At 45.9% G+C, this 288,358-nt stretch overlaps 1 protein-coding gene across 2 annotated transcripts; it reads left to right on the top strand.

Annotated features, from left to right (window-relative positions):
- The first annotated feature begins 110,279 nt into the window (after nucleotides 1-110,279).
- CD151 (CD151 molecule (Raph blood group)) lies at nucleotides 110,280-270,298 on the top strand. 2 transcript variants are annotated; one of them, XM_078682794.1, is made up of 9 exons: nucleotides 110,280-110,468; nucleotides 189,121-189,203; nucleotides 203,027-203,129; nucleotides 206,663-206,854; nucleotides 221,963-222,037; nucleotides 232,784-232,888; nucleotides 233,537-233,695; nucleotides 234,767-234,853; nucleotides 266,228-270,298. In XM_078682794.1, the coding sequence occupies exons 3-9, from the start codon at nucleotides 203,049-203,051 to the stop codon at nucleotides 266,285-266,287; spliced, it is 759 nt and encodes a 252-aa protein (XP_078538920.1). In that variant the 5' UTR covers nucleotides 110,280-110,468; nucleotides 189,121-189,203; nucleotides 203,027-203,048; the 3' UTR covers nucleotides 266,288-270,298. The 2 variants fall into 2 exon arrangements, with proteins under 2 accessions (XP_078538920.1, XP_078538921.1); XM_078682795.1 differs by lacking the exon at nucleotides 110,280-110,468 and adding an exon at nucleotides 133,666-133,730.
- The last annotated feature ends 18,060 nt before the right edge of the window (nucleotides 270,299-288,358 follow it).

Here is a 288,358-nt window from a genome sequence, read left to right as displayed (position 1 = left end):
CATCTAGGCTCACCTTCTTGCCGTGTGCGCTTCTGCTGTCACTCTGGCGGTTTCCGACATACGCCATGCGGTGGGAGTCTCATTAGCGCGCTGATCTGCCGTTCATTGCCGCTCATGTGATGTCGGGTTCCAGTAAAGGTGTTTCCGCTGGGTTTTAGGTGCTCAAAATCACACCGAGAATGCCACAGGCGGTCTGGAGGGAAAGCCTTCTACTCCTGCTATCGTAGAGATGGTATTTTGTCCCTTAGGGCTGAAAGTCCGCTCTCCTTTGTTGCAGCGAACGAGCTAGGCGGCCATTTCCAACGCCGCCGTTTAAAAGGCTTTTGCAAGGTTGCAATAAATATGTCCAAGACCAGACACGTATTTGTATTAGTCCTTAATTGTATTCGTTGCCATGCTGGTAGCCTGCTTCCCTGCGCCCTGTACTGTAGTTGTGTTTTCTATATTCTTGGTGCTTGTGTTTGCTTCCATGTGTTAAGTACTGCTATGCGTGTCGTTTGTACCAATTCTGTTCACGTGCACTTATTCCGCCTCACGCTGCTGACGCCGACCTACTCTTTTGCTTGGAGGTCGCTATTTTCGGGGCGCCCGCCATTGGGACTCCCTTGCCTTGCTTCCCCTCCTCAAGGTGACCTCTGAAAATTCCATAAACACCTGGAGAACAAGTGGAACAGACCAATGCTGCCTTGTGTCTCAAAACTGCCCATCACCTCTCCCAATTCATCTAGTGCTTTGAAGCATCTTTTGGCTGCACTAGCAATCTACGGTACAAAAGGGGGTGGTGATGGACGGAACGTCTGAATCAATCAAACACTCACACCCAGTCAAAAGATCTGGGTTTAATCCATCACCGTTCTTTAGCCCACTCTGCCACCCCAGTTCAGACATGGCTATATGCAAATCAGTCTGACCCTGTGCCTCATGGGAACAGTCCAGCCCGAACTGCCAAGCCATGCCTTCCCTGGACCGGAAACAAGCTTCCGAGGACCGGTTTCAGGCATTCCAGCCGTCTTCAGCCCGGCTTGCTTGAATCCAGTGGCAAAGTGAGCAAGGGACTCACGTCTGAGCATACCCTGCCACACTTATGGCGGCCAAAAGCGGTACAAAAGGGGGTGGTGATGGACAGAGCATCTGAATCAATCAAACACTCACACCCAGTCAAAAGATCTGGGTTTAATCCATCACCGTTCTTTAGCCGACTCTGCCACCCCAGTTCAGACATGGCTATATGCAAATCAGTCTGACCCTGTGCCTCATGGGAATAGTCCAGCCCGAACTGCCAAGCCATGCCTTCCCTGGACCGGAAAAAAGCTTCGGAGGACCCCCCTTCCGGTGATGGAACGGTGTTGGATCAAACCCAGATCTTTTGACTGGGTGTGAGTGTTTGATTGGTTCAGATGCTCCGTCCATCACCACCCCCTTTTGTACTGCACTAGCAATCTATAAACAAGCACTGGCGAAGCCAATAGACCTCGCATTTGTGACCTATTGATTTTGTCAAGACAAAAAAATCATATGAAGGGAGACAATAATAAATAGTCAGAAGAAGTTAATTGTGAAACCGAGTATGTCTGTACGAGAAAGAGAGAGAATGAAGCAGAAAGGAACGAAGTGAACGTGGGAAGAAGTGAGAGGGAAAGAATGAAAGAGCAAAAAAAAGAGCGGAATGGGGCAGAGAAAGAGAGGAGGTGAGAGAGGGGAGAGAAGAAAAGAGCAGTGAGATTGGGACAGAAAGGAAACACGTAAAACATAAAGAGAGCCAAAGACAATGGGGGAAGAGAGAAAGAGAGAAAGAGGATGGGAAGATAAATGTATTTAGCTACTAACTCTAATCACTATCTAATACTCAGTCTTTACTATCTACTACTCACTCTCTCTACTACCTACAACTCACTCTACTACTCTGTATACTATCTACTACTCTCTACTACACTCTAGTACTCTCTAGTACTAACTAACTACTACTCTCTAGTCTCTACTCACTCTCTACTACTCATTCTCTATTACTCACTCTACTACTCAATATACTATTTACTACTCACTCTACTATCTAATACTCACTCTCTACTAATCACCTACCTACTACTCACTCTCTACTACTCGCTATCTCCTACATACTCTCTCCTACTCACTCTATACTACTCTACTACTCTATACCACTCACTATTACTGCTGACTACTCTCTACTCTCAACTACTCTCTACTCTCTATTAGTATACTACTCACAATTTATCTACTACTCACTATTAATCATTTCTACTACTCTACTGCTCACTCTCTATTACTCACTCTACTAATCACACTACTACTCTACTACTCACTATACTCACTGTCTACTACTCTCTAGTTCTCTCTAGTCACTCTCTACTACTCAATACTACTCACTCTCTCATCACTCTCTACTACTCACTCTCTACTACTCACACTAAAAAAACAGCGTGACCTTACTCCAATCCTTTACTCTTTGCCTAAAGGCACTAGTGAAAAAACATTCAAAATGCAATAGGTCTCATCTTTATTACACGTAAAGCAATTCTGTTTGTAATCAGGTGGCTTTTTAGCTTTACTTTTATTAGTGTTTGTAAAACTTTCATGTACATAACATACATATATATGCATATATATATGCATGTGTATGTGTATAAATATATATATATATACACATACATATATAAACATATAGAAACATCTGCATATCTATATAAATACCAATATTAATGCATGCATACATATACAAGATAAAAAAGAGGGCCCTGCGGTAAGGTCACTAGGATCCTTGTTAAGGTTTGAGAGAAAAGGCTAGATGTCTATCCTCTGGATGTCCTATCTATTATTTCTTAGTTATAAAACTGTACATATTCTATAAAGGCAACATGACCTTAAGGCCAAACATTTCTAAATAAAATTTACAATACAAAATAAAATGCTTTTTTCCAAAAAACGGATAATGTGTATTAGTAGTTAGAAAACATGTTTATTCAAACCTCCCTATGGGTTACATTCTATGTACACAATATTTGTTAAAAACATCATTGAATATGCACGATTGGTTAAAAAAAACTATTGGTTTAAAATACGTAAGCAGAACCCCGGGACGTTGGAACAGGGAGGCCGCATTTTAATTAAAAGGAGATGCAGTTGTTTTATTAAATCTCTGCACTCGTATCGACCCTGCATCAAATAAGGGGTATTCTCATTGAAAAAGGAGTGCCCTTCATCTATATATATATACCCACATAATCTCGTGGTGGTTCCAACGGTCCGAAAAGAGTAAATAAATCATCCTCTTAACTTTACAAAGTGTTACAAGAAACCTGAAGACCAATTGAAGAAAATAATAAACTAACCCCCTCCAAGATAAATAGAGGGATAAACTGAGGATTCGCATCCTACAAGATTGTACATCGCCAAATAATTAAGTCCTGATGAAGGTGATAAGATTCTCACACACCGAAACGCCGCGTCGACTGTCCTTTGTGATTATATTTTAAACCAATTGTTTTTTTTAACCAATCGTGCATATTCAATGATGTTTTTAACAAATATTGTGTACATAGAATGTAACCCATATGGAGGTTTGAATAAACATGTTTTCTAACTACTAATACACATTATCCGTTTTTTGGAAAAAAGCATTTTATTTTGTATTGTAAATTTTATTTAGAAATGTTTGGCCTTAAGGTCCTGTTGCCTTTATAGAATATGTAGGGAAGAGGTGTGGCGCCGCGGCCAGGGCGACTCACTCAGGAAGCTGGGGATCACGGTTCGATCCCTGGCACCGGCGGCAGATTGGTCCAGCACCATGTGACTCTGGGCAATAGCTTGCTTAATCTTCCCGACGGCCCCCAGCGCCTAGAGACCCTAACGGGTGATTGTGCGCTTTTCAAATGTGGATTATGTACAGTTTTATAACTAAGAAATAAAAGATAGGACATCCAGAGGATAGATATCTAGCCTTTTCTCTCAAACCTCAACAAGGATCCTAGTGACCTTACCGCAGGGCCCTCTTTTTATCTTCCTATCTACCCCCGTCCCTGTATCTCAATATAGGGGTATCTTCCTAATACATTTTTTGCATGCATACATATACATACATACATATGCATGGTATGTACATAAACGAAAATACTAATAAAAGCAAACTAAAAGCGACCTAATTACAAACAGAATTGCTTAAGCTTAACTAAAGGCGAGAGCATTGCATTGCAAATGCTTGTTCTTTTGTGCCCTCAACCAGTCTAATAGTCCTAAATCACTTGTGTTTTACTCACCCTTTGTTCTACTGCCTTGAACTTCACCCTTCAAATGTGCTTATTTTTTTGCTATAATTGTATGATTGTGTCACGTTCGTTCATATGCTTTCTGCGACCAACCCTCGCTTCATGCCCTCTCTTGTTATCACCTTATCACGTCGCCCCCTTCCCCAAAAATCCCATTCTTGCATACACCGTCTAAATCTGTTTCTCTTTGCTCTTTTTTTTATTGCCCCTTTTGTGCTTTCTTGTAATCCATACTTCCACCTTGTTGCTTCCACACATTTCAAGCACCTCTACGGTCTAGATCCCCTTTACGCCATTGCTCTGCTACAGGGAACTCTCCCTTTTCAGATATATCCACTCAGCCCGCATTGTGTTCACCGAGTTTCCTTCGCTTTACTTGATAGTAGGAAAGAGGCAGACATTATTCCACAGAATTCAAACTGAATTTAAAAGGCACAGCAAAATATTTTACCAAGTTTATTTTGTTAAGCCGCAGTCAACATGTTTATGGGTATCCTAATGTATTTGTTCGTTTCGCAACTTCATCAAATTGCTGCCTTGATGAGAGAGAAAGAAAACACAAAAGCAAAAGAGCGTACCGCTCTCAAACAGAATCTCCTGCGTGGTCTATGTCGTGGGGGCAGGCAAGGCCCTCGGGGATTGCTGGAACACTTGCAGCGCAGCGCATAAATGAAAGACACAGACACTCAGGCATACGGTGTCGGCTGAAGTCCCGAGCGACCTCTGCCCCTTTATTTAGGCTCTCTGGCCACGCCTGGCCAGAGAGTGATACATTGTTTGTAGGTGCTTCTGGGTTCTTGTCCACAGTAGATAATAACTAGACCACTACATCCCATCCCAAGTTAGTTCTTCAAACAAAAAGTGCCAGTGGCCACTAGCTTGCAAAATCAGCCAGTCTCCGGTTGTGTCTGGGATTCGGCCTGAGGTTGTATTGGTGCTGGTGGCTCTCCTGCTCTCGTCTGGGACTCACTGGCTCTCACTCACCAGCCGATGTCCTTGGACTGAGGGTCACAGATGATGTTGGCGTCACTGGGCTTTGAGTTGGGTTCTCCCCAGAGTTGGACTCGGCCACTTCGACCAGGGGCTCGCTGGCTTCTGACTGCTCTGACTCTTGCCTTGCACCATCTGTTGTGGGGGCTCTTTTGAACCACGAGATGTTCCTCGTTATCACCTCTTCTTCTCGCTCTACGGTGATGGCTGTTCCTCTGGTTAACCTTACAGTCCACAGTCCCGGTTCATAGGGAGTGCGGAATTTTCCGCAACTCCAACGATTTCGTATCAATACAGAACACCCTGGAGTCAACACCCGGGCTTGTGCTTTTCGTCGGTGACTCGCTTTGTCATTGGTCATTTGCCTCCTTGCTTGGGTGTAAGTTGGGTCGTATGGTTCTTGCCTCCAGTTGTCGGCCATGGGCAGCCTGTCACACCGGGGTCCAGTCAGCATGAGGGACCATGGGGATCTTTGTGTTGTGCAATGAGGTGTGCTGCAGTATTCCCTCAAAAATTGCTGTAGAATGACTTCTGGGTCGGTCTGCTCAGCCACTGCTATGCGCAAAACTTTGTTCGCGGTTCGCATGAACCGTTCGGCTTCCCCATTGGCCTGTGGCCACTGAGGGGTGATCCGGTGATGCTTGACCCGAAGTCATAATACAAAGCTACCCCTGTTGAGAGGTAGACCCCCTAGTGCACAGCGTAGAAAAGACACACAGGTCTAATGATCTGAAGCAGAATTCACAAATGTTCAATCCGTATGGTTTACTAGTTCATCAAAATTCAGTGTATGTACATTAAATTCATGTATCAAACATCGTGATCCAAATCCAAAAGAAGTTTGTCATCAACAGAAAGGAGATCAGCAATTTATAAATCCCAATGCATTTCGGGCTAAACCAAAAGCCCTTCCTCAGGGGATCATTCTACAAACAAAAAGAAATAACCATCGTCAAATCCAATACAAATATCTTCAATGACCTGCATACGCAACCATGTGTCATCTCACAAACATATCAAGATGGAAAGTAAAATGTGCTCGATAGAACAACCAGATTTCCCAAAAAGCATGCGATCACAGTAAGTGGTGAAACCCCGAGTGTGCAACTGAACCGCCAAGTGAATTTAAAGGATGAAAAATCTCAACAAGTGGAAAGGCTCAAACCTGCTACGTGACAACGGAAGGTCGAACCCAGTGAATCACAGTACGAAAACAGAGCGGTGATAAATCAAGTTAAGGGAACGTAAGGAAAAATTACCAAGATCCCGCTGACCCGTACTTTAAACACCAAAATAGCCACGCAGTATCACACGCGGTCGAGAAGACCGTCAAAGTTGTATCATTACGAGTAAATGGGTCCCCCGGATGGAGGTACTTACAGTGCATGTTGAGAAAACGCAAACCCTGTGGCAGGAGCCGGATCACGAAACAAACGTGCCGGAAATGTGCAGTAAGAGTATGAAAGGCTGCGTGTGAACATAGAAGATGGACAACGGTGTGACAAAGTGTAAACGCCATCTTGGAGTGGTGAAACCAGGCTAAACAAATAAACAACAGGAAAAAACCCACAATAATAAGTGAGGCGTACCAAAATGAACACAATGGTGAAAAGTGAACGAAAGATCACGGAAGAAGTACATGCAAGAGTAAACAAAAAATATAAAAGATATAAAAACGCACAATATTCATAAGAATACAAGACGAATATAGTGCAACACAAACATCAAAATCACAAATAACACAAAAATTCCATGCGGTCATTGAGCCCGTGCGGCTGCATGGTCGCCATGTAACGAATCCAAAAGTTTTCCCTCTTCAACAATGTTTTTTTGTTCTCATGTGTCACTGGAACTTGCTCAAGGATGAGATATTTCAATTGAGCGATAGAGTGGTTTTGTTCCAAAAAGTGAGTGGCAACAGTAGATCTCATGTTCCCAGTCCTGATATTGCTCTTGTGTTCCAACAAGCGTGTCCTGATTTTTCGTTCGGTGTGTCCCACATAACACTTGCCACAGGGACACTTCAAGAGGTAGATGACATTCATGGAATTGCACGTGGCATTCACCTGTAATTTTATAGGGTACCCTTTCATGGGATGATTGACAATGTTACCCTGGATGCAATTGTGACAGTTGCTGCAATTGTGACAAGGGCGCAGACCCTTGTAGGCAACGGGTTGACTGTCAGATTTAGGTTTACATAGCATTTCCTTTAAGTTCCTGCCCCTTGTGTAGGCGAACATAGGTTTTTGTGCAAAGGCTCCCTGGAAATCTGGTTCCAGACTCAATATTTCCCAGTGTTTGGTAATGATGTTTCTGAACTGTTGACTAAGAACTGTGTACTTAGATACCACTACCATTCTAGAACTGACAGGTTTGGTGCGAACCTGTAGGAGTTCATCTCGAGTCATGTTCCCACACCGGGTAAGTGCCTGTTGTAAAGTTTGTGGCGGATAGCCACGGGCCTTGAACCTCTCAACCATATTGTTCATTTCCACCAAACAGGTTGCTTCCGAAGTGACGATGCGTTTAACACGCATCAGTTGAGACAGAGGGAGGTTCTGTTTCAGCCCCACTCGATGAAAGCTTTGGTAGTGTAACATGGAGTTCCGATCCGTAGGTTTACGGAAAATAGTGGTGGTTACTTGACCTGCTTGTCTTTCAACCTTGACATCAAGGAAATGAATGCTTGTCCTATCAAAGTTCCAGGTGAATTGTATGCGCTCACTGATGGTATTCCATGTGTTCAGAAACTCCACAAGCGTTTGTTCAGTGCCTGACCATAACATAAAAATGTCATCATTTTCCGTAAACCTACGGATCGGAACTCCATGTTACACTACCAAAGCTTTCATCGAGTGGGGCTGAAACAGAACCTCCCTCTGTCTCAACTGATGCGTGTTAAACGCATCGTCACTTCGGAAGCAACCTGTTTGGTGGAAATGAACAATATGGTTGAGAGGTTCAAGGCCCGTGGCTATCCGCCACAAACTTTACAACAGGCACTTACCCGGTGTGGGAACATGACTCGAGATGAACTCCTACAGGTTCGCACCAAACCTGTCAGTTCTAGAATGGTAGTGGTATCTAAGTACACAGTTCTTAGTCAACAGTTCAGAAACATCATTACCAAACACTGGGAAATATTGAGTCTGGAACCAGATTTCCAGGGAGCCTTTGCACAAAAACCTATGTTCGCCTACACAAGGGGCAGGAACTTAAAGGAAATGCTATGTAAACCTAAATCTGACAGTCAACCCGTTGCCTACAAGGGTCTGCGCCCTTGTCACAATTGCAGCAACTGTCACAATTGCATCCAGGGTAACATTGTCAATCATCCCATGAAAGGGTACCCTATAAAATTACAGGTGAATGCCACGTGCAATTCCATGAATGTCATCTACCTCTTGAAGTGTCCCTGTGGCAAGTGTTATGTGGGACACACCGAACGAAAAATCAGGACACGCTTGTTGGAACACAAGAGCAATATCAGGACTGGGAACATGAGATCTACTGTTGCCACTCACTTTTTGGAACAAAACCACTCTATCGCTCAATTGAAATATCTCATCCTTGAGCAAGTTCCAGTGACACATGAGAACAAAAAAACATTGTTGAAGAGGGAAAACTTTTGGATTCGTTACATGGCGACCATGCAGCCGCACGGGCTCAATGACCGCATGGAATTTTTGTGTTATTTGTGATTTTGATGTTTGTGTTGCACTATATTCGTCTTGTATTCTTATGAATATTGTGCGTTTTTATATCTTTTATATTTTTTGTTTACTCTTGCATGTACTTCTTCCGTGATCTTTCGTTCACTTTTCACCATTGTGTTCATTTTGGTACGCCTCACTTATTATTGTGGGTTTTTTCCTGTTGTTTATTTGTTTAGCCTGGTTTCACCACTCCAAGATGGCGTTTACACTTTGTCACACCGTTGTCCATCTTCTATGTTCACACGCAGCCTTTCATACTCTTACTGCACATTTCCGGCACGTTTGTTTCGTGATCCGGCTCCTGCCACAGGGTTTGCGTTTTCTCAACATGCACTGTAAGTACCTCCATCCGGGGGACCCATTTACTCGTAATGATACAACTTTGACGGTCTTCTCGACCGCGTGTGATACTGCGTGGCTATTTTGGTGTTTAAAGTACGGGTCAGCGGGATCTTGGTAATTTTTCCTTACGTTCCCTTAACTTGATTTATCACCGCTCTGTTTTCGTACTGTGATTCACTGGGTTCGACCTTCCGTTGTCACGTAGCAGGTTTGAGCCTTTCCACTTGTTGAGATTTTTCATCCTTTAAATTCACTTGGCGGTTCAGTTGCACACTCGGGGTTTCACCACTTACTGTGATCGCATGCTTTTTGGGAAATCTGGTTGTTCTATCGAGCACATTTTACTTTCCATCTTGATATGTTTGTGAGATGACACATGGTTGCGTATGCAGGTCATTGAAGATATTTGTATTGGATTTGACGATGGTTATTTCTTTTTGTTTGTAGAATGATCCCCTGAGGAAGGGCTTTTGGTTTAGCCCGAAATGCATTGGGATTTATAAATTGCTGATCTCCTTTCTGTTGATGACAAACTTCTTTTGGATTTGGATCACGATGTTTGATACATGAATTTAATGTACATACACTGAATTTTGATGAACTAGTAAACCATACGGATTGAACATTTGTGAATTCTGCTTCAGATCATTAGACCTGTGTGTCTTTTCTACGCTGTGCACTAGGGGGTCTACCTCTCAACAGGGGTAGCTTTGTATTAGTCCTTAATCTCACGCTGACAGGTCCAGACAGCGTCCACCCCTGGTTGCACGCTTCACCGCTTAAACTTTATCGGATATCTGAGTACTAACTGCTGTGCGAACACCCATCTTTCATACTTTGTGAGCCCACTATTGTTCTGCACCGGGGTTTCTGCACGCAACTTCCAACATGAATTACGATGCGGTATCGAACATGACCGATCTCAAGGCTGATACCTTCGCCTTCTCGGCGGGGGACGCCGACAAAATCTATGACATGATTCAGGAGGACATTGCCACTGCCACCAGCTCTAGGAGCGCAGAAAGTAATCTTAAGCAATTGCTTTACCTACTCAAAAAGGAAACCAACCAAAAATTACACGCAAGCACTCTCGTGCGGTATCACCGCGCCCAACGGATCCCCAGGGGCCTACGGGTCCCCCTCAAACCTTTACTATGCAAAAACAACACGAGATTTGTTGAGAGGTGGTACGCCATTCTCAACAAATGCTCGTTGGACTTAATCCTACTCATAGTGGAAGAATTGTCCAAAACATTAGAAGACCTAGCTCAAGAGATTAAGGCCGTACGTACTGAGCTCGACAATGCCATCGATCCAGCCGAGCTGACTAAAATGCTGGAGGACGTGAATGCCCAACTGGACAAGCACACACGTGAGACACAGGAACGAAAATTTCGGAAATATAAGAGAGATACCATAGATTATAAGCTCGGCGAGGTGTACACTTGGGCAGAAGTGTACGCCCGCCGACGCCCTAATCGCCCTTACAATCCGTATTCTGCTACCGAAACTTCGTCATCTGATGGCGACTCAACAGCACGCAAAACGACCAGGCCAACCACTGAGGAAACAACACAACAACCTGGCACCTCAAGCTCTGCGGTTCATTTTTTAGAATCGGATCAGGATCAAATTACCGACCCTGGCGGGGCAAAACCCGCAGAGGCCGAAAAAGAGCAGACCAAACCAAAGAAAGTCAACAGACGCAGATAAACGAAAATTTGGTGATCAATATTTCATCGACCCAGCTCAATGAGGAAGAAATTCGTGTGCTTCAAAAAGGCCAGTCATTTGTTCCCACCACAAAGACCAACACTTTGGAACTCGAAGTGAGCACCTTCAAACTTCTACGCAATGTACGCTTGAGACATTATTTTCAAAACGTTGTCACTACCCCTTCACGTGATGATGACATGCTAAGAGGACTACGTCCCCACAGTACCTTTATGGCTCCTGTGAGCCACAAAATAATAGATACATTTGAAAATCTTGTCAAAAGTGACATAGCCAAATTACCTTTTCAATCCAAGGTGAAACGTGAGAACTTGACTAGAGCTGAAAAAAATGTGATATTGAAAATTGCCAACAATTCCTCCATTGTTTGTCAAACTGCTGACAAGGGCGGTGCTCTCGTGATCATGGATGCTACATATTACACCGAACAGATTGAGATACACACATCTGATCTCAACACATATGCTCCTTTACCTGCCGATCCCACCAATGAGTTCTTGGGTACACTCATGAAAATCATCAACCAAGCTTTTGACAATGGCACCATCAATGACCGAGCACGTCGGTATCTTACACCTATCAACCCTAAACCTCCCGTGTTGTATATGTTACCGAAGGTGCATAAGCACCCCTCTAAACCACCCATGAGACCGATCGTCTCTACCAGAGGCAGCATTCATGAGAACACTGGAAAGTTCTTAGACAAATATCTACAGCCATTTGTATTGAACACCAGATCGTACGTCAGGGACACCACTGACTTCTTGATCAAACTGCAACAAGCCACCAGCTGTCTTACAGATCAGGAACTGATACTTTGTACTGTGGACGTGTGTTCGTTATACACGTCCATACCCCATGACCTGGGTTTAATGGCGGTCGAACATGAACTTTCCCACTCCAACCTTGATTCTGACCTGCAGGTACTGTTGATGGAACTATTGGTCTTCACTTTATACCATAGTTACTTCGCAGTATCTGACAAATGGTTCCATCAGCTCTGCGGGACGGCGATGGGCAATTGTACGGCGCCGTCGTACGCCAACACCTTTATGAAGTTTTTTGAGGAAACCCACATACTGAACCAAACAGCGTGGAATGACAGTGGGAAACTCTACCTGAGATTTATTGATGACATTTTTATGTTATGGTCAGGCACTGAACAAACGCTTGTGGAGTTTCTGAACACATGGAATACCATCAGTGAGCGCATACAATTCACCTGGAACTTTGATAAGACAAGCATTCATTTCCTTGATGTCAAGGTTGAAAGACAAGCAGGTCAAGTAACCACCACTATTTTCCGTAAACCTACGGATCGGAACTCCATGTTACACTACCAAAGCTTTCATCGAGTGGGGCTGAAACAGAACCTCCCTCTGTCTCAACTGATGCGTGTTAAACGCATCGTCACTTCGGAAGCAACCTGTTTGGTGGAAATGAACAATATGGTTGAGAGGTTCAAGGCCCGTGGCTATCCGCCACAAACTTTACAACAGGCACTTACCCGGTGTGGGAACATGACTCGAGATGAACTCCTACAGGTTCGCACCAAACCTGTCAGTTCTAGAATGGTAGTGGTATCTAAGTACACAGTTCTTAGTCAACAGTTCAGAAACATCATTACCAAACACTGGGAAATATTGAGTCTGGAACCAGATTTCCAGGGAGCCTTTGCACAAAAACCTATGTTCGCCTACACAAGGGGCAGGAACTTAAAGGAAATGCTATGTAAACCTAAATCTGACAGTCAACCCGTTGCCTACAAGGGTCTGCGCCCTTGTCACAATTGCAGCAACTGTCACAATTGCATCCAGGGTAACATTGTCAATCATCCCATGAAAGGGTACCCTATAAAATTACAGGTGAATGCCACGTGCAATTCCATGAATGTCATCTACCTCTTGAAGTGTCCCTGTGGCAAGTGTTATGTGGGACACACCGAACGAAAAATCAGGACACGCTTGTTGGAACACAAGAGCAATATCAGGACTGGGAACATGAGATCTACTGTTGCCACTCACTTTTTGGAACAAAACCACTCTATCGCTCAATTGAAATATCTCATCCTTGAGCAAGTTCCAGTGACACATGAGAACAAAAAAACATTGTTGAAGAGGGAAAACTTTTGGATTCGTTACATGGCGACCATGCAGCCGCACGGGCTCAATGACCGCATGGAATTTTTGTGTTATTTGTGATTTTGATGTTTGTGTTGCACTATATTCGTCTTGTATTCTTATGAATATTGTGCGTTTTTATATCTTTTATATTTTTTGTTTACTCTTGCATGTACTTCTTCCGTGATCTTTCGTTCACTTTTCACCATTGTGTTCATTTTGGTACGCCTCACTTATTATTGTGGGTTTTTTCCTGTTGTTTATTTGTTTAGCCTGGTTTCACCACTCCAAGATGGCGTTTACACTTTGTCACACCGTTGTCCATCTTCTATGTTCACACGCAGCCTTTCATACTCTTACTGCACATTTCCGGCACGTTTGTTTCGTGATCCGGCTCCTGCCACAGGGTTTGCGTTTTCTCAACATGCACTGTAAGTACCTCCATCCGGGGGACCCATTTACTCGTAATGATACAACTTTGACGGTCTTCTCGACCGCGTGTGATACTGCGTGGCTATTTTGGTGTTTAAAGTACGGGTCAGCGGGATCTTGGTAATTTTTCCTTACGTTCCCTTAACTTGATTTATCACCGCTCTGTTTTCGTACTGTGATTCACTGGGTTCGACCTTCCGTTGTCACGTAGCAGGTTTGAGCCTTTCCACTTGTTGAGATTTTTCATCCTTTAAATTCACTTGGCGGTTCAGTTGCACACTCGGGGTTTCACCACTTACTGTGATCGCATGCTTTTTGGGAAATCTGGTTGTTCTATCGAGCACATTTTACTTTCCATCTTGATATGTTTGTGAGATGACACATGGTTGCGTATGCAGGTCATTGAAGATATTTGTATTGGATTTGACGATGGTTATTTCTTTTTGTTTGTAGAATGATCCCCTGAGGAAGGGCTTTTGGTTTAGCCCGAAATGCATTGGGATTTATAAATTGCTGATCTCCTTTCTGTTGATGACAAACTTCTTTTGGATTTGGATCACGATGTTTGATACATGAATTTAATGTACATACACTGAATTTTGATGAACTAGTAAACCATACGGATTGAACATTTGTGAATTCTGCTTCAGATCATTAGACCTGTGTGTCTTTTCTACGCTGTGCACTAGGGGGTCTACCTCTCAACAGGGGTAGCTTTGTATTAGTCCTTAATCTCACGCTGACAGGTCCAGACAGCGTCCACCCCTGGTTGCACGCTTCACCGCTTAAACTTTATCGGATATCTGAGTACTAACTGCTGTGCGAACACCCATCTTTCATACTTTGTGACCCGAAGTCATGTCAGGAAGTCTTTGAAATCACTGCCCTGGAATGGAGGACCATTATCGGTCTTGAGGATGTGTGGCAGGCCAAACAGTGCAAAGATTTTTCTAGGACAGGCTGTAGATGGGTGAATGCCGTGGATGGCAGGACTTCCACGATGGGATACTTGGTGTAGCAATCGATTAGAACAGCCGTCACTCTCCCGTCCGGGAAACTTCCGAAGTCAAGGCTCACCCATGACCATGGCGATGGAGCAGGGTCTTCGGTTATTACTGGCGCTGGGGCTTCTGAGCTGCCAGTGAGTTAACAGGCTCTGCAGTTGCGCACAAGGGTGTCCACACTTTCTTCTAGACCTGGGAACCATACCTTCTCCCTCCTTCTCGACTTCATTCGACCGGTGCCTTGATGACCCTCATGTGCGAGGATTGTTGCTTGCTCTTGGAGGCTCTGTGGGATGATGACGCGCGATCCTCTCAGTATGATACCATTCTCTGCTGAGCTGAGTTCGTCTCGGACTTTCCAGAATTTTCCCAGTCGGGTCCTGTCGGGTTCACTCCACTCGTGGATGTTCCTGAGGAATCCTTCCCACAAGCCATCCCTCAGAGCATCAACTACTCGCTTGATCATGTCTGCGTCCATGTGGGCCTTGATCTCTTCTATGGAGAGAGCCCGTGGGCATGACCACTGGGAGATCATGTTGACAAATTCCTCCGTCCTCCTCTCTTGATCAGAGTCTGTTTCTGCTGGATGTGCTGGATGACGCGACAGGAAGTCGGCGTGGTTTTTCACACCTGGCCGGTACACCCGCTCCATCTGTTAATGTTGCAGTTGGATCGCCCACCTCTCGATCCTGGGAGGTGGGTGAGGTGCAGTCACTTTGAATAGCGGGAGGAGGGGCTGATGATCTGTTACTACTTTGAATGGTTGTCCACTCACCTATAAGTGAAAGTGGTTGCACGCCCACTTGATGGCCAGAGCCTCCCATTCTATCTGTGAGTAGCGGATTTCAGTCGCTGTAAGTGCTTTACTCGCAAATGCTAGGGGAACCCAGGTTCCTGGTTCAGTTTCCTGGGTGAGCAGGGCTCCTAGGCCCACTGGGCTGGCGTCTACTAACAGTTCTGTCGGTTGAGTTGTGTCGAAGTAGGCCATGGTTGTGCTTCCCAGTAGGGCTGACTTCACCTGTCCGAAAGCCTTCTCCACCTCTTGGGTCCACCGCCAGGTGGTCTCTTTCTTGGTGTGGTTTCACAGTGGCTCTGCAATCGTGGCAAGGTTTGGAATAAATCTTCCGCACTATGTTGCCATCCCCAGAAAGCTCCTCACTTCGGAAGCATTGGTCGGCGCGTGGGCGAGTTGGATTGCTTGGGACTTTCTGGGGTCCACCATGACACCATCCTGGCTGAACACGTTGCCGAAAAAATCAATTGTTTTGCGGAAGAATTGGCATTTCTCCTTGTGAAGGGTCACTCCATTTTCTGCCAATCGCTGAAGGGTGGCTCTGAGTCGACGGTGATGATCTTCGATTGTTGCCGAGTGAATGAGGATGTCATCACTGATGTTGATGACCCCCTGGAGCCCCGATAAAATCTCCCTCACGGCATTCTGGAATATTTCTGATGCGGAAGATATCCCAAAGTTTAACCTTTTGTATCGCTGAAGCCCAAGATGTGTCGAAAATGTAGTAATGTACCTGCTTTCTTCCGCAAGTTTTAACTGGTGATAACCAGCGTTCAAGTCTAGTTTTGAAAACCATTGGGAGCCATTAAGGTCAGCTAAGATGTCATCAACCGTTGGTGTTAGATGTCTCTCCCTCTTTATGGCCTGGTTGGGCATTCTCATTTCAATGCAGATTCGAATCCTGCTTGCTTTGGTTTTTCGGCGATGACCATGGGAGATAGCCAGGGAGTCAGCCCCGTTACTTTCTCAATCACTCCTTGTTGTTCCAGCTTCAGGAGCTCTCGTTCCACCAGTGGTCTAAGGTGAAAGGGTATCCGTCTGTGTCTTAGCGCAATGGGTTCCACAGCTGTGTCTATATGCAATCTCACTAGTGGCCTTTTCATGCTCCCTAGTCCTTTAAACAGCTGTGGAAATAGGTCCAGGATGTTGTCAGTTTGGAGCAACTTCACTGCGTTCGCGAATGCGACTAGGCTCAGGTCTTCCGCTGTGTGACTCCCGACTAATATGTCCGCTTCTCTATCGACCACGTGGAATGTAGTCATGACTTCTTGGCTTTCTGACTTTACCTGGACAGACATTTTTCCTTTTAAGGGAAGTGGTTTCTGGCTTCTGTACAGGAGAATTCTAATTTTTGATGGAGTGAGTGCCGGTCTTGTATTTACCTTTTTGGAGGGTTGCGACCCCATGACGTTCACCGTTGCTCCCGTGTCGATCAGAGCCGTAACTGGGGACCCGGCGATCTCGATGTTACATTTGGGTTGTGGTCGACGTCTCCGTTTGAGGTCGCTTGCGAATGATATTAGGTAGCACTCTTCATCTTCATCCATGGACGAGTCTCCAGACGTTGGTTGCGGCGAGCGGTGGGTCCTGCTGGTCGTGAGGCAGTGGGCTCCTCCAGAGTGAGATGTTTGTGCTCTTGTTGGTGTTCTCTGCTTTGGGTTTCCTCTGCCCCGCACACCTCCCCTACATACAGTCGTAAAGTGGTTGGGAATGCCACACCTGGTGCAGGTCTTTCCTCATGCTGGGCAGTCTTCTTGAGGGTGTTCCTCCTTTCCGCAGTATCCACACTGTGCCCGCTGTGGAGTTCTGGTGGGCCATCTCCCCCGCCCACTGCGGGACGACGTGCGGATGGCATCCGCTCGCTCCGTCTTGACAGAGGCTGTCTGTTCTGCAGGTTAATTGAGAGCGGCTTCCATGGCGTTCGCTCTGATGTCAGATAGCTCATGTGAGCGAGCCAGGATCAATATGTCTTCTAATGAAATTCGGGGCTGCCGAAGGATGAGGGTCCGCAAAGTCTTGTTGCGGCACACTTTGATGGCTTGTCCGCTCACTTCTTTGGCCTGATCGTCCTCAGTGCATGTGCTTGCTAGCTCTCTGAGACTCGCATGGTATGTGTCCATAGACTCTCCTTCTCTCTGAAGGGCTTGTCTGAGTTTGAAGCGTTCATAATCAGGATTGAGTTGGGGGTCAAAGTGAGCGTTAAGGGCTCTAACTGCTGCATCATAATCCGTTGGCGCTCCCGTGTCCGGTAGATGGGCGAACAGTTTATATATTTAGTCTCCCGCGAAATGCAGGAGCAATGATCTCTTGACTGCTCCGTCGATCTCTCTTGTCGCAATGAAATAGTTGTCGAGGCAGCCAATCCATACCTTCCATCTGGGTGATGCGGTGGTGGGATCAATGAGTTCGCTAAATGGTGGGAGCACACTGACTTGGGAGTGCACGTGATGTGGTGGCGCGGCTGGGGCCACGAGTTGTTGAGCAGGCGGTGCTGCTTGATCCACCATTGTGAAGTTCTGTCATGTGGGTCTTCCTGCTTTGACTAGCTTGCCATGCCATGTCCTACTGGATATGAGTAGGTTTGTGAAACATGCTGCTCATCAGAGCCTGTAATCAAGTGGCTGTGCAGCGGTGATAAACAAAGGGCTATGTGACTGCGGTTGGTGCGACTATTTCGTGAATTACTCTGTGTGTGGGGTTAAAATGCGTGTCTTATCCAGTGCTCGGTTTTAAGATAACGGGTGCTGGCGTGTATATACGCCTCCTTAATCAGTCAAGCTGTAAAGTACATTTCACTCACGTGCATTACGATGAGTCGGGTGAACCTGAAAGAATATAAATGTGAGCGTATCGTTACAAAAAAGTGCTAACAATGCAAACGTTGTGTAGGTCCTCGGGAGAGGTACTTACTCAGTTGCGAAGAATCTCTGCTGTATTACCGCGCTGCCGTCTGACTCGTGTCGTGGTGGGTGATGTTGGAAAGTAAAGCGTGTTGTTAAAGTCGGCGGGCGGATCGTGCAAGACACTAAAAAAGGACTGTGTTACAGGCGGAAAACGCGGTCGCCATATTAGAATGGTGTGAATTACATAGTGGGTTAGTCAACAGGTGGGTAAATGTGCGCTGAACAGTTATATGGAAACTGTAAATAGTGTGTCCTGATAAAATAGAGGAAATGATCACATAGCCAATGTACTGAAACAACATAGAGGCATATTAGACAACATCTAATATAACAACATAACAGCATGATAATGAAACTTATTAAAGGTAGCATAGGAATTCCATCCTATCATTCAACCCGTTCGGTTGCATCGTGGCCATGTATCGGATCCAATAATTCTCACGTTTCAGGAGCGTGTTTTTATTGTTCCTGGTGGGTTTGACTTGTTCCAAAACGAGATATTTCAACTGTGCCACTGTGTGCTGGTTCTCAAGAAAATGTGCGGCGACTGTGGACTTCATGTTTTTCGTCTGAATGTTGCTCTTGTGTTCAAGTATGCGCACTCGTATTTTTCTCTCAGTGTGACCTATGTAACATGAACCACAAGGGCATTTTAACATGTAAATAACATTTGAAGAATTACAAGTGGCATTGACTTTCAATTTAATTTTATGTCCTTTCATAGGGTGGTTGGTGTAATTCCCGGGTATAATGTTATGACAATTACTACAATTGTAGTAAGGCAAAAGTCCTTTGTATGTCTCTGGTTGTTGCTGATCACTTGGTCTCGTAAGAATTTCTTTGAGGTTGCGTCCTCTGGTGTATGCAAAGATAGGCTGTTGTGCGAATGCACTTAGAAAGTCAGGTTCAGTACTCAACAGTGGCCAGTGTTTCAAAATGATTCTCCTGACCCACAAAAGTGCATAAGACTATTCAGTCTTTCAGAGCAGTGCACAGAGGAGTCTTCCCCCTGGCTGGGGTAGCTTTGTAATAACCCCTATTTTCACAAGGCCACCACTAACTAAACAAGCATTGGCACAGCCAATAGGTCTCGGCTTTGGGACCTTATAAGTGTTTAGCCGTGCAACAGTTGGTGTTGTTGCACCAAGAAAATTGTGCTGCATGACTAAATACTTATAAGGGTCCCAAAGGCGAGACCTACTGGCTATGCCAATGCTTGTATGCTTTACTGTGATGCTGCATCGCGCTCTGTTTTTCTGTTCTGGTACATTCTGCCTTGTTATGCATTTGTGCCGTTAATTAGCTTTTTTGTAAGTTGTGTTTTTCTCTATAGTTAATATAGAGGTCAAAAATGTTGCTAGGTTACCAATCTGACTCAGCACATTCCTTTAAAGTTTCAGTGACAAACACACTGTCTCCAGCTCTTCATCTGTTTAGGACATCAGCCAGCCCGAAGCTGTGGCAGAGACCATGCAATGAATGTTGGCTTAACCAGTGCAAACCTGATGCAATATGGCCATTGAAACGTTATTAAGTATCTTCCAGGGTATTCACAGTAGCAGCACTGCCAAGTACCACACATCACAGGTTAGAGTAATGCATTTTAATACTGGCGTCCGCATCATTGCACTAAATGCTATGTCACGCTTTACAAATCTAGCTCCTATCACGCTCACGCTCAATGGGGCGCTGGGTTACAGTGTAGGGTCTCCATAGGCAGTCAGTGCAGTAAGTGAGCCAGGCCTATGTCAAGGGGAGGTGAGTGCCTATGGAGTCCGCCTGCGCCCGGGTAAGTTGTTTACTATATAGAACCTGTTACACAGTGACAGTCAGCTGCCATCTCCGGCCAAGTCCGCCCTCCTCGCCTCACATGGAAGCGAGAAGCCCGCCATGAGGGGGCTGTCTGGAGACGTCACCCCTAGTATAATTAAATTGGCATGGGCGAGTCCAACAATGGGGGAGGTTTCTCTTTGCAAGGCGTGCTGTTTTCCCTAGAGATAAGCATACTCGGCATGGAGGAGTGAGGGGTTTGCACTACATGATGACTAAGAAATGATTCTTTTTATTTAACTCGGCACTCTTGTTTCTCGAGTGCAGTGGAACAGGTATTGGCTTATTTTATTTGCCAGAGATTCCACCTTATGAGGAAAGGGAGTTTTTTTGTATTCTGCTTGAATGTTTGGTCCCTTGCTGGGCACCTTTTCACTCTCCCTTTTTCACGGACAATGTTATATTGTACGGTGTGAACTGGACGACTCGTTGTAAAATCTCTAATACCAGATTCTTTAACTTCATGTAAATAAGCCATGAAGACAAGGAGTCATGCAATCCTTTAGCTCTGCGCCTTGAAGTTCATGCAAGAGAGCCTCCTTGGCTAGCCCTGTGGCATGTGTGCAATCAGCAATGTGCCCTCTGTAAAAATGATACGGTAGCCTGTTTATGACTGACCTACTGTGCCTCAGAGAGTCCTGTCACCCCTGAGATATATTTATGTGAGTTTAATTTGCTCATCCTGTTATTATTAAGTCACTACTCTGCTTCAGTAGAAGTTGATCAGTAGCCTGTATTTCAGGGGGTTTGCAGGGGCTTCAATGCCTTTTTAGAGCATCACCTTTGCTCAAAATGGGAACATTTCTGATATTAATCTCTTTACATGTACTTCATTGCTTCGTTTTACTTGAAAGAAAATGTCACTCAGTGTACACATTTAATAGTAGAATGTAACTCATACTTACACCAAGATCATCAAAATGTCACACATTAGCAGTCTGAAAACTTGACAGCTATGAAGTAGGTTTTTATTGTGTGTTGGACGGTCTGTCGCTTTCAGTTTGGTTGGGCTCATCTCTTAGCTATGTGGGTTTTATAGAAAAGAAGCTGAGTATCATGCAGGTCACTTTATAGAGAGCTCTGGCTTCCTGGGCACCAGCACAGATTGCGGGCAGCAGAACCGTGGTTGCATTATCTAGCAAGCAAGAGGCAACGCATACCAGGTGGGCATAGCGGAGGCACCCTCCACTTGGTCGCCTTCCCGGAATCCACAAACTCAGGTCACACTGGTTAATCTTTGTGGCAGAATTGAGGCTGCAGTTTATTTAGGTAATTTCCAACTTACAAGCGATCCTTACGCACCATTTGCTTTACTTTATTCCCAGAGCCCGCGCCTTCATACCCGTGAGCACTATGCCCTACATTCAGTGCTCCTAACCGTACCCATAAGCACTGTGCCCTACATTCAGTGCTCTGTAATTGCCTCAGCCCTCTTGCCAGGGGCAAGCATATTATCTGCTTCCAGCCTAGCCCGGAGACCTTTTACTTCTGGTATAACCTTTTTACCTTTTACTCCCGGGTATGCATCTGCTTCCAAACCAATAGGTGACCATTCACTCCAGTGTACCATTTTCCTCTTTCTTCCGGGCAGTTGTCTGCCTCCAGCCCGCCGGGTGACCATTTACTTCCGGTGTATCTTTTTACTTTCTATTTCCGTACAAGTATCTGCTTTCAAACTACTGGGTGCCATTGCACTCCTGGTGTACCATTTTACCCTCTTGTTCTAAGCAGGCATCTGCTTCCAGCTGTTCCAGCTGGTCAGTCGACCTTTTACTTCCGGCATAACCTTCAAACCTCTACTTCTGGGCAAGTGTCTGCTTTCAACCCGGAAGGTGACCCAGTCACCCATGAACTAAATTCTTCTGGGTCAACAGGCTCCGATAGGGCCAAACTGGGAACCCAAAGCAGCCATGGCAATTTTGTTGGACGCCCCATCCCTGGGTGTGGGGAGGGGGCAAGTGTGAAGCACTACTGCTTAAAACCACCCCACAGCACTGTTGCATTTGTTACTGAGGTTAAATATTGCAACATCGCGGCAAAACTGGCCCCGTAACAAACCCAGCCCCCAGCGCTCCAAAACCGGCTCTTACCCTTTCATCCTCCCGGGCAAATGCCCGATGCCTGCCATGGCCGGTCCTGCCCTGCCTACCTCCCTTCCTCCACCCAGGTTGTGGCGTTATGGCCAGAGCTACTGACTTTGGAACCTGGATCAACGACCAGGACTTTTCATCTGTGCAACATGCTGTAATTCTGGGCAAGTCACTCAATCTTCCCCTTCCTACAAACAGCGACTGTGTACTGCAACTGGTGCGAAGGTATTCTGCTCTAAGTTAGTGCTTTATATAAAAAAGAATGGAGGAAATTGCACAACGGTAAACACAAAGCCTTAATATAAGGAAAGACAAATAGATATCCATTTACTGGCAGATTTCCCCAAAGTGAATTCAGATTATCAGGATAAATCACGGAGTCGTAGCTTAAATCACAGTTCTTCAAACTGTGGGGTGCGCCCCCTTGGGGGGGGGGCGTGGATGGGTTCCCAGGGGTGCGCAAAGGCCTCTGCAAGCACATGTAAATGAAGACGCCTGGAAGTGCAGCGATGTTTATTTGCTGTATTTCCAGGCTGTCTTCCTTTACTCCAAAGCCCTCAGAGTTGCCGTGGGGTCAGAGGTCAGTGGGGTCTCGGTGGGCAGTGTCTGGAGTCTTATTAACACTCCAGCACAGGTCTATAAAGACCAATTAAATACCTTCAGGAACTGGTTACCAAAGCTTAGTTTTTTTTTCTTTTTCCTGGGCCCCGACTCTGCCTATTCCTTAAAATTGTATTATAAATTTACTGCTGTAGTGAGAAAATGCATTTCATGAAAAGGAGTACAAAAAAGGGTTGCCAATAGAAACAAGCATTTGCAATGCAATAGGTCTCGCATTAGGAAAGTTTGAGCTATTGGTTTTGTAAATGACAATAATTTTATTTATGTGTTGGTTTTGAAAATAGCTAAATTACTAGCTTTGTCATATACAATGCCAATAGTTATAACTTTCGCAAATGTGACACCTATAGCATTTGTAATGCAACATGTTTTGTATTTAAGTGACTTAGATGTATTGATATTACAAATAACAATGGCTTTTAATTTTTTTAAATAATTAATACTTAAATAAAAGTGATCTTTTTAATTTAAAAAAAAAGTGATCTTTTTGTGACATTTGTAATAAAGCTTGAAACACATTATGAGACCAAGACCAAACAAACATATTACACACTCAACTAATGACGACAGAGGTAAAAGAGTCATGCAATACCCGCATACCCAAGGATAGGTGACAGCTGAGACTGTGCAAATTCGAACTAACAAGAGGTTGAGAAAGAACAGGTGTGCAGGGGGTAACACCGATGGTCACAAGGGGGAGGATTGTCCACAAAGTCTTTACTTGTCTGAATTCATGGCAATGTAGTAAGACGTGAAATGTGAACACTCGTGCTGATATATTTCCCTTTCTCTCAACTACTCTTACAACACGTAATCCCCGTTATTCCGTGGCTTATTTAATTAACGTGTATACATGTTGACGTTTTAGACGAGTGTTTTTGGGTACTTGGTTTATATAGAACTCAATCCTGGCTAGGGATGAGACCTTTTAACATAAAAATCGCGCATAGGCGGAGAGTGCCCATCTAGACAAAGTGAAAATCTAAAAGCGGACAACAGATACCGCTAGAGAAGCGTAAACAAAGACCTTCCCTGCCCCCTCCACTCCTTCTTTCCATATGGCAGCGCTCCGAATTAGAATAGACCCGAGGGAGTAGACGTCTCACTTCCCCCTAGGCAATGCGATCTCTGGAACGGTAATGTCCCAGAGCCCTGGGGCACGCAGTGTTCCTGCAGCCTACAGCAACCTTCAGACCCTGCAATGACCACACTGGGGAGGACGGGGTCTCATTCTGAAACAGTACACGCATCCTCCTCTCCAGTCAACCCCCTTCCCACGCCATCACCAATCCGATCCGGATCTTGAACAGGATGTAAACACCATACACCCTTAATGCCCGACACCCGAGAACAAGCAGAGCACCTTACTCTCCAGCTTTCAAAAGCACTTCTGACTCGAGTCTGGGATATGACTAAAAGCCCCTAAATAAAACAAGGTATTACCCGTGAAAGGAAACCCGTGGACCTACCTGTGGGCTTTATGTCTGCAGTCCGGATTAGAACGGAAGCCAGGCAACTTGTTTTGGGACGGGGGCGGGGCCGCAAACAGGAAGCGGACGGGAGCCCCGCGCTTCTGTAATCAGCCGGAAGATTTGCCTGTGAACTAGCGGAGCTCCCGTGGTCGTGGAGAGCCCCGCCTGTTGTGAAGACTGAACCGCAGGCTGCCGAGGGAGACAGGGACACAGGGACACACGAAAAGACCCTGGTAAGTGTGGGGGGAAGGGGTGCGCGCGTGTATGTGCGTGTGTGTGTGCGTGTGTCTGTCTGCGTGTGTGTGTCTGTGTGCGTGTGTCTGTCTGCGTGTGTGTGTCTGTCTGCGTGTGTCTGTCTATGTGTGCGCGCGCCTGTATGTGTGTGCATGCAGAGGGGTGGGGGCTGGCTGTGTCTGTGTGCCATTAATGCATGCGAGCAGAGCGACGCGAAAGCAGGGGCTGGGAGTTCATCTGCGCAGGCGCGGCTCAGACGCTCGCTCCCGAGGTGAAATCCGACCTCGTCAAAGCGCGCGTCTGGTAGCTGTCCACTCTCCTAAATACGGGCAGCATAAGTTGGCGAGCTGATGCATTCATGCTTCGCATGAATGCAACATCAGCTCGCCCTAAAAATGCCAGCCTTGTATGTTTAAAGAGCCTGCAAAGAGCCTGCAAAGACCCTGCTTTGACACTAAATATGGTCTTAAATAAAAAAAGTATGTATTCATTTGTAAAGTGACTTTCTGTCTGTTCCTTTTATTTTCAGTCATGAATCATTCAGGCAGCCCTAGAACACATTTAAAGTGCTTTATATTTGCTTTTAAAAGTACGCACAGATAAGTGCTGAAAATAGGGCTTTAGGTTTCAGGCAGCCCTAGAACACATTTAAAAGTGCTCTATATTTGCTTTTAAAAGTACGCACAGATAAGTGCTGAAAATAGGGCTTTAGGTGAATGTTTATTCATGTAATGTCTGCAACATCAAAATAATGAGCTAGCAACCCTAATCAGAAGACTGGAAATGTTGCGGGATCAGCACATTATTTCTTTCACCCTCGATTCCCTGATTAATTCCATAATAGCAATAGATTAATTTATATCTGAAACCCTACACCACATCATTAACATGCTGATTAACTTCAAGTGTCTGGGAATTCACCCTGCATTCAAACAACTCACTGCTCATTCTCACCCTTCACTATCACACTCACCCTGCATTCTCAGCACATAAGGGCCTATTACGATTGCGGTTTTTCCGCATCCTCCGGGCCGGCGGAAGTCACCGCTGGCCCGGAGGATGCGGAAAAACCGCAGCGGACCCACCAGAGACCCACCGCCACATTAGGATGGCTGGTGGGTCCTGGTTTCCGTCCGCAGCTTTTCCGCCGCGGTTGACTTCAACCGCGGCGGAAAAGCTCTAATATGGTGGCGGTGTCTCTCAGACACCGCCAGCCATATTAGGATGGGCTTTAAAAAATGCTTTTCCGCAGCGGGTTTTCCGCCGTGGAAAAGCATGTGGAACTTCACTGCGGGGGCCCGTTGCGGGCCCCCTGGGTGAAAGGGGGGGGGGGTGCACATGGGGGGTACCTATGGTACCCCCCTGCATTTGTATGCAGAAATCGTCAGGCACCGCACGGTGCCTGCCGCTTTCTGCATACAAATGCAATGTATGCATTTTTACCATTGCGGCGGGTGCAGCTTGAAGCCGCACCCGCCGCAATGGTAAAAATAGAGGATGTGACCGCCAGGGTGGCGGTCACATCCTAATTGAACATGAGGGAACTCCGCAGGCCATGCGGAGGTTACCTCCTCCTCTATGGTCGCGGACGGACTCAAGTCCGTCCGCGATCATAATGGGCCCCATAGTTAGGGTTTTCCCTCATTTGCCACATAATCCATCATCTGCAGCATAATTTGCAGATTTAAAAATGCAGCAACACATGTTACCTCGCAGTGGAAGGCCCTTTCTAAAGGTAGACTGGTCACCTTTCTGTTGCTAATTGCTATATGTGGGTGTTACTGTGGTACTTATGAGGAACAATAAAGGCCAGGACAATGTTAACAAGTGTAAAAATAGCAAAATAGTAAAGTAATGCTATCACAAAATATGCAGCATAATTAGCTTTTGCTTGCTGCAGAATTGTCAACCATGCTGCATAATTTGGCCTTCTGCTGCTGCATAATTCCAATGGCCCTGTTTATAGTGCTATGAGGTCCCAGACTGTAGCAGAAAGCACTGTGAATGGATGTACGACGTTACAACGCGTACTTTGACAACGCGTACCGTTACAATGCTACTTTTACAACGCAAGTCGTTACAACGACTTGCGTTGGGGGCACTGGATAGTAAATAGTTTTATTTACTATTCCAACTCCAGTCCCCGTGGACTCTAGGGAAGGAGTTGGATAGTAAATTAAACTATTCACTATCCTGGAGCGCCCCCCAGTGCAAGTCGTTGTAACGACTTGCGTTGTAAAAGTAGCGTGGTAACAGTACCGCGTTGTTAAAGTTTCATCGTAAAGGATGTTCCCCACTGTGAATATCTAAGTCATTATTTTAAAATAGTATTTAAATACTCTAAGCTAGGCTGCTGCAAAATAATGCAGCGATTGAGATAAAACAAGTTCTTACAAAATATACTTTTTAGTAATAATTAATCAAACTGTATCTAATGCAGACATTTTTTTAAGTGTCTCCACTATTCCAGATCCCAGCTGATAACTCCTTTACATTACATCTTAAAAAGCCACCATAAAGCTTTAAGCAGATCCACTGGAATTATTCAGCAGAAGAGGACAACATTAAGTGGCAGGTTTGACTAAATTATGCGGCAAGAAAAGGTAAATTATGTGGTACAATGTGCCACATTGTGTGGTTAGCATTACTTCATTATTTTGTCATTTTAACTCACGGTAACGCTGTCAGGGGAAATATTTCACCTCATTAGTACCAGTTTAACACCCAAATACAGCAGAAAGCAACTACAAGATTACTAGTCAATCTTTGCAAACGGCCTTCCACTGCTCCGTAACATGTAGCAAATGCACTAAACGGATAATTATGTGGAAAAAGCTGCTGCTGCAGAAACTCATAATTCCAGTGGCCCTGGCTTTAAGTGACTCAATCAATTAATGGCTGATAAGAAGGCCGGTTTCTTTTTTAACTTTCTGCACTATTGCCACACACCTGGTTTCAGGCACCGGCATCTCAAAGTCAGTATTAACCATTCAGGGGAAGTTTTTTTGTGCAAGCCGAGTCCCTGGGGTGGCAGGTAGAAGGCCAACAGGGTTGCATTCAGACGCAGAGCCCTAATCCTCTCGATCCTTGGGGCCTCACAGAAATGGTCTAGGAAAGGAGCAAGGTTCAAAGATAGTGTCAAAGAGAAGGCCATTAAATCAATGGGGTGTCGCCCACAAAATCAAAGGACCTGGGTATAAATGATATAAGACAAAACAATGGTCCTAGACTATTGATTAGACTGACCTTAGCAAGATGACATTTCGAATAAAAATGCGATTAAATCTGCATATTAGAATCAAGCTATATGGGAGAAAAGTTTTGGAATAGCTATTATAGTGTATGTATTGTATACAAGAGATTGAATGGTACCCAAAATGTAACAGAGCTCAAAATTGGATGAAAAGTAGACACCATACCCACATTTCGAATTCTTTATATTATCAAAAAACAATTACATTTATTTACAAAATCAAAATAAGCAATTCTACTAATGCACGGCGCAAAGCCTATTAGAGTTATAGTCAAAGTGAAGGAAAGGGGTGCTCAAGTAAAAAGAAAAAGTAGAGGAACAGTTATAAAGTACAATTTCAATATTTACAAGATAACAACAATGCGGCAGTTCTTCCGCCGATTGACACAGCCTGTCCAATTAATTCAAGGAAAAGGGGGACGGAGAGGAAGGGGCAATCTATGGTACAGGCACATTAAGTAAAAGGCGTCGACGTTTCGACCCTAATGCTCTTGGGATTTTTGTTTCCTCGGCTGCGGGTCTTCTTCAGGACGTGGGATGAGGGGGTGGGGGGGTAAAGGGGAGACTTGGCCGTGATCACACTTGATGTCTGGATCAGCCACCTGGGGTATAAAGAATGGGGTAAGATTTAAAAGGTATTCAATTCGGCTGGTTAAAATGTCTTATGAGCTGCTGGGTACGTTACCAATAAAGCTGGTTGGGGTCGACTCCCTCCAAGCTTGCTGGGGTTCACCTATCGGGTAAAATAAAGTGGGACATTGGTCAGAGCCCTTCTCCCTGGGGCTACTAACTATACATGTAAAGTCCACTTCTAATCAAACGGGATTTTCTACTCACCGGATTTGTGTTTGGATGATCCTGTGTAGATTTAACTTATATTCGGAATAAAAGGACCTATGGGACGAACGAAATTCATTAGTCCCGAATTGGAGGGACCTATAGTCAATTAAGGGCCCTAGGTCAGTATTCAAGTGTACTTACCAATGTCTAGTAGATCAGTGGTAGTATCCTACCTGCGCCCCCACGGGCACTCCGGTGATATCGATAATGTATAGCCGCCGCTTATATAGGTCTATACAGACATGTGGCGGGATATTTAGAATGCCTCTTCTTTTCTGGTTGGAAGCAGGTACAAGCGTTACCTAATTGGGAGTAAAAAGGCAGAGAAGTTCCATTAAGATACTCCGTCTGTCCTTATGAAGGGAATTGAATTAGGGCTATTGGAAGGAGATGCATGCAACCGTGTAGTTGCGTTTTCTCACCTCAGCCACCTCGAATGAATCTCGATAACTGCGGGCAATGGTCGTCTGGATTCTCGGACGAAGAAGAACGTCCGGTCACGGATCTTACTTCCGTATTATGCCTGTAGTCACATGTGGGGCTGTTAACCAATGAGATTCCACCATGTCTAAATATCGGCATAGAGGAAGGACTACGATGGTTAACGTCATCGGTCGGAGAATGGTTAACGAAACGGGACTATTTGCACACTGGAATTGTTTATATATGTCTCGAGCGGTAGTATCTCACAACGTATCGAAAACAACATCAAGGAGTCAAATTTATAGCCCATTTCATGACGACATTTTAGATTGATTTCAATGAACATATGTTAAAATATTTAAAGGTTCACTTCTATTTACAGTCACATCACCGCTTTCTTGGCATGATCGTGTATTTCTTATTTTTTATTGACATTCTAACAAAAAATATTTGTTAACATGGTAAATAATAAACATAACAATACAATACAAGACGAACAATTAATAGGCTAAGGAAATCATGTTTTTGTGGGTAAATACCCTTACGGTCAGATTGCTAACAATACAATGGCATCTATAGGTCTGGTGATCTAGGTCTTTCATCAGAATAGATTTCAACCATCCCTAATTGATACCATTTGCCTCAGGACCTCTTCACGGTCGTCCAGGCCACGATTTACTGTGTCAAAAAGGTGCATCCAACGGCATTCACGAGTGCTCAAAAGTTTGGCATAGTTACCACCGCGTGGATTCTTTGTCACCTTCTCTATTATCCACCACGTGAAACTATCAGGTTGGTGGTTAAATTGTAGAAAGTGATCCACTAATGGTGCACCTAGTACTTTACAGCGTATTTTGCTGCAGTGTTGTAATATACGGGTTTTTGTTTTCTGAGTGGTTTGTCCAATATACATGAAGCCGCAGGGGCACATTATGGCATAAATGGCGCCCATTGTATTGCAATTGGTATGTTGTTGGAGTATATGGGTATAGTTGTTGTAAGTACATGTTTTCCGTTCGGATGCCATTTTACATGCCTTGCAGCTTCCACATTTGAAGTGGCCCTGACTATTTCAGGGAATCTGATATCTTAATTAAAAGACTAATGGAAAGAGGATATCCCAGGAGTATGATCAAAAAAGCATGTAAACGAGCATGGTTCAACAATAGGGAGTCTCTACTGCAGCCTAAACAAAAAACGAACACTACAGACAACAGACTCATATGTGTCACTACCTTTAATACACGTAGCTCAGAGATTAAACATTCCATCAATACACACTGGCACTTGGTAGCGGAAGAGATAGGCATAAATGAACCTCCAATGCATGCATTCCGCAAAGGTAGAAGTGTCAAAGATTTTGTGGTACACTCCATGTTGACACAAAACAAGACTGACAGTCAAACATCGTTGTGGAACATCCCCCCAGTGTTGGGCCACTTCAAATGTGGAAGCTGCAAGGCATGTAAAAAGGCATCTGAACGGAAAACATGTACTTACAACAACTATACCCATATACTCCAACAACATACCAATTGCAATACAATGGGCGCCATTTATGCCACATGTATATTGGACAAACCACTCAGAAAACAAAAACCCGTATATTACAACACTGCAGCAAAATACGCTGTAAAGTACTAGGTGCACCATTAGTGGATCACTTTCTACAATTTAACCACCAACCTGATAGTTTCACGTGGTGGATAATAGAGAAGGTGACAAAGAATCCACGCGGTGGTAACTATGCCAAACTTTTGAGCACTCGTGAATGCCGTTGGATGCACCTTTTTGACACAGTAAATCGTAGCCTGATAGACCGTGAAGAGGTCCTGAGGCAAATGGTATCAATTAGGGATGGTTGAAATCTATTCTGATGAAAGACCTAGATCACCAGACCTATAGATGCCATTGTATTGTTAGCAATCTGACCGTAAGGGTATTTACCCACAAAAACATGATTTCCTTAGCCTATTAATTGTTCGTCTTGTATTGTATTGTTATGTTTATTATTTACCATGTTAACAAATATTTTTTGTTAGAATGTCAATAAAAAATAAAAAATACACGATCATGCCAAGAAAGCGGTGATGTGACTGTAAATAGAAGTGAACCTTTAAATATTTTAACAGATGTTCATTGAAATCAATCTAAAATGTTGTCATGAAATGGGCTATAAATTTGACTCCTTGATGTTGTTTTCGATACGTTGTGAGATACTACCGCTCGAGACATATATAAACAATTCCAGTGTGCAAATAGTCCCGTTTCGTTAACCATTCTCCGACCGATGACGTTAACCATCGTAGTCCTTCCTCTATGCCGATATTTAGACATGGTGGAATCTCATTGGTTAACAGCCCCACATGTGACTACAGGCATAATACGGAAGTAAGATCCGTGACTGGACGTTCTTCTTCGTCCGAGAATCCAGACGACCATTGCCCGCAGTTATCGAGATTCATTCGAGGTGGCTGAGGTGAGAAAACGCAACTACACGGTTGCATGCATCTCCTTCCAATAGCCCTAATTCAATTCCCTTCATAAGGACAAACGGAGTATCTTAATGGAACTTCTCTGCCTTCTTACTCCCAATTAGGTAACGCTTGTACCTGCTTCCAACCAGAAAAGAAGAGGCATTCTAAATATCCCGCCACATGTCTGTATAGACCTATATAAGCGGCGGCTATACATTATCGATATCACCGGAGTGCCCGTGGGGGCGCCGGTAGGATACTACCACTGATCTACTAGACATTGGTAAGTACACTTGAATACTGACCTAGGGCCCTTAATTGACTATAGGTCCCTCCAATTCGGGACTAATGAATTTCGTTCGTCCGATAGGTCCTTTTATTCCGAATATAAGTTAAATCTACACAGGATCATCCAAACACCAATCCGGTGAGTAGAAAATCCCGTTTGATTAGAAGTGGACTTTACATGTATAGTTAGTAGCCCCAGGGAGAAGGGCTCTGACCAATGTCCCACTTTATTTTACCCGATAGGTGAACCCCAGCAAGCTTGGAGGGAGTCGACCCCAACCAGCTTTATTGGTAACGTACCCAGCAGCTCATAAGACATTTTAACCAGCCGAATTGAATACCTTTTAAATCTTACCCCATTCTTTATACCCCAGGTGGCTGATCCAGACATCAAGTGTGATCACGGCCAAGTCTCCCCTTTCCCCCCCCACCCCCTCACCCCACGTCCTGAAGAAGACCCGCAGCCGAGGAAACAAAAATCCCAAGAGCATTAGGGTCGAAACGTCGACGCCTTTTACTTAATGTGCCTGTACCATAGATTGCCCCTTCCTCTCCGTCCCCCTTTTCCTTGAATTAATTGGACAGGCTGTGTCAATCGGCGGAAGAACTGCCGCATTGTTGTTATCTTGTAAATATTGGAATTGTACTTTATAACTGTTCCTCTACTTTTTCTTTTTACTTGAGCACCCCTTTCCTTCACTTTGACTATAACTCTAATAGTCTTTGCGCCGTGCATTAGTAGAATTGCTTATTTTGATTTTGTAAATAAATGTAATTGTTTTTTGATAATATAAAGAATTCGAAATGTGGGTATGGTGTCTACTTTTCATCCAACTTTGAGCTCTGTTACATTTTGGGTACCATTCAATCTCTTGTATACAATACATACACTATAATAGCTATTCCAAAACTTTTCTCCCATATAGCTTGATTCTAATATGCAGATTTAATCGCATTTTTATTCGAAATGTCATCTTGCTAAGGTCAGTCTAATCAATAGTCTAGGTCAAAGAGAAGGGCCAGAATTAGGAGCACTGTATGCAGACTCATTTTTATGTTTAGAAATGGCCAGAGACCGCTTCTTCTGAGAGATACCCCAAAGAAGGTGACAATATAAGTGTTTTTTTTTTTTTAAAGGGTCATTCATTAGTGAAGCTGGTACTGCTGCCAAGTGTGTAAGTGGCCACTGCTGGTTATCATAAAGGAGCAGATGCAGCAGGACTGGGGGCCAGGAATTTGGGGGACCCACTGCATCACAAGTATGACTGTCTATCTTTAAAATAAGCATTGGAAATGCAATAGGTCTCGGATTTATTGGAGTTAGAGCTAATGGCATTGTAAATGGCAATGTCTTTTAGCCATGTGTTATGGAGTGTATGCATGTGGTGTGTAATAGAATTATGTGGTTTGGATTGGAATTGTTCACCCTGCACACTCGCACACTCTTCACCCTGCACGCTCACACACTCTTCACCCTGCACGCTCACACACTCTTCACCCTGCACACTCACACACTGTTCACACACTGCTCACCCTGCACACTCACTACTCACTACTCACTACTCACTACTCTGCACTCACTACTCTGCACTCACTACTCACTACTCTGCACTCACTACTCTGCACTCACTACTCTGCACTCACTGCTCTGCACTCACTGCTCTGCACTCACTGCTCTGCACTCACTGCTCTGCACTCACTGCTCTGCACTTACAACTCTTCACTCACTACTCACTACTCTGCACTCACTACTCACTACTCTGCACACTCACTCTGCACTCACTACTCACTACTCTGCACTCATTACTCTGCACTCACTATTCTGCACTCACTACTCACTACTCTGCACTCACTACTCTGCACACTCACTCTGCACTCACTACTCTGCACTCACTACTCTGCACTCACTACTTTGCACTCACTACTCTGCACTCACTACTCACTACTCTGCACACTCTCTGCACTCACTACTCACTACTCTGCACTCACTACTCACTACTCTGCGCACTCACTACTCTGCACTCACTACTCTGCACTCACTACTCTGCTCTCTGCACTCACCACTCTGCACTCACCACTCTGCACTCACCACTCTGCACTCACCACTCTGCACTCTGCACTCACTACTCTGCACTCTGCACTCATTACTCACTACTCTGCGCACTCACTACTCTGCACTCACTACTCTGCACCCACTACTCTGCACTCACTACTCTGCTCTCTGGAAACTCACTCTGCACTCACTACTCTGCACTCTGCACTCACCACTCTGCACTCACCACTCTGCACTCACCACTCTGCACTCACCACTCTGCACTCTGCACTCACTACTCTGCACTCTGCACTCATTACTCACTACTCTGCGCACTCACTACTCTGCACTCACTACTCTGCACCCACTACTCTGCACTCACTACTCTGCTCTCTGGAAACTCACTCTGCACTCACTACTCTGCACTCTGCACTCACCACTCTGCACTCACCACTCTGCACTCACCACTCTGCACTCACCACTCTGCACTCACCACTCTGCACTCTGCACTCACTACTCTGCCCTCTGCACTCACTACTCTGCACTCTGCACTCACCACTCTGCACTCACCACTCTGCACTCACCACTCTGCACTCACCACTCTGCACTCACTACTCAGCACTCTCCACTCACCACTCTGCACTCACCACTCTGCACTCACCACTCTGCACTCACTACTCTGCACTCACTACTCTGCACTCACTACTCTGCACTCACTACTCTGCACTCTGGAAACTCACTCTGCACTCACTACTCTGCACTCTGCACTCACTACTCTGCACTCTGCACTCACCACTCTGCACTCACCACTCTGCACTCACCACTCTGCACTCACCACTCTGCACTCACCACTCTGCACTCACTACTCTGCACTCACTACTCTGCACTCACTACTCTGCACTCTGGAAACTCACTCTGCACTCACTACTCTGCACTCTGCACTCACTACTCAGCACTCTGCACTCTGCACTCACTACTCTGCACTCACCACTCTGCACTCACCACTCTGCACTCACCACTCTGCACTCACCACTCTGCACTCACCACTCTGCACTCAGCACTCTGCACTCACTACTCAGCACTCAGCACTCTGCACTCACTACTCAGCACTCAGCACTCTGCACTCACTACTCACCACTCTGCACTCACCACTCTGCACTCACCACTCTGCACTCACTACTCACCACTCTGCACTCACCACTCTGCACTCACCACTCTGCACTCACCACTCTGCACTCACTACTCAGCACTCTGCACTCTGCACTCACACTATAATAATCCTTATGTCCTGTAACAAAGGGTTTGCCATTATTGAAATAGTTCACTGCAATAACCTACTTTTCTTAGCCTTGGACATGTACTTTACTAAGAACCGGCATGTTAATAAATATATAAATACGTGTGACGGCAATAAAGCAGCATTGAAAAACAAGCATCTGCCTTCAATTACCGGCACCTCTGACAGCTGCTAATTGAGAATTTATTTACAACAAGGGGTGGTGATGGACAGAGTCTCTGAATTAAGCAGAGTACTCTCACCCAGTCAAGAGATCAGGGCTAGATCCAACACCGTTTTTTAGCTCATTGCACCATCCCAGTTTCAGAACCTGGCTGTATGCAAATTAGTCTGTCCCTGGCCCAGTGCATCATGGGAACAGGGCAGACCAGACTACAAAAGCCAATTCTTACACTGGGAAGGAAACAAGCTTCCGGGGACCGGTTTCTGGCATTACAGCCGTCTTCGGCCCGGCTTGCTTGAATCCTGATGGTGCAATGAGCAAGGGACTCACATCTGAGTATACTCTTCCACGCTTAGGGTGGACAAAATTATGTATGACTGGGTAGGAGTGTTCTGATTAACTCAGATACTCTGTCCATCACCACCCCCTTTTTGTAATTATTTTGGCCACCATGAGTGTGGAAGGGTATGCTCAGACATGAGTCCCTTGCTCATTGCACCATCAGGATTCAAGCAAGCCGGGCCGAAGACGGCTGTAATGCCAGAAACCGGTCCCCGGAAGCTTGTTTCCTTTCCAGTGAAGAATTGGCTTCGTAGTTTGGTCTGCCCTGTTCCCATGATGCACTGGGCCAGGGACAGACTAATTTGCATATAGCCAGGTTCTGAACTGGGATGGTGCAGTGAGCTAAAAAACGGTGATGGATCAAGCCCTGATCTCTTGACTGGGTAGGAGTGTTCTGATTAACTCAGATACTCTGTCCATCACCACCCCCTTTTTGTAATTATTTTGGCCACCATGAGTGTGGAAGGGTATGCTCAGACATGAGTCCCTTGCTCATTGCACCATCAGGATTCAAGCAAGCCGGACCGAAGACGGCTGTAATGCCAGAAACCGGTCCCCGGAAGCTTGTTTCCTTTCCAGTGAAGAATTGGCTTGGTAGTTTGGTCTGCCCTGTTCCCATGATGCACTGGGCCAGGGACAGACTAATTTGCATATAGCCAGGTTCTGAACTGGGATGGTGCAGTGAGCTAAAAAACGGTGATGGATCAAGCCCTGATCTCTTGACTGGGTAGGAGTGTTCTGATTAACTCAGATACTCTGTCCATCACCACCCCCTTTTTGTAATTTAATTGAGAATTTATGGCATTCTCCTGGACGGGGAGACAGCATGCGCGAACGGACCCTGACATCTGGTAATTGGGAATTTATGGCATTCTCATGCGCGGGTTAGCACGGAAAATGCAGGAAGTGAATAGAGAAAAATTCCTAGGGCCTATTGCGTGAACACTTACAAAAACACAGCCGTCAGAGGACCAATGACCATGCAGATGGCACACAACACCACGAAAAATTCTCGCGCACTGAGGAATTTTTACTTCACGATTCTGAGCCCCTTAACAATACGGCTCGGAGCTCCGCCCCACTTCTGACGAAGTGGTGACGTAGGCCGAGCCCTAAAAAGGAAAGGGGCATCAGAGCCTATTGTTCTTTCAAGCATTAGGACAGAGGTGATGATCCATCATGGTGGGGACGAGGTAAAAGAGGTAGAGGAGATAGCCTGCTACTCAGGACTGCAGTTATCTTTAGTGCAGCAGGTATTGTTGCATTGGGGTCAAAGAGTATGAGGGGCTTACAACACCCCAATTATGGGGAGTAGTTTGTTTGGGATATCTGTTTTTGTTTGATACATTTGCTGTTTTATAAGTCTCATATTTGGTGCGGTTCATAAGCTATAGAAAAAGTATTCCTGAAATCATCTCATAAGCCCCGCTCCCTGCACGCAGCCATGTCCCTCCCGCTCCCCCAATCCTTCCCATAAAGTTTTGGAGGGGGGCCCGACCTCAAAACATTTTGCTTAGGGGGGGCTCAGAGTAAAAACGTTTGATGACCTCTGGCTTAAATTGTGTAATCTTAGTCAAATTTGTTATTTAAAGAAACTCTTTTTTCTTCCTTTTTGCATATGAGAGGATTTCAAATATATTAGTTCAGAATACTAGTTGTACCAAAACCTTTTGTATTTAATTTGGTTTACTAGAGTTTAATGTTGCTCAATAATATCGCGCCTGAATCCCCAGAGAAGGAGTGTGTGCTGGCCTCCATCCAGGGTTAAATCTCCTCACCGCCCCATAGAGGTCCAAATAACTCTCTAAATGTATGACTGGGCTGGATCACAACTCCTGCTAATGAAATCAAGTACATTCCAGTCATTCTTTTGCTCCCACCATTTCCAGCCCGTGGGTCTGCACTTCTGGGTGGTCTCTCCACTAAGGCCCTCGGTCTAGCCATATCCCCTCCCCTTCTGGAAGGGTGGCCAGCCCAAGGGGCACAGCTGTGGGATTTGCCACAAAGCGTAGATTTTGGATGTTATCTGCAACTAATGAAACGTATCAATAAGGCCATGCCAAGAAGTTATAAGTGGAACAATGTTGCTGTCGCACAGCAACATTACCCACCTTGCAAAATATGCTGCGAGCCTAGAAATGCTCTAAATTGTCCGCTAGAGGGCAGCAAAATATTATAAACTACCGTTGTACTAACTCCTGTAAATTCATATTTGCTCATCGCCAGTGTGCAAGTCTCTCTCACTTTAGTAGGCAATATTGTTTCGACGTGATAACACAAGACACTTTCACATTGTGTCCTGAAAAGAAGGTCTTTTCACAGATGAATGTTTTGACAATTAGCCAAAACACCAGCAGATATATATATTCGTCAGATTCGAGGTACACCCTGGACAAAAACTCTCGGGAGCAAGGGCATGGTGTGGGAATGAATTTAACGTTGATTGCACCTGGAGAGACTGAAGCGCTTTGCGGAACGGAAAGGACGCGTTGATTCCTCCACAGCCAATTCAACAAGTGAGCCCTAACCACACCATAACTCATAATCCATATCAGTGGTTAATTTGTCAAATAAAACGTGCCGGGGCTCTCCTGAGAAGGCAGCGCTAACAGGAGAAATGTGCTGGTGCAAACTGCCTCCTGACTAGAGCCCTGACACTTACTCTGGGGAGGACTAGGCCTAATGGCTAAAGCTGACGATTTTGGTGCTGTGGAACCGGGTTCAAGTCTCGGCGTGGCTCAACATACCGCGATGTTGTGGAAAATCAAGTGCCTTCCAAATGAGTGTTTCTTAAACTTTTGCTATAAGGACCAGTGCTGAGAATTGGGTGCCGGTGCTGAGCACCGGAAAGCACCTGCTCAAATTAAGCACTGATCCATATTTTCATAGCTAGTCACTATAAGTTTTTGTAAACCTGCCTGTGATCCCATCCAATCCATGGCTTTCTACCAACCTCTTTACTCATTCATTCTAAATAATGTCAATATTTACCTTGAACTCACCAATTCCAGCGCTGACAAACCCATCATCTAGCCCCTGGAATAGTTTGGGTTGCTCCAATTCTATGTCAGGACCGGAGGCTCCAATTATACTTTTCATTTCTTTACTAGAAATCTCAGCAGCCAATCAGATAACAGTGAAATAAAAAATAACACTACAATACCCATAGCATACTGGGTATCACCTGACAACCATAGAGAAACCCCTATAAAAGGTCCATAAGAGAATACCATATCCTCTTTCTTTGCTGCTCTACAGCTAGTTAAGTGCTTTGCCTTTCTATTTACATTTTTTGTGGTCGATTTGCCTTGCAGCGTGTTTGCTATCGCATTATTGCTGTATTATGCATTTGTGTTTCTACTTTACTGATAGTTTTATCTGCATCGCGTTGCATTTCTATTTGCTTTGTTTCTTACTTCGGCTTTGATCCCCGTGCGGCGCTCACCGCGCTTTGAATTTTTAATTTCGGCTGCTTTCTGGCTTGCCAGTTGTGGTGTTTGTTGCAGGGAGCGTGTGTCACCTCCCCGGTTCGATGCGCTTTGCGCCCGCGCTTGTTTTCTGGTGGAGTGGGAGTGCGGGGCTAAAGGACTACATGCGTATTGTATCGCGTAGTCCTTCTTCCACTGTGGCCATGCGGCCGTTACCGCGCATGCGCGGAGGACATTTTCTTTGTTGTTTTCGGCATCAAACATCGCAAATTTAGCGCGGTAGCAACGCTTCTTATGCTCTTTGCCCACAAGACTGTCCAAGCCCCAATTTACGTCCAGCTGTTGACTTTACCAGTTTGGGCTGCATAAAAGTGCATAGGCATTGCCTAGAGTGGTTTTCTGGCAAGCCCTCCCTCCACGCTTAATTTGTTTTTTTCCAGAATACTTTGTAACTCTATTGTTGACTTGCCTTGGGTTTTACCACTCCCCCTTTTATTTGCCTTCGGCATTACACTTGGTTACAGTGTTTCCACTTCCTCTTGTGGGCATTATTGACACTTTATTGTGTTATTATGGCTGAATATTGTGATGAGGAAGGTTATTATTATGATGAAGGGGCCTCTGGGTCCATGGAGCAAGAGTTGGTTGAAGCGCTTGATGTAGGTGTCCAACACTGTAAATAAAGCACTGGTTCGTGCTATTGAGCCCTTGAAATGTCATCTGTGTAATTATGCTTTACAACAGGGCTGGCTGCCTACTTCTTCTGGGTGTTCTTCCTCGACCGCTGCAAAGGTTGCAAATCCTCATAAGTCAGACTTTGCTAAGGTGACCAAGGCTCTCTCTAATGACCATTCCTATAGTTAGTCTTCCAAAGAGGCTCCAGTTTCACAGTCTTGCCGGATGGAAGATGGTGACACTTCTTCTGGCACGTCTTAGGACCATGACGCTTCTCCTCCTCCTGCTAAGAAAGCTCGTACAGAGCATTTTGTTGATGCACCTACACATCCACAACTCCTTACTTTTGATCCGTCAGAAATTGTGCACCCTAATTCGTCTTCTTGGCTCCGGTCTGCGGAGGTAGCGGAGTATGTCCAGTCCCATATTCGTCAACCTTTTGACAATGATGTGAGGTCGCATCTGCTTTCTGAGTGTCCTCTGCCAGATCTAGCTGATAAATTGGCAGAGACGCCCGAAGTAGATCCTTCCATGATGACTTACCTCAAGAAGTACGCTAAAGACCCCAAAAAGGGAATTGATAGAGCATGGCACTCTTGTCAGGACAAGTTATTAGAGTTGCTTGGTCCCCTCACAAAAATTTTGGAGCTCGGTTTTCGGGCTAAGGAGTCCGCCTTCGTCATTGACCCAGATGAGTTGATTGGGTGGGCTCAGAGAGCCATTTGTCAATTGGGTAACGCCATTTGTGCCATGTCGTTTGAACGCAGACGGTCTATTCTTTTGAAGTTGGATCCAAAATTAGCGGAATTGTCCTCTTCTGAGTCTGGGCCGTTGGCTCAAGGTTTATTGTTTGGTCAACCTTTTCTTAAAGGACTGACCAAATTTGTTGCCACTTTCAGTGGTCTCGATCAAGCTTAGTCCTCCCGTCGACAAGCTTTTCACCCAGTTTTTGGACGGGCCATACGATATTGGGGACGATTGTTCGGCTGCGGTTTTAACCAGGGCGCCCGGCGTGGCTCTCAGTCCCATCATGGAGGTTATCAAGACTCCAGATGTAACAAGAACTCCTCCTTCTATCCCACTCACCGAGCACGCAATAAGTTAAAAAAAGGACGTTATGGTGGAAATCAAGGAGGACATCACGATTCCTCAGCTTCAGGTGAGCTTGATCTCAGCTTCAGAAGTTTTGTTGGGGGGCAGAATTCAATTTTTTCTCCCCAGTTGGCAACTGATCTCAAGTGATGCATGGGTGTTGGACACTGTGAAGGGTTACAAGATTGAGTTCTTCAGTTCTCCCATTCAGACTCTGCCTCCTTCGCCCCTAGTTTTTTGCCTGAAGGATCAGGCTGTCATTTCCAGGGAAATAGATTCTCTTCTGCAAAAAGGGGCCATAATTCGGACCACCCGTCATCCTCAGGGCTTCACCAGCAACATCGTTCTGGTTCAAAAGAAAGGGGGTGGGTCCAGACTAGTTCTCAACCTCAGGGACTTCAATGGCTGGGTCGTTTATCGACACTTCAAGATGGAGGGCATCCATCTTCTTCAAGACCTTCTTTAGGAAGGGGACTGGATGGTCCGTCTCGATCTGAAGGATGCGTATCTGTCGGTTCCCATTTACGGTTCTCATCGTCGGTTTCTGCAATTCCAATGGCATGGAGTTGGTTCGAGTACAAGGTTCTCCCTTTCGGCCTCTCGACAACACCTTGGTGCTTCACGAAACTTCTGAGGCCTGTGGAGTCTCCGAGAGCCTGGGGTGTCCGTCTAATAATTTATTTGGACGACATTCTCATCATGGTTTGTTGCCCTCGTCTGTTAATGACTCGTTCGGGGTGGTCAATAGATCTTTTACAGTCTCTAGGATTTCTGGTCAATCCACAGAAGTCAGTTTTCGTCCCGTCTCAATCAATGGAGTTTCTTGGGATTTCGGATCAATTCCCTCAGTTGCCAGCTCCTCTTACCCAATCAGAAGATCAGATCTAACCAGAGGGAATTGAGATTGATTTTACACAAACAGATTGTATCATTGAGATCTGTAGCTCGGATCGTCGGACTGCTAGCTTCCTCCATCCAAGCAATATTCCCGGGTCCCCTCCACTACCGAGCACTTCAGCGACTCAAAATCCGCCATCTCCAGAAAGGCCTCAAACATTCAGATCAGATTCCTCTTTCGGAGGAGGCGAGGTGGCAGATGTTGTGGTGGTTAGAACGCAAGGAGTCTTGGAATGGTCGAGCCCTGTTCGGAGTGACTCCGGAAGTGGTGATAGACTGACGCCAGTCGGTGGGGATGGGGAGCCCTTTGCGGTCAGGTAACTACAGGGGGCCGGTAGTCCCAGGACGAATTGTCTCTCCATATCAATTGTCTTGAGCTCCTGGCTGGGTCATTTGCAATTCATTGTCTTTTTGCCATGCACGAGGAATTGTTGCATTCTTCTCCGCATGGACAATGTGTCAGCGGTGCGGTATGTTAACAAATTAGGGGGGGCGAAATCCAAGATTTTAGCAGAAATTGCCAAGGATTTCTGGCACTTTTGTCTTCAGAGGAAAAAAAATCACAGTGATTGCAGAGTATCTTCCAGGGTGCAACAATCTGATTGCCGATTGGAGTTCGCGCCATCTCAGAAATTTCAGCGATTGGAGCCTTCATCCTCGTGTATTCAAGTCTCTAATTTGACTCTGGGTCCCATGCCAGATCGATCTATTTGCCTCTCGACTTAACGGGCAAATTCCACTGTTTTTTATTTGGCGCCCGGATCTGGAGGCTCTGGTTACAGACGCATTTCTGCAGGACTGGCGGTCTTATCTGTGTTATGCCTTTCCCCCGTTTGTGATGATTCCCATGGTCCTAGCACGCACGAAGCATTATCAGTCAGAATTGATTCTGATCACTCTTCTTTGGAGGGCTCAGGCTTGGTTCACGGTTCTTCTGGAGATGCTTTGTGCAGTGCTGCACCTTCCTACCCAATGCTGGAATCTATTGCTGGACACTCTCAACAAAACCGCATCCATTGATAGAATCGGGTCAACTCCTTCTAGTTGCCTGGCGGGTTTTGGGGATCGCTGGAAAATCCCAGGCCTTTCGCGAGACGCTTCCAGCTTTATCAGCGAAGTTTGGTCTCCCAACACACACAAACGTTATTCCACAGCTTGGAAACAATGGTGTAATTGATGCGATCAATGGGAGGTGGATCCCGCTACAGTGGATGTTTCTTTGGTTGTGAATTTTCTTGCATCCATTGCTTCTTGCGGCTTGCCTATAGAACGGTTAATAATTTTCGATTTGCCATTTCTGCAGGCCATGTTACAGTCAATGACAAACCTTCTGGTGAGCATCCCTTAGTATTCAAGTTACTCTGGGGTATCAGATTGGTAAAACCTCCTTGCCCTAAATACATTGAATTATGGGATGTTTCTACTGTTTTACGATTCTTGGAGGGTTGGCCCTCCAATAAATATTTGTCTCGCAAACAACTTTCTGCAAAATAAACTATGTCATTGTGTTTGGTTTCTTGTAAGCACGTTTCTGATGTCCGTTTGCTGGATCTGGCAGGTCATAGATTTTCACCAGAAGGTGTCACTTTTGCTATCTCCATGCGCACTAAGTGGAATACTGCCTCTATTTCTTATCCGAGTTTTCCTAATAATCCTAAACTCTGTGTGGTGCAATGTATTAAGGATTATGAGGTAAGTACTGCTGAATTTCGACAGGATATGAGAGGTCAATTGTTGATTGCTTTGCAAAAACCTTTTCGCCCAGTGACCCCGGCTACATTATCAAGATGGGTGAGATGGCTCATGGGTGAGGCAGGAATAGATGTTATAAAATTTAGTGCACATTCAGCTCGTGGAGCTATGGCTTCCAAGGCTTTTCTATGGGGGTTGGTCTCATTGACATTATGTAGGCAGCTGATTGGTGGATATTGCATCTGTAGTGGTGGCGCAGCTTTAAACAAGCATAATCGGAGCCTCCGGTTCTGACATAGAATTCAAAATTTGCGAACATACGTTTCAAGAATATTCAATTCTATTAAGGACACGGAGGCGAGGATTATCCGACCCATTTTCGGTATTTCATATGGTTGTTTACATAATCTGCCTTTACTGCATATGTACATTGTATACTATAGACATATTCCTTGTTTTTTCCCTCCCCTTTTACTGTATTTCTGCCATGAGTGAATGGTGTATTACGGCTCTATATTTCCTTTCAGGTTCTGATCCTAATTGAGCGCGTTGCTCTGTCTCCATGGACTGTCTTATGGATACCTGCAGGTTCCGTTTTTTTCTGAAGATGCAAGCATCAAGTCTTCTGTTTCCGCTTGAACTTCTTTTCTTTCCACGTTCTGCACAAATGTTGGATTGATTTCCTCACTTTAACTGTTATTCTTACCAAAGAAAGAGGATATGCTATTCTCTTATGGACTTTTATAGGGGTTACTCTATGGTTGACAGGTGATACCCAGAATGCTCATGGGTATTGAAGTGTGTGGACTGGGGGTTGGTGCGGACCGGAATAACAGGCGTGGAGGCCGTATATACTTTGCTATGGTAGCTGTTTTTATTGAATGTTAGTAATCAGGATACTGGAGAGGGTAGGAGACCGGAAGCCGTAGAGTCTTTCCCGTGCGTCAACAGGACAATGGGGTCTTCTGGGGCGTCTTCTGGTCGTCAGGGGGGTCCGGTGTAACCTCGGAGGGAACAGAGAGACAGGGCGGTTAGTCCTTTTTGGCTTGGACCGTCGGAGCACTATCGCCAACACCCGGGTCGTGAGGGGACAAAGACGAACGTGAGGACGGGGACGGAAAAGGGGCTCAGAGGGAAGGGGGAAGAGATGGGAACGGAGAGAGCGTGCCAAAGTGAGTGAGGGGGGGCTATGGTACAAGATATGGGTGCAGTGACACTACTAAGTATATATATATACAGTGAATGGGTGATCTATCTGTGCAAAGTATTCTTATACAGGTATTTACATATAACTACAGAGGGGCACGGAGAAAGGTAACAGAGTACTCACGTGCCCCGCCGCAACTCTCCAGCGAGTCGCGGCCGCTCTCCAGCCACCTCCTGAGGACTCCACCACTCCTCGGTCCAGACGTCCTCCGCTTCCTCGTCGTCGCTCCTCACACTCCTTTCGATCTCCGTCTCTGGTCCACTACGCGCTGTCTCCTGCCACGAGTCCGCTACCTGGAACGCTCTCCTCTCTTCGTCGCCGGCTTTTCTGCTTCTCGGGCTGATGTTGGGGGCGGGACTTCCGGGTTCACGGAAGGTCGCTTCCGGGTCGGGTCTTTCGGGGTCTCTGGGGTCACGGGAAGCCGCATCCGGGTTTGTGCGCTGTCCTGCCGGTTGGTCTGGTTCCTGCAGGGAGAAAAAGAAAGGAGGAGTCCTGGTCGTCAGGGACGCAGAAGGGTTAGCGTTCATGTAATCCCTGCTCGGGCGCCGCCCGTTCGAGGTGAGTGGCGCTCCCCTTCCACATCCCCTTTCCCTAGCTGTCTTTCTTGTGGGGGAGGCAGGTGGTGGATATCGAGAGAGATAGTCAGCGTTGCCCTGTTCAACCCCCTTCCGATGTAATGTCTTGAATCTGTATGGTTGCAGGGACAGGAACCACCGAAGCACACAGTCATTATGTCCCCGGTTTCGTGCCATCCACTCAAGGGGGGCGTGATCTGTATATAGAAGAAACTCACGCCCCTCTAGATAATATTGAAGGCTCTCTATTGCCCACTTAATGGCCAGTGCTTCTTTTTCCACTACCGCGTAATTCATTTCCCGAGGGAAGAGCTTTCTGCTGAGGTAGAGGATAGGCCTCTCGACCCCTGTCTGGTCTTTTTGGGAAAGAACAACTCCCAGTCCCTGGTCTGAGGCGTCTGTTTGCAGGATAAAGGGTTGTGTGTAGTCGGGGCTGATCAGGACTGGCTCTGACACCAGGGATCGCTTGAGGTCGTGAAAGGCCTGCCACATCTGTTGTAACATGGCCTCTGTTCGGGTGTTTTTCTTCAGGAGGTCTGTCAAGGGGACTGCGGTTTGGGAAAAGTTGGGGATGAACCTCCGATAATACCCTAATAGCCCAAGGAAGGCACGGAGGTCCTTTTTGGTTTGGGGGAAGGGGATGGTTTGGATGGCCTTTATTTTGTTGTCCTGAGGTCGGATAACGCCCTCCCCAAGTAAGTACCCTAGGTATTTTACGGATTGGGCAGCTAGAGTGGTCTTAGCGGGATTGATGGTAAACCCGTATTCCCCCAGGGAGGTGATAATTCGTTTCAGGTGGGACAGGTGCTCTTGCCAGTCATTGCTATAAATGACGATGTCGTCCAGGTAGGCTCCTGCGTATCGGGCATGGGGTTGTAGGACAATGTTCATGGCCCGTTGAAATGTCGCATGGGCCCCATGAAGCCCAAAGGGCATGACTCTGAATTGGAACAGGCCGTCCGGTGTGGAGAACGCTGTTTTCTTCTTATCTTCACTTTTCAGGGGGATCTGCCAGTATCCCTTGCAGAGATCCAAGGTGCTAATGTAGCTGGCTCTGCCTATACGTTCTATCATCTCGTCTACTCTTGGTAACGGATAAGTGTCAAAACTCAAGACTTTATTGACCTCTCGAAAGTCGATACAAAATCTCGTGGAGCCATCGGGTTTGGGGACGAGGACGATAGGCGAGTTCCAACTACTGATCGATGGCTCTATAATGCCCATTTGTACCATTTGTTTAGTCTCTTCCCGGATAATGGTTCGGCGGGCTTCTGGGATCCGGTAGGCGCGTTGTCTCAAGGTTTTTCCGGGATCTGTGGGTATTGCATGCTCTATGACAGTTGTGTGCCCAGGTAGGGAGGAAAAAAACGCTTGTATCGGTGATAGGGTGGTCCGTAGATCTTGTCGCTTGTTTTCGGGTAGATCCGGGTCCACACAACCCTCGAACTGCAGGTTTTCTTGGCAATGTACACTGGCTAGTACCGGCTAGGGGCCCTCCCACCTCTTTAGAAGATTTACGTGGTATATTTGGGTCTGGTTGCCGGTGTGGTCCAATTCGATTTCGTAGGTGACCGGAGTCACTTGTCTCGTTACCGGATACGGCCCTTGCCACTGGCCTAGCAACTTGTGATCGGAAGAGGGAAGGAGGAGCAGTACTAGGTCACCGGGAACAAAGGATCTCGCCTTGGCTCCTCGGTCGTACTGGCGTTTTTGGGTAGCCTGGGCGGTCAGCATGTTTTGCCTCACTATTTCCCGGATTTGCCCCAGGTGGGTTTTAAGATTTGCGACATATTCTGGTAAGGGTCGGGTACGATCAGGCTCGGCCTCCCAAGCCTCCCGTGCCATATCTAAGAGGGTCCTGGGGGCCCTCCCGTATAAGAGTTCGTAGGGGGAATATCCAGTACTGCTCTGGACCTTGCATCGAATGGCAAATAGGGCTAAGGGCAACATTTCCTCCCAGCGACGGCTCTCTAATCCCAGCAGCTTCTTGAGGGTGGTTTTCAGGGTGGCGTTATACCGCTCCACCAGCCCGTCGGTCTGGGGGTGGTAGGCAGAGGTCCTTATCTGTTTAATGCCCAATTGGGAACATACCTGGCGCATAAGGGAAGAGACAAACGGGGTGCCCTGGTCTGTCAATATCTCACGGGGAAAACCCACCAGAGTGAAGATGGTGACGAGAGCTTTTGCTATGTCCTGGGTGGTTGGGTGGCGTAAGGGAATGGCCTCAGGGAAACGGGAGGCATAATCCACGAGGACGAGAGCATATCTGCATCCGCTCTTTGAGGGTAACATGGGGCCTATAAGGTCCATCCCGACCCTACTGAAAGGGACATCAATGAGAGGTAGGGGTTGGAGGGGTACTTTTGGGGGCCGGTACCGACTGTTCTTCTGACATACCGGACACTCACGGCAGTATTGGCTCACTTGTTTGTACACCCCAGGCCAGTAGAACTGTTCCAGAATGGTCTGTCCAGTTTTATCGTCCCCAAAATGACCAACTAACAAATGGCTATGAGCCAGGAACAGCACTTTCTCGGGAAAGGGACCGGGAACGAGTAGCTGAGGGTCTTGTTGGGGTCCACCTTTCCTGTACAACAGACCGTTCCTTTTGAAGAAATAAGGACATACGTGTAAAGGGTCTTCGTTTTCCAGGGCACGCCGCCATGCGTCCTGTAGTACCGGGTCCTCTTGTTGTGCAGCTCGAAATTCATGATCGGATTCCCATGGATGGTTGTCCACCTGGACAGGATAGGCTGTGGTGTGAGTCCTTTTTTCTTTCTTCTTTTGACCTCTCGTCTTCAGGGTTTTGGTTGTTGGTTCTAGGGGAGGAGGGTTCCGAGAAAAGGGAGCTTTGGACCACCATCTTTCCAGGGAGTCCATAGCGTCCTGTAGCAGACGTGGAAGACCACTATAGTCGCTACCCAGGATCACTTGTTCCGGTAGGTTCGGCACCAGTCCTACAGTAAGAGGGCTTCCTTCTTCCGAGGTGTGCTGTACTTGGACACATGTGGTGGGATACCTCTTGGTATCGCCGTGTACGCATTGAATGTCCACGATGCCGGTCACAGGCCCAATAGGGTTGGGCATCTCCTGTGGCCTTAGAACGCTTTGTCTGCAACCGGAATCGGCGAGGGCCATCATAGGGTGGCCGTCGATCTTCACCTGACACCGGAAAGGAGGAGGACTGGCATTCGTGGTAAGACACACAAAGTTCCTTGCCAGTCCAACCTCCATGGGTTCTTCCTTCTGTGGACAGAAACGGGCGATATGTCCATGCCCTCCACAGTGGTAGCATTGGGGACCAGGGAGACTGGGTCTTGGTAATACCGGGTACGGAAACAAGGGGACGGGTTCTGGTTTTCGGGGCACGGCCGGCCTTTGGGGCCGAGGATGACTTCCGTGGGGCATCCGGGTAGGGTGTTCGTCTTTCTTCTGGAAGTCTTGTGCTCGGCTGTAGGCACTTGCGATTTCCACTGCGGTGTCTAGGGTTAGACGGGCGTGCTGACGTACCCATTTCTGGGTGGCGGGGTGGAGTGAGGCCAGGAATTGTTCAAAATAGATTTTGGAAAGGATTTCCTCTTTAGAGGCCGTGGCAGGCTTCAGCCAGCGGTTGGCCAGATCCTGGATGCGGAATGATAAGGCTCGGGGTGTTTCTTGGGGTCCTTCGCGAGCTTGTCGCAGTCGTACTCTGTAAGTCTCATCGTCGATCCTTAGCCTCTCCAAGATACAGGTCTTTATGTCTTGATAAGGTGTCTGTCCCTGTACGTTGGCCTGTTGGTAGGCCGCCTGCAGTTACCCCGTCAGCAGAGGCCCTAAGTAGTGACCCCAGCGATCAACCGGCCATGCCGCTGCTTGTGCCAAACGCTCGAAGTTCGTAAAGAAGAAATCCGGGTCTTCTCCTGGGACATACTTCTGCAGGACCACAGAGGGCAAGGAGGTCGCTGGTCTCTGCTATCCCATGACGTCGGCGAGCTTCCCAAGGGCCCGATCCTGCACGGAGCCCTGGTCCTTTAGGACGTCGTGGTGCTGGCCTCGATCGTCTTCGGCCGTTTTCAGGAAGCGCTCCATCATCTTCCCTAGAAGCTCCTGGCTTTCCGCTAGCTGTTGTACCGCGGCCTCCATGCTTCCGGATCCCACTTCTGACACCAGGTGTGGACTGGGGGTTGGTGCGGACCGGAATAACAGGCGTGGAGGCCGTATATACTTTGCTATGGTAGCTGTGTTTATTGAATGTTAGTAAGCAGGATACTGGAGAGGGTAGGAGACCGGAAGCCGTAGAGTCTTTCCCGTGCGTCAACAGGACAATGGGGTCTTCTGGGGTGTCTTCTGGTCGTCAGGGGGGTCCGGTGTAACCTCGGAGGGAACAGAGAGACAGGGCGGTTAGTCCTTTTTGGCTTGGACCGTCGGAGCACTATCGCCAACACCCGGGTCGTGAGGGGACAAAGACGAACGTGAGGACGGGGACGGAAAAGGGGCTCTGAGGGAAGGGGGAAGAGATGGCAATGGGGAGAGCGTGCCAAAGTGAGTGAGGGGGGGCTATGGTACAAGATATGGGTGCAGTGACACTACTAAGTATATATATACAGTGAATGGGTGATCTATCTGTGCAAAGTATTCCAATACAGGTATTTACATATAACTACAGAGGGGCACGGAGGAAGGTAACAGAGTACTCACGTGCCCCGCCGCAACTCTCCAGCGAGTCGCGGCCGCTCTCCAGCCACCTCCTGAGGACTCCACCACTCCTCGGTCCAGACGTCCTCCGCTTCCTCGTCGTCGCTCCTCACACTCCTTCCGCTCTCCGTCTCTGGTCCACTACGCGCTGTCTCCTGCCACGAGTCCGCTACCTGGAACGCTCTCCTCTCTTCGTCGCCGGCTTTTCTGCTTCTCGGGCTGATGTTGGGGGCGGGACTTCCGGGTTCACGGAAGGTCACTTCCGGGTTGGGTCTGCCGGGGTCTCTGGGGTCACGGGAAGCCGCATCCGGGTTTGTGCGCTGTCCTGCCGGTTGGTCTGGTTCCTGCAGGGAGAAAAAGAAAGGAGGAATCCTGGTCGTCAGGGACGCAGCGTTCATGTATTCCCTGCTTGGGCGCCGCCCGTTCGAGGTGAGTGGCGCTCCCCTTCCACAAGTGTTATTTTTATTTTACTGTTATCTGATTGGCTGCTGAGATTTCTAGTAAAGAAATGAGAAGCATAATCCTCACCTCCGTGTCTGTTATGTTCGAGCATTCTATGTTTGGAATGCTACAAGGATCTTCAATAGAATAAAGAATGTAGAGGGCATTCTTGGGTGGGACAGTTTGAAGGGAGTCAAAAATTAGCTAGCATTCGCGCCAAGAATTTTCAATTCTATTAAGGACACGGAGGCGAGGATTATGCTTCTCTTTCTTTACTGTATTTTCACAGCAGCCAATAAACATACAGTTTAATGAAAAATAAACTACAGAGGCCATGATGCTTAGCCTTAGCCATGCCTCTCTGAACCCTATAAGAGTCCTGGTAACACTCCCAGCGTCCTCTTTCTTTGCACGAACTTGCAGAATAAGTCCAACAACCAAAGTCTATAATATTCTCCAACAGGGAATAACAGGGAACGTCGTTCCAACTTCATTCTTCAACGGAAGATACTTCACTCGGACTTCTTGTCTTTGCCTAGGAAAAAGGAAAAATATAACAACCCATAATTCCTGTATAAAACAGTCTTAAACATATCATAACGGGTGGGCAATCATGATCAAACATTTGAGCATAGCCGGGTGGGATAATCCTCGCCTCCGTGTCCTTAATAGAATTGAAAATTCTTGGCGCGAATGCTAGCTAATTTTTGATTCTATTACAGGACCGGAGGCTTCAGATTATGCTAGTTTAACGCTGTATCAAAAACAACAGATGTAATGTCTCCCACGGCTTATAATAAAACTGTTTGAATGTCGATTCAGACGACCAATCAGCACAATGCATGATATCCTGAATATTAGCTCCTAACAGGAATGACTTCGAAGCCATGGCACCACGAACAGAGTGCGCACCAAACAGTTGAACATCAACTCCAGCTTCCTTCATGATAAACTTAAGCCATCTTGCAATAGTAGCGGAGGACACCGGTTTAAATGGCTTTTGAACAGCAATCAAAAGCTGCGTGACCCCATCTGGTCTTAAAGAACGAGTACAATCCTCGTAAGCTTTCATGCATTGGACCACACACAATTTGGGATTAGTAGGAAAAGCATTATAATCAACCTGCCTAGAAAGGGTCTTTGTACGACCTGTAATAGTAAAAGAGACTCCTTCCGGAGTAAATACTCTACCTGTAACTTCCAAGGCGCGTACATACGACGATCTTCTACCAGCTGACAAGCATAAGAGCATGGCTAATTTCGCCGATAACTGTTTTCTGGAAAGTGAAACATTAGCTGGCCAACTATCAAGCACCTTGATGACCAACGAAACGTCCCAAAGCCCAGAATACTTGGGCTTAGGAGGATTCGCGACACGTATGCCCTTAAGGAGCTTGCATATCAAAGGAGGCATACCCACCGGTTTCCCGTCAATGTGGGTGTGCCCCGCGGAAATAGCCGACCGGAAATTGTTCACGGATCTATAGGCCAACCCGCTAGCCGCTTTGTCAGACAAGAAATTCACGATCTGTGTAAGTCCTGCCCCCACGGGATCCAAATCCCGTTCCACGCACCAACATAACCAACCTTTCCAGGCTGAAGAATACCTTTTTCTCGTGGAAGGGGCCCAGGCCTGTTTGATAAAGTCGCTAGCCGTTCCTGAAACTCCAGGCAAACTCCATTGCTGCCTGAAAGCCTCCATGCCAGCAGCGATATTCTTTGAGACAAGATCAACGGATGCTGTTCCCGCAGAGGTCCTAGGAGGAGAGACTCCGACCACGGGAGCATCCTGGAAAGGTCGCAGCACATCCCCAATAACATCGGGAACCAGGGCTGCGACCTCCACAGAGGCGTCACCAAGACCACCTCCGCCTTCTGTTTGGTAATGTGAGAGGCCACACGTGGGGTCAGAAGAAAGGGAGGGAACGCATAGTTCACCGCCCCTGACCAGTCCTGTAAAAACGCATCTGTTGCTTCCGCTGCTGGATCCGGCCTCCAGCTGAAGAATCTGGGAAGCTGGCGGTTCAGCCTGGATGCAAATAAGTCGATCTGACACGGACCCCAAAGGTCCTGAAGCCAGTGGAACACTCTGGGAAGCAGCTGCCAATCGCTGTAGTCCCAAAGGGGTCTCGAGTTCCAGTCCGCTATCACGTTGGACTGGCCCGGAATATACTCTGCTATAATCGTGATCTGATGATTGAGACAATAATGCCAAAAATCCTTGGCTATCTCCACCAGCATGGACGATCACGTCCCTCCTAGCTTGTTTATGTAACGTACCGCCGAGACATTGTCCATCCGTAGGAGGATGCAACAAGAGGTCCGTTGCGGCGAGAGAGTCCTGATGGCGAAGGAGCCTGCGAGGAGCTCCAAGCAATTTATGTGGAGTTCTAGCGCCTGCGGAGACCACCTTCCTCCTGTGGAAACATCTCCACAGCGTGCCCCCCAGCCCCAACGGCTGGCGTCAGACTCGATGACTATCTCGGGCAGAGAACCGAAAATGGCTCTGCCGTTCCACGCTTCCACGTGGCTCAACCACCAACGCATCTCGTCTCTCACCTCCTGAGTCAGAGGGACCAGATCTGAGTAAGCCACACCTCTCTGGAGATGCCGAATCTTGAGTCTCTGCAACGCCCTGTAGTGTAGAGGGCCGGGAAATATCACCTGAACGGACGATGCCAATAAACCCACTACTCTGGCAATCGTCCTGAGTGAGATCATCTGTTTGCTGAGAAGGGATACAATCTCCTTCTTCAGGTCCTTCAATTTGGACCGTGGCAGACTGAGTTGTGCCGACTGCGAGTCGATCACAAAGCCTAGGAAATCCATCGCCTGAGATGGGATCAGGGCCGATTTGGCCTGATTGATCACAAACCCCAGAGCCTGGAGTAGAGAGATTGTCATCTGCAGATGTTGCGACACTAGGTCCGGGCTGTGAGCCATGATTAGGATATCGTCAAGATATATAATCATGCGAACACCCTGCTCCCGCAGGTGCGCGAGCACCGGCTTCATCACTTTGGTGAAGCACCAAGGAGCCAAGGAAAGCCCGAAAGGAAGGGCCGAGTACTCGAACCACCATCCGTTCCACTAAAACTGGAGGAAACGGCGATGAGGAGGGTAGATGGGAATCGAAAGGTAGGCGTCTTTGAGATCCAAGCGCACCATCCAATCGTTCGGCTGTAAGAGATCTGTAAACAGATGGATCCCCTCCATCTTGAAATGGTTGTAGACCAGAAAATAATTGAAGTCCCTCAAATTCAACACTAGCCTGTGACCACCACCTCTTTTCTGAACCAGGAAGATATTGCTGCAAAACCCATGCGGGTTGTACTCGCACTCGGCTACGGCTTGTTTGCAAAGCAATTCTTCTATCTCTTTGTCTATACAACTTCTCTCTGGTTGGGAAAAATGGAGAACCCTCGGTTGCTGTACCTGCCTCGGTGTCTCGTAAAACTCCAGGTCAAACCCCTGAACGGTTTGAAGGACCCAAGCGTCCTGAGTCAGTAGACTCCAAGTATGAAGGAAGTGACTGGTGCGACCTCCCAATGGCAAATGAAAACAATCCATTGCGCTCACCTGAGGAATGTTGGGCCTGGAAAACCGCTCTGTTTCCTCCTCTTTGGTATCTGCCTTTGGAATATGGGCATCGAGTAGGGTAGAATGTGCCACCTCTGGTCGAGTCCCAGTCTCCTCGACCACGTCCGAAGTCACCTCTGGGGGGATCTTGATTTGCGAAACAGCCTGGCGAGCGTCCCCGACCTCGTCCGGCCCTGTTAAAAAGGTGTTGCTGCAGAACACGTTTGATGCCCGACTGAGCCTTATCCAGTGAAGTGAAGGTGCCCACGTACTTGGAGACATCCTTCACGAAACGGTCGCCAAAAAGGTTGCCCTCAGCAAGGGGCCCAGGCTCCGCTGTAACAAGTTCTGTTAAGTTAGAGTCCATTCACATCAAGAGGGACTTGCGCCGCTCCGTGGACACTGCACAATTAGCATTCCCTAAAAGGCAAATGGCTCGTTGAGTCCAACCAGCCAAGATATCAGGATCAATGGGAACATTGGATTCCTTTGCCTGCAAAGCCATCTCCAAGATCTTTGCCAGAGGACCAACGACGTCCAACATCTTGTCCTGGCATCCTCGCCAGGCTCGGTCCAGCCCTTTTTTGGGGTCCTTTGCGAACTTCTTGAGGAAGGTTAAAAGACTAGGGTCTATTTCCGGAGTCTCCGCCACCTTATGGGCAAGGTCGGGACGAGGGCATTCCGATCTGAGGCGGTTTCTAACCTCTTTGTCGAATCCCTTTCTGATATTTTGTTGAAGATACTCTGCCACCCCCGGGGCTGGAACCCAATCTGACGATCTAGGGTGAACAATGTCGGATGGGTCGAAGGTAAAGGGGGTATTAGGAGGAGGTTCTGACGCCGAAGCGACGTCCTTCTTAGTCTTCTTCTTCGGTGGCTGTTCCTCATCCGTATCAGTGGTGTCAGTACCAGTGGTTGTAGTGGTATCCGTTTCCACATAATGCTGTTTACGGACAGCCTTGCCACTTGCCGGATAGGCATGGTCTTGCCCAGACGCAGACGAGAGGGAAGCCAAAGCGCCAGAGTGTGGCCATTGATCAGTATTGGGTGTATCGGGGTTAGGTTTGGGAGCTGGCGGAGTCTTTTTTGCGGACTTGTCCTTTGTAAAGCCATGGCGCTTTGCAAAGTTCTCCAGCTGCTTAGTAATAGGCTTGAGTGCAGCTGCCAATGCTTGTTGCACAGTTGCAGGAACTGCGCTTTCAACTGCCTTGCTGACTGAGGCTTGGACCGATGTGTCCAAGGCCTCCACTATCTTGTCCTCCACAGCAGCAGCAGGCTGCTCCTCATAAGTTTCTTCCCCTGCCTCCTCATCAAAGTACACCCACTCCTCCATCTCCAACACAGTGGGGTAAATAAAATATATAGAAACTCAAGCAATCTCTCCAGAGGTAGGCACTAGGGGAGTCAGCCCCAATGCACACTGTTCAATACACAAGGAAACCAGTACCAGACCCCCTCAGCAGGTGCTGTAGTCGATTATTGCAGCCCAGCAGGGCGTAGGAGCCAAGAAACAACGTCTAAGGAGCGTGTGCTCACTCCAATAAGGCAAAAAATGTTATTGCAGCCAGTTAGGCGTCACTCTCCACCAGCTCGTTGAAAACGCGGTGAAAATTGGTGGAGAAACGGCAAAAACGACGTGTGCAGCCCAACGCGCGCCCAAATCCTACCAAAACATAGCCCAATGGGCACGCGTCGGCCGAGTGGTTAACGTTCGGGCAATGAGGGAAGCCCTTTGCGCCACCGGCGGTGATCAGAGGCCGACCGGAGGTGAGGGAAGAACGCAGCGCGGTCGGGTACTGGTGCGCGTAGGAAGCGCTCGCACAGCAGACACTCAAGGGCACGATTGGAGCCGAGCTCCGTCCTCGAGCGCAGAAGCGCTGTCTACCACTGCCGCGTAACGCGGCCCCTGAAGCGCGGGAGTCCCGCGAGTTCAAAAGCAACTGGCAATGAAACTTACATAAAGCAATGCACACAGCGCGCTCAGTAATACCAAAGGTAATATAAACGCTGCACTAATATTACATCGATAATCACGAAATAAGTCAGTAGAAAAGCAATAGCATAAGGAGCATGGCACTTATCTCTTGCTGTGTGAGCAGCAAAGAAAGAGGACGCTGGGAGTGTTATCAGGACTCTTATAGGGTTCAGAGAGGCGTGGCTAAGGCTAAGCATCATGGCCTCTGTAGTTTATTTTTCCTTAAACTGTATGTTTATTGGCTGCTGTGTAAATACAGTAAAGAAAGAGAAGCATAATCTGAAGCCTCCGGTCCTGTAATAGAATTGAAGTAATGTGAAGCTGTAATGATTATCTGGGAGCGGAGTTGCCAATAAAGAAGATTAATACATGAATGCGGTGGAACTGGTCATTACAAATTGGCGACAGAGGAAAGGCAACTCTGCGTGGACCCACTGAGGAACAGTTTGAGAAGGATTTCATGACAAATAAGGAGAAGTAATACGTTTAAAAGGCCGACTTGAAAAAATACTGAGGTGAGGAGGACGGGGAGAATTTTAAAAAGTCTGTGCGCATAGAGCGAGTAACGAGTGGCAAAGACAGTCGGGAGTGGCATAAGAAGAGTAAAGGAAGTTACGGTACCTTGCGCGAGCATGCCGGCGCGTGGAGCGTGATTGGAATGCTTCGTGAGGAGGAGGAGAAGCGTCTCGAGCGGCGTTTGTGCTGGCATAGTGGAGGAAGATTTGTCGCGCGTAGGCACGAGATTGCACTAGGAAGACATCGCGTCAAGATGCAGATAACTCGAGAAGTTTAGCATGTGATGTCATCACGCTGGGCGGCCATTTTGAGTAGTTGGGAAGATCGACGTTGACTTTAAAGGAACACAAGGTTAGGAAAGCATCTGGTGAATCGAAAAAACGCAGTTAAGGAGGAAGAACACTGCAAGTGTGTGGAACAGAAGGTGGAGGTCGTTTTGGTTACAAGGAACGGACCAATTTATATGTGTATTGAATTTACAGGCTCAAATAAAATTTAAAAAAAAATATATATATATATATATATATATATATATATATATATATATATATATATATTTTATTTCTTTTTTCTGTTGATAAAAGAATAAAAAGGAGAAGCGGAATTTATCATATTTGAGGAAAAGTTTGCAGTTGAGGAGTGCTTTTAAGTAAGAAGATGTGTGCGGCACAAACCTTCACCTTAACACCACCAATACCATTCCTAGCAGAACCAGGAGAACCGAAAATTAGATGGCAGGAATGGAAGGAGTATTTTAGGAACTACATGTTTACTATAAAGAATGATGATATGACACCCGAAATAAAAAAAGGAATTTTACTACATTCTTTGGGACCAGAGGGAATCAGACAGTGTGAACAAATGCAAAAGAAAGAGAGAAGAGAAGATGAAACAAATGAATATGAAAACGAATTGGATGATTTGGAAAGATATTATGCACCAACAGTATGTGTAGCTATCGACAGATACAAGTTTTTCAGGAGGAAACAAGAGCAAAATGAGAAGATAGATGATTATTTAAGTAATTTAAAGAAAATGGCGGAGAAGTGTAGGTTTGGGCAAATTGAAGAAGAACTGATAAGAGATCAGATCATTATGCTCACTAACAACAAAAGAGTGCAAGAAAGGTTATGGACTATGGGAGATGGAACACTGAATAAAGTACTGGCTGTAGTAAGGAAAGCAGAAGTATCTGTCAGGTGTGCGAAGGAAACTTTGGATGATGAGAACGGGAAAAGTAAAGAGGAAATATGCATTGTAAGTAAGACTATAAGGGAAAGTAGTGTTGGTGCAGAAAAAAAAGACAAGAGTAATGAAAAGAGGATGGAGAAGAGGAATTTCCCGCCAATTAGAAGTGACTATAGAAGAGGAAGCCAAACCAATTTGGCATGCTACAGATGTGACAGCTACACACATTTAGCTGATAGTAAGGCTTGTAGGGCGAGGGATCAGAAGTGCACGGTATGCGGTTCAATTGGACATTATGCAAGAGTTTGTTACAGGAGAGAAAAAACTGCAAGGATAAAATATGTGACGGAAGAAGAAGGAGAGAGGATCGGAAGAGATAAAGAAGAAGATTCAGAGGACGATGATGATGTTTTTATGATAAGAGACTTTATTTTGGATGTTAAGTGTAAGGGAAGAAGTAAACCAAAATGTGAGATTGATGTTGCAGGGGTAAAAGTAATATTGGTAGCTGATTCGGGATCACCATATACTATTGTGAATTTAGACATGTGGAAGGAAAAATTTGAGAACCAAATTGGAGTTGACTTAATGGAATGTGATATCAATCCGAGAAGTTACACTGGGCAAAGCATTCCTACGGTGGGGTGTAGAGATGTGAGATTTGAATTCAAAGGGAGAGTGGCGAAGGGAAGAATGTATGTTGCTGAATATGGACCGAGTGTTTTAGATGGAAAGATCAGGCAAGTTTAGATATAATACTAAATCCGAACGCAAGAGAGCAAGTGATGGTTATAGGTGAGAGTGATGATTTGAAAAATGAAATTAAAGAAGAGTATGGTGACGTTTTTTCAGGAAAAATTGGGGTACTCAAAGGATTCAAACATGAGATAAAGTTGAAAGAAAATGCAGTTCCTGTGAATTATAAAGTGAGGAATGTTCCATTTGCAGTAAGGAGTGAATTGGAGAAAGAGTTGAACAGATTGGAAACATCAGGTATAATTGAGAGGATTGAGTCGTCTGTGTGGATGTCTCCGATTGTTGTGGCCAGGAAATCGAATGGAAAGATCAGGTTGTGTGTTGATTTGAGGGGTGTGAACAGAGAAATTCAGGTGGATAAATACCCCTTACCAAAGATTAATGAGTTGCTGGCGAGAACAAAAGGTATGAGATGGTTTACAACGGTTGATTTGTCATCAGCGTACCATCAGGTTGAACTACATAAGGAAAGCAGGAGAATAACATCATTTATTACATCATTTGGATGTTTTCAGTATGTTAGGATGTCGTTTGGGTTAGCCTCTGCGGCAGCTGTGTTCCAAAGGATTATGAGTGAGATTTTGAGGGGTATTCAAGGTGTATTGTATTTTCAGGATGATATATTGATCATGGGGGAGAACAGGAAGTCACATGATAAAAGAGTGAGGGAGGTGTTCAATGTTTTGAGAGCAAGAGGACTAACAGCAGAGTATGATAAATGCAAGTTTGCGAAACAAAAGGTAGCCTATTTAGGACATAATATTGGAGTTGATGGTATATCACCAAAGGAAGAATTGTTAGAGGCAGTGAGGAATGCACCAGAGCCAGGAAATAAGGATGAACTTCGTTCATTTCTAGGTTTGACGGAGTATTACTCCAAATTTATAAGAAATTCTTCGGAGAAATCTTATGATTTGATGCAACTGTTGAAACAAAGGAGTAAATTTGTTTGGAGTGACAAATGTAAGGAAAGTTTTGAGATTTTGAAAAAGGAAGTATGCAATGCCACACCTATTAAGGGGTTTGATCCGAATTTGAGGAGTGTATTAACAGTGGATGCCAGTAGGAAAGGTTTGGGCATAGTGTTGACACAGAATGAGGAAAGTGGAAAGGAAGTAATCATTGGATTTGCGTCGAGGAGTTTAACACCAGCTGAAGAACTTTATTCTGGGATAGAAAGAGAGACTTTAGGTTGTGTGTGGGGCATGGAGCATTTTAGAGCGTATTTGTGGGGGAATGAGTTTGATGTGAAAACTGATCATAAGCCTTTGGTGAATTTACTGACTACTAGTGGTATGATAAGAGCTTCGGCAAGAATTGCAAGATTCTCAATGAGATTACAGGATTATAACTACAGGATCAAATATGTGCCGGGTGTGCAAAATAAAATTGCAGACTGTTTAAGTAGGATGCCTTTACCGATTAAGGAGACACCTAAGAGTGAGTGGGACGATTATCAAATTGCTGTTGTGGAGGAAGAGACTGTTGAATCTATTGATAAGAAGGAATGGCTTTTGCATTATGGAAAGGATGAATTGATGGAGAAAATCAAAGATAGAGTGTTGAATGGTTGGGATGAAAAGAAACCTGATGTGGCAGAAGAGAGGAGTTTTTGTGAGGTAAGAAGTGAGTTGAGTGTTGATTCAGGATTTGTGTTAAGGGGAGGAAAAATGATACCACCTAAGAGTTTGAGGAAGAGAATAGTAGATCTATGTCATGAGGGGCATTTTGGTATTGTCAGGACAAAGAAGAAAGTTAAAGGTTCATATTGGTGGCCAGGTGTAGACATAGAAGTGAAGAGAGTTGTGAGGGAGTGTGGAGAATGTGCTGATTCGGACAAGAGTTTGACGACAATGAGACCACAATTATCGCCTGTGCAGTGCCCAGAAATGGTTTGGGATTTGATTGCTATTGATTTTGTTGGTCCGATACGGAGCAAGAATGGAGAAAGTAGGTTTATCATAGTTTTAATAGACTATTTTAGTAAGTGGGTTGATTTGGAAGTTGTGGAAAAAGCTGATGCAGAAACAGTGGTAACCTTTCTCAATGGTATATTTTTGAAGGAAGGTTTGCCTAAAAGAGTAATTAGTGATAATGGAACGCATTTTACAGCTGTGAAAGTTGAGGATTTTTAAAAAAGGAATGGAATAACACATGGGTTGCCGTCTGTTTACCATCCAGTGGGGAACGGTGCAGTAGAGATATTTAATCGTGTTATTAAGGGGACAATCCAGATTGCATGTGAGAATAAGAAGAATTGGGAGGTAGAACTTAAGAAGATGTTATGGGGTTATCGTCTCACACCTTCTCTCACGGGTTTGAGTCCGTTTGTGATGATGATAGGTAGGGAGCCCATTACAAAAGATAATATTGGATGGATGGAGAGTACGAGGTACATTCAATGATCACCAAGGAATGTCAAAGAAAACATTATTAAGGCACAACAAGTATACAAAAGGAATTTTGATAAGAAGAATGTCACAAGGATGGATGAACTTGTTGTGGGTGATTGGGTGAAAACTAAGAAGTGGGGAAAAATAGCAAAAGTAGAAAGTGTATTTTCAAAACCATGTAGGGTAGTGGAGTGTCTGAGGAATTCAGCCAGACTTAGTGATGGTCGGGTTTGACATTTAAGTTGTATAGCGAAATGTAGGAATATTAAAAAAACACAAGAGGGTCTCTCAATGTCTATCTATGCTCAGTAGTCAGCACTATAGACTTAACATGAGCTTTGTACATGACGAGTTATTGACACAGAATGTTTCAATAGAACGAGCTTGTGTAATACTGTCAGACCCCGCTCAGCCCGAGCGCCGCGGGAGCATAGAATGCACCAATCCCCTTCCCTTGCTCACCCGAGACCCACAGGATAAACACACTGTGAGCACTCAAATGAACCCGAAAAGAGGGTGGTAAAATGACGAGACACCAAGTCTCCCACCCTGTGGAACTACAGGACACAGCTCCCTCCTTCACGCTTCTGCACCTAGGGACAACAAGGAAAGAAACAACACCTCCTCATATACAGGCTCTATGACGTCTCAATGCCAGTGACCATGTCCCACCCCAACATGCACCCTCTCCTTACCAATTATATGTGCAGGCTTGGCTTCGTGAAAGGACTGGAACCTTCAACGTAAATGTATCCAGTCAGGGGCTCATAAACACTTTTATCACAGTGTCCTTGGGTGCCTATTTGTACGTTCCAAAATAACGAGGCACCCGTGAGAAGGAAGAAAAAAACCCCAGGGCAGAGTTATGTAGCACTCAGCCACAACGGGAAAAAACCCTTCTCGAAATGCCTGAAAACCGGGCTGGCAATGATAGGTTAAAGGGGCACTCGAATCTCCTCTGAGAGTCCCGTGGTGTTTGTGTTTCTCAGGCCGGTAGCGGAGTGACCTCAAACGTCACATCCGCACATAACGAGGCGGAAAGGCAGCCCGTGAATCACTTTAGAAACACGGAAACGTTAAGATGCAACCTTCAGGCACAAGATGTTAAACGGCCGTAGATTGTGAGCGGGGGCCCCCGCTCACATACACAAAAACACACGCCGGGGAAACCCAAAAAACGGAGAATAAGAAAACGGGAAAAACCAAGCCAGGGAACAAAATAAGGGAAACACTAACTGTCTATCTAGGAAGGGAAAAAACAGGGAAGACAAGGACACAAAGGTACTCACACGATCCCGTGAGAGTCAAAAAACGGAGAGAAAAAGGGGCAAAAAATAAGCACAGGGAAGCAGGAATCCAATGCAACAGCTCAGCAACAAGGGAGCAAGATACCGGGAGTTCCAACAAAGGCAATATCAAGCGATGACAGAAAGGTAGGACAAACCTTTTGTAAGAACTGCCCACGTCATGTGATGGTGGTCCATGGACACTGACATAGGACTAACCCAGATCCTAACAGTACCCCCCCCCTAAGGCCCTCCCCACAGGACGGGGTTTTAGGGGATGCTGCCTATGGAACAACCGGACCAGCCGCATGGCATGAACTCCACCAGCCGGCTCCCAAGTCCGATCTTCCTGTGTATACCCTTTCCAATCGATCAAATAGAAAAGACGGCCCCTGATCCGTTTGGAGTCGAGGACAGCATTCACCTCGAATTCCTCCTGACCATCGATTATCAAAGGAGGGGGTGGGGGCAACACCTGTTCCGAGGGCACATAAGGTTTCAACAATGAGGTATGGAACACTGGGTGCACCCCATAGTCCTGTGGCAACTCAAGTTTCATTGCCACCGGATTAACAACCCGGACTATAGGAAAGGGACCCACATACCGAGGCTGTAGTTTACGTGACCCCTGTAACCTCAAATTGCGGGATGCCAACCACACTAGATCGCCCACCTTGTAAGTAGGCGCTGGGGCCCGATGTTTATCCGCCTGAGTCTTCATAGCAGCCTTAGCTTCAACCATGTTCTTCCGGGCCAAGCCCCAAATGTCACTCAGTTGCCTACAGACCTCGTCAATGGCTGGCACGCGTCCAGTGGGCTGAATAGCGATCGCCCTAGGGTGGTATCCGAGCGAACAATAGAATGGAGTCATGCCCAAAGCGGAGTGTAGGCTGTTATTATATGCAAACTCCGCTATGGGGAGAGCTACTGCCCATGCACACGACAAAGACGATATCAGGCATCTCAGGTATTGTTCCATCGTCTGATTAGTGCGCTCAGTCTGACCATCAGACTGAGGATGGTATGCCGAAGACAAACGTATCTCCGTCTTCATTACCAGACACAACTCAGTCCAAAAATGGGACACGAACTGCGCACCCCGATCAGAAATGATAACCTCAGGCAGCCCATGTAAACGCACCACCGAGGACATGAAAACCACAGCCATCTCCTTCGCCGTTGGTATCTTACAAAGCGGAATGAAGTGGGCCATTTTGGTGAATAAATCCACCACCACCATTATGGTGGTATATCCAGAGGACAAAGGTAAATCGGTCACGAAATCCATGCTTATGGTATGCCAAGGAGAAGGTGGTACCTCCAAAGGACACAAAAGTCCTGACGGTTTACTATGCAAAGGCTTGTTGATGGCACACACAGGGCAAGCCTTCACATATCCCTGAATATCACTTATCATGGAGTCCCACCAAAACCACCGCATACACATGTCTTTCGTCTTCTTTATACCAGGGTGGGCTACCAACGCGGATGAATGGCACCATTTCAGAACCTCGTTCCGCAAAGAAGGAGGTATGACCATCCTATCACCATGATACAACAACCCTTCTTTCATGGTAACCTGGGGCACGGATAACCAAGGTGTCAAATCCAACTGCTTCAACCGCTCTTTCACCAGCACAGGGAAATCATCCATACTCATAACCCCCACTATGCGTTCACTCTCAATCATGGCCCTGTCCTCTCTCGCACAACTGTCACCTCTAGGATCACCATGAATCCGGGATAGAGCATCCGACTTAACCTGCTGGGCCGCCGGCCTGTAGGTAATGATGAAATCGTATTCGTTAAAGAATAACACCCACCGCATCTGGCGAGGTGTTAATGCCCTGGCGGAACGGAAATATTCAAGGTTCTTATGATCAGTATATATGGTGATAACATGTCGAGCACCCCACAAATAGTGTCGCCACTCCTCAAATGCCAACTTCACCGCCAACAGTTCCCGTTCAGCCACCGTATAGTTCTGTTCGGCGGGCAACAGAGTCTTAGAATAATATGCGATGGGATGCATATGACCAGTGGTATCATCACGCTGGGATAACACCCCACCCACTGCACACATTGAAGCATCGGTCTCAACATAAAATGGCAGGGCAGGATCAGGATGCACCAATACCGGTGCCGAGGTGAAATGCTCCAACAAAGACCGAAAAGACCTCTGAGCCTCACTAGTCCACTCAAAGGGGACCCCCTTCCTCAACAAACGAGTCATTGGTGCCACCACGTCAGAGAAGTGCGAAATAAATCGCCGATAAAAGTTGGCGAAACCCAGGAGTACCTGGATCTGTTTCACCGACGTGGGCACAGGCCAGGTCATAATGGCCTGTATCTTCTTTGGGTCCATTCGGATCCCCTCCTTTGATATGATAAACCCAAGGAACTCTACTTCATGGGTATCAAACCGGCATTTCTCTAGCTTCGCATATAAGCGATGTTCCCGAAGCGTCTGTAACACTTGGCGTACATGTTCTGTATGCTCGGCCCTTTCCTCTGAGAACACAAGGATATCATCCAAATAGACGATCACTGTGCGATCCAGGTATCTACCAAGAACCTCATTTATGAAGAATTGAAACGCCGCCGGCGCATTACATAAGCCGAACGGCATCACGGTATATTCGAATAGACCGTACTTGGTTTTAAAAGCCGTCTTCCACTCATCTCCGGGTCTCACTCTTATCAAGTGGTAGGCTCCCCGTAAATCCAATTTGGTGTACACGGTAGCCTTTCGAAGCTGGTCTAACAACACGGAGATAAGTGGAAGAGGGTATCTATTCTTCACAGTGGCTGCATTCAATATCCTGTAATCCACACAGGCCCTCAAAGACCCCTCCTTCTTAGGGATGAAAAATATAGCTGATGATACAGGAGAGGAAGAAGGACGAATGAACCCCATCCGCAACATCTCATTGATGTATTCCTTCAAATGCTCTTCCTCGGGCTCTGACAATGCATACACCCGGCTACAAGGCAGGGTGACCCCGGGTACCAGGTCGATCTTGCAATCATAAGCCCTGTTAGGGGGTAGATCTTGAGCTTGTATCTTATCAAACACATCTTTGAATGCTATATACTGTGGGGGAACAGTACCCCCATCCGTCACTGCGCAAACCAATGAATCTATCTGAGCACCTGCAATGGCATAGCAGTGTCTTAAGCAATGTGCTGAATCCAGCGTCACCTTCCTCTGAACCCAGTCAATCCTGGGATTGTGCTTCTGCAGCCAAGGGACCCCCAACACTAAACCAAAGGAAGGGGCATCGATTAAGTCGAATACCACCTCTTCGGAATGCCCGTTCTCACATAGGAGACACAAAGGTGTAGTCTGGCGGGTGATACACCCTGACGTCAACTCAGTTCCGTCAATCGCCCTCACTGGCTCAGGTTGGTCTTTCAACTGGCACGGGACTCCCAGCCGCCCTGCCAAAGTAATGTCCATGAAGTTTCCGGTAGCGCCAGAATCTAACAACACTGAAACGGAAACACGACCCTGTACAGAGAGTAATAACTGGGCATTGATGACGAAATGTCTTGGAGCCTGGTCTACAGCTCCTACCACCTCATACTGACTGCTCTGTTCGCCTACTGGCCGGTGTTCTACCTGCACACATGCTACCTTTTTGCTACTTCCCGCACCAGAAGGCTTCACCGGACATTCTCGAGCGAAATGCCCTCCTTGACCACAATACAGACATAGGTTGTTCTCTCTCCTTCTCTTTTTCTCCTCGGGAGCCAAAGGCCCTCTCACTCCACCTACTTCCATGGGTTCAGGCATCGCCTTGTTCTCCCCCACGACCCTTGTTTCAGCCCTTACAAGACTACTTCTGGTTGCCTGAAACCGACTACGTTCACCTCGCCTCTCAGACACCCTGTGGTTCAATTTCACCACAAGGTCTATGAATGCCGCACAATCTTCAGGCGGATCCACCACCTGTGACACGATATCTTTCAGCTCTTCACACAGGCCCTGGTAGAATATAGATGTCCTCTTTTCAGTGGGCCAATGAGTCTCAGAGATCAACCTGTTGAATGAGGCGATGTATGTCAGCAAATCCTGTCTGCCCTGCCGCAGCTTCATTAACTCCGCATCACTAGCCTGCATGAACGCATGCTTGGCAAACAATCCCCGCATCAATTCTTTGAATGCGTTGTAATTATATAACACGCGATCGTCGCTATCCACCAGCGGAATAGCCCACTGAGCCGCATTACCAGCCAGGTAAGAGATCGTAAAAGCAACCTTAGCAGAATCATCAGGAAAAGCATTTGGTCTACACATAAAGTGTAGCTGACACTGGGTCATAAACATCCCAAATTTCTCGCTATCCCCAGTGAATCTCTCAGGGGGGGCTAAGGGCACTGCGACTGGAGATGACACTGTCACATTAATAGGGTTGCTACCGCTCACCGCACTCTGTCCCGTACCCCCACTATACTGGAAGGTTGCAGGGTGAATAACGGGAACGGTTCCTCTGTGTTGTAACTGTTCCCGGGCCCTAACAGCCACCAACTCCTGTTTTAACCCAACATTCTCCTGCTGTAGCTCCTGAACCTGGGACTGCAATGTCTGTAATGCCCCCATAATCTCTTGCATAGAAGGACCTGTACCATCCCCTAATGCATTCCCGTCCTCGTCCATGCTAGCTCAGGCGGCGCTAAATACGTGGGCTTGATATTCTGTCAGACCCCGCTCAGCCCGAGCGCCGCGGGAGCATAGCATGCACCAATCCCCTTCCCTTGCTCACCCGAGACCCACAGGATAAACACACTGTGAGCACTCAAATGAACCCGAAAAGAGGGTGGTAAAATGACGAGACACCAAGTCTCCCACCCTGTGGAACTACAGGACACAGCTCCCTCCTTCACGCTTCTGCACCTAGGGACAACAAGGAAAGAAACAACACCTCCTCATATACAGGCTCTATGACGTCTCAATGCCAGTGACCATGTCCCACCCCAACATGCACCCTCTCCTTACCAATTATATGTGCAGGCTTGGCTTCGTGAAAGGACTGGAACCTTCAACGTAAATGTATCCAGTCAGGGGCTCATAAACACTTTTATCACAGTGTCCTTGGGTGCCTATTTGTACGTTCCAAAATAACGAGGCACCCGTGAGAAGGAAGAAAAAAACCCCAGGGCAGAGTTATGTAGCACTCAGCCACAACGGGAAAAAACCCTTCTCGAAATGCCTGAAAACCGGGCTGGCAATGATAGGTTAAAGGGGCACTCGAATCTCCTCTGAGAGTCCCGTGGTGTTTGTGTTTCTCAGGCCGGTAGCGGAGTGACCTCAAACGTCACATCCGCACATAACGAGGCGGAAAGGCAGCCCGTGAATCACTTTAGAAACACGGAAACGTTAAGATGCAACCTTCAGGCACAAGATGTTAAACGGCCGTAGATTGTGAGCGGGGGCCCCCGCTCACATACACAAAAACACACGCCGGGGAAACCCAAAAAACGGAGAATAAGAAAACGGGAAAAACCAAGCCAGGGAACAAAATAAGGGAAACACTAACTGTCTATCTAGGAAGGGAAAAAACAGGGAAGACAAGGACACAAAGGTACTCACACGATCCCGTGAGAGTCAAAAAACGGAGAGAAAAAGGGGCAAAAAATAAGCACAGGGAAGCAGGAATCCAATGCAACAGCTCAGCAACAAGGGAGCAAGATACCGGGAGTTCCAACAAAGGCAATATCAAGCGATGACAGAAAGGTAGGACAAACCTTTTGTAAGAACTGCCCACGTCATGTGATGGTGGTCCATGGACACTGACATAGGACTAACCCAGATCCTAACAAATACAAAGTATTGCCACACAATGCCCTTTAGAAGTGGAAATACTAGTTTTCGGCATATAGCTTTCAACAGAGTTTCAACCAAAAGATAGTTCTAGGGGGTGGATTCCGATATTATTTTGTTGACCGTGAATGAAAGAAATGCCTTGAGGCCAAATGTCCTAAGATCCAGAATATTCTATGGCACCTGTGAAGGAGACTCATTAAGATGCGTCTGTGCTGCCAAGATACAGATGCGGGAGAGCAAGGCCTTCGTCTTTTTCCTTTAGCTGCTCTAGTGCCATGTCGTTGTGGCCCAATTAAATATATGTAGGGGATTCTGGGAATTGTAGTCCTAAAACAAGCAGTGGTTCCATTCCAGACCACGTGGTCAATGTGTGCTGTAAAGAGCCTTCCTGGGCATTGCATCCAACACACCCAGCTAGCAAAGTGATTTTTGCCAAAGATTCCTGAACCCCTGCATGTTGGGTTGGGCTTCATGCAGTAGTAATTGCTGTTGCAGAGCATTAGTGACCCTGTGACCTTTTTTTAAATATTAGCGAGACTGCTCCAGAGAATCACAGATCTGGCAACCATACTGAATACTGCCCTACATTTGGATACCGGCCTCTGTCTGCTCTGCAACGCCTTGGACATATTTATTAAATGAAAGCGCAATTCGGCACAATTACCAAAGTTGATGTACTGTGTAGCATTAGCACACTGCAGAGCATTATTGACTATAAGTATCCTACTGTTGCTCTCTTCCTCTGCACTGGCACCCAAACAGTCTGCCCATCACCATTTACACACCTCTCCATCATGGTACAAATGTGTGTGCGTGATGTCTAGCACAGGTTTCGAACTGGCAATGCTTGGGCTGCTACCAGTACCTCCCTCTCGATAGGAGTAAGTCCCTTGAGCGAGATGAAGCAAATTGGAAAAGTCAGGCTGTTGCAGTCAGAGGACAGGATCTTCATACAAGAGTCTCGAGCTTTCAATATAGGAGTGAAGTTCTTTAATTTATGATAGGCCCTTGGGTTACAGCAACAGGAGCTATATCCTGCTAGGGCTCCATCATCTATCCAACTGCCCATATCTTTTAGTTACACCACTCCACACCACACACCAGCATTTTATTAAATCAGCCAAAGTCAACATTCCAGACACCAGCTCAGACATATAGAGAATTGAGAGACACTGAATAATACATGCCTCCCTGTCTTACAAACAATAAAACAAAGAACTGCCATTCCCTTGCATATAAATTACAGGCAAAACCATTCACGGTCACTCATTCTCCAACATGACAAGATTACACTTTCATCCAACAAAAACCAAACTCTCTAAAACCCATGCAGACACACAAAGACAACAAACTGCACTCACAGAAGGCATAAGGCGCCCCACACCTCATGTCAAAATAAAGAAATGAGAAAACATCTAACACAACTGTCCAAGACAAGCACATCTTGAGGCCTCCTCTGACATTAGGCGCTACCACCACATGTCTGAAAACTTATAATGACATCATACAACATTTATGCACACAGGAAATTTAAACACATCGTAGTGTGTGTGGAATATTCTAATTAGAATGTTGTAGTTGGACCAATAGCAGTTGGAACTGGGCCTGTGTGCTGCCAAAACGCAGAGCTGATTCTCCATTCAAACGTACTTGGATTAATTCGCTCTATGTTGCTGTTTTGTTGGAGAAGCCACAATATCTTTGTGGTGACAAGTGAGCTGGTGCCACAGACGTGCATGCACCCAAACGCATTCCAGAAAGTTCCTACTCCACAGGATTCACTGGAAAAGGTTGTGGCGCAGCCAGGGTAAGGAATCTGTTTTGGCTACCTACGTTTGGTGGACTTTGAACACCGGGCAAACAAGCTGTCCGATGCTTTTCGCCCATAGTGCATATTGTGACTATGGTATTTTCTTTGTCAGCAAGTAATTTGCATTTCAGTGCTGACCAGTGCTTTAAGTAGGCAGGTACTGTCCAGTATTGAGTACCAGCACTTCTTTAATTTACAACTTCTCATTACTGTTGCAATATATTTAATGGAAGAATTCCAGCACTTTTTAGGAGCAAATAGGTACTTTGAATAATGAGTACCTGCACTTTTATATTTACATTTAAAGCACTGATGCTGACGCAAACGTAGAACGCACATGCATGCATGAAGAGGCAGGAACTGTTGTGAAGACATGCACATGCATGTAGTAGTGAGCAATGTCATAAATATTCAAAGGCATTTGAAGTATCAAAGAGAACGGTAACGTGTAAATTTATGTGCAACTTCACCAATAGTGCAGAAAAAGGTACCTGGAGTTTAAACAAGCATTTTTAACAGCACATTACTTAGGGTAAAACAATGTTTCTTACAATTCTACCAGGAGTACCTTAATGGTGATGTACATACCAATGTTAGGAAGTAACATTGGTAAAGTGACAGCAGCACATCTTCTGGAATTATTTGTCTGAATATGGTGAAGTGCACACCAAGTTTGTAGTTTAACTAGTGCGCATCATTTTAATGGTGTGGATTGGCTAATCGTTTACATTAAATTGGAAAACTCTGTATCGCCTGGAAACAGTGGTTTGATTAGATTGAGACTTATTTGGGTGCTATATGTGCACATTTTAGAGCAGAAAGAAAAAAATACTTGTTACTCCACTCTCTTGGTTTCGAAGCCAGAGCTAGTCTTAAACACCCGTCTGAATTAGTAATAGAAGATGGCAAGCAACTTGACGAATATCAGGAAATTGTAAAAAGACCTGAATATAGATTTTATTATCAGCCAAGTCTGGTAGTTCTAAAACTTACAATTGTTTAAAGGATACAAAGACCAGGACAAGATGTTGACTCTAACATCATTTACTTAAGGAGATTGGTTGCAGACTGCCAATTTGAAAATGTTGAAATCAGTTGGTCAGAGATCAATGTATTTGCTAGTGTAATAATAAATATATCAGGAAGAAATTGTTGTTCATGGGCAAGCCATCATTAGAGATTACAATAAAATGGCTGAAATTGAGGCTTGACAAATTTCTGCTAACGAGTTAGATAACGAAAATTCTGATCTTGCTGGAGCTGTAAAACCAAACGCTGAAAAAGTTTTCAAAGATGAAAGAACAGTCATTGATAAGTTAAACCTTTTTTTTACAGCAAGATCTGTGTTTTAGGTGTGTTAATCCATCACACAGTAAAGGGGGAGACACCGTCTAGCAAAGAATGTGGTTCGTGGAGCTTGAAAGAAATGGGATAACTTTGCTAAGGTTTGTCAATGTATGAAATTAAACAATATCCCTAATGTAATGTATGTTATGGAGATGAGGAAGATATTGAAAATGATTTATGTGACATGGTTATTGTTGTAATCAGTGAAAAGAAGGAGAAGGAAACCCAGAAGAGGGTGTGGATCCATTTGTAGATATTGAGGTGGGAGGCAACATTTTGCACCTATTGATGGATTCAGGTGCATGTGACCTTGTTGAGAAGTATGTTAGGGAAACAATGGGGTGACCCTGTGTCCCTCAGAATCTGGGTATAAATTGCAAAAAGTACAGTGGTTCTGTCGGGCGTGACCACAATATTGCTTCTCATCACAATTAAATTTACAAGGAGCAGATTATATCAATCTACAGTTAAATGATCAGAGGGAAATTATTAGAACGGAACACATGGGAAAACAAAGAAAAACAACCCACAAGTGAATCAAGTTTGTTGGGAGGCAAGATACTTTTATATAAATTGCATCATTTATATTTTCACCCACATACATATAATTCTTTGTAGCAAAAGAGGCTGCCAACACTGTGAACATTTTAGAGTGAATTGTGGATAAGTGAACTTTGGATGATGAGAACGGGAAAAGTAAAGAGGAAATATGCATTGTAAGTAAGATTATAAGGGAAAGTAGTGTTGGTGCAGAAAAAAAAGACAAGAGTAATGAAAAGAGGATGGAGAAGAGGAATTTCCCGCCAATTAGAAGTGACTATAGAAGAGGAAGCCAAACCAATTTGGCATGCTACAGATGTGGAAGCTACACACATTTAGCTGATAGTAAGGCTTGTAGGGCGAGGGATCAGAAGTGCACGGTATGCGGTTCAATTGGACATTATGCAAGAGTTTGTTACAGGAGAGAAAAAACTGCAAGGATAAAATATGTGACGGAAGAAGAAGGAGAGAGGATCGGAAGAGATAAAGAAGAAGATTCAGAGGACGATGATGATGTTTTTATGATAAGAGACTTTATTTTGGATGTTGAGTGTAAGGGAAGAAGTAAACCAAAATGTGAGATTGATGTTGCAGGGGTAAAAGTAATATTGGTAGCTGATTCGGGATCACCATATACTATTGTGAATTTAGACATGTGGAAGGAAAAATTTGAGAACCAAATTGGAGTTGACTTAATGGAATGTGATATCAATCCGAGAAGTTACACTGGGCAAAGCATTCCTACGGTGGGGTGTAGAGATGTGAGATTTGAATTCAAAGGGAGAGTGGCGAAGGGAAGAATGTATGTTGCTGAATATGGACCGAGTGTTTTAGATGGAAAGATCAGGCAAGTTTAGATATAATACTAAATCCGAACGCAAGAGAGCAAGTGATGGTTATAGGTGAGAGTGATGATTTGAAAAATGAAATTAAAGAAGAGTATGGTGACGTTTTTTCAGGAAAAATTGGGGTACTCAAAGGATTCAAACGTGAGATAAAGTTGAAAGAAAATGCAGTTCCTGTGAATTATAAAGTGAGGAATGTTCCATTTGCAGTAAGGAGTGAATTGGAGAAAGAGTTGAACAGATTGGAAACATCAGGTATAATTGAGAGGATTGAGTCGTCTGTGTGGATGTCTCCGATTGTTGTGGCCAGGAAATCGAATGGAAAGATCAGGTTGTGTGTTGATTTGAGGGGTGTGAACAGAGAAATTCAGGTGGATAAATACCCCTTACCAAAGATTAATGAGTTGCTGGCGAGAACAAAAGGTATGAGATGGTTTACAACGGTTGATTTGTCATCAGCGTACCATCAGGTTGAACTACATAAGGAAAGCAGGAGAATAACATCATTTATTACACCGTTTGGATGTTTTCAGTATGTTAGGATGTCGTTTGGGGTAGCCTCTGCGGCAGCTGTATTCCAAAGGATTATGAGTGAGATTTTGAGGGGTATTCAAGGTGTATTGTATTTTCAGGATGATATATTGATCATGGGGGAGAACAGGAAGTCACATGATAAAAGAGTGAGGGAGGTGTTCAATGTTTTGAGAGGAAGAGGACTAACAGCAGAGTATGATAAATGCAAGTTTGCAAAACAAAAGGTAGCCTATTTAGGACATAATATTGGAGTTGATGGTATATCACCAAAGGAAGAATTGTTAGAGGCAGTGAGGAATGCACCAGAGCCAGGAAATAAGGATGAACTTCGTTCATTTCTAGGTTTGACGGAGTATTACTCCAAATTTATAAGAAATTCTTCGGAGAAATCTTATGATTTGATGCAACTGTTGAAACAAAGAAGTAAATTTGTTTGGAGTGACAAATGTAAGGAAAGTTTTGAGATTTTGAAAAAGGAAGTATGCAATGCCACACCTATTAAGGGGTTTGATCCGAATTTGAGGAGTGTATTAACAGTGGATGCCAGTAGGAAAGGTTTGGGCGTAGTGTTGACACAGAATGAGGAAAGTGGAAAGGAAGTAATCATTGGATTTGCGTCGAGGAGTTTAACACCAGCTGAAGAACTTTATTCTGGGATAGAAAGAGAGACTTTAGGTTGTGTGTGGGGCATGGAGCATTTTAGAGCGTATTTGTGGGGGAATGAGTTTGATGTGAAAACTGATCATAAGCCTTTGGTGAATTTACTGACTACTAGTGGTATGATAAGAGCTTCGGCAAGAATTGCAAGATTCTCAATGAGATTACAGGATTATAACTACAGGATCAAATATGTGCCGGGTGTGCAAAATAAAATTGCAGACTGTTTAAGTAGGATGCCTTTACCGATTAAGGAGACACCTAAGAGTGAGTGGGACGATTATCAAATTGCTGTTGTGGAGGAAGAGACTGTTGAATCTATTGATAAGAAGGAATGGCTTTTGCATTATGGAAAGGATGAATTGATGGAGAAAATCAAAGATAGAGTGTTGAATGGTTGGGATGAAAAGAAACCTGATGTGGCAGAAGAGAGGAGTTTTTGTGAGGTAAGAAGTGAGTTGAGTGTTGATTCAGGATTTGTGTTAAGGGGAGGAAAAATGATACCACCTAAGAGTTTGAGGAAGAGAATAGTAGATCTATGTCATGAGGGGCATTTTGGTATTGTCAGAACAAAGAAGAGAGTTAAAGGTTCATATTGGTGGCCAGGTGTAGACATAGAAGTGGAGAGAGTTGTGAGGGAGTGTGGAGAATGTGCTGATTCGGACAAGAGTTTGACGACAATGAGACCACAATTATCGCCTGTGCAGTGCCCAGAAATGGTTTGGGATTTGATTGCTATTGATTTTGTTGGTCCGATACGGAGCAAGAATGGAGAAAGTAGGTTTATCATAGTTTTAATAGACTATTTTAGTAAGTGGGTTGATTTGGAAGTTGTGGAAAAAGCTGATGCAGAAACAGTGGTAACCTTTCTCAATGGTGTATTTTTGAAGGAAGGTTTGCCTAAAAGAGTAATTAGTGATAATGGAACGCATTTTACAGCTGTGAAAGTTGAGGATTTTTTAAAAAGGAATGGAATAACACATGGGTTGCCGTCTGTTTACCATCCAGCGGGGAACGGTGCAGTAGAGATATTTAATCGTGTTATTAAGGGGACAATCCAGATTGCATGTGAGAATAAGAAGAATTGGGAGGTAGAACTTAAGAAGATGTTATGGGGTTATCGTCTCACACCTTCTCTCACGGGTTTGAGTCCGTTTGTGATGATGAGAGGTAGGGAGCCCATTACAAAAGATAATATTGGATGGATGGAGAGTACGAGGTACATTCAATGATCACCAAGGAATGTCAAAGAAAACATTATTAAGGCAAAACAAGTATACAAAAGGAATTTTGATAAGAAGAATGTCACAAGGATGGATGAACTTGTTGTGGGTGATTGGGTGAAAACTAAGAAGTGGGGAAAAATAGCAAAAGTAGAAAGTGTATTTTCAAAACCATGTAGGGTAGTGGAGTGTCTGAGGAATTCAGCCAGACTTAGTGATGGTCGGGTTTGGCATTTAAGTCGTATAGCGAAATGTAGGAATATTAAAAAAACACAAGAGGGTCTCTCAATGTCTATCTATGCTCAGTAGTCAGCACTATAGACTTAACATGAGCTTTGTACATGACGAGTTATTGACACAGAATGTTTCAATAGAACGAGCTTGTGTAATACAAATTATTGCCACACAATGCCCTTTAGAAGTGGAAATACTAGTTTTCGGCATATAGCTTTCAACAGAGTTTCAACCAAAAGATAGTTCTAGGGGGTGGATTCCGATATTATTTTGTTGACCGTGAATGAAAGAAATGCCTTGAGGCCAAATGTCCTAAGATCCAGAATATTCTATGGCACCTGTGAAGGAGACTCATTAAGATGCGTCTGTGCTGCCAAGATACAGATGCGGGAGAGCAAGGCCTTTGTCTTTTTTCTTTAGCTGCTCTAGTGCCATGTCGGTGTGGCCCAATTAAATATATGTAGGGGATTCTGGGAATTGTAGTCCTAAAACAAGCAGTGGTTCAATTCCAGACCACGTGGTCAATGTGTGCTGTAAAGAGCCTTCCTGGGCATTGCATCCAACACACCCAGCTAGCAAAGTGACTTTTGCCAAAGATTCCTGAACCCCTGCATGTTGGGTTGGGCTTCATGCAGTAGTAACTGCTGTTGCAGAGCATTAGTGACCCTGTGACCTTTTTTTAAATATTAGCGAGACTGCTCCAGAGAATCACAGATCTGGCAACCATACTGAATACTGCCCTACATTTGGATACCGGCCTCTGTCTGCTCTGCAACGCCTTGGGACATATTTATTAAATGAAAGCGCAATTCGGCACAATTACCAAAGTTGATGTACTGTGTAGCATTAGCACACTGCAGAGCATTATTGACTATAAGTATCCTACTGTTGCTCTCTTCCTCTGCACTGGCACCCAAACAGTCTGCCCATCACCATTTACACACCTCTCCATCATGGTACAAATGTGTGTGCGTGATGTCTAGCACAGGTTTCGAACTGGCAATGCTTGGGCTGCTACCAGTACCTCCCTCTCGATAGGAGTAAGTCCCTTGAGCGAGATGAAGCAAATTGGAAAAGTCAGGCTGTTGCAGTCAGAGGACAGGATCTTCATACAAGAGTCTCGAGCTTTCAATATAGGAGTGAAGTTCTTTAATTCATGATAGGCCCTTGGGTTACAGCAACAGGAGCTATATCCTGCTAGGGCTCCATCATCTATCCAACTGCCCATATCTTTTAGTTACACCACTCCACACCACACACCAGCATTCTATTAAATCAGCCAAAGTCAACATTCCAGACACCAGCTCAGACATATAGAGAATTGAGAGACACTGAATAATACATGCCTCCCTGTCTTACAAACAATAAAAAAAAGAACTGCCATTCCCTTGCATATAAATTACAGGCAAAACCATTCACGGTCACTCAGTCTCCAACATGACAAGATTACACTTTCATCCACCAAAAACCAAACTCTCTAAAACCCATGCAGACACACAAAGACAACAAACTGCACTCACAGAAGGCATAAGGCTCCCCACACCTCATGTCAAAATAAAGAAATTAGAAAACATCTAACACAACTGTCCAAGACAAGCACATCTTGAGGCCTCCTCTGACATTAGGCGCTACCACCACATGTCTGAAAACTTATAATGACATCATACAACATTTATGCACACAGGAAATTTAAACACATCGTAGTGTGTGTGTAATATTCTAATTAGAATGTTGTAGTTGGACCAATAGCAGTTGGAACTGGGCCTGTGTGCTGCCAAAACGCAGAGCTGATTCTCCATTCAAACGTACTTGGATTAATTCGCTCTATGTTGCTGTTTTGTTGGAGAAGCCACAATATCTTTGTGGTGACAAGTGAGCTGGTGCCACAGACCTGCATGCACCCAAACGCATTCCAGAAAGTTCCTACTCCACAGGATTCACTGGAAAAGGTTGTGGCGCAGCCAGGGTAAGGAATCTGTTTTGGCTACCTACGTTTGGTGGACTTTGAACACCGGGCAAACAAGCTGTCCTATGCTTTTCGCCCATAGTGCATATTGTGACTATGGTATTTTCTTTGTCAGCAAGTAATTTGCATTTCAGTGCTGACCAGTGCTTTAAGTAGGCAGGTACTGTCCAGTATTGAGTACCAGCACTTCTTTAATTTACAACTTCTCATTACTGTTGCAATATATTTAATGGAAGAATTCCAGCACTTTTTAGGAGCAAATAGGTACTCTGAATAATGAGTACCTGCACTTTTATATTTACATTTAAAGCACTGATGCTGACGCAAACGTAGAACGCACATGCATGCATGAAGAGGGAGGAACTGTTGTGAAGACATGCACATGCATGTAGTAGTGAGCAATGTCATAAATATTCAAAGGCATTTGAAGTATCAAAGAGAACGGTAACGTGTAAATTTATGTGCAACTTCACCAATAGTGCAGAAAAAGGTACCTGGAGTTTAAACAAGCATTTTTAACAGCACATTACTTAGGGTAGGACAATGTTTCTTACAATTCTACCAGGAGTACCTTAATGGTGATGTACATACCAATGTTAGGAAGTAACATTGGTAAAGTGACAGCAGCACATCTTCTGGAATTATTTGTCTAAATATGGTGAAGTGCACACCAAGTTTGTAGTTTAACTAGTGCGCATCATTTTAATGGTGTGGATTGGCTAATCGTTTACATTAAATTGGAAAACTCTGTATCGCCTGGAAACAGTGGTTTGATTAGATTGAGACTTATTTGGGTGCTATATGTGCACATTTTAGAGCAGAAAGAAAAAAATACTTGTTACTCCACTCTCTTGGTTTCGAAGCCAGAGCTAGTCTTAAACACCCGTCTGAATTAGTAATAGAAGATGGCAAGCAACTTGACGAATATCAGGAAATTGTAAAAAGACCTGAATATAGATTTGATTATCAGCCAAGTCTGGTAGTTCTAAAACTTACAATTGTTTAAAGGATACAAAGACCAGGACAAGATGTTGACTCTAACATCATTTACTTAAGGAGATTGGTTGCAGACTGCCAATTTGAAAATGTTGAAATCAGTTGGTCAGAGATCAATGTATTTGCTAGTGTAATAATAAATATATCAGGAAGAAATTGTTGTTCATGGGCAAGCCATCATTAGAGATTACAATAAAATGGCTGAAATTGAGGCTTGACAAATTTCTGCTAACGAGTTAGATAACGAAAATTCTGATCTTGCTGGAGCTGTAAAACCAAACGCTGAAAAAGTTTTCAAAGATGAAAGAACAGTCATTGATAAGTTAAACCTTTTTTTTTACAGCAAGATCTGTGTTTTAGGTGTGTTAATCCATCACACAGTAAAGGGGGGAGACACCGTCTAGCAAAGAATGTGGTTCGTGGAGCTTGAAAGAAATGGGATAACTTTGCTAAGGTTTGTCAATGTATGAAATTAAACAATATCCCTAATGTAATGTATGTTATGGAGATGAGGAAGATATTGAAAATGATTTATGTGACATGGTTATTGTTGTAATCAGTGAAAGGAAGGAGAAGGAAACCCAGAAGAGGGTGTGGATCCATTTGCAGATATTGAGGTGGGAGGCAACATTTTGCACCTATTGATGGATTCAGGTGCATGTGACATTGTTGAGAACTATGTTAGGTAAACAATGGGGTGACCCTGTGTCCCTCAGAATCTGGGTATAAATTGCAAAAAGTACAGTGGTTCTGTCGGGTATGACCACAATATTGCTTCTCATCACAATTAAATTTACAAGGAACAGATTATATCAATCTACAGTTAAATGATCAGAGGGAAATTATTAGAACGGAACACATGGGAAAACAAAGAAAAACAACCCACAAGTGAATCAAGTTTGTTGGGAGGCAAGATATTTTTATATAAATTGCATCATTTATATTTTCACCCACATACATATAATTCTTTGTAGCAAAAGAGGCTGCCAACACTGTGAACATTTTAAAGTGAATTGTGGATACGTGATATAGTGAAGTAAGTGACACAATCAGGGCGTAGTATGTTCAAGGTGATTGAAAAGATATGTACACATTTGTAAAATGCCAGTATGAGAGACAACAATGCCCCTGCTGCACCAAAAAATTCAAGTTTTTTTGCAAGCGGGGTCTTGAACTGGGCCTAGATGTTGTCGACGTTTCAACCCTACGTATGTGATCTCAAATCGTCATGCGGGTCTTCATCAGGACTAGAGATGGCATGGCAACCTGTGGGGATAAGTAAGTAGAGTGTCAAACCTTTTGTTCATAAATTAGTCATGTTCTAAATGAGTCAGGTGTTCCAGATACCACTAGATTGTGGTAATAGAGATAGGTGGTAATAACTCACCTAACGAATAGTGTGAAAGAGGCCTGATTCGGCGCAATACAATGCAGATGACCCATCCGGTGGAATTCTGCGATTAAAGATTAATTAAGTGAGCATAGTTAGTGTTGGGCCACCAGGTGTGCAGTTAAGCGCATTAGATGAAGTGTATCAGTGAGGATCCTCAGCATGATTTAGTAAATACCCACTTAAACACTCCTATTTGACAAAAAACCCAGTAAGTGGGATCACGTTACCAGTGTGCTGATGTTAAAATGTTGGGGATAACCTGTGCAAGGTTGCGCATAACCACGATTCACTCCATGCAGCGATCTAGAACTCAGAGGGTGCCGCGCTGGTTAGTAGAAACATGCGCCCTCTTTAAAATCAGGAAAACAATGAAAAAAGGGGGGCTCTCAGAAATTACCTAGAGGAGTAGTCCGTCAGAGTGGATTAGAAAATTGGACGGGCGAAAGTCCTCAGTGGTCACCTAAAGACAAAGTCAAGTGCGCACGTAAATGATTGAGAGGGAGTGAGGGGGAACGTCTGGAATGGATGGTTGATTACAATGTTCGCGTTCACCTTGAAATTAATTATCCGTCAAGATCGAATGGAGTGGTGGCGGGGCAAAAGTCCTCTATGCTCGCCTGTGGACAAAATCAGGCACACACCTGGTTTAGTGCTTTAAAACGGTAAAACCGGGGCAATTTAGATTCGATTGCCGAAAGCAGTGCTGGGCTCACCTTGGTAAAATGGGCGGGAGTGATTCATGGTTACAGCATGCGAGCAGTGTTGAATCCTGCAGCTAGACCGCCTTCCGTTGGTATGGAGAACCGCGTTCGGAAGGCAGAGGACGAAACAGCTGATAAGTCAGCCCGGCGTCAGCGTACTTGTACGTCAGTGACGTGAAGCGTCAGTGGCTCAGTACTAGTTGCTAGGCAATCTGGGTCATGTTGTCCTGTTCAGTAGCTCTAGAAGTGTGCATACTAGCCTATCGCACATGATGAGGATTCTGGAAGCGTGTTCATGCGTACACCATATCGCATAAACATTAAAATCAAGTATTGCCCCGGTTACTTCCCGGTAATCTTCATTACTCCGAGTCCTTGTCTTCCTCGCCACAGTAATTACCCATGAGCCTCCGGCTCCCACAGAAACTCCAAGCAACTTTTAGCTCTCTAGTCTCCCTCTCCCTCCCTCCAAGATGGCCCCCAGTGGCTACAGCCAATCCAATAAAGGGATACAGAAAACATCCAAACGACCTGAAAACCAAGCCGCAGACATGAAGCCACCAAGAGGGCCAGGAGGGAAGGGAAACTATACTGTGGCGAGGAAGACAAGGACTCGGAGTAATGAAGATTACCGGTAAGTAACCGGGGCATTACCTCCTCGTCCGTCTTCCTCGCCACAGTAATTACCCATGAGCCGATACCAAAGCAATCCAGCTTCATGTAAGCAACAACAGCCCACACCAGGAAGGCAGTCAAACACCAAGTTTATTAACAAGAGGCAGATAAACAAAAGAAATCCCCTCAAGAAACACCAGCAGTCAGCACAGAAGAGGCAAAGGAAACAGAGCCCCCACCCCCAACCTGAAGGCGGTAATGGGACATGAAGGTATGAGGGGACGACCAAGTGGCAGCCCGGCAAACATCCTCCATGGAGACCCCCTTAAACGCTGCCCAAGAGACAGCCACAGACCTGGTGGACTGACCGTGAACAGGAAGAGAGGGAACCTCAGAAACAGAACCATAGGCCAACAAAATAGTCTCCTTAATCCAACGACTGACCGTGGAAAGGGAAGGCTTCAAGCCCTGACGGGACAAACCAAAATTGACAAATAAATTGTCCACCTTACAGAAGAAAGACGTGCGTGATAAATAAATCAACAAGGCATGTCGAACATCCAACAGATGCAAAAGGCACTCCTGAGCTGAGGATGGAACGGGGCACCGAACAGGAAGGATCACCTCAGCAGACCTATGAAAGAAGGAATCAACCTTCGGTACAAACGTAGGATGAGGGCGCAAGACCACACGATCCTCCAAAATAACCAAAAACGGAGCAGACCTCAGGAAAACCCCCAACTCCCCAATACGCCTGGCAGAAGCAATAGCCAAAAGAAAGATGACTTTAAGCGTCAAAAACTTCAAGTCAACCGACTCCAAAGGCTCAAAAGGAGCCAATTGCAAGGATCGTAAGACCAAAGGAAGGTCCCAAGGAGGAGGACACAGGATAGGATGGGGACGCTGGAAAGACAGAGACTTAAAAAGCCTTGCCACCAAAGGAGCCACCGAAACCAAAGGAAGGACATGAAAGGCCTGAATGGCGGCCCACTGAGCACGAAGGGTAGAAATGGCCAAACCCAACTCAAAACCATCACTCAGAAAATCAATAATGCGAGCCGGGTCCAAAGAAGCTACCGACAGTTCGCGACGAACACACCAAGAAGCGAAGTTATCCCAATGATTAGCATAGGATTTCAGCGTCGAAGGCCTCCGGGACTGCTGAATAACACCAGCAACAGCCAACGAACAACCACCACGGATCAGCGAATCCCTCTCAAGAGCCAGACCCTCAGACCCAGGGACCGTAACACAGGCAGAGGAAGTAGAGGGCCCAACAGAGGGTAAGGCACGAACGGCAAGGCCCACCCCGGGGTCACAGCCAATTCCAACAATAGGGGATACCAAGGGCGACGACACCACCCCGGAACAATCAGAAGGACAAAGGACCCCTCCCTCTTGATCTTCTGCAAGACAGCCGGAATCAGGGGAACAGGAGGAAAAGCATACAAGAGGCCCCTTGGCCAAAGGAACGACAGAGCACCCACTCTCCAAGCATCCCGGCAAGGCATAATTGTGCAAAAGCAGCGGATCTTGGCATTGGACTGGGAAGCAAAGAGGTCTACAATCGGAGACCCAAACATCCTTCTCAACCTCCCGAACTTCAAGGGCTTCAGGGACAAAGACCCCAAGGACGGAAACACACGGCTCAGACAGTCCGCCACAGTGTTCTCCCGACCAGGCAGGTAAATCGCAGACAGGGACGCCAGGTGCAATTCCGCCCAAGCACAAATCCGACGACTGAGGCAACTGAGGGAAAGAACCCTGCAACCCCCTTGATGGTTGACATAAGATATCACCACTTGATTGTCCGTCCGGACCTGCACATGGTGACCCCGAAAAAGATCCGAGAAGGCCAACAGACCCAACAGAACAGCCTTCAGTTCCTTGTAGTTGGAAGAACACGACATCACAGAGGGAGACCAAACCCCTTGGGTCGTTGAATCCCCCAGAGTAGCACCCCAACCTAGCAGGCTGGCATATGTAGTGAGAAACCGAGTCGGAACAACCAGAAACGGGCGACCCCGAGACAGATGAACCTCGTCCAACCACCAACCCAGGACCACCCGAACCTCGGAGGACACAGGGATCAAAACCTCCATAACTAGGGAACAGGGATCCCAATGCAACAAAATGTGAGACACCACCGGATACATGTGAAGGCGCACCCACGGCACTGTCAACAAAGATGCCGACATCAGACCCTGAACCCTCAACCACAGGCTCACAGGATGAGAAGGCCCCAACAACAGGGAACGAACAGCAGACATCAGGGACGGAATCCGAGCAGGGGGCAGGAACACCATCCCCAACTGAGTCTTGAAAAGAGCCCCAATGTAAGTCAATTCCTGCGCAGGAACAAGGGAGGACTTCGGAACATTCACCAGGAATCCGTGATGCTCCAGGACATGGCACACCCTCTGGACATGCAACTCCGCCTTAGAAAGAGAAGAAGCAGAAATCAAAATATCGTCCAGATAAGGAAAAACACTAATGCCCTCCCCATGCAAATGGCCCACAAGAGGAGCCAGAACCTTAGTAAAAACCCTGGGCGAAGAACAGAGCCCAAAAGGCAATACCTGGAACGGATAGTGCCGACCCATGATGCAGAACCGCAGAAACCTCTGAGAGTCGGGGTGCACAGGCACACACAGATAAGCATCCTTCAAGTCGATCGAGGCCAGAAAATCCCCTTGAGAAACAAGAGGAGGGATCACCTGGAGAGAAACCATTTTGAACTTTTGATGAGGAACGAAAGTATTCATCCATTTCAAATCCATCACAGGTCTGAGATCCCCCGTGCGTTTGGACACCATGAACAGAATGGAATAAACTCCCAACCTCAACTGGTCTTCCGGTACGGGAATCACCGCATTCTTTCGCACAAGGGATTCGATGCCTTCCAAAAGCGCCAACCTCTTCAGAGCGTCTTTGGGACAAGGAGTGGACCGGAAACAGTCTGGGGGAGTCTGGGTAAATCCAAGACGAAACCCCTCCGAAATCACCTGAAGGACCCACTGATCTGAAACAGTCTCGCTACAAGAGTCCCGGAAGAAACTTAGACGACCCCCAACTGGACCCACTCCAGGAGCAACCCAGTCATGATTTTGAAGCTGGAGAGGAGGAGGCAGAAGCACCGGAGAACCGGGACTTGTCAAAGGAAGGAGCACCCCGGCCACACCCCCTCCCACGAAAGGGCTAACCAGCACGGCCCCTTCGCGAAGGACCAAAAGCCCTCTGGGAACCAAAAGCACGGAATCGTTCAGTACGGTCAGGAGCAAGCAGCTTACGGTCAGGAGCCGTTTTCTTCACCATATCCTCCAATGGGGAACGAAACAGTTTAACACCAGAAAAAGGGATCTTCATCAGCAGACCCTTCTGCGTAGCATCAGCTTTCCAGGAGCGGAGCCACAACTGCCTTCTCGCAGCGATAGAAGACCCAGCAGCAGAAGCAGCCGCCCCCAAAGAATGAAAAGAAACATCAGAAAGCAGCCGAACCTGTTGTTCCATCATCGCCAGAGTAGAAGAGACACCTTCTCCCTGGCCCAACAATTCAGCCAAAGACTGAAAATCCTTAAGCAAAGACTGGATTGCGTAAGAAGAATAGGCCGCAGCCCTGATGGAAAAATTAACATCACCAAAAGTGTGCTTCACTGCACCATCCACCTTACGATCCACAGGGTCAGCAGGAGAGGAATCCTCAGAAACAACAGTCCCATGAGAGGACATACTGGCCATCAAGGAATGCACCTTAACGGAGGAAGGAAATTTAACAGCAAAGTCCTGCAGAGGATAGCGCTTAATCAAAAAACGCGGAAAAGAGCCCTTGTCCACATCTTTCCACTCCAACTCCAAAACCTTCAACACAGAAGAATGAAGGGGCAAAGATTCAGGTTCAGGGCGCTGATATTGAGAGAATAAATCATCCTCCAGAGGGACAACAGAATCAGGAAACACCAAATTCCTGCGAATGTGACCAAGCACCAACTTAAGGTCGGTACCTTGCACAAAACGTCCCTTGACGTCAACATCCTCCTCCGTCTCAGAGTCAAGAGCAGGAGCGCCATCATTTCTCGCCCTTTTTTCAGGAGGAACCGGCACCTGATCCTGCAAAGCAGCAGCCACCGCAGAATTTATCATTTTCTGCAACAATTCCAAAGAAGGAATCGTCACCCCGGAACCAGTAGCCAAATCCAAGGGACCAGGAGCAGGCACATCGGATGAACCACCCTCCATGACAGCGACACATGAGTGAAAAACACAGGCAATACACTGAAAAACACGCCCGGTAAAAAAAGGCCGGAGGTTGCTAGGCAACCAACATAAACCTCCCACTGCACACCCACAACCTAGCATAAAAGAGTAGGAAGTCTCGTGCGCACACAGTAAAGAATGCCCAGACCCCCCGCGCACCGAGAACAGCATGAGAAGCCAAGTCGCACCACCCTTAGCCCCAGAACAACGAGGCGGCAGAAAGGTAAGCGCGTGTCACCAGGAGACTCCGGCTCCCACAGTAAACGCAGCCGGCCGCGCCACGTCCGCCAAGCAGGACGCGCAATCGGGAAGAGAGCCCACCCAGCAAATGATCCGGCTCAGCAGGACCCCAGGCACGCCCACACGGAGTGAGGCCCAAAGCGACCCAGCACTCACAAACACTCCAAAAGTCCGCTAGAGCAGGACACGGAGTGCACAGGCAGAAGAAGGGGGGAAACACAATTACGAGAAAAAAAAATGAAAACAGTAAGTAAAAACACCCAACAACACTAACTTCCCCCCTCCCAGATACCGAAGGCCATAAGGGGCTGCTCCAGCAAGACCCCAGCCCTCACTCACCTGTACCACAGACAGACAGCACTCGGAGTAGTGCAGAAACCAAAAAACAGGTCGTTTGGATGTTTTCTGTATCCCTTTATGGGATTGGCTGTAGCCACTAGAGGCCATTTTGGAGGGAGGGAGAGGGAGACTAGAGAGCTAAAAGTTGCTTGGAGTTTCTGTGGGAGCCGGAGGCTCATGGGTAATTACTGTGGCGAGGAAGACGGACGAGGAGGTAATGTATATGTTGGCTGTCTAGACATTGTTCCACAAACAGAGCATTATGAATATCTCGCAACATGCGAGGCATGTCAAATACAATGATAAAGGGGCGTGGCTTACGCGCCGTCGTGGAATGGCGGACCTCCCGTAAGCTCCGGAGAGTTGCGGGCTCCTGATGCACTTATAGCCTCATTCGACTCCCACTTGAGGCCGAAATTTGGCATCCTCCTACAGCGGAACATGGTCCGCTTCGATTGTTTGCCACAACGGAGTTTCTAACGCTGAGTTAAAGGCGCTACGAGCTTTCTCTTCCAGCGGCTGCATTTGGACGCAGGCGGCCGCCATTTTGTGCCGCCGAGCCTGCGTCCCCTCACAGCATTTCGCGTCACCTCCAGCTGCTCTCCTGGTGACACAACCAGAAATACGCTGCCCTTATTTTGCAGGCCACTAACAAGGTATGGCGTAGTGTGCTGATGTCTGCCTTCTGCCTTTTATTTGGCTTCTTCATACACTTTCCTCAGCTAGTATGCTTCTGTGGTGAACTCGGCCGCCATTTTAAAATTTTGGTGTGAGGATGGCTTTTTCTTTTTTGTTTCCTGGTACTGTGTCATGGTGCTTCATTACTGGCCCGTTCCTCCAATATCTTCAATGAACGCTTTGTGGCTTTGCTATTTTTCTTCCTGCTATATGTGGATTTCTTCATCATAAAACACTGTGGAGCTTGAGTGACCTGCGTACTTATGTTATTTTTGACAGGTTGTGCCTCTTGTTGGTTCCTTATCCCTGAGCAAATATTTTGGGATATTCCTTTTTCACTTTTTGCTCACTATTTTTGTGGCTGGTGGCGTTTTGTTCCATTCCTTTTACGCCTGCATCCTTCTTGCATCTCTGGTGTGCCCCTCTGCTGTAAGAATGGCTCATGACACAGGCAGCATAAAGTCATCTACCACCGTTACCAAACCTAAACGCCCTAAAAATGACCCACCTTCTCCAATTCGCACTTCCTCGAATCCTATCTTGGACTCCATCTTAGAGGAGGTTCGTGGTCTTCAACCCTTCATGTCTGCCACTAATGAGAAACTAAAGCAGATTGCGGAGAGATGGGTAGTTATGGAGGGCAAGGTTTTGAATCTAGAGCAGCGCGTCAGCGATATTCAGGATGTCTCTACTAAGATACCCCTACTGGAAAAGGAAATCCAACAGCTAAAGTTACACACAGAGGACCTTGAAAATCGTAATCGTAGGTAAATCTTCGTATTTATGGTGTTCCAGAGAATCTTGAGGGGTCTGACATGGTGTCCTTTATTCGTAAATTCCTGCATGAACTTTTAGATCTTCAACCAGCCTCCTTTCCCCTTAACATCCAGAGGGATCATCGTCTTGGTCGGTTGTCTTCCAATTCATCTAGACCCTGTGGCATTATTCTTCTATTCCTCGAGTTTGCTGAGTTAATGACTGTCCTCAAAGCTGCCAGACTTAAACGTCGTCTCTTATGGTCGGGCCACACTATTTTTATCTCTCAGGACTTGTTAAACGCAACGAAAGCCCGACGCAAGGAATTTTTGAATCTTCGACCTCAAATGAGGCAACTGAACATTCAATATGGAATCCTTCACCCGTGTTTTTGCAAGATCACTCATAATGGCCGTACCCGTTCATTTGATGATCCTCGGAAGCTCCACGAATATCTTCAAAGTGTTTCCTCATCTAGCATGGACGTTACTACTTGATAACTTTCTAACTTTTTTTTTCTTTGGACTTGCTCTAACTTTAATTATGTTTCTCTTTTCCTATTGTCTTAATTTGTTGTGTTAATGTAACTGTTCTGGCCTCACTTTGTTTTCTCCTTCTACGTCGGCCTGCTCTTGAGGCTTTATTCTCTTTCTCTTCTGTTCCTAGCCTCTTCTCGCTCTCCCGTTGCTCCGTGGGGTCTGTAATTTCCTCGGCGTCTCCTCGTTCCCAATGTCTTGGTGTTCTCTTTCTTCTCAGATCTGGCTTTCTTGCCTTGATCTGTCTACATTTCTCTTTTCCTTTGTCTGTCTCTTTCATTCCTTCCTCTTAGTCTGCTCTTTCTTGTTCTACCTACTTTTTTCTCCTTCCTTATCTTGTAACCCTTCTCATTTTCTTTCTAAAGCTTCCTTTCCTATTCTTTGACATCTGTTATTCGCTTTGTTGCTCTTGATATCCATGGGCACACTTAGTTGTGTTATTGTGCATTTGTTTGGTATCATTTGCATCTGTAATGTATTTGTTTCTTGTGTCTTTTTTGTAGCTGTTTTCCTGCAGTGTGTTGGCTCCGGATGTTTTCCCTCCTTCCTCACCTCCCATCCTGTGTAATTTTGTGACGTGGAATGTTCGTGGTCTTGGACACCCCGTCAAACGTCAAAAGGTATTGTCCCATCTATCCAAGCTGAATTCACAGGTCGTTTTTCTCCAAGAGACCCATTGTTCGGATGTAGAATCTTCTAAGCTCAAAAGGCAATGGGTGGGTCAAGTTGTGTTTTCTCCTGTTGTCAACAAAAAAGGGAGTGTTGCGATTTTATTTCATAAAGGTTTGTCTGTCCAAATTATATCTTCACAGTCAGATGTGGAGGGTCGCTGGGTTCTGGCGAAGGTCGTGATCCAAGGTAAAACAATGGTTTTATTAAATATATATGGTCCTGTTCGCCCTGACCCCAAATTTTGGAATGACGTTAACATTCTTATCTCCTCCATTGATTGCCCTAATATTGTGATTGCTGGAGATTTTAACCAATGGTTAGACCCTTTTTCCGATATACTCTCTTCAAGCAAATTCCATCCTGATAAAACTCACAAATGTTTCCAATCGGCTATTTCCTCCCGCCCCCTGTACGATGTTTGGAAAACCTGTAACCCTGATATTCAGGAGTGCACTTTCTTTTCGAATGTCCACCATACCCGGTCCAGGATAGACTATATTTTAGTCATTAAGTCTCTGCTCCTTACACTTCAGCAATCTGATATTGGCTCTATTTTTATCTCGGATCACGCACCAGTGCATGCAGCTCTTGACCTCTCCCTTACCCCTTTCAAGTTTAGTCGCTGGAAATTCAACACATTTCTTTTGTCTGATGCTGTGTTTGTAAAAGAGGTTAGGAACTTTATAACGGAGTTCTTCACCTTTAATGACCCGGCTGACACCTCTATTCCCAATAACTGGGATGCTTTTAAAGCCTCTTTTCGAGCATTTACGATCTCTTATATATCTAAAAAGAAAAAACTTAACAGGACTAAATATTCAGATCAACTTAAGAACATTAAACAGCTGGAACACTTATATTTCTCCTCTAAAGCTGCTGATGCCCTTCATAATCTAATTAAAGCAAAGTCTGAATTGAATAAAATTGCCACAGTTGAAGCCTGTAACACTCTCCTGAAAATAAAATCCAAATTCCATGGGGGTCAAAATAAAGCTGGTAAAATGTTAGCGAACTACCTAAAAATTAAGGCTGAACGTAAATCTGTGGGTCCCATCCTAAATGACTCTACAAACAAACTTGTCACGTCCGATGAAGACATTGCAGAAGTTTTTTATAACTATTATCGTTCTCTTTATACTGATGATACCCACCCTACTACTCAAAATGTATCTTGGGGGGGTTACAGTATCACATAACATAACATTTGCTTATGGGCATTTCTGACTGGCCACATCGTGTCCTATTGATCATGTTGTCTCGTGGGTTATGTCGCGGCTCTCCGCCCCGTCTTCCCCGCCTTCCCCGCGGTTGCGGTCTTGCTGTGTATACATTCCTGTGGCCGGTGCGATTGTCCCTTTCACGGCCTTGAATTGTCCACCCCCTCAGTGGCAGGAAAGAGAAAGAAAAAGAACAGAAGGTGGGAGATCTAGGGAGCGCTTAGTTACATTGTGGCCCTAGAGGGCATGCGTAGCTATACTGGCTGGATTGTGACTCCTGCAGGAGCTTCATTAGTTTCGATGTAGTTTCGATGTTTACGGCGGCTTGTGTGAGAACAGGTAGTTGTCTAGAGAGAGCCACATTTCACACTTTGTGCTTTGTACATCAGCTCCTACACATTTTTAATTCCTTTATTGCCGATGCTAAGGCCTCAGGGTCCTTCTTAGATGCTCTAATAATTATTATTCCCAAGCCAGACAAGGATCATTCCCAATATAAAAATTACCGTCCTATTTCCTTGATCAACTATGATTGTAAAAATGTTGCCAAAATTCTCGCCTCCCGTCTTGAATCCATTATCCCCCTTTTGATTAAAACCGATCAAGTTGGTTTTGTAAAAGGCAGACTTGCCGCTGATAATGCCCGTATGTTTGCTAATGTCATCTCCCATAGTAAACAATTCAAAGCTCCTCTCGCAGCCCTGTCCCTAGATGCGGAGAAAGCCTTCGATCGTATTAATTGGCAATTTATGATCCGTTCCTTGCAATGGTTTGGGTTTGGCCCCTCTTTTATTTCCCTGGTTAAACTCCTCTAATCAGCCCCGTGCTAGTATTTTTGTTAATAACCAATTTTCTAGATTCTTTCCCTTATCCAGAGGTACGAAACAAGGATGCCCCCTTTCCCCGTTATTGTTTATCCTTTGCCTTGAACCCTTCCTGGAACGAATCAAATCTAACCCTCACATAAATGGATTTAAAATCTCCTCCACTGAAACAAAGATTTCCGCCTATGCTGATGATATCCTAATTTATATGGCTAATCCTATTACGTCGCTTCCCCCGTTTTTGAATGAAGTCCTTTTATACTCCTCTGTTTCGGGTTATAAACTTAACTTATCTAAAACAGAGGTTTTACCGTTAAATTCTAATTGCTATCAATACATGTTTGACTCAACTAATTTTGCTTGGTGTCCTTCCACAATTAAATATCTTGGCATTTGGTTTTCCTCCTCCCTTAATGAGACTCTTAAACGTACTTTTGCTTCCCTCACTCAGAAGATTCAATCCATCCTCCAAATTTGGTCCCCCTTATTCTTATCCTGGTGGGGTAGACTTGATACCATTAAAATGATGATTACGCCCCATGTCCTCTACACTGTTTCGATGCTCCCCATGAAAATCCCCAATTCATATTTTACACGATTAAATTCCATTTGCTCCAAATTTTTGTGGAATAACAAACACCCCCGCATTGAATTACACAAGCTCACACGCCCTAAAAATGAAGGTGGGGTCCGTTTTCCTAATTTTAAAATGTACCACTCTGCCTTCTTAATTAAGCAGTCCTTTTCTTTAGCATTTGACTTTATGGATGCTCCATTGCCCAAATGGATTGTTTTTGAACGTTCATTGTTAAAGGATTTTTCATTGCAACATACTGTTTTTATGTCCAATTGTTCATTTTTGGCTAAACACCCAGTGTTAAAATATTCACAAACTCTGCTACATGATGTACTCTCTAAAGATTTATCTCCTCTCCAGTGTTTTCTGTCCTCCTGTGTCTCGTACAATAAATTCCTCAAGTATAAAGGCAAGTCTTTCTACTACAAGTATTGGAAAGAGAAGAATATTGTATTTGTTCATCAATTTTTCTCTACTACTTCTATTCTCTCTTTTTTCTGAACTGCAAACTTTATACGATTTACCTGTGTTGTGTGCTAAGGAATATACAATTATCACTAATGCTATAACTTCTTACTTATTAACCTTTCCACCCTCTGATGTCCTACCATCCTTTTCCCCCTCCTCTCCCCTATACCCACTGTTCTCCCTTTCTCAACCTAAAGCTGCCTTGTTTATAAAATGTTGCTATCAAATATTGTTGATCGGCCTAAATCTGTTACCGAGCTTGCTTGGGAAATTGATTTGTCCGTTTCTTTATCTGTTGATGTGTGGAATCGTATCTGGTCCAAATTATTTAAAGTTTCAGTTGCTGCCCGTATTACACAATCCCTATTTTTTATCTATCATAGAGTTGTTATCACTCCTGTAAGTTTTCGCCTTCCTCTACTACTCTTTGTTGGTCGTGTTCTTCTCACACAGGTACACTTAAGCATAAACTATATGATTGCCATTTTGTTTTAACATTCTGGATCTCTGTTTGGAAACTTTGCATGTGCATATTTCATTGTTCAGTTCCTTTATCATTTTTAAATGTATTTTTAGGTTCCGACTCAGAAGATGTAGATATTGTTCCTTCTAGTTCAAGATTATTTGATCTTTTCATTGCTATTGCGTTCAAAGTGATCCTTTCATGTTGGAAGGATACCTCCAAATTATCTGTTCTTACATGGTGGAACTTCATTTGTGATGAACATAGGATTGCTATTGCTTCCTCCTCTTCCGTCGCCTTAAAAATTAAATCTGACCTTCTCTGGCTCCCCTTTTCTACTTATCTTTCGTCCACTTCTCCTGACTGAGGTTGAGCCATTTTACCCTATTGTTTCTACTTCTTTTTTCTATGACTATGATTTTCTCCTCCTCTTCTTTCTCTTCCTGTTTTTCCCTTCTTCCTTTCTTCCTTCTTTTTCTTTTCCATTCTTTCCTTTTTTCTCTCTTCCTCTACTCTCCTGATAAACCGTTATTTTATTGCCTGTTTTATACCTCATGTTTTATTTCATGCGGTGCCAATGTAATGTTTTATCACTTTGTATTATATCTTGTTTTTCAAACAAAATAAAAAACTTTCTTAAACTGAAAAAAAATACAATGATAAAGTACAATGATATTTTGTAAAAACAAGTACATGTGTGCAAAGAATCACAAAGTTGTCTTTTCCTTGAGGTATGAGCATGCCTGTTTGATGGCAGTAATACTCCCTGAATAAGGAACCCAATCAAGTAAAAGAAATACATTTAGGAAATCTCATTTTTAATTAAATTAGATGCGTATGTGAATGGAACAAATCCACGTTATTCAATGTTCAAATTGATGAATTAAAAATGCAAAAACTGGTGATAATCATCATCAGTGATGTGAGGCACACCTAATCATACTGGTTACAGTGTGTTTACCGTGTCATGATACAGATATGATACAGATGTGTCAAACGTATTGGCCTCAAGGTTCTGTAAAATGCAGATTTATCGCTAACAATGTCTATAGTAAAAATGATCCCAGAAGACACTCAAGCAGATAGGTTATAACAGAAGATTAACTGTGTGAACAGAGTAAAATAAGTTACAGTTGGCCCATCTGTCTGGACGTCTCTTCAAACTCATTCAAACCGTGTAAGACAGTGTTAAGGAAATGTATCCACCTGCATTCCTTTCTGTTTAAGGCTGATGTGATCAACCCCCTCTTGAAGCTGGACTGACTTTCTCAACCACCCACCATCTTATACTTTCTGGCTGGTGGTTCTGTGAAAGGAAATGATCAAGCATTGGGGCCCCCTTACCTTGCATCTTATGCTGCTCATGTGTTGGAATATCCTGGCTTTTATCTTTTGTGTGGTCTGATCTACATACAGTAAATCACATGGGCAGCATATGGCATAAATTAAGTTAGCGCTGTTGCAATTTGCAAAGCTCAGTGATTTGTATGTTCTGTCATGGTAAGTGAAGGAGGACCCTTCCACTGTCAAAGGACAGGCTTGACAATGGCCACATTTGTGATGACCTGTTATGGGAAGCAGGCCCAGCTGGTTTCTAAGTTTCAAAGGTCTCGGGGGCTCAAGGTATGCTTTGACCACGTTGTCTTTTATGCTCCTGCCCCGTTTGAATGCAAACAGCGGTTCCTCAGTGGTCTGGAGTTCGCTGGAGACATAATTCCAGTATTTTTTCATGATCTTCTTCATAACGTTATTTTTGGTATTGAACGTCGTCACGCATACAATGTTGTCACTTTTGGGTGTTTTCTCTTTCACTTGCAAGAGTTGGTCCTTCGAACAATACCAGACACGTTTGCGTGAGCGTTTCAGTAGACCAGTTGGATAGTCTCTAACTTTCATACTAGTGGTGAGGGTCTCCGTTTCCTTGAAAAAGTCTGTTCTTCTTTTGCAATTCCTTCCCAACCTGAGGTATTGGCCATGTGGTAGGTTATCCCTCAGGCTGTGTGGGTGGTGGGATTCATATTTAGGGAGGATATTCCTCTCTGTGGGTTTGCGGTAGAGATCGCAAAACAGATGCCCATCCTCCACTTTGAATGTTAGATCCAAAAAATCGATGGTTTTGGTATCATTGGTCATGGTAAATTGAATGTCACATGATCTTGTGTTCAATAAGTCACGGAATTGTTTGAGCTCATCTTCAGTCCCTGACCAAATCATTATGACTTCCTCTATATATTGTTTCCAAACCGTAATCTGGTTTATATAGGGATTTTCATAACTGTAAAGGTGTTCCTCTTCATATGCATCCATGAACATATTAGCCAGGCTGGGCGCATAGGTAGCCCCCATTGCCACGTCTTGCGGAGAAGTAGACCGTTGCTACTACCTGATCACTCAGCTGTCTTTTACAAGGGACGTAAAATTTAATTGGCGGACTCATAATGAAATTTAAAGGACGGCAAATAGCAGGGAAGATCTATGGAGCTAACAAAGGCTTACTCATATGTAGCAGTATGATGTAGTGAGGGGATGGAGGAGATAATGAATAAATATCCTTATGTATCTTCTGGTGAGTTGAGTGGGATTAATCACTTCTGACATAAAATCAAAGTCAAAGAGGATGCTCAACCAGTGAAACATAAGATGAGAGGAGTTCCATTTAGTATTCAGCGAGATTTAGGAAAAAATGAATTTGTTGCGTAATCAAGCAATAACAGAACCTGTTGAATCATCCTTGTGGTTATATACACTAGTGGTTGCATGGAAGCAGAATTGAGAGCTAAGAGTTTGGTTTGTGTGGCTCATTAGAGAGATCTGGACAGATTCACATCCACTACCAAATGTTACTGAATTGCTAACCAATTTGAAAGAAGCAAAATGATTCCCGAAGGTAGAAGATGGCTCAGCTTACCAACAAATCGAGTTGGAGCTGGAATCAAGACACCTACCTTCTTTGCATGCCACTTCGTTTTTCAACAGCAGCATCTGTGTTCCAGAGGGCAAAGTGTGAAATTCTCATGAGGATTCAATGTCTTTCCAGCTTTCATGATGATATTTTGATTTTTGCATGGTACCATGTGATAAACTTTGGATGAGATGTTGAAAAGCTTTCCGGAGCACGGAGTTATTTTGAGGCAGGACAAATGTGTCTTTTTGACTAATAAAGTTGAGTACTTGTGTCATTTGATTTCTTACGTATGTGTCAAGCCAAAACTCAACTTGGCAAAGAGTATGCTTTCCACTAAACTGCTTCATTTTATTTTTGTTACAAAATACATTCGTGGTGGTAAGAAATGTGTGTGCTGGTTATCTTTTTTTTTCAGGTTAGTGGTGATTCTTTGGAATCCGTGGATGAAAGTAGAGAAGATAATCGTAAGGACTGTATTGGGGCAGCTGTAGAATTGCCACAAGTTAGTGCATTCACTGAAGAGGTATGGCGAACGGTTTCAAGCAAAGATTCCACCAAGTGCAAAGTTATGGACTTCGTTAGATCTGGTTGGCCTAGAGAAAAAATATGAATCCTAGTTTACAAATGTTTCTGAAGGTTGCGGTTGAGTTGACTGTGGAGGATGGCTTGTTGATGACGGGTGATACGTTTGTACCTTGTACACTATAAGATTAATAAAGAAAATGTTTTCTCATGAATGGATTCCTTCATACTTGGTCATGGATAAGGGCACCCAACTCACTTCTGAGGAAGTGAAACCATTCTCGGGATATAACTCTTCAGTTATGGAACGTGCACAATAAATCTTTAAAACAGAGATCAATCTGCTACAAAAAGGAAAAGGAGAGTCCACAATTGGACGTTTTAAGTCCAAGTCAGTTTTTATGCTGGATTTTTAGGATTATTGTGGAGGCTTTTGAGATTGCATGCAAAACTGTAGAAAGGAAACATTATTTGCCTCTTTTGCAATATCATTATAAGCCAAGAGAACCCCAGTGTGCACATACACAACCATCAGCAATGAGTAAATAGAATTAAGATAAAAATGCTTTCATGGGGAAACAGGAATGTTGTGTTTAAAATGTTTGTGCTAGAGATGCTCCTCTCCTTTCACTTTGACGATCAAGGCAGGATGAAGGGGAATGGGACCTGTTTTAGTGTATGTGTGAGCAATGGTTTTCAGTGAAGGTAGCACCAGGGCTGTCTCCAATCCCCAGAATCTCTCACAACAAAGGCACATTAAAAAGATGAGATCTTGCCTCTGGTGTCATTCAACCTTCTTGGAGCAGTAATCAGACACACAAAAGAAAAGACCTTGCCTAGAAAACTTCCTTACCTGAATAATAGCGACTGCAGTCCCATCCTTTGCACCTATCATCTACCAAACCTGTAGTACTGGGGAAATCAAGTAATTTGAAGCCACTTCCTAACAAGGCCCTCATTGAATTTCTAAGGGGGGATCCTGTCTCCATTTTTTCTCAATTATGTGTGTACTCGCCACCCTAATGCCATGGGAATGCTGGCAAGACACTTCCACTGTCTGGGAAGGCCTACTTTTCAATGCATCTTCCTGTCCCTTCACTGGCATGCATGCGAATTATGGATCTTAGTAATGAAAGGGCTCCAATGCCGGTCTCCTGTACAATTTCTGCATCAACACAGAGGGAGAACAAAAAACCAAAGCTCTGCCTTCTCTCTTTCAATCCAATAGCAACAAAAATTCAGAGTGCCATTACCGAAATGTGCGAGCCCTCGCAAATAATTCACAATGCAAAGCACCAACCATCTGGTGTAGAACTGCAAACCAAATCTGCGAGCTTCCTGCCCTTGTGTTCAAGTTGAAACTTCAAGTGCAATGTGCCCTTGAAGACTATTATGCACAAACTCCCAACCCGCACTCCCTCTGACTTCGGGTCTGCAACATGCCCGTGCACACACTTTCCCTGTTGACTGGTCTACAACTGAGACAGAGTAATGAATCTTTGTTTGGATTTTGATAGTAAAGAAATATAGGCCATCTTGTATTCCAGTATAATTTAAATCAAGTCAAAAACATATTTAACTTCCTTACACAGTAATGCTATAATATTATAATGGTAGCTTTGTTGGTAGCTCATCTTCTCCTGAAGTCACCTTTGGCATTTCATCTATTGCATTTTATGCCTATGTATGTTCAACACCAGGAGCATCAGGAGCATGTGGGTGGGAGTAAGAGGCCAGTATCTAAATGTAGGGTTAGCAGGGTCTGATATTGTCATATCAGATCCTGCTAACCCTACATTTAGATACTGGCCTCTATTATTCATTGTGTTTGCCAAATCTATGGTTCTCTGGAGCAGTCTCCCTGATCTTAAAAAAGCAATCAATGAGGCTACCGGTGCTGTTCAGGGGTTCATGATAAGGTTAAAGATGCCAACAAGGGATTTTGTTCAAAACGTCTTACTCTAATGCAATGCACACGTAATTACTTGGATGTTCAATCCATATTGGTCTTGAACTTTTGAACAATCAATGTATAAAGCAAATTATTGGAAAGATCCCGTTGTTCAGAGGTTCAGGCATGTGTGGCAAAAGTCACTTTGCCGGCTGGGTTTGTTGGACGCAATGCCCAGGAAGGCCCTTTACAGCACACACTGATCATGTGGTCTGCAGTGCAACTACTGCTCGTTCTAGGACTACAATTCCCCAAATCACCTACATATATTGAATGGGCCACACCCTGACAAACCTGCTTGGCACTGGAGCATCAAAAGGAAGAGGACGAAGGCTTGCATTCCCGAATCGGCAACTTGGCTGAGATCTCCTTCACAGGTGCCATAGAATACACTGTATTATCTGGACACTGCATTTCTTTGTGTCTTGGGCGACAAAAGAATATCAGTAGCCCCACAACCTACATAGTTATCTTTTGGTTAAAACTCTGCTGGAACTTGTATTCCGAAAACTTGCATTGCAGAAGACCCCTTTCGCAGGACATCGTGTTCTAAAAGCTTGTATTACACAGTGGAGAAGTGTGGCTCAATGGTTAGAGCGGCAGACACTGATGCAGAGGTCTAGCCCGGGACCAGGGTTCAATTCCCCGCCTCGGCGGGTCTTGAGCTAAAAAAAAAAAATTCCACGGACCTGATAATTCTCGCCTCGGTGCCTATTTCAATCATGGAGTCCCACTCTGCAACTCTGGGCAATAGCTTGCTTAATCTCCACAACGGCCCCCACAACGCTAAGGATGCCTGTCCTCCACCTGGGGGGTGCCCAGGAGTGGACACCTCACAGGGAAAGCCAGGATGGGTTCCACAGCGGTATTCGTACAAGTGCCTTGAGTCCCTTGCGGGTGAGTAGTGCGCTATACAAGTATCAATTTACATCAATTTACAAGTCAGGGCTTTTGAAACCTTCAGTGTCAAAACTCGTCATGCACAAAACCCATACATAGTCTATAGCACTGAACGTAGGCATTGAGAGACCCTCAAAAGTGGAGTAACGTGACTCCTTGACTCGGTATAGGTACTTCCAGAGTTAGTGGACAGTGGGCTATTCCTTTGATGAGATATCCAAAAAATGAAGGGCTGTGGCAGCCACTGCCTATGTAAAGTGGTATGGCGTGGTGGGTGTGAGGCGAGGCGAGGGTGAAAGGGGAGGGGAGGCAGGGTGTTGGGTAATAAAATAAAAATATAAAAAACTTACTTGCCGCTCCACTCCCAGTGAGGCTGCCAGCCGCCTCATTGCTCCTCTGAAGTGGATGTGCCTCAAAGCACAGGCTCCCCACCTAATCCAGATGCTGCTCTCATGCTATGAGAACAGCACCAGGATTGGTCTGAGTGGCTTGGTTTGCTGCTCGGACAGTACCTGGGAGTCTGTGCTGTTTCCCCAACCCAGCTATGGCTGGGTTGGAGAAAGATAAGTGTGCATGTTTGTTTGTCCGGCCTGAGACGTCCGGCGAAACAGACATGCTCACTAATAAGTGGACAATACCCCTCCACCTGCTCCTCCCTGCCATGCCTGACCGACCCTATGCTTATTGATTCACTTGGGACATCGATAAATGAAATGATAATAACAATGTGTTATTATCATTTTATTTATCATCTGATGGCTCTGGGCAGTGAGCCGACGCTCCTCCGCCATTACGGAGGAGCCACCCCTGGTGAAGGGAATGGAAAAAGGGTCACTTCAGAGAAGAAGATGAAACTTACAGTTTCCTTAGGTTATGGGCCACAGAAAATGGCGTCAAATTTATGGGTCAGAGATGAGGTGGAGCATTCCAAGCTATTCCCGGAGCTGGATGATGGATTCATACCCAGCAGCAGGGACACTAAACACGCACCGCCACTCCTGGCTAAAGACCCTGACACCATGCTTGTAACTCTTAGCATATGTGGTGGATCCATAGCAAAATGTTGGAACTGATATTTGTGGTAATTCTTGCAATAGGATTTCCTGTACTCATTTTATAGGTGGTGTCCATCGCAAAATGCTGACCTTTGTAAACTGGAAGGAACTTTTACAGGTACCCATGACTAAGGCGGAAGGATCCATGGTAAATTTCTGGCATATTGATGTACTCCTTAGTATAAGGGATTCATCCATGAAAAAATGCTGACCTTGGTATAGATGAATTTATAGTAATTTCTGACTTATGACATTTGAAAAAAAACAGGATCTACTCATAGGAAAGGTCAGTCTTCCTTGGTGCACCATGAAAGTACTGGAATATTGCATGAATGCCCTATAAGGGTATACAGAGTTTTAGAAAATGTGACCACTAAAAGTTTCAAAACATTTTCAGGGGAGAAGCCCACTCTCCCTTAAGCCACCTCCAAGAAATCTGTTAACTTGTTTTGAGTGCTGGAAGTTGAGGGAATTATCACACCCCACCACATACACAGATCTTTACCCCGCAGTACTGAGCAGAGTTTGCCGGGCATAGGCGGACAGCTTAAGAGTTGAGTGTGCACTGTCTCTACAGAAAGAACAGGAGCAGATATTTCGTAACGAAATAAAAGCACTGACTAATCGTAAAATGGATATAATAACTTACATTTGAAAGTAGCTAAGCCTGTCGCTCTCTTAAGCTATCTGTATTTTCCCCCAAGTTATAGTCAACAGTGGGCCATGTGGTCTGGGCTTTCCCAATATCTGTAAATCTGGCTTTCACAGATTCGGAGAGCAGCACATGTGCAGGCGGCTATAGTTGGGAGAGCAAACTGAGACAGTGCATTGATGCAACAGGAAGGATCAGCTTGGGACATGTTGGGACTGCCACAACAGGCATTTCCAGAGTACTAGGATGGAAGGGCAGAACCAATTGCTTATTCTTCATAGCAAAAACTTAAATGCAGAAGAAAACAAGCATTGGAAATCCACAAGGTCTCACATTTGTTTGATTTTGAGCTATTGGCTTTGTAAATGGCAATGTGTTTTACCCATGTGTTATGGAGTGTATGCATGCGTATGTAGTGGAATTATGTGGGTTGTATTGGAATTGTTATTTGTGGAGCAGCATGAGGCATAAGGAAGGAGGGTGAGGAGGGGCATGAGACACAAGGAAGGAAAGTGAGAATAGGAGTGTGAGGTACAAGGAAGGAAAGTCAGGAGAAGAGGAGCCTGAGGCACAAGGACGGAGAGGGAGGAGAAGAGCAGCAAGAGGCACAAGGACAGAGAGTGAGGAGAAGAACAGCGTGAGACACAAGGACGGAGAGTGAGGAGAAGTGCAGCATGAAGCACAAGGACGGAGAGTTAGGAGGGGAAGAGCAGCGCGAGGCACAAGGGTGGAGAGTCAGGAGAAGAGCCGGGTCAGGCATCAGGAATGAATAGAAGAATAGCAGCGTGAGGCTAATTAAGGCCCCTCTTTTTTTTTTAAGAAAGAGGTAGGAGCAGAAAACTAGTTTTTTGTTTTTGGGAATTTTACGTAGGTCAAACTAGAGCCGAAGATATCAGAGCGCTTTACAGGAGCACCAGTTGCGTTACAGACGGACACATGATTTTTTTTTGTTAGTCACAGGGAGATTAACTGATTTGCCCAGAATCACAGGATGTTGATCGTTCCTGCCAAGACTCGAACCTGAATCCCCAGCTCCAAGGTTGACTGCTCTAGCTGTTAGGCCACATCATCTCCCCATGTTTGATACTTAAACTCCTAACAGTAGTACAAGATGCAAGTAAGTAAAAACATTCATCCTTAAATATAATGTATAAAAATGCCTTCGCTTAGAGCCTTAAATTAAATGTTTGTTACCCTTCCTCTCCCAATTCTTGTACCAATGCACCAAAATCTTCCATTTACTGCAAGTAAGGAAAAAAACTCTGCCCCAACCACCATGCTTTTAAAAAAGAAGAAACCTAACATGAGACCCTCTCACTTAATTAAAAATGGCAGGCTGAAGGCATTTTTGATTTACTGCCTGATAAAGATGAACGAAAAGGACATGTAAGAAAAGGTCATGAATAAAACAATTTCCAAACATTATTCTATTACTCATCATAAGTAAAACATTAATCCTTAAATATAATGTATGAAAATGCCTTACCTTTGAGCCAGGAATTAAATGTGTCCCTCCACCCCCCAGTCTTGTACCCAATTAGCAATACATCAGGCTGTAAGGAGAGTTAAGGAATCGTGTGTCCTCCTAAAACAGTAGGCCGTCTGAAGTGCCAAACATAAAAGAAAAATGCATTCATTTTCTGCTGCATGGAAAGAAAAAAGCTAAATAAAAAATGCATCCATTATCCTCTGCATGGAAGGAAAACACAAAGAAAAATGCTTCCATTTTTAATGCATGGAAGGAAAATAAAGTCCCCCAACCACCATGCTTTTAGAGAAAATAGGCTTATCCTGACGAACGTGGTGGCTGCAAAGCACCGGGACAACTGAGAATTGGGCAGAAAGCTCCAGAGGGATTAACGCCCTGCCCTGGAGGTTAAGGGCGTGCATTAGAGTTTATGGTAGGGTTTATGGTAGGGTAACATTTATTAACTTTGGAATTTAGGATGTAGGCATTGTGAGCTTCTTATTGTGCCCGCCAGTGGGACAGAAAGCTGCACATGTAATCATTGGCCTCTCCGCAGAGTGCACAGATCAACAGTTCCATATTTGTCTTTTTAAATTAGAACTATACAGGAGAGTGTGCATACATTATCCTGCTGTACGGAGTTCAATGTATGACAGGGGAAACCCATTAAACCAAACGGTACCTGGGTAATATAGACTTAAATACAAAAATGGTACCTTGGTGCACACGGTATGTATACTAATTTGAAATGATAAGGAATAAAAGTAAAATACTCCCTATATTAGTGTTTGTATCACTGTGACCAAACTAAGTATATATATCTCTTTTTTATATATATAGTCTCCTATCTCATCTTGACCCACAGACACGTTAGAGGTTATTATCAAATGATTTTTATTTTTTATTTTTATCAAATAAAAAAGTTTATATATCTCTCAATTATAATTTCAAACACATTTGTATATACAAATACTTTTTACATATATACAACAAAATAGAAGCCCTTCGTTTTGAGTTAGGATGTCTCAACAAAACCTAAAACAGACATTCCTATTGAGATCACGCAGACTCATATGAGGAAAACAATTAGGTCGAAATGATTTAAACCCAATGTCTTAAAGATCCCTCATCACACTATTCAAATTAATCAAAATTATTTATATGTATCTGCCGTCTCTTTATGGTCGACGCGTTTCAGCCAATCAATTCTGGCCTCTTCAGGACTAGGGCTATTTACAATCCATCTGTACAAACAACAAATAAAAGGAAAGGAAACAGACATCATTTTTAAGGTCCAAACCTCAATAGCCAAAATATCTATCTACATATTTACATGTGCATTTTCAATCAAACAAAGTTTTTGAGATCTTCTTTCTGTGAGCGAACTGACCATTATAACCTGCCATTTGTTAATATAATACAATTGAATTCATTAAACCAGTCCGGGCATGGTATCTAGATAAAGTTGATTTCTATAGTTGATTATTATAGTTGATTTTTATAGTTGATTTATTATAGATACTTTCTGTTGTTATTGGTCATATGTATTTTACAAAGAACCATCTACCCCCGTTGACATTATCAAAAAGAGTGGTAGTTACCGTGTATTCGATTCGGCAACCCTTTACAACTATTCAATTGGCTCTTATATGTGTGTAAACCCTCTCTGCTCGCTTGGAAATCCAAGTCAGGGTAACACTGCAATATCGGTAAACCTCACGACTTCAGCGTCTAGGGTAAAGAGACCACTATAAGTACATCATTCATTTGACTCCCGGTTCCCACCAAGTTAACTAAATGAAAGGGGAACGAACTTACTAGGCTCGCGCTCCAAGCGCTTCTTAAAGTATTTATAAATCACGGGTGAAAACCTCAGTCATGCGCGTTCCTTTTTCCCCGGTGTCTGAAAAATATAAACATGACCCGCTTTCATAAATACCGCGTAGCGTGCATACCACGTTTGTACAATCTTTAACAGGCATACAGCACTTACGTTTTGTGTTGTCTCTCCTAGTTTTCAAAAAAGGTTGTCTCTCTGTCGTGTTTGAAAGTGTCCGCCTCTACAAGTTAACGACACTAAGGAAGGACTCCCATTTCCGTAGTAGTTTATATGGAAACTGAAAAGGGGGACTAATAGTGCTTCCTGTTTTCCTGCATTGACACAAATGAGGGACTATTTCGGTTCTCTTATAAAACAGGCATTACTGATGCCTACCCTCATTAGGATACAACAGATTTATTAAAAAGTCGGGTTATAAGTTCTATATTTTATTTAGGGTCATGTTATATTTTAAGGCTTATCTGATTATATATTCTCAAATAATAATGTCTATAATTAATAAAAAGGTCAGTCGCTCCTCACAATCTAAACAATGTTTTCTTTACTATATTTCCACAGTATCCATTACATGTCATATCAAGGAACAAATTAACAGTTGTTACATACCAATTTCACACAGCTTTACAATAAAGACCAGATTTCATCTTTTTCATTCAACCCTGTGGTTGCTGTTTTATATTTTTCAATTAGTCTTGCTTCTAATCTGTTTAGTTTAGATTCAAGTTCTTCAGGTTTGGTCTTTTCTAGTACACATAACACTGACCAGATTATATCCTCCTCTGAATGATGATACATTTCAAAATGCTGAACTAAAGGAGCCCCTGTAGTTTTGCATTTGATACGTGACTTGTGTTGCAGGATGCGTTTCTTGACCATTTGGGTAGTTTGCCCAATATATGTCTTTTTGCACGGACAAGTAATACAATAAATTGTATTCTTTGTGTTGCAATTAGAGAAACTCTTTTGTTGGTGCATTGATCCATTGATCTCTATTTCTTTTGAGTCAGATGATAAATTGCAGGCCACACAATTCAAACACCTATAATGGCCAATTATAGGGGGCAATTTTAACATTCCTCTCAAATCTGTTGTTTTTTTGTCCTCTTTTCTCTCAGCTCTCACAAGCATTTGTCTTATATTGTTGCCTTTCTTAAACGCAAATAGAGGTTTCTGGATTCCTAGATGTTCTATGATTTTCCAATGTTTTTGGATAATCTTTTTGATTTTGTGAGCTTTTGGGTCGAAGGTCAAGACACATGTTAACGGAGACTCTTTTTCCATTGTTTTAGGTGTTAAAAGATTTTCTCTTGGAGTAAACCACGCTCTTTTAAGAGCGTTTTTTACTAACCTCTTTGGGTAACCTCTGTTAACCAATTTTTGTTTGAGGATTTCTGCACTCAAAAAGTAGTCCTCCTTTTTACTGGAGTTTCTTTTTATCCTCAAAAATTGGCCATAAGGCAAGTTTTCTTTTAAGGTTCGGAGTTCAGGCACCAGAAGTGCAGTGAGAGAGCCCAGTTCAGGACCAATAATCATAAAGAAACACATAACGCAAAATAAAAAGAAAGAAAACACATTGATCCTGTCACTTAGAGCAGCAGCGATCAGTCTGTTTGTGAGCAGAAAATAAAAACAGACCACTTACACAGCATTTCCTGGCGGGAGGTATCGTTTTTTAGGTCTCGCCTAGCATTGCAGCACGCATGCGCTGACGCACGGCGAAGCATATTGTTAATGAGGAAATTTCAGAAGGGGACTTGAAGCCCTGCCCCTCTTTTTCATTGGCTGGCGTCACCGTTTATGCTAAATGGTGGCCTGCCATTGGAAATTAGTTTTTTTTGTTGCCGCCCTTTCCCCTTTTTGTCCGGCCCATCCAGACAGGATTGTCTGCTTTGCGACTGTTGCGAAGCAATTTCTTATCATTAGGGGGGCCATTAGTATCTAATTAGCAGTAGCAGGTTACTTGTCTTGTTCTAATTTCGCGTCAGAGTCTGCGCGCGCAGGTGCCATCTGTTTTTTCACGTCCGTGTAATGCTTGTTTTGGGTAGGCAGTGCAGCAGCTTGTTCTTTTTCCCTGTTCTACCGTCACTCATGTTCTGCTGTCTTGAGGTTCTTCTTTCCTTTTGTACATCTCCTACCAGCTATGGAATACACATGCTGACAGCCAGACAGTGAATATTTGGGGTGCTGTTTCTGTGTCCATCCATGGCACTCGCGGAACCAGCGCTGAGGGCATCTGATAATCACAGACAGACTTTGTGACACTAGTCGCGTGTTCAAGCACAGCATGCGCACAATGCTTTGATGCGGATCCCTCTCCTGTGCACCTCACAAAGATGCATTTTTAAGTTGTTTGTTTCTACTTTCTTTCTCCTACATTATTGTTCCCACCATGTTCTTAACGTTGCGTTGTTTCCACAGCGTAAATATTCTTCCTTCTTTGATTTGTTCATATTTATTTTATTTCCACTCCATTGCTATGTTGTCCACTCCCCTACGGAGAGCTCCGGCAGGGAGCCTGCAGCCCCTCCCTTGGGGGTGACCCCCTGCTTTATTAACGAGATCCCATCTCTCCCGCGTCTTGTTTCATGTCTGCGCTCCGAGAAGGGGGCAGGTCCGAAACCAACTGTCACCGCAAAGTTATGGACCCCTCATTCAGAGACTCGGGGGCACACGGGGGTTTAACAGCAACCTCAGCGACTGCGCCTCCCTCGATTACAGCCCGAGCAAGGGGGGTACATATGTGCCAGGAGCAGTGGTTCTCCCACATGGGGGTACATCTGTGCGAGGGCTGTTCTCCCAGAAGGAGGTACATTGGTGCCGGGATCTCTTCTCCCACAAGGGGGGTACCTCTGTGCCGGGAGCTGTTTTCCCAGAAAGGAGTGGGGGTTCATCTGTGCTGCGAGCTGTTCCCCAACAAGGAGGGTACCTCTGTGCCGGGAGCTGTTCTCCAACAAGGGGTGGGGGGTACCTCTGTGCCCGGAGCTGTTTTCCCAGAAAGGAGTGGGGTTACCTCTGTGCCGCGAGCTGTTCCCTAACAAGGAACATGACCAAAGGAGCATTGAAATGGCACAAAGAATTCTATTTTAAAGTGGTAGTCAATACATATTCTCTGCACTCTTTTTATACTTCATACAATTCATGGGCTCACAGTTTCTGTTTGTGCCAGAGTCGCAAAAAAAGAGAAAATAAACACTCCGAGGTTTTCAACCTTGTAGGGATATAGACTACTACTCTTTTGAATTCATTAAAGTTAACTAGGATTAAGTCTGATAACCACACCCCTCATAGCCACACCAATTCGAAAGATGTTCCCTTCCATACCCTCTTCGAAGAAGAGGAACTAAAAGCAAACTGCTAATATTTTCCCGAAAAGGAAGTCAGAGGAGTTTCTGAACATCTCTTTGTTGGCATTCACAAAATCACATGACATTCCAACCCTTCAAAATTCACTCTCTCTTCTTGCTCATAGTTTTAAGCGCACACAAGTCAGGTGAATCTTATGAAATCATATCAGGACAATTCAAAAAGTGCACTTTTACTCACAGATAAAAGCAGGTGCAAGTCTAACCCATATGCGCAAATACTTTTGAGATCCGGAACGTTTGTAAATGCTGCAAGTTATCCGCTTCCATAATACAGACTCTTCTAAAGTAGTATTCTAAAAAACCCTCCTGCCAAGCAGGGCACAGTCTTTCTTTAATCTGTAAATCGCCCTTCATGCAGTACTTTAACACTCATATCAGTCAGTCAATTGTCTTTATTTCAGTAGTAAATTCCATAAAACAGGCATATATACATTTATACATTGCGGGGTGCTTGCGGGGACATTGGCAATCCTTTTAATACTTTTTTGCATGTGAATGGCGGCGACGAACCACTTGGGTTCTACTACACCACCAGTCCCAGAAAGCATTGCTTCAGGTGTTACACCTGTGTATAATTACTGTGGGTAGTTACTGGTGCTTGCAGCTTGCCGTCATGTCACATGGTCTGCCACTGAAGAGGGCGTTGGCCCCAAACGCGTTTGGAAGGAAAAGGACTTTGTTCGCGGCTCGCGTCCTTGCGTTGGCATTAATTCCTACCTGTAAGTGCATCCCACCCAGGGGCAACTCTTTCTTCCTTTTGTTAGCGGCCAGCTCGGTCGCGGGTTTGCACTACCACGGAAAAACTGCCGGTCCACAGCTACCTCATTTGGGCAGCTTACTGTGGTACGGGAGGTGATGAATGTAATGCTTGAATTAATCTTAGACACTGGCAATCTCTGATGACCACATCCCAATCTATCGTTTTTCACCCTCTATCCGTCCTCAATTTGGACCCAGCCATATGGAAATCAGTCTTGACCCTGCTCCGTTGGGAACAGTTCAGGACAATTAATCATGCAAGTGGGTTAATCAATGTACAGGTTGTGTTACATTAGACAAATAGGGTTGTAAGGTGTCAGAGTCACATATTGTCCTTCATGGCTCATCTTGCTATATTAGAAGAACTGCAATTTATGAACTACGAGTAACAAAAGGATCTCCGTGTTAAAAGCAGTAACCCACTTATCTATCTACATAAAATAAAAATCTTTCATCTGCATTTTATACCAAGTGCCTTGCAGAGGCACATTAACCCTCTATTCTTTTAGTCAAAATTGTGACTAGACAAACACAGATCTCTTCAGCAAATGCCTTAAACACCAGAGTTATATTACCATTATTTTTATTCTCTGAGATTTAATGGGCACACAAAACTGCATTAGGTGCCCTCGCCCCATTCACTGAAAATACAGCATTTACAACCAAATAAGCCAGAACAGATTTACTGCCATGTTTCTTCTTCTTGTCCATTTCTTTGTGGCAGTATTTTTAAAAATGTGTAAGTTGAGGCCTAGATTCATAATGTGTGCTGCAGAATGCAGCACACATTAAAAGAGGAAAGAGCCTCAAAGGAAAGTTTTTTGCGCAGGAAGGTATCCCTTCTTGCACAAAAACGATCACATGACCACAACGCAGGCACACTTGCACCATGATGCACATGGCAGCCACAAGTACGTATACATTAGAAGAGAGAAAAAGTGCACCATATTGTTGAAAGTATGTCTTGTTCTGCTCTCCCTTTCACGCATCGCAGGTCAGCAACTTCAGTTGCTGTGCGGTACTGCATCAGAACAGAGAGCAGACAATGTGCAGGCACTGCTGAATGTGTCCCAGAGCGGAAAAATCACACCAGGACACGTTCAGCATATTTCACTTGGGGCCATCTTCTTGAGATGGGGTGGGGGAGGAAACAGTGTCCACCCTGTGAAAATAGTGGGTGGACGCAGCCTACACAAATGCACCCCTCGACTTGTGCTCAGACTTATTCTATATGCAAAAAACAACAATTGATGGACAGAATGCAGAATAATGTCATACATTCACCCCAGCACAGAGATCTGGGCCTAAATCTACTGGGGTTGAATGTTTGGATTGTCCATCATTCCGTCCACCTGGGGTTGAATGTTTGCATTGTCCAGCATTCCATCCATCAATCTGTGTCTTTTGCATATGTTGCGCTAAGTGGGAATGGTATGCCCAGACGTGGGTCCCATGCTCACTACACCACTGGATTCACGCTAGCCTGGCAGATGGATGGTGATGCCCTGAAACCGGTCCCAGAATGCTTCTTTCCGGTCCAAGAAGGACCTGGCTTGGCAGTTCGGGCTGAACTGTTCCCACAAGTAACAGGGTCAAGACTGATTTGCATATGGCTGGGTCCAAACTGGGTTGGTGTAGTGAGCAAAAGAATGATGGATTTAACCCAGGTCCTTGTGACTGGGGGTGAATGTTGGCATTGTCCAGCATTCCGTCCATCAATTTGTGTCTTTTGCACAGACATATTCCATAGCTTGTCTTGGCAGCTCAGAGGTTGATGTACCAATTATCCTCAGCTAAGCAGCTCTCCTCTTCCTGTTCCCTGCTTGGCAATCCTCAAGCTGGTGCTGGATCTCTACATTATCGTGTATGAAGCTGGACATCATCAGTGTTGCAACACAAACTGGCAGCTCGTAGGCTGCAGCAGAGGGTTCCTGCAGTGCCCCTGTGCTAAGCCTTACACTTAAGGGTTGATGCCATACCTCTAACCCCTTCCCTCCCCCCCCACCCCCAGCTGACCTACTCACTGGACTGTATACGATCCATTCGAACCATCCCATTAGCCTAACTGCAGAATGTTCTCTACACTGACCTGTTTACATGGCTCTTCTAGTCTTGGGTGAGTTGCCATCTGCTTCAACTATAGAGAGCAGAGCTCTACGTTTCCCAGCATGTGTAGCTCCTGCAGTTCAGGGTCCTTGCATTGTGTGAGTTGTAGGCTTGATTTTATGATGGGGTAAGCAAGACTACAATTTCCAAAATGCAATAAAAAGTTGGACTGGATGAGCCTTTCACACATAGAAGAACTCTACAGAGAAGCCTTTGACTCGCTGACGTTTATGGGGTACTACAGACTAGGGTGACCAGAATTTTAAAGCCAAAAACCGGGACATTTCACAAAAATATAAGAAGGACTGACATTTTACTTCAAGCGATGAGAGCGCTCCTCAGCAGAGAATTACAGAACAGGTAGTAAGAACATACATAAAATGCACTTTTTAAGCCCAGTAACTTGCCTGTTAATTAAATTGCTTTTTTGAAACAACTGCTAACTATCCCTGCTTTGTAAAACATAAAAAACACCTCCCTCCGTTTTCAGTCGACCCTCTCCAAAAACGGGGACACGAGCTAAATTTCTTGAAATTTGCTGGAACAGTTGCTTAAAAACAGGGACCGTCCTGGGAAAACGGGGACGCCTGGTCACCCTATACAGAACCCCTCACGCGGCATGACATTAAGAGGTACGCTCCATGACGCTGGCCGTTCTCTTTGCTCCCGAGTGCCCCAAGTCATGCGGCTCGATCTGCAAGTCCTGTTTCTTTTAGCCAACACCTTTCTTCCTTATGTTTTAAAAAAATATATATTTTAAGATAGATGCACAGACTGCCCCGGTGCTACAAGGCGTGAAGCACCCGGGACAATCTATCTGTGCGTCTATCCATCACAATTCAAGAAAACAACTGCCAAAGCCTTCGGGCACAGGTAGGCTGGAGCACCGAGCCGAAGGCGGGGCAGTGAGTGTGTTTCTTCCGGTGCAGCAGTAGGAAGGTTTCTTCCGGTGCAGCAAGGTTTCTTCGACAATGGGTGGGGCATCTCTGGAGGGGCGGGTCGCTGGAGCTAACCAATCGCAAGGCGTACTGTCAAGAATAGTTCCAAAGACGATCTTGGTGCGGCTCTTTAGACTGTCAATCATTTTGGAACAGCTTTGCCTGGAAACCTCCCTGGGCTTCGCATATCACAGTCGGGAGCCGAATAGTAGCTGGAGGTGGTGTCTGCTGGGGGACGGGAGGTAAGGTTTACTTACATGGGGGACATGCCATCGGATTCTTGAGGGATGGCGTGTATTCAAGGGGTAGTTAAGGTTTACTTTTAAAATAAGATGCATCGATATTTTTTAGCCAAAGAAAAAGTATCCTAACGCACACAGCTGGCGACCCAAGTGCTCTAAGTAATAGACTAAAGCAGTGGTTCTCAAACTTTTTAGATCCACGACGCACTTTTTAGTACGTCATACTTTCGCGATCCAACTAGCTTTAATCGACATGACGCTGGCGAGTTTTAAATGTAACGAAAGCATCGTGTGTTAGTACGTTGTCATTTACATACGGCACATCTTCCATTGAAATGGTCACTACATTTCTTAAGACATAGAGTTTTAATGATAAAACTATATTGCACGTGAATAATAATGTGTGGAATTCGGGTTTCAGTGAACATATATTATGTGTGCATCACCGAGAACAGTGTCTTGCTTTGTTCTGATACAGTTTAAATCTTTGTTTCCATCATGCTTAAGAATTACAAACGCATGTGCTTCATTTTTGCTTTCCTTACTGCAGAATGTTCATAGTTCAATTGCAGGTATTTACATGTTGTTGTGTATTACGAATAATGACATCCTACCCTACAGCCATTCCTTTCACACTCGATGAACCTTTCAAGACTGTCCCATAATTCGCCTTACTTTTTTTTTGTCTGACTGCAAAGTGATATGAGTGTAAAATACCAGTCTCCTTGTTAAAAACATAAGCAGCAGAAGACATAGCCTGACATTTGAACTCCGTCTTTGCAGTGCAGCAGATGTGGCAAGCTAAATACAGAATTTAAAGTTATCTTTATTTATTGTTTTGAGTTTCACCCCCACCCAAAATTGGCTTGCTGCCTACAGTTTAGGAAATGCTGGCCTAGAGCCTTCTCAAGATGTCACACTTTGTGTTCGTTGTAGTTGTGATGGGAGGTGCTGGGGGACATGGTTTGAGCTTTATAGATCAGAGCACCAACTAGGGTGCGTAATAACTCAGATCAACTGATTTAGGCAGAGACCACAACTAGTTTCAATCCTGTGTGCCATATTCACACATTTTGTAGCTTGGATCAACCCCATCGCTCACTATGCACTAAGTGTGACGCCTGGTGAGTAGGGCTTTAAATTCAACTCTATTCATGTTTCTGTTGTGTTCAGAGACGCTCCCAGAACTGTAGAGGCTTAATGAAGCAATCCCACCACATGGAAGCTATCCTACAGTCGCAACAATGTTATTGAATTTTGCATTAATACATTATTTTTGCATTTTTTTCTGCGTTCACTTTTTATGTCATTTTTTTTTGTTTAAATATCCTTTATTAGAATCACAGGAGAAGTAAAACATGAATTATACAACATACATAGCATTACATCTCAAAGATGTCTGTCATGTTTACGGGGCATATCACCCAATGCAGTAGTTCTCCGCTTCATATTTCACAGCTATTTTGCCGTCACAAATGTTCCAGACCATGTTAGCGCAATAAAGGATATAACTTTACGAGATTATCACTTTCTATGTCATTATCAACGTTTTGTATGATATCACTTCCTGTAATGTCATCAGATATGCGAATTAGTTATCACTCCTAAAAATTCTAGAGAACGTGCAACAGATGGATTTAGGATAAGGCTCCTACCTGTTTTATTTAGTAGTGTGCACAACAGAAAAAGTGTGAGAGCCTCTGTTATCTGTACTGTACTTTTATTTTACTTTCTATTGTCTAGTATAAACCGAATATGGATGTTATTTCGTGTTTTCAGATGAATATTAGATGCTTCTAAAATCAATTCTTGAACTTTGCAACGTTTTTATTGTGATTGGCTTTTAAAAACTTTCATTGGGCTGTTTATTATGTTTCAGTTTCTTAAGGGCACTAAAACAATTTTAACAAAGCCAATGCATATGACTTTTATGTAGCAAAAATCCTTTCTTAGCCTTCTCATTTTTGGTACAACATAGGTATCAGAAATCAAGCTACCATACACAGAACAATTCCAAGTTACAAACACATCTACAGCCTTGGCTCCCCTCACTGCATGCTCCCTCTTTCACAGAAAGGTACAGGAGCTGACCTGTTAGGTCATCAGCAGTGCCGATGTCCTTACATATGACAAACAGAGTTGGAATGGTTAGAGTACAAGCAACAGTACAACGTGTCACACATGCAGGGCATGCACATCACAGCTAACCCCACTGCCCTCCTCCTTGTCTCTAGTAGATACTGACGGGAAAGCAAACTTACAGCTTTTGCGCAGGAAAGATACTGGATTGGTAGCAACAGTAACAGCGCACTCACCTGGTGCTTAATTTGTTACAAAAAATAGTGCAAGGCGTCCCTACTTTTTCCCAGAAGCCCGTGGATGTTGAAGTTGCCGAATACCAAGGATGTCTAGTCTTGACTCCATCTCATGCCTCCTTCATCTATTATCATACACCCCCTTCCTCTTTATCTCAATCTTGCAATTAATTTTTCTTTCCTCCTTTTCTGTCTTTCTCTCTCTTCTTTTGGGCCAAAGTCTAATAATGGAAAAATATGTCTCGGTCCCCAAAAGAGGATGCTGGGCCCCACTTACAACCACAGACTCAGGTTAAGCACGGCTAACAATTACTGTACTCAGTTTGAGGTATCGTGCACAAACGACTTCACATACACGGAATAGATAAACACATAGGCAGTAGTAGAGGAAGTTCACCTCACAAATGCACATCTCCATAGGGATCCCAGAATGGGTGTAGTACATGCAGCTAGCTGCCATTCGTTTTTGATAGCTCACCTGAAGGCATGGTCGAGAAAGTGTTCGCTGTTGCGGACGTTTTATGGTGGAATATACTATCTTGACCAATGTTAAGTATACATTTTGTCTCTAATGGCTTTTCCTTTGTGAAGAAGGACATAAGCTCACTACAGTGGTTGATAGATGGTGCAAGAGATGTTTTATCAGAGGACAGGAACTTTTAATGGATGTATTTGAAAAGTGTTCTAATTGAGTTATTGAAAGGAGAATTGGCCTAGTTAATGAGTGGTTTTGGCAGTTAGGGTGTTTTCTTTAATAGCTTTTCATACATGCTTTTAATTTAGTCAACAACGCTAGAGGCTGAGTTGTGCCAATCTTTTCCCACATTTTCAATACCTTCTTAGTGTGCATTGCGGGGGTTGGGACACCCAATTCACCTACTCCGTCACCCGATTCTCCTACACCGTTTCCATATGTTTCATGTTCCTGTACCCTGTTCTTTCTGCAGTATGATTCTCAGTGTTTAAATAATGATGCGTGCAGCACAGCCACATGGTAAATATATCTATTTTAAGCTTTGATCTATTTATTTTTTGGTATTGTTTTATGTTCCAATTGTCTTAGCAATATAAAATTTTAAACTGAGGTTGGTGTAGACTAATTGGAGGATGCAATGATCTGTGAGATAAAACAACTTTAGAAACGCACATTATTCTTGCGTGGTGGAGAATTATGTAAAGACGTTTTTATCCTAACATTGATAAACGTAATAAAGACAGAACCAGGCACATTTCCTTGGTAGTAAAATTGTGGCATTAATGCTGCTTAATATTTGGTGCTAGCATAGTTATGTTTCTGCAAGTTCTTCCACTTTCAATTATACACAAGCTTTGATATGTCTGTGTCCACACCTCTAATTATAAATGAAAACCTTCCTACTATTAAAAAAGCTCCTGGATTATTTGCATTAATCCAGTATAAGTAAATATTTATTTATATTGTTAGTCCTTCATGCTTCTGCATGCAGTTTTTTTTGATAATCAATTTTATTGGCATTTTTAAAACCAACAAAGTAAATACAGCACCACTTTGACATATCAAGTAGTACAGTACAGTTACAAGTGTGCTCCCCGTTCTGTTCACGTGGGGTGTGAGTCCACCCGTGCAGCGGATACTCAGTCCAATGGTCCCATCCATTTGCCCCATATGTGCTCATGCTTAGCTGGGCACCCTCTTGCTTCGTAGGTGTTTTTTTCTTGGCTGGCGCACCAATCTACACCCTATTGCCATTTAACTAAGGAGGGAGATGCTGAGTCCTTCCGGGCCGCTGCTATGTCTCTTTTGGCTATGAGAATGGCTGTTCCTAGGAATCATTTATCGGCCAGGGAACCATCTAGTCCCTCCATCACCACCAGGAGAAGGGCACAGGGTTGAGGGGGACTGCCCATCCCAACACGCCACTTAACTCCGTCACAATGGATGCCCAATATTTAGAGAAGATAGTACAGCACCAGACCATGTGATAGAAGTCAGCTGTTTCTCTTTTACAGCGTGGACATTGTGGGGTTGGGCGGAAGCCTGGTCAATGGAGTCGCACCGGGGTGAGATATGCCCAGTGAAGGTAGTAGATCTGAATGAGGAGGAGCGTAGCAGATATAGTGAGTATCCTAGGGGCCATCAGGGCATCTCTCCAATCTTCCTCTTCGAGAGGACCAAGCCAACATTCCCAACTAGCTGGGCTCTAAGAGGTTCTCTTGTCAATGGGGTATTGTTGATCAGGGAGCAGTACATTTGGGATATCCCACCCTCCCTTTCCTCAGTTCCCCATAAGGAGTTTGGCCTCTATGCATGCAGTTTAAAACACAGGTGTTGTCAACACACCAGTTGCTGTGCAAAGTGTGAATGTTTGAGGTAAGAATACAGTGAGGCACATGGAGAAGAAATATGAGGACATGTGACAAAGCAAACCAACATCTAGAGAATTCTAATGCTAGATGCAGAATAGTGTTGATTTGAGTTGTATGGGGTTAACTGGCTCAACAATTTGAGCAACTTGCTGCAGGCGGTGTAAGTGTTAGGATTTGACAGATATGGGAGTGGAAGACATGTTTATAAGAAGCGCTATAGTGATACTGATTGAAGGGTCCTCACAGATAAGAAATATCAGAATGTTTGGGCGATGTAGTGAAAGTCTGTGTGAGGGTAAGTGAAAAGTGAGACATTTCCCAGGGATGCCAAGGGAGCAAGAGGTGTGGTTAAAGTGGTACATCAAGAATACAAATAAGGACCTTACAGAATGATGCAATTGATAGGGGAAATACGGAGGCACTTTGTGCCGAAGAATATGCATGGCAGATTCAGTATGGAGGTTGATTGGAAAGGACAAGGCTAATCTTGTGGGAAAGATTATTGGACGTCCGGGCTAAGTAGCTTGGAGTGCTGCAGATTTGGTAGAGTAGGAGAAGAGGTAGTATGAAATTGTGAAATGTGGTAATCTTGAATGTTCTTTGTTGGTTGGAAGAGAAAAGGTGGGAGAGTGGTATATATCCATTGTGAATATAAAGGTTGGTATAGTTGAAGAGGTTGGGAACCTTGTTGTTTGTATTTCCCTCCAGAGGCGGAAGCCGGGAGGTTTGCTGTGTGTGCTGCTATCCTTATGTGGATTATTTCCCTGTTGTACCACAGATTTTAAATCTTTGTTTTAACTCCCCTTGCCCTGTGCTGAATTTTCAGCGACCTTTTAACTCTTAAAATCATTATCCCGCATTCTAGGCTAGGCTCAGCCGAGTCAGGCGCGGAGTCCTACGGACCCGGGCGCTGAAATTTCGTAGCAGCCATCTTGGGTGGGAGGAATCGCATTTGTGCATTCTAGTCGACAGCATAAAAGGGGACGGTTATGACTCCGCGCAGCGGACGCGATCAGCGGTCGCGCCGGAGTCACGCCTGAGTCCAGCCCGTCTGCGCCCGTCAGGGCCAGGGAGGCCGGTGTTACCTATACCCACGACCCACTAAGTCTTTTGTACTCCCTACGTACATTACAAACACTGAAACCATCTTGGCAGCCCTGCCATCACAGGTTTTTACCTGAGAGGCTGCTGGATGTTTTCGAGTGCCGATGCACCGAGAGGGTAGGCCATTACATCTCTCCTGATTCCTCGTGTAAGCCTATCATGACTAAGAAACAAAATCTTTCCTCACTCAGTAAGGAATCTGGGTTTCTTATTAAGGCCCGGTCTCTAGTCAAGAACAATATTGCGTTCCGAGATTTTATCTCAGATAGGAAACCTTCATGGGCCTTTGTCACTGAAACCTGGGCCTCCGAGTTTACGGGGCCCGAGCTCGTTAATGCCATCCCTGAGGGATATGCCCTTTCAAGAATGGATAGAGTGGGTCGTAGGGGGGGGTCTTGGCATACTTTATAAAACTCTATAAGATACCGGACCGAGCACCTCCCCTCCCCTCTGGACTCTTTCCAGGCCATGTATTTCATCCTAAACTCTTCCCCTACGGTGTCCTTTGCTGGCATCTTGATCTATAGGCCTCCGGGCCCTAGGTCTGTTTTTTGACATGAACTTTTGGGAATTTTGGACCCGTACATTGATAAGCCAAACCTTACTATACTTGGTGATTTCAATTTCCATTTGGAAAATTCGAATTCGGGTGACACCGTATTCCTGTTAGACTCTCTGGCGGCCTGTGGCCTGTCGCAAGGGGTCGGAAGCCCCACTCACTCAGCCGGCCATATCTTGGACGGGGTTTTCACTAACGACCCCAGGCTTGAAATAGGTCCCCCCCTACCCTTATCTTGGTCAGGTCATATGGCCGTCCTACTTGAGTTCACACCTCGACCTTTCTCTGTGCCCATAGTGGACCCCAACAACTGGGAACTGAAAAGGAACTACAGGGGCCTGAATAATGAGTCCGTTGCCACTGTGATGACCAATCTTAAGCCCCCTCTGACAACTGACACTGGCACGGCTGCCCTTGATCTGGTAAATTCTATTTCGAATGCTATTGATATCTTAGCCCCGGCTAAGCAGCATTATTCCGCCAGGAAACGCCCTTCGGCCCCCTGGTTTTCAGACTCCCTCAGACTGCTAAGGCAGGATTGTAGGAAACAAGAGAGACTCTGGAGGTCCCATCTTGATCCGAAGGAAAGGGCTAAACATAAAAGTCTGCTTAAAGGGTTCAAAGCCGCGGTATTGGCAGAAAAGAAAGCACGTTTTACTAAAATGACTGCCTCCCTTAGCTCCCCCAGAGAACTATTTAAAATCGTAGATGCTCTGTCTCTCTCTCTCAGCCACCCGATCCTATTGTTGCAACCCAGAATTTGTGCGATCAGATCTCCACCAAGATTATGGACATTCACACAGCCCTAGAAGTCCTTAATCTAGATCTAGATGCTTTGCCCCTCTTGGCTGTTCCTCCTTTGGAAGGCCCGGCTAATGGACCTTGCAACAACCTCTCTAACTTCCCCCTTCTCACTCCTGAACACCTGAATCGACTCTTGGATAAGTTTAAATTCGGGTCCCCCTTGGATCCTTGTCCTCTAAAGATTCTTAAGGAGTGTAGAGAGGTTTTGCTTCCACCTCTTTTGGAGGTGATGAATCTGGCAATCTCCAGGAAGATGGCGATTGTCAAGCCCCTTTTGAAGAAGGCTACTTTAGACCCCACGATCTTGAAAAATTTTCGCCCCATTTCCCTGCTTCCTGCCCCCGCTTAGATGCTCGAGGCCCACCTTAATCATCATCGGAGCACCTTTCTGGATAATTCCAGCCTGCTTGACCCCTCTCAGCACGGCTTCCGGAAGGCGCATAGCACTGAGTTCGCCCTTACAGTGGTGATCAATAACATTCGCGCTAAGGTCGACAGTGGTCAGACTACCCTTCTGGTCCTGCTCGACCTTACAGCTGCATTTGACACCCTGTCCCCCACCATTCTGGCTACCCGCCTTAGTGAGATGGGAGTGGAGGGACCAGCATTGAGCCTCCTGATGTCTTTTCTCAACCAGCATAAACAAAGGGTCAAGCTGGGTGACTTCCTCTCTCCCGTTAAGCCTGTGCAGTGTGGGGACCCTCAGGGCTCATCTTTGAGCCCCACACTTTTTAACATCTATGTGGCCACACTTGCCAGGCTAGTAAGATCGTTCGGGTTGGAAGTACTGTCGTACGCTGACGACACCCAGATTATGGTATCTCTCTCACAATCAGTGGACATCACGGCCCTTAATTTCGGGAATTGCATGGAAGCAGTTGCGCGCTGGAGGATTAAGAACTTCCTGAAATTAAATGGGCAAAAACCGAAGTACTCATCTTCGGAGGTAAACCGGAGGTCTGGTCAATGGACTGGTGGCCTCCGGCCCTTGGAACCTGTCCCACGCCATCTCAAACTGCCCGCAATCTGGGTGTAATTCTTGACACCACTCTCCCCTTTGACAAACAAGTCAGCAGGACAGTTTCTACCTGTTGTGGTGTTATAAGAATTTTGAGAAAGATCACGCACTACCTCTCCCCTGAAGCTCGGAAACAGATCACGGGGGCTCTCATCTCCTCGAGGCTTGATTGCTGCAACGCACTATATCTAGGCATAAATAAAAGATTAGTTCAACGCCTACAAATAGTGCAGAATGCAGCAGCCAGGTGTTTAGTGGATGCCCCTAGACTGTCATCTGGCTCCTCAATTAGAAAAAATCTGCATTGGCTCCCTGTGCAGGCCAGGATAAACCTTAAGGTCCTATGCCTTACCTACTGTGCTTTGCAAGGGTCTGGAGCCGAAGACATTAGGCCTCTTGTGTCCTTTTATGCTCCGGCCAGGGCTCTTCGTTCTGCCAACAAGAACCTTCTGTGTGTTCCTCGAACTGCCACGGCCAGATGGGGAAGGAAGGCCTTCTTCTCCCTTGCCCCCAGATTGTGGAACATGCTTCCAGCTGAGCTCAAGGGCCAGGCATCCCTCGCGCTCTTCTGCAAAGCCTTAAAAACCTGGCTCTTCACAGAAGCTTACCTATAGTCGGCACATGTCTTTACATCTCAAACAGCGGTACCATCTCGATGCGCCTTGATGCCTATGGGCTAAGTTGTGCTTTACAAATTTTAACTCAACTCAACCAGAGTAGGGCATCAATTTAAACATTCTTTTAATGCTCTGTGACGATGGAAGTAGTAAGGTACTAATTTTCATTCTTAATGGTATGGTTATCATATGGTTGTTAACAAACGGTGTGTGCAATAAATATCACAGACTTTGTTTTAAATATAACCTGATCAGAAAACTGAGTATGTCTGGCACTGAAAGTTATAGCACCTTCCAGTTCTTTGAAGTTTTCGACAATGCTGTTTTTTGTCGCATTGTACATCTTCAGCTACACATTTCATTGTGTGCTGGACAGAGTATGTGTGTTCAGTCCACTCAATTTTGGGGGATAACAAGGCTTGGTGTTCATAGGCTGCCAAGAATGGATCACATGGGTACTACTCCTATTTGCTGCAGGCAAATTTTATCAAATTTTGGGCAGATGATCAACATTCCTGGGCTCACGTACTCATCTAAGAGCCTTTTTTGGAGTTCTTGGAGGCATACCTACCTACCTTCCAGACAGATGGCTGTTATTTACGTGTTCCTGGATAATGCTGTATTATTTCCCAGTGTTGTTGGTCGCCCTAGACGAAGTGGCCACTATGGATAGATTGGTCATTAGTTAGTGTACTGCTGGTTTGAGACTCAATACATACTTAGGAATACACTTCAACGTATGATCTCTAAGCTAGCGTCATACCTCTCGAACGCACAACTGACAATAAATCTCCAAAAAACAAATGTCTTATGCTTCTCTGGCTCCCGCAAGAAAATACAAAAATGTGTCTGGAAGATAAACTCCACCACACTAACCCAGGTAGACCAATACAAATACCTGGGCATCTTACTGGACCATCAACTAAAATACAAACAGCACTTGGAACAGGGGAAATCAAAAGCTAAACGGCTCCAATTTGCCTTTAAAACAGTCCAAAAACATCTATGCAGAAATTCCACTGCCCATATTTTAAAGATCGTAGCTGCTAAATTCTTGCCATCACTCACATATGGCTCTGAGTTGATGGCAACCCGGGACTCCAAAGCGCTAAACCTCGCCCATTTAGCCTCTTCAAAAACCTCTTCTCAATACCGCACTATATTTCGCAATCCCAAATACGCTTGGAATATGGTCTCACAAATCAGCTCCCGGCAAGGCAAGGAGCCCTAGTTAAATACTACTGGCGAATGAGGGATGCAGAAATCACTCCCTGGCTCATCTGTGCTGGCTGGAAGTGGAAAAACAGGCAGGACTTCCCAATTCTACATATAAGTCCCTCAGGCAAGCGCTTCAATCATTAGAACTGGAAGAACCTTGGCATGCACCCATGGCGTATACTGCTTTCATACTGCGAACCAACAATGCAACCAAACAAGCGTCACTATTAATGGACAAAGCTGCAGTGGCTGGTAAAAGCCACGCCTGGTTTGTTCTGCCATCATACACCCATTTGAAGCCCCATCCATATTTGCAAGATTGCTTCAGGGACCATTACAAAAGAAAATTAAGCTTGTTAAGGTTGGGCTGCTTTGTGAGCAAAGATCTAACCCCCAAATGGCAACAGTCATGGCCAACTTCCGACTTTGCAACAACGGCGGAGAGTCATTACTGCATTTAATTTGTATATGCCCTGCACTTCAGAAACTAAGGAACGTGCTTTTGTTACCACTCTTGAGAGCTGCTCAGGTGAGAACCTGCAGGGCGGCCGTCATCCTATGCCTCAGTGGGTCTTGGATAAAACTATCTTGCAACACTATAAAATTTCTGGAGCATGCTGCTCAAGAGCTGGGAAACAAGGATGCAACCAAAGAGGACTCAGGAAATTAGGTCTGGACACAGCCGCCCATGGACTCACCTTTATTTTCCTAACGGACGCTCTTGTTCCCTTTCCCTAGGACTTCAATTCATGTCAATCCTACTTACATAAAAGTGTACCCTGATCCAACTTATAACACTTCTCTAAGTTTTACTATTCCCCTTAGACCACTTTCCTGAAAAGCCCGTGCAATTTAACATTCTTTTTCTTTTCTTATCCTATTTCATTTTATTTCTCTTTGAAGCTGTTTTTGTGTGGTTTTAAAGATGTAAATATTGACCAAATGGTGGTAAGCTCCACCCTTTTATGATTTTATTATAAATCAAATAAAAGTATTATTTCTTCTTCACTTCATGCAGTGGGTTTGAAAGTAGAACTAGGACTATACCTGTTTTATTTTTTTTAATATTTTGTATATTGTTTCAACCAGGATATATGGTTAAAGAGTGCACCTCTCATTGTTGTGACCTGCAGGTTGTTAATGTTGTTATTTTTTTCTTTACGCTTAAGAACTGAACCTGCTGTTTCCGTCACAAATGTTACTGTTTAAAGAATGTTCTCTGCAAATGAATGTTATTACCTAATACATTCTGTGCCACAATGTACATGAATAAAAATGGTTAAAAAAAACACGGCTATATATGGTTAATAAAAAATGTCTGTAAAAAAATGAAGTAAACAGATATGGTGAAGTGATACTGGATTAGACACTACACAATAATATAACCTAAGGAGATCCAGTGACTGCATAAAACAGAAACACAAGACGATTGTTAATGTTAGTTTAAAAGCAATTACAAATCAGGAAACGAAGAGCCTCTGCTGTTGCCAAAAGTTGCGGCTTACTTTTGAGGCTTTTGCTACCTGGAAAACTTTGAGCACTTTTTCTTGTGTCCTTTGTGCTTGCTTTGCACCCTGTCATTATGCAGAGTTGACGTGGGAGGAGAGGCAGAGGAACTTATCTCTTACACTTTTCCATGGAATCGAGACTACCCTGGCTTGAAGGTGCACGTTTTCCTCTTCGGATTCCGCGTGGGACTCCACATTAGCTTTGCCTCATGCTGGCATTATCAGGTGCCTGGCTCCCGGCCCCTGCAGCTACTCGACGCTCTCAGCCTGGTTTTTCCTGCATGTTGGCCTTGTTATACCCAGCTCCCAGGAAAGGCGTGGTTGGCACAGGGTTAGAAACAGATACTGTTGTGCCGATTTATTGTTTAAGGACAGTGCAGTCTTAAGGGAATCCTGCACCTGCTGTAGCTGGTTTAGTGTAAACAGACTCCTGAAGGGCCCTCTGGTAGCAGTTGATCGCCATGGAACTCCTTCCTTTCTTGTCATTTTACGGAATGTGCTGCAAAATTGTGTGTGCCCCAAAAAGCAGAGCATCGAGAGGTTAGAATAAAACAGACTTCTTTAACACTGGAAACACTGCCTGGGATTAATCTAATTCCACATAGTCTTAAGAGTTGTGCCATTCCTTTATCGTCTTACCCTCGACCTTAATTTATTTATATATTTATTTACTGATTATAGTGCTTTTATCCAAATTATTTGACATACTACTTTAATGGTACACCTGAAAGGAGAGATGCATAAAATTGATCATACAGAAAGTGGAAGCTCTTCCCATAAATTGAAGCAAATGGTGCATAAGAACAGAAATGGTACATGCATGGAGGATATGGCGCAGTGAGAAGACAAAGTGGCAGAAAGCAACAAGGAGATGAGTAAGCAGCATGGAAGGGGTAGAGATGCACACAGCGATAAAGCAAAACGAAAACTGAGAGAAGGTTTGGGGGATGAGCACAAAAGCACACGGCAAGACGGAACAACCTGATGACCGGAGTCCCAGAACCGGTATCCTCGGTCCATCATCGCCTTTGGTTTTTCTTTGTTCGCCCTAAGTTGGCAGGATATGCTCAGACGTGAGTCCCTTGCTCACTTTGCCACTGGAGTCAAGCAAGCCCGGCTGAAGACGGCTGTAATGCCAGAAACCGGTCCTGGGAAGCTTGATTCCGGTCCAGGGAAGACATGGCTTGGCAGTTCGGGCTGGACTGTTCCCATGAGGCACAGGGTCAGACTGATTTGCACATGGCCATGTCTGAACTGGGGTGGCGGAGTGAGCTAAAGAACAGTGATGGATTAAACCCAGATCAGTTGACTGGGGGAGAGTGTTTGTATTGTCAACGCTCGGTCCATCATCACCTTTGGTTTTTCTTGGCACTATTGAGTGCCAGTGTGTGAAATACCATGCCTCCGTAGTCCCCTCATTCCTCTTTAATCTTTGGGCAAAAGCTCCTGCTCCTTTAGCTCACTTTTGCAGTTTTCTCTTTCTTTCTCTGGGTCAAAGTCTCATAAGGAAGAAAATAATTGTCGGTCTCCACAAATGAATGCAGCGACGCCCCACTTGCAACAACTGATTTAAATTAAGCACTGTTTACAGGAATTCTCAAAGGGATGCCCAGTAAATGATTTTACGACGGTGGAGCTCTCCACCGAGAGTGTGAAGATGTGTGAGTTCCACACTAATAAATCCTAGTCATAGGTTGCAAAGGTTATGTTCTAAGGCATGGCTTGCCTATGAAATTCAGGAACTGCCACATACATGTACATTTGTGAATATTTTCAAACGGCTCTGTTGATGTTTTCCGCCCTGGAAATGATCAGAGATCTACTCCTGTAGAAGACTGGTGGTCTATTTTCCCTCCTCAAAGGAAAGGAAAGGCCTATTGTAGCTTGTATCCCCTTAGCTGGAACATGTAGTCAGACTTATGACCCTTGGAGTCCCCTTCTTTGTCCTGGATTCAAGAAGGAACAGGTCCAGTCCTCAGGTCAGCAGTGTTCTGAAGTGGGTGCTTGGAGATGCCACATTTATGCCTGACTCGAGCTATTGGGTGGGAATGACTCATGGGCACACCCTAACTAATGCAGTAAAAGTTCCTGGGGCTAATCCTGCCCACTAGGGCCATTTTCAAATAGTGCAAGTCTTCGGTCACATTAAATGTGGACTCTGAGTGCTGGGGAGTGTACTAGGGTAATCCTACTGGTCTACCACATCTATCACCAAACACAAGTTTGAAGCAGCCATTATCAGAGCAGCACTTGGTTGGACAATCCTTATATTGCTGCTAGTTTATTGTTGACACCTCCCCGCTCTTCTTGCTTGTGCTTACTTGCCAACGTTACAGTGGAGAGACAAGGGCTGAAGAGGATGTCCTTGACCTATTTTACAGAACCCTAGTAGGACTGAGCCCTGGATTTTAGAGTCAAGCCACCTCAGCTTTTACATGTGTAGACCCGCATTCCCTATTTTCTCCATGGTCCCAAGAACTGAGTCAAATGTATGTTTGTGTCTGTAGGAACAGCACAGATTCCCTGACTATTGATAGTCATTCTTTCAGGGGGCAAAGGCGGTGGCATTTGAGTGGGATAGCGAAAAGAGTGATATATTTGATTGCTTTAGTTAAGGTATGCTGCTGCTTTGCAACAGGTCTTCGGTCTCCAATAGAAATCCTTTATACTTTTTTCAGATTGACATGAGGTCAGCGGTGCTATAAATGTCTCTTCTGGCAGGCCAATAATTCTGACTCTGCAATGTTAAGAAGGCTGTTTAGATAATGCCAAATGTGTCGTTGAAATTGTTGCCATAGAACCATGTTTGCCACCTACGTTTATAATATAACATGGTGTGGTGTCAGTGAGCGAGAGTGATAATTTGTGTTCTCTTTTATCTCCCCGGCAATATTTTGTGGCATAATATGTATGGAAGCAAAGAACTGTAGAATAATATTGATATAGGTTAAAAGGTCGGGGGAAAGTTAAATGCCAAGCCTGGTCTAAAAATCCATGTAGGTTAATACCCTCCTCCCATCTGTGCTGCTGCCAGAGAAAGACAATAATTTACAACAAGGGGTGGTGATGGACAGAGTCTCTGAATTAAGCAGAATACTCTCACCCAGTCAAGAGATCAGGGCTAGATCCAACACCGTTTTTTAGCTCATTGCACCATCCCAGTTTCAGAACCTGGCTGTATGCAAATTAGTCTGTCCCTGGCCCAGTGCATCATGGGAACAGGGCAGACCAGACTACAAAAGCCAATTCTTACACTGGGAAGGAAACAAGCTTCCGGGGACCGGTTTCTGGCATTTCAGCCGTCTTCGGCCCGGCTTGCTTGAATCCTGATGGTGCAATGAGCAAGGGACTCACATCTGAGTATACCCTTCCACGCTTAGGGTGGACAAAATAATTTACAACAAGGGGTGGTGATGGACAGAGTCTCTGAATTAAGCAGAATACTCTCACCCAGTCAAGAGATCAGGGCTAGATCCAACACCGTTTTTTAGCTCATTGCACCATCCCAGTTTCAGAACCTGGCTGTATGCAAATTAGTCTGTCCCTGGCCCAGTGCATCATGGGAACAGGGCAGACCAGACTACAAAAGCCAATTCATACACTGGGAAGGAAACAAGCTTCCGGGGAGAGAAAGACAAACACAATGAATTATCTAGATCCTGTTATCTGAAAACACTTTAATAGCATTACAAAATTCCCTTGAAAGTTTAACCTCAGGCTACTAGATAAATGCACAAACATTATCGCAGCTACGTGGAGAGTAAGCACTATTTTGTGGAGGCACATGACTTCTGCCCAATCAAAACATGTCCTCCTTGTTTCAAACATGGGGTCAGAGCCAAAGGGGTTGAGCTGAGAACTCAGCCTGCTTTCATCCCCTGGCTACCATTCATTAATTGAACAGTGGCACTTGGTCATGTTCAGTTGTCACTAGGGTCAGATTGTTATTCTTGTGCTTAGTGGGAAAGGGTGCATTGTGCAGTGTTATGTCCTTCCTCTGCCCATGTTTATGTGGTTTAGTTGAAGTGTGTAATGTTTGTTGGCCTTCTGTCAGAGTGCAAAGAAGTAATTGGTGTCGTTTATGAGGAGCGAAAAATGGAAGGATAATGGAAAGTAGAATAAAACGTCACGTCTTCCAGCTCAACATCAGTGATGTTGTTGGCAGTGTGTCCCGTAATTTTGTGGACCTGTATTTTTGCCCTACTCGTTTGTGTGCTTTATTTTCTGGTATGTTGCCTACTGTACAGTACGATCAGACCCCACACCTTTAAACAACTGAAATTCAGGTTTCACCTGCATAGCACTTGCAAAATCGCTTGAAAATGAAATGAAAAAGCTAAAAATGAGCTTCGAGCCCGTCCGTTACTTACTTATACTTACCATTGGTTGGTTCCGACATCACTCTTTTCCATGCTTCTGATTGACCAGCACCTCATCTGCTTTCACTTTGTACGTCTTCCTGCTCTGCTTTGCCTGTCTCTGCAGAGGCGTGTCGGTTGGCCGAGGCACAGCTTCCAGTTACTGGCTAGTGGCCAATGCCCTTCCACTGGCTACACTCTCTGAAAGTACTTTTATTAGGTCTCGCAGACCTGCGTTGCAGCACATGCGCGCTGCTCGCTCTGCAAAGCTTTTTGTGATTGGTTTTATTTATTATTATTTTTTCTTTTTTAGAAGTAAGTTTAAGCTCCGCCTGTTATTTTCATTGGTTTGCGTCATCTATTATGGTAAACGATGTGTTTTGATTGTGACTGAGGCTTTTTAGTCCCTCCGGGTTACCACCCTGTCCGTTTTTTGCCCCGCCCACCTGGACTGGATCTATTACTGGTGGCGTGACATTGTTTCTTTTAAGTAGCCGCTAAGCACTTTTTTCTTGCATTAGCGCGATGGCAACGCCCTGCAGAGAAGCCCTTCTTTGTGTGAAACCAGATCTGCGTAAAGCGCCGAGCGCAACTAAGGTGTGATCTGCCTATAGCACCTTGTACAGAGAACGTGTGATGAAGTAGTCCGTTACCCATGTACAGCGCCGAGCGCAACACGGGCTCAGGAGTGAAGGTGTGATGCTGTCATCAATGGTAAGCTATTAGCGCGAAGTGCAGTGAAGTGTAATGATGCAGTCAGTTATTCATGTACAGCACGTGTGCACTGCGCGCTGTCCAGTGAACATATGATTATTGATGTGATCAGTTAGCCAATGCTTAATTATAAAAGTAAGTGAGTGTCCCTGCTTACAAGGTCGCGGCCTGGCCATAGATTGTCAGAGCTCTATAAGCCGAGATTGTGAGTCTGCATCCACTACAGACACCCCTTGCCCCTTCTCTCGCCCAGGGCCTCGTCTGGCTTTGCCCCGTTGTACTTGTAGCGCTTCTCCAGTGTTTCCGATCAGTGTTTTCACTCGGAAATATGTAGCGGGTAAAAACAAGTGTCCCAAAACGGCCACCAAGAATGAGTGCTGGTGTACCCCATGTGTCAAGTGACCGGGGGTCTGGTGCAGGTGGAAGCGCTTTAAACTTCAGCAGTTTCCTCAGCTGCCCACCCAGACCACGTGACCTGCGGGGCAGGAGTAAAGCCCAGCAGCTGGATGCCTGCTGAGTGAGTTACCTGTGAGGGCCTGGGGTCCTTAAAGAGGCTGAGATCTAGGGGGATGGGAAGAGAGCAGAGTGAGAGACGGCAAACGAGGCAAAGAGAGACAAGACACTAAACACTGGAGCATGAAATGTAGCACTAGGTTTCCAAGGCGCTTCTTGCTACAGAGGAGCTCTGCAGGGACCTATGGCTGGGGCTTTCCCGCTCGCCTCGAGGCCCGGGCCAGACTCTCACCCCCTCCATCCTCCAGTGATGGAAAACCTCTCCCTCGGAGAAACTCACTCCCGCCAGTGAATGAAAACCTTTCCCTCGGAGAAGAGTGAAAAGTGTGCGTGTGTCCCAGGGTCGGCCTTAAGAAAGGCGTTCAGTTTAGGAACTCTACTCCCAAAGATGGGGATGTGTAGTGAAGTTGTCCTTGTAAACAGCATTCATTTTAATATCCCTTAAAAGCTGCTGCTGTCGAGCACACGCGTATCCAGAAGGTCTCCGGGTCACCAGTAAATCAGTGCACTTGCAGCAGCACACTCTGTGTAAACTCAGGTCACTATCTTCAGTCAGCATAAAGCAGCTTAGGGGGTGAATGTGCCTGCTGCAGAGCATTGCCCATAAAGTGAATCTGCAGATTTCCATTCAGTGGACTCGTGAGTTTATTAGAGATCTTTGCAGCTCACACGGCGGGCGTGTGGTTCAGTCGTGATAAAATGGCTCCTTGTCTGCACCACCTACACCTGTATTGTAAAAGTCTGTATACCTGTAGGAATTAACTCAACGTTTCGTTATTATAAATGTGATACAATTGTTTGCACTGGGTAGTAAAAGACACTTATTAATGTCACTAAATACTTCAATGTCATCGAGTGCTGGACACATGCATGACATCACCATATAGTACAAGCATTTGCAATTAAATAGGTCTCGCATTTATTCGTGTTTAAGCTATTGGCATTGCAAAAGACACTGCCTTTTGGTTATGTTTTTAAAACGAAAACAAAAATAAAAGGCATTGTCATTTGCATTGTTAGTAGCTCAAACTCGCGTAAAGGCAAGACCTATTGCATTTCCAATGCTTGTTTTTTTAGTTGCTATCTATCACGCCATACAAGTGCATCTTCTATTGATGGCTTTGCAAATGCTTGCTAGTTTATTGTTTCAGTGTGCGTTTACTGCTGGCCTAACGCCATAAATGACGACACAATATTGACTTCTCTCCTGTTTGTCTGAGTGGTATACACAGGGTGCCTCTAACCTAGTTGTTATTTAGTAAACCCTTTAGTGAACAGACTGCAGTGGATGGAGGCTTCTGCATGAGCCAGTAACAAAAGCATTCAAATATCTGAAACGTTAAACGACTCCCACAGCTCTTCTAAATAGAGTTGTTGTATAATCCATTTGCAGGCGCATCCGTTCTCATGTAGGCAATGCAATGTTGGTAAGGGTCTGCATGTTTAGTAAGGTACTTCTGAGGCTGTCCTAGAACCGGGCGTCCTGTCACGCTCGTGGGGCTTTATAATCATCGGTCTGCATTTACTGTTTGTGCACAAAGAATGTGCAACATTCTGCCGGTAAGCTCTGCAGTAGCGGTCGGCAGTAGGTGTTTCTGTAGGGCGGTGACGTGGGCAGGGGGAGGGCCAGGGTGGGGGGTAGTATTGTATGGATTACGGAGTTTTACAGGTAAGTAAACATTTAAATAAGGAAAACGAATGTCGTTGCGATCACTGCATCACAAAATGTGATGCAGTGCGCGCAACGAAATTCGTTTTATTTATTTAAATGTGTACTTACCTGTAAAACTCCGTAATCCATACATTACTACCCCCCGCCCCCTGCCCACGTCACCGGCCTACAGAAACACCTACTGCCGACCGCTACTGAAGCTCTGCATTAAATACAGTTTCCCTCTTCACAATGCTTTCAGTGACCTGGCACTGTTTACCGTGGCAGAGACAATGCGCTAGCACTAGAAGTGTTAGAATTTGTTTTTATAGCTCTTACTACCCCATATCAGGCATTAAATCGCTTTTCAGCTAGTAGCACGGTACTTCGGAACCCAAAGGGGATTAGTAGTGCATTTGTATAGGGAAATATGAGTTAATTTGAGCGGTGGGCATGCAAGCCTGTTAGTTGGATTGAATAGGATAATGGAGGAATAAAATAGGGAAGAGTCTACAAAATGTTATTTGAGAGATCATAGTAGCAAGATAAGGTTTGGGGTGAGTAAAAAGCAAGATGGAGGAGGGAAGAGTCTCTAAAAAGGGATTAGTGAGATCAAACTAGTAAATGAGATTTGGAATGAATCAAAGGAGGGATACATGAGGGAAGAATTTAGACAGGGTTCTTTGGAGATCATAGTAAAATGAGGTTTGGGGTGAGCTATGGAGGGGGAGAGGAGAGAAGAGTCTAGAAAGGGTCATTTTGGAGTTCATAGTAGTAGAATGAGTTTTGGGATGAGTTGGAGAATAGAGGGAGAGGATATATTAAGAGAGGTATAGGGCGAGACATAGAGTAGTGCATTGGAGAGAGTCAAAGTTTTTTTTTCTTTTGTACATTAGGAATAAAGTGGTAAATTCATTATTACGAACTGAAATTAACAAATGCAGCGAGTCCATTCTTTTAATGCCACAGAAGAAGGGAGCAGGTTACTCCTGAAACGCGTCTGGCTACTGAACTTTGAAGTGGTTTCCTGGTCATGTTTTACCACCAGCATGCTGCAAATAAAGAAAGTGTTTTATTAACTTCTTTCGTGGCCTTTCCGAAAAGGTTCCATGGATGGAGATATATATATATATATATATATATATATATATATATATATATATATATATATATATATATATATATATATATATATATATATATATATATATATATATATATATAATTTTTTTATTATATGTGTGTTAAGCAGGCCTAGGGAATATCTGTATATTTTAAAAAACATCGCTCTTATACATATTTGTGCACAGGAATACACCTATCTAGATACATGCATATAACCAAATTATAAATGTTTACATACACGGGGATATGCTGTACATTAGTTTCTTAGTATGGTGGTTATATAGGAAAGAGCTGACTGAGTAGGCTGCTGAAGATTAGATAGTTATTCGTGGATTTTGTGTTTGGGGTAATGATTTCCATAGTTTGGCTACTTAAACAGAGAAATATGTATCACCTGTGTTTTTTTGTGCGGTAGGGTTTTGAGGTGAGGGAAAGATGTTTTGTAGAGTTTTCATAGTATTGAAGCTTGATATTGCTCATTTTTCTACATGGGCATTCATTGATAACTTGGAGTCCATGGTAATTCCAAGGTTTCCTACTTCCTTTGATACTTTAGGAAGTGGTCCCAGATCGTCAGGCCAGGTACAGAGTTTGGACATAATGTTTTTAGTCGCCACATGGGACTATTTAAAATTTGGAAGGATTCAATTTGAGATGCGTCCACGTTATCCACTGATCAGCGGCTTTGAGGCAATTGAAGATTTTTGAGTTTCCAATGTCTTTGGGGCTTTCCAGTTTAAGTATTTGTGTGTCATCTCCATAGTTATAGTATGTGAGCTGAAATTGATAAAGCATTGCTGGTAATGACTTAATGTAGATGTTGAAAACAATAGGTGAGATGATAGTCTTCATGGATCACTGCTTTTCTGAAGTACGGTTTGGATGGCAAAGGTGGAGTATGGATTACATTTGTTCTGTTTTGAAGGTATGAAGTGATCTAGTCGAGAGCAGTCCCCTCTATGCCCGCTTCTTGAGTCCTTGTATTAGAGTATATTGGTCAACTGTGTCGAGGGCAGCTGAGAAGTGAGAAGTAGTGCAGCAACCTGGTTCCGATCTACTGTGTTTTTTAATTTCATCCCAGATGACCATGAGGGCAGATTCAGTGCCTCTTCCTGGGCGGTATACTATTTGGTAATCTGAAAGTATGGAGTTATCTTCATTGAATTGTGTCATCTGGGCAATGCTCTTTCTATCAGTTTGCCCAGGAAAGGCCCATTTTATAATTGCTATGTACTTGTTGGGGTCATGCGGTTCCAGGCTTGTTTTAATAATGGGCGTATGTATACCTTTTTTAGGTCTTCTGGAAAGATTCCAGCAGTTAAAGAATTATTGATTTATTCTTTGTAGCAGCAGTGGCTATTGATAACATGCACAGACTCACTGTAGTTGTAGAACGATAATTTCTGCACATTTTGCATTTGAGTGCGAGATCCTTATCCAGCTACCATACAAGCTGATACTTGTTCCATGTATTACAAGTCCCAATGACATTAGACCGCTTTAAGTCACTGGGTGGTCTTTCCTTTTTTTTTTTTTTTTTAATTAATTTAAAAGATTTTTTTACACATATTCCAAACCAGTGTTACAGCACACTTAATCAATACATATTTCCACACTTTCCAGACAGCAAAGTAAACCTCTTGGCACTAGAGAAAAAGAAAAAGAAAAAACACAAAAGAAAAGTAAGCATGAAAGTGCATCCTTAGAAAACACATTTTTTGTATTAATACAGTTTCCCTTTCCAGTTCCTAAGACCCCTCTATTACCTTGGAGGCCCTTAACGTTAAACAGCAGCAAAAGTTAAATAACCAAGTTAAACGAGAGGGAAGCTAAAACCCAGAATAGTTACCCCTAAAAGCCTATAGGAAAGGATCCTGTCTCAGTGCCAGCATTCATCCCTCTTTTCCATTGTACTATAGGGCTCCAAATTTTGCCTCCCAAGGCTTTTGCTCTGCGACCTTTCCTGTCATATATTGCTTTCTCTAGATTATATGTAGAGAGCAGCCTGGCAATCCAGATTTGGAAAGTTAGAGAAGCTCTGTCTAGCCAGGCCTTTGCTATGCAAATACGATATACTGCCATGGCCATAAACACAAACTCTGTAAGGTGCCCCTCTAACACTGGGTGGTCTTTCCATGTGCATTGTATTTTCTTTTAGTTTTCGTTGTGCAGAGTACCTTTGTCCTTGTTGGAGTGCAACCCAAGTGCACATTTAGAACATAACGTCCTTTTCTCTTTTCCCCTCCCCACTCCAGCCACATTTCTTTTCTTCCCTGCACCTCTCTTCACCTTATTTGCTTATTTGTCTTTCCTCCCACCCATCTCTACATCCCACTCTGCTGCTTTGCGACTTATTTCCTCCTTATTCCATTATGTCCTCTTCAGCACAGCAAGCATTGGCAAAGCCATTAGGTTTCGACTGTGCAAAATTTGTTGGCTTTTGTCAGTTTTTTCAGCTGTTGCAACATGGCTTAAAGTTTTTTTTTTTTTTTAAGCGCTATGACCCGGCCAGCGTTAACCGCGTCATAGCTCTTATTTTTTGTTTAAGCCATGTTGCACAGCATGTGCAACATGTAAAAAAAAAGACATCCATAGATATAGCATAGGCGAAACCTGTTGGCTTTGCCAATGCTTGTTATAAAACCAGTAAAATGGAAATTGTGCTACAGCGGTGTTGGTATTCTGTTCCAGCTCGAAAAGTTTTGAGTAGGCCTGGACCGAGCCTCCTAGCGCGTCACTTCAGCGAGTGTCGAGCGAGCCTCTGCAGACAATAGGTCGGCGCCTGGGCCCAGAGGGCGACCCCCGTCTGTTTGTTGAGCGGATAAGCATGGGCTCGGTTACTGCTGGAGGGGTGGCATTTTTCACAAGCACATAGTTTACAGAGGCGAATCCATAGCTCCAGGCGAACTGGGCGGGGTGTCCCATGCCAGTGCCTTTGTTATATTGTATCATTCTACTTTATTCATAAGCACTGCATGCGACAGTCTCGGCCCCATCTGCACGTCAGGGAAATGAACTTCTTTTAGTTGGCGAAAACTCCAGCTCTCATTGTCTGACAGTCTCAGCCTGACAAGTGTCCGTGTCCACGTCGAATTCATTTGCTTCTAACACCAGGAAATCCTACTTTTTTCCGTTTAAAACATTACCTTTTGCTTCAGAGGCGTCCGCCGCCTCTGGAGAGAACTTGATCCCTCTGGTACGAGCCAGCCTGCCTCTGATGCGGAACCCACCGTACCAAGAGCATTAGATCTCTGGGAGTGCTGAGGCACGGGGCAGCGATGCGGGGTATGCGCCTGGTGCCACGGGGTCCTGCCCCCACGCCCAGCACAGCCCCACCCACATTCCTCAGTGGAAAGAACCGGCCTGGTGCGCCTCTCTTGGGAAATGCTATCGTTGCACTCTCGGACGAAAGGTAATTATGGAAAGGGTTTTCGATGCGACGTTGTCTGCGGAAACTTAACTAAATTAAATATGTGCGCGCCAGCATTTGAGGCGAGCACACCCCGGGACTGTTCTACTGCAGCGCCCGATGCCCTGCTGAGCACTGCAGCCAGCTCTGCTTGCTTTCGCTAATATGTGAGAGTGTTATGTTACGTCACCCGTTGTTTGTACAGCACAGCCATTGCTAGTTGATGGGCCTCCATTCCTGGCACTTTGTAGAGACGTTCTTAGTGGCAGTGGGTTCATGCGTCAGTGGCTCCGCAGGTGATTCCCACCCGAATCCTAGTTGCTGTTGGTGGGCCTTTTGGAGGGTATGGAATGTCCTTAGAAATGTGTTTCTCAGCACACCGGTGACATCTTAAGTGTTTTAGGGCAGTATATATTTTGTGGCCACCTGTTTGGAACAACTTTACAATTATCGCCCCCTTTTGGCTCATTCAAGCCCTCGCGATGCCAAACAATACTGAAATCTAAATGTTCAGAAACACGCCGCATAAACAGCCATGAGGTCAATCTGTTCACCAGCCAGCTAGTACCAAAAGGATGCTTGAACAAGCCTTGATAAAGCCTTTGGTTTTCGATTTTGGATCATCAATTATTTTTTTCTTGGAACAGCAGCGTGGTTTGTGACGGTCCATACCTAACCTGCTTGTTCTCATTGTACGAAAACCATGCTAAGGGTGACCTGTTCGATGTATAGTGGACTAATGCATAATCTTAACATATGACATGCACATAGTGCTTCATATTGAAGCGTTGGTTGTTGAATAATCGTAATCACAAGTATAGCCCCCTCACTACTTGCGTTTTTACTAAAACAGGGAAAATCAATGCCTTGCCCTCAGGATTTTCATCATTCCAATGGTTAAAATCTTAAAGCTTTCTCCTAATTCCTTTTCCCCTACATTATCACGTTTCTCTTCTTTATATGAGCGCACTTCTGACTAGACAGCCGTGACTAAGAGAAGTGGGATAGGACAGGATACAGGAGATGGACACAGACCTAAAGAGAACATTATAGGGAGAATCGAAAAGTAGAGGGAAGGGGGTAGAAATAGAGATGATGTAGAAAGAGATGTGAGTTAGGGAGAGAAGTAAAGTACAGAGGTGAGGTGGCCAGAAGTAAAATTAAAGAGAGGTAGATGGAGGAAGAGATGTAGAGAAATAGGTAAGGCTTTAGAGCAGTGATGCGCAAAGTTCAGCCCTCCTGACCTTTACTCGCGGCCCCCTGGTCAAAAGCAGCACTGGGCTGCTGTTTACTCGTCTCAACACTAACATTGAAAAATAAGTTCAATAAACAGGCAAGCCTTTTATGTAAAGGTTAATTTACGTTAAAGTAGGGGAGAGCGTGTGGCATAGCGACCGGAGCTGCCGACTCAGGAGCTGGGGATCCAGGTTCGAGTCTCTACTTTGGTGCAACATCCCGTGATTCAGGGAAAATCACTTAATCTCCCCCAACCCATGGCCAGCTCCTGGATACCCTCATGGGTGATAAGCTGCGCTATATAAATAGACCAACAAAAAAAATAGACAAAGGAAGTAACTAGGTTATCCTTAACTGATTTAATTCCAGGTTTTCTGGATTCACATTGTGCAATTCAGTAGATGTATATGCTTTGCTTCCAGTACACCCACCGAACTGGCACCACTCCTTGGAAACCCCTCCTCCTGACTGCCACCCTTTTGGCTTCAATGCAGCCCTCGATCACATCACAGGCAAACACTTTGCTCCCCAGGAAAATGTTTGTGAGTACCCAAGCTTTAATGCATTGTAGAGCTTTAGTAAGAGATAGTGCGAGGGAGAAAGAAATGCAGAGAGAGGCAGAGTAGTATACTACTCCAAGGAGAGACTAGGAGGGAGAGGGAGAAAAGAGAGCGAGAAATTAAAACAAGTTAAAGACCGTGAGAGATAGAGTTGGTAAAAAAAACAAAGATGCAAGGTAGAAAGATAGCGAGAGAAATGAGATGTAGAAAAATGTGACCCGATAATAGAGTGGGGAAGGGAGAGAGTGAAGGGTAGAAAGAAAATGTGGTGTAGAGTGAAAAGAGGAAGTTGACAGACATATGTGAAGTAGAGGAAAAGAGTTGAGGTTTAAACATAAATAGAGTTGTGAGAGGAAGAGTTTGTAAGGGAAAAAGATCTGTAAAGAAAGAGGTGGTGAGAGATAGTTGAGGTGGAGGGGGTGAGTTAAAATGGAGCAGAGAGGGATTTATGTTGGTGTGAGAGAGAATGAGACCAAAGCGAGAAGGTGATCATAGAGGAAAAGAGGTAGAGACAGCCAAAAGGGAGTAAGATATTTAGATAGGCAAATAAAAGCCAACAGAGGTTACATAGTGAGAGAAAGCGGTGGGATAAAGGGGGTTACTTGGTGAGGCAGAGAGAAGGGAGGTAAAGGGAATTAGTGAGAGAAAGGGCTGAGGGAGAAAGAGTGAGAGGTAAGGTAGTAGAAACATAGAGAGGTGAGGTACAGATAGACGAGAAGTGATGTAGACGGTGGACCGATACAGGCAGATCAGGTGGAAAAAGAGCAGTACAAAGAGAGTGATGAGGTGGAGCGAATTGAGGAAGAGAGATGTGATCTAGAGTGATGGATGTAGGCACCGAGTGATAGAGAAAGGGATAACGTCATGAGAGATTTAGAGAGAGCTAATGTCAAGTGAAGTATATTGAGAGATCTGAGGTAGATGACATTGAGGCAGAAAGAACTGACATAGAGCAAGAGGATGAAGGTCCATAGATCAGGAGAGCTAGAGAAAGAGGTTGATGGGGTTCAGGTAGAAGAGATGAAGTGAAGTAAGGAGAGAGAAATTACCGAAAAAGATTGTTTTTCAAGTGAATTCCCACCAGCTGCCTGAGTGTGTGGGTTAAGGTTGGACAGGCCAGTCATGCACACTAAGGGGCAGATTCTTTTTTGTGTGCAGCACAGCGCAGTAGTCGCTTGCTACACTGCATTACGCAAGAGGGAGAAAGTGTTGCAGACCCATATTTATTAATTTATTAATACAGGGACAACTGATGCTCACTACCACTGCACTGGCACACAAACAGGCTGCCTTTTACCATACACCACCTTCGCACCATGATGCAAAAGTGTGTGCTTGCTGCTTAGCATTGAACTTGTACTGGATGCATAGTTTTTCACTATAAGTCTATGTCTAGACTATTCTTAACCATTTCACTCATTTTGTGTGTGTTGTACAGGACATGACACATCCAATGTGTGGAATATTTGGAGAAATGAAAACCTTTCTTTATGTTGGCACCTGCTATGTTTTTTATGCAAAGCCCACTGTGACTGTCCCAGTAGGTCAAGCTTTGTGTAAAATACTAATAAGCTCAAATTACACCGAAGTAACGCCCCCTTGATGCAAAGTGGTGCAAAAGCAGGGCACCTTTTGAGCTTTAAATGCTTTTTGCTCAGACAAGTAAATATCCTTGCAAGAGTTTGTGCTGCTTAGTATCCCTTTGTGTCAGGTATTCCTGGCCCAAACTATTAATAAATTGGACTGTAGTGGTGTTGAGCATGCCCAGCTGCCAAAGTAGAAAACAATCCTTTCTTTTTTAAAAAAAAATTAGCAATGTTATTCTGGCAGGGATTTCAGCTTTGGCATTTACATTATGAGGTGACCCCGGAACGTGGGGGCACTGGGCAATTGCCCATGCCTTAAAACGTCTCCGCAGCATGAGTGTGTGTGGAGGATGGTTTACTTGTGGATGTTGAGCATGTAGTGGGCTGACTTGCGCAGTGCTTCGCAGTTGGAGTTTGTCTGCTGCGGCCTTCTGCCTAAATGCCAGCTGTCATTTGCCTGAAGTAAGTTCAGTTATGACCAGGGCCTTTGGAATTATGTGATGCTGACGCGTTTCCTGCATCATTTTAAACAAAACAAATGTTTGTAGCTAAACAGATCTTGCGTCGCTAACACGCATTGGCAATGCCTTTAGGCCTGGCTATAAAGGAATGTTGTATTGTAATGTGAAGCATTATACCTAGCTTGCATGTACATGGGGCGATATTTGTGTAGAAGCATTGCACTGTAGAATAATATTGGTGTAGGTTAAAATGTCAAGTGGCAGTTACACTTACAAGCCAGTCCTCAAACACCATTTACACTTACAAGCCAGACATAACACTCCTTGTAGATTAAAGACTGCCCTCCTCCCTTCTGTGCTGCTGCCAGGGAAGCACCCCCCTAAATTATCTAGTAATCTAAGAATTTTAATAGCATTACATTATCATGTGTGTGGCCCTGAAAAATCAAGGTCAGGCAGCTGGATAAATAAATACAATCAGAACAGCTGTTTGCTGGGCAAGCACTTTTTTGAGGAAGCACGCAACATCTGTACAATAAAAACATGTACCTTTGGCTCCCAACGTGGGCTGAGTTAAAGCCCTTCTCCTGGTGATTCTCACTTAATTAGTGACAGCTATGCTGTCAAGCCACACCAGTTGAACGCTACCACAAGTTTGCTCTGCAGAGGCAGGCTACCTTTCAGTTGCTGATAGCTGCATTTAGGTGCTAAATGGATATTAATAAAGTGAATCCTTTTGCCATCTAGTGTTTACATATGTAACCAGCACTGGCAATGACAATAGGTCAGCTTTAAATAATGTTGTATGGTAATTTCAAGCATTACAAGTAATTATCATGGGAATGGATACGTATTTATGTGGAAGCAACAAACAATTAAATAATATTGGTGTAGGTTGAAAGGTCAGATGCCAATTGCACTGTCAAGCCAGAACTAAAAATCATGTATGTTAAAGACTACCCTCCTCCCATCTGTATTGCTGCCAGTGAAAAAGGCTATAAATGATCCTGTTATCTAAGGCCTCTTACTAGCAATGCAACCAATGTCTTATGTGTTTCCTGAAAGTTACAGTTCAGGCATCTGGATAAATAAACAAATATTCACTGCTGTGTAGGACAAGCACTTTGTTGTGGAAATACATATTTTCTGCCCAATCAAAACATGTACTCCTGGCTCCCAACTTGTGGGCGGAGTCGAAGCCCCTCTCTGGTGATGCTCACATAAATTCTCTAGTAACAGCTGCACTGTCAAGCTGGACCATACAAATGACAAAATAGGGGAGTATCAACCCTTCAATATGTGCAGCATAATGCCACTATATTTTCTTTTTCTTGTTGCATAATTTATCAAACTCTACTACATAATTTAATATTCCCATGGCACGTAATTATGACTGATCGTATGCGGTTGGAGGGTGATGCTTTCTCAACTGACTGTGACTAGAGCGAATAACTAACTGCTCTTGTACTAATGTACTAGTCTGGGAAGTATATATAGATCCTGTCAAATGTTTATAGAGTTTCCACTGTTAACGGGTGCTCGGAGACCCATGTGCTGGAGCAGAAGATTTTACCAGGTGTTTACTTTGGATTGTCTAGTGCTAATTTGCCGTTTCTTATTATTAATCGATTGTTGGTGTGTCCTTTACCCTGCCCACTGTCCAGGGGTTTCTCTGCCTCGGTTTTCAGCCCCTTTGCTGAAAATGAGCAGTTTAGCAGTTTAAAGCTACTGCAGCTGCTCAACAGTTTCACCTTTTATGCCTGTAGAGCAGTGGATGGAGAGTGCAACAGGCCGAACCTGTATTGCAACAGAGCAGTGCAGGTGCTCAGTTCTACTGCAGCTGCTGTACAGTGCAGTGGATTGTAAGTGCACCGCTGTTGTGAACAGCTGTTTCAGTGCGCTGCAGTTTGTGAACAGTGCGTTGCTTGCACAACATGCAGCTGCATGAGTCTGCTCTGTGGCCGTTGAATAGTGTATCTGCCTGTACACATGCAGTAGCACTTAGTGCAGATTTGATGAAAAAGGCAGCTGCTTCACCCTGTCCTGGAGCGTCTGAACCGCTCCTTGAACCTCGGCACCTACACAGTGCAGCTGCTGCACCAACTGTGTTATGTCATGCTCGTTATTTGTGTTCTGCTGTAAGTCAGTTCAGTTCAGTTCATAAGCTTTTATTCGATTTGTCAAACAAATCATACAAGCAGCAGATTAAAAAATAACAAACATTTCCTAAAAATTCAATAAGATCAAGATGCTCGATAAAAGCTAGATTCATTTAAAACATACAACTATATAAACAAATATACAAATATACAAATATACAGACAGGAGTCCAAAATTGAGACATGGCTCAATCAAATATATCACTATGGACATCCTGGCAGCTGTACATTTTAACGGTAATACAAAACTATTTGTCGCTCGACGAAAACTGAATTCATTTAGGAATCATGCAGCTGTATGGACAAATATACAAATATACAGACAGGGATCCAAAATTAGATCATGGCTCAATTAGATGTATCAGATAATTATGGCCTTCCTGGCAGCTGTACATTTTAGTATATATGAAGCTACGAAAAAGCAAATGTCCAGATCCTTCAAAGAATGTAGTAGCTGTAGAGCAGTCTTCGTGGAGCGAACATTATTTTTTAAAAAGATGGGCTTTAAATATGTTACCCTAAGGGAATGATAAAATTTACAAAACAGTAAAAAGTGACAACTACTCTGACGTGAGATGTTATCACAGGGGCATACAGTAACGGATCTGACTTTCATGACGGGAAATGCAACAAGATGGTGTACGATACCCAACCTTAAGCGTGTTAAGACAAACCGGTGAGAATTGCGGGTAACACCAGAGAGGTAAGGTTGGAAACCCAAAGTTAGGTTGCAATCCGATAAAGCGTCACAGATTGTGTCGTTCCCGACACCCTTTCACGGTACTCCTTTTTAGGGCTCGGACTCCTCCCCACTGTAAGTGGGGGAGGAGTTTTGAGATCCTAATGTTATAAGAAAAAAAAGAAGTATCCTTAGGGCCTTGGCGAGAGGAATTCCACACATTCCTTAGCGTTTTCTGTCATCTGGCCAGTGATTCGTCTTCCTTGTGTTTTCGTTTTAATAGGCTTGAAGTGATAGGGTAAATGTAGTTTTGTTCCGCCATTTTGGGCATATTTCGTTCGTGCTCGCGCAAAGAAGTACATAAATTATAATTAGGAGCTGTCAGGGTGCCTCCGTTAGTGAATCCAGATGGCCGGGCGCGTTCACAATTCTGCAGCTCTCAGCGCGCAGCTTCCTTGTATTGGAGAGCCTTTGCACGAGGGGAGGCTGTTTTCCGCTCATCATTGAACAGTGGCAATTTTGGCACAGCTCGGAAAGGGGCGATCCCGGGTCTGCTGCCCTGGATTCCGTTCTCGGATACGATTGTAGTTGGCTTGTGCTTTAGAGCTTGTCCCATGCAAGCCAGTTTCAGACCGTCGGCAGGAACACTTCTAGTGTTAAGCCCGCAATGCCCGTGTAAGTTAGGAGGCATTAGTTGACCGCGCTCCGCGGGCAGAGGTGCAGCGCTTTAGGGCTGCGGCGGCGAGCGGAGCTTTGAGTTTGCCCGATCTAGCGAGTTTGGTGAGTAGTTTCTTTGTGAAGGTGCAGACTGTGCTTTGATGATTTCCTGAGCAGAAGTTTCTAGTGTGCCATTATTTTCAGATTAAGTAGTTATACCGAGTTAATAACTTTTCCTTGCGTTAGCGAGGGGTGCGAAGAAGTTGCATCAGGAGTGAATCAGAAGTGTTCGATAACTTTGAGCGTAGGCTTTACTCACGCGGAGATTCTCGCCATAGCCTGAGGGAGCCGCAAGGGAGGGGAGTCGACTGTTAGTCCCCCACCCCCCCCTTCTAACACTCGTGGGGAAGGAGCAGTCCAAGCATTGCTGTATTTGTGATGTCTAAGAGGGGTGGCTAGGATTTCCCCCGAGACTTTCACAGGACACAACGTTTCGTGATTCACCTCCAACGGTATGCCCGCCTGAAGGTAGTTCTCTGGACGGGACGTTTATTTGTGAATGGATCCTGTTAAGCGGTTGCAGGGGTGTCGTTTTGGACGGTTGTTGACCCTGTTACTTATTTCCGGTCTTCATTGCAAACTGTAAACCTATTCGCAAGGATTCTTTTAGGAAAGAGTTCAGTTTTGACAGAAGTAAGGTGTCTCTTTCGTTTTATTTATTTGAACTTTAGACGGGACGGCATCCTTTTCTCATCGGTACCGTCTCCACGCGGTGTTTTCTGCGGGCCGAGTTTGCGTGTGGGGAGCTGGCGCATAGTGTGGATCACTAGGGCCCCCCGTAAGTGGCACGCACCAGGAACCAACACTATAGAATGCTATTTCAGGTTCATCGCCTCTGCTGTCCGGCTTCCCTCTGTGCGGTAACTTTGCGCCTGCGGGGGGCGAGCAGGTGGTTCAACGGGGTGGACATAGTCGGGAGGTTGGCTACTAATCTTTGGCGATGGGGGGGAAATGGCGCGAAAGCTCGTCGGCCATTTTCGTCCTCCCCCACCCCCTTTCCGCTCTGGCCATTTTGTCGGGTCAGTGGTCCATCCTTCTACCCGGCAGGCGGGCTTCCGCTTTTCCTGTCTTTTGGTGCGATCGCTTTATTTATATTTAATTTATGTATTTAGACCCTTCCTATATGGCGCGGACTTTTACCATAGGCGTTGGTGCACAATTAGTTTTCAGGCCTGTTTTGTGAAGCGCACTAAGTACGTAGCCGGTTAGGGGCCATTCTCATTTTCCTTACACGCTTGGGAAGCGTGAATCACTATCCGTCGGAAGCGTGATGATGATATATAAGTACGCAGGGGTAATTTTAAGAAAATTCACTTTTCCCCCGCGCCTGGAGGTTTAGGCATTGGGTGACATTACTAAGTGCTCCTAGAACCCCGGGCTAATCACGCGGTGCTCATTACGGATGGTTTACGTAGCCTAGGCTCGTCAGCATGGTACTTTTGCCTACGGTGTGTTACAGGGAAAAATTGGCAAATTTTGCTCTTTCACGTTTTCCCTCGCAACAGCACAGCTTTGTACTTGCCAGTCTTCATTCCCTGCCAGTGTTTTGAGATATTACGTTGCAAGTAGGGGCCGGCGGGGTCATTAGTGATGCTCAGGGACCTGGCAGGCTTCTGTGTGCGCCGCAGTGCTTTGCTGGAACGTGGATGCTTTGGGGATTGTTCATGGATTCCTTCATGGCACTCATTATTGACTGTAGTCGGCTTCGTGGTGGCACTGCAGAGAAGCTTTCTGAGTCTGGCTGGGGGAACAGGGACATGGTGTGTGTTAACAATGCTACCAGTACTACAGCCACCAGTACTACCACTACCACCACAACCAGTACTACCAGTACCACGACCACCAGTACCACCACTACCAGTACTACCACCACCAGTACTACCACCACCAGTACTACCACCACCAGTACTACCACTACCAGTACCACCACCTCCAGTACTACCACTACTACCACTACCAGTTCCACCACCACCAGTACTACCAGTAACACCACCACCAGTACTACCACTACCAGTACCACCACCACCAGTACTACCACTACCAGTACCACCACCACCAGTACTACCACTACCAGTACCACCACCACCACCAGTACTACCAGTACTACCACCATCAGTACTACCAGTACTACCACCACCAGTACTACCACTACTACACCCACCAGTACTACCACTACTACAGCCACCAGTACTACTACTACCACCACCACCAGTACTACTACCACCACCAGTACTACCAGTACCACCACCATCAGTACTACCACAACCAGTACTACCAGTACCACTACCACCACCACCAGTACCACCACCACCAGTACTACCACCACCAGTACTACCAGTACCACCACCACCACCAGTACTACCACTACCACCACCACCACCAGTACTACCAGTACTACAGCCTCCAGTACTACCACTACCACCACCACCAGTACTACCAGTGCCACGACTACCAGTACTACCACTACCAGTACTACCACTACCAGTACCACTACCACCACCAGGACTACCACCACCAGTACCACCACCACCAGTACTACCACTGCCAGTACTACGGCCAGCAGTACCACCACCACTACCGGTACCACCACCAGTACTACCACTACCATTACCACCACCAGCAGTACTACCACTACCAGTACCACCACCAGTACCACCACTACCAGTACTACCACCACCAGTACTACCACCACCAGTACTACCATTACCAGTACCACCACCTCCAGTACTACCAGTAACACCACCACCAGTACTACCACTACCAATACCACCACCACCAGCACCACCACTACCAGTACTACCACTACCAGTACTACCAGTACCACTACCACCACCACCAGTACCACCATCACCAGTACTACCACCACCAGTACTACCAGTACCACCACCAGTACTACCACCACCAGTACCACCACCACCACCAGTACTACCAGTACTACAGGCACCAGTACTACCACTACCACCACCACCAGTACTACCAGTACCACGACCACCAGTACTACCACTACCAGTACTACCACTACCAATACCACTACCACCACCAGTACTACCACCACCAGTACCACCACCACCAGTACCACCACCACCAGTACTACCACTACCAGTACTACGGCCAGCAGTACCACCACCACCAATGCTACTGCTCACCACCAGCCATCAGTGCACAATTTCTACAGGCAGTCACGGCCATCAGTACATGCATCGATTGTTACACATCCACAATTAAGTATTGTAGCAATCTCAGTATGGTACACTTTAGTTTTAAACATATTCATGTAAAAACACAGCATGCCACCATTGCTACAATTATAATCTAACACACATAATTCCACTACACACCACATTAACACACTCCATAACACTTAGCAAAAATACATTACCATTTACAATGCCATTAGCTCAAACTCAAATAAATCCGAGCCCGATTGCATTTCTAATGCTTGTTATAGTTTAGAAACCTTTGTTTTATGACATTTTTGGGGATAGAAACAACAGATTTAGGGTCAAGAAATATGTCGAGCTGAAAAAGAAGGTGGAACCAGCATTGTATATATTTAAGCCATGTAATACGCGAGGAATGGTCCAACCTAAGACAGTCTAGAATGATCTCCTGGGTAAATAAAGTTTCAGTCTTGGCCCAGATCGAACGCCATAACATCAGAGGGCGTAAAGCTGCTAAGTCCGATATGAGTTCGATACCAACTTCTTTGTGGATCAGTTCAACTGATGCTGAGGGTGGGACACATAGCAGTTTTCTAATAAACTTGTTTTCGTCTCTTTGTACAGATGGGCCAACACAGTGGCCCCACACCCCCGCACCATACAGCGCTGAAGTCACACATTTAACATTGTAAATATTCAAAATATCTCTAATACTTCTCACCCCTAATTTAGATGTGAATCTGAAGATACTGTTGGTGCACCTCCATCATTTTAAGACTGATATTATCAAACTCAGATTGCCATGTACCATTGTTTGCATAAGTAATTCCTAAATAGCAAAAGGTTTTGACCTGTGACACTTTAACCTTTTCCATAAAGAAACAAGGATTTACTTTCTTGGTTTTCATCCCATAAGACATAACAAAGGTTTTGGTTTTATTTACAAGTAGTTTCCTGCTTTGGATGAACAACATAAATCTATCAATAAGGCGCTGCAGACCAATCTGTGTCCGGGATAGTAACACCGCGTCGTCCGCATACAATAATATAGGGACCGACTTCCCTCCTACCAATGGTGCATCTGCAGGGTTCTGGCACAAAATAGAGTCAATTCGGTTAATAAAAAGGGAAAATAAAAGGGGAGCCAGTACACATCCCTGACGGATGCCTCTAGAAACTTTAAAAGGGGGGGTACATTCGCCTAAGGGACCGTAGCGTACCTTGCATGATAGTCTTTCGTAAACTCTGGCCAGGAAATGAACAATCTCCTTGGGTGCTCCTGACTCTAACAGAACCTGCCATAATATAGAGTGGTCCACCAAGTCGAACGCACTACTCAGGTCCGCAAAACAAAGAAATAGGCTACCTTTTTTGACTACCGTGTATTTGTTTATTAGGAGGTCTAAATTGACACACTGTTCTAATGTCCCCATGCCTTTCCTAAAACCGTATTGTACTTTGGTTAAAATATCATTATCATTTGCCCAGGTTTCCAATCTTTCCAGCATAATGCGACTCATTACCTTGACTGAAGCATCCAGTAATGAGATGGGGCGATAATTACGCGCCTCAGATTTACTGCCTTTCTTAAATAAGGGTATAATAATCGACTGACCCCAAGAGGGTGGAAAACACTCCTCTGCTGCTGCATTAAAAGCCCTCGTTAGAATGGGTGCCCACAAATTCATTTCGAATCTAAGTAGATCTACAGGTACTCCATCAGGGCCTGGGGCCTTCCCTCCTTTACTATGTAACAGGCCTTCATAAACCTCATCCAGGCTTATTCCCAATGGTAGTGGCTGCCAAGCGGATATTTCGTGGGTTGAAGCTTCTAAAGGCTTCTGTTCAGGATTGAAGATGTTTGAGTAGTGTTCTACCCACGCGTTACAAGTAACATAGGATGTTAATTCTGGGATGGCCTCTGTATTCAAAAAGGGACTGTTGATAGTCTCCCAGTAGAGTTTACTATTTTGTGTTTCTGCCGCTAGGTTTAGATTATGCCATGCTTCTTCTTGTAGAGCCTTTTTCCTGTTGCAAAGGGCCACCTTGTAATTAACACGCAGTATTTTGATGTTAATTTTGTTGCGTGGTTTGTTACTTAGTGCCTTTTTGAGTGCGTGGAGGGACTGCGTGCAGTTGTTATCAAACCAGCCCAACCTAGTAGTTCTGGTCTTGGGTTGTTTCTTAGTGAATATTCCTTCTATGATAGTATTTATCTTGATAAAGCTTGAGAGCAGAGTTGCATGGTTTGGGGCTTCTCCAAGACAGGAGGTGATCTCGTTTCTACATAGCTCTACTACCTCCTTGTGTTTTTTTGCTGGGTCGATTCCGGCCCATTTAATCCTTGGGCCGTTCGGTCTCGTAGAGGCTATGTCCATGGAACAAAATTCCTTGGTGGGTGTCTTTGCTCCCCAACCCAGCAGGGTCAGCGTGATGCTATTATGATCGCTAAGGACCCCTTTCCTGACCCACAGGTTGGTGTATTCACTAAGATTGGACAACAGAATGTGGTCGATATTGGTGTTGGCATTCCTACCTGTGAAAGTAGGACAAGTACAGTTGGACTTGTTTTTATTGCAGCTAAGCAGATCTAGGTCAAATTTAGCTAACAGGCTGTTTAGTAACGTGCCATAGTTACAGTGTGGAAAATGCGAACAGTCCGTGCTGTCTGCCAGATTACTATTGCCCATCTCTTTCCTAAAACCACAAGGATTACCCATTGCTAAAGGGCAGGGCTGGATATTGAAGTCGCCTACCCATAGGATTACTGCCATTCTACCTGAGGATCCGAGCGCTCTTTTGATTTCACTTTCCAGCGGGAATAGGATATTTCCCCTGGAGGCATCAAAGTTGTTATTATAAAAGTTAACTAGGATTAGGTCTTTGCCTTGATTAGATTCCAACCGCAGTATCTGACTGTGTGTTCCTACACTAGAGTATCTTTTAGTTTTAAAATTAGTAAGGTTGTTGGAAATTAATAACAATAGGCCACCCTTGGCTCTACCTGATGAAGAACTGGTAGCATCCAGACAGTACGATGTATAGCCTTCTACATAAATGGGTTCTTGACTCATGTTTCCTGGAGACATATAAAATCGTGGCCCGCCCCAGTAAACTCCTCCCAAAAAGGGGTATTCAGTTTACCTGAGATGCCAGCTATGTTCCAGGTAATTATTGTATACCCCGCAGCCGTCACTACGGTCGGAGTAGCGCTATCTCGTTGTGAGACTGGCATAGTATCTGGGACAGCCTTCCCAGACCCTAAGGGCACTACAGATAACTCCAGTTTATCTACCAGTGAATCCTCTTCGATAACGAGGATCCTCCCTGGGGACGGGAAACCATCTAACTGTATGGTGTTGCTGGGATCATTAAGTAAAGATGGTACAGTGGAGACCGAGACATACTCTATCTTCTCATCTAGTCCTATAGCCCCCTGGGACTGGTCATTACTGTATGGGATGGCCGGCGGTCAATCGACCATTTCCAAACAGTCAAATCTGTTGCTAACAGGTACCCCTCTCCATCCCCCCATCGAGTGGTGATCTCTACTGGACTGCCACGGCCGATGTACCCACTCTCCACTTCTATTCCTCTGTGGGTACCAGGGACCTGCATGGTTCCAAGGGCGCTCTGAAGGATGTGCCCAATTGGGAACTATCGGATGCTGTTGCTCAGGTTGTGATACCCAATTTGGGACTATCGGGTGATGGCGCTCGGGTGGTTGGGCCCAGTTTGGGGCTGACGGGTGCTGGCGCTCGGGTGGTTGCATCCAGTTGGAGGCTGACAGATGCTGGCGCTCAGACGGTTGCATCCAATTTGGAATTATCGGGTGCTGACGCTCGGGTTGATGCACCCAATTGGGGGCTAACAGGTCCTGGTGCTCAGATGGTTGCACCCAGTTTAAGGCTGACAGATTTTGAAGGTTATGCACTTGGGGGTAAAAAAAGGATAGACGATAAGCGTCAATCCCCCCTTTCTTAGCCAAAGCGGGCCAAGAGCAGATATAATCCACAGTATCTGGATCGTGGCACGTTACTATGATGCAATCTCCCTGGATGTTTTTGGGTTCAGCCCCAATCCACGGGACTCTGCGCACCGCTGAGATTTGAGTATGAGGCATGTTGGGGTCTGTTAATGCTGAGCCACTGCGCGACCTTGTTCCAAAGGGACCAAGACGGCTCCTCCTTGCCTAAGGGCAGTTCGGGAACCCCCCGTAAGGATAACTGAAAAGGGGGAAGCTTCTGGTGATAAGTGAACTGGACGTTTGAACCTGGGGCCCCTCTTTCCCTCTTCATGGTGATTCAATGATGGTTTCTGGGGCATGGGTGGAAGAGTGGATCTTTTGATCGGTGGCTGGGGTGTTTCCTTGCTAGGGATGGACTGAGTAGGAATAGACTGAATGGGAGTGGGCTGGGAAAGGGTAGGCTGAGAAGGAGCAGTCACCAGACCCTCTGCCGTGCTCCCAGTCCCAGTAATGAGGAGGGAAGATGTTTCTGGTTTTTTAGATGTAATTATAGGCTGAGCTGTTGGCAGTTTGGAGGGTTTAGCTCTGTTGTCCGGGGGGCCACTTGAGATTTAGTGCCAGGGGGGTTCGAAATGACCAACCCCGGTTTTACTTGGCCTAGGCTAAGCTGGGTCGGTGGCTTCTGGGAAAGAATGGCGAGTTGTTTTTCTATTGCCATTATACTCCGTTCTAGGGGTTGCAGGTGGTGCTTTAACAGTTCCCTAAGGTTCGCTAAAACCTGAGAATGGGTATTGCATGTGCTACAGATGCCCCCCTCCTTACCCGGGGTTGATAAATTTGCAATAGGTGCAAGCGGGATGGTGAGTGGGGTGGTGGAATCACTATGGGCACCCTGCAGTGGAATAGTAATTGTCCCATTCAGACTAGTGGTGATAGCTTGGGGTTTCTTAAGATTACCCTTTTTTTGTCTATTCCCTGTTTGGGGATGGCACCCTCCTTAGCCCCCTTGAGCAAGATCTCAGGCTCTGGGTCCTGAGTTAAGGGGATCTGAAGGTCTGGGGTTTGCTCCAGATCTCCAGTTGAGTCGAAATCAGAGGTGAGATTAGCAGCTGATAAATCGACAATTTTCGGGATCGAATGTACCTCAACTACAGGATTTGAGTGCAATAAAACCGGGATTGATGAATCTGATTGGAGTTGGGATTGCGCTGATGCAAAGAGACCCAGTGAGGATCTCTTGGCGATAGCCAGCTCTTGTGACACCCTACGCTCGAGTAGGGAAATGCTTAGGTCAATGGCCTCGTTGGTTCTTGAAAGAAACTGGTCGAGTGGGCCGGTAATTAGAGCAGATTTCTTTGCTGTCTTGCTTCTTGACCCCCTAGTCATAGTGTAATAGTAAAATAACCTGACACGAAAACAGAAAAAATATGGATGGCTAAAAGATATTAACGTGTAACAGATCAAAATGTACCTTTAGTGGAAAACGTAGAAAACGTAGAGGCCAGATTGTGGGACCAAGGGAGGTGGCCCAGCCCAGCCTAGCACAGTCTAGAACGGGCTAAAACGGGCCCGCCCTTGGCCCGGGCTTAGTCACGCGCGCGGTCCCGCGACGCGGGGGGTATGTGCAGATTTTATGCGCCTCCTGTCGCGGATTGGCTGTAGGCGGCTTCCGGGTTCCGGCCGCAAGGGCTGCCGGTAGCTGTAGTCCTCTGGTCCCCTCCCTGACTGCGGCCGGGCTCTGGAAAGCACGAGCTGCGGCGGCAGGAGGAGACCGGGTACCGGGTGCTGTGGCGCAGGTCAGCGCGTCCCAAAATGCAAAAGAAGAACTCCCGCCTGGAAAGGTCTGCAGCGCTACTGCTCGGCGCTTTAGTAAGTATCCCCGCTCCACCGGGGGTATGCGCAGATTTTATGCGCCTCCTGGCGCGGATTGGCTGTAGGCGCGTTCCGGCCGCAAGGGCTGCCGGTAGCTGTAGTCCTCTGGTCCCCTCCCTGACTGCGGCCGGGCTCTGGAAAGCACGAGCTGCGGCGGCAGGAGGAGACCGGGTACCGGGTGCTGTGGCGCAGGTCAGCGCGTCCCAAAATGCAAAAGAAGAACTCCCGCCTGGAAAGGTCTGCAGCGCTACTGCTCGGCGCTTTAGTAAGTATCCCCGCTCCACCGGGGGTATGCGCAGATTTTATGCGCCTCCTGGCGCGGATTGGCTGTAGGCGGCTTCCGGGTTCCGGCCGCAAGGGCTGCCGGTAGCTGTAGTCCTCTGGTCCCCTCCCTGACTGCGGCCGGGCTCTGGAAAGCACGAGCTGCGGCGGCAGGAGGAGACCGGGTACCGGGTGCTGTGGCGCAGGTCAGCGCGTCCCAAAATGCAAAAGAAGAACTCCCGCCTGGAAAGGTCTGCAGCGCTACTGCTCGGCGCTTTAGTAAGTATCCCCCTGCTGTAAGTCAATCCAAGCTTGCTTCAAAGCACTGGGGGGATATAATAAGTGCAAAAAGAGGGACCAGTAAGCGTTCAGGTGCGTACAGGATGGTGGACACGAGTTCTTGAGACTTGTGGATTGAACAATGCCTCATTGGCATCTGACCGGAAGGAAGGGAGGGAGGCAGCATGATGGAGAAAGAGGTAGACGTCTAGGTGAGTGTGTGCCGTTACCACCACCACCACTCCTCCTCCTCCTCCTGACTGCTAGTATGGTGATGAAGGTGAGGCCGAACCTCTGGGTTGGCAAATGATACTGTAAGCCAGAAGTGCTTCCACAGCAGCTCCCCCTGCTCTTGTGGTCCGATTGTCATAGCAGTCCACCAGTTTGGAACCGCAGTCCTCTTCCACCGTAGTAAAGTAAATTTCTTAAATATTTCCTTCCAAAGCATACATCGTAATATGGTAATTGGTAGTGCATTTGCCACCAGTGATGGTCAACGCCATGTGGTGCACACCTTTACACCTCCTCCGTCCAGCCTACTTATTGCCTCCTCCTAATAGCATTTTATCTCACCATTCCATTTTCATTATTTTAACGGGCTCAGTAAGGTGTCACAGCTCACTGTATTCCTTGCATCCCTCGACCAGCCATACTGTCTTTTCCTGCCATACGTAAAACATTTGTAGCATCTGGGACGATCTGGACAAACCACCTCAGCCCATGGGACTTAGTGGGCCATCGCTTACTTCGCTTTCCACCACAGCTCTATGGTGCCTACAGTTTAGAATTTCCGATCAATTTTCTCAGTGTAGTGGCGTCGGAACATGTTAATATTCTAGGTCTAGCTTTGTCGTCACAGTTGTAGTCCTCTTTTTGGCTCCTTGGTCACTCAACCCCTCCTCTCATTGGCAACTGTCTTGGAAGTCTGGGCCCACTTTGTCTACATCTGGACTGCAATAGTGGAGCAGCAGGTAAAGGTATTTTCGAACAGGTACCAACAAGATCTTGGCTCACCTAGACATCCCATCTCCTGCCCCTAGGGTTCTGGCAAGCATTGTGGTCAGCATGGCAATGGCTTCCAGAGCCCCTCACACCTGACTGGTCTCTGCTGCAAGTAACCTGCTTGAAATGTATTTGATAACTTCTGAGCATCTTCTTGGCTGTCTACCAGTTGTACCTTTGAGCATTATGAGTGTGGAGGGAAGTGGATGGTCATTGAGTGACTACTTTCCCATCTGTGCCTTTTGGCACTTTCCAATACAGTGGATTTAATCCAAAAGAAGGATGCCATTGCCGTTACTACTGTGCAGTGGGAAGGACCGTCCGTACTGAATCAAATAGTTTCGGCTTTTGGCTAGTGTTTTAGATTCCTTAGAATGGTTTTCTAAACACCATGTATCATTATCATTGGGAGCATCAGCTCTCAACTTGTCAACGTTGCTGTAGTTTCCTAATAAAGAAATGCTGCTCCCACTTAAATTTTTCACTGGAATGCAATGGCGAGCCTGTATGAACATTTATTAAGGACCTTTTTTAATAAATTATAAAAAAAATGTGGTTAATAAGAGGTCCGAGAGAACGAGATGCAAGGGGTGTGAATGGCAAGAGCAGAAGGTGAGAGAGAGAAATGGAGCAAGACAAATGAAGTGAAAGGAAATAGGGAAGATGGAGGGAGATACTAACTTGGAATGATAGTGCAAGATGAGCAGGAGAAGTGAGCGAGGCAAATGTTCTGGAAATAGAGGAGCCGCTAAAGGGACGGCCGAGTAGGATGGCAAAAGGAGAGGTGTAGTGAGGGGGATAGATGTAGTTCGAGGCAAGCAATCAGAAGTACGAGTTTGATTAATGAAGACCATGGAATAATGGATAAGAGAAGGCATAAGGGGGGATGGAGGTGGCAAAATTAGAAGCTGGATAGATTGGACGATAGAAAAGTTAGAGGTACAGATCGATTTTAACTGAGACGTGCATGGGCGAGTGGAGTCAAGAGACGGGCAGTAGGCGCGTCCATGAAAAGCATATTTCAATAACTTTTACTGATGATTATCCTATCCATACATCATTAGGGCCAGTTTCCTTCTCTCACCTCTATACATTAGTGGAATATTACACTGCGCACTACAGCAAACATTGCAGAAATATGTGAGCCAAATTAATGAGGTATTGAGCCACAGTAAGATTTATGAATGAAACATGGCCCAACTTCTCGCAACAGCACCTAGTTAGTCCACACGTCATAGGTTTCTGTTTTAAGATGTCCAAAGCAACAACTGTTTGGCGAGCACTACAATTCATCTATAGTGCACGTTACCCATTTTTTCATTTTTTTGTGTGTAGTGTATTTAGTTTAGTTATTTCATTTGGACTAAATATGTCGTTTTTTTTAACTCTGATAATGGCTACAAACCTTCGCTGTGGCAAGCCCAAAACGCTGAAATCGTTTATGGTAAATAAACAAAAAAATGTGCCCATCTATGGTAACCCACCAACCGTCTGTCATTAAGAACCTGCTAGCATAAGCCATGTCCGGGCTTCAACAAGATTTTTGGGAGAACTTGAAACCGGCGTCGTGTGTGTATGATCTCTAATCTTGCTTCCACAATGTGTCCGGTTTGCTTGCACACTTTTATATCTTTTGTTAGAATGAGCAACATGTATAGTCATTATAGAGTATTATTTATGATACAAGAGTCCCGGAGCAACGCTTTTTAGAGCTAGATTGCCTAAAACGTGTTAATGTGCCACTTTAACGCCTGCATGCTCAGGAGCACAATGTGCAGCAATGAACACATTTTTCAGACTGGAAGTGAGAAGCATAATGTCAGTTGTGCCCCACGCCCCACTCCTGTAATGCCTCTACAGTACGTTTCCCTCAGTTGTGCTACATGATCACTACAGCAGTACTAGGGAACCGTGCAGCTTCTTGAAGCAGTGGTTCTGAATGAATTGATGATGCTGCAGTCACTCCGTAATTTACACTGCAGCTTCACTGGTTCAGCGGACTCTGTTTGATAAATGTATGTGTGGGGAGAGAAGACAGCACACTGCACAACACATTTTTTGTGTTAGTTGGATATAGCAGAATTTTGGTGCTTAATAAAAACTTGAAGCAATAACAAAACATGTGAGCTGGAGGCATAATCCGAGCGTTGGAACAGACGCAGTACACGTCAGACTGATCCACATTGAATGCTTTGCATATGTGTTCAGGAAGCCCACCCAGTACTGAGAAAGTAACCTTTAACTATAGGTATAGGTGACTGACCTGCCAAAATATAGTTTGACCGTAGTCCGTTAGAGGCCCTTGGAGCTTGCGCACTTGACACACGAGCGTGGACGTCAGTTTACCAAAATCTAGGGGTGGCAGATGCGATATTATAGGCCCTTTGTCATAAGGGTGATATATAAATGTTTTTTGACCCAATTACCTCACAGGATGTGACATCGCAACAACTTTGACATGTGGTCGGTGCATAGTGTATGTTCTTCCTGGACCGATGCCTTATCATTAAGGCTCCTGGTTCTATGGTATTTATTTTTTTGACATTTCCATCTGTATCCATATTTTTTTTTCAGCTTTATCTGTATTTATCCATATTTATTATGGGTTTTGACAAAAAAAATAAAGCTGAAACTGGTATATTTCCACATTTATATAACCAATAAATATGCAGTCATGCTTGAATGCCTGCCAGGTTTCAGTCATATGAACATCAGCGGAAGATAAATCAATACACTTATATGAAAATATGCACATTTCAGCATCCACCTTGTGCATATGTACTGCTGTTTCAGCTTCTTTACTAAAATTCCTTTTTTTTTTTTTAACCCCCTTACTTATCAACCTACACAGTTATTGGCCTGGGAGTCATGGCAAAGTGTAGTTAGTATCAGTCAAAAAGCACCCAATTTCTGTTTTTATCCACATTTAAAAATAAATACAGACTGGAAAATAAAAAGTTTTTGGTCTTTATTTATCAGTAAAAACGGAAACGGGGAGCCTAAGTTATAATACAACCCTGGTTTATTAATCCGCACTCCCATCACGCCACACCTGAAGGTGCTCCACTGGTTCCCCATACACAAACGCGCACAATCCCAACTCCTCACCCACTCTTTCAACGCACTACATAGCACTGGCCCAGCATACATCAACAATCGCATATGCTTTTACAAATCTTCCCGACACCTGCGTTCGTCCGGACTCCTGCTTGCACAGATCCCACGCATACGGAAAACCAGATCTGGCAGTCACGCCTTCTCCTACATCACTCCTAAAGTGCGGATCAACGTTTCGCTACACATAAGAGCACCTTCCTCAGTTACTGAATCCCGCAAGAAGCTGAAGACCTGGCTTTTTTAGTAGTCCCAGTAGGCTCTAGGTGTGCCTAGAATCACACCTGTTCAGCGCCAGGATTCAGTCCTGGGTGATGGTGTGCTGTACAAATTGGCAATAAAATAACTGGGATATTCGATAAGTAAAATACCCCCCCATCCCTCAAGCGCCTTGAGACCCTCTGGGTGAGTAGTGCGCTATACAAATTGTTGAACTTGAACTTGAACTTAAGAGGCTGTACAATGCCCCACTCATGTGACATACTTGCTCTGAAGTTACCCTTATTTTTGGGAGGTTAGGTATGTATGGCCTTCGGTTTGGCCACACTGTACTGTAATTTATAGTCCAAAAGTATGTGTTTGTAGCTGTGACTCTGAAATTGTCACATACCTAGGCAGACACTTTTCAATAGCTAAATTTGAATTGAACTAACATTCAATATCGGAAGGGTCCTGATTACAGCTGACAGATTGCTCGCTCCTCATTAGTAATTCGTACTTGTACATTCCTGTCTGTACATGCATGAACACATTAAAACCAGACCTGTTGGCTTTGGCGTTGCTTGTTAATGTGTATAACTATTAGGAAAGATTCTGCAAACCATGTGAGATCCTTTCACATAATATCTTGTTTAGAGCTATGCTTTCTTTCCTTCCAGAGATGTGTGGATCTTAATGTTGCTAGTATGATTAGATGAGCTCGCAAATCCTTCCAATACGATTGACAACAAACTGATTAATGCTCGGTAACATGTTTGAAAGTCATGTTTCTGAGACATGTTCCTATCATGAGTGAATTTTGCCGATAGCTAACAATCCGCCAGAAGCCATGCTAAGGCCCGGGAATGTGTCCTATATTCCAATCCTGCATTTCGCACCTTCCTCCCCTGACCTACCTCCTGGGCCTTGGCAGCAGTGAAGCCTGGCTCAGAGTGGTGCATTCAGGGACATACCGACAAGACTCCGCCTACCAGCACAAAACGTGAGACTTTCCCTCCACGTGCGGTCTGATTTTGGAGATTACCCCTCGGGTAACACCCCTGTCCTCGCGCTTGGCACTTCTCGCGGCATTCTGACAGATCCCACGCGGAAGTCCAGTCATCAGTGTGCGCGCTGCACCCCGGCACAGCTCGCGTCATTGAGGGAAATCCCAGTTGGTGCACATGCTCAGGCCTGGCACGGCGGGCTGCACAGACTTGTCCGCCTATGTCTGAGGTTTCCACGGGCAGGGCTGCCAGGAGAGCGCTCAGACATTACGTCGTTCTCCATGCCCGAGGCGCCTGTACATGCCTGATCAGACAGGCATCCGATGACCTGGCTGCATCGGAGCATATACCAGGGAACTGTTTCCTATTACGTTTTTGCACAATGTTTCAAATGATATGCTAGCCAAAGTGTAGCCAGATACTCAGAGGGCAATTGCTGCGAACTTGTGTTATGTGGTAGTTTGGGTAGGACATTGTGCTAGACCATTATTTAAGAGTCCATGTATGATGATTCACTTGGTTCCCTCTCACTAGTGAGGGATCTGCCAGAGCGAAGGGGCTCCCTTTGGAGTCTTCCTGCTCTGCTAGACGTCAACACCATTCCAGTTCTGCTGTCCATTTCAAACTGTTCCATGCGCCAGCCCTCCTATGAAATGATTTAATTCGGGACCCCACAAAATGATAAACGTAAATACTCAAAATTATCCTTAAAATGTTAAATACTGCAAGCAAGTTACAGATGTTATTTGGCTCGAGGGCATAGGATCTAATGTAGGCAAATCTGATTTGCAGTAGTTTTTTTTCTTCAATTTTTAGAACCTAGCAATCAAGTGATATATGAAAAGCAACAACAGAGGTAGAGGGACATATGAAGACTTATCCGAAATCAATGTTCCAGCTTCCCTTTTTCGTAGAATACCCCCATATGTGAACCTGGCAAAACAGCCTAAATGTGCGAGTTTAAAGGGGGTGAAAGAAATTTGGACAGTTGATATTCATTCTTTCGTTTTCAAATTATACTCTGCCTGCAAGAGGACTAACATCACGTGTGCGTCTCCATCCAGTCCTGAGTTTTTTGCACAAAAGGTGTTAATCATTTTTAAAAAGCTTTGTAAACTAAGAAGCTGGTGAAGTATATTTTAATGCAATGAATCGGAGCCACTGGCAACAAAGGAAACGTGCTTCATCTGCAGCTCAGGGCTTCCAAACCCCACCACAGTACACTCACTTTTTTAGGTCTTACCTACAAACCACTTTTAGTGGTCTGTTGTCGAAATACCTCTTGTGCAGTATACAAAAAGAATTCCAGTGGGCTTTGTGGCAGCTTATTGCTTCCGCTTTTAGCTTTCTTGTCGCTCTCATTCGCTTGTTTCTTATTTAAAGGTGTTCCTTCCTCTTCCCTTTTCTTCTGTGCTTGGAGGATAGCTTCTTCCCCATCTCTTTTATTGGATGACTTGTATCCTTCCACTGCTTACATTCTGAGAACTATGTTTTTCTGTTTCATCGAAAATTTTGTAAGAGTGCATGGGTTTTTATAGCTTTCTCCCTCCTCTTCTTCGTTTGTTGCTTCACCCCTTCCGTACTTCCACCTTCCCGGTTCAGAGTTGCTCCACACTCCTCTAGGCCTGTCTTTAAGAAACAGGTATATGTTTGTCCAGGTATGATAAAAGCACGTCTTGGTAAACAAATGGCTTCATGGTGCTGTGAGAGGCTGTATTCTGCACTCTGCCGACATTTGAGGCAGATGGCGTACATAGCCAGACTGGAAAGGAAGTGGCTCTTCTTGACTATACATTTGCTCCCTGGGCGTCTGCAGAGGACCAAATGGACGAGCATTACCAGGCCTTAATTTTTGTTTATATTTTTACACTTCTTTATTCTTTGGACATTATGTCCCAGAGTTTCCGGAGCGAACATATTTTAAAAATATACATATTATTTATAAATATTGAAAACCTTGAATTCAACGTACAGTTTTGAGATAACATAAGATATGTGCTTTTCCTCCAGTCGTTTCAAATATATATATATAAATATATTTTTTAAACAATACTATACAGACAAACATTGGCAAAGCTAACAGTTGGGCAATCATGTGATTAATCTACTACCTATTTGGCTTTGCCTATGCTTGTTCCTATTGAAATCACTCTATCCTGGCATAGACCTTCATCACCCTCGATAATGCAATGTCCCAGACGATAAGTCAAATACTGATCTTGAGTAATGCATTAACAAATAATGATATAAATTCATAGTCTGAGGTCCAGACTCCTGCCGATGTATGGGAGTGGCTAGAAATGGACAGCAGAACTGGAATAGTATTGACGTCTAGCAGAGCAGGAAGACTCCAAAGAGAGACCCTTTGCTCTGGCAGCTCCCTCACTAAAGAGAGGGAACCAAGTGAATCATCATATATTGACTCTTAAATAATGGTCTAGCACAATGGCACTTCAGGCACTGACAAGCAGGGTGCTCTGAGGACACCAGAGACTAAGGTGAATGGAAGCCCTAGAAGCAGCGACAACAGAGGTGGCAGGCTCTCTTCCCTCACCGGTAGAGGTAGTGCTTTACCGAACAGCTACTGAGAGGATAGGCTTCACCTTGCTGGACAGCCAGACCCTTTAGAAGCCTTTCCCCTTCTGCATGTATCATCCAAGATAGTATACTTAAAAAATAAAAAAAATTATTAGCCATAAGTTGCATACAGGAAAACAAAACATTGTACAATAGAGTAGAAGGTAAAAATGCCATCATCAAAACACAAATGAAAGTTCCAGGGACAGAATGCTCTAACAATAAATGGAAATTAAAAAAACACATAAGTACAAGAAAAAGAAAAATAAGACACATACTTAAATAGTATAAGCATTATCTATACTAATCCCAATGAAGACTTGACGTGATCCTTTCAAATGTAATTCTTGACCTAGGGCCCCCCTAAGTAGTGCCCAAAATTCAGTAACTTTCGGGCAGGTGGTCTGGATCCACGCCCTGGCAATGCACAGGCGAGAACAGGCTATAATAATTGAAACCAGCGACTTAGATATATTGCCTGAATCATTTATTATCCCCAATAATATTTCTTTCGCAGTTAGTTGAATATCTATACCTGCTAAATTACTCAGAACGCGGGTAACCTAAAACCAAAACTTATTTAACTTTTGACAAGTAATGAGCATGTGTCGAAGATCAGCGGCGTATTACTGACATTTTGGGCAGCGTGTCCTTAAAGAAACATTTGTCGTCATACCACTTAGAGATAACTTCAGGGGTATGGTACAACATAAACATAATTCCGATGTTGCTGTAATTTCAGGGTAACGGAAGTAACAGCAGTATCTATTGTAGTCAATAATTCATGTAGATCCTCTTTTAAAATATCAGTTACAAATATTTGGTTGAGTTTAGCTACTACCGGGTCACCATCATCCTTAGCGGCCGATAAGAATCTCTGGTAAACTTTTCCTATAGACCACTTGCCTGAAGTCTGAAAAATTGCCTGTACTACCTTAGTTATACTAGGTAGAGCTATTAAGCCTTCTCCTCATATAAAATAATCCCTAATTTGGAGATATTTAAAAAACGTATGATGTGCTACACCAAACTCCTCTCAAAGTGATGCAATGATTTAAAACCTTGCTCATCGTAAAGCTGCCCGAGGCGAATCAAGCCGCAACGTTTCCAACCTCTCCCGACTGAGTCAGAAAATATGTCAGACAGTCTCGGGTTACCCCATAGTATGGTACATTCATGCAGGTCAGGTATTGGGTATGCTTTGGAAGTGTCTACTATTGCTCTTTATATTGAGCCCTTTATTAGGTATTTGCTTCTAAATACTTCTATATCTCCAGTTTCCTTTAATGATCTGGTTTTAAAAATTACTGCATACGCAGACGATATTGCCGAATACACTACATAGCCGGTGGTCTCTATGGCTGCCATAACAGTAGAGGCTCAATGCTTTGGGTCGTTTTCCGGCTATAAGTTAAACTTAAATAAAACACAGTCCATCTTAAATTTTGAATTAGAGGCAGCTCCACTTTCTTTAGGAATTACCAGAAGTGCTACCTATATCCGAGTCTGCCTCAGCTGCCATGTGGACGATATTATTGTTTTAAATTACGAGCCTTTGCTTAAAAAGGTTATTGCCGATATGCGTAGCTGGCACAATTTACCACTTACTATCCTGGGGAGGTGTAATACGATTAAAATGAACATATTACCGAAATTTCTTTATTTGTTTAGTACAATTCCATTACGGGTTCCTATGTCATTCTTCAAGCTGCTAGATAGTGCGGTAGGCAGCTTTATTTGGGGTTATCGGAGGGCTAGGACAGCTCTTAGATATATTAAGTTAACATACGAGCAGGGCGGTTTCAAACTTCCATACTTTAAAGGCTATTTCTGGGTGGCTTTTGCTAACCAGATTCAGAGTTTACTTAAGGGGCCTGAGATGGGCAAGATTTTGTTCGCTTATTAGATGGCTGGTGGCCCTAATACCGGATTTTTATTGTATAAAATGGCGGATCCAAACTACTATAAAAGGGTCCGATTTAAGATAGTCGGACATACAATGCGGGTCTGGCAAGACATTTCCAAACCAAGGTAGCATACTGTAAGTGCAGATAAACTAATATAGGATGTTAACATTTGAATATTAGTTTTTTAGGGACAAAATGGGCAAGACGCCAATTGTTTAGCTTCTAGAGTGTTTACCTGGGAGGAATGGGTAAAAGTTGGTTATTCTATACGCATAGCATACTGGAGGTGCATCCTTCCAGCTCGCGGACCACTGCACAGCATACACACTGGCATTACATGAGGAGAAGGGTTGAGGTTGACATATCTTTTCTGCAAGGGGTAAAGAGGACCTCTGGAAATCCACAACACGCACACATTACAGTGATTATTTGGCAAGACATAGCACTCGAACAATAACAATGACCACATGTAATGTAAGGGGCCTTAATGGCTACACAAAGAGGTACAGAACACATACCTAAGAAGACATACCCTGAGTCTTCTTCCTTCTCAAAGACACACCTGACAAACACAGAGAAGACCAAAGTTCAGAAAAAATGGAGAGGCTAGTTCTACTACTCAACATCAACATATGCGAGAATGGTATCGATATAGGTGCCACCTGGGGTGCTCTTCCACCACAGGTTCCCACAAGCTGACATTGAGGGTTGGCACATACTAGTGTATGGTCTTATGGACCGACTGGAAATATGTCTCCTAAACTCATATGCCCCAAACAATGATGACCAGGCCTATTTCTGGTGTTTGTACTCGGTCCTGCCCTACATAGATAAACCCATAGTGTGGGCAGAGGAGTTTAATTGCATATTGGACAGGAAAATAGGCTGATACCCTCCGAAACTTCATATGAAATGAGAGCATTGTCTGAGGCCATGGACTTGGGCGCCTATAATGACATCTGGAGAACACTACACCTCGCACTAAGAGAATACTTATGTTGCTCAGCAACTCCCTTCACATATGCAAGGCTGGACAGAAGCCTAATCTCTCAATTCAGACCGCCCAGTATCTAAATCAGTTTCTCTCCGAGCACTCGCCACTCCCAAAAAAGTATACGGAGATAGATATCACACCTGAATCCCAACATGGAGATAAAACACAGAATCCTTGAAGGACACATGTTTTCTTACAGACGTAGGGGCAACCTTAGAAACTTACCTGGAAAATAATGTGACTGACCAGCCCCAGAGCCAATGAGTGGGAAACCTTAAATCTGTGGTAATGGGGAAGTGTATGCGCAAACTGTATGGTATAAAGTGTTGACTGCAGCACAATCTACCGCAACAAGAAGGGAAGCTAGTAGTATTGCAGAAACCGGAACATTGGGACTCTCAGCATAAAATTGAACTAATAAAGGCTACAAGAGAAGTAGAGACGTGGGATGCATTAGGTAGATTCACCCTTACTGAATTGACAAAAAGTACATAATAAGGGAGATAAATTGGAGAGAATCTTAACCTGCTTATTAAAAAGAGAAAGACCCTCTTCCATAATATTGACTCTAAATTAACCTGCTGGACCAATAGTGAGAAAGCAGGCTAGTATTAATGATACACTGTCTCAGTATTTGACAAATCTGTATAAATGACCAGTGCCAACTTGACTGATTTTGGTGAAGAAATTCTTTGATATGGTGACATTTTCACGATTCGCTGCAGATCAGAGTCAATCTAGATCTCAAACAGGAGGAACAAATTTCAGCCACACGTAAGCTACCCCGGGAAAAGAAATCTCTGTGAGCGGCTGAGTTTCCTCGAGCGTTTAATCGCTCATTTTTAGACTTGCTCCTGGATATACGTCTGGAATTTCTCATGGAAACCAAGTAGGAGGAAGACTGCTGGAAACTGCGAGGAAGGCCATAATAGTCTTGGCACTGAATCTGGGTAAAGACCCGTTGGGGCCAAACTCGCACAGGCTATCTGTGTTAAATGTGGACACTGAGCTAGCTCATGCGGGGTTATCTTTTTTAAATGTGGACACTAAACTACTGTCTAAAACTCTAGCAAATACATTGCAGAATGTAATCAGGACCTAATACAGGAGGATCATTGTGGATTTATATCAGTCCGCAGCTTCCTCATGAACCGTTGAAGGCTTAATCCTATATTGTAACCAACTGAGAACACCGACGTGGAGGGTGCCAGGTGGTGCTCAATATTGAAAAAATATTTGGTACCCTAGTTTGAGAATAGAATTGAGCCTTTACCATGCACATGACGAGCTGAGCTCGTCATGAGCTGTGGAACGTTCAGGTGCGGGGGAGAATTCCCCTGCTGTGCTGAGCGTTCCACGGGAGCCGGTGCACCTGTGACGAGCTCAGTTCGTCATGAGCACAGGAGCGCCGTGCCTCATGAAGAGCTGAGCTCGTCATGAGCATGCGGGCGCTGTGCGTGGCCCCCAGCACAGCGGGGGACTTACCCCCGCAGCGAAGGGTTTAAAGTCCTCACCAGTGTGTGCTTTGGACTTAGCTGGATGACAGAAGTAAGAGAAGTGATGCATATTGCAAGGGTTTTCTACCTTACCATTTAGCATCGTGGTCTGGTGCAGCCACCACAGTTTCTCGCATCTGCAAGCCATGGTCGGGTGCAACCGTTGCAGCTCCCATCTTCTGTGGCCTGTAATCAGACGTGGACCCTGCAGCTCTCCTCTTGCCCTGGCTTATACTTCATTTGCCTCAGAACGCAACCTCGTTCTAGTGCCATTTTTAGCACTTCTCCTTCCTGTTGCACTGCACCTTCTAGGCTATTTACTTCCTTCCTGCATGCTGGCTTTGAGAATGCCACATACAGGAAGATTTAAACAATCATATAATATATTTATAATTGTCATGATATTCCTTTATTACATCTCTTTAGATGTACTGTAACTCAGTGGAAATTCCTTTATTTTTCACCTCACTGTTTATTTTCTGAAGTCTCAGTTTTGATTCCCAGTCAGGGGTGTGGCATTGAATAAAATATGTACTTGTCCATGGGAAAAGGTACTACATAAATCAACTTGTGCTTTTAAAAAAAAAAACTAAAAAAAAAACTTTCCCCAATGGTGCATGCAGTGAGGTGACAACTTATGACCGTGTTCTCATTACATCAGAGCTCTGGTAATAGCCTCTCAGATAATCTCAGGACTCGTATTCTAGCAGTATTCTAGCAATGACATGATTTAACAGCAAATCTACCTAATGGGGCTGGAAGTTACAAGAAGTGCTAGTTCCCCGATTGGAATGCCTGTTTGAGGTTGTGCACAACTACAGAATTGCACATTTAAGAGTTTTATCCAAATCTCTAATCTCTTCCCACACTTTGAAAGGTTGGAAATTTACTCCTGACCAGGGCAGAAGTAAAGCATTTTCCAGACTGGGGTATAAAAGGGGTTGTAGGGAAAGTGAACTTGCAAATTCTGATCAGATTTCCAAATGACAAACATGCGAATGCATATTTTCTGATGTTATAATGCAGTTCACAAACTTTGTCTAGGAGAATTGGTTCCAGGCCTACTAATGTAAATTCTTGTTAATTATCCATGAGAGTCGTAAATCGTTAATAATGTAAGAATATATATCATGGGTGTAGTTTTGTAACCTTCATTATTAATTGTGCCCCTAATTGCATTTGCATTTAGCCAAGGGGTGGGGGTGGGGGGGTGGGGGGTTAAGATCGGCACACAAGATAGTGTTTTTAGGTCTCGCCTGTCGATGCGCATGCGCATCGAGCAAGCGAGACTATAGGGGCTCATCCAGACTTTATCTAACTTGCAAGGAATCGTGGCGATTCCTTGCAGTGCCCGTGACTTTTAAGCTCAATGCGCATGTGCATTGAGCTTAAAAGCGCGTGCACATGCCCCCAGCCGCCTGCCTTGCCTACTCTCTCTCACAGCCTCCCCCAGCTCCGCCCCCTCACTACTTGATTGCACGGCCGCTAGGCCGTGCCTCCCCTACTCTCCTCCCCCCTCCTCCTCTCCTCCCCTGCCTGCCTGCCGCTAGGCCGTGCCTCCCCTACTCTCCTCCCCCCTCCTCCTCCTACTGCCGTGTCGCACCTCTCCCCTCTCCGCCCCCTCCCCTGCCAGCCGTGTTACGGTGAAAGGCTTGTATTCTCTCCCTGCTCGTCATTTCTAGCATGTTTCCGTCCCCACCGCCATATGTTCACCTCCTCTCCCCCCTCTCCATCCGCCCTTCTCATCTCTTTCTGGCCTCACCTCGCACCTTATTTTCTTCAGGACAGTCTGGATGCTTTACAGCTCCTCTGGCCTCCCTGCCCCCTCCCCCCATTTGCTCCCGAGCCGCATTTCTCCGCCCCCCCCTAATCACAGCAATGCCAAGAGCTTGTTGTTTACAGGAATCCTCTCTACAAACCAGCACATTTATTGCAGCCAAAGCAAGTATCTTTACTTTCCAGGAGGTTCGTAATGTTCATGTTTGTAATCGTACTCCTTGCTCTACTGAAAATACTTGACGGCAGAGAGCAAAACAAACTGGACTCCAGGAATTTTACAATTCCTAAAGCGGACTTCATTTACTTATTTATTTAATGCGCTTTTATATAGCGCAAACATTACCCGAAGGTGTCCTTCCCCTCCCTTGTTCCTCCCCTCCTTCCCGCGTGCACCATGCAGTCCTTCCGCGGCTCACTTCTTTCCCCACATTTCTACCTGGGCTGCTTCTAATCCTGTGACCACCCTCTCCACTTTGCTGTCTCTTACTCCACGTGGCCTGTCTCTTTTCACTTGTTCTCTGACTGCCTTTGTCCCAGTGCCTCCTGATGCACACCACCACACACGTCACTCTCTTGACCTCTCTGCGCAGTCTCTCGTGCTCCTTCACTCCTTCCGCTATGCCACTTCCCCTCACCATTCCATTGCACCTACTCCTCCCCCCCTCCTCCTCTCCTCCCCTGCCTGCCTGCCGCTAGGCCGTGCCTCCCCTACTCTCCTCCCCCCTCCTCCTCCTACTGCCGTGTCGCACCTCTCCCCTCTCCGCCCCCTCCCCTGCCAGCCGTGTTACGGTGAAAGGCTTGTATTCTCTCCCTGCTCGTCATTTCTAGCATGTTTCCGTCCCCACCGCCATATGTTCACCTCCTCTCCCCCCTCTCCATCCGCCCTTCTCATCTCTTTCTGGCCTCACCTCGCACCTTATTTTCTTCAGGACAGTCTGGATGCTTCACAGCTCCTCTGGCCTCCCTGCCCCCTCCCCCCATTTGCTCCCGAGCCGCATTTCTCCGCCCCCCCCTAATCACAGCAATGCCAAGAGCTTGTTGTTTACAGGAATCCTCTCTACAAACCAGCACATTTATTGCAGCCAAAGCAAGTATCTTTACTTTCCAGGAGGTTCGTAATGTTCATGTTTGTAATCGTACTCCTTGCTCTACTGAAAATACTTGACGGCAGAGAGCAAAACAAACTGGACTCCAGGAATTTTACAATTCCTAAAGCGGACTTCATTTACTTATTTATTTAATGCGCTTTTATATAGCGCAAACATTACCCGAAGGTGTCCTTCCCCTCCCTTGTTCCTCCCCTCCTTCCCGCGTGCACCATGCAGTCCTTCCGCGGCTCACTTCTTTCCCCACATTTCTACCTGGGCTGCTTCTAATCCTGTGACCACCCTCTCCACTTTGCTGTCTCTTACTCCACGTGGCCTGTCTCTTTTCACTTGTTCTCTGACTGCCTTTGTCCCAGTGCCTCCTGATGCACACCACCACACACGTCACTCTCTTGACCTCTCTGCGCAGTCTCTCGTGCTCCTTCACTCCTTCCGCTATGCCACTTCCCCTCACCATTCCATTGCACCTACTCCTCTACCCCCCCCCCGCCCCCAATCTCTGGCTACGCCTCACTTCTTCCACATCATTATTTCCCCAGCCCTCCCTTTGCTCCCTCTCACCATCTGTAAGCATCTTCAGGTGCATTCTTTGCATGCCCTGTCCTCACTCTCCTCGTGTACCCTCTAGAGCAGCACTCTCTTTTATAATGTTCTCTCATCCATTTTCTTCACATCACTTCTCTTTGCCTCCCATTTCTTACAATATTCCACCCTAGAGTCCTCACCCGTCACTCTTTCTTTCCTACCCTTCTTACGCATCCACATTTCATTCTTGTCTCTCTTCCCTCTGCTTCTCCTTTCTCTTCTCCCCTCCACTATTCCCTCAGAATCTTTTTCCCTCCTCCTTCCTATGCTCGCTCCCTCACCCTTCTCCCGCCCTCCATGCCCTTCACTTCTCCAGCCTCCTTCCCATCCTCTCATCCTTATCTCATTGTTTTCGTCCCCTCCGCCATCGTCTCTTCTGTATCTCGTTATCTTCTCCACTCTTGCCTCATTTTCTTTATTTTCTCTCCCTATGCTTATCCGTCCTCATCTCCTTCTGTTCTCCCCACCCCTCTTTCTCATCTTACGATGTTCTTTCCTCGCCTTGCAGCGTCCTACTTCCCCTCTTCCTGCGTAAACCCCTTCTCTTCCCCACATCTGTTTTATTCTCTCCCTGCTCGTCATTTCTAGCATGTTTCCGTTCCCACCGCCATATGTTCACCTCCTCTCTCCCCTCTCCATCCGCCCTTCTCATCTCTTTCTGGCCTCACCTCGACCTCGCACCTTATTTTCTTCAGGACAGTCTGGATGCTTCACAGCTCCTCTGGCCTCCCTGCCCCCTCCCCCCTGATCTCTTTCTTGCTCCTCTCCTCTCCAGCCTCCTTTTCCTCTATAGTCTCTTTCCACTCCCATCTCTTTTGAGTCTGTCTCTTCCACCTACATCCTCGCCCTTATCTCATCCACCCTCCTTTCACCACCTTCCATCCTTTTCTCCTGGTCCTTCTATCCAACTCTTTATCCTCTCACCCCCATCTCTTTCCTGCCCACTCCCCATGCTTCTCCATTTCTTCTATTTTTTGTGCCTTCTTCTCCTCTGATTGTACTCGTTTTTCGTGCCTTCTGCTCCTCTGAAGGCACTCATTTTCTTGCCTTCTGCTCCCCTGATTGCACTCGTTTTTTTCTTGCCTTCGGCTCCCCCACTCCATCCATCCATCCATCCCCCCACTCCATCCATCCATCCCCCCCATTTCATCCACCCCCCACTCCATCCATCCCACTCCACCCATCCATCCCACTCCATCCATCATCCATCCCCCCACTCCATCCATCATCCATCCCCCCACTCCATCCATCCATCCCCCCACTCTATCCATCCATCCCCCCACTCTATCCATCCATCCATCCATCCATCCCCCCACTCCATCCATCCATCCCCCCACTCCATCTATCCATCCCACTCCATCCATCCATCCCCCACTCCATCCATCCATCCACCCCCCCCCACTCCATCCATCCATCCACCCCCCCACTCCATCCATCCATCCCCCCACTCCAACCATCCATCATCCATCCCACTCCATCCATCCATCCATCCATCCATCCCACTCCATTCATCCATCCCACTCCACCCATCCATCCATCCCACTCTATCCATCCATCTATCCACCCCACTCCATCCATCCATCCATCCCCCCAATCCATCCATCCATCCATCCCCCCACTCCATCCATCCATCCCCCCACTCCATCCATCCATCTCACTCCATCCATCCATCCCCCCACTCCATCCATCCATCCATCCATCCCACCCCATCCATCCATCCACCCCACTCCATCCATCCATCCATCCCACTCCATCCATCCATCCCCCCCACTCCATCCATCCATCTCACTCCATCCATCCATCCATCCCCCCACTCCATCCATCCATCCATCCATCCCCCCACTCCATCCATCCATACCCCCACTCCATCCATCCATCCCCCCACTCCATCCATCCATCCCCCGACTCCATCCATCCCTCCCCGCCCCACACTCCATCCCTCCCCCGCCCCACACTCCATCCCTCCCCCGCCCCACACCCCATCCCTCCTCCGCCCCACACTCCATCCCTCCCCCGCCCCACACTCCATCCCTCCCCCGCCCCACACTCCATCCCTCCCCTGCCCCACACTCCTTCCCTCCCCCGCCCCACACTGCATCCCTCGCCCACACTCCATCCCTCACCCACTATGCGCTACCACAGCATCACTGAACGCCACAGCATCACTCGTCGCCGCCACATCATTCAGAGCCACCACAGCATCAATCTGTGCAACCATTCAACAACAACTGATTCAAATATGTTCTCTCAATGTTTCAAACTTTATTACAAATGTCACAAAAAAATGTTAATATTTCACTTCTGTTCTTGTATTTTCATCACAATAAAATACACTAAACATAATCTTCCAAAAAGTTATTTGCAAAAGTTTAAGCTATTGCAATTAGAAATGACAATAACTTTTATTTAAGTATTAAATATTGGAAAAAATACAACCCATTGTTATTTTTAATATTAATACATCTAAGTCATGTAAATACAACACATATTGCATTACAAATGCTATAGGTGTCACGTTTGCAAAAGTTAACACTATTGGCATTGTAAATGACAAAGTTATTAATTTCGTTATTTTCAAAACAAAAACATAAATAAAAAATTTGTCATTTACAATACTAATACCCCTAACTTTACTAATGCGAGCCCTATTGCATTGCAAACGTATTATTTATAACATTTTTAAAAGATTGTGATTTGTCAGATCAATACATGTAAGACAGGGGAAAACTAAACATGTACCTTTACTAATGCCATAGATGTAACATTTGCTAAATGTATAGCTATTGGCATTTCAAATAACAAAATTAATACTTTTATAATTTGTAAAACATAAACAAAAATTAAAAAATATTTACATTTACCACACCAAAATCTCAAACTTTTCTATTGCGAGACCTATTGCATTTTCAATGCTTGTTTAATGCCAGGGATTACTGTAGCCATGTGTGCTTTTGAGATTAAAAAAAAATGTTTTGCCACTGATTTTATTACATCAGTGGAAGGTCTGGCCGCTCCCACAAAGAATAAAGATTTACAAAAAATATGCCCAAACAAAACACACATTGCCAAAACTAAAAGGCTGGCAATCACCTACAGCCCTATTGTCCTTGACAATGCTTGTTAATTTTCACGTTTCTCATAATCTAACCGAAGTTGGTTTACACCGAATATTCCATTAATATTTTTTGGAACTACATCCCAGCATCACATTGTATACATTTTTATGCTCGAACCTCTGTCAGTAATGCAAGCCGAGCTTAGAGCATTTCTTTAAAGCGGGCCCCTTATTAAACAAGCATTTGCAATGCAATAGGTCTCGGCATTATTTAAGTTTGAGCTATTATTCTTGTAAATGGCAATTTGTTTTTGCTTTATGCTATAGTTTTCTTATGTACATAAAAAGCTACATATAAAGTATTTGTTGTTAAAATTATTTATGCAGTATTTAAATTTGTTTGCATAAAAGATTACAAGAATATCTTAGCAAAAAAGTTAAACTTTTTAATGGTAATTGACTAAATGTCCATTTGGACATTTTAATTTCAAATAGGTAAGTGTAAACATCACAAATATATTGTGCAAAGAGTGCAAAATATTTTAGCCATAAATATTTTTGTTTTACGAGGTAGTTTGTAAGAAAATGATTGTAAAAGGCAAACACTGTAATTAAAATGTAACATATAACAGTACAGTTATGGCTAGTAAACATACATTAGGAATCAACCATTCGCACATAAAGCAAGAAGTGGCTAAGCCAACAGGTCTGGCAAGCCTGATGTAATGGCTATTTATGTTTTTTTGCACGCATATGCCACAAAATAACAATACGTTGTGGTCCCATTATACCAGGGATGGTCTCAATAATGCCAAAGATGCCTACATCATGCCAAGCATTGCTAGACTAAAAGTGGGAATAATTCTAACAGGGACACCACCAATAAATTAAGAAGGAACACCATTACGCTAAGGCAAGCATTACCGCCTTCGGGTAAAGTCCGCGCTATATAAAAATGCATAAATACATGAATAAATAAATACCGCCTTCGGGTAAAGTCCGCGCTATATAAAAAAGCATAAATACATAAATAAATAAATACCGCCTTCGTATCCTCGTTACTCTGCCGGCCTGCGACCAGGAAGTCAGGCAGGCCGGCACGACACCCGGAAACAGGAAGTAGGAGGGCGGGAGCCTACCCCGCCTCCCACGGAAGAGCCGCGATTGGAGCCGTGTTGGGACCACCGGAGCAGGCAGGAGCCTACCCTGCGCCCCGGTGCCTAACGAGGGAAGACGAGTCCTGCTGCCGGGCCCTGCAGCTGAGGAGAGCCGGTGAGTGCGTTGCTGAGCTGCTGCTGCGGGCGGGAGGGCGGGCGGGAGGCGGAGGGGCGGGAAAGCATGTACGGGCGGGCGGGGGCGGCCTGTGTATGTGTGTGTGCGCGTGTGTGCGTGCGTGTGTGTGTATGTGTCTTGGAGTGCGTGTGTGTGACTGTGGGATATAGGGGGTGTGTGTGTGAGCGAGTCGATGTGCCTTCGCGCATGCGTGAATGTTGGTGCGCGTGCAAGCAGCTGAATCCAGCCGGGCAGAAGCGCGTGACAGTTTTGGTCCCTCATTCCCCGGTGTCAGCTCGCTATAAGTCTCCAGCCTGACGCATCCTTCGGATGCGATTACAGGCCGAGGCCTAAAAAGACTATGTATTAATGAACCACAAATACTGGTTCGAACAGAATGAACATATGGATACAAATCTTAACTCCACTGCAGACAAAGTTCTTTCCCAGATCCATACGTGGTACGTCAATTGGCAGCCAAAGGGTCTTTGCTGTATGGGTTGGACCTACTTGTCCAGAGAATAAAATAAACATGACCACTTGCTGTCCTTGACCCCAAACAATATGTCCTGGGCATCAGGCGATAGGAATTTCTCACCCCTCCACAATTCAAGATGGCCGAACCACTTCCGTATGACATGACCTCCTGATCAGTACTATAACAAGCATTTGCAATGCAATAGGTCTCGCATTATAAAAGTTTGAGCTATTGGCATTGCTAATAATAATACAACACCAGTAGCGCTAACATTCAGTAATGCAAGACATATTGCATTGCAAATTTTTTTTTTTTTTTTTTTTATATAGCGCAAACTTGACCCAAAGGCGTGCATTTATGTTGTATTGAGTTCGGTGCAATTATGTGGTATGTTATTTTGTACCACGGAGTGGTATTATGCGGAGTGTATTTATATTGCATTAAGTAGAGAGTAATTATGTGACGTCGAATTATGTAGTATTGAGTGGTATGTGAAGTGTATGTATGTTGCATTGAATACAGTAATTATGTGGCTTGTAATTGTGTGGCACTGAGTGGTATCAGGGGTGTATTTATGTTGCATTGAGTAGAGTATAAATATGTGGTATGTAATTATGTGGCACTGAGTTGTATTATGTTGAGTGTATGTTGCGTTTAGTAGAGCGTAATTCTGTGGTGTTTTTTTACGTGCCACAGAGTGGAGTGCTAGAGTGAGAGGGAAGAGGGATAAAGGGAGAGAGGGAGGGAGAGAAAGCGAGCTAGACCGAGATAGAGAGAGCGGGGGAGAGAGAGAGGGTTAGAAAGAGTGAAAGAGAGAGAGGAAGAGAGATAGAAACAGGGGGGAGAGAGGGAGAAGAGATAGAGAAAGCGGGAGGGAAAGAGAGAAAGACGGAGGGAGAGAGAGACCGAGAAAGAGAGGAGAGAGTGAAAGAGTGAAAGAGAGAGAGATAGAGATATAGAGAGAGAGATATATCGGGGCAATTCCTACTTCCGAAATGAATAAAGTAAGACCGTGAGAAATGTGGGACAGAGAGGTCATTATTTCACAATCCTCACACTATGTTTCAAGGCCTCTTATGCTGTGACATTTAGAGGTAGAGGATGTGGCGCTGCGGTCAGAGCGGAAGTTAAAAATGTTATGCTATAAATCCTGCTATGTAAAATTAGGGTAAGAGCAAACTTGGCACCCTCGCTGCTGTCCAAAGTATCATCGTTTTGAATTTAACAAGGATCAGAAACTAATTTAAATAAGAGAAGCTGTTTAAATGCAGACAAACATAGGTGAGCTACAGCTCCAAAACAACTTTCTAGCAGCCTTTGAATGTTATGTACCTGGTATCAGACTGGTCTTTCTCGTCTGGCCCAAAATAACCGACTGCAAACTGAGTGAAATGTTGACATTAATATGGATACAAAAAACATGACATAATCTGCTAGATACTTATCCACCTTTAGAGGCGCAAAGGACTTTTTACCTGCTGAGTGGTACTCAAACTGCACGCTGCACCTTAAACAAAGACTGCTGAAGCAGGGACACCCACTTATAAGGGCTGTGCTTCAGGTTTTATTCTGCGAATTATTGCACAGTACATATTTGTGTCACAATATTTTGTAGCCCTTTTGTCGGGGTATATATGCATTTTATTGTTATCCTTTAATCTAGCGGGTGGCACATGGTTATGTTGTGCAAATAAATGTTTTCTATGCTTGTGCTATCTCATATTGCATCTTTTCGAAGGAACCTGCTGCTGTGACATTCTGGCCTGAAATAAATAACGTTACTGCATGTATTAATACCTGAGCTTGAACAATGACCACTAAGAATCACTAAGGAAATAACTTCAGCCAGTAAAAAACATTCTCTAGAAGTCCATATAAAACGTTATTTGATACAAAGCAAGAAGTGCAACGAAAAGGCCGAAGACCCAATTTGAGCAGTCTGGTACATCTAACTATAGACACGTTATACGATGATGCAGAGTTTTGAATTTTATTAAGTGGCTAATGCCACACATCAGCTGGTATCTACAACAAGCAGAGAGCAAACAGAAGCAACCCGAAAAACACTCTTGTTCCTGCAGATCCAGTAGAATGCTTGAGAAGCATGCAACACAAAAATATTAAAAAAAGGATTTTTTCAAAAACGGGTGACTGTTCACAACCAAAGCTTTCCAGTTTGAAAGTTACACATACAATAAGCACTGAAAGCTCTGCAGTTACTGCCCATGTCATTGACATCAGTTTGTCAGAAGATTTTCACTACACGTGCACCCCAAAAATATTACTTATTACCGAACATTTTTAGTTTGTCCAGGACATTAACAACACCCAGAGCTGGATACCTGGAGGAGAGGGAAATAAATGGGGGAGAGAGGGAGGGGTAGATAGAAAGAAAATCAGGGACAGAAATGATGAAATGCAGATCAGGGGGAGAAATTAGGAAATCCAGATATGGGGGAGAGAGAGATAAAGATAGAGACAGACAGAGAGAGCAGGAGAAAAGTGAAAGATAGGAAGAAAAAAAGTCAGTGGCTAAACACTCATAAGGTCCCAAAGGCGAGACCTATTGCTATGCCAATGCTTGTTAAATTTGGCAGACATATTTTGTTGAAATAAGCAAAAGCTTCTAATTTTGTTCCCTGGGAAGCCCACATGGTAGCGACTTAAAAGGTACTTGGAGAGTTACCAGTAGATCAAAGATCTATGTCTAGGGTCAGTCAAGACCCATGTATCTACCATATGTGTGTTTCAGGAACCAATCATTATGCAGCAAAATCTGGGGTGCTGAGACGGGTCTTGTGTAGGATACCCTCTTCTGTCTGTGGTACCCCCGTGCAGCCTTTTTTTGTGTGCAGTTTTATAAAGTGATATCGACCAGAAGGATTCAGAGCGTTTTACATGAGCACCAGTTGCATTACAGACGGACACATTTATTTGTAGGCACAGGGAGATTAAGTGATTTGCCCAGAATCACAGATTGTTTAAGCCTCCTGGCAAATTTAAACATGGTTCCCCAACTTCAAAGCTGGCCACTCGAGCCTTTCAGCCACATCCGCTGTGCCTCATAGCCATGACACTGCCTGCTGCCATGCCTGGCGCACAAACCTATGCACACAAAGACCCCGTATGCCACACTGCCGCCAATTAAAAACAAACAGTTGAGTAAAGGGGCCTGTTGACACCAAGGCGAGGTTTCTAGGGTGGGCTTGTGATGCAAATGCAGATACCTCGCCAAAGACAAACCTTTACTCCCTACAGATATCTCCAAAACTGAACCCACATCTAAAACCCTTCCGCCGCCCCAAGGCAGTAGCCACCTCACACTTAAGTGCAAATGAAGACCGGACCATCTCGGAGCCAGCCTGGGCAGCTACCGAGATGCGCCCGACCACTGCCCGGGCATGCCCTGTACCATGGGCAGCGAAACAGCTAACCACAAGGACATCATTGGCACATGATAACCCGTGCTCGGTGCACACGTCTGGGATAACATTCATCCTGCACGGAGCTAAGGTAGGGTTTGCAATAGTGATATAGGAGTACTCTTTATTCCCTGCAGGTACACGCCGACATGGCAGGGATTGCATGTTTATTGACTAGAGAAAGGGCGATGTTGTGCAGTGATACTGTAACGTAGGAGACACGTAACCTAGGATGCCACGCAGAAGTACAGTGTAATAGGGCAATGCGTCCGTAGTCATTACAAGCTGTTACAACAGAATATTTTATGTATTTCGCATAATGACACTTGTCTTGGGTGTTCTTTACTGCAGACTTAAAGGTAGAATTAAATGGGTGTTGTTCTTTATTCCGCCCAATCACAAAGAATAACATATATAGCCGGAGGCTGTTTTGTTATCCAGGCAGCGAGAAATTATTGTTATGCCATGCTCTGATACAGAATGGCAAATAGGAACGCAGTGTTCTTTATTTCATGCCGTGATACATGGATATATTGCCTGGGCATGTTCTAGTCTGTGCAGTGATGCATTGCAATAAGAGGACACAAATGCACGTAAACATACGTGATTGCTCGGCTAGTGATCTAGGAGCACACATGCTTTGAAGGTCTTACCACATAATGACTGGCAGCTTAAATGCCACTCAGTGTACGATCTGACATTTATTAAACATCGCATAGGTAAAAAATATTGGAAGGTCCCTGCAGACACTGCTCTTTTGCTTTGACAATCCGAATCAGATATTCTAAATGTTATATGAACTTTGAAGTTACTTTTTTCAATCTTGGCTGTGTTCATTACCAGTTTTTTTATATTACATTTCTTCAACTGTCCTATTTTATTCAAGTGCCCAGTGGTTTCAAGTCTGCAGGACGCTTTTATAAAACGTTTGTGTAAGAAAGCGTTAAAAAACTAGTCACAAATAGATCCGTGCAATCAGTGACCATACCACAGAGAACGCTGTACCATCTTATTAGTATGGAAATTACCCGTAGTGGGTGGTGGCATATATTTAATAGTTATAAAATGCACACACTGTACCCACTGGTCCTAAAAACATGCCACCCACTAACTAAAGTCATCAACACAGTGCTAAAATGTGAGCCTTTGCAACAAACAGCTCATGCAAATAGCTGTGTGCTGAAAAATAATGTTTTGGCACGAAGCAGCGAGCTGACCCTGCCCCGAGTGTGGATGTGCTAAATTTATTTGATCAGCTGGAAGCGCCTCAATTGTAAATAAGGGCGCTTTTCAAATTAGAACTGTGCAGTATGATGTTTGTACACCACTTTGTGTGTTTTCCCCATAGGATGCTCTTGTGGAAATCGCATATTATGGCGGTTGTTTCTTTGGAAACTTGTATATCGGCACAATAGATGCTTTTTTCTAAAAAATGGATACATAAACAACAAGCTAAACACACGGGCGAAATGTGAGTCTTGGGTGCCAGGCCATGGCTTCTTGATGTAAGTGGTTTCTCTGTACCACGAGTCTTCATGCACGGATGAGTCTGGAAACAAACAAGTTGTTGTCCTTCAAGATGTTTAGCTTCTTGGAATGCTTATCGTGTGCTCTGTTGGTTATGGTGGCGTAGTAACTGATTAGCTGCAGCAGGCACAAGTTAAGGCTGTATCACTAAAGAATGGCTTATAAAATGCTTTATTGGAGGGTTAAGTGTGAGCGTTAACTAATTATTACAAAAGTTTTTTGGCCCTGTCTGTTGTATGGGACTGAGTTGCTTTGCAGCATTCAAGCAATACTGTGTTTATTTGTCAAAGGTAGTGATAGCTGCTGAGCAGATGGCTGACTCAAACAATAGGGGATTCCAATTAGTTAAATGTTGTGATCACTTTCGCGGCCGCTTTGATGTTCTCGGTGGCCACGCGGCTCACTGAGAACATCAAAGCGGCCGCGAAAGTGCTCCCAAAGGCTGCAGGCTGACAAATGGTGCGTGCGCCAGGCGCACATGAACTGTACCTCATCCGTCTTCAGCCTTTGGGAGCACTTTTGAAAGCCCCACTAAATATCTCGCAAAGCATCGCTTACGCGATAGCTTAGGCGAGACCTAAAAAGGTGAACCCATTTTGAGTCCAGTTGCATTGCAGTTGTTCCTACTTGATTGCTTGCTCACTGAACTCCGGGGATTGTCTGCCTTCTCCAGTTCTTGGTGGTTATTCTTGCTCTCCCTTTGCTGCTTGGAGTGGACAATGGAAACGTTTTTCTGGTCTCCAGTTTTTCCCTGCCTGCTGGATATTATTTTCTGGAGAAATACTAGATTCCCAGGTTCAATTTGGCATTACCTCTGGAGATAGGCCTTTCCTAGGTACGAAAATGACTCACTAAACGTGGCCAAGACCAGCTCTTGACAGGTTATGATGAAAGCGGAATCTAAATATTGATCTACTGACAACAGTCAATAACCTGACTCTTCAAGTCCAAAATCTAACCACTAAAAAATACCTCACTCCATCAAACTCTTGCTGTATTACAAGAAGGCTCCTTAGAGCCTCTTTTGACTGGCTTGGCAGAGTTTAAATTTGATGGGAATAGGAATTTCATAAAACTAAAGTACTTTCTTGACAAATGCCAGATCCATTTCACCTTTAAGGCACTGATAGATCTAATTTAGACTTTATAATCAATTAGACTACTGGAAATGCCTTTGCCTAGGCTATGCTTTTAGTTTTGAATTCAGTCCACTACTGGATAATTTCTATGCTTTCTCTGAGGAACTTGAGAAGATTTTTGACTGTCAAGATCTAAAGTATTCCGCCCAAAAGGAAATTTTGGTACTTAGCCATGGATCCCTTGAATTGCATACTTTCATCTTTAAGTTCAAGAGCTTAGCTAGCGATATTGACTGGCCTGACTCCACTTTATTCACCTTGAAGGGCTTGAATGATTAACTTGCGAGAGTTGCTAGTTCAGCATCGTACCAGACCTTATTGCGCTAGCGTTCCAGATCGACAGTTGATGATTGGAACATCACAAACCATCTTGGTGTAAACCTCCTTCAAAACCAGCACCTAAGACATCGCTCAAGACCTCTGATCCTGAAGATGAGCCATGCAGGTGGGTTTTACCAGAGGTCCTCTGCCTGTTGAAAGATCAGGGCAGCGTAAATCAAGGCTGTATTTATAGTGCATAGAGAAGTGCCCTCTTCTGGGCTCTTGTCTTGTACTCCCTGTCATCAGTCAAAGGAGCTGGGAAAATAGCAAGCTTCCATCTTGTGCAGGGAATTGAGGTAAGAGTTAATCAACCACCCCCTGCCTTATCCTCGCAAGCCATCTAACCTTGCGCTGCTGCAAGGAATTTTTACTTCAATCCAAGCCTCTCCTTGCTCCTGTTCTCTTTTCTGTGGGCTGTCCAGCATTTCTACTTCATTTGCCTCAGAACGTGACTACGTTCTCGGGGCATTTTTAATGTTTCTTCATCATGTCTTGCTTCACATTATAGGCTACCTGAGTATCCATTCAGGTATAATTCCTAATTCGTGATAGGGGACCACTTTCTGATCTCACACCCTGATCTGTACTCCAAAAAGGGGAGTTGATTTGCAGTGCTTAGCTCCGCCTGTTCCCCGGCCGGGCTTGGCTCCGCCGGGTCCCTCCCACTACCAGTGACGCCCTGAGCAGCGCCAGGAGGCGCATAAAGGCAGCGCCGGTGCCGAGGCCAGTGGGGGTCTTTTTACGGTTCCAGCGTTCACCGAGCCGCAGCACCAGCAGCAAAGGGCCGGGCTTAGCTCCGCCTGTTCCCCGGCCGGGCTTGGCTCCGCCGGGTCCCTCCCATCACCAGTGACGCCCTGAGCAGCGCCAGGAGGCGCATAAAGGCAGCGCCGGTGCCGAGGCCAGTGGGGTTCTTTTTACGGTTCCAGCGTTCACCGAGCCGCAGCACCAGCAGCAAAGGGCCGGGATTAGCTCCGCCTGTTCCCCGGCCGGGCTTGGCTCCGCCGGGTCCCTCCCACCACCAGTGACGCCCTGAGCAGCGCCAGGAGGCGCATAAAGGCAGCGCCGGCGCCGAGGCCAGTGGGGTTCTTTTTAGGGTTCCAGCGTTCACCGAGCCGCAGCACCAGCAGCAAAGGGCCGGGATTAGCTCCGCCTGTTCCCCGGCCGGGCTTGGCTCCGCCGGGTCCCTCCCACCACCAGTGACGCCCTGAGCAGCGCCAGGAGGCGCATAAAGGCAGCGCCGGTCCCGCGGGGCCGTCTGCGGCCGTCAGAGGCCAGAGGAGGCCGGGCTGGGCCACGGACTTTGGGTCATTCTTCTGGGACATTTGAGAACCGTGAGTGTTCATTGTTGGGTGTTTTTGACAGGCTGCTAACTGAGTCGGTCTGATATGGCTAAATTGCGTTCTTCAAAAACGCCATTATTGTCTGGGCGGATAGATAACTATATGGTAAAAGTTGTGAGTAAAATCAACACAGCACGCCGCATGTCTTTAGGCCGATTCAGCCCGCCTGCTTCACCTACAAATGGTTCAGTACTAACAGAGTTCTGTGATCTAGCTCCTGGGGGCACTCCATGCATTCAAACTGCAGCGGATATAGACACATCTGTCATCTTAGCACCTACTGTGGCGTTATTAGATAACTCCCTGTCCTCTACAACTCAACCTTTACCAACATCGTCCCTGGAACCCTCTCCGGTACCCCCGCAGGCACGAAGAAAAGTGAGAGCCTGTAGAGGGTCACAAAATAAACGGGGAGGGTATAAGAGAGTTAAGAAGGCAGCCATTATACCGGATGAAGAAGTGGGAGTTCTCTCTGATAAACCAAATGAGGTGGATACGACCAAACTAAATAGTGATCAACTCGACTCCCTGATTAACATGTTTGCATTGAAAATGGAGACTATGTTTAGACCATTGGCAGACAGAGTCAAACAGGTCACAAAAGAAGTATCCAGATTGGGCACTCTTTTAGCTTCCCATTTGGCCACCTCAGAAAATTCCCAAAAATCTAATGTTAGCACTAAAGAAACTAAGGGCCCCGCTGTTCCCAGTAAAGGGGTTGGGGACAAAATGGACCAGGTTTCGAAGGAGGTTTCTAGGTTGGGTGTTCTCCTATCTGCACATTTGTCTTCATCCAAAACAGCTAGGAACACTAACATCGGCACTGCCGTAAATGAGGGGGCTATAAGTTCTTGCAGTGGGGGCCTCAAGGCAACAAACATCGTGCCAGATGTAACACCTGCTCAGCCCCCTAGCAATCAAACTATTCCCCCACCCATTTGGAGGGCTAATTCGCACCCCATTGTCGCAAGGAACAATTTAGGGTTGAGGGAAGGCAAGCAAAGACCCCTAGTTAATCTACCACCAGATTGCGCCCCATATATAGTAGTGCTAACCAATGTCCCTGGGGTAGACTCACGGCTAAATGACGCAAGGGGTGAAACGACTGATTCCTTGAATTATAAAGTAGTAGCATGGCTGAGCAAATATTGTGGCTTCCCTGTCACATTTTGTAATGACATTATATTGACACGCAGAGTGGCCTGGATAGGCAATTCAAGAAAAACGAATAAGGGTGACTGCATCATTGTAAACTTTAGGCACCCACAGCATGTAGCCACTGTTCTGCTGATGGCGGCTTCTTTACCAACTACAGATGATTCTATATGTGCGCGCCCCCTTGGGTTTTTCTATAACCATCTTAGTAACATCTCCAAACCTCATGTTGCCCAACAAAATCCATTAACATCTCCTTTCATGCAGGGCACTGGGCCGTGTGTCCATCCTGGCTACCAAAACTCCTTGCCATCGGATTCTTACTGTTATAGTTTGTGTAGGCCAAACTTTCAAGCTGAACAAATTCTCCCACTGTGTAATCGGTTTGCGCCCTTGGCATCTTTGGAGGAAAATGACTGCCTGGTAAACAATTCAAGGATTAACTCGCAGAATTATGACCTGGAACATTGCCGGGATTAGGGGTAAGGGTGAAAACGAAATATGGATTGATTTCTTGAAATCTTTTGACATTTTTTTTATTCCAGCCACAAGTAGTGTGGCAGGCAGATCAAAAGGAGGTTTATTAAGCTTGTTCAAACTTGATCTAAAAGGAGTGTTAACCCAGCTTGACTCAGGTTGTCAAAATTGTTGAATTGAATTCCCCCGATTCATCTAATATTTTGTTTATTAATTTTTATAATGCAAATGCTAAGAAGAGTACTAGATATAATCTGGATTACCTTGATAATTTTTTGTCAGTTTATAGAACCAAAGTAAATTGTTTTGAGATAATTCTCTTAGGTGACTTTAATATTCACCCCTGTAACCAGCCCTGTGCCAACACAGTAGAAGAGGGTCCACCCTGTTCTACAGTTATGCATTTTGAACATTCAAAAAGAGGGGAGGCACTTGAGGATTTCTTGGCAGTGTGGAATCTGTACGAATCTGGATGCGGTGAGGGTGAAAATAAGGTCCCTACTTTTAAAGGACCTGGTGATGGTACAATTATTGATTTTATTTTTATGTCCTGTTATATATTAGGTAAAGTGGTAAGGTATAATACGGTGGTTTCAGTTTTTAGTGACCATAACCCAGTCCTAGTAGAGGTATTGTCCAGGGACTCTTTAACCATGAAATCAGTGATACACAAGGGAGGCCAAAATGTGATTCCTATAGACCAAGGTCGCAGGTTAAAGTGGTCGAATATTAATCCTGAAACTATTGTACAGGACGTTTTGGCTAGGGCGGAGGATGCCGTAGCTATTTGCCTAGATACCTATCTATCTATCTATACGGAATTTGTTAAGCGCACGGTCACCCAGGGGTTTCATGGCGCTGAAGAAAGCAGATGGTAAAAGGTAAGTGAGAGAGCAGATGGTGTAATGCCCTAACCGTACGCTTGTTTAAATAGCCAGGTCTTCAAGGCTCGTCTGAACTCTGTCAGCTTGGTGCAGCTCCGGATGGACAAGGGCAAGGAGTTCCAGGTCTTAGGGGCAAGATGTGCGAAGCTAGATCCGCCGAGTCGTTTCTTTTTGAAAGTCGGCACAGTGAGGAGGGACAAATGGGTGGAGCGAAGCTCACGGGTAGGTTCATATTTGTTGATAAGTTGGTTGATGAACCTGGGGCTCTTTCCATGGAGAGCCTTGAAGATTATACAGCCTGTCTTAAAAGTGATCCGATGGGTGATGGGGAGCCAATGGAGGGAGGCCAGCAAAGGTTTGGCTGACTTCCTGCGATTGCTCTTGAATATTAATCTAGCTGCTTGATTTTGAGCAATCTGCAGGCGTTTGGCGATGGTGAGGGGAAGGCCTAGGTAGGTAGAGTTGGAGAAATCTAACCGGGAAAGAACCAGTGCGATTACCACCTGGATGAGGGCAGAGTTGGTCAGCAGGTGAGCAATTTTTTTGATTTTTCTTAGCTGATAGAAACAGGAGGAGATCACGGTTCCAACCTGGGTCTTCAGTGAGAGATCGGCACTGAGAGTAACCCCAAGACTTTTGGCAGACTGGGAGGGGGATGGAGGAGCACCTAGCGAGGGTGGCCAAAAGTGGGACCCCCAACTGAGTGCACTGTTGCTAGGGAGTACTAACTCAGTTTTTCCTGGGTTCAATTTAAGGTGGTTCCGATCCATCCAGCTCTGGATGTGCAGCATGGTCTTTTGGAATTCCTCGACAGAGTCCGGAGAATTGAGGGAGAATACCAGCTGCAAATCGTCTGCATAGTTGAATATGGTGACCTTCCTATCTTTCAGGGAGTGCAGTAGGGGTTTGAGATAAAGATTAAAAAGGAGGGGGGGACAGAGAGGAACCCTGTGGGACACCGCATGTGGTAGGGAGTGTGGGGGCTATGAAATTTTCCAGCTTTACAGCCTGGGATCTATCCGCCAGGAATGACTTAATCCAAGAGAGAGCCGCGCCGCTGACGCCGGCTTGTTCGACACGGTGCAAAAGTATGGTGTGGTCCACCGTGTCGAACGCGGCCGATAGATCGAGTAGCACGAGGGCCTGATGGATTCCACTATCGGCATTGGTCCTTAGGGTGTTCTGCACGGCGAGTATCACCGCCTCGGTGGAGTGTGCCTGGCGGAATCCCGCTTTGTTGGGTTCCAAATAATCAGACATTTCGATGAAATTGGATAAGCAACTGGTTACGTGAGTTTCCAGTAGCTTAGCGCCGTAAGGGAGAAGGGAAATGGGGCGGTAATTAGAGAGGTTGGAGGGATCGGCGCCTGGTTTCTTAATAAGAGGGACCAGGATGGCCTTTTTGAAGGAGTCAGGTACTATTCCCCGTGAAAGGGAGGTGTTCAGAATAGGGAGAATGCCCTGGGGGAGTGCAGTGTAGACTTCTTTTAGGATGTACGGAGGACAGGGATCGTTGGGTGAGCCAGATTTTACTCGGTTCATTAGCTCCAGTAATTTGGGTGGTTCAATGGGGGGGATATCCTGAAGAGTGTTAGGATTTCTGCAGATATCCAAGTCGTCTATTACAGTATGGTTGATTTGAATGCTGGTTTTTATGATGTCAATTTTCTCCTTGAAGAAGTTGTTGAGCATGTTGCACATGTCCTGTGAGGCAGGTTGAGAAGGGGAGGTTCTGGTGTCATTACATAGGTCGTTGACGACTCTGAAGATTTCATGAGATTTGTTTTTGGCGTTGGAAATTTTTTCAGAGAAGAAGGAGGCTTTGGCAGATAGGATTGATACGTTGTAGTTTTTGCGAGCTGTCTTGTAAAGTGCTCTGTCAGCGGCGAGGTAGCCGTGTCTCCACTTCCTCTCCAGTTGACGGAGTTCTAATTTCTGCTTTTTTAGGTCGGCAGAAAACCATTTGTGGGCGTCCATACGGCGGGCGCGGGAGAAATTGGTAAGGGGAGCATGATCATTGCATGCAGAGAAGAGCCATTCGGTATGTGCTTTGTCCATCAGATTGATGTCTGGACCGGGGGTAGGGATGGAGTTGGTCAGGGTGAGGAGGAAATCTTGGAGATTTAAGGATCTCCATTTCCTGACTAACCCCCCCGGAGGTGCATGGTTGTTAAGGTGACCCTGGATGGTGATCGAGAATTGCAATAAGTGGTGGTCAGACCAGATGCATGGTGATGCCATAGGGCAGGAGATGGGAATATTGCGAGACCAGATGTGGTCTATGATATGTCCTTTTTCATGGGTGGGGATCAAGACATGTTGGTGGAGGTTTAAATTGGAGAGGAGTTCAAAAAGTTCTGTGGCGTGAGGCCCAGCTTCCGGGTCGTTGTACCAATAATTGAAATCTCCTATGACCATGACCTTGTCATAGACGACGACTAGACCAGCTATTTGCTCAGGCAAGGAGGTAGGGAAGGAGGGCATAGAAGTAGGTGGCCGGTATATCAGTGCTAGCACCATGGTGCCAGTCTCCGTGTCGGATTTGATAACTAAGTTATCTGTGTCTGGTAGGTCTAGGGGAGGTAAGATGGAAAACCTGAGGTCTTTATGAATGATGGCGGCGACGCCTCCTCCGACTTTTCCTGATTTTCTATTAGCAGACAGAATATAATAATCTGATGGTAAAGCCGAGAGTATATCTGGCAGGGAGTCTGTAGTGAGCCATGTCTCCATGACAAAAAGTATGTCAGGACTATCTGCAGTCAGGAGCAGGAATATATCTAGTTGGTGTTTGGCCAGGGATCTGGTGTTAAGGTAAAGGCAGCGGAGGGTCCGGGAATTAGGTTTTGGGGCAGGCTTACTGTTATTAGGTATTATTGAAGGAATAGGTGCCGATTCCTGTGAGTGATGGTGAAGGAGAATGTTACTTGCCTTAAGGCGGGCGAGAGTGGTTGGGTCCAGGGATTGAAGAGTGGGGTTGTGGAGAGAATGCAGCTCTAGGGAGGAATACCTAATAGGTTCCTCATGAAGCCTGGTCCCTGGGCCCGTCCAGGCGCGGACGGGCGCAGACGGGCTTGCCTTAAGCGCGCCTTCGGCGCGCAAACTGCGCTCCCGCTGCGCTCGTCCGCTGCGCTTCCTGCCGAGGCACATGATGAAGCAGATGGAGGGGGCGTGGCCTCACGGGGGCGTGGCCTCGAGGGGGCGTGGCCTCAAGGGGCGTGGCTAGCGAGCACGCCTGCGATGGCGGCCGCTGGATGACCACAACAAACAATAGCCGCAGCAGCGCTCAATCGGCTGCGTGATAGGAGGGCGGTGAGAGAATTAGGTAAGCTTTCCAAGGTTCTTAGGTCAACACATTAAAAAGCAAGATATACAAATTACAGTGCAACAATTAAATAGCGTACCTCCAGAACCCGGCTTTCCGCCTCAGGTCTGGGAATCTGGTTTCTAACTGCGAGTTGCGAGCGGCGCCTTATATCGAGTAGGGGGCGTGGCCTCAAGGGGGCGTGGCTAGCGAGCACGCCTGCGATGTCGGCCGCTGGATGACCACAACAAACAATAGCCGCAGCAGCGCTCAATCGGCTGCGTGATAGGAGGGCGGTGAGAGAATTAGGTAAGCTTTCCAAGGTTCTTAGGTCAACACATTAAAAAGCAAGATATACAAATTACAGTGCAACAATTTTAAAAATAGCGTACCTCCAGAACCCGGCTTTCCGCCTCAGGTCTGGGAATCTGGTTTCAAACTGCGAGTTGCGAGCGGCGCCTTATATCGAGTAGGGGGCGTGGCCTCAAGGGGGCGTGGCTAGCGAGCACGCCTGCGATGGCGGCTGCTGGATGACCACAACAAACAATAGCCGCAGCAGCGCTCAATCGGCTGCGTGATAGGAGGGCGGTGAGAGAATTAGGTAAGCTTTCCAAGGTTCTTAGGTCAACACATTAAAAAGCAAGATATACAAATTACAGTGCAACAATTTTAAAAATAGCGTACCTCCAGAACCCGGCTTTCCGCCTCAGGTCTGGGAATCTGGTATAGGGGCACTAAGTACTCAAGTAGTTGTGGCGTTTGATAACATCTGCAAACAGATCAACCAAAGTTTAACTGGGGCAAAGGGGCCCCCCAAACATCACGTAAAGAGATGGTTTGATCACTCGTGCTCAAGGGCTCACGCTGATCTACTTAGGCCCCTGAAGACTAGTCGAAAAGACCGTGCCCTAATAGCCAAGTTAAGAGTATGTTATAAAAATACCATGCAAACTAGGAAGAACGAGCTAAAAGAAAAGGCCTGGTTAAAGCTACTTGAACCAGAGACATTAAAAAATAGTAGTCAGTTCTGGGAAGTAGTAAACCAGCCTCTTTCCTCAAACGAGGAGAATCGCCCCCTTGAGTCCAATATTCCTGATGATGCATGGATTAAACACTTTGGGAATATATACTCTAAATGACACCACCCATAGAAAGGAGGGTTCCTGTGTTACCTTCGAGGTGCAAGAAGTGGAAAGGGCGATAGACCAGACCTTGATAAATAAGGCACCTGGTCCTGATGGGGTCCCTGCCGATATTTTTAAATATGCCCCAAAATTGTGGTCGAAGATCCTATGCAAGGTTTTTAATGCACTAAATCATAATAATATCCCAGCATCCTGGAAAGAATCCATCATCGTCCCAGTCTTTAAGAAGGGCAACAGGGTAGACTCATCCGTTAAAATCTTGGGACGGGTCATTTTGCACAAATTACAGGAGTGGCTTGACGACAAAGGGATACTGTCAAACGTGCAATATGGATTCAGATCCAAAAGAGGTACTTTGGATCAGTGCCTTAATTTACAACTGCTGGTGGATAAATAAACCAAGGCTAAGGATGGGTCACTATACCTGGGGTTTATGGACCTGTCCTCGGCCTTCGACCTTGTAAATCGCACAAAACTTTGGCAGATCTTAATTGCTTTAGGTCTTGATCCTGCCCTGGTAAACCTTTTAGCGGACCTACATTCTGGTCTTTTGGCTTCTGTTAGGGTGAACGCAGAGGGGTGTTGTTCTAGCCACTTTAAATCAGAAAGGGGGGTCAGGCAGGGTTGTATCATGGCCTCCCTTCTGTTTACAGTTTATATAAACGCCCTTGAACCCGTGCTTAGGGAGGTAACGCTTGACATACCGCATATAGGGGAACTTGGCATACCGGTTCTCCTGTATGCAGAGGATGCGGTCCTTCTAGCACGGACCGGGGTCGGGCTTCAACGTTTGTTGGACGCTTTGGCCTTTTTATGACATCCCTGGACCTCAAAATAAATGTAAAGAAATCTCAAATCATGATTATGGAAAGGGGTTCAAGAAAGAGAAACCTGAAAACGTTTTTCTGTTGTGAGGAGGAACTTACAAGAGTCCCTACATTCCCATACCTGGGGATTACCTTCGAGGAGAAGGGGAACTGGGGACCGCAGATTAAACCCATTATGGTTAATTGCCTTCAACTTACTTTTAAGTTAATATACCACTACAAACGTTGCACTTCACGTAGGCCTTAGTCTTGTCCATCTATTGAGGCAAATAAAGCAATATTGGCCTTTGGAGGCTAGGTACTAGCCTCCAAAGCAGGTCTTTTAATTGAACAGGCTGTCCAAACCAGTGCACTTCAAACATCTAGCCCTTCTGACAGTCAGTACCAGGCCCCGGTACACAGTGGCCCACCACTTCTCTCAGGGAGAGACTTGGTACATCCCTATGAGACAATGTGTAAGAGATTAGGGGGACCAGATGACGATTTAGGGACTACTACTTTATAACTCGCCATGGCCACTTCCCCCATCTCTAGCGGCTAAGTATGCAGTTCGAATGATGTTTGATGGGTTCAAGTATGAACCAGAGGGGGGGATGATGGAGGGGGATAATTTCACTGTATCAATGTCCTGGGACACTCTAATCACTTAGCCAGCATGAACTGCACGTAGGCCCTGCTGCTGGAGTGTTATAGGTCTCAGTTACATTGGCCAGAGCGCTGCCATTTTCCCTTAGCTTAAGCAGAAGCAGAAAGCAGGTCTGACCCTAGCTTCTCCCAGCTCCACTTGTCTGCGTGGCTCCGCACTCCTCCATTAGATTAGGCCCCCACCCTGATGTGCGCTAGGTTCACGAACGATAAAGTTCAAGTTCCGTCGTCCGTGATAAAATAATGACAAACTTCCAGTCAAAGTGGCAGGAACTCAGTCTAGACTGGCGTACGTGCCACGATTACGAGAAAGGGGCTACATATACACTTATGGGTGGGAAAGGTACCGGGCAGGGGCGTGAGTGACCCTTAAGGGTATGTGGTACGAGGTGGCGCGAGATAACGTGACCATAGGCTTCTCACACCTGTACAATATAAAAAGGAGGGCCGCAAGAATATCGGGGAACTACTCCTCGTCTGCACTTGGGTGTCGGACAGGAGTTTTTCCCAAGGGTTACTCGAGAAGCCCTTGTTACATGTACTTAGTAACGGCTGCTCTATTTTATACTCTGTTGTATGAAATGCTTTTTCCCTTTTGCATTTAAAGGTATATTTCACCACTTGAAATGTTATATTTGCTATGTTCTCTCTGACCTTGTTTTATCTTCACTGCATTAGAGGTGTTTGACTTGTAATTGCAGGATATCTCACTTATTCACAGTTGTGAGTGTCCCCCTGTTATGTGCACAACATTTTCTATGCAATCTGTCTCAGAGCTCATAAGTGTTTTTAAAGTATGCTCTCTCTCTCTCATAGCAGCTGTAAACTGTATTTTGTATTAACCGTCCATGATTGTTATTCCTTATTGCTTATTTCTAGAAGATGCGTCTTCTAATAAATCTGTAAAACTGTCAGCTTCACTCTCCATGGTTCATATATTTGCTTTTCCCTGTTTGTAGAGCAAGCGTTCCAGGACTACCCCGGTGCAAATTAAGCTGTCCCATTAGGTCCCTGGCTCTCTTTCTCACCAACTCCCCGGTGCAGGCTCAGGGCCCTGCGCCAAGCCCCCACCTTCCTGACCCCTAATAAATCTCCCAACACCCACACTCGAATGAAATAGATGTCGCCAGCAAGCCAAACCCTTTCACAGCAATGCCTGACGCATTTTAAATGTCTTCCTCAGAGGCTGTAGCGGCAAAGAACGTGTAAAATCCGGTCACACCCTCTCCAAATTATACGTAATCGCACACTCCCTTATGGGCTGCACCGATGTGACTGTGCAAAGTATTCTGGGAGATGAAGTGCCGGTACATGTAATGTTCTGTTGCAAATTCAAAGCTCTCAGATGAGCCTCAGCAGGCGGGCACGTCCTAAATCCTGTATGGATGCCCCAAACACAGGACTGGTAGATACCAATCCTTCTGGCCCCCTATGATCCCGGGGTGGTGCCACCTGGGAGCTTTGAATTTTCACTTCAAGAGGAGTGTAGTACCAGTCCCCATTTAAGATCCACAACTGGAGTTGTCTCAGTAGTATCCCTTACAGAGGGGTAGTTGCATTGGGGGGTAAGGATTCTGGTATAGTCTTTAACTGTGTGTGTGGAAGCAGCCACTTCAGCCCTTACACAAACGTTAGAACTATGAGGTGTCTGTCTGGTGGGTCAGTATGTTTATCCATGGTTCTTTCTCTTTCTTTCTAGTGTTACACCTAAGAAGCAGGAACAGGAGCGTCAGCAGGAGGTACCATTGAAGATCATCTTTGCTGCACGATACCTAGTAAAAGGTCAGTGTGTAAAGCACCTGTAACTCCTCGATCCATACACATCTCTTTTCCAAGAGCAATAAAGCTTCTTCTCTGTCCTCGGAGTAATATTTTTGTGTGTAAGGTCCCTAGCAGTATAACCCTGTTCTATGTAGAAATGTTTAGTTTGTTTACATCTTGTGTGGCTGGTGCTAGTTGTGTATGTATGTGTGTATGTGTATGTGTATGTGTATGTATATATATATATATATATATATATATATATATATATATATATATATATATATATATATATATATATATATATTATCCACACGAAAAGCACCCAAAGTTGAAGCACCAACGTGTAAAACACCTTCTTTATTGGTAGGTTAGCAGGGAAAGACAGCGTCACCTTCACAGCCTCAATAGCGACCAAACATGTTTCGAGCTTCCTAGCCCTTGTTCACTGGTGTCAGGTGAGGCACAGCTGCAACATTCTTGCACCACGTTCGTAGCGTCGAAATATAGTCCCGCTAAGTGGGCGTATGCTCTAGTAGCATTGTGGTATTAGTAGTCCACTTTGTAAAATCCCATAGTGGAATGCAGTACAGCCCCGCAATTAATTAAAATCCTATAGTAGGTTACTGTGTGAGGCAGCACTCCTGGATATATTGCGGCCCTGCCCGGGTCGCGAAGCTACCCCGCTGCGGAAGAGCAGCTCCAGCGCGCCTTGAAGGTGGCAGCGCGCATGGAACCACGTGACCGATGTTGGTGCGGTACTGAAGCAGGGATGGAGTGCTGCCTCACACAGTAACCTACTATAGGATTTTAATTAATTGCGGGGCTGTACTGCATTCCACTATGGGATTTTTTATTTTATTTGCAGAATCATGTCAAACTAGACCATAAAAAAAGCTGTGAGCTGTGGTTCTGTCATCTGAACCAAAAGATTCTTGTTTCCAATACCCTGACACTGGTATGCTGTCAACTCGCACCATTTAGAGAAATAGTCTAACATCTCTGGCCTCTTCCCCGACTCGCCAACTGTAGCAAAATTGTGTCTCAAATGCCAAGTCTATCATGCAAGAAGAAAATAGAATCCCTGCCCAAATAAAATCCTTGCTTTCAACTCACAAGAAGAATTCCAACCCGATTTACAAAAAGAATTTCAGGCTAGAAAAGTATTCTATCAGGTGGACTGCTGATGCAGATTTTTTTTTAGAGTTGGGGCAGCATTGAATTTTCCTGACCACATGAGGGAGACACAGTTCAGAGTACTATGTTGTTAAGCTTTAGAGCTTGGCGCTTGCTGACAGCAATTGTGTTACATGTGCCTTCAATGTGACTTGGAATCAAAGAGCTTGAAGCAAGACAAGACTCTACTTGGTGCCAAATTACAGTCTTCTTCATTGGGCTTCAGAGTAACCAAGCGGACCAGCTGCTATCCCCAAGCGTGCCCTTTTGCAGCACTAGCCTTATGAACTGAAAGAGCCATGTTTACTTGCTGTAGTTTCTGCACCTTGCCATTCATTTAGCCCACAGAGAAAAATAGAAGGCGATTGATGGGCAATAGATGGGCCAAGAGGACAACTCTCTCATGCCATCAGTTGTCGAGGGCAAGTGGTGCCATTGTGGGAATTGAATGCAAGATGAGCAGTCTAGTTGAGTCTAGAGTGCCGTCCTGCTGTCAAGGTCTGTGTTCAGTGAAAGGTCTGCAAAGCCATATAAGTGGGGACAGGTTGGCTGGGCTGTTGTTAAGGGCAGGTCACTGGATGCAGGCATTGTCTCTGTTCTGCCATTGCACAGACTGCTGAGTTAAAGTGCATCTGCCTTGGAGGTTTAACAGGTTGAATGTTTGGAAGAACCCTGAGAGCCCCTTATTGATTTTTTTAAAATTAAATTAGTGTTTATTGATTACTATTTTACCTTTAACATTCGTGGCCAGTTAGGCAGTAGAAGGTGTACCTATTATGCACTACAGCTTAAGCAGTATTACATTGGCCACATACGTCACATATAGGAAGCTGTTGACCGTCATATAACAATCTAGTATATCACTATTAAACATTGCGAACTTTGCAAACTTGAGTTCGAACTTGCTTGCGATCACTAAGTGCCGTGTGTTTGCTAAACAGACCTCAGTGGCAGATTACGTCGATGTATTAAGCGTGTTGTCGGGTAGTGGGCTCTGGATTCGAGTCACTGTTCTTTGTGCAATGGAAGAATTAGTCATTGTTGTAGCTATTTCGGAGAACGTTCCAAAACGCCCGGTTGCGAGGGTGAAGTGGGGGAAGATGCGAAGTGTCGAACTGTGTCAGCCCCGGTTAGTGTCCGTCTGGGGGGTGGGTAGTGGCATGCTTGAGGAGTTGAATTAAACTTTTATGGGATTGGTGCTGTGTTTGGCGTGGTGGAGTTTTGATTCTACGTATGTAGAAATACGTTTACCAGTCTGGAGAGTTAATCCGTGTGGGGTTCTTTGATGTGTCGTCTTGTAGCAGCACGAGTTCTGCTATCGGCGCCCTATTGAGATCTGCCATCCATATTTAGGTCTCCTTATTGATAAGGCTGTAGAGCTCTGCCAAGTGATTTTTCACACAACCAACAAAGTCTTCTTGCAGGCTTTTGCCTAATTTTAACCTAGAATTTAAAATACAGACCACAAAAGAACCAATACAGATGTCATCTAGTTCACGTCCACTTCTTAGTCCAGAGGTTGAAAGCCATCAACGTGTGAGCTAAATGTGGACCTATCGGAGATGTTCACCAATCAGGTGGACTTTTTTTGTGTTGAGACTTGTGATGTTGACTTGCTTTCAATGTAATGCGGCTTGAGAATGGGCTAATGCCCAGCAGCCTCGATGCCTCTTGCCTTCTGCTGTCAGGTCCCTCCCAGTCACATACTTGGGATATTTTCTTCTGAATAAAATTCCATGCATCACTTGTGTTGACTAGATTTGGGGGCAGGGTGCATGCGGGTCACGTTACTTGTGATTGGGTGGCACACGCAGCCGTGCCTGTTCATGTAGATTGAAGTTTGTTTGTGCCCAGTCCAGCCTCGTGTCTGGTTAAACACATGGGTGATTTTGACCTGGGTTTCACGTACTGCCAATGTCGGCTTGGAAGATTCCTGGCCTCAGCGTGTGGCCTGTGACCTAGTTTAACCTTTCCTTTGTATCCTGATAGAGCAATTGAAAGTTACTTGTAGGTTATAAGATAAAGCCACGCAGGTGTAGTTTGTGTCTCCGGAATGCTGAGGACTATATTTTTGATGGGTTGTTTGTTAGTTTTTTTAAAAAAAGTTAAATGCTGTTCTCATGTTGCATTGTACTGCGTTGTCTTGGCCTCTTGGCACAGTTCGAGATCTCGTAGCTGAGGGTAAGCCTCCTAATGTGGCGGTCTGGGCTCGGGACCTTTTGCCACATTCTGGGCCACCCTTAGTCCAATAATGCCATGGGATCCTAGGAGGGTTTTATCCATAGTAACCTTGTATTGCCTTGCTTCCCTTGCCCGTTCCTTCTGTGTTGACTGCTTGTATTGTGCTTGCAGTGCTCCTGGCTGTTCTCTGCAGATTGTGGTTTATGTTGCATGTTCCACAGAGGCAACATCTGTATCGATCCTCCCAGCTGCATCGATCCTCTCAGAACTGCCGGCTTCCTTGCTTTTCTGCAGTGACTCTCTCCCTGTCCATGCTGCCGTAAGTAGGTTGTGTCAACAAGCTAGTGTGCATATTTCTCCAGAGATGTGGGTAGTCGTAAAGCACACATGGGACCTTTCTTTTGTGGGTACCTGAGAAGATGTGTGGGTAGCAAAATGAACGATTTTCACAAAGTGTGGGAAATGCATTGACCAGCATAAGAGATATGACAGCAGGGGGTAATTCTAGTGAGATCAGGACAGCGCTGAAGACTTAGGGCGTCCGGGGTCTCATTACAGGTAGTCCCTATATACATAGGGTGACCAGAATTTTGAAGCCAAAAACTTGGAAATTTCACGAAAATAGAAGAAGGATTGCAGTTTTACTTCAAGCGAGCGCACAGAATGACAGCGCTCCTCAGCAGAGAATTACAGAACAGGCAGTTAGAACATAAATAAAATGCAATTTTTAAACCCAGAAGCTTGCCTGTTAATTAAAATGCTTTCTAGAAACAACTGCTAACTAACCCTGCTTTGTAAAACATAAAAATGCGCCTCCCACAGTTTACAATCGCCCCTCTCTAAAACCGGGACAGGAGTTAAATTTCCTGAAATCTGTCGGGACAGCAGGTGAAAACCGGGACTCTCCGGGCAAAACTGGGACACCTGGTCACCCTATATTCTTGTGCACACGATATCGTGTGCCCAAAGTGGGATTACAAGCAGTACTCCGAGAACTCTAACGCTACTTTTTCAATACAGAAAAAGTAAAACCTGGTGAAATTCGTGTAGGGAAGATTCCGAGTCTAATAGCTCCGAACAGGGGAAAACGTGGAATATTACGTTCTCTCCCAAACCAACCATGGAATGGGGCGGGACGGTACTAAGTAAAAACACTCTTGTTCGAGCCAGGTACCTTCATTGCCATTCCACCATACGTGCTAATACTTTGTGGTTACTATGTCTCCCGCTCAGGCCCATTGCAAGAATATAAAGTATCGGCTTAGTGACAAAAATAAATGCAGGAACCAGTTGTAAACATTGGGAAATCCCATTGGTCGAAACATGCACGACTTATTAGCTTTGCCAATGCTGGTAAGAGCAATTGGGTAAAAGGTCCGTATTTTCTGTCTAAGGCTACCTGGGCGCAGTTGCAGTCACACTAAGCTTGAAATCTTGGCCACTGTCGTTTCCTGTACCACAGGATGCATTTTATTTCTTTGAGTCCCTTCTCTTCTGTCTCATCGTGAATATTAGATTATGGGACCTGCTGGCGACGCCATCCTGTATTTTAAGAGGCGTGATGCGCGTTGTGCCCCGCCCGAATGGCAGCCCAGCCCCCGCCTCTGCAGCTGGGCTTCAGGGCGCGGCCCCGCAGACAAGCCCCGGGGCCGGAGTCCTCCCGGGGCTGGCTCAATCAGCCTTTTGTGCTCCCACACCAGCGGTGTCTGCACTTTCAGGCGCCGCACCGCAAGAATGCCTTCATTTATCTGGAGCCTCGATCACAGGTGCTTAGTTTTGGCATCGTGCCGGCCTTTCTATTGCCCTGCCCATTATTCTTTACAGTTTTCTTGTACAGTGTAAACCTTGCCGTACGTCCACAGAGCATTTCAGATATAGAATTAGTGCCCATAGAAGGTGGCGTGTGTTCTCCACACCCCTGCTATTGAAAATCAAACAAACCAACTCTAACCGTTGAAAAAGAAGACTGTGCCCATTAATTTGTTGACCTCTCCACTTGAATAGCTATATAAGGTACCACCTTTCTGACAAATGTACTTGTTGTTTTGTGGGAAGTAGTTGGAAAAGGACAGTTTAGGGTACCCATACTCAATGTGGGATGTATATCTAGTAATGCAGCTGCACTTCTGCTCTGCAGCTTAAACAGGCATTTCCACCTCACCTGAGCTTTTGTTTTTATTTGTTTCTGAGGCAGAAACGTAGGATGCAAAAGTATTTTTTTCCAAGGGTTCGCTGACGACTTTAAAGCGTTCTCGAAGCACTGTAGTAAGCCCTCAATGAAGGGGGTGTGGTGGAGGTGTTTGCTAATGGTAGTTACTCAGTCATTTTCCATGGTAACTAGTGAGTCAAATGTGTTTGAAGGGTGCTCAGACCAGCCACTCGGGGAGAAGTCAGGTGTGGCAAACACCCACCCTGGCTGCGACGGATACGGTTGCTTTCAGAAGCAGGCCTCATCTTAATCCGTCTAGGACCGTTTGTTCAATGGAATTTATAGCACATTATTTGGTTTGAACTTGTATTGAAAATAGATTCTTAACATGGGCCTTTAAAACGCAGTCCGTCTTGAAGGAGTCCCGGAGGTCTTCTAGGTTTGTTGCAGAGGGCAGTTACTCTGAAAGATGGAGAAGAGTGGTCTAGGTTTGCAGATAGCAGTAAATCCAGACGTGTTGGTGATAGGGTGGACGAGTGCTTGTGGATAGCTGTCACTCCAGAAGGTGTAGTGTTGATCGCGATTGAGTGCTTGTTGTAGAACTGTAACTGTGGAAGGTGTTATGGTGCTTGAGTGCCTATGGATAGCTGTACTGCAGAAGGTGTGATGGTGGTGAGGATTGAGCGCTTGTGGATAGCTGTCACTTCAGAAGGTGTGGTGGTGGTGATAGTGATTGAGTGCTTGTGGACAGCTGTCACTGCAGAAGGTGTGATGGTGGTGATGATTGAGTACCTGTAGATAGCGGTCATTCCGGAAGGTGTGTTGGTGATGGTGATTGAGCGCTTGTGGATAGCTGTCACTTCACAAGGTGTGGTGGTGGTGATAGTGATTGAGTGCTTGTGGACAGCTGTCACTGCAGAAGGTGTGGTGGTGGTGATGATTGAGTGCCTGTAGATAGCGGTCCTTCCGGAAGGTGTGATGGTGGTGATGATTGAGCGCTTGTGGATAGCTGTCATTGCAGAAGGTGTGATGATGATGATGGTGGTGGCGGTGGTGATTGAGTGATTGTGGATAGCTGTCTCTCCAGAAGGTGTCGTGGTGGTGTTGATTGAGTGCTTGTTGATGGCAGTTAATCAGGTGTGGTTGGCGGGAAGTCACAGTAATATGGGAGGCTGTAATATGCAGTCACTTGTGAAGGAGTGATAGAGGTGTTGCAAAAGGAGTACTACTTGTGAATAGTAGGGGAGTTGTGATAAGAAGTCACTTGTGGAGTAGTAGATGAGTTGAGATAAAGTCACTTGTGAAAGTGTGATAGAGGAGTTGTGAAAAGAAGTCACTTGTAAAGGGAAGGTGGAGTAGTTGTGACGAGATATCACTTGCCAAGGTGAGGTAGCCGGATTGTGATCATGAGTCACTTGTGAGGTAGTGGTAGAGGAGTTTTGATAAACAATCACTCAGGAATGTGTGATGCGTCGGGGGTGGGGGAGGATAGTGGGGGAGGGAGGCATGCCTGTTCAAGGGGAGTGCTTGTCAGCCCTGGGTGAGGGCTCTGTGTAGGTCTGACCTCAGCCATGAATAGCTCCGGCTGACTCACTGCTCCTTCCTTCCTTCCTTCCTGACTCATGGTGCTTTGCAGACCCCTCCTGCCTCCAAGGGACCGCTAGGCCCTGTCTGGCATGAGCAAGGGAACCATACTGCAGGAAAGCTAGTTTATAACTTAGGTGGCAGGCGGTGTTCTGCAGCCGCACCTCACCCCCTTTCCTGCCTTTCCAGTTATTTCCGCTCCCGCCTCAACTGTGTTCTCTACTTTATAGCTCACACACAAGGAGTGATGTGTTCCTGGACTGCCATGCCGCCCATAGGAGCTGCGCACAATTTGTACACTTTTGTGTCTTATTACTCGACGCCCATATTAAAACTAAAAGCGTCAGGGTAGTGGAAGTGACATCATGCACTCTTTACCCTCTCTCCCGACTCCGAACCCAATACTGTGACGTAAAAGGGGTTCATTCTTTTCCCGCCCTTCGGACCTCAGTAGCCTCCTATTTGCTGCTGGGTTTGTTGAGGTAAAAGCAGGGAGTGGAAAGTGCAGAAGCAAATATAGCTTTTAGAGCCCTGTTTACTTTCCCTTCCTGCTGATGCCTTGTGTGAACTGCGAGCCCCGGGACGCGGTGGCAGTGCGGGGGCAGTAAAGGACAAATGAGAGGCAGCAGCTGCCAATCCTAGCTCCGCCTAACTGGCATCCCTTCTCGCAGGGCTGCTAAAAATGACGCATTGCTAATAGCCAAGCTGCGCAATGCACGCGGCTCTCTGAGGAGGTGCATGTGGGTGTTTGGCGCACTCTCTGGGCTGCCGACACCCCTGCTCATATCAGAGCCCCGTCTCGCGTGCAGTTCGCTATAGCCTGCCCTTCCCACCAGGGACAGCGTTCGGTCACTGACTCCCTCAGTCTGTGCATTTAAAGTACGGCCACGAGTTGGAGATTCAGGAGTTCGTGTCTTTGATGGGCACGAGTCTGAGCGCCCAGTGCTTCTTCAGGACTTTCAGTACTTGATGGAACTGAAGTAAATGACTCCGGCCCCAGGGATGTGTTCTTGCTAGGCATCCGCCCTCAGCTGATCCAGGGCCTCTGCAGCCCTCGCACCTTTTACACCCAGTCGGTGGCGAACCCTAGATGCCTCTCTGAAGTAACACAAAGGAGGCTCTGGCGACCTAGCACTGGAGTTGTCCCAGAGGCCTAAAACTATTCTTTTAACCACAGCGCCCTTTCTACTCCCCACATCTCCCATCTGTTCTGTACAAACACCCCGCATCACTGTATATATTGTGTGTGCCTTCGATGAAACTAAACAATGGCTAGCCTTGGCTCCCAGAAAATCATGCTATAAAAGAGATGGAAGAGCAAAGGCAGTGCCGTAGGTACGGTACCGTCTCAAAGGAAACCAACAAGGCCGGAGCTGCGTCTCTGGTTGATGGGGCTTCCCCCCCATGAACTACTGGAGAAGGCACTTGGGTAGAACTTGGGCTGGTAGCCCCAGCCTCTGCTTAGACAAAGGACATTGGTTCCAACCATATTTGTCGTCTATTCTAAGCACACTCCTGGGCCCTCCTTGTCCATAGATTGCCAGGAGAAAGTGTCACTGACACTATGTTGGGGGAGATGAGACCGCGATACAGCTGCAGTGGAACTAACCTGGTCTATGCTTTCCTGCCTCTCATAGAATCTAGCAACCTGGGCTTTGGATGGTGGGTGTAAATTGGCTTTTCATGGAGTGTGGTTTTCAATTCCAACATACTAGAGGCTCTACTTGTCGTGAGAGAGTTTCACTTGACAGTTTTGAGTGCAGGTTTCCGTACTGCAGAAGTGCTGACTTCTATAGACGTGGAGGGCAGAAATGGCATACATTGACAGAGCTCTTTGCGATTTTCACTGCAGAAGCAGGGCCGGCCTTCACTAGCCCTGCTGCAGGGCAGAGGTGAGGTACATTGGCCGAGCGCTGGGTGTGCTTCTCAGTACTTGAAGAGTTGCAGAATGAGGTACATTGGCAGTGCGCTGACTGTGGTTCTCAGTACTACAGCTGTGATGTCTTCTGCAGCCGTGCTGCAGATCGAGTAAGCAGTACATTGATAGAGCGTTCAGTGTGGTTGGGAGTGCTGGTAAGGAAGGGTCAGGGGTGAAGAGCATTTGATGAACACGGAGTGCGGGTCTCAATCACATAGCGGGGGTGTTGAGTATGCATGGGTCTCAGTACTGGAATAGCGGAAGTACAAAAGCTCAGAAAAGATGCGCATCGGAGGAGCGTTTTGTGTGTTTGTCGGTACTTCAATAAATTGCTCCGTGCCACCTCCTCTACCCAGATCTTTCAAGCTGTCCTCAAATCTCTTCTTTTCCAAAGACACTTTCAGAACTAATACTTTCATTCTCAGGCCCCTTGAGGAAGTTCGCTCGTCATTGTATATTTGTATTTATTCCTGTACATTCCTCACCCCTGCGTGCTGTGTTGGATTTTGTGTTAGTGTACCCTTCATTTTAAGTCTCCCGTTTATCCTTGTAATGTTCTATTATGTAACACTTTTCTCTTGTAATGGAACTGGCTCTACTGTACAGCGCTCTAACACCTTCGGGTAATGTCCGCGCTTTATAAAAATGCACTAAATAAAATATCGGGGGTGCAGGAGGACGGGTGGGAGTGCTGTGGCAGTGCCGTGTGATGCGGCCCAGTGCCGGAGCAGCAGCGTTGCTGCACGCAGGGCCAGGGGTGAAGAGGTACCTGTAACACTTCACTCTGACTCCTCCCTCCCTGGCTACCCTGAGCTTGTATTCACTGAGTGTATTCACATGGCGATGGATGGATGGAATCATTGATTTTGGCACAGACAGCAGAGGTGACGCATTTTGTGCCATAAAGTTAACCAATCTGAGTTGTAGCTACAAAGGTCGCCAGTTAAGCTGCTAACGCTCTATTGTCTCGGCGGAAGGGCACCGAGAGCGTGGGAGGTTAGCACCGCTGCAGTGAAGATCAGTTTGTGTTATGTGGTGTTGGTTTTGTTTTGGGCTTCTTTTGATAACGTAAGCATGTTTCAGGCTTATTTTCAAGGGACATAGTGCTTGTTTCATATGGCAGAACTAGCAGTCCTGCCCCTGCGATCAAGCCTGAGTCATGTACGCTGCCATGTCAATCAGCATCACCACAAAACTCTACAGGGGCGCTTGCACCATCCACCATGACTGAATGGAGGGGGTACCTCCCGCTTGTGGGGCTGCAATGTTTGAAACATTTTTGCTAAGGTAACGCGCCATTTCAAATTGCCCTTAACGGAGTACCGCCATTTCAAATCGCCCTTCACAGAGAATACCGTTCATTGAAACCGCTGGTGTTCAGGATTAACCAACTCATGTGAAAGGGGACTGGTGCTTTGAGTGTGTGGCATCACCCCTCCTGTTTATATAAAGTTTAGGCCTTAATGGCTGCAGGGTGGTCCGTGGGGTGTGCGCCCAGTGCCCCACACACGGCTCCCTCAGCGTCCCCTTTGGGACAAACCACTCCTTAACACTACACTGTACTCAACCTCAGGCACCTCACTCAATGCCGCTTTACACCAATACCTTTTAGCCATATTGAATAGCAACCACACTAGTTTACAGCCTTGCTAAACATATTGGTAAAGCCATAGACGAGACCTATTGACTATGCCAATGCTTGTTAAGTTCTGTCATAGGTTTTAGTCGGGAGTGGGGTGTATTTTGTGTGTAATAGCAGAAAGAACCTTTTTTAAAGGTAAGGACTTCAACAGACATTTCTGTAGGGGGAGGGGGGCAGCATGTGGATTTTTCAGAAGTCTTGACGTTTCTTCTGCTATGATGGCAACTTTATTGTTAAATTACAGGGCACTGAATATAAAAAATAAATCCATAAACATTCTACCACTCATTTCCTCGCACACCACTTTGAGGAGAATATTTTCTCAATGCTTCCACCAAGAGTGTTTATGCTTTTGTCTTTACTCTACTTGTATGGAATTGTTCCAATGATGGGTACAACCTTAATTGTTTGTACTGTTCTAGTTATTTTTTTCAAACTGTCAATTTCTCAATTGCTTGTTGACTTTACATATAGTTATTATTATTAGTATTATTATTTAGCAATGTCAAATACGATTGAATGTGCATAATCATATTTTACTCTTAAATTAAAAAACGTCACACGAGGAGTTCACAAAAAATCGGCCAATTCTCATGAACTGTTTGATGTATGTACATTAAGAACATTATGTGTGATATTTGCACATTGATTGCATATTGGTTGACAAACAGGAATCTTGGATCCTCTCGATTTGTAATTTTAGCCACTATGACATTTATGTCCACGTTCTTCCATACAGTCAATTCATCATTTCTTGGGACATGATTGTGATGATGACACTCGTTCTTCGCCAAGTAGTTAACATATCTGTGTTAAATTCTGTTTTTTTGTATGCGTTGTCAATAGGAGTACTAGAGGTTGAGTATCTTCTGTGTAATTATAAGATGGCAAGCCAAAGGACCCAACGAGAGAAAGTAAAGCCTGTAGTTACGCAGTAAAAGGGAGTTGAAAGCTGTAATCTCCCTATAATATAAAATAAACTACAGACATGCTCATTCAGAAAGGTGTGACACCAGCTTCAACCGCCTGCTGACTAGCTAATCAGTGCGTCACAATATCATGATTCACTGTCAAAGGTCGCTGGCATATGTATTACCATCAGAGTAATTACATTAATTCTGTCCGATTTTAAGTGATTTAAAATGGCTAATACCTTGAATTTAATGACATAATTCAATGTAAAGCCTATGGCTTGGTGATGATTTAAGTTATTAGGTGCAAGAAAAGATTCCAGTTGTCACATTGCAGTAATTTCCAGGGAGTTTTCCACAAATGGGATGTAAGAGATTATGCAAACATGTTGCCACACTGTGCAGGTCGCTTGATAATTTCTTCTTGTAAAGGAGATATGAGGGGGTTATGAAGCTCGTTTGGACTGATTGGCCATATTTAGAATGCAACTGGCGGCAGATATCAATTTTGCTTGTTGAAAAATGTTAATAACCGACTTGTCTGTGTAAGAGGCAACGAATTTGATGGTATCCACAATCTAAGCGACGCTTTTTCCAACTATTGGTTCAAAAGCAAGCAAAGGCTTTATCATTCCTACATTTTGTTCTGAGTTCTTTCTGGCAAACTGTTGCACTCTATTGTCGGGAAGAGGCCTCGTTATTAGAGTTTTATAAATTGTATTTTTCTTTTGCTCATCACCAGTTCGTCTGAGGGCATAGTAAAAGGATGGAAAGCACCTATTGTAAATTCTTTACAAACTCCTAAATTGGTTTTTTTGTGGGCCTTGCATCTATGGGATACACCAGGCAATCGTCTGCTTTCTGTTAGTTTTATGGCTACGTTTTTTATCTGTCAAATTGAAGACTTGTTTCTCTATTAACATTGTGGTGAATGATTGTTTACTTCAGCTTTTTAGGTTTCGCATGAGAAAGTGCACGTGCAATGGTTTCTGACCATCTATTGCTTCAAAATTAAACAAAAAAACCTCATGTATGGGACTCTCAGCTCTCCCATTACTTACCATTGGTTGGAATAATTGACAATCCTATTTTCTTCCTTTTCATTGGTGAGCGCATGTCTGCTTAAGTTTGCTTCACTGTTTTTTTTTTCTTCAATGGGACATAGAGCAAGTATTGTTGGTTTCTTTGTGGGTGTTCTTCCGTGCTGCATGTGCTCAGATTATCAAATTATTATTTTTTATTTTTTTATTTTGCTTGCAAGACAACTTGAAACTTGAGGTGAACCTATTTTCAAGAATTCTACTATTTCTCAATGGACCACTAGAGTGAGCTTAGACTTTGAGTTCGAATACAAGAGGGTCCGATCTGATGACCTCATTTACAAAGCAAGTTTACAGTCACTAAGGTCATAGAGGAGGCTTTTCAACCACAAAATGGCATTTTTAAATCTACAAAACCCAAATTGCGATTGGATAACAGATTACTGAATTGCAATTTGGTTTTGCCCGTAAATACCGAATCTGTATTTGGAATGGGCCTGTAAAGATCGTCCCCTGCAAATGCAAATGCTTAAGCTACGTATTAATGTTTTGTGACTGAAATCCGGTTGCAAAAAATTAATATTTTACTATTAAGTCAAAGAAGATGGTAACCATTCGCAAACAGGAAGGGGTCTGTTTGTGAATGTGGGTAAAAACATTATTCCAGGTGCAGGCAGTGGTCCTTGGGACTGCTGCATACTCCATAGAAAATGTTGCAGATTTCTTTTTTTTTTTAAACATATTCCATTTCCTTTGAGAACTGGATGCATTTTTTTTAAAATATTGCTTCATTTAAAAACAATTACAGACATGATGGGCTGCTGACCCTAGCAGGCCACCATGCCTCTGTGGCACTAGCCAATTGTAGTGGGTCGGGTCGTAATCTGCAACCTACATCATGCATATTAATGAGGAATTGTGAGCCACCGTGATTCAGTACTTTGTGAACCAATCTATAAATACATAGACTATACAAAATACCAATGCATTTGGTAGGAGTCTGTGCACAAATTGCGATCTCGTCTACCATGTCCATAATAATACATTCCAAATAAGAAATCTCAAATGGCAAATCAGTATTTGTCGCAATTTACGATTTCCTGTTGGTACTTGAGGTTCTCAAAACCTTTCCCTGTTACTTTGCTACACATTAGTCTGTAACCGGTGACTGGGAGGTGACGTGGTACAGTCAGGTGGACCAACTGCTCTTACTGACTAACTTGTCTTCTTCTTTTTATTTCAGACGTGCTCATTAATCCGGAATCATGGGGGAATACGGTGAAAAGGAGACCTGTGGTACCATCTGCCTAAAGTACCTACTCTTCACATTCAACTTTTTCTTCTGGGTAAGGTTCTTAATTACCTACACCTGACTTCCCTCCGTGTAACCATGTCTATGCCTCTTAGGCCACACCATTTTCCGTGTGCAATATTACTGTGACTAGATCTTCATTCATTCATTCATTCATTCACAAGAAATCGCTGTTACAGAAGGAGTTTGACTACCCACGCAGAACTTGGGCTGCTGCGAATTTTGGAATGTTTCTATACACCATTGACCCGAATCGGTGATCAATGTCATACAGGCTTTGTTTTAGCGTGTATGATCTGCATTTTAAACTTTGAGTTTTCTTGTTGATGCCTTCTCTGCAGTTCAAGGAACCACTTCAGTTTTTTTTAGGCTACCTCGCCTTATATTTGACTGTGAGCAAGTGACAGTACTGAAAGAACTAGCTGGTCAGTAATGTCTCAACCACTAGTCCCTGTATGCAACCACTTTGAAACATGTTGCGTTACAAAAAAGAGGTGATTTATTCCTTTGTCACGCGATAACTGTACATGTGTTGCATGCAATCTAATTTTCTTCTCTTCTCTCGACATACTTGTAAACAAAGTTGGTATATCCTAACCCACAAAAATGCAACCCATTTTATATCCACCCCAAAAAAAATTGTTATACCCGTTCACTCTTAAATTTGATTCAAGTACCTGAAATTCTGAAAAGAATTCTGGATTACATGCACTAGATTCCAAAGCGAGCTAGACGTTTTCCAATCGCCTAATTTATGAAACCCATTCAGTGTGGGAAAATCCCCAAGCCCGCCCCACCTGCGATACTTACTCCGTGGGGCCTGGTCTTGTCATTAGACTCTCCAAGCATTTTGCAAGCCTGACTGTCCAGAGGAGGGACAAAGTCGATACTGATATGCTAAAGAGGTAGGCTACATATAATGGAGATTCAAGAGCACAGGTGTGTAATCGTAGTGTGGCCTGCAGTATGTCCATTTACAGAGATCGTGCTGACTAGGTGATGTTTTTCATAGGACTAGCACCATTTAATTGCAAGTACATTTTTAGTGTCAGGTCTAGGAGCAGAGCAGATTAGCAGGCATTCTTTATAGTATAAAATCATAATGGATATGTACCATTATAATTTCTTGGTCAGTTCCTCTCCTTCCACTATCCTGGTGCAAGCAGCTGCACTTCAACTAGAATCAGGAAATAATAATTAAAAAAAAAAACCTTGATGATATGTAGCAACATTGGGGTGCCTGCCCAAACCATGCCCTGCTAGACCATGAAGTAACAATCGTGTGACCATTTTGTAGTAATCTCACTTAGTCCTGATCCAGGGATCTCGTAGCCCATGTTTAAAGATATGGGAGATGGTTAACAAGAAAATGCCAACCAGAACCCTCTTTGACGATATGGCCACTCTAGAGAATTTGCATACAGCTGATTTTCGAGTTAATTAAAAAAGCATATTTCTGAGAGTTTGAAACGTGTAAACTCCCATAGTGCATTTGCCAACAACCCAGATTTGAAGTGGCGTGTATGGCTTTGGTGCACTGAACCAAAACACTTGCACTGATAGGCGCACAGAGTTTTAACTGTCGAACATGCTAAATTATGAGACTGTTGACTTCGACTCCTAAGAAACTTAGAAAGGGACCACTCGAAGATGAACAAACTGTGGTCGAAAAGAGGCTTCCCCTTTCCCCAGTGCAATGCTTAAACACCGTGCATACAGAGTAAGCTGATTAAATACATCACACTGTTCCAGAGATTTCACGCATTCCACTTTCCCACTACCAGAGTTCGGAATTATTCTCATTCCAGCACTTCCTAGTATTATTGCAATTTAAACATTTCCAAACTAAATGTAGTACAACAGGATAGTTCGATGTCTGCTTAATTGAATCAGAATGGAGACAAATGGCCTTGCTTATACTTTGAAATCAAAGTGTTTTGATGCAATTAAAACACTGAGTTCTGCTCCCACTGGTAAAATATTAGTTTTCTGTACTAGTGGGTTTTCTACTTCATTTCAAAATTCTTCTGTGGTAGCTATCCCTGGTGTCGAGATACTGTCTGGAGAGACTAATCTCCCCTCAGATGGGACAGGTTGAGAACCCTGCTAATTCTGCCTAATATTTGAGTGCCAACCTCACGACCAGGCTTATCACAGACTGCAAACGATTTGACCACATCTCTCCCGCCCTCAAAACCCTCAAATGGCTCCCCATTGAAGGCAGATCCACTTATAAAACCGCCTGCATTACGCACAAAATCCTTCACCAAAACACACCGACATACCTTGCTATCAAATTGACCAAAGCAGGCTGCACGCGATCCCTGAGAAGCTCTAACACCCTCCTACTTATCCCCCCCCTTCAGAAAAAGAATTCCACTCAGTCACGCTCCTTTTCAGGCAATGCCCCACTTTTTTTGGAATGCCCTCCCAACAGACCTCCGTTGTAACCCGTCCCACCCCAGCTTCAAAAAAGAACTCTAACTTCTTCTCCTTAATAAATACGGGGGCTTCTAATACCTCCCGAGTGGCCTCACCCTCTCAGCATCCCTCCACCCAGATGCTCCGCCTACGGCTAGTGACCCCCCTCCTGCCCCCCCTCTCCTTCCCTTCCCCTTCAATCTGATCACCTTACCTCCCCTCCTTGCCTCTCCTTTACCTCCCGTTTCTTACTACACTTTATGACCTTCAGTTGTCTTTCACGTTTTTGTCCTTCCTGCTCCTAGGTGTACTATATCGAACCTTCCCACCAAATTGCGACCTCTATATTGTATATCTCATTGTGTTTATCAATTGTTTTTTACTCTTTCATCTAGTTAAACCTTTATCCTATGTGGACTGCTCATTTATGAATAAACTTTCTGTAATTATACACACTGTACCTGTATTTAAACACCTTTCTGTTACAATTGTAAAGCGCTCTGATACCTCTGGGTCCAGCCAGCGCTATATAAAACCTCTAAAATAAAATATAAAAATAAATAAATAAACTGGTGCCAGGGTCGGGACTAGATACACAGTGGGTGTCTTCTTGCAGCTCATCGTTGTGGGTCATCTATCTTACTAAGCTGTGCCAGCACCCAAGATAAAAAGATGAGGTAGGGACATGTGAAAAGTAGGACTTATACACCGGCTTGACTGCAGTAGACCAAAGATACACATCATAATGTAAAAGAAAAACTTTCCCCTCTCCAAAGCTTACCTAGGAAGACTGGATATTCATCCAAGACGGTATGCATAGATTAGGAGATATGCAAATCATTTACATGGCTTAGTCTACATAATGGGAGACTTCAACAAAAGAATTGTGAACAGTAGTAGTTTTCAGATTTATGAAGTAAAATCAACTCGCTCTTGACGCATTGAGGGACTGGAAGTGAAGTTTTGAGCTATTCTTCTCGACATTTAGTGTGTACACAACTCTGGTGGTAGCCTAGCGAAGCATAATGGTGTACCACTTTGTTACAGTTGGGAAAGGACGATGGTCTGCGATCAGTAGACCTCCTCCTATAATCTATTTCTACTTTCTGAGCTCGTTATCTTAGCCCTGTGATGTTTATTTTCCAGCTGGCTGGTGGTGCTGTCATGGCCGTGGGCATCTGGACACTCGTGGAAAAGAGCGACTATATCAGCCTGCTGTCGTCCAGCACCTATGCAGCCACCGCATACATCCTTGTCATTGCTGGGGTCATAGTAATGATTACGGGTATCCTGGGCTGCTGCGCTACCTTCAAGGAGAGGAGGAACCTTCTGAGAACGGTGAGTGGCCCTTTCGCACCACAACTCATGGATTAGGCGATGGTTTGTCTGGTTCAGAACGTTGGCTATTGTTGTATAGTGTAGTTAAATTGTGAGCCCATAAATGAAGTACCAACACATCTCTGTTTTTTATGCTATGTCCACTCTACCTCCCTTGCTTTCTTTTCCTTCCACTCTTATTCTTTTTTTTTATCTGCTTACTTTTCCCCCTCTCTTGTGCGGAACCTCCCGTCACTTGACAACTGTTTTAAGGAAGTGTGTATGAAATTTCAGAAATCTGGGTTTAAGTAAAGTGAAATACACCTTTATTAATATGTGTTTGAAGGGGTGTTCTTACCTGACCCTCCCACTTATTAATTCACTGAACATGTCATTTCCTCCTGTTTCGTGCCGCATTTCCTCCCTGTACGTGTTTCTGTCCTTTATTTTCCATAGTTATCCAGGTAGGAGTGTTTTTAAAAAGAAATGGTACCACCACAAAACTTCACAAGCAAGGCAAATTAATGTTGCAGTTGATGCAGTAATTCTATTATTTAAGCACCTTATAATATTAAAAGTGGCCTGAAAAATCTCCATCCATAAAATGGGGGTGGTATCCACTCCAGGCGAGAGGAGGTGAATCTTCTAAGTCAGCCCAGCAGCTCTCTTCTAAATCAACCCAATAAAAACGTTAATTGGGCTGAGCATATGCTGCAGTCGTCTTTATATTATGCTGGCCAGTCCTCAACTTTCAGAACTGTAAAGCATCGCTGCGAAGATAGAAATCTGCTTTGTGAAAGGATTTAAAGTAAAAACTAATTATGAAACTGCGTTTTTTCTGTTACATTGGTTTGCAGTACTTAATGGGACATGCAGCCATGGTTAGGGGTGCACATTTGTATCTAGCAAGTAATGTCTGTTTTTTTTAAATTTATTTTTTAAGAGCATTTCGGATGTTGGTAAGGTAATTGATGCACAAACTGCTGTTTGGAAATCCACAGTGTTCTCGTGTCTGTAAAGCCAGAATTAGTTTCACAATCACAGCTTAAACACGCAATTCCTTTTCACCCTTTGTAAACAAGCAGCATATTTTGGGGAGTAGTTGTTCAGACTCCCTAGACCCTCCTGTTCAGACAAAAGCCCAGAGTGGTAGGTAGAATCTGTCTGCTGCAGTTTTTCACGTTTTCCCCTCGTTTTACCATGAGGTCTGTAACCCACACAACCTACTTGTTAAAACGGATAGTGCATGCAAGCAGAACTTTAGGCTCTATGTGGCTGGGCATCCAACGCGCCCCACGTTTTCTCCTTAAAGTTTTAATCAACGTCACCTTGTTATGAAGAGGCTTCTAGGATGTTGGTTGTGTATCAGATATCAGAGGAATATAATGTTTTTTTGTGTCCTAGGTCCAAGGCCTACTGGCGACCCTGTGTAAAGTCCACTGGGCTTTCCATTAAAAAAAACTTTCTTTCCACCGGAGTTAGTAAAATTTTACTATAATGAATGCCTGAGATCCCGTTTTGTGGATACAAACCACTAAAGGCCATCCTGTCAACCTGAACCCTTTCCAGACATATCCACTGCCATTTTATCCGTGCCCATGTATTGTTTCATAGTGCAAAACTCTGGAATACATAACCCAGTTTAGGAAGTGTCTTCCCCAGGAATCCGCCTTTGAAAGTAGTTTTATGTAGTTGAGATTGGACCCTGAAATTCGAACTGTGTTCTGTTTTGTATTGAGGGCTGAACCAGTGGCCGGCTCACCAACACTATGTATACACTGCACCCCTCCACCTGTACTTCAGATCACTTTGGTGTGCTACTAGTATCCCTTCCAGGTTGAGATACACTGGGTAACATTATTTTCCGGATCCTACAGTGCACCATGTAGAAAGTAAGGGACGCATTTTAGTTGTGCAGAACAGCTGGAATTGCACATTCAATGCCGAAAAATGCTGGCCATATCGGGTTTAAATTTACACTACTTACTGAGGCACCAAAGTTTTGCCTCTAAGCACTGTGGCATTGTTTGACTTGATGTGACGCACAGCTGGGCTCCGGTCAGAGTGGAGTGGGTGTCGGGCTGCCACTGGCAGGGTTGTATCACATTATCCTGGGCTCTGGCAGCCTTTGTTTGAGTTGTTCTCCTTCCGTTTAATGTGTTGGGAGCTGTGCCGGGCATTCTGGTGCGTCAGCCTGCTGTCTGAGCCACCCTAATGTAACTATTTGAAGGAAGGGGACTTGCAATCTGGGCAAGGAGCTGGAGCCATGCGTGGATCCAGATCATGGCTCCAGCTCCACAAACCAGACATGTTCCAGTTCACACCAGCTTTATTCCATTTCACAGGTGTGAGTGAATATTTTGTGTGTTAGTAATGCAAGCTTAATTTTAACATGGTCCAACCCCACCAAAAGCCGTTTTGATAAGGCCCTAAAATAACCGCAGAGACGGTTCAGGCCGCCTAGTCTGTTGAGGCCCTAAACTACTCCTTTACAGGTCTCTCTGTTTGTTGGAGCTCTTTGCCACATTCTGATCTTCATATATTCAACTTCTTTTGCTGAAAATTCTTTCAGGTTGGTGTCCAATTTCAACTGATTCAAGAACTTGCAGGCCCATTTTGTCTGCTCACTGCCAGCTGACACAAACCCAGCATGATTTCAGAAATTTATATTTCCTCCACTGTTTCGCTGACTTCCTCTGCCTAGCAAAGGCCCATGCTACTCGATTCTGTAGCCGGCTATTTGATACCCTATTGCCTTTTCTAATAAATAAAGGAAAACATTATTTTTAGGTCTCCCCTGCCACCCTGCCACACAGCTTTTAGCAGTGTGTAAGTAAAAGGCTGTTGTGGACCATGCCAAAAACTTAAAGTATGCTTAGAGCCTACTTATTGGTCACCATTGGTTGACTTTATTGGCACTCATTTGCTAGCTTCCTCTTCAATGGCTTGCCTTCTTATGTTTATCCCTTTTCACCATCCTATTGACTGGCTGATTTGCATCCTTTCACTGCTCCTATTTTTGGGAACTACTTTTTTTCTTTTTATTTGCGCACTCCAAGAACATGCATGTGTTCTTTCTTGCCACTCTGCTTTGTTGTGTGCTTGTTTTGATTTGCATTCCCTCTCCTTTCCACTGGGTGTGTTGCTCCCCCTCCCATTTTCTTTGTTGCTCTACACTCCTCCCCTCTATTTTAACCTCTCTACAAAAGTCCCGGCCAGCGTCTTGCTTTTTCCCAGAGATTTTCTCCTACTGCTACAGTAATCCCTTCTAACCTGTTGCTTTTACAACCCCTGGCCTTTTGCAGTACGCAGAAAGCTCTACACATTAGCAGTTGCTGCGCTACATCACTTCAGTATACAATCAACCGCTGTGTGATGGAACCAAGTGAATACCACTTCAGTCACTGCTTGTCATTAACAAGGTCTGTAATAACACTTCTAGATTGGTGAAGAGTTCTCCTTAACTCAACACCACCCCTCTTCTGACAAATGCCAGAAGAAGCCTGCGTGCTGCAGAACAAAGCATGAGGTGTATATATATTCTCACACAGAATTAGCGCAACAACGTGCTGTGAAGTTTGCATTGCCGTTTGAGAGACCTGTAACTTAGCCGCTAAACTATAGCAATGTTAGGAAGTTGCTCTACAGGGTACACAACGTCCTTTAGAGAGGGCGGGAAGTCCGCAGGGAATGGCAGACTAAACAACAACTAATTGCAAAGCCACATGGCATTGCCAGTGCTGTTTTCTGAAGCTGTGCACCATCCGTCAGAAGATAAAACAAAACAAAAGCATGCTGTTGCACGTCTTTTTATAGACTCCTGCATGCATCACCATGCAACGGAAGAGGAGTGGGGGTAAGTTACGGGAATGGGGTGGGGTGAGGCGGTGAAATGTGGGGTGGGTGGAACTGGCAGGTTTACCCCACGAAGTTACCCCAAAACTCCACAAGATTCTCCGCAGTGGAGTTTTACCTCTGCGCGTGCTGGTATTTAGCACTGGAAGCTTGACCTGCGCTGTAAAATCAGCGCGAACTGCACCACGCGATGTGCCAGCGGGCGGTGCTTCTTTCTGGTGCTCAAGTAGATTTTCTGCTCGAGCGACCACTTTTTGAACATGAGTGGTAGCGACCTGCAGTGACCGCTCGTGCTGAGCAATCTCGCCAGAAGGCAGTCTAGCACTTGATTTTCTCACTCTCAAATATTCCGTTGGCAGATAACGCGCAAGAAACTTTGCCTTGCTGCAGTTGGCAGTTGTTCCGAAACTCTGCGCTCCAAGCGGAGCAGGTAAACTGAAGGAGTGTAGTTTACCGCCCACCCCTAGGGAAAAGCAGCACACGAGGAAGAGCAATATAGAGCTTTGAGGCAGGGGAGGCGGGCATGGCGAGTCAGATGTTATCAGGTCAAGCTATTTATAGGGACTGCTAGCCTCATCTGGCGAGAGACTCCTGCTGACAAAGCTGCGCTAATGGAGTTGTGGTTGAGCAGGGGAAAGGCAAAGAGTAAGACTGAAACTAGTGTGTGGAAGCAATTCAGTATGCCTTGCAGGCAGCAATGGCCAGTGGTGAGGAGTCCTTTTGCTGTTTTGTCAAGGAATCCTGGTGTCCTAAGGTACTACCACTTCACGTATTGTGGGTGGATGACCATTTTCCTCTGAACTCTTCTAGCTGTTGTTTATGACCTCGAGGCCCCTCTCTCTTTTCAGATGTCCTGTCCCATGTTAAGGGGTCTTTGCCACTGTCACCTCTCCAGGACAAAGGGCAGGTCTCCGTGTAGCAAAGCAGACATAGAGTCTCGTTAATTTTACTGGCTCCTTGCTATCTCCTCCATGGGTGTCTTTCAGAGGAAATGAAAATGAAACATCCACTCAATCACCGGTTGCAGGGTGAGGAGCAGCTATTCCTGCGGGTGTGTGTGGAGAAACTATATGTATAGGCCACTGATTACACAGTGAGACACTTGTTGGAGAGTAGGATCTGCTTCCTATGGTTACCCCCACTTTTTGCTGTGTTTCACTGGTTTATCGACTTTAGTCTGGCGGTGGCCCTGCTAATCAGGACCACAGTTTAGCTGTTCCCTCTCTAAATTGGTTACCTGTACCTTGGGTACACTCCAGATTGGTTACTGTTTTCTATTTTTGAATATGTGTTTCAAGGGTTACATTACAGTGAAAGGAGGTCTGTCACTCTATCACAAGGATGGTGTCATCAGTGATGTCATGAGTGATGTCACTGAGCATGTCATGAGTGATGTAATATGTGACGTCATCAGCAGTGCATTGCACGCGCAAGTTATAGTGAGTCCAACTAACTATAACGTGGGAATTTCAATGGTTTTATGCGAGTAAAATTTCCAGCTAACTATAACTGGTGTGAAACCTATGGTTTTTTCAGTGAATTTAATAGGTTTTTTAAATGCCAATTCCTAACTATAACTGGTGTGAAACCTATGGTTTTTTCAGTGAATTTCATAGGTTTTGTAAATGCTAATTCCTAACTATATATAGGGCCTCAAACCTATGTTTTTTTCAGTGAATTTCAAAAGTTTTTTAATAGCCAATCTCTATAGGTATGAATTATAATATTTTTTATAATGAATTTTATATTGTATATTTATGTAATACTATTGTTTTTATATATATTTTTCCCTTTTTTTTTTTGCCCTGGTGCGCATACCGGTGAGCGCGCCGGTAAGCGCAGTGGCGGCGCGCCCCGGTGCGCGTACCGGTGAGCGTCCCGTTTGCCGCGAACGACCGCCACCGAGTTTTTTAAATTCCCAGGAGGCCAGAAGAAAGTCAATGCGGTAAAAGTGACATGTCTGATCTGTGGCTGTGAACTTTCCAGGGGGAACCCTACAAAAACATATTCTTTTGGTAATTACACCATGATTCGCCACATGCAACGCAGGCATCCTAACAACTATTCCGCGGCGGAGGTGAGAGAACTGGCCAGAAACCTTCCCCAATCTTCTTCCAGAACCTCAACAAGCAAAGAACCCACTCCATCGGGTCCAGAGGCAAGGGAGATGGTCCCAAACATTCAAACTAAGTTTGGACGTTATAAAATTGTTTGTATCTATTGTGGGACTACAATTACGTATGGCGAAAAAAGTATAAACCTTATCAACTGTGCAGGAGATAACCATATCTGCAGAAAAAAACCTTAATTTTTTCCTGCTCCAGTTGAGCCGTTTACAATTCCCTGTTTTTTGTTTGTCCCCATAAAAAATACAAAAAAATATAAAATTGTTCATAAAGCCAAAAAAAGTAAAAAATGTTCAAAAAAAAATGTAAAACAACAAAAAGAATTAAAAAAAACAGTTCTTTTTAGAACTACCTCCAATTTATAAAAAAAATGCCTCATTTTTTGAAAACTCTGTCATTCTTTTTTCCCCATGGTATGCTCCCCGGTACGCTCCCCGGTGCGCGTACCGGGCGCTCCCCCCGCGTAAATCGAGAAAAAAAAAAAATTGCCCCGCGGGGCCCTTTTATGGCCCCCACATCAAACCCAGGGGGGTATACCCTGCCCCCTTTTGGCCATTTCCCCCTTTGTTTTTGCCACCTCTTGTGTCTCAATCCTACCGAGACACAAGATGGCGGCCGCTCCGGACTGTTTGGAATGTTGACAGACACCCGAGAGCCAATCAGCTTTCCGCTCGCGAACTCGCGTAGCGCGCTGGTACGCGCCCCGGTGTGCGTACCGGGGCGCGCTTATAGATATATATATATTTTTTTTAACATAAATTACTCAAAATCCACTGGAGCACATATCTTGAGACATAGCAAAGGCACATCGGGCTACCAGTCTCTACAATTTTGCCAAGTTTGGTGGAAATCCATTCAGCCGTTCGGGCTAAAAGTGAGTCCAACCGCCCTATGGAAATTAACATGGGGAAAACACGTTTTGGGACCCCCTTTTATCTCGGCCCCCGCTTGACGAATCCCCTCCCCAAACTTTCAGGAAAGGAGCGGAGCGGAGCGGGCCATCTAATTTGAGAAATTCGCGAAAATTCGTCCACCGGCACCATTATTATTCTCAATAGAATGTTGCGGATTTCCTATGGCAACTAGGTCCTAACTATAACTACCTACTGGCGACCGCCAGTAGGTTATATATATGTGTGTGTGTATATATATGTATGTATATATATATATGTATGTGTATATATATATGTTCCATTACTGTCCTTATCCCCTTCATGCCCTGATCTTAACAATAGCTAATCAGTGCTCCACATTGTATACATGCTCCGTTGCCTGCCAGTGACGAATCGAAGGACATTGAATCTTGCTTTTGTCGTTCGGGTGTTCCAGTGAGAGAGACTGCGTGGTGTAAAGAGATCAGTGGGCATGTACGTGCACACGTTTATGTCTGTATATTTGCCTTCAGAAGGTTGCTGGCAAATACCCTTCTGCTCCGGTATCTGCCTATATCCTTTTAGAAATTTCATTTGCAGCTTTCTGAAAATAGTAGGAAAGCTCAAAAAATTCCATAGTCTTCCAGAAAAGAATCAGTAGCCTGCTTACTGTGTCCGTAGGGTTGCTGTATATTGGTGGATGGAAAAAGTACCATTCTCCGATGAATCCACGAGTATGAGACTATGAGTCTCCATCATTTGATGGCGTTTTCTAAACCACCTATTCTAGTGCATTCGATATTGAAGCTGGTTGACGAGGGATTAGCAGTATGAGGTTGGGGGCATGTTTTAACACTCTTTTGGTTATTGAGCTCCCACAATAATGCTGAGATTTGGTGGGCGATCGTCATGGGAGGAATTAGCAATTCATTTATGGTGACAGTCTGTCACTGCACCTATCTGGCACTGTCAAGCCGAAGTCTCTACACACTACACATGCAACTTTTTGTGCATCCAGGCCTCCCTGCAAGATTACCAGCACTGCTGAGGACATTGGAAGGATGAGAGGTTACTGAGCAGGTGTGCTTTCTTTGGGCAAGGGTCTTTGACACCCTTGCCTAGAAGGTTGGTCCTGCATATCTAGTTTCTTTCTTTTTTGAATGAACAACAATCAAAATTACGGCAACCCATTTGAGGCTATTAATTCACTCCGTTTGCTAATGTTGTGACCTACTAAAGGACTGATTTGGGATCTATGCATTTGAGACCATAGAGATTGCATTTTCTCTCTTTATGCTTCTCTACCACATGACGACCCTACAGCCAACAGATTCTTCAAGATTCTTCATAAGCAGAACAGCTGCACCACACCTAAAGTACTTTCAACATAACTCCTTGCACCATCATGCACACAAAACTGCTCCAAACATCCAGCAGTTTAAGCATTTCCCACCTCAGCAACACAACCAGATAAGTACTGTGCTTGGCAAAAGGCCCTTGATTTTAGGGTGGTACCTAGGGGTGAAAGTGATCACAATGCGTTGATCTTAGACTTTCTATCCCCAGGTATTCCCAAGGATAGTAGCAGTGAAGAGTGCGACCCAGGCAACAGGGCTCTTCTATCAAACAACAGGCGTAGGGTTAGATGAGACAAATTGGTTACCCATCCGGAACTAGTGGCAGAGCTGTACGCCCGGGAAATTCTGGTTTTGGAGGCAACTTGTGCCCTAAATCTGCAATACCCCCTGCATGAAGTACATGCTAAGTTAGGAGAGTTGAATAAGAACCTAGTTAATAGTTTAGCTGAGATTCTTAAGAGGGAAAAGAGCCGGGAACAAACCGACTTGGTATAATAAGGCTTGTAGAATGGTCAAAACTGAACTCCTTGAGGCTCTCAAACAAAATTAATAACAAGGCACTGATGAAGCAAAGGAGGGTAGCATATCGCCAGCTAATCCACCATGCCAAGGTCGAGTGGGGTAATGAGAACTGGGCAAACCTAACAGCGGCTCTGTCAACAAGAGATGCTCGGAAGTTCTGGCTGACTGTGAACATGGGGTCGGCTGACCCTGTATCGGCTGTAGCCCCTAACATCTCTGCGGAAGTGTGGGAAGAACATTTTCACACTCTGTACCAGGGGGAAAATCTCATTGAGGACCTGGCACTAGATGGGTTAGCTCTTCGCTCTAATTCAGAAATGCCCGAGCCTGAATTTACAGAGGGAGAAGTGAGGGCTGCTATATCTAAACTCCCGCTTGGTAAAGCCCCTGGGCTGGATAGGGTGCCTGGCGATCTTTTTAAGCATGAACCCAGGGTCTGGGCCCCCTACCTAGCGGTAATTTTCAATGCCATTCTGGGAGGCATGGCGGTCCCTAGTACTTGGCTGGGAGCAGAGATAGTCCCTATCTTCAAGAAGGGCTCTCCTCTGCTCCCAGCCAACTACAGGCCGATCAGCCTTATTGATGTCTCGCAAAAGCTATTCTCGAGGCTGATCCTAGACCGCCTCTTAGATTGGATGGAGGAATTTGACATCTTAAGCCCATATCAAGCGGGCTTTAGAAAGAAGGTATCCACTACGGCGCAGATCTTTCGTTTAACCCTGCTATATTGGAAAACTGTTGGGATCAAGGGCGGCTCACTCTACACCGTCTTTGTGGACCTTCGTGCGGCTTTCGACTTAGTCCCACGTCGGAAGCTGTGGCCGCTCAGGCTAGACCTGGGCCTTAGACCCATCAATGAAGAATTGGGCCTCAAACCTCTAACGTTCTGGAGGAGACTCTGGGTTACCCCTGAGTTAATGACCTTTAGGCAAGAGCTGTCGGATGTTCTAAGACTCCCGAACGCTCGGAAACTACCATGGCTAAAATATATAAGAGAGGAATTTGAGAGACTAGGTCTTGCGTCTATGTGGTCTGACCCGGACCATGCTTGCACTAATATATCGCGCAAGCATCTGGCCAATTTGTACCTTGAAACCAACTTAACTGCCTGTCTAGTGAACGCCAAAATTGGTACTCTGTCCGCCACGTTTTTAATGATTAAAGACTGTTATAAATTTGAGTCTGTTTTCGATGATGTTAGTCCAGTTGTTGCCAGGAAGCTGTTTTTTCAATGGAGACATGGTTCTCTGCCAATTAGAGATTTTACTAGTAAGTGGTGTCCATCGTCACTCAAAAACTGCCCTGGATGCACTTCGGAGCTTGAAAATTAATTACACGTCATATTTTTTTGCCCTTGCTATCCAAAAGTCAGAAAGAAGTGGATTATTCCACTGTGCAAAAATCTGGGGATCATGTATTGTCTGCATGCATATAGAATATTTAAAACGGATCTTTCACCTCTGTTTTCGCTCTAACAAAATTTTTAGCAGCCATGTGGGCAATTAGAAGGAAACATGTGAACTCTGTTTGAAATAGGGTCCTGCAATTAGAACGAAACATGTGAACTCTGTTTGAAATAGGGTCCTGCAGAAATAAGTGCACTGATGCTAGGGGGCTTGTTCTCCGATTTTAGTTTGGCAGGGGTTTTTAGCTGACTATGCGCTCATTTATCTATATTGTCATTTTTTTACGCTGTGATGAAATAACTTCCTGGTTATGTGATATTTGATGACTTAGATTTTAGATTATATTTTTACAGTGTATTTGGATGTAATGTATGAATTCCTTTTTTAAATTGTTCAATCAAATGTATTTCTTTTATGGCAACATTGTCGAAATAAAGATGGAAATGAAAAAAGAAAAAAGATAAGTTTAAACTCACACATTGCACCACGACAACATTACTCATTAGACACAACTGCAGGTATCCTTATGCATACAACACTGCTCCCATCTATTTAGTTGCTGTGTTAACATGTACTGTGGCTTATGTCTCTATCCATATTTTAAGGCCACCATGTAACTGGCCAAATAACTCACAACTACTCCTCTATCCCAGCCGATTATCCCACCTATGCGGGCATAGCCTGCCTCCTGTCCTTTTTAGCTGGGGACCCCCTGTTGCTTGTTGGGAAATATCAGGTTATCACCCTCTAACATTATTGACTAAGATAGGCTCCAGTCCACATTTTACAGTATATCCTGATTTAATATTTGTATATAACCTATTTTTAAACACTTTCAGTTGCTGCAGATAAGGGAATGAGGGTCAAGGAGATAAAGTGATTTGGAGAGCGAATCTTCAAACCAAATATTTAAACTGCATTCTTCTGGCATTTCTTGTACATTTACCCACGTGTCCATACCGATTCACTTTTCCGATTTTCGTATAATTGCCTAGTGAAGGCAGATGTTGTCCACCAGGATAGCCAGTACGCAGCAGGGCGAGTATGTTTCACAATTTCTATTTGCACATATGTTTTGTCAGGAAGCTATGAAGTGTATTCAAGTGGATAACTAGCAAACCCTTAAAGATAAGATTGCATGTTGTGTTGAGAAGCCATTCAAGATTATGCATATGAAGGTACTGTTTGAAGTTGAAGGAATCGTTTTCGGTCGCCTTTTCAGGTGGCTTTCAAGGGGTAAGTATCTATTTTCTGAACTGCAGAAGTGTTGTGGTATGCATGACCTGAATTGAGATGTTATTTTTGATGGTGATTAGGGAGCTTGAAGGAGCTTGTCTCCTTGTATTTTTGGTTGCATATCTTGAATACAAATCGACTAATCTCGTTCTTCTAGTTGCGTTGACTCGTGAGTTATTCTGCGTTTTGACCCTGTAACCTCGTCCTTCCTGCCATTTGTGATGTAGCAGTTATTTAAGATGAATCGGACCTCCCTGTGTAGGCCCTGGAGTTCTACCCATGTGGGAGAGATGTTATCACAAGTCTTTAACACCTTAAAAAGATGATATTGTTTAAGATGCTCTTCAGTTGGGACTTCGTAGAGTTGAGGTGCCGGCCAGTGTCCTTCTCAGAGAGGGCCAATGCTTGGACAATACTTCCAAAGTCCTATGCCGCAAAGTACAGCTTTATTATTTGTAGAAGAGTGTGCTGATACCGCGTTGTATTGCTTTCTGGGCAAGGCAGGTTTTAAAGGAAAAGCCCTTTTTGAAATTAATCTGGGTGATGTGTTGCCTGTAGAGAGTTGGGAATGAATCTGTCCAGATCCATGTATGAGAGACATCTTGGATTAGTGCTTGTATTGTGCTGTTGGATTAGTGCTTGTATTGTGCTGTTGTCTGTGAAAATGAATTCGATTTTAGTCTGTTTCAGCTTGAGTTAGGTGCTGAGAAACAGGCTTTTGTCTATTGGAAAGGTAGGAGAAAAAACTCTAGTGCCGTACGAATCCTATGCGTGTTATAAGCCGGGTGTCGGAGCGTGATGAGAGACCAGGTTGAATAAGCAATCAAGTGGGACTGAAAGCCAGTGGTCAACCCTTTCTTTGATATGAGGTGTTTCATTTACAACTTGGATGATTGAAGTCTCTTAGCTGGAGGATGATCCAAATGAGGACTGGTTCTCCAATGAGAGGTGGGTGCTTCAATTTGGACTAGTAGGCAGGTGTTGTCGGCTTTCTCAGTCCGCTTCCTGAGGAATGTCAGATGTGTGATACGTCAGCTGATGAGATCGCTTTGCTTGAAACTGTTAGGATTATTCATGTAGTAGTGTGTGAGGAAAGATGCCTTGTGTAAGAAAAGTATGAACTTAGTTGAAGAAAGCTGCAGTGCTTTCCCATAGAAGTGCTTATGTTGAATGGCAAGATGTCACCTTTTATAGGTGGTGGCCTGAATGATGTGGCAAAGGTGTCCGCGTAGGATCACCAGGCCCATCAAGGACAGATGCACAGTATTGTTGTGGAGGTAGGAGGTAGAGATAGGAGTTGCTTCTATGATTGTTTTAAACCGGAGCATCCCCACTCTTTACTACATATCTGGGTGAGAAAGGTGATCGAGAGCAAAAAATGATATCCTCTGGCCATGCTCTGATAGATTTACTATGGCAGTCATCAAAAACATATGCAATACAAATGTGATTTTATTTAATTTTAAAATGTTTAAACTGGAGCATGCATCCTCTTGTATAACCACTAACATGCTAAAATTGCCTTTCATCTGTATGCCAATGACTGATTTGTATTTGAAAGTCACGTCTCTGAAGGACAGAGCAGATCTAGTAAAAAAACATGGGGTATATAATATCATGAATGGCACTTCACCATCTTTAACTGTACTCCCTACAGATTGAATTCCTTAAACTCTTTCCATCCCACATTAACATCCCAGTCTAAGCCTCACTTGCTGTCTCAAAATTGCTCGACTACAGGTTTGTTGGGGTGCACCATTCTAATTCATTGAGCTTTATCTGAGATGCAAATCTAAGCCTACACTCACGCATAAACATTCTAACTAAAGTAGCACATTAGTAAATCCAATTCCTCAGGAAAATAGGCCTCTGGTCCTTGCTGATCACTCTAAGCCCATAGTGCAATCTTTCATTCTTAGGCTTGACTATGGATCCTCCCTACTGTCTGGCATACCCAAAATCTACGTGGATCTTCTAAAAGCAGCCCTTAATCCTAAAGCTCTCGAACAGCAATTCAAGGGTACGGTTTGGCATTAAAGGAGATTGTACACCCCCATTCAGAATAGAAAAGGGGGTCCGTCAGCGGTATGTGCTCGCACCTTTTTTATTCAATCTTTATATAAACAATTTGGGTAACACTTTGGCTAGTTCGTGTGCTGACATGCCACAAGTAAAACAGCGACCAGTTCCGGTTTACTTTACGCAGACGATGCCGTCCTCATGGCTCGCACTCATATAGCTCTGCAACGTCTAATTGACGAATTTACCATGTTTATGTAAAATCTAGGGCTCCGAATTAGCACAAACAAGACATTTGTTATGAAATTGGGTGGGGGAGGATCGAAATGTCGGAATATATATATCTAGGAAATGAAATGTTACCCCAAACGCAAACCTTTTCCTATTTGGGTATTTTATTTGATAGTTAAGGTACATGGAAAAGTACAATTGAATCCAGAAGATTACAATTTTAAAGATCTATTGCAGCACTACACAATTTTGCTAGAAAACTGGGAAACATACTACTTAAAGAAATGTTATCTATTTACTATGCTAAGTGTAGAACTATTGCAATGTATGGCTCGGCCATTTGGGGTCATGCAAATTTTGAATCATTACAGGCGGTGGAAAATGCGTTTTTTTAAAACCTTTTGGCACTTCCCTCGAGTTGCTCAAGTTTTGCATTTCACTCGGAGCTGGGGACTAATTACCTAATAGATCTGGTAAGGACTCAACCACTCTTGCTATGGCGCAAAATATGAACCTCCGAACATATGGACTTGAATCGTGCCATAGTCAAGGACCGCTATGACTCTGAAATGGCCCTAAAGATCCCCTGGCTACAGTTTATTAAGAATTCCTTGACAGATATGGGCCGTTTGGAATTCTGTGAGCATCCAGAATCCTTGTTAAACATCTTGAGGAAAGGATTAAAAACAGAGTCTCCAAACCATCTGCCGGAACTGCGATTATGCGTGGAACTGGGTAAACCAACTGTGAAATACAACCAAATGGTCTTGACTACCTTCTCCATGCAACCATACCTTTTTAATGTTCTCAGTGCCCAACATCGATTTGTTTTAACTCGTTTTAGATTTAATATTTTCCACCGCTTGATAAGTTTTCCAAATCCCAATGACTGGTTAAAAGTTTTATCACGTTGCCAATGTGATAATGTATCAAACCAATCAACTATGCACATTTCTCTTTTTTTGTAAATTTTACAAGGATCTGAGAAGTTCTTTTATCATACCTTTATTGAAATCACTACATTTTAAACAATGCAGGCCGGCTTTTCTATACTTGCAACTGCTTCCAAGCCTGTGCACGAGTGTGGTACTTTCAAGATTTCTTAGGGCGACTCAAGTAAGAAGGAAAGCTATAGTAGCAATGTGTTGATTCATGATTCCTGGCTGCAATGTGAACTGCACTTTTTAACTTTTTATTTTTTTTATTTTATTTTAGACCAGTGAATTTTATATGTACATATGTTTTAAGTAATTTTAAACATATGTATTCTTTTATGATTCACTTTGTCTGAATCGAATAAAGATATTTTGAGATTTTAGCAGCCCTTAATCCTGAAGCTCTACTAGTATCAGGCTCCCAAAGATACACCTGTGTTGGACCTCAATGCTGAGATATTTGCTGCAAAGTCCGTGAATTGCATTCTTTAAAAAACATAAAACCTTAATAGTAAGCATAAATATTCATTTCAAGTGGTGACCGGCCGCATGTCTTTCTTGTTTTACAGTACTTCATTTTGCTGCTGTGTATATTCTTGCTGGAGATCCTGGCAGGAATCCTAGCCTACATCTACTACCAGCAGGTAAATTCCAGCAAGAGGCGGGGAGGAGAGGCTATTGTATGTGGTTTTATGCTTCTGAGTTTGTTTGTGAGTACGTTAGCTGTTGTCCATGTTTGTGCCTCCATATGTCAACTTGTGTGAGATGTTACATTCTTCGCCAAGACCACTAAACCTAAGAGTAACCTTAATGTCTTGTTGACCTAACCCAAGGTGGGGGCAACGTTATTTTTTTTTATTCAGCCTAGCCACTTACAGAACTCCTTTAAAGCCACCAATTCGACTTACTCACGTTCCTTGATAACATGTAGCCATGCACAATGCTTCTATTGTAAAGGAAGAAGATTATAGAAAAAAGTACAATTTTAAAAAAGTGCTAAAATAATGCAGATGTTTCCAGATTGTAAACTGAAATAATAAGAAATTAGGTGTACGCAATGGCATGTTTGGGAGATACAGTAATATTTTGAGGGCATGCAGAAAACGTGGGAACAGGCTATCAGGATTACAGAAGCAAAATTTGGCTCCAGAAATCTTTATTGTAAATGTTATAGCTCTTCCGCACGCAAGCCTGGGTAAGGTAATTATATGTTCTGAAGGTAGAACACTCCTGTCCAAGCTCACTTGGTGCGAAATCAATAAATAATTCACAAGGGCTAATTGCAAAGAAAGGTTCAATTCATCTGTAAATTCAAATACACTTCCAATCAGTGTCAGGCCAAATTCTCATAGGCTGGCACTGTCACTAAAGCCTTGCACCTAATTTGAATATTACCTCTGTAATGATACCACCACTTGGGTACTCGTGATTCTTTTGAGCTGGTTGCTACATTGTTACAGACCATGGAGACACTTGGGGCCAGATGTAGGTCACCAAATACCGGTCGGTAACGGCCGATTTCGGCCGTTACCGACCGGTATTTGGTGATTGAGCTGTAGGGGGCCTATATTTTACAGAATCGGTAAATTTATGGATTCGGTAAATGTACTGATTCTGTAAAATACCGAATCGGTATATTTACCGAATGTGTCAATCCATATGTAGGTGGCACTGGAAACAGTGCCACAGTCCCCTAAGAATTCGTTATTTACCATGTAATACTATTGCATGGTAAATAACGAATTTCTGTGTACATGCACATCTGTGCATGTACACCTGTGCCATATGGCACATGTTCGAGGCATGTGGGCTGCTAAATTCATATCTTAGCATTAGATCGCCGCCTAGTGTTGGGTCCGGATGATCGCACATTGTTGTCCTGGAAGAGACTTCGAAGTATCCTGAGATAGGTGGCTCCTCCCCTGGACTACAGTGCGCATGGGCATCGGCTCCATCCGCAGATTGTTTTTTTCCGCCATTGGGTTCGGATGCGGTCTCGACGTCTCTCTGTCGGAACCGAGAAAAACTAACTTTTTACGGCCAAAAGGCCTTGTATTCTTTGCGTCTGTATTGTTTGCGCACGGTCTCGAGTTCTTCCGTCTCTTGGAGTCGGAATCAGCGGAGTACTTCACTCTTCGGACATCGAGGCCTTCTCATCGCGACACTACCGCAACTTTCCAGCATGGAGCGGAGTCCGTTTAAGTTCTGTCCGCTCTGTGGGTCCAAATACCCACATATAGACGTGCACCCGGTCTGTAACAAATGCCTTTCACCAGACCATAACGAAGACAACTGCATGGCCTGCGCAAGGTTCAGGTCAAAGAAGACACTCAAGCTTCGGCGCGCGGTGCGCCTTGAGGCCAGACAAGCGGCCCCGAATCCAGAAAACCTCTTCGGCGACCAAGAAGAGGAGGACCAGAGCCATCATCTTCAAATCTCCCCGCCCGAGACGGAGGTCGAGGCAGATCCGGAAGACGGCGACGGAGTCGTGGGTCAAGGCCTTGAATACGTCGACGATGTAGGGGACGTCGAAGAGGTTTATGGGGCCGCGGAAGATAGCTCAGGGGACGAGCTATGCCCCGAAGGTTACGAAGATCAAGATCGGGTCACGGGATCGCCTGTCGGCCTTACCCAAGACCCCGTACCGCAAGCCACGGCCCCGCCTTCAGGCCCGGCCACGGACATACTTGCTACGCAGCCCGTATCGAAACCGAAACTGAAACCTACGGTATCGACTACACCTAAAATGGCCGACCCAAAATCGAAACCGAAACTTATGGATTCGAGCGTCCCTAAGATGGCGGCCGTACCACCAAAAACGACTAAACCCGCTGCCTCATCGACTCCGTCGGCCTCCGGTCCACAGAAGTCGAAGAAATCTGTCGATTCCACAGTGTCGAAATCGGCGCCAGAGGAGGGGTCCTCTAAGAAGGGTGGTCGGCACGGGTCAACCGCTGCGACGCCGTCCAAGCCCGCCAAAGCCAGCGACACGGCTCCGGTTCCGACAGGGACTTCGTTAGTCGGACGCGTGGTGGAGACGGAGCCAACAAAATCTCACGGATCGAAGGCTGGCACATCTGCGCATCGGTCCAAGGACTCTGGGTCGGCGGCTGCGGCATCATCGTCCAAAACTCAGAAGGGCCAACAGGACGTCGGATCCGAGGGCAAGGTCAAGACCTCCTCGTCGGCGCCAAAGGCCACTGTAAGTGACGCGTCCCCCATCGCCTCTTCACTACAAAGAATCAGGGAGAAAGCCTCTGCTACGTCGGCTCCGATGCCATCGCCACAGAAGCCGATGGACATTCCGGTGAAGCCTGCGGGTAAACTTTTCTTCCTTCTGCCGCCAAAAGAGGCGCCGAAGGCCTTTTCAACGAAATCGACGCCAAGGAAGTCGGATTCTTCAACGGCAGGGGCACTTTCAAGTCGGGTACTCGACTCAGAAGAGGATTCTGAGCGTTTTATCGACGCAGACACGGGCAAATTGACCCTTTACAAAAGGAGGATCACTTCACAGCCAGTGGACTCCTATGTCATCCCCCTGAAGAAGAAAAGGCTTCCTCAGGACGCTTCACGCCTCATGGAACCTATCCAGCCTCCTCCAAGAAGGAGCCCAACTCCTTCCCCAGAACACTCTGAGGGTGAGGGATATGATGAAGATGACCAATACACTTTCCCCATCCATGAACCAGATGCACAGCCGGATTCATATGATGACATTGGTGACCAAGGCACACAAGATGTGGGGCAAGACCCACAGCCTTTCAGTGCACGTGCATCCCCAACAGAAGATTCTGCAGGTTTTCATGCACTCATTGAAAGGGCAGCTGCTAATCATGATGTGGACATGCATGCTGACCCAGTAGAAGAAGACTTTCTATTTGACACTTTTTCAGTCTCTGAACGGACAATAAAGACACTGCCTATGCTCAAAGGGGTCCTCAAACATGCTGCGGACATCTTTAAAGAACCTTCCAGGGCGAGGGTGGTCAATCCACGTATCGAAAAAAAGTACAAACCAGCACCTGCAGACCCTGCATACATTCGGGGACAGTTGCCGCTTGACTCCCTGGTGGTCGCAAATGCCCGCAAAAGGGCCAACTCCCAAACAACGGGTGAATCTCCTCCCCGGATAAGGAGTCCAAAGTGCTAGAGGCAGGAGGCAAAAGAGTAGCTGCACAGGCTGCCAATTTTTGGCGTATTGCAAATACACAGGCACTCTTGGCACGTTATGATAGGGCGCATTACGACACCCTAGAGCGGGTTTTAGAACACCTGCCTTCGCAGTTTCAAGAGGGCACCAAACTGCTTATAGAAGAGGGAAAACTGATCTCCAACGCAGCCATAAAGTGTGCACTTGATGCCGCAGACACAGCAGCTAGGGCCATTAACACTAGCGTCATGCTGAGACGACAGGCGTGGCTCCGCATATCGGGGTTTAAACCTGACATTCAAACAACCATACTTAATCAGCCAGTCAATCCTGATAGACTGTTTGGTCCAGATGTTGACACCACCCTAGAAAAAATTAAGAAAGACACCGAAACTGCTAAGTCTATGGGGGCCCTACAATCGCAACAGTTTCGTGGCAACAATTTTCGTCGCTCAGGTGCACGTGGAGTCACCAGAGGACAAATGGGTCAACAATCACAATTCTCTAGAGGTGGAGCACAATCCTCGTACCCCAAACAGAACAAGGGGGGTTACCGAGGAAACAGCACCAGAGGACGTGGCAGAGGGAACAACAACTCCCGCTCCTCTGCCCCAAGCAAACAGTGACTCTCTGTCACTGCCCCCCGACCACTTAACACCTGTCGGGGGGAGACTACAGCAGTTCCTGCCCGTCTGGAGAAACATCACCACAGACAGGTGGGTGCGACAACTTGTCCAGTACGGTTATTGTCTAGAGTTAAAATCCACTCCACCCAACATTCCACCAAGGCAACGGCCTATGTCCGCAGAGCACTTGCACTTATTGCAGCAGGAAGTAGTGGTGATGCTGCAAAAAGGCGCAATCGAGCTCGTGCCAGTGGAGGAGGAAGGCACAGGGGTATATTCCCTGTACTTCCTTATTCCGAAGAAGGACGGATCTCTCAGACCCATTCTAGATCTACGTCCCCTCAACCTGTACATACTGTCAGAACATTTCCATATGCTCACACTGCAACAGATTCTTCCCTTGTTAAACCAAGGGGACTTCTTAGCAACCTTAGACCTCAAGGATGCTTATTTCCACATACCACTACACCCGTCCCACAGAAAATACCTCAGGTTCACTATCCAAGGCAGGCATTATCAGTTCAAGGTCCTACCCTTCGGAGTGACCACAGCCCCAAGAGTGTTTACCAAGTGTCTGGCGACAGTAGCGGCGCACCTCAGGAGGCAGAACATCCATGTCTACCCCTACCTGGACGACTGGCTCGTTCAAGCCAAGTCGGAACAACAGTGCGCCGCGGACATGTCGACTACCATTCACCTCCTTCACGATCTAGGTTTCTCGTTGAACTACCCGAAGTCGCATCTTCAGCCGGCACATGTCCGGCAGTTTCTAGGTGCGACGATCAATACCCTGACGGCCATGGCTCAACCAAACCTAGTCAGGATAGACAGCATGCAGTCTCTGATCCGGAAATTCAGACCACAACACTCACTTCCAGCGAGAGTGTTCATGCAGTTGATAGGCATGATGGCCTCCTGCATCTTCATAGTCCCTCACGCACGGTTGCATATGCGCCCGCTCCAAGAGTGCTTAGCAAATCAGTGGACACAGGCTCAGGGCCAATTAACAGACCTAGTGTTGGTTACCAGTCGGGCATACGACTCTCTCCATTGGTGGACTCCACACAACCTTTGCAAGGGCCGACTGTTCCAGGAGCCAGTGCCACAGATTACCCTGACAACGGACGCATCTCTCCAGGGATGGGGAGCTCATCTGCTCACTTACACGGTGCAGGGACTATGGACGACGCAGCAACAGAAGATGCACATCAACTATCTGGAACTGATGGCAATCTTCATGGCGCTCAAGTCCTTCATTGTACATCTGTGCAACAAGGTAGTGTTAGTCCGGACGGACAACATGACCGCGATGTACTACATTCAAAAGCAGGGGGGCACCCACTCGCCACAGCTGTCTCATCTGGCTCAGGGCATGTGGCGGTGGGCCATTCAGAGGAACATCTTCCTCATGGCAGAACACCTCCCGGGCAAGGACAATCAGATGGCGGATCTGCTCAGCAGATACAGCCATCAAATGCACGAGTGGGAGTTACACCCATCTGTACTCCACCCGTACTTCCAGCAGTGAGGTCATCCGGAGATAGACCTGTTTGCAACAAAAGAAAACGCAAAATGCCAACACTTTGCCGCCAGGTTCCCTCACCCACAGTCGCAGGGGAATGCGATATGGATGAACTGGTCAGGCAAATTTGCGTACGCTTTTCCGCCAGCCCCTCTGATACCGCTGGTGGCAAGAAAGCTAAGGCAGCACTCGATGACTCTCATCCTGGTTGCTCCAACGTGGGCGCGCCAAGCATGGTACACCACGTTCCTCGAACTCTCAGTGGTGCCGCATCAAAGACTGCGCCTCACGCCCAGACTTTTGACGCAGAACCATGGAGACATTCAGCATCCAGATCCGCAACAGCTCAACCTGGCGATCTGGCTCCTGAAGTCCTAGAGTTTGGATACCTGCACCTACCTCCAGAATGCATGGACATCATCAAGGAGGCAAGGAAGCCTACTACCAGAGCATGCTATGCTGCAAAATGGAAGCGTTTTGTCATTTACTGTACAGCCAATGACATCAACCCGCTAGATGCATCTATCCCTAACATCATTTGCTATCTGTTACATCTTTACAAGTGCAATCTAGCGTACACTTCCATTCGGATACATCTATCCGCCATAGCAGCTTATCTTCAGAACAGGCAGCATCTCTCTGTCTTCAGAGTGCCTGCCATTAAAGCTTTCCTTGAAGGTCTGAAACGAGTCATTCCCCCAAGAACACCGCCAGCCCCGGTGTGGAACCTCAATGTGGTCCTCACCAGACTGATGGGACCACCCTTTGAGCCACTGCACTCGTGTGAACTCCAGTTCCTAACGTGGAAAGTAGCTTTCCTGATTGCTATTACGTCACTGAGGCGTGTTAGTGAGCTACAAGCGCTCACAATCCAAGAGCCATTCATTCAGATTCATCCAAATAGGGTAGTGCTACGTACTAACCCCAAATTCCTTCCGAAGGTGGTGTCACAGTTTCATCTCAACCAAACTATTGACTTGCCGGCATTCTTCCAAAACCCACAAACGGTGGCGGAAAGAATGCTCCATACGTTAGACGTACGGAGGGTGTTGATGTACTACATAGACAGGACACAACACTTTAGGAAAACAAAACAACTTTTTGTTGCCTTCTCAGCACAGCACAAAGGCAACCCTATTTCCAAAGCGGGAATAGCCAGGTGGATTGTTAAGTGCATCCAAATCTGTTATCAAAAGGCCAAGCGCACTTTAACGATACCCCCAAGGGCGCACTCCACACGCAAATTGGGGGCATCCATGGCTTTCCTGGGGAACATTCCTTTAGAAGACATTTGCAGAGCAGCCACGTGGGTTACACCACATACCTTTACAAAACACTACTGTGTTGATGTGCATTCCAAGCAGCAAGCTGCTGTAGGACAGGCTGTTCTCAAGACACTTTTTCAAGTTTCTGCAGCTGGCACGGGCAACCGCCGCTGATGGAGGGACTGCTATGTATTCTATGCTAAGATATGAATTTAGCAGCCCACATGCCTCGAACTGAATATGCTACTTACCAGTATGCATCTGTTCTTGGCATGTAGGGCTGCTAACATTCATATCGCCCACCCTCCTCCCCGGTGCCTGTCGCAGCTGCAGATATACTATTGTATTCAATCATTAGCATGGACATCCTTTACACTTTTCACTCCATCTTCTGCCACAATGGCGAAAAACAATCTGGGGATGGAGCCGAAGCCCATGCGCACTGTAGTCCAGGGGAGGAGCCACCTATCTCAGGATACTTCGAAGACTCTTCCAGGACAACAATGTGCGATCATCCGGACCCAACACTAGGCGGCGATCTAATGCTAAGATATGAATGTTAGCAGCCCTACATGCCAAGAACAGATGCATACTGGTAAGTAGCATATTCAATACATGCCCTGAGGGCATGTATGTGTGTCACATGGCACACAAGCCTGAATCAGGTGTGCAACAGGGTGTCAAAGTGACACCCTGTCCCCCTTGTAAATTCGGTAATTTTACCGAATCGGTATTTACCGATTCGGTAATTGACATTGGTTCCTATGGGCCTCATGGCCCATAGGAATCGATGGCAATTACCGAATCGGTAAATACCGATTCGGTATTTACGAATCGGTAAATGCCATTTACCTACATCGGGCCCTTACTGATTTAGTCCTCGCTGCCCACACTGGAAGCAAAAGATTTGCTGAAATTGTTTCACATGAAGTGAACAGAATGTTTAGCAGAGTATTCTTAATATAAAAATGGTACCCCTGTATTGAAAACGTTTTTGGTGGAAAATATAGTGGGTTCTCTAAGACAACTTACAGGTATGGCCTATTGCGTTTCCGGTCACATTGGAAAATGAAGGGCAGATTGCAAACTAGTTGTGGGCAAAAACCAACAGTAATCTGCCATTTGTACATTGGGTCCTAGGTTCTTTGCCACTTCTAAGTGTCATAATGACATGCAGCACTTGGACACACCTCCCTATTATTCCAAACTGTAGTTTGGAGACGGTGCAATGATATAGAACTCTTCCTATTTTAAAATCTCATCCATGTGCCACTGCTGTTGCCAAGGTGCTTTTCTAGAGACCTTGCAGAAGTTATAAAGAACAACTGCCAATTTTTTTTGTTTACTTCTGCTCCAGTAGGTCACTGGTTGCAACTGCAGGAATGGAGATCTATTTTTTTGTTTTTCCAAAATATCTATTTTACAAACAGTGGAGCTGTTTATGTGGCATCTGTCAGTACTGCTGGATTTTCCACAAAATTGTTCACTGAAGGGAATGTGTCTATTTGACTTTGCTCAGGGTACTCAGGAGAAGAATATCTGAACATCTGAAACCCCCCATTCTGATTTGAAGATACTCCGGGTTTGCTTTAAAATAGGCTTAGGGTAGCTGTTGGCTAATGGTGAAATCACTGTAAAGCAGTTCTTGTTGGGATTCCAGCAGAAAGGAAAGTGGTTCTGTTCATATCCACGAAAGACTCCTATAGTGGCCTGAAAGCTTATACATCTATCTGTAAAATTGGTATGTTACTTCCACTGGTCCGATAAAATCTATGATCCATTTCACACAGTGCATGAAAAGGATGCATTTGGAAATAAAGGACTTGCATAGCATTTCACAATGATCCTCCCTGTGGAAGGGAAGACGGGAATTCAGGCAGTGGGCTTCGACTTCTGACTCATTCGATAATAAATTGTTGGTTAAGGCTTTCTAAAAGAAAGCGAAGGAATCCATTCAAGAGGTATTTTGTCATGTATTGCTCATTTGTAAGAACCTTAGAAAGCCTGAGGACGTTTTTAAAATCCCATTTAATAAAATGTGTATAACCATGAAATTTTGTCGCGAAACCCATGCCGAGGTGTATACATATCTCAAAAACAAGTCACTTGTAAAAAAAACCTTTAAGTTCCTTAGTTAATATTTACATAATTTGCCTGTAAAAACTGACTGAATTATTAAATTTGAGTATTTTAAAAGCAGAGTAATTGGGAGGACACTCCCTACATAAGCATACTGCAGTTTATAGAGCCTTCACATGTGCTCTGTCTAGTTCTGAAGTGTGTTGAACCAGGCTCTTGAATTGTAATTCTGAAGGCGGGGTGGGGTGCTGCTGGAGAATCTGTTCCCCATACTGGACTGGATCTATTATCAGCAGATAAGGTCCACCTGGGAGCTAGTGGAATGGCCATTGTGCCATCTGTTTCAAGGGTTTCATCATTTTGCAGAGTATGGCCTCATGAAGTCTCTAGTAACGAGGATACTGTAAGTAATGTAGATTGAGTAACACCATAAGTGTCTAGAGGGATGACTCAGAAGTTAGAAAAATGGACTTTGACATCTTTCAAGGATTCTAAATTGGCCATTCGAAACAGAGAAACTAAACTAGTTAATCATGCTCAAGCATCTGTTGAGGCTGTTTCTAATCCCCTTTGCATGTATTCAGACTGTATGTGCTCTCAACTGATTTCACAGGAACTTAGGCTACAGTTTATGCCTCCTCTCCAGTTGCACTAAAATCTGATGATTCCACTTTCCTAGCATTACCGCTCTCTCTTGCTGTGGTTCGTATCTTTGCTCAGTGTGGCTTTATGCATAATCCAGGGTACTTTGCTGTCTCTATTTTAATGCTGCAGTGCTCCCCAGTTTGTGCACAGGTAACAATGCATCTCTTCTGATTTGCTGTGCTTTGGCTGTTACTGAGAGAAGAAGAGTCATTTTCATAAGAAGTGAATGCATTTAGTGTTTCAGGATCTCTCCTCTACTACCGCCTCCATCTTCCACTTCGACTTGTTTTGCATGGTTGGTGTTGGGTCATTTAAACCGGTCCTTTGGCTTGGCAGTGTCATGGTAGCTGCCATACATGGCTGTATATGAGCTACCATGTTCAGCCTTCGATATACAGTTAGTCTGAGGAGGCAAGCATGGGGAATGCATGCGGCAACTCATCCTTCTTTTTCATGATTAAAGGAGCAAACCTTTGTCGAAGCCGCAAAGCTTTCTGGGAAATAGCCTACTATGTCTGAGGTTCTGTAAGACAATTTGTGAACCATCAGAAACCTGCATATATGAACAGTTTCTCTGCTTTGTGGTTTCTGGCTTGTCTTAGTTATAGGGATGTGTCTTATTGGTTTTTGGGTGCTCCTTATCTGTTCTAGTGGTGTGTCTTCTTCTGTGGAATGTTCTGCCTGTATATTGGTGTCTCTCCTCTTCTGCTGTATATTTCTGGTATTGGTTCTATGTCTCTGCTTTGAGCTATGCCTCTCTGTCGGTAGCTCTGCATGAATGTCTCTGTTGGCATCTGTGTGTCTCTCTCTTTGCCAGTGCCTGCACATCTCTGCATGTGATTGCTTGCTTTTGCCTGCCTTCTTCTTCCAAGGGGTAGGAGTTGCAGTAACAATTAGGAAGACTACAGACACGTACAATTATGTTTTGGGACTGTGCTGATCCAGGGAGATGGTAATTGTGAAGATAGCCCTGGGGGTGTCCCCTGATCAAACCTTTACTACTAATGTCTTCTGGTTACGTTATATGTATTGGGCCTGACAAAACTCAGTGTTGTTGAACATCTCTGACTGGTCACTCCCTCATTGTCTGATTGCCTTTACAGCTGAGCACGGAGCTCAAACAAAATCTGAAGGACACCATGACCATGAAGTACCAGCAGAGTGGGCAGGAAAAGGTTACCAATGCTGTTGACAAACTGCAACAAGAGGTAGGGGCCACTCTGGAGAGGACAATGTATGTTTGAAACTGCTATCCACACTTGCCAAAGAAAGCGCTAGCAAGAGGCATCGAATATGTGCCCCAACTACCAAACGTATATACTACTTCTTAATGACTAGGCCTTATTATTCAGATGCTGATCAGGCTGTTTGCTTGATTTCTCTGTGGTGTGATCCCGAGTGTCCAAGCATGCCCCTGTCACTCCTGTGCCACCCATCTTTGCTGCATCTAGCACATTAGCAGATTACTTTACTTTGTTCCCTTAAGCCTGCACATCTGAAAAGAAAAATTATTTTCTTTGCTTAAAAGGTCAGTTCTTTCTGTGATTGGAACTAGCGAGAATCTTGAATGGCCAGTTAAGGGTAGAATATTGTGAGGAAGGGGCTATGTGTAGCAAGGGCAGGCAGGGATTTGTGGTCCAGAACAAGCCAAAAATGTTTGGCTTTGTGTCTATTTGAAGTCCTTTGTGATCAAGGGACATCAGAGGCCTTCATTTTTTGAGATGGATAAGATGTTAAACTAGATGTATCTGTAGTGCGCCAACTTCCTGAAATTTGTGTTGACATTCGCAGTTTGAATTTTGTGCCTCCTGATTTTGGTGATCTCAATAACAGCCTGATTTTTCATGTGTGCTTAGTTTAAGTGCTGTGGTAGTGGCAATTCTTCTGACTGGAGTGGCAGTGATTGGATCAAATCGCCAGATGCAGAAAACCGCTTTGTGCCCGACAGCTGTTGCAAGACGCTGACCCCACGGTGTGGGGTGAGAGACCATCCTTCGAACATCTACAAAACAGAGGTAAATATCACTCCTGTTTTTGTTACTTCTGATTTTGTCTTTGTCTGCTTTCCTTTCCTTTCCTAACGATCTCTTGTTCTGTGCACAGCAATTTACTGCTGGTCTCATTTATGCATTTGCCAGAAATATTTACCAGCAAGTGCTATGATGAACGTGCCCACATCCCAAAGAGCTTTGTGAAATAATAGCCTCAGAGAAGTTGATGTTTTACCTAACGTTTTGTATGTTATATGAAGGAGAAGCCACTAGTGAAATGATATGGATAGTTTTATCAATGGAGCCATTTCTGGAAGACAGTTCAGACCAGGGTCTGACCTCCTAAACATTTTACGTGCATAAGCCAAGCTTGCATATGTATGGAAATATTCAGGCAGACCGGTTAGTTGATTTGGGAAGCCAGTTTTACATGTCCAGTTGTTTCACCATTAGAAGGAATATTGGCCATTCCCCAGCAAAGTAAAAATCAGTGGGTCACCTACAAAGTGATAACTTTGCAGTTACTCCCAAAAATTCACCATGCCTCCACCATGCTATATGCATTTTTAATCTTATACGAGAATTAAACTGGTGTAGGTGGGGTAGAAATTATGGGGAAACATGTGTAGACGATTCTCTACCTGCTGCACTCCACGTCTTTAAAAGTTGCTCGATTCGCTGAAGGTCCTCCTAGTCGCTGGCCGCATTGTTTTATCTTGTCACATGCTCTGCCACCTCAATCCAAAAGACAGAATCAGCAGGTAAATGAGTTGGGCGTAGTGGTATTACTGAGCCACATGGCAAAATGCCACCTAGCAGCACTCCACAAGGTGATGCTGCATCTTGGGATCGGTCTGGTGGGAGACGCACTCCCATGCACCCTCCTACTGAACTCCACAATTCCCCACAACCATATTCCCTTAGGCGAGAGGTCCGTGGCGGGGTGGGGGATATATTCTCTCTATCAGGCTTCTTGTGTCAAATGTATAACTTCCACAGCGTTCTTCCTTTACACGCTCAGTTGATCAGGTTTCCTTGACTTTCAGCAGAAGAATCTGAGATCCACAATTACAACAGTGTTTTTTCTCTCCACAGGGCGGCTGTATCGCCAAGCTGGAAAACTTCATCCAAGCCCACTTAAAGATCATAGGGGCAGTAGGGCTCGGCATTGCTTTTGTACAGGTAAGTAAGATCCGTGAGGAGAGATTGTCATCTATTGGTTCAGGACTGTATGTATACTTTGTATATTAGTTGCTATTAATTGCTATGAAGCTTAATTAAATGAAGTAGGTTGTACATATTCAGCGGGAATATAATATAGATCTTTTTTTTAAGTATTGCAAACAATGCTAATTCACAATATCAATTTGTGCATTCCTGTTTTTAAATTGAAAAGATTGACTGAGTAGTTAGGTCAATGTTAAGTTGCATTTATAAAGCGCTAATCACCAGAGGTCTCTAAGCGCTGCGTCATAGATCAAACAGTCCAAAGTTCTTTTGCGGCACCGAGCCTAGCATAGATCAGTGTAGGCCTTGTCAAATGCCTCTGTGAACAGCATCGTCTTGAGTCTTCTCCGAAACTGGAGCAATCTGGCTTCCTTGCGCATGCCCTCCGGTAGCTTGTTCCAAATCTGGGAGATGGAGACCGTAAAGGCCTGGCCTCCATATGTGGCCCTGTTGAAGCGAGAGCAGACAAGGAGGCTAGCCTGTGATGAGCAAAGGTGGCCTCCCGGTTCGTAGGGCTTCAAGCGGTCTTTGATATATTTTGGTGCTTCACCAAACAGGGATTTATGTGCAGTGCACAAGCCCTTGAAGCTTACCCTTTGTTTGATAGGTAACCAGTGCAGTTGATGCAACAAGGGTGTAGCATGCGCTCTACGAGGTAGTTTATATATCAGCCTTGCTGTGTCGTTCATGACCACTTGGAGTTTCCTCTAGAGAATATCAGGAAGGCCGATATAGACTGCATTGCCATAATCTAGGCGAGATAGAATTAATGCAGTCCCCGCTGCCTGCATGGTAGCGGGTGACAACAAGATCGATAGTTTCCGAAGTTGGCGCATCAATCCGATGCAACTTCCCACAACAGCAGACACCTGGGTCTTTAAGGTCAGTCTGGTGTCCAGCCTAATGCCCAAACTCTTCAAGGCTGGCACCGGCGTTGGAGTAGTGCCCAGCTCTTGGGTCCAAAAGAGGCTAGACCAAGGGGAAGAGCCTGGGGAAAGTACCAAGACTTCGGTTTTGTCTGGGTTCACCTTCAGAGAATTAGAAGTCATCCAATTCATGGTGTACCGAAGAATTTTCTGAACGTTCCACAGTGAGTGAAGGTAGTTATCAATGCGCACTATTAACTGAGTATCGTCCGCATAGTTAAACACCTGGCAATCTGCTTTTGCCAGAGCCTCAATCAAGGGTTGAAGGTAAATATTAAAGAGCAGGGGGGTCAGTGCAGATCCCTGTGGGACCCCCAGCGAAGAACACCCTGCCTGGACATATGGTCTCCTAATTGGACCTTCTGACATTGATCCTCCAAAAATGAAGTGAACCACTGGAGGACCGTCCCAGTTACTCCCAGCTGCCGCATGCGAGCAAGTAGCTGCTCATGGTTCACCGTATCAGAGGCGGCAGAGAGGTCAAGTAGGATTAATGCTGAGGGGGTCTTCTTGTCGGCTGCGAGTCGCATATCATCCCAGACTGAAAGCATAACTAACTTGGTGCTGTTATGAGCCCTAAACCCAGCTTGGCGATAATGTAACAAGCGATGTTGTTCGACAATGCTAATTCACAAAATTAATTTGTGCATTCCTGTTTTTAATTGAAAAGATTCACTGAGTAGTCTAAAGGTGACATTACGTACGTGATCTGAGCCAGTGCCCTTAAATTTGCTGATGACGTGTGTTGTAGCTTTGTCCCCATGTAGGCTGAGTCTCAGCCTGCACATCTTGGGTGGGTTGATAAAGTGTTGGTGGGAGAGGATTGTGTCTGGCCTTATACCAGAGGGTGAGCTTAAACCAGGGAAGTGGACGCACACAGACGTATTATGTAGGCAGTTATGCACTGCTGAGTCAGCCTACTCCACAGCACCCTGAGGTGAAGAGGTTATAAAATAATTTGAACCTGGGTATGGGTTTTCACTTGTATTCTCCAACCAGTTATTGGTATAACATTGGTAGAATATTGTGCCCTGAGATGATGATATGGCCTTAATGTACATGCACAAGTCATTCATCAGCCAGTGTGGAATCAGAGGATTCTTAACCAGAATGGAAGTCGAAGTATAGAGAGTGAGATGTGCAGCAAAAGCTGCTTCCAGTTTAGAACCTAAAAATGCAGGCATCTGCCTTCAAATCTTCTTCATCTGGCTTTGGTAGTAGCAAGAAGCCTCCAGGGAGTTAGTCTGAACCCACCAGCTACAGAACATGGTGGGTAATGTAACCTTGTGCACACATTCCTCAATGAGGTTGATGGACTTGGCCTCCTCTACAGAGTCACTCCTAAGCTTTTTACCTCCACCCCTCCTGTTTTCTGAACTTGTTTATGTTGGCCTTCAGCACTCTGTGCACTTTCCCACTGCTAACCAGAGATAAAGTGCTTGTGTTCTCCCTCTAAAACATTGTATAATTGGTTTACACCTGCTTGGTACATTTAATTAACTTTTAAGTCCCTCGTATATGGTACCACCGGTACCAAAGGCCTGAAAATTAAATGCTACTGGTGGCAGCAGCACTCCTTATGCCACCCACTAAAAATAGCCTTTTCAAATGCCTCAGGCCTGCCGCTACAGTCTGTAATGCAGTTTTAAGTTGCTAATTTGTCCTGGCAAAATAAACCTTTTGCCAGGCCCAACCCTTCCTTTTTAATATGTAATGTAAATTGGCATTTATAAAGTGCGCCTGGCTACTCGGAAGAGTGTCCCGGCGCTGCACGACTTCATGACAGAGTGCTGAATTACACTAGTAATGAGAAGGCTATCGGCTATTGTTGAAATAACAAGGTTTTTAGCCTCTTCCGAAAGATGAGTAGCTCTTTCTCCTGTCTGAGTGACAATGGCGGGCGATTCCCCAAATGGGAGGCCTGAACTTGAAAGTAACGGCTGCCCTTGCGGGCCAGGGAAAACTTGGGAATAATCGCCTGCAGCAGTGAAGACGATCTCCGAGTTCTGTTCGGGATGTAATGCTTGACTCTTTCTAATGTAGGAGGCGCCGTTGTCATGTAAGGCCTTAAATGCCAATACCAATGCTTTAAACCGGATTCTCTTTTGAATCGGCAACCAGTGCAAGTCTTTCATGTGGGCGGTGATCCGTGCTCTAGGACTTAGCAAAAGAATCGCCCAGGCTGCTGCATTCTGAGCCACTTGCAGCCGGTTCAATAGGTATTCTGGGAGCCCAAATATAGAATGTTAACGTAGTCCAGTCTTGAGACTGCAAGAACCTGGACAACAGTTTTTCTGTGATCGACTGGTAGTAACGGGAGAACGTTTTTAAGCATTTTTGATAGGCCAAAAAATGTCCACACTGCTGTTTGAATCTGGGCTTTAAGTTGTCGTCTAACTTGATCCCCAAGTTCCTAATTGAGGTAGCAGGTGGAGACATGTCTGAAGGCCACCATTGACACCAGATGTCACTGGCGGAGGACCCGAAGAAGATGATCTGTGATTTCTCCGGATTGCACTTTAGTTGGTTACCTCTTTGCCAGGCAAACACTTCTATCAGACATTAATTGCTCTCCGCACCCCTGAAATCAGTACCCTTATATCTTAAAGAAACAGGTTAATGTTAGATTCCTTACCTTAGAATATCCCCAGGCGTCAGACTGGATCTGGAATTTTTTGCGTAGCAGTACCCCTGCGCATCGGTAGGCGTCGTGGTCGCTGGGATGATGTCGTCGGACTACCTAGACGCCGCCCTTGCGCACCGACATCAGTTCTTTTGCCTCGGGCCGACCATGATAAGTCGTGCCCCGATTGCCAGGCCCTGACGTCGAAAGCGAGGCTGGAGCAGTCCGAAAGCGACTCAAGATCCGGCAGTCGGCCCCGCGCCGCTTGAGGTCCCGGTCCAGGCGGAGGTCGATGGACCGGTCGCAGGCCACAGTCATCACAGCTCGGCGAGTCGACATCACTCGTCTGGTTCAAAGTCCTCGGGTAAGTCGAGGCACAAGAAGTCGAAGAAGCGACATCGCTCTTCTGACTCCTGACGCTTGCGCCACGTCCAGCTCTACACCCGCCGGTCCCTGGGCTGAACGTGATGCCGGAGGAGATCAGCGCCTTCCTCACGGCCATGAGGTCGCGCTTCCCTCCGTCGGGCCCGGTCGAGGTGCTTTCGGGCCCTGCGGACCCGTCTGGGAGCCTGAGCGGGCCAGTGGCTCCGGCCCCGGCACCGTCGACTACTTCGGTCCCGACGCCGCAGGACTCCTCAGGACTCCTCAGCATCCAGGCCTGGATCCATGTCGACGCCGGTCGACCTTACGACCCCTCCGCCAGTGTCGTCACCAAGGATGTCGCCCCCGGGGCTGTCGTCGTCCCCGATCCCCATCCCGGTCCGGATCCGGCATCGGACCGGCGCCGTCTTCGACGCCGATAGGTGAGCCTTTCACTGACGATCCGACTCCATCCTTCTGCAGGAGGAAGTTACGGCCCTCTTGGCCAAGGGGGCCGTCGAGCGCGTTCCTGGGCCAGAAGTAGGACGTGGTTGCTATTCCCACTACTTTCTGGTACCCAAGAAGGGCAAAGGGGGGCCTACGCCCTATCTTGGATCTAAGGAGCGTCAACAGCTTCCTCTGGAAGGAGAAGTTCAAGATGCTGACTTTGGTTCAGGTCCTAGCTGCCCTGGACCCAGAAGACTGGATGGTAGCGTTGGACTTTGCAGGATGCGTATTTCCACATCCCCGTTCTGCTGGTCCACCGGCGATACCTGCAGTTCACAGTAGGCCACGAGCACTTTCAGTTTACGGTGCTCCCCTTCTGCCTTACCAGCGCCCCACGGGTGTTCACGAAAGTGATGGCAGTGGTCGCAGCTCATCTGCGCAGGTTAGGGGTTTCAGTGTTCCCCTTTCTCGACGATTTGTTGTTGAAGGCGGGCTCGCCCCAAACAGTCGTCTCCCACCTCCAGACTACGGCCGACCTCCTGCACTCGCTGGGGTTCTACATCAACGTGCCGAAGTCACACCTGTGTCCCTCTCAGATGCTCCTCTTCATCGGAGCGGTTCTAGACTCGGCACAGTTTCGGGTTTATCCTCCCGAACAGCGGGTTCGGGATATTCAGGCTCTGATTCCAGTCTTTCAGCCTTTATCCCGAGTCTCGGTCAGGTTGACGCTGCGGCTCCTGGGGCTGAGGGCCTCCTGCATCCTTCTGGTGCATCACGCCTGGTGGCGGATGCGGGCTCTGCAGTGGGACCTGAAGTTTCAGTGGGCACAGCATTAGGGCAACCTGTCCGACCATGTCCGAATCACGGAGGGCACTGCGAAACAGTTGCACTGGTAGCTCACGAACTGCGATTGGGTCCGCGGCAGATCTCTCTCCCTTTCCCAACAGGAGCACGTAGTAGTGACAGATGCGTCCCTCTTCGGATGGGGGGGGGGCACATGGGAGAGAGGGAGATCAGAGGCCTCTGGTCTCCGACGGAGTCCCGGCTCCACATCAACCTTCTGGAGCTGCGGGCGATCCAGCTTGCACTGAAAGCATTCCTTCCCTCTGTCCGGGAAAGTGTAGTGCAGGTGTTCACAGACAACACCACCGCCCTGTTGTACTGCAACAAACAGGGCGGGGTGGGGTCGTGGACCGTTTGTCAAGAGGCTCTGCGCCTCTGGACATGGCTGGAACACCAGGGCGTCACCCTGGTGGTTTAACACCTGGCAGGTTCCCTGAATGCCAGGGCGGACGAACTCCGCCGCCGGTGCATGATTGATCACGAATGGCGTCAGAACTCGGACGTGGCGCAGGGCCTCTTTCGGCAGTGGGGAGAGCCTTGGTTAGATCTATTCGCCACCGAAGAGAACGCGCAATGTCATCAGTTCTGCGCTTTAGAATTTCCAAGGCGGCACTTGCTTGGAGACGCTTTTCGTCGCGAGTGGAGCTGCGGTCTGTTGTATGCCTTTTTGCCTATACCACTTCTGCCCAGAGTGCTGACGAAGATCAGGCATGGCCGGGCCCAAGTCATCCTTGTGGCTTCGGACTAGGCACGAAGATACTGGTATCCGAGCTACTCAGCATGTCAGTCGATCCTCCGATTCGTCTGCCTCTTCAGGACTCGCAGCAGGAGGGGACGGTCCTCCACCCGAACCTGCCCAGCCTCCACCTCCATGCATGGAGATTGAGCGGCGACAGTTGAGGCCATTTGACTTGCCTCCTGAAGTATGTGATGTGATTCTGGCAGCCAGGCGTCCCTCCACAAAATCGGTATACGCCTGCAGGTGGAACAAATTTGTGGCATGGTGCACAGCAAAGGCTGTGGATGCTCTCTCTGCCCCCCTTTCAGAGGTTCACCTCTACCTTCTTTCTCTTGCCCAGCAGGGTTCTTCTCTCGGCACTCTTAAGGGCTACCTCTCTGCCATTTCTGCCTTCTTGAGGCTTTTTTGATCACCCTTCTCTTTTCAAGTCCCTTATTGTTAACAGATTCTTGAAGGGCATCACGCACATGTTCCCTCCTGTTCCTTTCGTGATGCCTCAGTGGGACTTGAACCTTGTTCTTACATTTCTGATGTGTGCGCTCCTTTCGAGCCACTTCACAATTGCCCTCTTCGCCTTCTTACTCTTAAGACTGCATTCCTGGTTGCCATCACCTCTGCCAGGAGAGTGATTGAGCTCCAGGCTCTTTTTTCTAAGTCTCCTTTCCGTCCCGTCCATCCGTACAAAGTTGTGTTGAAAACACGTCCTTCTTTCCTGCCCAAGGTGGTTACAGCCTTTCATATCGGGCAGTCCATCACCTTGCCCACCTTCTTTCCGCATCCTTACAAGGAGGAATAGAGGCTCCACCACCTGGACCCAAAACGTGCGCTCTCCTTCTACCTTGATCGCACACGCCAGTTCCGGGTGGACGACCAGCTTTTTGTTGGTTACGTGGGCGCGAAGAAGGGACGGGCGGTGCACAAATCTCTCGGTGGGTCGTGTTGTGCATCAAGGTCTGTTACTCCTTGGCTAAAAAGGAGCCCCCTGTTGGGTTGAGGGCCCATTCCACTCGGGCCACGGCGGCTACTACTGCCCTGGGTCTGGGAGTCCCCTTGCAGGACTTATGTCAGGCAGCTACCTGGGCCTCGCTGCACACGTTTGCTAGACACTAATGCCTGGACAGCCAAGTTCGGAGAGATGGATTTTTCGGCTGTTCCGTTCTCCAGGACTTTCTGGTGTGATCTTGCTCCGCAGACCCACCATGGAGTTGGTATTGCTGGGGTATCTATTCTAAGGTAAGGAATCTTAACACTAACCTGTTTCTTTCAGATGCACAAGTTACTTACCTTCTGCAATGATATATCTGTAAGAAACAGTAGTTGGTGTTAGATTCCTTTCCGCCCCACCCATCCTCCCCTTTCTGCGGGCCGATATCAAGGGTTAAGGTATTTCCCTTTAAGAGCCCTAGTTTTATGGCACCAGTGTCAGTCTCTGGTATGGCTCAGCGTTCCTGGCGCAGAAAGCTATGTACAAGAATGGACGTCCGCGTGCGAGGGCGGCGTCTAAGTACTCCGACATCATCCCAGCGACCACCACGACGCCGACGATGGATGCGGAGCCGCAGACGACGCCTACCGACACGCAGGGGTACTGCTACGCTAAACTTTCCGGATCCAGTCTGACGCCTGGGGTTATTCTAAGGTAAGGAATCTTAACACTAACTACTGTTTCTTACAGATATATCATTACCGAAGGTAAGTAACTTGAGCTTCATGTAAACAGCAGTTGGGTATCATCTGCGTATGAAATTATTGTTGCGCCATGTAATTCAGCTATTTGGTCGGCCAAAGGGGCCATATACAAATTAAAAAGTGTTGGGCTCAAAATCGAGCCCTGTGGAACTCCGACCTTCATAGGAGGAAGGGGGGCAAATACGGGAGGAGACCAAATAGTTTGCTGTCAATCCTCCAGGAAGGAGGGAAACCACTTAAGTACCGTGCTGCCAAGGCCACTCTCCCGAAGTCTCTGCTGGAGGCGGTCATTGGGCACGGTATCAAAAGCCGCAAAAAGGTCGAGAAGGATCAACACAGTTTTGCCTCCTTTATCTAGTGTCTCTTTTATTACCTCAGAGACCTCCAGCAGGGCTGTTGCTGAAGTTTGCTCTAAACCCAGACTGGCTATCGTGGAGCACTCGGTTAACTTCCACAAATCCTGTTGTAACTAGGTTCAGATATTTCTCCAGGACCCTTGAGAAAAACGGGAGTAATGACATTGGCCTGTAATTTGAAGCCACCAAGGGGTCTCGTCTGCTGAAGGTTTCTTTCAACTGCCAGGCACCTGCTTCTTTTCCAGCGAGGAATTGAGGATCGAATTGACTGCAGGGTTTATGATCCCTGCTACAGATGACAATACTCCGGCTCGGCATATATCGGTGGGGGTGCCTGACTTAACCGCTTTCATTATCTCCAGGGATTTCTCCAGGGGAATTGGAGGTGTTGGAAGCCGGCTATTTCTGGTAGGCTAAGGCTTATGCCAAAGCCAGGCAGAAATAGCCGGCTTCCAACATTGGTGGCAGCGGTGGGATTTGGACTTGCGTTTGCCCAGTGCCATAGCGACAACTGGCTACATTACAAAAACTCTGCGTTTTTCAGATAGTCACATATTTGGGATTATTGTTTCTGATTTTGTTTTTCCTCAAAAGTGTCATTTTCAGATGGTGTTCCTGCGCTTTATGTTAAGTGGCAGATGAGAGAAAATGACAGGGCGGGACGCCAGTAGATAGGGGAGGTTCCCATAGGTTAGGAATCCCTTGCTGGGTCCAGTGTCCAAGCCTATTCCTGTCCCTGTGTGGGTAGATGGAAGAGAGGGAGGGTGGAGGAGAAATTGCTTGCTCAGGAGGGTGGTTATTCCCTGAGTGTAGTGTGTGTGTCTGGATTCCCCAGTATGGTAGGATCCAGTGGTGGCAGCTTAAATGTGTCCAGTGCGTGAAGTCCCATTCCCAGTTCCCAGAGTATGGTGCCTGGTGCTCAGTAAGAGAGTGACAGGTTGAGAGTCAGAGGCAGTGAGGAACTGTCTCACCAGTCTGGAGGGGGAGTGTGTGGATGAGTGGTGTCTTGAACTGGAGGAGTTCATGTGAGTTGTTTTTTTAAGGAGCTTGCACGTGAAGTGTACCTCTGGTGGTGTGCAGGACGTCCTGCAGAGGCATTGGACAAGAAGGTGGATGTCTGGCGGTGTGCTGGATGTCGTGCAGAGACATTAGAAAGTGATTCTAAAAGTAGTGGCTTGTGTATCTGATGATCCTGTGTAGGTGAAGAGGTTCATGTGTAGCCCAGCTATGTCCCATTAGGATGATAGGGGTGTAGGGGCTCACGTCCTGTCTCAGTGGAGGCGGAGTGAGTGTGGGACGGTGTGTCCCACGTTAGCCCGACACCTTGTCTCAGGGCCTGGAGGGTTCCCTAAGGGAGCGCCAGGTCAGGGGCCTAGGCTGTACTTATAAGTCATTTGAGGAGGATCTTCCTGTGTCAAGAGGACGGGGAGTTTCTGTAACGAGAACTCCGGTGGTCCTAGTGTTGGGCAGTACCGCTCCTAAGTGGAGGGTGCAGAAGTCCTGGTTCGCTGGGCATTTGACCGTCTAGAGTGCTTGACCATTTTTTTTTTTTGGGGCCTCTGGAGGTTGTTCCCCGAGGAGGGGGGAGGCCAGGTTCAGGTTCAGCCTGACCTGGAAGGAAGGGCATCTGTAGTCAGTGTCCTGACCGGTTGTTGGCTTCCAGGGGTACCGCTCCAAGGTGGGAGGGTGCAGAACTCTGGAGGGGGGTGCAGAGGGAGGGTGTCCTTACTTCTGACCCCGGTGGGAGGAGAGTGTGTCGCTGCTACGCCGCTGGCGTGTGCTCTGTCTAGCCTGAGACATACTGTACCTGTGATAGTGGAACTGGAAGGGGGTGCAGAAGGACGGTGTACTTCTGACCCGGTGCAACTTAAGGGTGTAAATCCTAGGTTGGGAGATTAAGAAACTTCTAGGTCAAGAGGAGTCTCTACTAAGGTGGATCAACTGAAGAGACTGAGGAGGCGGCCCTTGCTGTGTGTTCTGGGGCCCACCTGCAGTTTGTTGTTTCCACTAAGGTAGAGGAAAGGGGGCTTTGCTGTGTGCTGTGTCCCCCCCACCTGCTTGAAGAGGGACTGTGCTGTGTGCTTTGTACCTCAGAAGTGGAATCGTTTCCAGGTGGTAGACCAGTGACGGAGTGAGGTCCTGATCTGGTAGGAGAGTTGTGTTCTGGTGAGTGCTTCCCTGTGAGGGTTATTCCTTCACCCTGACTGGAAGCAAGGGTCCCTACTTGGTCTAAGGTACTTACCTCTGCCAACTAGAGACCCCCAGTTCTAACATTGGTGGAGTAGAGGTCGGATCGGGCATTCTTGCTGTGACCTCTAGTCAGCCTGAGGGTGTGGTCCCTAGGGTGTAGGATCAGTGGTAGTGTAGCTACCCTGAGAGAGAGAGTGGAGATTGGCTATTGTGTGCCAGGGGCTTTTGCCCCCACTCTGTGGATTGGTTAGGACCTGTGACCATTGGGTGGCCTAGGGCCTGGTCCTGGCTGTGGATGACTAGTGTGTACCAGTGGGGTATCCTAGTTGTGTCAGAGAGCTTTTGTGAGGGAAATCCCTGTGGGTTCAGAGTGGCGAAAAACTGTAAGGTGGCCCTGCCCTGCAGGCCCGTCTCCGTGGTTTTGTCGCCCAAAGCATTGAAGACCATCAGTGTAGTGATTGGTCTACCCTGCGTTTTGGCTGGAAGGGGGATGTGTTGGACCCGGTCCTTTGGGCAGGTTTACCCCGTGACTTTTTGCTTTTTCCTAGCCTGTTTTTGGAACCTGGATTGGTGATTGTAGGCCTTTGCGCACTTTTTCACTGTGGTACAGTGTAAAGTGCGTGTGCTTTCTGTGTATGGATGGCGAGTGACCTGCCCTCCCATAGGAATGAATGGGGAATATGTATGCCCATGGTAGATTCCTGATGCATGGGGAGTGCAGGGGCGAGTTTGATATGTATGAACTCGTGAGAATGAATGCTGCAGAATGGTGTATGCGGCATGGCTGTATCTAGTCCAGAAGCGCCACTTTTAGAAGTTGGCATAATTGTGTAGTGAGTCTGCTAGCACGTGATTGGCTGATGGGCCTGGCCCAGGCATGCCTGGGCCTGTTGGTAGATGGACTGTCTGGAGGAGGGGGTCTGAGTCAAGCCGTAGATGAAAGGCCCCCCATCTGCTGTTAGGGGGGAGTGGAAAGAGCTCTGGTGGTGCCAGGCTGTGTCTGTCGGCCCACCCTGGATGACTCTCCCTCCCGATGGCCCCCTGTCACCTCTGACCTGAGGCTGACAGGCGAGGGAAACCAGATACTCCCAGAGCTTAGGGCTCGCTTACACAACGACTTCAAAGGGCTTCAAAGCTTTTTCTGTGTATAAGAAGGGGCTCTGCCCCTTCCAAAAGGTTCTTGTTTTCAACTTGAATCTGCCAGGGGCTGCTGCTGCTTGGGCTTGGGGAAGATCCCTGGGTTCTGCCCAGCCCTGGGCACCTGATGGACCTTCCTGGACTCCTGGGGGACCCTCTGCCTCGCCTGGGCTGATGGGGGGACTTTGCTTAGCCCGCTGAGACTCTCTGGGACCTTTGTGCAGCATGGTGGAGCTGCATTGCTGGAAGGACCTTGGGACTTTGTGATCTAGCGCCTTGGGGGCGCCTTGGTGCTCGCAGTCCTGGAAGAGCGCGTTATTTTGATTATAGCGCTGAGGCGCGCCTTGCCCGCCCTGGCGAGTGCCCACCTCGCTTATTTTTAGTTTTATTTAACTTCGGCTGCCCACGCCGTGATTGCCGCTGCCCGGGGGCTTAAAGGTGTCCAGGAGCCGCCGTTCGCCGGTGCACGGCCGTGGACGAAGCCACGAAGGGGCCGCGACCTGATTGGCCGTCCCTCGGCAGGAGCCGCGCTCCGATTGGCCGAAGAAGCTACGCGTCACTGGGGGCTCGCCGAAGGAGCCGCGATGGGATTGGCCCATCGCTCGTGACCTGCTGGAGTTGAGCAAGTCGATGGAGGAGCATGGCGGCGCCGGTGTAAGCAGGGCTCCCGTGTCTTGAGGAGAGCCCTGCTGGTGAACTGGAGGGTGTCGCCGGTCTCCCGTGATTGAGAGGGAGACCGGAGAAGATGAGAATGAGAGGGCGGCCTGCCGAGAAGAGCCCCCGCCGATGACAGCCGGTGAGTGCACGGGGGGGGCTCCGCGAGGCTGTGGTGGTGCCGATGCGAGGCGCCAGCTGTGGGCCGGAAGATTGGGCGGCCCCGTATGGCAGTGGACCGCCCCAACGTGATGTAGAGCTGAGAGGCTCGTGGGGGCCATGTCGCGAGGGGCTCTTGAGGGCCCGCATTGCTTCGTGTTGGTGCCGGTTTAGAGGCACTGCTTCAGGGCGGCCCCGGATGGCAGCGGGCCGCCCCAACGGTGTGTAGAGCCTGTTGAGGCTCGTGGGGGCCATGTTAGATAAGTAGGGGCGTCGGGGCATATTGTCGGTGCCCGTCCCCTCCTGCCTGGGAGAAGCTCGTGTCCAGGGAGGCTCCAGGGGGCATGTTGCTTTAGAGCCAGTGTGGCTCCAACGTTTGACCAGTGTTGGCCAGGGCCTGTGTGGCTCCAACGTGCACAGTGTTTGTCTTAGAGCCTGTGTGGCTCAGGTGGCGCAGATTTGTTCTAGGGGCTACTGAGAGCCCTGCCACAGCTTCTGGTACACAGTTGCCCAGCACTTCGTGGGCAGCTGCCACGTTTAGGCTTTTTATTCTTTGAGACTGGCGCTGCATGGCAGCGCTCCCTGACACTGAGACTCAGGGCGTCTGAGCCCCAACAAGGCCAGTTAGCCTAGGGACTGCCACAGGTAGTGGCTCATGTGATAGTATCTGCCTAATGTGAGTTCGGCGCATTGTGATGTGGTGCTAGGAAATGTAATGCATTTAATATGATTACGCACCTTGATCTTACACCTCTGAATGTTTTTAGACATCATGTGATTCTTGCGCTATTGCTTTACTCTTGACACCTCTGAATGTGTAGGTGTATGCATCATGTGTCTTACTTTTCCTGCGCTGCACCTCTGAATGTTTAGCCATCATGTGTCTTCTTGCGCTGCACCCCTGAATGTATTTTATGGCATCATGTGCTTTATTCTTAACACCTCTGAATGCTTTAGGCATCCTGTGTTTCTCTTTATTACTCCTCTGAATGTAGGTTATTGCATCATGGGTAATGTGTTCTTTTCTTAGACCCCTAAATGCTGTGTGATACTTAGGGGGTTGTTCTTTTAGTACAGGTGGTCCTAGTGAGGTCCTGGTCCCCTGCGTGACAGTCTCCCAAGGAGTTTAGGGTTGCGTAGGTGGTACTTACCTGTTCCCAGTAGTTACTGGATGTGATCTATAACTGTTACTTTGTGTTACAGTGAAGTTTATATACTTTTATTCTAATTTCTGACAAGTATTTCTATATCTGCAAAGTGTTGATTCAGACAGTGGCCCATGTGGCCCTGTCTTGTAAATAATCCCTTGTGAATATTGCCGTGCCAGTTGGCACAATGTACATGTGTGATTTCTATCTGATATGTTTTTGACAATACAAAAGTTATTTTAATATAACCTTGTGTGGAGTCTCTTTTGTGGTGTACCTAGTATGTTGTTGCTGTTGTGCGCTGACGCAAATGCTTTACACATCGCCTCCGAGTTTAGCCTAGACTGCCCGCGCCATGCTACCTAGAGGGCGAGCAGGGGTTATCTTGGCGTGTGACTTCCTTGCCCTGACTGGACTGGTGGTTTCTGCCTGGCTTTGGCATAAGCCTTAGCCTACCAGAAATAGCCGGCTTCCAACAGGAGGTAACTGTGTTCGAGATAGCCCAGCCACAGGAGGACCGGTGGAAGACCCTACGTTTGTCCCCTTGACCAGGGAGAGGGTCTCAAACGATTCTTGGATGGTCGTAATTTTTTCGTAGAAAAGAGGCGAGGTGGCTAGTCCATTCCCCTGTGGGAGTGAACTGGCTGTCCACCGCACTCAGAGGTGAGAACTCTCTTACTATATTAAAGATGTCCTTTCTTTTGTCCCCGCAGAATCAATCTTAGTGCGGACAAATATTTTCATTTCTTCAAGAATTTTATTGTAATGGGCTTCGAGGACTTTTTTTTTGATGATTTTATCTGCGGGGTTGAAGTTTTTGCACCATACTCTCTCCAATCGTTTACAGGCACTCTTGCCCTTTTCTGAGTGCTTCAGTAAACCATGGGGCTGAGGCTTGGGGGGATTTAGCTGCACGCACAGTAGGCGGAGCGAGCTCCCCGGTACGAAGCTGGAGCCAATTCTCCAAACCGAGTACATTGTTCTCCAGATTGCCACTCCGAGGAATCGGGTGAGACCTATGTGCATCTGATAGAGCTTCTCAGGTAGAAGGGTCTAAAACTATTAGGACGTACGTTCCCATAGGAGCGAGGGTCATTAGATTCCTTGTCCACTCTAAAACCCAAGAGATAATGGTCAGACCATACTAGGAGAAGCTGCAGATCTGTTCCAATCTGTTCATTGGAAAATTTGGTCCAGAATGTGTCTCTTATCATGGGTGGGGAAAAAGACCTACAGGAGTAGATTGAAAATGGCCAATGACTGCCGCAGCCTAGATTCCGCCTGCGTCGCAGGATTGTACATGTGAATGTTAAAATCACCTAACTGTAGGCAATGCTTATATTTGACAATGAAAGGGGAGGATAGCTGAGGCAGAGATCCTTTACAAAGGAAGAGGCTGAGGCTGATGGGGCCCTGGAAGATAAGGAAGCTGGCCCTGGAGAAGGAGAAAGTGGAGTCTGAAAATAAACTCATATTGACTAATGAAGTGAGCCTTAAAGAGCTGGACATCAAGCCAAACAAACCTCAGAGTCCAGCAGTAGTGGTGGCAGCGATACCCCAGTGGGGACAGGCGGATCCACACCGCCAAAGACCTGGTGCCTCACTTTATTGTGGGGGAGGATATTGACAAGTGTTTTGAGGCCTATGAAGGATGCCTTGGTCCTTGAGATGCTCGGGCACGTAGGGAAACTATTGGTCCCCTTCTCCTTGGGCTGTGAAACCAGGGTGCAGTGGTGTCTTTAGGTGACTGGTCCATGCTGCAGGAGATACCCGCTGTTGAGGGGGCCTGCACAAAGAGGCTGCAGGCGGAGACTGGAAGTCCCAAACCCAAGGTGGGGTTCAACTCTTGTGGGTCTCATGACCTCGCTGGCACACTTTGACTCGGGCGGGGGGGGGGGGGTGCACAGGTGTTGCTTTCCGGTGTCGGGTTTTCGCGGTCCGGAGTCCTTATGGTTCGCTATTCCACCGGAGATGCTGATTGCTCCTTAAAGTGCTGGCTGTCCCCAAGCTTTTGGAGGCAGAGCTATTGCGGGACAAGTCGTCTTCAGGGCAATTGTTGGGGACAACAGGCATGCCGGAAGGGTTGGCACCAAGTCAGTTGCTGCTCCTCAATTCTCGCTCTTCGTAGCTCTTCGAAGTCCTCCTTCTTAGGTCATCAGAATCTGCATTCCTGGTGCCAGGGGCTCCCCTAAATACTAGAGTTAGAGGCGTTAAGGGGAATGAAGAGTGGTAGCCAATTGGCTATTTACCCTTGGGGTCACTATATCCCTTATTTGACCACTTCCTGTGGGAAGTGGGCATAATACTGTTACCTGAGTTCCTAATTCTGCCATTCCTAAAGAGGGGCACATCAGACTGCTCATATTAGGAGTGTGACTGGCCTGGTAGTGCATTACGCCTCCCTGAATATCTGATTTTTTGCCTATACTGGTGCCAAATGAGCCTAATGCGGGGGCTGGCATTTTCCTGTTTGGGGAAGCTGTGGTCATATATCAAAGGCAGTAGAGACCTTTGAAGCCTCCTGCTTTGATATTCTGATTACTTATCTATTCAGTGTCCAGCACAAACACTTAAAATGGCTTCCCTGTTCACTTGTGATATCTAATATCTGAAAGAAACAGGTTAGTATTAGATTCCTTACCTTAGAATATCCCCAGGCGTCAGACTGGATCCGGAAATTTTTACGTAGCAGTACCCTTGCGCGTCGGTAGGCGTCAAGGGCGCCGTGATGACGTCGTCGGAGTACTTAGACGCCGCCTCCGCGTGCTGACGTTAGTTCTTCTTTTTTCCGCGCCAGCAAGCGCAGATCCGGAAAAAGTGGTACCTTAGTCATTTTTTGACTAAACTTTTTGAGATCTTTTTTGATTCTTTTCGAGTCTTCGACTCCAAACGGTGCCGGTAGGCATGCCAGGTTTTAAACCCTGTGAGGACTGTGACCGACTGATGTCGGTTACCGACCCTCACCGCCGGTGTCTACACTGTCTCGGCGTCGACCACGACGACAAGGCCTGCTCCGACTGCCGGGCCCTGACTTCGAAAGCTAGGCGGTCCCGCAAGCGGCTCGAACTCCGGCAGTCGGGCCCGCGCCGTGAGAGGTCCCGGTCCGGACGGAGGTCGAGCGACCGGTCGCGGGGTCGGAGCCATCATAGCTCCGGGAGTCGACATCACTCCTCAGGTTCGAAGTAGTCAGGTAAGCACAAGAAGTCGAAGAGACGTCATCGCTCGCGCGACGTCGTGGCCTGCGCCATACCCTCCGGTCCCTGGGCAGCACGCGACGCCGGAGAATATCGAGCGCCATGAGGTCCTCACTCCTCCTGCGGGCTCCGCGGCGCCTTCGGGCCAAGCGGACCCGTCTGGGGGCCCAAGCGGGTCGCCGGTGCCTTCGAGCCCGGCGCCGCAGGGCCCCACTGGATCCGCATCTGGATCCGGGTCATTGCCGGTTGACCTGACAACCTCACCGGCGCCGGTCCCACAGGTGTCGCCTCCGGCGCCGTCTTCGGGCGGCGCCGTCCCCGATGCCTTCCTCGATCCGGTTCCGGCGCCGCTCTCTACGCCGTTTGGAGAGTTCTACTTCAACGAACCGGCCCCATCCGTTTCCAACTCTGAGCTTCAGGAGATGGGTGACGAGGAGTATTGGGAGGGGTCTGAGGACCCTCTGACACGTGAGTGTCAGTCCCAGGAGGACTGGACAGGTGGACTTGGGGATGCCAGTGGTCTGGACACCTCGCCAGACACTGGTTTTGTCTGACCTCCTACCGTGGCTACGGAGGAGGGGGCAACCTACAGTGTGGTGTTGACGCGGGCAGCCAAGGCCTTGGGCCTTGAGCTCCCCGTCGCGACCGTGAGGGCTAACCTCCTCACTGAGATCCTTAAACCGCAGTCATGCTCGGCAGAGCCTCTGCTGCGGTTTAACGAGGCCTTGTCCGACGTTCTTTTGGGCACTTGGGCAAGGCCCGCTACAGGTTCGCCTGTAGATAGGAACGTGGCCAGACGCCACCGCCCGGCCCCGGGCGACCCATGTTTCCTGTCCACCCACCCCACGCCCGAGAGTCTGGTCATCCAGGCCTCAAATTCCCAGACCGCATTCCCGTCGGCCCCGCCGGACAGGGAATCTAAGAGGTATGAGCAGTATGGCAAAAAGATATTCTCATCCCTGAGTCTGGGACTGCGGTCTTCCAACACCGCTTGCCTCTTGGGCCGCTACACCCACTCTCTGTGGGACACGGTCGCGGAAGTGCTGACAGAATGCCCATTGGAGGTACGGGCTAAACTCGGCCAGGCCCTTGCAGCACGATATTCTATCCGGTGTGGGCTGGATACCACCGACTCACTGGGCAGAGCGATGGCAACGACGGGGGCGATTCGTCGCCACGCCTGGTTGAGGTCCGCCAACTTCTCGGCTGATGTCCAGAATACCCTCATGGACATGCCGTTTGATGGCCGTCGCCTTTTTGGCGACAAGGCAGACCATGCGCTTGAGTGCTTTAAGGACTCCAGGGCTATGGCCAGGTCCTTGGGCCTCTCGGCCCCGCGCCAGCAATCGGGTGCCTTTCGCTCCTTTCGTGGCCAAGGAAGGGGCGCCCCCACATGTGCTGCCAGCCACGCGCCGCAGGGTAATATCCAACGCATGGCAGCCGTGGAAACCGCTGTGGCGGCGGTCGGGGACAACGGCGAGGTCAGTCCACACCTTCCACTGCAGCATCCGCCTCAAAACCCTCCTAGTCCGTGCTTTCAGGCCCATGTGACGCCAGTGAGGGGCAGGGTTTGCCATCACCTCTTCCACTGGTGCACTGTCACATCGGACAGGTGGGTGCTGCAAATCGTCCGAAGGGGCTATTCCCTCCCCTTCGAGGCGACCCCTCCAGCCATGCCACCGCAATACCACCGCGTGTCGGGGGATCATTTGCGACTTCTGCAGGAGGAAGTTACGGCCCTCTTGGCCAAGGGGGCCATCGAGCACGTTCCTGGGCCAGAAGTAGGGTGTGGTTGCTACTCCCACTACTTTCTGGTACCCAAGAAGGGCAAAGGGGGCCTACGCCCTATCTTGGACCTACGGAACGTCAACGGCTTCCTCCGGAAGGAGAAGTTCAAAATGCTGACACTGGCTCAGGTTTTAGCTGCCCTGGACCCAGGAGACTGGATGGTAGCGTTGGACTTGCAGGACGCTTATTTCCACATCCCCGTCCTGCCGGCCCACCGGCGCTACCTGCGGTTCACGGTTGACCACAAGCACTTTCAGTTTACCGTGGTCCCCTTCGGCCTTACCAGTGCCCCACGGGTGTTCACAAAGGTGATGGCGGTGGTCGCAGCTCATCTGCGCAGGTTAGGGGTTTCAGTCTTCCCCTACCTCGACGACTGGTTGTTGAAGGCGGGCTCGCCCCAGACAGTCGTCAGCCACCTCCAGACGATGGCAGACCTCCTGCACCAGCTGGGGTTCTCCATCAATGTGCCAAAGTCACACCTGTGCCCCTCTCAGAAGCTCATCTTCATCGGAGCGCTTCTCGCCTCGGCGCAGTTTCGGGTTTATCCACCCAAACAGCGGGTTCGGGATATTCAGGCTCTGATTCCACTCTTTCAGCCTTTATCCCGGATCTTGGTCAGGTTGACGCTGCGGCTTCTGGGGCTGATGGCCTCCTGTATCCTTCTGGTGCATCACGCCAGGTGGCGGATGCGGGCTCTGCAGTGGGACCTGAAGTTTCAGTGGGCCCAGCATCAGGGCAACCTGTCCGACCATGTCCTGATCTCGGAGGGCACTGCGAGACGGCTGCAGTGGTGGCTCACGGACCGCGATTGGGTCAGCGGCAGATCCCTCTCCCTTCCTCAACTGGAGCACGTAGTTGTAACGGACGCGTCCATCCAGGGCTGGGGAGGCCACATGGGAGAGGCGGAGATCAGAGGCCAATGGTCTCCGGCGGAGTCCCGGCTCCATATCAACCTTTTGGAGCTGCGGGCGATTCGTCTAGCACTTAAGGCATTCCTCCCCTCTGTCCGGGGGAGTGTAGTGCAGGTGTTCACGGACAACACCACCGCCATGTGGTACTGCAACAAACAGGGCAGGGTGGGGTCATGGACCCTTTGCCAGGAGGCTCTGCGCTTCTGGCAGTGGCTGGAACATCAGGGCGTGACCCTGGTGGTTCAACACCTGGCAGGTTCTCTGAACGCCAGGGCGGACGAACTCAGCCGTCGGTGCATGATGGATCACGAATGGCGTCTGAACTCGGACGTGGCGCAAGGCCTCTTTCAGCAGTGGGGAGAGCCTTAGTTAGATCTATTCGCCACCGAAGAGAACGCGCAATGTCATCAGTTCTGCGCGTTGGAATTTCCAAGGCGGCTCTCGCTCGGCGATGCTTTTCGTCGCGAGTGAAGTTGCGGTCTGTTGTACGCCTTTCCGCCTATACCACTTCTGCCCAGAGTGCTGAAGAAGATCAAGCCGACCGGGCCTAAGTTATCCTTGTGGCTCCGGACTGGGCACGAAGGTACTGGTAACCCGAACTACTCAGTATGTCAGTTGATCCCCCGGTTTGTCTGCCTCTTCAGGAGGACCTTCTGTTGCAGCAGCAGGGGACGGTCCTCCACCCGAACCTGTCCAGTCTCCACCTCCATGCTTGGAGATTGAGCGGCGACAGTTGAGGCCATTTGACTTGCCTCCGGAAGTCTGTAATGTCATTCTGGCAGCCAGGCGTCCCTCCACAAAATCGGATTACGCCTGCAGGTGGAATAAGTTTGTGGTATGGTGCACAGCAAAGGCTGTGGATCCACTTTCTGCCCCTCTTTCTGAGGTTCTTCTCTTCCTTCTTTCTCTTGCCCAGCAGGGCTCTGCTCTGGGCACTATCAAGGGCTACCTTTCTGCCCTTTCAGCCTTTCTACAGCTGCCTGATCAACCTTCTTTGTTGAAGTCCCCTATTGTAACTCGTTTTCTGAAAGGCATCACACACATGTTCCCTCCTGTTCCGTTTGTGATGCCTCAGTGAGACTTGAACCTTGTTCTTACCTTTCTGATGTGCCCTCCCTTTGAGCCACTTCACAACTGTCCTCTCCGCCTTCTTACTCTGAAGACTGCTTTCCTGGTTGCCATCACCTCTGCCAGGAGAGTGAGTGAGCTCCAGGCTCTTTCATGTACACCCCCTTTCCTTTCTGTCCATCCGGACAAGGTTGTGTTGCGGACTAAGCCATCTTTCCTGCCCAAGGTTGTCACGGCCTTCCATATTGGGCAGTCTATCACCTTGCCCACCTTCTTTCCGCCTCCGCATCCCTCTAAAGAGGAAGAGCGGCTCCACCGTCTGGACCCAAAATGTGCGATTTCGTTTTATCTAGATCGCACACGCCAGTTCCGGGTGGATGACCAACTCTTTGTTGGTTACGTGGGCGCTAAGAAGGGACGGGCGGTGCACAAGAGGACCATCTCTCAGTGGGTCATCTTGTGTATCAAAGCGTGTTACTCCTGGGCGAGGAAGGAGCCTCCTGTTGGGCTGAGGGCCCATTCCACTCGGGCCACGGCGGCTAGCACTGCCCTGGGCCGGGGAGTCCCCTTACAGGACATCTGTCAGGCAGCTACGTGGGCATCCCTGCACACGTTTGCAAGACACTACTGCCTGGACAGCCAAGTCTGGAGGGATGGCTTCTTTGGCCCTTCCGTCCTCCAGGACTTTCTGGTGTGATTATTGGTTCGCAGACCGACCTCCGGGGTTGGTGTTGCTGGGGTATCTATTCTAAGGTAAGGAATCTAATACTAACCTGTTTCTTTCAGATGAACAAGTTAGTTACCTTCGGTAACGATATATCTGTAAGAAACAGTAGTTAGTATTAGATTCCTTACCGCCCCACCCATCCTCCCTGTTCTGCGAACTGATATCTAGGGTTAAGGTCATCCCCTTTCAGGGCCCTAGTTTCAATGGCACCAGTGTTGGTTTTTAACATGGCTCTGCGTTTCTGGTGCGGAAAAGCTGTGTCTAAGAACTGACGTCAGCACGCGGAGGCGGCGTCTAAGTACTCTGACGACGTCAGCACGGCGCCCACGACGCCGACGACGGACGCGGAGCCGCAGACGACGCCTATCGACGCGCAAGGGTACTGCTACGCAAAAATTTCCAGATCCAGTCTGACGCCTGGGGGTATTCTAAGGTAAGGAATCTAATACTAACTACTGTTTCTTACAGATATATCGTTACCGAAGGTAAGTAACGTGTTCAATTGACCTAGACATCACAGGAGCATATTAGCTCGCGCAGATATGCCCACACATGTAGAATATTGCACCCTGCCTTAGGGCTCTAAGGCATGCTCTAGGGGTGACTTACCTATACTGCATACAGGGATGTGTGCCATGTTATGTTTTCCTTTTTGTGTGCACCAAGACATGCGGCTTGCAATGGCAGTCTGCACGAGTTAAAAGGGGGGTGGTACCTTAGGGTGGCACAGTACATGCTGCAACCTTTAGTGGACCCTCTTTAGTACCCATGTCTTGGGTGCTCAAGGTACCATTTACTAGGGATTTGCAGGTGAGCTAAAGGTATGGCCAATTGGGGAAACAATTGTACAGTTTTTAGGGAAACAGATGTGGCTCTGGGTACCTGGGTAGCAGGAACCCAGTGCACCTCCGTTAAAATTGCCTCCGATACCAGGCAAAAAGAGGGGACGGCTATATCAAAATGGGGCACTTTCCTACAGTGCAGTAGATTCACATGCATCTCCCCTCCTCCCCGGTTGCCTGACATTGTAGCAGATACTCTTTCCTTTCATTATTAATACTTTGTTTTGCATTGGCATCTTTACTGTATTTGTAGCCCCATCTCTACTCTCGCCCTCTGTACGGGAAAAACTATGGAGCCGAGGCCCATACACAATGCCATTAATAGTTGAAATCACTAGGTCCTGTGACTTCAAAAGACTTACTTTAAAGAAGTACTGTTGTACATATCCAAGTCCAACAATAGTGACAGTATGCATAGCATGTGAATCTACAGCACTACATGCCACAAACAGATGCTTTCAGGGTAAGTAACATTTTGCTTTATGAGTCCATGCTCCTCATATTTGTGCCGCCCAGGCCCTCTGGAGCACTCTTAGGCCCCACATAGAGGCCCTTACTTAATCCCTGACAGCAGGTTCACCCTCAGTGCAAGTTGGGCCCCTTGGATCCCTTGCTGCATCCAGAGCAGAGCTGTTAGTGAAACCAAGACCTTCCTCAACACCCGTTCCAGTGCCACTGCCCCTTGGCTGTGCCATCCCGATCCTAGACATAGAGCAAGATGAGTGTTGCCCAACACCTGTTCCAGACTGACGAGGACCATGTTCTCCGGAGCGGAATCAGTCCCTTTTAGTCTTGATAGGCCTGGAGAGGGAGAGAAATGAAGGGGTTCTGTGGACCCTTATGGTTACCAGCATCCCTTAGGGCTACAAGTAGGAGGAACTGGCGGAGGATAGTGGGCTAGACACTTCTTCTGACACAGGTTTGCTCTTGCCTTCTACCGCGGCTACGGAGAAGGGAGCCTCTTTTGCTATGGCTGTGCTTAGTACGTTCTCCATGAGGGTATTCTGAAATTCTTCCAGGAACTACAGGATTAATATACCTTGCATCACACGCAGTTTTTCAGATACCTGCAGCTCTGACATGCGCTGATGCCAGCACTCAGGGCCACAACCGAGATACCGAAGTCCTTCTCATTGGAAGCTAAACTTCTTCTTACGAACATAAAAGGACATAAGCTATCCCAGACATATAAGATGCTGCTGACGAATATACCAGACCCTATGGTGGCAGTATGCAGGGCATGGAAACGGGAGCTAGGAGATCTTGATAATGATAGGAGGGAGGCACAAGAGGCTCCTAGAGAATTAGTTCTAGCTTCACAGTTTAGACCCATACAGCTTAAACTGTTCCACCGGGTATATTATACTAGGGCCAAGCTGTGCTGCATGGAATTGATAGCCATGGAGGGTGATTGAGGTACAGGAGTACCCTGGAGAACATATCGCATACGTTCTGGCCCTGCTCTGTTCTTTTTCCCTTTTGGTAAGGGGTCTCAGAGACTCTGGAGACAGTGTGGGATTTGGGAATACCAAGGGACCCCAGACTGGTGCTACTTCATGTGACTGATAAGCTAGGGGGCACCCACTCCCAGAGGGCACTCTTATGGCTGGGCCTAATAGTAGCCAAGAGAGATATAGCAAGGGCTTGGAAGTAGGTCTTTGCCCCATCAGTTGAGGTCTAGGCTATGTAAGCCCCGTATTCAAGTTGATAGGGTGCCCCAAAAAGCATTATAAGATTTGGAAGGAATGGGCGGAGACTAGAGGCCTACACCTGGAGCCCTGCCTGGAAACCCCATGGTCTACCGAAGGCATGGGAAGTAGACAGGAAAGGGAAGGGAAGGGCTGGGTGAGGGAGAAAGAAGAAGTGGGTAATACAGCCATGGACTTTACAAGTATATCAGTTCCACCTATATGATGATTATGACCACAATATCATTGTGCAGTGTATAATATTTAAGGATATATACTATGCTTGTATTGTGTGTTATTGGACCACCTGTTAAAAAAGTCAATAAAAGGTTTGTCCCCCCCCCCCCCCAAAAAAAAGAACATGCAATGTCAGCAGTTTTCCTCGCTGGAGATCCAATGCGAATCTTGCTCTGAAGCGCTTTTCATCAGAGTGAAGCTCTGGCCTCCTGTATACCTTTCTTCCAATCTGGGGCGGCTCCGCCGCTAGGGCGGATGAGCGTCGCCCCTCTGCTTTCGTGCAGTGCAAGAAGCAGAAACATAAAATGGGCTGGGCAGGGGAGGAGTGGTGTGCCCACTCCTGAGTGAGCATGATTGGTTTGGTCGGCCTCTGGGTCCGCCCTAACCAGTCATGCTTTCTCTGCCCTCAGTCCATGCAGGCTGCAATGCAGCCTGCATGGAAAAAATTGTGTCCCCACCAATCGCAACACTGCCATTGCAGCATTGTGATTGGCTTAGGACAGGGGAGGGAGGCTGCCTGCGCCCTGTTCCTGCCAGAGGCAGGAGAGGGGAGGAGAGCAGGAGCTGTAAAGAGATGGGGCAATAGAAAATGTACTAAATGGAAATGGCAACCAGGGGATTTATTCTGTTTAAAAGCAAGACCTGGCCTTATGGCCAATAGAGGACTGAAGGTTCCTGAACAAGTTTGTCAAGATTCAAAAGTTCAAAATGTCCTTGTTTCAGGAAGTAATGCTACTGCTACAGAAGGGAGACTTCTTGGTCATTAAAGATCTAAAAGACATTAATTTTCACATCCCCATGAAGATTAATCACAGAACATTTCTCAGGTTTGTAATAGAAAGCCCTCACTAATAATTCAGACTATAACCCTTTGGGATAAGGTCAGCACCAGGAGTGGTCACAAAATGTCTAACTGAGGTGGCAGCATAGTTGAGGCAACATGTAATACATGTGTACCCTACCTAAATGACTGTCTGTTGAAGGCAAAGTCATTCAAGCAGTGCCAGAACAAGATAGACTTGGTGATGAAAACAATGTATGCATTGGGATTTTTGGTGAACATGGAGAAATCCCACCCTTATCCTCCGAAAATACAGATCTTTTTGGGTGCAAAGCAAGTCTCAATCAAGGCCATGAAAAGTAGAGTAAAGCAATAAAACACAAATATTGCCACAACAGGTAAAACAAATGTAAAGATGGCGAGCATGTACTGGGGCATTGTGGGCTTACGTTCTACATCTCAGGAAGATGTCATGACTCCTCCTCTGGTCAAGGCTCAAATGAAAACAAAATAGGGAACGCCCCAAACCCAAGTACTAAATGACAGAATAATGCACAGCATGTGCAAGAACAGCCTCAAACTGCAACATCTTTGTATTTCTTTCCCCCTTTTTATATGGACATTATGTCTAATTATGAAATATTCAGCAATGGAGCATACATATTGGACACTCTCTATGAGACCTTTGTCCCAGGGCAGCTAGAGGTTACTGGTCTCGAATAGTGGTAATGGGGGGATCTTATACCACTGGTGTCCTGGACTATGGCGCGTACTATTGATTTCCAAATTGAATTACCCGGTACTGCCTTTAGCACTTCGCTCTGCGTAGAAACGAGACAGAGCAGCCTGGGGCTTACTCTAGAGATGTGGGCCGGAACACAGTAAAATACACATATATCAATCCATTAGGCTGCCCTTCAGCAGAGCTTTATCTGAAAGAGACACTTTAGTGATCGATTCCTTACCTTATAATATCCCCAGGCGTCAGACTGGATCCGGAAAGCTTTCGTCAGCAGTACCCCTGCGCGTCGATAGGCGTCATCGTACAGCTCCGCGTGCGTTGTTGTCGTCATATTCGCCGAGATGACGTCACAGGAGCTACTTAGACGTGCACTGACGTCCGTTCTTTCTTTTTCCGCGGCAGCAAGCGCAGATCCGGAGAGAGCCGTACCCCGTCAACTTGTTGACTAAGTGTTTATTTGATTAAATTATAAGTAAAACGCACTCCTGGTGCATAGGGATGCCCGGTTTCAAGCTTTGCAAGGCCTGTCCGCACGCAATGTGGCTGACGGACCCGCACCATGAGTGTCTCTTCTGCCTGGGGTGCGACCATGACACCGAGTCATGTTCCCACTGCCGACCAGTGGCCCCGAAAACTTTGCGGGAGCGGTCCCGAAAGTGGCCCGGGAGTCGGCCCCATGTCGTTCCCGGTCGCGGAGCAAGCACCACCATTCGAAGTCTTCGCACTTGAAGTCAGGTAAGGCGAAGCACAAAAAGTCGAAGAAGCATAGTCGCTCTTCGTCATCCCCTCGCCGGTCGCGGGATGTGGCTGAGGGGGCAGGTGGCTCCTCTGCCGGAGCCTGAGCAGTTACCGTTGGCTTACCCACCTTTCCCGGGTCCATCGGCAACTCCAGTCGAATAGCAAGAGTTTGTGTCTGCCATGGCACGTATCTTCGGCCCGTACGGCCCCGTCGGATCGCCTTCAGGTCCCACGGGTCTCACTGTTCCATGTTCCTCGCCGGCTCCGGCCCCGACGTCGTCCACGCCCAGAGGCCTCCATCGCTCTTGCTGGGGCTCCCAGTTCTTGCCGGTGGACCCCGCGCGGCCCCCACTGACATCGACGTCACCGATGCTGGCGGCGACACCGGCTTCTTTTCAGACGTCGACACGGTGCCGGAGGGATGTCTCCCGGCGCCGATTCCAACGCCAATGGGGGACTTTTACCCTTTTATTCACCCACTTCCTCGTCCCCCCGTACAGGAAGGGGAGGATTGGGAAGGGATTGAAGACCCTCTCACAGCACAGTGCGAGTCCGTCCCAGACTGGGATGAGGAGGGGGAGGCCAGTGGCCCGGATTACACTCCGGCGCCTGGTTCACCATCCCCTTAACCTACTATGGGGGAGAGTGGTTCCTTTTCCACGGTGTTACGTAGGGCGGCCGAAGCTCTTGGCCTCGAGCTACCTACAGTGGCTGTCAGGACCAACCTACTGATTGAAGTGCTTTGGCCAACTTCTTCTTCTACAGAACCGCTGTTGCAGTTTAATGAGGCACTTTCTGATGTGCTTTTGGGCACTTGGTCCCAGCCCAATACAGGGGCTCCTGTGGATAAGGGTGTGGGTCGACGTCATCGCCCGGCTCCGGGCGACCCTACCTTCCTCCCCAGCACCCCACACCTGAAAGTTTGGTGGTTCAGGCCTCCACGTCCCCGAGTGTGTTTACTTCTGCTCCACCAGACAAGGAATCCAAGAAATTAAAGCAGTTTGGCAAGAAGATTCATATTTCTGCAAGTTCTGGACCACGGTCTGTGAACACTGCCTGTCTCTTGGGCCGCTATTCCCATTCTGTATGGGATGCGGTTGAGCAGGTGCTACATCAGTGTCCGGAGGAGGCTCGGGCAGTTCTCTCCCGAGCTCTTATGGAGGGGAGAGATGCGGCCAAGTTCACTATACGTTGTGGCCTTGATACCGCTGATTCGCTGGGTAGGGCGATTTCCACAACAGTGGCGTTACGTCATCATACCTGGTTGAGAACAACTGGCTTTTCTGCAGATGTCCAGAACACTTTGATGGACATGCCCTTCGATGGCACCCGCCTCTTTGGTAATAAGGTGGATACCACATTGGAGCGTTTTAAGGACTCTCTGGCCACGGCCAAGTCCTTAGGCCTTTCGGCCGCACATACTCCTTCCACTTCCAACTTTCCTTCCTTTCGAAGCTCTGGAAGAGGCTTGCAAACACATTCCTTTCAGAATAAGCCTGTGCAGCGACATTCCCAGCGCAGCCGCAGGCGTGTGGCTCACAGAGGCAGGTCAAGGGGTCAGCGTGCAGGTCAGTCCACCAACGCCCCGCTGCCAGTGCCTCTACACCTTCCTAGTCTGGTGTTTCAGGCCCACCTGACGTCCGTGGGGGCAGGATTCGTCATCACCTCCCCCACTGGCGCACCATTACATCAGACAGGTGTGTTCTGGAGATTGTTCCAAGGGATTACCGCCTCCCCTTCGAGTCTATCCCCCCAGCCATTCCACCGCATTTCGGGGGATCATTTGGCACTTCTCCAGCAGGAAGTTGCGGCCCTCTTGTCCAAGGGTGCCATGGAAAGCGTTCCGATGCCAGAAGTACGTCATGGTTGTTACTCCTACTACTTCTTGGTTCCAAAGAAGGACAAGGGTCTACGTCCCATCTTAGACCTTTGGAACGTCAATCAATTCCTTCGGAAGGAGAAGTCAAGATTCTCACTCTGGCTCAGGTCTTGTCTGCTCTCGACTCACAAGACTGGATGGTGGCACTGGACCTGCAGGATGCTTATTTTCATATTCCCGTCCTGCAGGCCCGTCACGAGTGGAGTTGCGGTCTGTTGTACGCCTTTCCGCCTATACCACTTCTGCCCAGAGTTTTGAAGAAGTTCAGACGCTACCGGGCCGAAGTCATTCTTCTGGGTCCGGACTGGGCTCGATGAGTTTGGTATCCGAGCTACTCCTTGTGAGCCTGGATCCCCTGATCCGACTGCCTCTGCGGGAGGATCTTCTGTCGCAGGGGGTGGTTCTCCACCCGAACCTGCCCAGCCTCCACCTACATGCGTGGAGATTGAGCGGCGACAGTTGATTCCATTTGACTTGCCTCCCGAAGCCTGTGATGTCATTCTGGCAGCCAATGCGTCCCTCCACTAAATTGGTATACGCCTGCAGGTGGATCAAATTTGTGTCATGGTGCAAAGCCAAGACTGTGGATCCCCTTTCTGTCCCTCTTTCTGAGGTCCTTTTGTTCCTTCTTTCTCTAGCCCGGGAGGGCTCTGCTCTGGGCACTATCAAGGACTACCTTTCGGCCATCTCAGCCTTTCTGAGGCTTCCAGATCAGCCTTCTCTTTTCAAGTCCCCTGTTGTACAGAGATTCTTAAAAGGCATTACGCATATGTTCCCTCCTGTTCCTTTCATAATGCCTAAATGGGACTTGAATCTTGTTTTGACTTATCTCATGTGCACTCCTTTTTAGCCGCTTCACAATTGTCCCTTACGTCTTCTGACTTTGAAAACTGCCTTCCTGGTGGCTATCACCTCTGCCAGGAGAATGAGTAAGCTTAAGGCTCTTTCTTGTAAGCCTCCCTTTCTGTCGGTTAATCCGGACAATGTTGTGCTTCAAACTCGTCCTTCCTTCTTGCCTAAGGTTGCCACTGCCTTCCACACAGGGCAGACTATTACCTTGCCCACTTTCTTTCCGCCTGTGGATCCTTCCAGAGAGGAAGAGCGGCTCCACGTCTGGACCCAAAACGTGCGCTCTCCTTTTATCTGAATCGCACACAAGCATTCCGGATGGATGACCAGCTCTGTGTTGGCCACGCAGGCGCCAAGAAAGGCCGGGCTGTTCACAAGTGGACTATCTCCCGCTGGGTCGTCTGTTATTCTATGGCTAAAAAGGAAACTCCGGTGGGGCTGTGCGCCCATTCTACCCGAGCAACTGCAGCCACTACGGCATTGGGACGTGGTGTCCCCCTGCAAGACATCTGTCAAGCTGCCACGTGGGCTTCACTGAACACCTTTACAAAGCTTTATTACCTTGACAGTCAGGTCCGGGGGGGGCGCTTCTTTGCCGTTCTGTTATCCGTGACTTTCTGGTGTAATCTTATTCGCAGACCCACCACCGGGGTTGGTATTGCTGGGGTATCTATTCTAAGGTAAGGATTCTATCACTAATGTGTCTCTTTCAAATGCACAAGTTACTACTTGTGTAACAATATATCTGTAAGAGACATTAGTTAGTGATAGATTTCTAACCGCCCCACCCATCCTCCCCGTTCTGCGAACCGATTACTGGGGTTAAGGTCATCCTTTCGGGGCCTAGTTTCTATGCACCAGTGGTCAGTTTCTTGTATGGCTATGCGTTCCTGTTGTGGAAAGTTGTGTACAGAACAGACGTCCACACGTGTGGGCGCCTCTAAGCAGCTCATGTGACGTCATCTCGGCGAATACGACGACAACGACGCACACGGAGCCGTATGACGACGCCTATCGTTGCGCAGGGTACTGCTGACGAAAGCTTTCCGGATCCAGTCTGACGCCTGGGGATATTCTAAGGTAAGGAATCTATCACTAACGTGTCTCTTACAGATATATCGTTACACAAGTAGTAATTTGTGCATTTTGTTCAAATAAACTTTACTACACATAAAATGCTACAAATAAAATGAATATCGCCAGCGAAAATCAGAAATCTCTATCCCCTTCCAATCAAAAGTGCAAAGCACAAGCTCTGTTCTCATTACAGGAAGTTCAGTGACAAGATGCTCTGTTTGCGACTTCTTACTAATTAATGTTTTTTTTTCACTAGACTGTGGGATTGGGCACCATTTCAAACTTTTACAAGATGTCAGGTTTGCATACCTTCACACAGAAACCATTAGGGCTGGATCCGGTGACCATCTCTCAATATCTTCTGAAGAATTCACGCTTGACAATGCCGATGAATCCTAAATGGGAGGCTGATGGGGGAGGGAGGACCCAGTACTCCGTTCTAAGGACCATGGTTCATGATGTCCTCAGTGTTGTGGACTAGAGATGACTCCACCCCCATCTATTGAAATCCCCATGCATTTGGGGATTTTAATTGCAAGTGTCCCATGTCTGAAGCTGCTAATAGAAGTAAAATGTTTGTTGTGCAGGTATTGGCCACATGCCCAGTGCCATGGACTCTGGGGGTCCAGCTGCATTTTATGCACCAGGGTTTAAAAAACAGCCATTTGCCCACCCGCTCTACAGCTTTCGGTGCTGTGTGCCTCTACAGATTCGGCAAAGCCTCGCCTACCTACCTTTCCGACTTCTCCAGGCCAGGAGATAGAACCAAGGGAGTTTCTATGGAGGCAGCTAGGGGCAAACACAGGTTTGCCTGCAGCACTGGCCAGATCGCGAAGAAACAAAGCGCACATTGAGCCACAGGAAAGTTTCTCACCTGAATTTTGCAAAAGACAATAGAGGGTTGTTGGTGATTCTTCCTTTTGTGCAGCTTCTGGGCAACCCCTTGCCCTGGAGTTACACAGACCCCACAACAGTGCTCCCAAAATGTCCTATAAGTAACACCACTTTGAAGCACAGTGTAATCAAATGACAATGCATACTGAAAGCATTAAATGATTATGAGTAATAGGATGTCTAATCTTATCTGTGAGATTATTTACGACATTTATAATTACATCTGACACATCAAGGCTGAGATTATTATTGCATTGTCTGGGAGTTATGGTGTGCATGGCTGTAGTATGGGTTATGCATTGCCATCCTAATCCTATCTCGCACATTTCAGTGATGTTTTTGTTTTTAATTCGTAACCATTTGCACTTTAATTGAGGTTTTTATGAGTGAATTAGGTTTTTAAATATTTTTTAAAGGTATTTTGACCAAAGCTATGTATATAAAATTAATAGAGGAATTATATGCTGTGGAAAAGAGAGTCTCGAAGGCATATGGTCCCACCTATCTCTGTGTAAGAGGAAGTGGGGAGGGCTAAGCAGCCATACCTCAATAGAAGTGCATGGCGAGGATGGTCTCCATGCACTTGGAAACATCCGTGCTCTACGATTGAGCTCTAACCTCATTCTGTTTCTTTTCTTCTTAGCTTTTCGGAATGATCTTCACCTGCTGCCTTTACAAGAGCCTAAAGGCTGAACGCTACTAGAAGCTCCACCACCACAGCAGCTCTTCTTGGCCCCCAAACTCTTTTCTTCTTCCTGCCACACCTCACAGTATTGAAGAGCAGTTCCTTATGGACTCCATGTTCTCATGTTTCCCCCCATTTTTACTATGCAAAACCATACCCTGCTGGAGAGTGGAGAATCCGGATCCAAGGCCCTTTCAGGACACACTACCTGTGCTCATCTTATTGGTGGCAGGTAGACAAATGGTACACTAGTTACTCTGATAACTAGTGTTGCTATTTGCAGTGCTTCTTTTGTCGCAGATGTTCCAGCGGGCCTGCAAAGACTACAGCAGAGTAGATTTACTTTCGATATTATGCTTGACTGAAGATAGATAATGTGCAGGACACGTGCAGCTGTGTGCTTGCCTTCTTTGTGTAGAGTATTATTCAATCTTGGTTATTTCCTATGATCATTACCAACGGTGAGACAGGATGGAAGTCTTTCATTCACGTAGTTCCTTATAATTCTCTCAGACGTGAGCACCACTTAGTCGGATATACATTTTTTACGTATTTCCTGCAAAATAATACATCTGTTAATTTACTGCAGTATTTATTGGAAAACACAAATATTTAAATCAAATGAATTAAACTTCAAGAATCAATCACAGAAATAAATCACAAAATTAGTAAGTCAAACACCTCAAATGAAAACCCCAAAGTCCTATTCTAAAACCTATATTGTTCGTTCTATAAGTAGAGTTCATATTGTTAATTATAAGGTGCTAGAAGAAAGAAGGTACTTGCTTTAGAGATAAAGTTAAGGCGATCAATTCTGGAAGGATGAATACCTTGAGGCAACTGGGTCAATCACAATTCAAATTTGGAAGAAAGGCAACTATTTATGGTGTGTGTGTATCCCTCAGTTGCCTTTGGAAGGGTTACTTTGGGAGGCTATAGTGAATATTGTTACCACTTTAAAAACTGCTGAATGCTGACTAATGGGCTGCTCTGTGGAGGCAGAATGGCTGCCCTTCTTTGCCCTCTGGTGCATGGACAATTGTAGTGTCTCCATATTGTACACAATCTGGAGCTCCTGTTCTACTGTAGGCCTAGTCTTTCTCAGTAGAAGTTTGGTGTCTTTTCCGTCATCTGTGACATTTTGAAAAGTGTATGAAGGTGAATGGATTTTGGGCCTTTCATTTATTTTTCAGTTGGTTTGACGCCTAACTAGGCTCCCTCTGAAACGAGTTGCAGCATCCACAGACAACAAGCCTGAACCGTTCACCAGAGTAAAACATGTGCAGAGATATACCGGTCTCTACAACTTTGAGGACGTTTCCCTGTAGGCACATGTTTAAAAAATCTGTTGGACTTTGTATAGGTAGTGGTTTTCGTTTCCCCTCATGCAGCCAGTATGTCACAGTGAGGGGAAGTGTCTTCAGGTGTTTGACACTCCACATCAATCCACAATGCTAGGTTGTGGTGTACAAAGGTTGAACCAACAGTATGTTCAGTTAAAGACCTCTTCCATCCAACATTCAAAGCAAAGAGGATTTGAACTTAACCTGTGAGGGTGGCCTTTTGTGCCACCTGCTTCATTAAACATTGAAAACCTTTGGGTTCCTCTGTGTGTTTAAGAACATGTGCCATAAATGTCCGAGTGCTAGGTGGATTTTAGAATCTCCCTTTGGGGATGTGCACCTAGTGTTGCTGCAGTCACTTTATTAATGTTTTCTTGTGCCTATTATGTTTCTTGGGATCTAATAGTGAAGATGACCATGGCCGCCTCTGGGGTCCAGAACCTCAGCTTCCAGTCAGCCTTATTACAAAGCTTCACAGCCTGCCTAATAGTTCAAACCAGTGGGCATTGCTACTTTCACCCAGCATACAATATGTTTTGCCAAGTCCTTGCATGCAGCCTGCCATCCTGATCCAGAAACCTTTTTCTTGAGGTCGTGGATTGACCCAAATGTTATCTCGTTGTTGATTGAGGAATAGCCTGAGGCTGTGGAGCAATTCAAACGCGTGAAGAGCGCCCAGCTACGCAGTCCTGTGCCTACTATGCCTTGCGCCTTCATCCCAATCATTTCAAAGCAAGTGCCACACATCAAAAGCTGATGGTTGCCCAGCAGCTGTATTAACTACTGAGTATGAAGCCTAATCACTGCAGCCAGAGATGTTTTACCTGTATATACTACTGAAGTGCCTGACATTGAAACTTCATTTTTAATTATTTTTTTTAAATGTCTATTATTGCTTTGTGTTGGGACTTATACATAATGGTCCGTGCCTTTTCATAAAAAAATAGCTTGCCAAAAACGGAATACTTGGTCCATTTTGTACAATCACAGACACTAATCATTGTTTGACTTATATAAAACGACAGAGAATGTTTTTTTTTAATAGGAGTGTGTTCATATCAGCAAAATGGCATTAGTGCTACTTTGTCCCTGATTACAAGTAGTGCAGGCTTCGGTGGGATATTTACCACACCCAGAAATTAATCTGCAGAAGCAAGGTGTTAACCAACTGTTTTGGTAAAAACTTCCTATCTGAGTTGTCAACTTAGAAATGGGGTGTAGCATGCAGAACCATTATTTGAAACACTGAATTCTGCACGTTGTGCCTTCAGTGGAAATCTGAAGGGGTGTAATAATTATCATACAGCTCATAATTCCCAGGGCTGCATAACATCCTGTTTCCAGAGGGATCAAAATTTAGCCCAGAACTTGTAATCGGTGTCTTTAAGTGCCCATGTGTGTTGGTCAGAGATAGATTCATTGGCGAGTACAAAAATAAAACATATAGTTCCATTTTATTAATGTTTCCGCTATTACTGGATTTCCTAATCAAAAACAGTTATCATTTAGGTTCTCTTCACTTTTTGTAAGCTAAGACGGTGAAGATAGGAATTACAGAAGAGGATAGGAAATTTGTTTTCACATTGAATTCAACAGCCACAATAAGCAAAAGTAAGAGTTGTTTTTTTTAGATTCTACCAACAAAGATGTGCAGTCATTTACATTGCACCTTTGAGTTTGCAGCTGATCTGCAGGCTGTATTTCTCATTCTCTTCTGCTGTTCCTACTGTTTCAGGACAGAGTTGAAAGCAACTCCTAAATTGGAGCACGCTGAAAGCAGAAAGATGCCTTGAAACTTAAATATAACATGTAAGATATCCGTTGCTGTACTGTTGTTTTGAACTACATGACAACCCCCACCCATCTCTAGATCTCCCAAAGATAAGTTTTTTAAAAAATAGTTTAACTTTTCTTTAGTGTCCACGTGATGGTGCTCAACCTTTCATTGTATGCACAGTCTTGTTTTGATTTAAAACGGCAAAGATTGGAGACCACAGGATCTGTAGATAAAACACCAATCGTGCATTTTGTTTCAGTTCTATCGTTTCCAAAATGTTTCTCAGCTGAAGGAGTAATGACCTCACCTATCTGGTTTAATTGTTGCATGAGGCCAATTAAAGATTACCTTTTCTATATTTTATCTAATCTCTCAGTAAATGTATCTGTATGTGTTTTGACCTCCTGGAGGAGCATATTAAATTAGCTCTTCATTAGGAGTCTGATGTTGTGCTTCTTATCAGTATACAAACAAGTACTTTGAGAGACTGGGGAATAGATATCTTTTTAAATTGAAAACTTTATAAAGTTCATCATACATGTGTTCATCCACATAATTGAAAAGCTTAAAGTTGGATTTGATGGGAATAGTAAGTGACTCGTTTATTCATTTATATAGGTGTGGTCAAGCCACTAGCTTTGTGGTGCTTACTACAAAAAGTTAAAAATGAAAAGTTTTTGAATGGGAAATTCAGCAGACATTAAACAATAATACCATATATTGTTTTTTAAAGGATTTGTCTGTTAATTGCTCACTTTCTAGGAAGAGGGAAGATGATGGCATCAAATGATTATGTGCCCCTCTTTTCAGAGAACTCAATGTATTTGTTTTTTTGTGAAACTGTGGATAACCTGCTTAATATTTCTGTTACGGTTTTCAAATCACACAAATAAAACAATTTGGATCCATTGGGTGCCTTTAGTCTCTAAATCTATAGGAATCTGGAGTGAAAGTAACTGAAATTTTCATTTTTTGTTATTGTGCACATTGACAGTACACTTCTGTTACAGCACAGATGAAATGCATGTCAGCCCCATATGTATTAGGACATTAGAATGATGGGAACTCCATTGAAAACAATGGAGTGCTCAGGGCTTTAATGGCTGGTAGAAGCCTGGAGCTCCCAACATTCCAATGTGTGACTTTGTTCACAGCTGTTGACATGAACAAAGGCCTCTTGTAGTCCAAGGGAATTTAAACTACCTCAGGCTCCGAGAGGTGTTTGTTTTTACTAACTAGAACATTCTGCCCTCTAGGTGTGGAATGTTCTAATAGCCTTTGAGTCCTCCATAGTGGGCTCTACGAGCCATTAAAGGCCCACTTCCTTATTAAAGTCCCTCGCCTGTGGCTCAGGCCTTTAGCACTGGACAGGGCCTTTAAATGCTGGTAGAGCCCTCTACGGCAGGCTCTAAGGCTATATTAGAGCACAATAAACAGAGAGTATATTTTGGGGTTGAACAAAAGTTCACAGAGGTGCTGCAGAGGGTGGTTGGAGATTGGCAATATGAGAATCTTTTTAATAAACTTGCCTTTTTTCTTCTCAGTCCCTGTTGTTTCCCAGCTATTCCACGTTCACTATACACTTGCTTTTTTAGCTATTTTGTTGGATCACTGCATTAAAAATCTAATCAACTTTTTATTTTAAATGCCCCCTTATATTAGGGTACATTACTAAAATAGAAGCTGGCTTAAAACACAATATTTCATTATTTTATTTTGCACCTTGATAAATGTCATCTGCAGCAGGAGTGGGTGTAATTGTTAGTATGTATTTGTAATCTTGTGCATATACCAGTTTTGCAGCGTGAATCTTTTCTGGATTCACTATGCTGTGCATTATTCCGCCATCTATTGGTTGGGTCTGGAATTGTAGTATTTCTTATCTCCTTTTTAGGTCGAGGACTCCGTCGCACTGCTGTAAGCAGTGTGGGCGGAGCCCGAAGATTTTATGTTTTTTAGAGGGGGCTTGGAACCCGCCCCTCTTCTCCATTGGCTGGCCTAGTAAATGCTGGCCAGCCATTGGAGGAGAGGGACGGCACTTGGTCCAAGCCCTGTCTTTTTCGGATTCGGGGGCGTTTTTTTAAGCTTCTTTCTTGTTTTATTTCTCTCCTCTTCCCATTGGCTGGAATTTTACCTTCCAGCCAATGGGAAGAGAAGAGAACTAAAACCACGCCCCGAATCTGAAAAAGAGGATGCTTTCTCCGAGGCATTTCTGCCTCGCCTCGGAGAAACGTGGACGTGTGGGGCTTAGGAACCGGCCACTCACCAGGATCCTCCATCGAGCACAGAGCCTGCCAGCACACTCGCACACTGTTCCGTTTTACTTTGAGCACCAGAGCCTCCCCAGGTGTAGAATTGTTAAATTCTGCGTTTACGTGGAAAACGTGTGCTGCTGGGAAAGAATGACAGATTCAATTTGCGCGAACCGGAAACAAATCTTGTTGCACACTTTGTTAAGTTAGCTGCAGTCGGGAAAGGAGTAAAGGAGTGGCTTGTACCGGCTGGCACATTTACATTTAGTCAGCTACGTGGAAAACGTGTGCTGCATGAATTTTTGCGTGTCGAAAAGGAAACTAATAGTTATTTTTTTGCGTGCCGTGAGGTCTCCGTGGCGGGAGCTGGCAGCCCCTTCCTTCTCTTCGTCTCCAGGGGAGCACGTAGAAGCAGAAAGGAGTCCGTCATGGCTGCTGCCGCCATCCCTCTCCTGTGCCATTTTGAAGTGCTTGGTCAGGGCGCCTCGCTCTCTCCCTCTGCTCCGCCGCCCCTAGGGTGTCCACGGCTCAACCTCTCGGCACGCACTGGATCCCGGCTTGAATGCCTCCCAAATAGCCAAATATATTAAAACTACAGTGCATCCATTTCTATGGATCAACCTGACCGTAACACACTTTAATCCAGTTTGAAATTAAACAAAATCTGTCTACGGTGTAAGCACGCTCTTTTTAAAGTGACAGATGTGTAATATTGCCGGGCGTGCGGTGAGGTGCCACACCATTTCCACCATCTCCCCTTCATCCCCATTCCCCGCCCTCCCCCCGCAGAGGGAAGCTGCTGAAGCGGGGCTGGTTACTTGATTACTCTCGGGCGCCCGGGGCGCTAATTATCTGCTCCTCTCGTCACCTCCTCTCCCCTCCCCCCCCACCCCTCTTCTCACCTCTCTCCTCCTCGGCTCTCCCCCTCACGTCCCTGCCTGCCGCTGGGCTCTGTGTGTGAGATGTCGCAGAGGAGTTTCTGGGACCCTGCGCCACATTCTGTCAGTGTGTGGTGTTCTTTTTTTTTGTGTTACACACCGGTTCTGCAGCGTGCCTGCGGTGTACATTCACAGACAATGCTAGTGCAACATACTGCCATACGTTTGGCGCGCAAGCATGCTTTCCTATGCTCTTAAACAGGTCATGACTGTGTAAAAAAGTATAACGTGCTGTCCTATGGTCTTGCGCCATCCAGGACTGCATGTCCACACCTTCCCCATGCATCGTCGAGTTCCAGGCAAGTGGGCTACCTTTTGCCACAATGCAAGATTATGCATGACATTTCTGCCCCCACACACTACACATAGAATGTGTGGTAGGGCATCAAACATGGCCCCAGGCTCAAACTCCAGTACTGTGCATGGCCACACTGTCACGTGTTCTGCCACAATCCAGGACTGTGAATCAACATTTTCGTCCCCTCCACCCACCACCCTTCCCTACTCCGTGCAGTCTAGGGCAGAAACAACAACATGGGCCACTGAGAAGGGGCCTATCACCGGTTAATTTGTAAAAAAAAAAAAAAAAGTACATGCCAAGGCCTAATTTATTTCACCGAGCCACCAGGGCTCAAACTATACATTCCCCCTGCTAGGTCTGCCAAAGGCCAGTGTTTAACTAGGGTGATTTCCTGTCAGACGTGGATGTGTTGTCATCTTCTCACGGGTATAAGTGGGAAGTGAGAAGGTGACGGTCAAGTAAGTGAAAGTGACTCACCGTGGAGCCATTTACTGGTATTCCTTGATCGGCTTCCACCAGATGACTCATCGCCGGCGTCAGAGGCGGACCGGGAGCAGAAAGCAGCTGCAAAAAATGTGTGCTGACTGAGAAAGTGTAGCAAGTGCGCCCGCCCTGCTCCAGGAGGATTGGGTGTGGGGGCAAATTCTGTAAGGGACTTATCTACAAGCCCCTCGTGCAGCCAGTGCGTCACTTTTAACATGGAAAAAAGTGACGTACGGGCGGCGCAAGGGGCTTGTAAATAAGCCCCTAAGTGTCTACAAGTAAACGGTGGGGCTTATTCCATGTTAAAAGTGACGCACTGGCGGCGCGAGGGGCTTGTAAATAAGACCCCGTGTGTTTTCCCCTCAGGGCTGTTTGCCAGGCTGGATAGCAGATGTTCCCACCTAGCCATCGGTAAAAGCAGCCCCGGGTCTGCAGACTACCCGGTGTCCCATAGGGCCAGTCCAGCCTTACACCCAGCCCTTGTTATACTCTCCTCTTGACCAGTGACTAGAAGCTTGGGTGTTCTTATGGCGTGGGGGTGGGGGGCTTAGATATAGAGGGGGACGCCCAGAAGCCTGGCTTCTAGTTAAACATTATTTTGTATCATTTAATGAATAACGTTTGGGTTGCGGCATGGATATTTTAGGAGTTCTGAGGAAGTTGGAACGGATTCCTACCAGGCGTGCACTAATTGTGGGACAGAAATTCCATACATCAAATGCACACCACGTGAGGCCATTCACTGTTTTATTTGAGTGTCAGTTTTATTATACACAGTAATGCAGCACACAATACAAGAATATTTCAATGAATACTTTCGGGATGAGTGCATATGCAGAGGTTGACCCAGATTTACTAAGGCTTTGTATCAGCTCTAGGGAGACTGAACACAGAGCTATTTATTATCTTCTGGAAAGGTGAACTTTTCTCAGTACAAAAAAACTATTCGCATCAACAGACATTTAATGGGGCAGACCAGAGAACACCCAAAGGCTTTGATGCGAAGCCCATTCAACTGAGACAGCTAAACTTGGCTTTGTATCTAACACCAACACTTACTTGAAGTAGGTGCAAACAAGGGGAAATGTGTCTATTTCTTAATAAACAAAATTACACTGCGACTTTGGCAGAGGGCTAGCACTCCAACATCTGCCGGGGACCCGCGTGAACCAGGTATGGCCGCCCTCTCAAGCCAAATAAGAAGGTCGCTCGCTCTGAGCTGCACAGGTCAAGTTTTCCCCACGATTTGGTCTATGGAACAGGGCCCCCAAACATACCCTGAATTTTTATTTTTTTTGCATCAAACACTATTAACCTTAAGCTGTGTGTGTGTCTGTGTGTGTGGCTGTGTGTGTGTAGCTCTGTGTGTGTGGCTCTGTGTGTGGGGGGCTCTGTGTTGGGCTCTGTCTGTATGTGTGTGTAGCTTTTTTGGTAGGTGGCTCTGTGTGTGTAGCTTTTTTGGTAGGTGGCTCTGTGGGTGGCTCTGTCTGTCTGTGTGTGTGTGTAGCTTTTTTGTTTGGTGGCTCTCTGTGGGTGGCTCTGTTTGTCTGTGTGTGTAGCTTTTTTGGTTGGTGGCTCTGTGGGTGGCCCTGTGTGTGGGTGGCTCTGTGTGTGTGGGTGGCTGTGTGTGTGTGGGTGGCTCTGTGTGTGGCTCTGTGTGTTTGGGTGGCTCTGTGTGTGTGTGGGGGGGGGCTCTGTGTGTGTGTGGGGGGGCTCTGTGTGTGTGTGTGGGGGGGGCTCTGTGTGTGTGTGTGTGGGGGGGCTCTGTGTGTGTGTGTGGGGGCTCTGTGTGTGTGTGGGGGGGCTCTGTGTGTGTGTGGGGGTGCTCTGTGTGTGGGGGGGGGCTCCGTGTGTGTGTGGGGGGGGCTCCGTGTGTGTGTGGCTCTGTCCGCGAATACTCTCTACTACTCTCTAATGCTCACCTATTGCCATTTTAAATGACAATACCATTTATTTATGTTTTTAAAAAAAATGAAAACAAAATGTCATGAGCAATGCCAATAGCTCTACCTTTAATAATGCCGAGACCATTGCATTGTAAATGCTTGTTTTTTGGTTTTTTTTGCTGGGCATCGACGTATTACCATTTGGTACCCTTCTGTAACGTCGACGGGCTTCCTCCAGAAGCTCCCACCTTTGGTAGTCGTCTTCAGATTCTTTTTTTCTTCCGTTGGTACTGGATCTATACAGAGGAGCACCCAAGATTGGAGAGAAGAATCGAGGAAAAAGTCGATAGGACGGTGTCTTCCACTTTCAACTTTAAATCAAAGACGACCGCTTTAAATCAAAGACAACCGCAGTTCGACGAAGGAAGAAAAACAAGATCTTCGACGACTATCGGAGAATGCACATGCAGGGGGCTCCCTGTGCGTGGTAATGGACAAGACGCCATTCATGTTTTGTAAGAACTGTCACCACAAATACGCTCAAAAGGATCAGCACCCAGTCTGCAACCTGTGCCTACCGCTGGACCTTCAGAGCGCCGACTGCAAAGCCTGTTCCGTCTTCACTCCGAAGATGTTCAGGGTGAGAGAAAGGCAGCGACGAGCAAATTACAACATGCAAGGCCAAGGACCACCGCTGCGAGACCTGGGCCTCTCCAGTGAGGAGGAAGATAATGTCGCCGAAGGGCCAGAAGGCGCTGAGGACAAAAGTTTTGGTCGTGGAAGTCAAGAAGAAGACTTCAAAGGAGGTAAGCCAGTCGTCGATCTCGAAAAAACTAGAAGTCTCGAAAATCAGACTCTAGACCTCCAAAGGGATCCTCGGCGTCGAAGCATTAGGCAACCGTAGCTGCATCCAAGCAAAAACAGACCATAGGATCCTTGGATATGGACTCTGGAATGGTGAAGGCCCTCGAAAAAACAAAGACATCGAAAGACAGTCTGGAAAAGGACGCCTGTGCGTTGAAAAAATAGAGGCCTAAACAAACCTCGACGACCGGATCAGCGTCGAAAAACAGAAAGCAGAAAATCTCGATGCCGAAACAAACGTGGCCAGGATGGCTAATATCCTTCAACGGAAAAAAGACTTTGACGAAAGCTGGAAGCTATTCAAGATACTACAGAAAACAAAAAATACAGAAGGCGAAAAGGTCGTTGAAGAACCAACTCTGCCAAAAAAAAACGAACCGATAGAAGAAGAGGAAGATTTATTCTTCTTCGGGGAAGACGTCGAGGAAGATAAACAAACATGCAGAATTGGCGAACCCGGAGAATCAAGACCTCCAATGGCAAGATCTCGACGCCAAATCATCTGAGGAGGTTGTGAAATCATATCCTTCGAGGCCATTGCCTCCAGATGACATTGACATGTACAATCAAATGATTAAAGAAGCTGCAGAAACTTATGGGGTTCAGCTAGAGGAAGAAAAACCTCAATCATGTTTTTTATTAGAGACACTGATGCATACACAATCTAGGAATCAATTCCTCCCAATGCTGCGGAGTGTCTTAGAACGGGGAAAAGAGGCATGCAAAGAGCCTGCTACATGCATGGCTATAACACCAAGGTCAGAAAAGAAGTATAAACACTCCTCTAAAGACAATAAATACATCAGGGGATCAGTGCCAGCTGACTCCATCATTGCTGCAACAGCAAGAAAAAGAGTAGATGTGCTAACTACATTGGGACAACCTCCAGACAAGGAAAGCAGGAGGATGGACCTTGTAGGAAGGAAGGTGGAAAAAAGCGCAGTTAATCAATGGTGCATAGCTAATTCAAATGCATTGTTGAACAGACAATCGGTCTTTAGACAGACTTCTTTTCGTCTCTACGGCTTTCTCTTCCCTTATCCTCACTTTCTCACCTCCCCTACCCCCCACTACTTCTCTCTCTCCTTTCTCTCCTCTCCTAATGTATTGCTTATTGTCGGATGTAATGTTTAACTGTCGATCTTTTTTTGTTATACTGTTGAACCTCATTGTTCCACTTCCTTACGTCTCTCCTGTCCTCTCCTCCCGCATCCTCCCTCTATTTTATGACTCTCCTTCTCTCCTATCTCATTTTATTGAGACTGAACTATTTTGTCAGATGCCCGATGGAGCTACCTGGTTTAGCTATAGGGGAGATGGGCCGTGGATTCCCTCCTTGCTCGTCACTTACCCAGTCGGTCTTTAGACAGACTTCTTTTCGTCTCTACGGCTGTCTCTTCCCTTATCCTCACTTTCTCACCTCCCCTAGCCCCCACTACTTCTCTCTCTCCTCTCTCTCCTTTCTCTCCTCTACTAATGTATTGCTGATTGTCGGATGTAATGTTTAATTGTTTGTTCTTTTTCTATTATATTGCTGAACTACATTGTTCCACTCCCTCTCGTCTCTCCTGTCCTCTCCTCCCTCATCCTTCCTCTATTTTATATCTCTCCTTCTCTCCTCTCTCAATTGTTTTGAGACTGAACTATTTTGTCTGATGCCCGATGGAGCTATCTGCTTTAGCTATAGGGGAGATGGGCCGTGGATTCCCTCCTTGGTCGTCACCTACTCAGTCGGTCTATTGACAGACTTCTTTTCGTCTCTCCTTATTGTCTCTTCCCTTATCACTCTCACACCTCCCCTACCCCCCACTACTTTTCTCTCTCCTTTCTCCCCTCTCCCAAATGTATTGCTGATTGTTGGATGAAATGTGTAATTGCTGATCTTTTTCTGTTCTATTGTTTGAACCACATTGTTCCACTTCCTTTCATCTCTCCTGTCCTCTCCTCCCTCATCCTCCCTCTATTTTATGTCTCTCCTTCTCTCCCCTCTCAATGTATTGAGACTGAACTATTTTGTCTGACGCCCGATGGAGCTACCTGGTTTAGCTATAGAGGCGATGGGCCTTGGATCCCCTCCATGGTCGTCACCTACCCAGTCGGTCTTTAGACAGACTTCTTTTCGTCTCTCCTTTTTATCTCTTCCCTTATCCTCCTTCCTCACCTCCCCTGCCCCCTCCACTACTTCTCTCTGTCCTTTCTCTCCCCTACTAATTGTATTGCTTAAATATTTTTTGTTGTACTGTGTAATTTGTCGTATTTGTTCTGTTACATTGTTGATTCTCATGTAAAGCGCTCTGATACCTTCGGGTCTAGCCAGCGCTATATAAAACTCTTTAAATAAATAAAATAAACATGCTTACCAACACTGGGAGGAGGTAGGAGAACAGTTACGGAATTTACCAGGGCAATTCCAGAAAAGAGCTAGCCACCTGGTAGAAGAGGGTAAAAACATTGCAAATACATGTTTGAAATCAGCCCTTGATGCTGCTGAAACATCTAGCATACAAATGATGATTGGCATCACTGAAAGCAGGAATGCATGGCTTAGAATCTCAGGCTTCAAGCCATAAGTGCAAAACAAAATCATTAATTCACCATTCAATAGAGAACAGTTGTTTGGAAGTGTGGTGATGAAAAGCTAAATCCACTAAAGGACAACAAAATTGCAAGTTCCATGGTGGCTCTACAGTTCTGAGGCATGCATAGAGGCACACCATCAAGGAGCCCAATTGGAGAGGTACACACCAACCTGCTACCTCACATTAAGGTAACCAACAAACATACCAAATGGGAAACCAGGGCACACAACAGGGCCAGCAACAAAGCTGGCAATGCCAAGGAAGATCGTCCTTTCGAGGGCGTGCCCGTGGCAGAGGTCAGCCACAAAGAGGTGGACAACAAACCTCTACTAAGTGCCTGCGCTCACAAAGAGGTTACCCTCATGAACAGCTGTGAGAGTACAAACAAAAAAGCATATACAAAAACAAAACCAGCTTACAGTTCCTTCAACATACCACCCCAGTAGGCGGCAGACTTGGATATCTCCTGCAAAAAATGGAGGGAAATAACCACAGACAAATGGATTTTAAACATAATACTGCACGGTTACTGCATAGAGTTAAGAAAACAGCCCCCAAACAGAAGGTAAAAGCAAAGGACACATTCAGAAGAAGAATTATCTCACTTAGTCCAAGAGGTACAGGAGCTTCATTGAAAACATGCAATAGAGCACGTACCACACAGAGAAAAGAGCAACGGAGTATATTCAACATACTTCCTAATTCCAAAAGTGGATGGAACACTACGGCCAATATTAGACCTAAGGTTTCTAAACAAGTTTATAAAAACACAAAGATTCTAAATGACTACACTGCAGGAGCTGCTACCTCAATTGCAAAAGGAAGATTACATGGCAACAATAGACTTAAAGGATGCGTATTTGCACATCCCAATGAACAAAAAAAAAAAAAAAAATTGTTACGATTTGTCCTGGACAAACAACACTATCAGTGTTCACAAAGTGTCTGGTAGCAGTAGCAGCACATCTCAGAAGGCAAGGAATTCATGTTTACCCCGACTTGTTGGTATGAGCAAATTCTTACAGCCTATGCAAAGAGCATATACACCAAGTGATAGAGACACTAGTCCAGCTGGGGTTCTCCTTACATCGGGAAATGTCATCAATAGAACCAGAACCCAAAAAGGTGCTCTTAGGCATAGAGATAAACACTGTGTTAGGGAAAGCATTCCAGAGGGACAAAAGGAGATCAGACCAATTGAAGGAGACTCCTCTATACAAGAGGGGGCATCATCTTACAGTGGGGAAATTACTTGGAATGATAGCTGCATGCATTCATTTACTTCCCAACATTCGTCTACACATGAGACTATTTCAAGAATGCTCCAGACACAATGGTCACAGGATACAGGGAGTTGGGACGATCTAGTGGTTGTCACAAACAGAGTTGATCAAGAGAAGGCATGGTGGAACAAAACAAACATAGCACAAGGGAGACTTTTCACACCACCAACTCCAACAGTGACCATAACAACAGATGCAACCCTAATAGGATGGGGAGCACACATGAACAATCTCGAAGTAAGGGGATTGTGGGCACCACAGGATGCGCTGAAACACATCAATTTCTTGGAACTAAAAACTGTGTCTTTAGCTTTAAAAGGCTCTCAGAAACAGCTCTACGGAAAAAGGGTGTTGATACAGACAACACTACAACAATGTTTTACATAAACAAACAAGGAGGGAATCAGTCTGTAGCACTCAACTCTAGCACCAGAGATTTGGAGATGGTCAATCCCAAGTCAAATAGACATTTTAGCAATACACCTACCAGGGAAAGACAATATAGAAGCAGACAGACTGAGCAGGCAAACAACATCATCCCACGAGTGGGAATTGAATCAAACAGAAGTGCAAAGAATTTTCAAGAAATGGGGGACACCACAAATAGACCTATTTGCAACACCCCACAATGCAAAATACCAAAACTTCGCATCCAGGCGACCTTGAACCAGTCCCTAGGGAATGCGCTATGGATAGACTGGTCAGGGATATTTCCGTACGCTTTTCCCCCAATACCTTAACTGAACAAAGTGATCAGCAAATGCAGGATCAGCAAAATGACAATGATTCTCATCGCACCACAGACTTGGTTCTCGGAACTAATGGACATTTTTCCAGGAACAATGCACAAACTTCCAAAAAGGAAGGACTTGCTAACAGTGCAAAACAGGAATGCTTCATCCAGAACCTGAAATCTTAGGCCTATCTGCATGGCTCCTAAAGACTTAGAGTTTGCACATCTCAAACTAACAGAAAGCACTATGGCTGTGCTAAGAGAAGCTAGGAAACCAACAACAAGAAAATGTTATACAGCAAAATGGAAAAGATAGATACAATGGTGCCTTAAAAAGCGTCATTCAAGGAAGATTACAAAAGAAAGAACAGTGCTAAAGTACCCGTCACATTTACTACAAAGTAAATTATGTTTTACATCACTAAAAGTACACTTAGCAGCAATTGTGGCGTTTACAAGTGGGGAAACAGGGAAGAGTTTCTTCACCTCTCAGGGGTTCAAAAGATTCCTAGAAGTAGCAAAAAGGATTGCACCACCTAAAATGGTACCAGCACCAATATGGAATCTGAACGTAGTTCTAGCACAAATGATGAAAGCACCTTTCGAACCACTACATAAAGCAACGCTACAAATGCTCAAAATAAAAACTGCATTTTTAGTAACAATAACATCCCTACGTAGTTAGCCAACTACAGGCACTAACACTACATGAACCCATCTTCAAAATACATAGTAACAGGATTGTCATGAGAACAGATCTGCAGTTCATACCAAAGGTGCTATAAAGATTCCACATAAATCGGTATACAGATACCAAGTTTCTTTCAAGATCTAAAGAGCAAAGCAGAAAGAGCTTTGCACAAACTTGATGCAAAAAGAGCAGTCGTGTATTATGTTTAAAGAACTAAGGAATACAGAAAAACAAAACAGTTATTTGTATCCTTTGCAAAAAGTTTTCTTGGAAGACCAGTAACTAAAAACACAATTGCAAGATGAACAGCAAAAGCCATACAAGTGTGCCACAAGCAAGCAGGGCAAACTTTACAAGGTGTGCCACAGACGCACTCAACAAGGAAGAAAGGGGCAACTACTGCGTTTCTTGCTAACACTTCAAATCTGAAAAAAACACGTTAGTGATAGATTCCTTACCTTAGAATATCCCCAGGCATCAAACTGGATCCGGAAAGTTTTTTTGTCATCCGTACCCCTGCGCATCGGTAGGCATCGTTATACGGCCCCACGTACGTCGTTGGCGTCGTAGTCACCGAAATGACGTAGCTGGAGCTAGTTAGACGTGCCCTTGGTGCGCTGACATCAGTTCTTTCTTTTTCCGCGCCAGCAAGCGCCGATCCGGAGAGAGCGGTACCCCCAGTCACTTTTTGAGAGTTATTTTTGGGACTTTTGTTCCTGTTTTTTGAGTCTTTGACTCCTGGTGTATAGGCACGCCCTGTTTGTCTTGCGCGGCTTGACTCCGCACGATGCCAGTGACTGACCCGCATCGTGAGTGTCTCTACTGCCTGGGGCGCAACCACGACTCCGAGTTGTGTCCCCACTGCCGGGCCATGGCTCTAAAAACTTTGTGGGAGCGGTCCCGAAAGAGGCTTGTGGCCCGGGAGTCGGCTCTGCGCCGTTCCCGGTACCGGTCCAGTGGGAGGTCGAGGGACATGCCGCAGAGCCATCACCACCATTCGAAGTCTTCGCACTCGGAGTCAGGTAAGACAAAGCACAAGAAGTCGAAGAAGCGCCGTCGCTCTTCGCATTCCCCTAGCCGGTGCTGCGACGTGGTTGAGGGTGCAGGTGGCTCCACTCTGGCGGAGACTCCGCAGTTGCTGAAGGCCTACCCCCCTTTTCCGGGTCCATTGGCGACTCTGGTCCAGCTGCAGGAATTCCTGTCAGCCATGGCACGTGTCTTCGGACCGTTCGGCCTCGCCGGTGCGCCTTCGGGCCCAGTGGGCCTGACTGGGGGTCCTTGTTCTTCGACGTCACTGGCTCCGGCCCGACGTCGTCAATGACTTCGGTCTCTATGCCGAGAGACCCCTATAGATCCACGCATGGATCCCTGTCCACGTTGGTTGGCCTGAAACGACCTCCATCGACGGCGCCACCACCGGCGTCAGCGGTGACACCAGCCGCTGCCGTCCCTGGCCTCCTCCCCGACGTGGAACTGGTGCCGGAAGGGTGTCGACCGATGCCGATTCCGACACCGTTTGGGGAACGACCTCCTTATGTTCCACCTGTTCGGCAGGCTTTGGAGGGCGGGGATAACTGGAAGGGGTCTGAGGACCCTCTCGCAGCACAATGCGGGTCGGACCCGGACTGGGATGAGGATCTGGGGAATGCAAGTGACCAGGATTATACTACTGAACCTGGCTCACTGTCTCCTTCTACCGTGGCTACGGCGGAGGGTGGTTCCTACTCTATGGTGTTGCGTAGGGCGGTTGAGGATCTCCAACTCGAGCTTCCTACTGTGGCCGTTGGACTAACCTCCTGACAGAGGTGCATCGGACGGTGTCTTCTTCTACTGTTGTATTTCTATCTAGGACCCTAATTCGATATTCCCAATGTATGCCCTTATATGGCTATAATAATAATATCCTTATAAAGGCATAAGAATCATATCCATATTTAGTCGTAGCCCATGCAGTCCAAATTAGGCAAGGCTACTTCCCTAGACTCCTAGAGTACAAAGCGTTCTTTAAACAAACCAAACCTCCAGCAACCTGGGAATTCCCCATGCTTCTGTTTTGATTTGTCCTAGAACTCCTGCGAGCACTGAAAGAACGGCCAGTTCTTAGTGACATCTTTTATTGACGTCTTATGTCCAACCTTACGTCAAACCCGGCACCTTTCAGGTATAAATATACCAATGTTGCCTTAAGCAAACACACAGTGGTTTGGAGCAGAGCGGCTATCTACTTGCCCGAGAGCCCAGCTGATGCGAGAGCCCACGGACGCCGCCCCTCCCTTTTGATGCCTTGAGAAAGACGCTGTCTTTTTCTCCAGCCGAGAAAATCCAGCTCCGGTGTTTCCAGCCACCCTTGCGGGTTTCTGGGATATCGAGTCCTGAGAGAGAGATACCAGACCTCCTACATTCTTTTACCCAGGTCACGGAGCTGACTAAACCCTTGAGAGAATTCTTGATTCAGATTCCTTGGCAAAAAACAACTTAACTTAAACTGCAACTTACTTACTCCTTCCCACGTATTAGGCTTAGGTCAGGTACACCGGGGTAGGAGTAGATTAGAAGCACCAGTTGAGTACGTTAGTCAATGTTTTTATGTATGTATATATTTTATCCATTTTAAAGTGTCATATGGCTAAGAAACCATACCAATCCTTTTACAGTATTATTTCATAATACTTTTACTGTACGCACTTTACTATAAGTATTGCAATTGTGGCAATTCATTTCTCTTGCATGAGAAAGAAGACTGCTCAATAAATAACACCTTTTATTGAAAACGCCCGTCTCTCTATTTCTCTGCACTCTGGTGAAACTAAGTATGCACAATTGACTGAGTGAAATAGCTGTCTATTGTTTTCACACGACTCTAGAGATACACTCTTATTCTGAGGGAGCAAAGTTGTCATGTTATATGGTTGTCAGAAGCTAATCCCTTCTTGTCTATCCAGGGAAGTTAAACTCCTCCTTGTTTATTCGAGAGTTTCTAGTGACCTCTGAGCTAGCTGGCAAAACTAATTAAGTCTAATATAGTCAGTAGAGACCTAGTCGACCTCAGTCCTACGTCTACACTGCTGTTTATATTATTCCAATGCGCAGAGCCTATTGGGAATATAGGAACTACACTACACTATGAAGCAGCTGTTGCCCTTTAATGATGCATTCTAGGACGTTCTTCTGGGCACCTGGTCCAGGCCCATCACAGGGGCTCCTGTGGCTAATAACGTAGCCCGATGCCATCCCCCGGCCCCGGGCGACCCCGTTTTCCTCTCCCAACACACTACCCCTGAGAGCTTGGTTGTCCAAGCCTCTGCGTCCCAGAGAGCATTCCCTTCCGCACCTCCAGACAGGGAATCCAGGAAACTGGAGCAGTTTGGGAAGAAGATTTTTTCTTCCGCTAGTTCAGGACTGCGGTCTGTGAACACTGCATGTCTCTTGGGCCGTTATTCCCATTCTCTGTGTGATACGGTTGCGCAGGTGCTGCCTCAGTGTCCGGTGGAGGCTTGGACAATACTCCAAAGCTATTGCTGAGGGGAGACACAAAGCCAAGTTCACGATCCCTTGTGGTCTCAACACTGCTGACTCGCTGGGCAGGGTGATTTCCACGACAGTGGCGCTACGCCCCCACGCCAGGCTGAGAACGACTGGCTTTTCTCCGGATGTCCAGAACACATTGATGGACATGCCCTTTGATGGCACTCGCCTGTTTGGCGATAAGGCGTATTGTGCGTTGGAACGTTTTAAGGACTGGCAGACTACGGCCAAGTCCTTAGGCCTTTCGGCCACACGCACTCCTTCCGCTTCTGCTTTTCGCTCCTTTTGTGGTCAAGGAAGGGATGCACAAGCACGTTCGTTTCAGAGCCACAGGCCTGCACAGCAACAGTCTCAGCGCAGCAGCGGACGTGGGACCCGCAGAGGCAGGTCACGGGGCTAGCATGCGGGTCAGTTCACAACCCCGCCACCCCCTCCCCCCTGCTGCCACAGCCTCCAAACCTTTCCTAGTCCGGTGTTTCAGACCCACCAGATGCCAGTAGGTGGCAGTATTCACCATCACCTCCACCACTGGCGCAACATCACATCGGACAGGTGGGTTTTGCAAATTGTCCAACGAGGTTACTCCCTCCCCTTCGAGACAACTCCCCAGCCATGCCACCATAGTACCACCGCGTGTTGGGAGATCACTTGGCACTTCTCCAGCAGGAAGTTACGGCCCTCTTGGCCAAGGGGGCCATCATAAGCCCGTTCCAACGCCAGAAGTAGGTCGTGGTTGTTACTCTCACTACTTCTTGGTTCCAAAGAAGGACAAAGGCCTGTGTCCCATCTTAGACCTTCGGAACATCAATCGCTTCCTCCGGAAGGAGAACTTCAAGATGCTCACACTTGCTCAGGTCTTGTCTGCCCTCTGCCCGCAATACTGGATGATAGCGTTAGACCTGCAGGACGCGTATTTTCATATCCACGTCCTGCCGGCCCACCGGCATTACCTGCGGTTCACGGTAGGCCACGAGCACTTTCAGTTCACTGTGCTCTCTTTTGGCCTTACCAGCGCCCCATGGGTGATCACGAAAGTGATGGCGGTGGTCGCAGCTCACCAGCGCAGAACAGGGGTTTCAGTCTTCCCCTATCTCGACGACTGGCTTCTGAAGGCGGGCTCGCACCAGGCAGTCGTCTCCCACCTCCGGACTACGGATGACCTACTGCATTGGCTGGGGTTTTCCATCAACGTGCTGAAGTCACACCTGATTCCCTCTCAGAAGCTCCTCTTCATCGGAGCGATTCTGGATATTGCGCAGTTTCGGATTTATCCTCCTGAACAGCGAGTCCGGGACATTCAGGCTATGATTCCGATCTTTCAGCCCTTGTCCTGGGTTTCGGACAGGACGACCTTGAGGCTGCTGGGCCTCATGTCCTCCTACATTTGCTGACCAACCATGCCAGTTGGCATATGCGGGCTCTGCTGTGGGACCTGAAGTTCCAGTGGGCGCAGCATCAGTGGAACCTGTCCGACTACGTCCAGATCTCGGAGGGCACTGCACAACAATTGCAGTGGTGGCTCACGAATCAGCATTGGGTCAGTGGCAGATCCCTCTCCCTTCCCCCAGCCGGAGCACACAGTGGTGATGGATGCTACCCTCCTGGGATGGGGTGGCCACATGGGAGAGGTGGAGATCAGTGGCCTCTGGTCTCCGGCGGAGTCCCAGCTCCATATCAACCTTCTGGAGCTTCGGGCGATCCTTCTTGCACTGAAAGCATTTCTTCCCTCTGTCAAGGGGAGGGTGGTGCAAGTGTTCACAGATACCACCGCCATGTGGTATTGCAACAAACAGTGCGGGTGGGGTCACGGACCCTATGTCAAGAGTCTCTGTGCCTCTGGACATGGCTGGAACATCAAGACATTTCCTTGACGGTTCAACACCTGGCAGGTTCTTTGAATGTCAGGACGGACCAACTGAGCCGCAGGTGCATGATGGATCACGAATGGAGTCTTCACTCGGAGGTGGCGCAAGGTCTCTTTCAACAGTAGGGGAGAGCCTTGGTTAGAACTATTCACACACCGAAGAGAACGCGCAATGTCATCACTTCTGCGCATTGGAGTTTCCAAGGCGGCACTCGCTCTGCGACACTTTTCGTCACGAGTGGAGCTGCGGTCTATTGTATGCTTTTTCGCCTATACCACTTCTACCTAGAGAAGAAGATCAGGCCCGACCTGGCCCAAATCATTCTTGTGGCTCCGGACTGGGCTCGAAGTGTTTGGTATCTTGAGCTACTCAGTATGAGCATGGATCCCCCGATCCGACTGCCTCTTTGGGAGGATCCTCTGTCGCAGTATCAGGGGACGGTCCTCCACCCGAACCTGTCCCGTCTCCACCTACATGCGTGGAGATTGAGCTGCGACAGTTGATTCCTTTTGACTTGCCTTCTGAAGTCTGTGATATCATTCTGGCGGCCAGGCGGCCCTCCACTAAATCGGTATACGCCTGCAGGTGGAACAAATTTGTGGCATGGTGCACAGCAAAGGCTGTGGATCCCTTTTCTGCCCATCTTTCAGAAGTCCTTTTGTCCTTTCTTTCTCTGGCCTAGCAGAGCTCTGCTCTGGGCACTATTAAGGGCTATCTTTCTGCAATTCCTGCCTTTCTCAGGCTCCCTGATAAGCCCTCTCTTTTCAAGTCCCCTGTTGTAAATGGATTTCTCAAAAGCGTAACTCACCTTTTCCCTCCTATTCCGTTTGTCATGCCACAGTGGGAATTAAATCTGGTTCTTACCTATTTGATGTGCGCTCCCTTTGAGCCGCTTCACAACTGTCCTCTTTGTTTATTAACTTTGAAAACTGCTTTCCTGGTTGCCATCAATTCCGCTAGGCACGTGAGTGAGCTCCAGGCTCTTTCCTTTAAGCCTCCTTTTCTGTTGGTTCATCCGGACAAGGTTGTGCTTTGCACTCGTCCTTCCTTCTTGCCAAAGGTTGTCACTGCCTTCTACATCGGGCACACTATCACCTTGCCCACCTTCTTTCCACCTCTGCACCCTTCCGGAGAGTAAGAGAGGCTCCACCGTCTGGACCCAAAATGTGCACTCTCATTTTACCTGAATCGCACACAACAGTTCCAGGTGGATGACCAGCTCTTTGTTGGCTACGTAGGCGCCAAGAAAGGCAGGGCTGTACATAAGAGGACTATATCCGCTGGGTCGTCTTGTGCATCAAGGCCTGTTATTCTCTGGCTAAAAAGGAACCTCTGGTGGGGTTGCGCGCCCATTCTACCAGGGCGACAGCAGCTACCACTGCATTGGGATGTGGTGTCCCCCTGCAAGACATCTGTCAGGCAGCCACCTTGGCCTCGCTGCACACTTTTACCAAGCATTATTACCTTGACAGTCAAGTCCGGAGAGACCGCTTCTTTGGCCGTTCTGTTCTCTGTGACTTTCTGGTGTGATCTTGGTTCACAGACCCACAACCTGGGTTGGTATTGCTG

Source organism: Lissotriton helveticus, chromosome 3_1 (genome assembly GCF_964261635.1).
Source record: "Lissotriton helveticus chromosome 3_1, aLisHel1.1, whole genome shotgun sequence".
In the NCBI taxonomy this organism is placed as follows: Eukaryota; Metazoa; Chordata; class Amphibia; order Caudata; family Salamandridae; genus Lissotriton; species Lissotriton helveticus.
The sequence above is the reverse complement of the archived record's forward strand: the minus strand, read 5'-3'. Positions and strand labels throughout refer to the sequence as shown.

Coding starts and splice junctions, on each gene's coding strand:
- CD151 (XM_078682794.1), top strand. CDS start 203,049: ATGGGGGAATACGGTGAAAAGGAGACCTGTGGTACCATCTGCCTAAAG. Junction 203,130..206,662: donor CATTCAACTTTTTCTTCTGG/GTAAGGTTCTTA, acceptor TTTATTTTCCAG/CTGGCTGGTGGTGCTGTCAT. Junction 222,038..232,783: donor CCTACATCTACTACCAGCAG/GTAAATTCCAGC, acceptor TTGCCTTTACAG/CTGAGCACGGAGCTCAAACA.